Genomic DNA, 254342 nt, shown 5'->3' on the forward strand with positions numbered 1-254342 from the left:
TGTCTCTTGGTTTTGATTGAGAAATTTTATGTGAATTGATTGAATTCAAGTGTTGCCTAGAGATTAGAGGATTTATGAGTTACATTGGACGCAAATGAATGAGTAATCAAAATTTGTTAGGGGTGTATTTGTAAACTTTTAATGTATTTTTGTCATTTTTTAAACTAATAGGAGGGTAATTGATTTTTTTACAGGGTACCCGGGAAAGGAACCGGAACCTGCATTTTAGGTTCCGGTTCCTTGAATTTAAGAATCTGCATTATGCTGTTCCGATTTCGGTTCCCCCGAAAAATACAAGGTACCCGGAACCGCTCACTCCTAGCCGTGATGATGAGTGCATTCTCATGAGGGCGATGTAGTCGTACAGCGTCTTTTTTAAAGAAGGTAATCTTCTTTCTCAGCGCAACTTGTTATGTCACGGCGCCGTATTTAGGGCACTCACGGGCTCATGCTGAGCCTCTTGAGCGTACTTCTCTTGAGCACCTCAAGAGTTTCCTACGATATGTGGTCCCCTAAAGATAGTCCCTACCAGATGGAGACCTTTGCAATCACAACGCTTCTTTCCATCGCCACTTGATCCTCCTCTTAAGTGGAAGTTAGACCATCAACATACTCCTTGAAGTGCCTCTTTTGAATGAGGTCTTCAATAGCCTGCTTAAGAGCTCGACATTCATCGATATGGTGCCCATTATCACGATGATAACGGCAATACCTCTTGCTGTTTCTTTTAGAAGCTGGATTTTTCATGGGCTCGGCTTTTCGAGCAGATTAACTTATTCTAACTTGTCCAAAATAGCTGAAACTGATGCATTGAGTGAAGTAAATAAATTTTCGTCACGATCGCGATGAGGAACTTGGGCATAGGATTTCTTGGGCTCAAACCACTGTTTTTTTCCCTTCTCTGATCGTCATTAGCCCATTTACGATCAGATCTTCTACTACTCTCTCCCCAGTTTTCCTCTCTTCGACTATGAGTACTGGTCGAAGGTCCAGGGTCACAGAGATTTAAAGCTGCCATTGAATTCTCTATTCTGAGATATTTTTCTATGAGGTTGTAGAAGCGAGTAAGGGAAATATCGTCTTTAGAGAACAGTTTCTTCCACAAGTCGGTTTGCAGATGAACTCCAGCAATAATCAGAGTTCAGATTGAATCTTCAGGTGTGTTAGCCACCTTATTTAGCTCCTTGTGGAATCTTTCAATATAGGACTGGAGAGATTCATTACTCTCTTGCCATATGTTGCTGAGGCATCTAACGACATTGAGAACTTCCAATTGGCCTGGAAGTGTCTTAGAAATAACAAACTCATTTACTGCCACAAGTTGATAGACCTTGGTGGAAGTGATCTGAACCAACATTTAGCTTGAGCAATCAAAGTCACTGCTAAGTAGCGACATTTTGCCAAGTTGGAAACTTGGTAGAGTTCCATGAGATCGTTAAACTCATAGAGATGATCTTGCATATCAGAATTCTTATTGAATGCTCTCATGTTGGGCATTCTAAATCTTGATGGGAGAGGAGCAGTCAGAACTGCTGGAGAAAAGGGAGACGCCTCAGCAACCTAACCCTGCTCGTTCTATTAAGCTTTAAGCTGATCTAGAGCTCGTTGTAACTATTCTATTTGAGGAAGCGGAGCCCTTGGAAGATCATTTTCCGCAATATAGGTACCCTCCCTACGATTACAATCAAGGAAAGCCCGAAGATTGGACTCTTCCTTGCCTTGGTCGGAGCCTTCAGCATACCTTGACACATGCTGCCTGGAGCCATGTGAAGGCATTAAATGGCTTAAGGAGTTCTTCCTACCTTCGCAGTGGTTAGAACTGACCCGTGGATGGTGGGTATTTCCCTCACAATGATGGTCGGAACCATCATTCCAACGATAGTGGGAATCTCCTTACCGAACACTCTTATGGGGGTGCCCTTGCGATGTGGCGTGAGATAGCTCACGATGCGACATACCACCAAGTCACAAAGATACATGTATGATCCCTATTTCACGACCTGTATTCATTAGCCCTTTAGAGCCTTGTGGCCCCTTATCAACCATTTGCTTTCTTTTTTTTGCACACTATAGTGTGCGTGGTATGAGCTTTTGCCCGTTTCCACGCTTTAGTGTGACCTACAGGCCTTTTTGGAGGCGGCCCCGCCTTATCAAAATTGGGCGACATGACCTGATCTAAATGATCTAACCTTTGGTTAACCATTTAGAAGGTGTTGTTAAACCTTTCTAAGTAATCCATTATAGCCGGATCTGGCTGAGAGGCCGAGGGGACGCCCACCACAGTACTTTGAGGAACTGGAGTTACTTTGGGTGGAGTAATCTCCTGAACTCGGGGGATCTTTTCGTTATTAGTGCTACTATGCTCGATTTCAAGACCTCGAGCCATAAGTTTGTAGGTAGAAATGATTGATGTGAAATACCCGATGAGGAGCTAATGTGAAATCTTGCCCTCCTTCTAGCGCCAAACTATTGATTTATGATTTTGACACCAACAACCTCACACGTGTAAAGTGCTAAGAGAATCTTAGAAATTACACGTAAACTGATTTTTGAGTTAAACTGAATGCAAAGACCGAATAATAAATAAGATAAGATTTTTATAGTGGTTCGGATGCTTAAAGCGATTCCTTCATCCATTGTTTCTTTTATATAAATGTGTTACAAGAGGTCACATATAGCAAATAGCAAACAGAGGTACAATGACTGTATATTCAAAGAGAATAGTAAGTCAGTCTCTTTCTCATAAGTTGTCTTTGCTATTGAATATTATGAAAATCGGAGAATTATCGATCCCAAGTTTGTGAGGGGGAGTCCTCTATTTATAGTTGTTGAATTCAAGGTAATGATTATAAATCTACAAATGGGTAGGTGCCTTGCAAGTTCTTCCTTGCCTTCCATTGGTTGATAACTTAGGAAATATCCTCAAACTATCTAAGGCTTGGACAAGTGTGTGGTCCCTATTCACTTGTAGACAAAACTTGAATCTATTGGGTTGGTGATAACCATATCCTCTTTGTCTTAAGGCAACGTGACAACTCCTGAATGATGCAAAACCTTCCTAAACTTTGATTAGTGCTTGCTGATGTAAACTTACGTCAGCCCTGATTTTTAGGCATAACAATTTTAATCATTAGTTTGTAGAATAAAAGTTAATACCCAAGAATGCCTAAGAGAATCAGTCTCCAGTCATCAATTCCATTGTACAAAGCCAATTCTTCTACATTGAACAATCTCTAAAAGCAGAAGCAAAATCAATTCGAATTCGAATTCAAAATATATGCAAAACTGAATATTTTATCTATACATATAAACAAAGTTTTCTTGAGACCTTTGGGATGCTATTATTTAATTGTTATTCATATTTAGGTGAATGTGAAGAAATTAACATGAATCTATATATTTTTTTAATTAGACTTTTTGATGCCTAATATGTGCTATTAATACTAATAAATAATAATTTACATATAAACAAAGTTTTCTTGAGACTTTTTGAATGCCACTATTTAATTGTTATTAATATTTAGGTGAATATAAAGGGTTAACATGAATCTATATATCTTTTAATTAGACATTTGGATGTTTAATATGTGCTATTAATACTAATAAATAGCAATTTACATATAAACAAAGTTTTCTTGAGACCTTTGGAATGTTATTATTAAATTATTATTAATATTTAGATAAATGTAAAGGGATTAATATGAATCTATATATCTTTTAATTAGACATTTGGATACCTAATATATGCTATTAGTACTACTAAATAACAATTCTAGAGCTACAATTGAAATCCTACATGAAATCTTACATGACAATCATATATTAATAGAGCTCCTAAGATTCTATGTAGAATCTTATGTGGAGTCCAAATGGCGATCTCTAGAGAGGGTGAGCTTTAGGATTATATAAATATATAGATTAGAATATATTTAACATATAATTAATTGATTTAAAAAAAAAACGAGGTAATTTTTTCATCCGACGTCGTAGTGACTTTTGCAATAAAGGTGTTGAAGCCAAACTTAATTTTCTGCTAACAGAAAATTGGTGTCAGACACAGGGACTCAGTTTTGCCAGTTTGGAAGCTGAAACCGGCAGCGCAAAAAACGCTACACGTAAACCTGAAGCACAGAAAAAGTGTGTTTGGAAATTGGAAGTCGAAACACTATTTGTAACTCACCGTTGGTAAGTTCTTATGATTCCCTTTTCTCTGTTTATTTTTCTTTTACATTTTATTTAACCTTTTTGGTTCTTCTCCTCTAACGTTTCTGTGAAATTTTTAATTTTTTTTCCTGCATTGTAATTAGTGGTTCATACATTGTATTTGCCATCAGGGATTAGGGCTTGTGACTTAGAGCTTTTCTTCACGACACCACCATCATTAATGCTCGTTTGTTTCCCTGGAAAATGGTTCCCGGAAAAAGATCTTCCAGGATGAAGTTTATGTCTAATATAACTTGAACTAACGCTGGAAAAAGCCTGAATTTTGTGTGTTTTACGCCCTCTTTTCTCAGGTATTTATTATCAGTACGATCATTGATTTTACTGAAGTTTTCTTTTTTATGATGGTTGTTATTTCGTTTTCTTTTTAAACTACTATGACCTTTGTAGGCAAGGGGTAGGTTATTTTCTTCGATTTTGCTTCTCATATTAACTAAATCCCTAAACCAGGTGGAGTTTATTTCAGTGCCCTTCATAATTTTGACCTGAAATCAGTCTCTTTCTTCCTTTGTTACACAAAAATCTAAGGTATTGCTGTGGGAAGAGCAATCACCCAGTATTATAGATGGACCGTAAGGGTAAGGCTAAAGCTTGTTTAGAGTGTACTCAGAAATGCCTACTGGTTCACGGAAACAAGACAAGCTCATCACCTCTCGTTTCCTCTTTTTTCAAAGTCATGATCGGAGATCGTTATTCTGAAGCTTTGGTATGATTCATCATAATGTTTTTTCCTGTTTAAGTTGGTTTATATGTTTATTGTCGTTTTTTATTTCCCCTTGTTTATTGATGAGGTCTTTTAATTCAATGTTTAGTTACTATTTGACATGTAGCAGGCTTTCATCAACTTTATTCTTTGTTTAATACTTGGTGATAATATAATATTTTGAAGAATAATGTGCAGTTTGTTGTGTTAAGTGTCAATTTGACACGCCCCACTATTTGATAATATAATACTTTTGGTCAGTTTAATTAATATCCCTATATTTATTTGGTAACAGTATGTCTCATTCTTATGAGAGATCTTTTTGATTTCATCTTGTTTAAAAATGCACACATCTGTTGTAACTGTGCCTTTTCTTCACAGTTCTTGCCTCCTAAATTTGCTCCTAGAGTTTCTGAATTGATTGGTCAAAAAGTCCTTCTTGAGGATTCAATTGAGCAGAGATGGGAAGTAACACTATGCAATCTGAGTGGTTCTTTTGCTTTTCGACAAGGATGGAATGCATTTTCATTGCACCACGGGCTAGAAATTGGAGATTTTGTTACATTCCATTATATCATAGGATCACACTTTGTTGTAAAGATCTACACTAAAACTGGATGCGAGAAGCTGGATTTTCCTGACAGAAATCAGAGGAGAAGATCTAGGACTACAAGAAAGTATTTTTCCAAAGATGGTCAATGCCACACAACTGACAGAGGTTCAATGAACAAACAGGGTTCAAGCGCCTCTGTTATTTCTGGGTCTGATGTACAAATTAGTCAAGGCCAACCTGAGGTGAATGATCTGGAAAAGGCAATTTCCAAATTTACTTCCGATTGTGGGAACTGCAAAGAAAGGCCTCAAGCTCTACCGAAATCAGAATACCTTGAAGAACCATATTACATAATTGATAGAGATTTGAGAGACATACAAGGAGAAGACAGAGGCCCTCTATTTGATCTGTCCTGCTTTGAGATGTTGGGAAACAACTGTAGTGCTGATAAAAGCAACAAAATCACAAACGGAGATGAAAGACATCCTTATTGTGCTGATATATCATTGAAATCTCAAATTGAAGATGTCTTAGTTAAAAAAGATCCAGTAGATAAAATGGTAGTGGACAGGGTTGTGGCTTCTGATGCATCTGACTTTGGTCTGATGGAGAATAATAATGATTTTCAAAAGATGGATAAAAAAGAAACTGTTTCTAAAAAAATTTGTTGCAACAGCAAGATTCCTGGGCATCTCTCATCTGCAACTGCCGTTGAACCCAAAAAAAATGCAAGGAACAGGTCTAATAGGTTAAATGGACCGTTCACAAGATGTCACATTGCTGAGGAAGGGAGCAAAGCCCAATCCAGTTAGTTGCTTCTCCCTTTTCTTGTATTCTTTCAAGTTTCAAGTGTGTATTATATGAGAACATTGTACAGTTGGTTTTTATTTATGTCTTTGTCATAAATTTTCTGCAGGATCACATGCAGAAATCGGTCAGGTAATGGCATCCCATAAGTATGAAGGTGGCCAGTTGAAATTTGCTGGAAATTTCAAGGAGTCCAGGATTCCAGTTTCCACCAGAATTCAGAATTGCCAATTGGGTAAGTGTGTCTTCATGGCTGCTTTTATATTCCTGCATTCTCATTCAACCAAAATGAACTGTATTTTGCTGAACAGGGGGCAGACTGAATATTGTTAAAAAAGAGCCAATAGAGATGACTCCAGAATTCTGCACTGATGGAGAGAAAATTCAAGACATATACGGTTCTAACTTTGCTTCTTTAACTTCATCTTGTTCATAGAGATTTGTCTCCTCATCTTTATGTTCTGATTCTGTTGTGTTCTGTCCAAATGTGTAATTACATGCAACGGAATGTAGGGAAGTTGCCACAGGTCGTCAAGGTGGAGAATGGCCAGAGTTCTGATGTCATGGTAAAAGAAAATCCAATTCAACTGGTGAAAAGTGAAACCCTGGATTTAGTTCCTATTTCTTCATCACCTGCAACAAGTATCTCTTGTGAAATAATAGCATCTGCCAATCAACCTTATCTTGTATGTTATGTACTTAACCATTTAGAGTTTAAATGATTTGAATCATTCATTTGGATTGCTGTTACTTATTTTCAAATTAATCCAAATTGTTCTGCATTGAATCATAATAAGTATATATCTTTCTTTTTTCACCCTTTGTCGAGCGCACTTTATACAAGTTGGACATTCAATCTGTATCTTTAAACAATGTATTGTTTCATCATTCATGCAGGAGTTGCCGACACGCTTGCCAACATCTTTAACGCAAGGAATTAAAAAGGAAGGGAAGGTGGTGGTTCTCCAGGATCCAGCTGGGAGAATGTGGCCAGTTCTCTACCAAGAAATATGTGAGTTTAAAATTCTGTCAAGTGGCTGGGAAAATTTTAGCAAGGCAAATAATATTAAACCGGGAGATAAGTGTGTTTTTGAACTTGAAAGCAAGCATGAGAGCATATATGGAGTCAACATTGTTAGAAAGTAAAATGAGCTCTGCAATTTCAAGTGGATGTTTTAAATCACACATCTGTTTTTTGTGTATGTATAGATGTGAAAATTGTAAGATCAGTATCCTCAGGAGGTATTTTTTGTAGTAGTACTTGACCAAGCTATATAGCACTTTCCATGTAAATATATGTTTTCAGGTTTGACAGATACCATATTAAGACACAATGTCTTACTAGTAAGCTATTCTATATGTAATATGTTATTAATTGGCATCAAATGCTTTTAGTATTAATTAATGTAACATTTCAACTTTAAAGGTTATCGAATAAGCAAATAAAAACATTTTTTCTCAAAAAATAATAATAATGTTTTAATAATTACTTTCATTTTATATCGAATTTTGAGTGTATAGACATATATAACTAATTTGATAATCATATTTTCCGAAAATGTAGAAGATTTATTTAAAGTATAAATCTAACAGTAAAATTTGGTGACTTACCAATTATACTATTAATAAAACAACAAAAGATATTTCCTAATATATAATGTTAGACTATGCTAGACTCGGATGGTCTAGATCAAGTTTAGCATTTATCTGTATGGTTTAACACTCTAATTAAAGCAAGTTAGATCATATTAGATAATGCTAGACTTAACTATATATGTCTTTGTTATTTTTATTAAGAGCAATTAAGTTAAGTCATGTAATTTTACTATTAAATCTGTCATTTAAACAAAACCTTAATATTTTAAAATTAAAATTATTAAAGATGGTTATACATAAGAATATTTCTTGAATTTTATATCAATATTTTAAAATTGAATAATGTAATACTTCTATACGTATGATTGACAAACAAATAGACATAAAATATACTAAGTGATACATTATCGTCATGTACAATTACACATTGTTCGAAATAAAAGATAGTGTAACTACTAGATAGGATGAACGCATGGTTAATGATAGCCAGCTTGGAATGAGTTAGAAAAATGGTAATGGAGTGATAAGAAACGATTTTTAAAGTGATTTGATAAGTATGAATCAAGCCTACGTCCACTATTATATTATTGTTTTGTATTTGCTTTATATATAAGGTGATTACAAGGTGGAAACACGTAATAACGAGCTAAACCTCTCTCTAAGTGGTTTCATGTACTTGTATGAATTGTCCTTCAAAATGAAGGTAGATTTTCCCTTTTATACACACTATTTGACAGTGGTTAGGAGTGTTGTTACCGCCTATGGGATGGATTACACGCATAATCCTCGTAATCTGGATCTAAATCAACTTCACCCATGCTTAAGTTTGAACATTCATGTTTAATACTGATGAGTTTGTTGGAGAAGTCATTTATTGTGAAAGCGACACATGGGATCAATCTATTGGATCTCGATACGATGTATGGACAGATGTCACAAATCTGGCAGTTGAAAAAAATGCCAACACATACTATTGTAATTTATGGTAAGCGATTATTTCATTTAAATGAAATGACTTAATATTATATATATATATATATATTAAAAATGGTGGGTCTTGCTAAACAAGGCCCAGAAAAATGGGCCTAGCCAACATACAATTCCCGAGTCCTGCATGAAGCCCTAATCTTGGAGTACTAAAAGTTAGAGTAAACGGTTTTCCCACCCAAGGTTTGCCTTGATAACAATTTCCCACTCAAAAAGTTTCAAAATATCAGTTTTCCACCGAAAGTCTGTATTCCGTTAATACCTAAAATACACTTCACTTTCTTAGCCGACATTCGGCAAGTTACCTAGAGTCAAGGTAAGAGTGATTTTGTATAGTAGAGACTAGTGGGTAGAATGGTGGTGAGTGGTGACCGATCAGTTAAGAATAGAAAATTTTAACTTTACGGTGGCCGAAAATCGGCGAGAAATTAGATGTCAGAGTAAAAGGGATTTTGTAGAGAGAAGACCAGACGTTCGAATGGTGGTGATTGAGAGAATTTTTACCATCGAAATTAGCTTTGGGTAGTAATGGAATATTAACTTTGGATGGGAAAGTGGCATTTTAAAACTTTTTGGGTGGGTAAGTGATTGAGGCAAACCTTGGGTGGGAAAAAGTCATATACTCTAAGAATAATCCCCCAACCACAAAATCATATATTATTTTTAAGCGAGTGGACCACCTACTCGTAACTGCTCAAGTGCTCAACTGGAGCCATTGAANAACGATTTTTAAAGTGATTTGATAAGTATGAATCAAGCCTACGTCCACTATTATATTATTGTTTTGTATTTGCTTTATATATAAGGTGATTACAAGGTGGAAACACGTAATAACGAGCTAAACCTCTCTCTAAGTGGTTTCATGTACTTGTATGAATTGTCCTTCAAAATGAAGGTAGATTTTCCCTTTTATACACACTATTTGACAGTGGTTAGGAGTGTTGTTACCGCCTATGGGATGGATTACACGCATAATCCTCGTAATCTGGATCTAAATCAACTTCACCCATGCTTAAGTTTGAACATTCATGTTTAATACTGATGAGTTTGTTGGAGAAGTCATTTATTGTGAAAGCGACACATGGGATCAATCTATTGGATCTCGATACGATGTATGGACAGATGTCACAAATCTGGCAGTTGAAAAAAATGCCAACACATACTATTGTAATTTATGATAAGGGATTATTTCATTTAAATGAAATGACTTAATATTATATATATATATATATATTAAAAATGGTGGGTCTTGCTAAACAAGGCCCAGAAAAATGGGCCTAGTCAACATACAATTCCGGAGTCCTGCATGCAGCCCTAATCTTGGAGTACTAAAAGTTAGAGTAAACGGTTTTCCCACCCAAGGTTTGCCTTGATAACAATTTCCCACTCAAAAAGTTTCAAAATATCAGTTTTCCACCGAAAGTCTGTATTCCGTTAATACCTAAAATACACTTCACTTTCTTAGCCGACATTCGGCAAGTTACCTAGAGTCAAGGTAAGAGTGATTTTGTATAGTAGAGACTAGTGGGTAGAATGGTGGTGAGTGGTGACCGATCAGTTAAGAATAGAAAATTTTAACTTTACGGTGGCCGAAAATCGGCGAGAAATTAGATGTCAGAGTAAAAGGGATTTTGTAGAGAGAAGACCAGACGTTCGAATGGTGGTGATTGAGAGAATTTTTACCATCGAAATTAGCTTTGGGTAGTAATGGAATATTAACTTTGGATGGGAAAGTGGCATTTTAAAACTTTTTGGGTGGGTAAGTGATTGAGGCAAACCTTGGGTGGGAAAAAGTCATATACTCTAAGAATAATCCCCCAACCACAAAATCATATATTATTTTTAAGCGAGTGGACCACCTACTCGTAACTGCTCAAGTGCTCAACTGGAGCCATTGAAATAAGTCAAAAAGGGCACTTTATAAAATTCAAATTTATCTGTTGGGTGAATAATTAATTAGCAGAATAAAAGTAAACCCAAAAAATAAAAAAAAATATTTCAACGTTCAAAACAAACTCATTTGAAGACCTATTCATTCATTCAATCTCTCTCCTTTTTAAGTGTTTAAGAGAGGAGAGACTGTTACTTCAAACAATTCAAAACCATTTTCAAGTCTCTTGTTTTGTTTTGTTCAACAAACAAGAAACTTTCTCTTTTGCTTCATATAAAAGATTACCTCGTTTATTGGCTCTTGAGTTGCATTTCTTCTCTTTCTTTTCAAAAATATTAGCATCAACAAGTTATCGAATCCCAGTTTCAAGTTAAAGAAATGATGGATTATCATGATCTTGGTGCTAGGTCCTCCTATGACTATGAGGACTCCCTTAAGCTTCTTGAGGCTGATATTCAGCATGCCAATGCGTTGTGAGTCTCTTCTTGGCTTTCTGTACTTTTGTTGTTTATGTTCTGATGCTTAATTTTGATTGAAATTTTTTATGTTTATTTTTTTTTCGAAAATTTTTAATGTTGATCATGCATTTTGATGGTTTTTCTTTTGTTCTGCTTATACTCTGAGAACCGTTTAAGTATGTAATTGATTTGAAATAAATGCTTAAAGTAACTATTTTTCTGTTTTACTCACTTATGCTTAGGATGAATTAATCCTCTTTCTTTCTAAAAAAACTAACGAAGGATCAAGAACTCATGAATTTCAGAATGCTTTTGAAGAAAGTGATATGGGTATTGTAAATTTTCAAATTTGAAGGTTTGGGTTTAACATCATCAGTTCACAGACATTTTGTACTATCATTTTAGGAACCCAGCTGTTTTTGACCTGTTATCATTACTGTCATTCAACATTCTCTTCTGAGTTTCCATTACATATTCAATGTTTTTTTATTTTTTAGTTATCATCCTAACTGAACCATTTCTTGTAATATCTGCATTGTTTGCCTGTTGAACTCTTTGTTTTGTGTTTACAAAAGTTTGCACGGAAATTATTTTATGTTTTCAGGGCAGCTTCTATCCCAAGATGTAAGGGTGGTTCTTGTCTTCAGATGAAACTGGTGAATAATCACTTTGCACCTATTTTCTTGTTTCTGCTCCAATGGATAGATTGCTCATGTACATGTCTACTTTCAAGTTACTTCAACCTTTTCCACATTGTTGTATATAAGGTAGGATTCCTGCTTGCCCAGTCCCATTTTATTTTCACTTCTTCATTTCAATTTGAATGAATTCAAAAGTATTGAAAATTGGAATACTTTTTTGGTTAGGTATGCCCGGATGAGAGGCCAAGTATTTCCTCAATAGGAAGAAAAGCATCCATTAGAGAGTTTTACAGTATGTAACTATCTCCTATATATATCTATTTTTCTTCCAAGAAACGTCTAAATCAACTTTGGCTTACTGCATGGTGTTATGTATTCATTTAAAGCAATTTTAGAGCTATATATGAACCCAATCATGGATAGAACAATATTCTGCAATGTTATTTGGATATAGTTCCTGCACTTGAATACAGTATGTGTTTGTTATAACTGAGGAAAAATTTCAGGTGTTATATTACCATTTCTTCAGCGTCTGTATAGTGATTCATCAAAGCTGGATATAACTCAAGAAGAAGGTCATGGATTAGAGCTGATTTCCAGGAAGAGATTAGAGGATAAATGGAAACTTTCAGATATGGACTTGGAGAGAGAAGATGAATGTGGAATCTGCTTAGATCCCTGCACCAAAGTGGTCTTGCCAAGCTGCTGCCATGCTATGTGTATCAACTGCTATCGTGACTGGTATATAAGGCCTCATTCCTTCATATTGGACTTCCAGCTTGGTTTAATGTTAATACAAAATGGAGGAAGAAAACTTCATTCTTAAAATTTAGAATTGTTTATTTCCTCTCTATGTGTTGCAGGAACACAAGATCGGAATCTTGCCCATTTTGCAGGGGAAGTCTTAAGAGAGTGGATTCAGGGGATTTATGGGTTCTCACTTGCAACAATGATGTGATCGATACTCAAACTGTGTTGAAGGAGGACCTCCTGCGCTTCTATCTCTATATAAATAACCTTCCAAAGGATATTCCAGATGCTCTTTTTTTCATGTATTATGAGTACTTAATCTGATCTCAACGATGGCATGAATGATGCGTAGAGACCATTGGATTTACATAAAAGTCAGGTGACTCTTCACACTGGAAATTTCATTCCCACTTGAAATTGTATAAAAAGATGTATATTCTCCTAATTGTAAGAGAATCAATAAGAAATAATAAGTTGGTCACTTTTTCCAGCATGAAAATTTCTATTTATCGATTTTGCACAAGGAAAACACCGAAGCATAAGGTTGAGTCTGTGTGATGAAATTTCTTGAATCCTAGATAGAAGCTTACTAGCTTTGCGGGACAAATTCTGCTGGCTTTTTTAATTTGTTGAAGGGGTGATGGTCAAATAGTACTTGATCAAACAACTGAAGACATGCTTTCAATTAACCTACTAAATATTCCACTTCTTGCTCTTTGCATGCTTCAATTTACTGAAGTAGTAGTCCTTTTATGGAAAGCAATCGCGGCATTTTTGAGCGTGTAAGTTGAGTAAAATGCCATAATGATCTATATTCAGACTTAACAAAGCTCTTCAGACTGACAACAGATTTATTTTAACGGGGACATTGTTTCTTCTCTGGTTCTTCAATGATCACCTGATCCCGGCATTGGTGATCAATATTTAAGAATGAAATCATCTTTAAAAAATGCTTTTATGATAGCGTATAAATGCAAGTTCGATCTTCAAACATGTTCCGAAACATGGATTGGACATAGCCAAACTAGAAACAGAATACATGAATTAGATATCAAACAGAGTTCTAAGATTGAATACATCTTTTGAGTTCCATTTCTTCACAATTATTTTCAACTAAGAGTTCAACTGTGCATCTGATCACAAAGACAAGCAGCACAAATATTGCTTAAGCTTTTTTTATGGCAAGATAAAAGGTTCATCCCTGGCGCTGTTTGTTGCCCAGTAAATAGTTGAACGAAGGGTGACTGTATGTTCCATTGAGAAACATGTCACTCATCACCTTATACATAGCTTCAGTGAGGTGAACTCCATCCCAATTAACATACTGAGAAGGGTTCGGGCAAACAGTTGCAGAAGGTGTACCACAAGCAGCGGACACGTCAAAGTTGTAGGGAGGTTCACCTGATCCACAGCATGCCTTGAAAGGCTCCTTGAAGCCATACTTTTCTGGACTTTTCATGACGGTGTGGAAGGCATTCCAGTAATCAGCGTACACAATGACAGCTTGCGGAAACTTCTGGCGGAGTTGCTGCAACTTGGCTTGTAGAGCAGCATTATGTGTATAACTTTGGTTGTTTACACTCTTTACACATCCTATATCGTCCCTATCATCCTGAGGAGCCAAATACATGGCCAGTGGCAAGCACCCTGTCGTCGGCAGTGCTTGAACAACAACATATTTTGCACCCTTCTTCAGCAATGCCTGCATATTAGTTCACAATCAACTGAGCTTTAGGTCTCTGTATATAAACTAAAACAGTATTAACATTAATGAATAATTCATTCTAATTACCTGCAGAAACTCAGTGAAGCTATCCATAGCGAGTTTGCGAATGGTGTCACCTGATACAGAAGATCCAAGGGTATACGCATAATCATTGACACCAATTTCACCTACCCAGAACAAAGCATCAGCAAGAGCTGCCTTGCATTCGGGCCCTGACTGATTTGACTTTTTACACCCTTGACTCTCCAAGAATTTGTTGAACCAAAGGAGCTGAGTTTGGATAGACTCAGGAGTAATGTCAAGAGTGAGGTTGTTCTTCACAAAGAAAGAATGATTTATTGCAGTGGCGCCAGCAACGGCAAAGTTGACACCATGAGATGCATTGATTTTGTTGTGGATATAAGGTGGCAAGAATGGTAAAGACAGTGATTCAGCTACAAAGTCAATCACTAGCCGTCCATCGGAGTATCGGTTGGTGGGGCGGTGAAAGTAGGTGATGCCATATGGAGGATTGGAGACATGGGCAAAACCGGTAGGTCCAGTTGCACTTCGGGTGTTGCCTGTGTCGGTGAATGAGTCACCGAAGGCATAGATCTTTTTGAAGGGACGTGGATTCAGTGCGTTAGGAATAGCAGTAGACACAGAAAAGAATATAAAGATGGTGATGATGAAGGCAGAACAAGGTTTTAAGGAGTGAGCCATTGTTCCAGTGCTCCAAAGCTCCAAGCCTAGCGACTAATTGCTCTCTGAATGTCCCTTGTGTGGCTTTTATATTTCTAATTTGAAAGGAAGGGGAGGATATGGAACTATAAGACTAGCTCAATTGGCAGTTGGGGATACAGGTTGAATACAAATTTGCATTTATTGCAGTTTAAAAGTTCATGTGTGAGTTTAATTCACTAAAAGTGAGTGTCTATGGGTGACACTTTTTTTTAACCTGTAACCGAGGCGTAGTCAATTAATCCTCAAATCTATTTAACATTCTATAAAACTAAAAGGCCAGATAAATTACAATGTTATTATAATGGATAGTTTTAAAGTTGAATTCAAGATCTAAAAAAAGAGAACAAATATTCTTGATCGTCAGACTAACCTCTTGGAGTTGTGACACATTTATTTCCTCCGGAAAAAAAAAAAAGAAAAAAAAAAACTGAGCATTTGAGCCAATTGTGGCATATCTTTATATCAAAGCAGGCAATTTAACGTTAAGTACTAATACCACACAACAACCACAACAGAGCAGCCTCCTGGCAGCGCTGGATGAGCCAGACTTTAATGAGGATTTGGACCCACTACGAGATTAATATAAAAGAAGCTTCTACTGGTGAGAATGGGGGAGGTCAGTTATAAATTTAGTGGTCGAGATCAAGTAGTTGGAAGGAAAAGTTAGTTGAGCCTTTACTGAGCAAGTCCCCACACCAACTGCTTCCCGGTGATTTGTGGCAAAAAAATTATTACGTTTATATTAGAAATCAAACAAAACTCTGCTTCTTGAGTTAAATTCGGAGCAATTCATTCTAAACTTTTATTATGCGGTGCTGTGATGTGGATCCTTAAATGTTACAACAACCAGCATAATTACACTTTTTTTTTTTCTTAAATTTATAATGGGACTGTTCAGATCAATTTATATATATTTCAATTAATCTTTTAATGTCGTAAAGTAAACGACTGGATATATCCAGTGTAGCCATTAACTACCCTTATTAATAGATAAGAAAACTCGAACTTAAAAACTTATATTAGACCATTTTATTCTTTTACCTCCAAATCATCCTGTGATAGTTTATAATATCACAAATTTGCCGTCTTAACTACTATGCACGATTTGGATTTCGGATCCACATCCTACTGTATGCATGTTGCCTGAAGTAGGTGCAACTCCATTTAGTGTTATTGACATTTGTCTCTCTAGCATTCGACCACCCACCGCTAGCATTTATATTTACGTATTCAATTATTCAAGCCCTTATTGTATGTATCTTTTAGGGAGGAAATTTAACTGGCGAGATCTCCCAAGTTTGCATTTAAAAAAATAACCCTTAAAATATTTTACAATTTTTTTTAAGTTAGAAAACTGACGTGGCACACTTTGAATTCATTAAACATGAAAAATAGATTAAACTGAAAAGATTTAAACATATGTGAGTAATATTATAATTAACGAAAGTTTGTTTAAATTTTAAAAATTAAAAACGACCCCCACCCTTCAAAATCGCTTAATCAAGCCATATACCAAAAAAAGACCGACGAACACCTTTGATTTCTCTATGATTTTCGGCGATAAAAATGCCCTATTTCTGGCAAATATTCGATCCCAAAGCTTCCTTACACAAAATCATGGCTGATATTCACAAAGAGGAGGAAAATCCAACCCCACTCCAAATCCTAGACTTTGGTGGCGGCGGTGGCTGTTCAAAGGCTTCGAAGAAGACGATCCGATGGATCATCCGATGAATCAAGGTGGCCCAGAGGCAGAAGAGACAACAGTGACACAAGAACAGAGAGAAGAATCAGAAAATGGTTCTGAAGAGGAGGACGTCGGCGAAAATTCGGGTGAGTAGAAGGATGCCGGTGAAGAAAGGGTACGTTTTTTACTTGTGGTTTTGAATTTGATGAGAAATTTGATTGATTTGTGCAACTTTAGGGGATATGTAGTTGATTTTATTGTTATGGTGGTTGTGGTGTTTTGTCGAGTAATTGGCGGGCATCGAGGGAGTGGCTTTGTTTGGATTCCAGAGGATGGGGGAAGGCAAGGGAGGCCATAGGGAGGTTGTCGTTGGGAGGTTGGAGAGCTAGGGATGGCTTGCAGCCCTCTAGCCCCCCTATTCCGCCACCTCCTGCCATCCTCGGCCCTCCAACCTCATGAAACCTACCACAACAACCTCTACAGGGCTTGCATTGGCTTCCCCAGTCCTCTCGAGGCCAAAAACACTCACTCCCCAATGTTCTCGAAGCTCATATCCCCCAAATTGGTAGCTTATTGGTTGTTTTGGTTCCTTTTTTTTTTTTTTTTTTTTTTTTTTTTTTTTTTGGCTGATATTTTGTATCGATGTAGCCTTTGGCCAAACACTAGTAACTACATATGACACTTTAATGAAAAAGGTCAATAGTAGAGGTGCAACAAGGGGAAGCAAGTGGAAAAGATTGGCCACAAATAACTTCAACGGTGTCCTTGATGATTTTCAGTTTGATGACAAGATGATGCAGTATGTATGGGGGGAAAGGCCCAAACATGGCAACAGTTGGGCAAACGTTAAAAGAGTATACTGCATCATGAACATCAAGGATTTGCATTGGATAACCGTCGTCGCACTACTAGAGGAGGGCTTGCTGCAGATCCTTGACTGCAACCCAAGTATTTGTTGAGAGAGGCAGTTGGAGACGGAGTTGCAACCGCTATGTATATTGTTCCCGCAGCTGTTGCGCGACAACGGGATGTTTCAGCACTTAGGTGATGAACTACTGACAGGAAAGTGGCCACTCAAGCGCCTTCCCTTCCCGACAAATGACTCAAGGTAAATTTTGTATAAAACTTACATAATACAATTGTTCTATAAGCTGATTGTAATGCTAATGTCTTCCTCCTATTGTAGTGCTGATTGCGGGGCATATGCGCTAAAATTTATTGAGTTCGATATGACCAACACCCCGATGGACAACTTGAATGACAAAATAATGAGAAACTATCAGGAACGTTGTGTTGTTGAGTGCTTCCATGGGCATATGGATCCCTTTTGACTGACCAGAACCCAATCCAAGTCATTGTTGATGTTGTCTTATTCGGTTGTTTTGAATAATTGGATTGTCTTGAATTGGATCAGTCGGTGTTGTTAGGCATCAGGTTATTGATACTTGAGTTGTGGTGTTATGTATGCTTTGTGGCCAAGGCCAAGGCTGGATAATGTTAGAAGGGGTGCTGTAGAAGAAGACGAAGAGGCTATTGTTGCTGCTGCTACTAATGTTGATGCTGATGCTAAAGGTGTGCTGGATAATTTTGGAGGATGGGGAAGTGGCTGAAGAGAATGATGAAGAGGGGGGATAGAGGCTGCTAGCCCTGCTTTTGTTTTGGCTGTATATAGGACATTTATTTGTTGTATATAATGTTGTAATTTAATGTAATTAACACATTTCAGATTTGTACAAAAGTAATTCAGTATTTTTTTCCCTATTTTGAGTTTGAGTTTATTTAGTATTCTTGTTACATGGCATTGATGTGTTGATGCAATTAGGTTGTCAAATTCAAGAGAAAATATGGAATTAATATGTGTTGGTGATTTTAGTTTGTCAAAATTTAGGAGAAAAGCTAGAAAAAATATGTATTGCCCATGATCGCTTAAGCGATATATAAGCGACTGCATATATCGCTTAAGCGACCAAGGGTCTTTTATACAGGATCACTTAAGCGAGAAAATAAATCGCTTAAGTGATCGTGCATCTGGGAACATCTAGATTCTTCCATGGACATAATCGCTTAAGTGATTCATGATTGTTTAAGCGACCAAGGGTAAAAGTGAAGAATTGTTTAAGCGAGACAATAAATCGCTTAAGCGATCGTGCATTTGGGCAGATCTTGATTCTACATTGGACTTGATCGCTTAAGCGATCCCAAATTGCTTAAGCGACCAAGGGTAAAATTGAAGAACCGCTTAAGCGATCGTGCATCTGGGCAGATCTTGATTCTACCTTGGACTTGATCGCTTAAGCAATCCATGATCTCTTAAACGACCAAGGGTAAAAGTGAAGAATCACTTAAGTGAGACTATAAATCGTTTAAACGATCGTGCATCTGGGCAGATCTTGATTCTGCCTTGGACTTGATCGTTTAAGCGATCCCAAATCGCTTAAGTGACTAAGGGTAAAAGTGAATAATTGCTTAAGCGATCGTACATCTGGGCAGAACTTGATTCTGCCTTGGACTTGATCGCTTAAGTGATCCATGATCTCTTAAGCGACCAAGGGTAAAAGTGAAAAATCGCTTAAGCGAGACCACAAATCACTTAAGCGATCGTGCATCTGGGTAAATCTTGATTCTACCTTGGACTTGATCGCTTAAGTGACCATGGGTAAAAGCGAAGAATCATTTAAGCGAGACCGTAAATCGCTTAAGCGATCGTGCATCTAGAATGATCTTGATTTCGTCTTGCACGTGATCGCTTAAGCGACCAAGGATACAAGTGAAGTATCGCTTAAATGATCTTGATTCTGCCTTGAACATGATCGCTTAAGCGACCAAGAGTAAAAGTGAAACATCGCTTAAGTGATCTTGATATGGCTTGTACGTGATTGCTTAAGCAACTAAGGCTAAATATATAAGATCACTTAAGCGAGACATGAAATCTCTTAAGCTATCCAGTGTATTCGGATTATTTTTATTATGCCTTTCATAAGATCGTTTAAGCGATGAAAACTTATAAACACTGGATCGCTTAAGCGATTCCTTTTTTTTTTTTTTTTTTTTTTTTTTGGAGTAGGTTGTCAAACCCATACAAAGTGACGTTAATGTGAACTTTGGACGTTCACAACATCACATGATTATTAACGTTAATGTTAAGCGACATCGGTTATTAACACTTATTAAGGCCAATTAAGAAGGATTATTTGCAACCTAATTCCATCAACACATATTAAGGTTACAACTGTATGATATATGGATGAACGTCATAGCGCACTAGCGTGACACGTTAGTACAAACTTACCTCATTTCATAAATATGGATGATGTATTTGAGAATGATTAGATTGAAATAAGCTTCAATTTTGACTGTATGATTAGTTCAGTGGACCATGATCTGTCTTGTGTCAATTGATTTGATTATTTATATCACTTAATCAATTTTTTTTCAAAATTATATTTTAATTAAACTAATTTTTTTACATCTGTACATAAACATGGAAAATAAATACTAAAGTATAGAATGATTCTATGTAATACAAATTTTAATGTTTTTAAAGTACCAAAGTAAATTACCCTTAATCGCTTAAGCTGATAGGTGGATGCATGGAGAATCAAGCATATCATACTATAATAAGTATAGTCATAGTTTAAAAAAAAATTCAATCCAATTGAAATAAGTAAGGTAGAACATATTACCTTAAGCTCTTAGCAACCTTGGAGACTCTTAATTTCAAGAGAAATTTAGCAAAAGAATATCCACACCAAGGGAAGAAGAAATTTGGCCAAGAGAGATTTAGGGTGCTTAGAGATTTTTATCTCCACACAAAAATTGATATATCATTTTCTTTATACATGAATCCTTGTAAACAATTCAATAATTGTTTTGGACTTCCTTAAACAATTCCATAATTGTTATGAAGTTGTTAAACTTCTTTAAATTATAGCATTGGATTAACATTTAATCACAATTACTAATTTAACTCTTAAATTGTTTACATAACAATTTAACCCTTAATTGTTTACAATTACAACCTCTTATAAAATCCAATTTAATATAAAGAAAATGATTAATATAAATAACTTTATTACCCTTGGTAGGTGCTAGCCAACCTTGGATAATCAACTCTCTTTAGCTATTTCTCCATTTTTCTTAGTTTTTATGTGTGACCTCTTAAGTTCACTGTGGCCTAGCCGTGGGCCCAATATCGTAGTCTATTTCGATATGTTTTGTCACAACCTGTGAAATGTCCGGATGATACAAATCTTTAGAAGATCAAAATCATCAAAGTATTCCCTACATAGGTAATATTAATTAGTTAATAATATTATATATTAGGCATTTTGAATGCCTCCGTAGAATATCATGTGATGGTATTAGTGTGGGTGATTATAAAAGTTATATCACTAGGGCTTAAATCCATCAGAATCATGCTAGTCATAACAGCACACTATGACTATGAAATTTAGCAAATGGATGTCAAGACCGTGTTCCTCAATGGATTTATTGAGGAAAACATATATATGGAACAACTTAAAAGTTTTGTATCCAATGCTAAGAGACATAAAGTGTGCAAATTGCATAGATCCATTTATGGATTGAAGCAAGTTTCCAAAAGCTAGAATATCCGATTTGATGAAACAATCAAAACTTTTGGTTTCATAAAGAATCCGGATGAACCGTGTGTATACAAGTGGGTAAAAGATCTTATTTCACTTTCTTCTATTGATAAGATAAAATATATATACAAAACCTATACACTAACATATATATATATATAAAACATAATACCTTGGAACTGATGACACGATTAATTCCTAGGGCATACACTAACATAAGCGATATATGGTTTCGCTTAAGCGATCATGTCTACTTAGCCTTGGTCGCTTAAGCGATAATAAATCGCTTACGTGATCTTGTCAAAGGCAGAATAAAGGTCATCCAACTATACTTGATTGCTTAAGCGATTTTAGGTCTCTCTGAAGTGATCCAGTATATATAGCTTTAGTCGCTTAAGCGATCCCGTACAAGCCAGGATTAAAATCACTTAAGCGATACTTCACTTTTACCCTTGGTCGCTTAAACTATCATGTCCAAGGCAGAATCAAGTCATCCCAAGTGCACGATCGCTTAAGTGATTTAAGGTCTCGCTTAAGTAATTCTTCACTTTTATCATTGGTCCCTTAAACGATCATGTCCAAGGCAGAATCAAGATCACTTAAGCGATTCTTTACTTTTGGCCTTGATCGCTTAAGCAATTCATGATTGCTTCAGCGACTAAGGCCATTTTGCTTCTTATCTCGCCGATCTTTTGATATTGTGTATATTTGAATAAGAAATTATATTTCATATTGTGGGTGAGCTCTATATTCAATCATAACCATCCATATTTATAAAATGAGGTACATTTCTACTAACGTGCCACACTCATGACTAATTCAATAAATTGATTGATTGATTGACTTAATACGACAATTATATTGATAATATTTATTTTTTCTGTCTTACTTCTTTGGGCAGCAATCAGTGTCGTACTGAGGTAATATGTGAAATTTTACTTATTTAAACCCTTTTTAAAATGAATGAAAATGAAAAATAATTAATTTGATTTAATACGTTATAAATGATGATTTATTCAAGGTAACAATTAAATTTAAAACATAAAAATTTGAAAACAACAACTCTTCAACGGTTGGCCTTGGCAACTCTCTTGATTTCATCATTCTTCTTGATGACAGAGCTGGAAATACAGGGATATAAAATCAGTTTAATGCGCCACAAAAGAGAAACATAATAACTTCATCAGATCGCTTAAGCGATCTGCTTGTCAGATCTGCATATAAGAAAATATCGCTTAAGCGATCTGGTGACCTGAGCAGTAGATCGCTTAAGTGACCAAGGATTGCTTAAGTGATCTAGTGTTCACCAGATCTAATCTGAGCAGCAGATCGTTTAAGTGATCTGAGGTCACTTAAGTGATCTTTTGTTTAGAGCTACAGATAAGAGCAGATCGCTTAAGCAATCCTTAGTCGCTTAAGTTATCCGATCTTATCTGCAGATTACTTGCTTTCTTGCTTTTGATAGATTCGAACCTAATTTTCTGGATCTGCATGTGATCGATTCTGGCAACTACTTCTCTTGTGGCCAAGTTGCTTGCAAATTGAGCACTTATTCATCCTCCGGGGAACCTCACAAGCTGATGGAATACGCTTAACTCTTTTTCTCCCATTTTCTATCTTCTTGAATGGCAAATGGATGATAATGTCAACCAACTCTAGTGACACCACCCATTGCTCTTCTGGAGAAACTGGATATATCGTTTCTGAATAAGCCAACATGTAGGGATTTACCATATATAGAAGGGAGCAAAGTTCCATGTAAATTCTTGAACCAAAATTCGGCTTCTGTTGGTGTTTCAGTGCTGCTAGTGTATGAGGACAAGGTAAACGTTGTATGTCAAGCACTTTACAGCTGCAAGTTTTACTAAGAATGTTAACTAGGGCATCCGGACTATAGCCATGCACGGTGAACTCTTGAGCATTAAAATGATAGGCAAATAGTGCATTTGACTGTTCCATACGTTATCGCAATAATTTTTCAATTGACGGAACAAGGGTTGTGATAAAATTATCGGACTCTATACGACACTAATGGAACCACCATGACAATGTCCTTTGGATTGCATCAAAAAGGGCAACTATTAGGAACTCTCTTTCTATTAACAACTTCAAATTTATGGACTCGGCTATGTTCGTAGTCATAACATCGAACCTTCTTTCAGGAAAGTAAGCTCTACTCCATCACTCGAAACCAACATCATGCTCAAGATACTAAGCAATTCTATCATCCTTAATTCGGATTTGTCATAAGTGCTCCTCGAACTCATTAACTCGATAAGCATTTACTGTCATGCAGTATGTCTGAAGGAGACCAACACACTTAATTCTTGTTTTATGTTCTCAACAAGGTGCCATACAGAATCTGTGATGTGCTTGAAGGTAAATAGTGGCAATCCCCTTCTTTATAAAGTTGTGTCTATCAGATATTATGCACAACTCATCACTGTCAGACACTATCGTACGTAATTGCTGAAAAAATCAAGTCCACCACTTGTCATTCTCAAAGTCAACCACACACCATGCAACGGGATATGTGTGATTCTCGCTGTCCTGTGTAGTGGCCACCGACAATATACCTTCATACTTTCCCATAAAAAAGCAACCATCAACAGCCAACACTTTTCTCATGTTTACAAAACCCCTTATAGCAGCAACATAAATAACAAAAAAATATTTAGACCTCATATTCTTGTCCCACTTCAAAGTCGTCTTGCTACCTTAGTTTGTCAACTCAAGCATATAATGGTACGCTCCTAATACTGCGTACCCGTGCTTTGGCATGCCACTCACAAAATCTTGTTCATGTTGTCTCCCTTTCCAGCATTTCTAATAACTAACAGCGCATCCCAACTCTGTGCACACAAGTCTTTGAATGTCCTTAGAAGATAGATCTTTCCCTTCAACAAACTGACTTTTAACAAATTATCCAACAACATCAGCGAAGGCTTGTCGATGCTCACCTGAAATATTTCTTAACCCACATGTGTGCTCACGAGTGTATGTGCTAACAATAAATTTTTCGGACTCCGCCAACCTTCTACAATAAACCCCCACTTGCACTTTCGGCCACGACATACAACCGTCACTAACGATGAATTAGACTTTTTAGTGATGAACTCAAAATTACCTCTCACGGCAACAAGTTTTAGCTTCCTCACCACTTCCTCTTTGTTGTCAAATAAATACCCTACGAGCAAGTCCGATCCATTAGTAAAAACATGAGCTGATTCACTACTACCTATAGTTGTTGTCTCTGAACCTACATAAAAGACCATAGTATTCTCTTCCTCACAAACTACACCTTCTACATTATCTGTATTTAAAGAAATCTTTACATCTACAGGAACATGTACGGGGTCCTCCTTGTCAACATTTTCATTATGTCGCACATGACCAACCTCTTCTACAGTGTCCTCCTCACCACCCAAATCACCGCATACTCTTGATTTTTCAACTAAGAAATCAATGCCCTCGTAGTTCAAATTAAAACCAGCATTCTCTCCTCCAACTTCCTCTTTTTCTCTTTCTTTTGAACCAACTTCCAACGGTTTATCTACAAAAGAAACCCTTAAAATCGGCCTCGAACCATTATCGCCCACATCAATCATATATAACTTCACACCGTCATCCGACTTTAATATAGTAGGAGGTACCTTATAATGTTCATGAACTCTGCTTAAAACATACTTCACAACTATATCACTACGTGAGCAACTCAAATCACCTCTTCTAATTATTTCATGAATCAACTTATCAAAACTAACCTCTGTGCTCACAGCAATTGGTATAACTTTTTTGCTCTTCCCAATCCACTTCCAACAACTTTCTTCCTCCACCCACTCACCAAAATATTCAACACCCAAAACAACTTGTCCCATGTCTAATAATAGCCAAATACCTATAATGCAAGAAAAAAAAATTATTAACTGATGTATTAAGGATTGATAGACTTTAAAAAGCATCTGCAGAATCGCTTGAGCGATCTGGTGTATCACTTGAGCGATCTGATATATCGCTTACTGGACCGCTTAAGCGATCTAGTATAAATAAGTCTGAATCGCTTAAGCAATCTGTTGCCATATATTAGACTTATAGCAGATCGTTTAAGTGATCTTCTATCATACACCTGATTACTTAAGCGATCTACGATCTGCTGCATTATACCAGACATAGTAGATCGCTCAAGCGATACACTAGATCGTTCAAGCGATCCATCATATCCAAAACACATTTTCAGTCATCTCCACTTACAATCGGTGCTATCACCCCCAGCTACCCACAATGCAAGAAAATATTCAATAAATTTCACTCTTTTCAACTTGCATTACTTCAAACACAACCCAATAACCTAAACAACTAAATCAAAATCATAACCCAAACTCAATCCATCATTAAATCTTTGTAAAATCGAAATATAAAATGCAAAGAGGAGATACACATACCTGGACGAAATGTCAGGAGGAGGAGGAGGAGAAGGTGGATCTGTGGCGAAGAAGACATTAATGGCGGAGGAAGAAGAAGATGTACAGGAAGAAGAGGTAGACGAAGCTTAGAAGAAACAACAACTAAGGGAGGGATGTGTTAATGGCGGGAGGAAGAAGAAGAAGGTGTTTGGGTTTGTTTGTAAGAATTTCGGCTCTTTAGGGACATATTATAATTTTTAAAAGATTACACATTATTTTATTAATCCTAATTAACCACTAATCATGTTTAATTAACCTTAATCAATAATAAGACTATTTACTTAACACTTTCAAACTACATAACCTTTTAATTAAATTTGAACTTGATTTGGCCTTTTAATAAATGCCCCCTCAGAGTGAACAGCTCAAAGATGACTTCCAATTTTAGTATTTATTTTGAAAAAGATTACACCGCATTTGGAAGGCTACTGCATCTATTCTCCAACCATAATTCGTTTGTTCATTTTCAACTTTGGTTGTTTCAGTTGTTTAATGTCTAGGATTGTCCAACGGAAAATTGCCACCAACAAACTTTCCCCCATTTGCTTGGTTTAATTTCCAGAGCGTCTTTTTCAAGCATTTACTTGAGCAGCGAAAAAGGAACACGGAAATGTCTACTTCAATCAAACAAGATCTACATATCACCCACTAGTAAAAGTCTTACAAAACACAAAGTATTGATTTTCTATGAGAACACAAACCTGGATAAAAGACATCTCCAGATTATGGAAAATTAAGATGGCGCTTTAAACAATGACGGGCTTAACTCTTGCAAATGTTACCATTTGTCCCTCATGTTTACTCTGAGGGGACACTCTGATATTGCTACATTGGGAGCACACTCAACTTTCTTATACCAACAAAGTCTGCAAGTGACACGTTTGACGGCATTTTCACAAGCATGAGATACCGATTCAGGCAGTAAAATGACATCAACCGTGAAGTTTAAAATTCATATTTCATCACTATGTTGACCTTGGTATGTAAATCTAGGCATTTAGAATAACGTACATGATCTAGTGGTCAAACAATAGCTAATGAAATGGAAAAAAGCAACCATCAACAGCCAACACTTTTCTCATGTTTACAAAACCCCTTATAGCAGCAACATAAATAACAAAAAAATATTTAGACCTCATATTCTTGTCCCACTTCAAAGTCGTCTTGCTACCTTAGTTTGTCAACTCAAGCATATAATGGTACGCTCCTAATACTGCGTACCCGTGCTTTGGCATGCCACTCACAAAATCTTGTTCATGTTGTCTCCCTTTCCAGCATTTCTAATAACTAACAGCGCATCCCAACTCTGTGCACACAAGTCTTTGAATGTCCTTAGAAGATAGATCTTTCCCTTCAACAAACTGACTTTTAACAAATTATCCAACAACATCAGCGAAGGCTTGTCGATGCTCACCTGAAATATTTCTTAACCCACATGTGTGCTCACGAGTGTATGTGCTAACAATAAATTTTTCGGACTCCGCCAACCTTCTACAATAAACCCCCACTTGCACTTTCGGCCACGACATACAACCGTCACTAACGATGAATTAGACTTTTTAGTGATGAACTCAAAATTACCTCTCACGGCAACAAGTTTTAGCTTCCTCACCACTTCCTCTTTGTTGTCAAATAAATACCCTACGAGCAAGTCCGATCCATTAGTAAAAACATGAGCTGATTCACTACTACCTATAGTTGTTGTCTCTGAACCTACATAAAAGACCATAGTATTCTCTTCCTCACAAACTACACCTTCTACATTATCTGTATTTAAAGAAATCTTTACATCTACAGGAACATGTACGGGGTCCTCCTTGTCAACATTTTCATTATGTCGCACATGACCAACCTCTTCTACAGTGTCCTCCTCACCACCCAAATCACCGCATACTCTTGATTTTTCAACTAAGAAATCAATGCCCTCGTAGTTCAAATTAAAACCAGCATTCTCTCCTCCAACTTCCTCTTTTTCTCTTTCTTTTGAACCAACTTCCAACGGTTTATCTATAAAAGAAACCCTTAAAATCGGCCTCGAACCATTATCGCCCACATCAATCATATATAACTTCACACCGTCATCCGACTTTAATATAGTAGGAGGTACCTTATAATGTTCATGAACTCTGCTTAAAACATACTTCACAACTATATCACTACGTGAGCAACTCAAATCACCTCTTCTAATTATTTCATGAATCAACTTATCAAAACTAACCTCTGTGCTCACAGCAATTGGTATAACTTTTTTGCTCTTCCCAATCCACTTCCAACAACTTTCTTCCTCCACCCACTCACCAAAATATTCAACACCCAAAACAACTTGTCCCATGTCTAATAATAGCCAATTACCTATAATGCAAGAAAAAAAAATTATTAACTGATGTATTAAGGATTGATAGACTTTAAAAAGCATCTGCAGAATCGCTTGAGCGATCTGGTGTATCACTTGAGCGATCTGATATATCGCTTACTGGACCGCTTAAGCGATCTAGTATAAATAAGTCTGAATCGCTTAAGCAATCTGTTGCCATATATTAGACTTATAGCAGATCGTTTAAGTGATCTTCTATCATACACCTGATTACTTAAGCGATCTACGATCTGCTGCATTATACCAGACATAGTAGATCGCTCAAGCGATACACTAGATCGTTCAAGCGATCCATCATATCCAAAACACATTTTCAGTCATCTCCACTTACAATCGGTGCTATCACCCCCAGCTACCCACAATGCAAGAAAATATTCAATAAATTTCACTCTTTTCAACTTGCATTACTTCAAACACAACCCAATAACCTAAACAACTAAATCAAAATCATAACCCAAACTCAATCCATCATTAAATCTTTGTAAAATCGAAATATAAAATGCAAAGAGGAGATACACATACCTGGACGAAATGTCAGGAGGAGGAGGAGGAGAAGGTGGATCTGTGGCGAAGAAGACATTAATGGCGGAGGAAGAAGAAGATGTACAGGAAGAAGAGGTAGACGAAGCTTAGAAGAAACAACAACTAAGGGAGGGATGTGTTAATGGCGGGAGGAAGAAGAAGAAGGTGTTTGGGTTTGTTTGTAAGAATTTCGGCTCTTTAGGGACATATTATAATTTTTAAAAGATTACACATTATTTTATTAATCCTAATTAACCACTAATCATGTTTAATTAACCTTAATCAATAATAAGACTATTTACTTAACACTTTCAAACTACATAACCTTTTAATTAAATTTGAACTTGATTTGGCCTTTTAATAAATGCCCCCTCAGAGTGAACAGCTCAAAGATGACTTCCAATTTTAGTATTTATTTTGAAAAAGATTACACCGCATTTGGAAGGCTACTGCATCTATTCTCCAACCATAATTCGTTTGTTCATTTTCAACTTTGGTTGTTTCAGTTGTTTAATGTCTAGGATTGTCCAACGGAAAATTGCCACCAACAAACTTTCCCCCATTTGCTTGGTTTAATTTCCAGAGCGTCTTTTTCAAGCATTTACTTGAGCAGCGAAAAAGGAACACGGAAATGTCTACTTCAATCAAACAAGATCTACATATCACCCACTAGTAAAAGTCTTACAAAACACAAAGTATTGATTTTCTATGAGAACACAAACCTGGATAAAAGACATCTCCAGATTATGGAAAATTAAGATGGCGCTTTAAACAATGACGGGCTTAACTCTTGCAAATGTTACCATTTGTCCCTCATGTTTACTCTGAGGGGACACTCTGATATTGCTACATTGGGAGCACACTCAACTTTCTTATACCAACAAAGTCTGCAAGTGACACGTTTGACGGCATTTTCACAAGCATGAGATACCGATTCAGGCAGTAAAATGACATCAACCGTGAAGTTTAAAATTCATATTTCATCACTATGTTGACCTTGGTATGTAAATCTAGGCATTTAGAATAACGTACATGATCTAGTGGTCAAACAATAGCTAATGAAATAAATTCGGATGAACTTCAACAGGGTATTGTCTAAATGTACAAGCTGAATGCCTGGATCCACAAACATGAAATACAAAATGCACCTGGTAAAGAGATAACAAACCACAACAAATAATGCAATCCATGCATACAAAATTAACCAACTCTTCCATCACCCAATTGATTCCTTGACTCACAGAAAAGTCTCACAGTTTGATAGATCAAAGACGGTTCAGCCATTGCACCATTTCCGTAATCCCCACAAGCCAGCCTTTTTGTGACAGGTGGTATAAGAGAAATTCCTAGCTCATCAATTGACATAAGGTGCCGCTCAGTGAAAGGATTGGTCCACATGAAAGTGTTCATAGCAGGTGCAACAAACAGTGGTTTGTCATAGTCCCATGCTCGTACAACGCATGTTAGCAAATTGTCGCACAATCCTCCAGCTATCTGCAATACACACAAGATATAAAACAAAATTTACGATGTGAAGAGAACACAAAATACATAAGACCGTCAAAGGAAGTCACTCCCAGCAGGTATAAAGGACAGTGACCTTAAATCATATTAACTTACTCAAAAAAGCAAACATGCTTATACATGACAGTAGAGTGCTTCTAGATTTCACTTTATTTCTTAAACATAAGGAACCTGCACATGATTCATTGCTTGAAAATAGAGAACACAAGGTAAAAATTTTCAATTATAAGTTTTAGTTCACTATGCCAACTTAATGATTGGAAGCAAAATAAGATGCCATGATAACAATCTGGCAATCAGGATGCATTCTATAAGACATTGATAAGCTCTCTGAGTCTGAATAGAGCATAAAAGAACACAGAAATCAGTTCCTAGTATAAAGGCATGCAGTTTGACTAAAATTATTGACATTGGAAATTAACACATGATTATTCACAAGTCAGGTCTTTGTCCCATACATTCTTTATTTTTATCGTCTTTACTCATTGACAAAATTAGCAAATAATAAGAAGCTAATGGCATCCTGCACTGGTATCAGACGGCCAAAAAAAACAATCTAGGTGGGCCAAATAACAAACGAACAAACTAGTGAATTTGTTACTGATTTTTTTGTCAGAATCTATTTCAGAAAAATCTGTGTTCAATGATGTTTCCATCCAAAAAATTTTTTCCTCTTTCTGATTCTGTCGATTGCGATATGCTCTCCTAACACATCTTACTGCCAATTAAAACATACTACATATTTTTTTTTTAGAAACAAGAATTCCAAGGTGCCAAACGAATTACCTTGCCAAGTGTGTTCGCTGACAATGGGGCAATAACCATAATATCAGCCCATCGGCGGAGCTCAATGTGCAGTACACTATCACCTATTTTGTTCCAACTTGACCATTCATCCTCATCAGTGTAGAGAATCACATCCTTAGGAATTGATGCTCTATCAATGAAGTGAAGAGAGGGCTTTGTTGCCACTGCTCTTACTTCTGCCCACTCCGAAAAGCAATGGCAGAGATTCCCAAACTTTATGGCGGCTACACTTCCACTTGCAGCAAGTAAAATTCGGGGTCTCCTAGGAGCAGCATTCATTTGAATCGACTCACTCTCTACATTTGTAGCTTCTGAGTATGCCATAACCTTTACCAAAAAGAATCACCAATGATATTAAAAGTTTCATAAAACCTTGCATTATCATACTTGCAAATAAATTCGCCAACACAAACTAAAAAACCTTCAAATAAAATTGATAATCTCTATAAAATAAAATTTAAATCTGCATATCCATTCCTTGAAGAACCTATCTTAAAATTAATGTCACCGGGAACTAACATTTGAGACTCCAATTGAGATGCAGGACAAGAAAAAAATCACATATAATACCGACATGCGTATAAAAATACTACAAACACGAGTGATCTTAGCAACTCTATCTTAAATTTTCATAATGTTCTAATTTTCCACTACAAATTGTATCAAAAAAAAATCCTCAGTTTTTTCATCATCCAAAATGGTCATGAAGAAAAAAGTTTGACAAAACGTAATTCGCCAGAAAATCATAGACAGGAAATAAAAATTGATAGTTAAGAACTTGGGCAAAATCAATGGTTGTTGTGAACTTACTGTAGAAAATGGTGTGAATTGAGTTAGGGTTCTGATGCAAAACTCCCGGGAGAAAAACAGGAGGAGGTTAAAGCTCAAAACGCGAAGTTTTTAGCTTCCCAACCACGGGCGACCTTGGAGGTCTCTCCAAAGAAAGTGCAGCTCTGAATTGTCTTGAGTCTCTGAGATTCGCTTTCAATTTTCATTTTGTGAAAAAGACCACTCCATTTCGGGATTTAAGTAAAAATAACCATAACATACTTAAAACTACAATAATAACCAAACTAATAACTGAAAGACCAACTTAACCTCAGAGCACGCGTAACTCGTTTTAGAGGCAATTTAAAACAAGAGAAATGCTAAATTTCAGAACACCCTTCCCCCTCGTTTGTTCAAACCGGAGAAACCAAAGCTACATTTCAAATTTCCTTGGCCGTGAGATAACTTATTAGGATTGGATTTTACCAAATTAGACAGATTTGGTTATGTTACATTTGGTGTAACATGGATTCGAATAAGAATATATCAAAAAAATTAATTAAAAAACTTTTTAATGATTAAATATTAAAATACTTTATAACATTTTATTTACAAAATTATGTAAAAAAAAAATTATATTAGATAATTATTTATAATTATATAGCATACAAAAAGTTTATACAAAATCTTGTATATAAAATAATATAACAGAATATTTGATTAAATAGATCAATATATAAAATTAAGTTAATAAATGCATATTAAATGATGGTGAATAACATATGACAATATTAAATTTATGTCATATTAATTTGTATATAGTATTATTCGTAGATTAAATAAAAAATATAAAAAAAATACACATTTACTTAACATAACTATATGAATAAAGTCTAATATTTAAAAAAAAAAAAAATTAATATACAGATAGGGGTAGTATTGAAAATATCAACAGTTGTTTCAAAAACGAATCTTAAGAGGACAATCACACAATTTATAGAAAAACTAAAAGGGAACATTTAACAAACCAAACCCATTTCAAAGTTACTAATATAGTAGAGAACTTATTTGAAGTCTTTTGTGTGGTCTATCACTCTATCCTCTTAGATATGATACATATTTTTGGGTTTAGATGGAACAAGACATGGATTCACACGTTGCACATATATGTTTATTCGATGTTTTTGAAATAGATTGTAAACAAATTTATTATAACAAAATAAAATAATTAGATTAAGACATAATAATTGTTAAATTATACAAATTTTAAAGTAAATATAAATTTTTTATATATACAAAATTGTGTTAAGATTAAAATAATAATTATATCTGTATAATTATTAATATCAATTATAGGTAGATGTCATTAAATCATTCATCCAACTTGAGAAGATCACATGAATATTATATAGTCTAATTATATTTTCAGGATCATCACCTTGTACAATTGATATTATTTTTGTAGACATGTCTTTGATATTCGATGTCAGTATTTTGTAGTGAATCGTGTATGATATTTAAAATCACCTGAATCTTATAAAGATCAACTATTTAAACTTAAAATTTATATTGACCTTCCGCAATTTCTGTAACTTATATTCATTTTCAAACTGCGTTGCGCAGATATGTTTATTATTATTATTATTTACATTATTATTGGTTTTTATGTCTTTTAAATATATATTTTCTATATTGAAGTTCATTTTATATTGAATTGATAATTAAAAATCAATAAATAAAATATCCACAAATTGAACTCAAAATCTATATCATCATGGTTCTTCTCAAATATGTCACCATTTGAAATCTACAACCAAAGTTTAAAACTTTGTCAAAAAAGCAAACAAATTTGCAGGATAACCCATTGGGTATTATTGATAAGTCTATAAATCAATCATAGAAAGAGAAACTTTGTTGAAAAATGTGAACTTTTAAGCAAGAGACTTGCAGAGTCAAAAGAAAAAAAACTGATTTTAATTGTTGAGAAGAGAAAATAAATTATTTTTATTATTATTGTTATTTTAGAAATTAAAAAAAATTAAAAATGTTGAGAAGAGAACTCACATAGAAAGCAACAACAACTCCAACATTATAATTTGAAAGCAACTGAATTGAAGCATTGAAGAAGCCATGAAAATAAAGGTCCTGTGACATAAATCTATTTGCTACAATTAGAATTGACCACCACCTATAGCATAAAAAGCATTGGATGATAACATCCTAAAAAAAGACGGTAATTGTAAAACTCACAAAACCCACAAATCAAACAACAAAATCAATCCAAAAATCAACAAAAAGAGATATAACAAATACAATTAAAACTATATATCAATATTTGTTTTCCTTTGTCATCACTAAAATTAAATTTGTTTTATGTATATGATGATAAAATAAATGGTTCGGCAGTAGGTCTATAGTTATCCTAATTCATCGTATACTATATCAAATTAAAGCTCTATTTTTCTAGTTTCCAAAGATTCAAACTATTCATCAATTAGATTTTTATTGAGCAAATTATAACTAATTTACTATTGATTGTTAAGTGGAAATCGAGAAATGGGGGAAACTAAAATGTGTGTAATAATAAAAATGAATGGCTCAATAGAGGGGTTACAATTATCCAAATTAAGCATATAATTTATCAAATTAAAGCTCTATCTATCTAGTTTCTAAATATTCAAACCCCTCATCAATTGGATTTTTATTGAACAAGTTATGGTCAATTTACTACTGACTGTTTAGTGGAAATCAAAATGTGTGTGATGATCAAATGAATGGTTTGACAGTGGGGTTATAGTTATCAAAATTAAGCGTATATATATCTAATTAAATCCTTATCTGTCTAGTTTCTAAATATTCAAACCTGTCATCAATTGGATTTTTATCAACAAAGTTATGGTCAATTTACTACTGACTGTTAAGTGGAAACCGAAATGTGTGTGATGATAAAATGAATTGTTCAACAGTGGGGCTACAGTTATCCAAATTATGTGTATAATATATCAAATTAAAGCCCTATCTATCTATCTAGTTTTCAAAGTTTAAACCGCTCATTAATTAGATTTTTATTGAGCAAGTTATGACTAATTTACTATTGACTGTTCAGTAGAAATTGAGAAATAGGGGAAACCAAAATGTATATGATGATAAAAGAAATGGTTTGGAAGTGAGGCTACAGTTATCCAAATTAAACACATAATATATCAAATTAAATACCTATCTGTCTAGTTTTCAAAGATTTAAACCACTCATCAATTGGATTTTTATTGAGCAAGTTATTACTATTTTACTACTAACTATTTAGTGAAAATCGAGAAACAGAGGAAACCAAAATGTGTATGATGATAAAAGGAATAGTTTGGAAGTAGGGCTACAGTTATCCAAATTAAGAGTATAATATATAAATTTAAAACCCTGTATGTCTAGTTTATAAATATTCAAACCTCTCGTTAATTGGATTTTCATTAAGCAAGTTATGGTCAATTTACTATTGAATGTTCAGCAAAAGTCGAAATGTGTGTGATGATAAAAAAATGGTTCGATAGCGGGGCTACGGTTATCTAAATTAAGCGTATAATATATAAGTTAAAGCACCGTTTATCTAATTTCTAAAGATTCGATACTCGCATCAATTATATTTTTATTGAGCAAGTTATGGTCAATTTACTACTGATTGTTTAGTGGAAACCGAAATGCGTGTGTTAAATAAATGAAATTAGTTATATTCAGCAACAACCTCTTTTCATGATATATGCATATAACATAAAAAGATAGAACAATTACAATTAAAACTACATATCAGCACTTGTTTTCTTTTAAGAATAATAATAATGGTTCGACATATTATAAATGGTTTACTAAAGCTACATGGTTTGGCAACAAACGTTAGATGATATTTGTGATACAAATAAAATTTGTTACATATAAAAATAACCTATTTTCTATATATGTATGTAACATAAAAAAATATCAACAAAAAAAGATAGAACAATTACAATTAAAACTACATATCAATATTTGTTTTCTTTTGTCATCACTAAAATTGAATTGATTTTATGTGTGTGATGATAAAATGAATTGTTCGGCCGTAGGTCTATAATTATCCAAATTCATCGTATAACATATCAAATTAAAACTCTATCTTTCTAATTTCCAAAGATTCAAACCGCTCATCAATTGAATTTTTATTGAGTAAGTTATGATCAATTTACTACTGGTTGTTTAGTGAAAATAGAGAAACATGGGAAACTGAAATGTGTGTGATGATAGGAATAGTTCAGAAGTGGGGCTAGAGTTATCCAAATTAAGCGTATAATATATCAAATTAAAGTCCTATCTACATAGTTTTTAAAGATTCAAACATCTCATCAATTAGAGTTTTATTGAGTAAGTTATGGTTAATTTACTACTAACTATTTAGTGAAAACCGAAATGTGTGTGATGATAAAATGAATAATTCGGCAGTAGGGTTACAGTTATCCAAACTAAGCATATAATATATCAAATTAAAGCTCTATCTGTTTAGTTTTCAAAGATTTAAACTGCTCATCAATTGGATTTTTATTGAGCAAGTTATGGCTAATTTACTACTGACTATTCAATGGAAATCAAGAGACAGGGGAAACCGAAATGTGTGATGATAAAAAGAATGATTTGGTAGTGGGGATACAGTTATCCAAATTATAATATATCAATTTAAAACTCTGTCTGTCTAGTCTCTAAAGATATAAACGTCCCATCAATTGGATTTTTTATTGAGCAAGTTATGATCAATTTACTACTGACTGTTCAGTAGAAGCCGAAATGTGTGTGATGATGAAATGAATGGTTTGACGGTGGGGCTACAGTGATCCAAATTAAGCGTATAATATATCAAATTAAAGCACTGTCTATCTAGTTTCTAAAGATTCAATCTTCTCATCAATTGGATTTTATTGAGCAAGTTATGGTCAATTTACTACTGATTGTTCAGTAGAAACTGAAATGCGTATGATAATAAAATAAATGGTTTACTTGACCCAAATTTAAGGGATTATCATATTAAGACTAGTAAGAAATATTTCAAATAACACCTATTAATTAGAAAACGGAATCAGTCAAAATTAATTTATTTAACATATATTTCCAATTTTTTGGAACCGCTACTGTGCGGTTCCGGTTTCGGTTCTTACCCTCGGAGGAACCGGAACCGGAACCGGAACCTGTAAAAAGGGTACCCTGTTTGGAACCTGTAGGGGGTACCTTATTTGGAACCTGTTTTGGAACCTGTTTGGAACCTGTTTGGAACCTATTTTGGAACCTGTTTGGAACCTGTTTTGGAACCTATATTGGAACTTGTTTTGGAACCTATATTGGAACCTGTTTTTGAAACCTGTTTAAAACCTATTTTGGAACCTGGACTATAATGAAATATTTGTGAAATGTAAATAATGGGGGAGTTTCTATTATTTTACATATAAAAAAATTTAAAATAGAAAAAGTTAAATTTTTAGAATAACCTAATTAAATAAATATACGAATACAATTATACTTATTACATATAAATTACACCATATTAAAAGCTTTAATATATTATAATACATTAATATTAAAGTTTTGATCAATTAAGTGAATAATTGGAATTATGATCCAATTAAAAGTGTTTTACATTTTTAATGTTATAAAAGAATATTTTGAATAAATGTATATTTGATTGAGTAATAATATATTTAGTTATTTACTTCAATTATCAAGTTCTAAGTATATCTATAATATTAGTAATAATATTATATATGATAAATGGATAAACCTTATAAATTTATTACTAGTTAAATATCATACTTAATCAATTATAACATTACATTATAGTTAAATGATTATTAATTAATTATAATTTTATAACATATTAATGTTTATAGTATAATTAATTATAGTATTACATTAATTGATTACTACTTAATTAATTGACTTTATCATAACATTAGTACAAACTAATTAAATGATTAAAATTTAATTATTAATATTACATTAAAATTTATAGTATGATTATTTAATAGTTAATTCACTATACATAATTATAGTATGATTATATAATAATTATAACATTACATAATTAAATATTACTTAATTGATTATGAGTTATGATATTAGTTTTAAACATTAGTAATACTAATTTGCTACATAAACATTGCACAATACTTAAAAATGATAAGAAATTTAATTAATTATAACATACCTTATAAACATTTCATTATAAACTAATTAACATTACATATAGTAAATAATTACTCATTAAATTATAATATTATTATATTACATTATATTATGATCACTACTTAATTATAGCATTACATAGTAATGTATATATTACATAATTAGTTATGAATTTAAACATTACATATAACATTAGTAATTTACTAATTATATATTATTATATTACTTAATTAAATAATTAAAAATTTAATTAATTATAACATTACCTTATAATTATAATATAATTACTTATCATTATAACATTCTATAAACAACATTAGTATATAATCAAATGATTTGAAATTTAATTAATTATAATATTAAATTGTAGATTTATAGTATGATTATTTAATTCATATAACATTACATTATACTGTTATAGTATGATCAATAATTATAAACATACATAATTAAATAATTACTTAATTGAATGAGTTATGTATTATATTTTAAATATTAGTAATTACTAATTTACTATATAAATATTAGCACAATACTTATTGAATGATAAGAAATTTAATTAATTATAACATATCTTAAAACATCTATAACATATTAAGCATTACATTATAGTTATAATAATCATTAAATTATAATATTTAATTATTTACTTATATTATGATTACTTACTTAATTATAGCATTATATAGTTAAATGATTACATAATTACTAATTAGTATGAATTTATAACATTACATTAAAACATTAGTAATTTACTATACTATTACATTACTAATTAAACGATTAAAAATTTAATTAATTATAACATTACTTTATATATTGTAATATGATACTTTAATCAATTATAACATTTCATTATAAACATTATTATATAATTAAATGATTTGAAATTTAATTAATTATAATATTAAATGAGTTTGTAGTATGATATATTAATTCATTATACATTACATTATACTATTTATAGTATGATCATATAATTAATATAACATTACATAATTAATAATACTTAATTGATTATGAGGTATGATATATATTTAAACATTAGTAATACTAATTTATACATAAACATTAGCACAATACTTAATTAAATGATAAGAATTTATTAATTATAACATTACCTTATAAAATTAATTAAGCATACAATATAGTTAAATAATACTCAATTAAATTATAATATTATATTATATTATTTATGATCACTTACTTAATTATAGCATTATATAGTTAAATGATTCATAATTACTTAATTGTTATGAATTTATAACAACATATAAACATTAGTAATCTACTATACTATTACATTACTAATTAAACGATTAAAAATTTAATTAATTATAACATACTATATATTTGTAATATGATTATATCAATATAACATTCTATAAACATAGATATTAATTAAATGATTTGAAATTTAATTAATTATATATTAAATGTAGATTTGTAGTATGATTACTTACATTCTTAACATTACATTATACTATTATAGTATGCATATAATTAATATAACATTACATAATTAATAATTACTTAATTAATTATGAGTATGATATATATTTTAAAATAGTAATTACTAATTTACACATAACATTAGTACAATACTTAATTAAATGATAAGAATAATTTAATATATAACATTACCTTATAAACATTAATTAAGCATTACATTATAGTTAAATAATTACTAATTAAATATAATATTATTATATTACATTATGATAATCACTAACTTAATTATAACTTATATAGTTAATGATTGCATAATTACTTATTAGTTATGAATTTATAACATTACATTAAACATTAGTAATTTACTATACATTACATACTAATTAAACGATTAAAATTTAATTAATATAATTACTTATATATTTGTAATATGATTACTCAATTATATACATTTCATTATAAACATTAGATATTAATAAATGATTGAAATTTAATTAATTATATAATATAAATATAGATTTGTAGTATGATACTAATTATTATAACATACATTATACTGTTATAGTTGATCATATAATTAATAAACATTACATAATTAAATTTTATTTTTATTGATTATGACATTATATATAAACATTAATAATTTACTAATTTGCACAAATTTAATGATTATTATAATTTTATAATTATAATTCTATTATAATTTATGGTATGATATTTAATTACTTATAACATTTTTATAAAAATATTATATACTTAATTAAATGATTAGCAATTTAATTAATTATAATATTACATTATAATTAATAAAGATCATATAATTATAAACATTAATAATAATTATTACTTAATGATTTGCATTATATTATAAACATTAGTAATTTACTAATTTGCACAATATTTAATTGAATTATTATAATTTATATTATAAACATTATATTATAAATTTTGGTTGATTATTATTAATTATAACATTCTATTATAAACAATATTATAATACTTAATTAAATGATTAGCAATTTAATTAATTATAATATTACATTATAATTAAATAATATATTACTATTAATACATACATACATTGAGTAGATCACTTATAATATAACATTACAATTACATTGTAGTATGATCACTTATTTAATTATAATATACTTGTTAATATTAAATTTACTAAATTATTTGGTATATTATAAATACCCATTAACAAATAAACATTAAATTAATAAAATATTAATAATTTATTAACTTATCAAAGAACCCTTGGCAAATGGCAATGTTAGTAATTAGTATTAAGAATGTTGTTTGTTTTAAATGATTTTGGTGAAGTTATTTTATGTGAATTGTGATGAATAATTGTTTGTGTTTTGGTTTTGATTGACGAATTTTATGTGAATTGTGATGAATTGATTGAATTCAAGCGTTGCTTAGAGATTACAGGTTATGAGTTACATTGGACACAAATGAATGAATAACGAAAATTTGTTAGGGGTGTATTTGTAAACTTATAAGGTGTTTTTGTTATTTTTTAAACTAATAGGGGGGTAATTAATTTTTTATAGGGTACCCTGGAAAGGAACCGGAACCTGCATTTTAGGTTCCGGTTCCTTGAATTGAAGAACCTGTACTGTGCAGTTCCGGTTCCGGTTCCCCGAAAAAGTGCAGGGTACCCGGAACCGCTCACCCCTAGACATAAACAACTAATCATTCATATAACAAATTAAAATACACGAATGTTTTTACATAAAATATATTCAACACAGATGAACTATTTCTACCAATATAGATTTGACACATACTCAAAGGTCTATTGACAATAAGATCATCCTCGATTTGATCTTAATAAAGCACATGAACATTTCCTTGAAAACAAACATAACAAAATTTAATCGATTTTTATGTTAAGATTGTTGAGGAACAATTATTCATTCGTATAACAATTATTACCTGAAAACGAAATCAACAAAAGTTAATTAATCTTTATATTGAGATTATTAAGGAATACACTTACCATTTAGCAAGACTAACACAATTAATTGTTCAAATAGATTGACCGAACAAAAACAATCATTCAACCACATAATAACCGTTAAAATAGTTAGAAGATATACTTACAATTTCGTGTTAAAATAGTTAGAAAATATACTTACAGTTTAGAAGAACGAATCAAAATAACAACTTATTTGATAATGTCAATCAGACATCCTTCCTTTATTCTATGCTAATTTATGAATCTTTGACCTGTAAACAACAATAAAAACATAAATAAATAAAAAATAATCGACTAACAAAATCTTGAAGAACAGACGTATTATTGACATAAATTAACAAGACTTATAAATAATTAACAAAAGACCAGACATATTGTTGACATCAACTAACATATTGCAATAATACACAAATGAATATATGCCCTTTTTACAACCCCTTATTCAGACCTTTCGAATGCCAACACAATTAAATACGAATTGAATACGAAGAAAGGTTTGCAATGTCAATATAATGCACCTATATAATTACTAATAAACATGTCTGTTTTTACTACCAATGCAATGCACCTATGTAATCCAATCTTTACGTCTATTTATTTAGACTTTGGAATACCAATGTAGCAATTAATATTGTCTACATCATCACCAATAAAATTTAACCACATGGCAATCACAGATCCAATATGTCATTATAGTTAGACCTTTAGAATGTCAATGCAATGCACCTATATAATTAGTATTATTATTAATTATTAATATAACCATGCAATGTACTCATGTAATCCAATCTTTATGTTTATTTATTTAGACTTTGGAATACCAATGTAGTAATTAATATTGTCTACATTATCACTAATAAAATTCAACCACATAGTAATTACAAATCGAGGGTGTCATTCCTTTAAAATGCTAATGCAATACACTTGTATTATTATTATTATTAATTATTAATGCATATTCTTTTTTTAATTAATTAATAATTATAGATAGAGCAATAAATACCAATAAAATGTGTCAAGATAGAACAATTTGATTGGCTTGTTAATCCAACTTGTTAGAAAAATTTTCTTCACTTGAAAATTGTAGAAAATTTTCCTAACCATTTGAGAAGTCATCAATAAAGTTCAAATTCCTATTACTCTAATTCAAAAAATTTCATCTATCTTTAAATGAATTGCGATTGATAAAATGTAATAATTATTTGGCATGTATGTATTGTTTTGCGTAAAACCACTGTGGTTCATAAACTTTCTCACTCTTCTAAATAATTTATTCAAAAACTATCAAGAACGTTGTCTGTTGAGGTGTCATGGGCATATGGATCCCTTTTGACTGACCAGAACCCAATCCAAGTCATTGTTGTGTGTCTTATTTGGTTGTCTTGAATATTGGATTGTCTTGAATGGATCACGGTGTTGTTAGGCTCAGGTTATTATACTTGAGTTGTGGTGTTAGGTATGCTTTGTGGCCATCCAAGGCGGATAATGTTAGAAGGGGTGCTGTAGAAGAAGAGAAGAGCTATTGCTGCTGATGCTGTGCTAAGGTGTGCTGGATAATTTTGGAGGATGGGGAAGTGGCTGAAGAGAATGATGAAGAGGGGGGTAGGGCTGCTAGCCTGCTTTGTTTTGGGTGTATATGGACATTTATTTGTTGCATATAATGTTGTAATTTAATGTAATTACACATTTGTTGTTACAAAAGTAATTCAGTTTTTTTTTCCCTTTTTGAGTTTGAGTTTATTAGTATTCTTGTTAATGGCATTGATGTGTTGATGCATTAGGTTGTCAAATTAAGAGAAAATATGAGAATTAATATGTGTTGGTGATTTTGTTTGTCAAAATTCAGGAGAAAAGCTAGAAAAGATAGTATTGCCCATGATCCTTAAGCGATATAACGCTATATATCGCTTAAGGGACCAAGGGTTTCTATACAGGATCGCTTAAGCGAGAAAATAAATCGCTTAAGTGATCGTGCATCTGGAACATCTAGATTCTTCCGCATGGTGCTTAAGTGATTCATGATGCTTTAAGCACCAAGGGTAAAAGTGAAGAATTGTTTAAACGAGACATAAAATCGCTTAAGCAATCGTGCATTTGGGCAGATCTTGATTCTACATTGGACTTGAAGCGAACTTAAGCTCCCAAATTGCTTAAACGACCAAGGGTAAAAGTGAAGAACTTAAGCGATCGTGCATCTGGCAGATCTTGATTCTACCTTGGACTTGATCGCTTAAGGCATCCATGATCTCTTAACGACCAAGGGTAAAAGTGGAAAATCACTTAAGCGAGACCATAAATCGTTTAAACGATCGTGCATCTGGGCAGATCTTGATTCTACCTTGGACTTGATCGTTTAAGCGATCCCAAATGCTTAAGGGACAAGGGTAAAAGTGAAAATTGCTTAAGCGATTGCATCTGAGCAAACTTGATTCTGCCTTGGACTTGATCGCTTAAGGATCCATGATCTCTTAAGCGACAAGGGTAAAAGTGAAAAATCCTTAAGCGAGACCCACAAATCCTTAACTCGTGCATCTAGGCAAATCTTGATTCTACCTTGGACTTGATCGCTTAAGAACCATGGGTAAAAGCGAAAGATCATTAAGCGAGACCTAAATCGCTTAAGCGATCTGCATCTAAAGATTGATCTTGATTCGTCTTGCACGTGATCGCTTAAGCGACCAAGGATACAAGTGAAGTATGCTTAAGTGATCTTGTTGCCTTGACATGATGCTTAAGCACCAAGAGAAAGTGAAACATCGCTTAAGTGATCTTGTTTGGGCTTGTACGTGATTGCTTAAGCAACTAGGCTAAATATATAAGATCACTTAAGGAGACATGAAATCTCTTAAGTGATAGTGTATTCGGATTACTTTTATTATGCCTTCAAAGATCGTTTAAGCGATGATGAATTATGAACACTGGGTCGCTTAAGCGATTCCTTTTTTTTTTTTTTTTTTTTTTTTGGAGTAGGTTGTCAAACCATAAAGTGGATGTAATGTGAACTTTGGACGTTCACAACATCACATGATTATTAACGTTAATGGTAAGTTTAACACTTTAATATAGGCCATAAGAAGGATTATTCAACCTAATTCCATAACACATATTAAGGTTACAATGTATGATATATGGATGAAGTCATAGCGCACTAGCGTGACACGTTAGTAAAAACTTACCTCATTTCATAAATATGATGATGTATTTGAGAATGATTAGATTGAAATAAGCTTCAATTTTGACTGTAATTAGTTCAGTGGACCATGATCTGTTTTGTGTCAATTATTTGATATTTAATCACTTAATCAATTTTTTTTCAAAATTATATTTTAATTAAATAATTTTTTTACTCTTACATAAACATGGAAAATAAATATAAGTATAGAATGATTCTATGATAAAAATTTAATGTTTTTAAAGTACCAAAGTAAATTACCCTTAATCGCTTAAGCTGATGGTGGATGCATGGAGAATCAAATATCATACATATAAGTATAGTCATAGTTTAAAAAAAAATTCAATCCAATTGAAATAAGTAAGGTAGAACATTACCTTAACCTTAGAAACCTTGGAGACTCTTAATTTAAGAGAAATTTAGCAAAAAGTATCTCACACCAAGGAAGAAGAAATTGGCCAAGAGAGATTTAGGGTGCTTAGAGATTTTTATTCCACACAAAAATTGATATATCATTTTCTTTATAAATCCTTGTAAACAATTCAATAATTGTTTGACTTCCTTAACAATTCCATAATTGTTATGAAGTTGTTAAACTTCTTTAAATTATAGCATGGATAACATTTAACACAATTACTAATTTAACTCTTAAATTGTTTACAAAACAATTTAACCTTAATTGTTTACAATACAACCTTATAAAATCCAATTTAATATAAAGAAAATGATTAATTAAATAAATTTATTACCTTGGTAGGTGTAGCCAACCTTGGATAATCAACTCTCTTAGGCTATTTCTCCTTTTCAGTTTATGTGTGATCTCTTAAGTTCACTGTGACCTAGCCGTGGCCCAATATCAAGTCTATTTCATATGTTTTGTCACAACCTATGAAATGTCCGGATGATACAATCTTTAGAGATCAAAATCATCAAAGTATTCCCTACATAGTAATATTAATTGGCAATAATAATTACAATATAGGCATGGAATGCCTCCGTAGAATATCATGTGATGTTATAGTGTGCGGTGATTATAAAAGTTATATACTAGGGCTTAAATCCATCAGAATCATGCTAGCATAACAGCACACTATGATATGAAATTTAGCAAATGGATGTCAAGATCGATTCCTCAATGGATTTATTGAGGAAAACATATATATGGAACAACCTGAAGGTTTTGTATCCAATGGTAAGAGACATAAAGTGTGCAAATGCATAGGTCCATTTATGGATTAAGAAGCTTCCAAAAGCTGAATATCCTTTGATGAAACAATCAAAACTTTTGGTTTCATAAGAATCGGATGAACCGTTGTATACAAGGGGGTAAAAGATCTTATTTCACTTTCTTCTATTGATAAGATAAAATATTATACAAAACCTATACAAAACATATATATAAAAAACATAATACCTTGGAACTGAACACGATTAATTCCTAGGGCCTACTAACATAAGCGATATATGGTTTCGCTTAAGCGATCATGTCTACTTAGCCTTGGTCGCTTAAGCGATAATAAATCGCTTACGTGATCTTGTCAAAGGCAGAATAAAGGTCATCCAACTATACTTGATTGCTTAAGGATTTTAGGTCTCTTGAAGCGGATCCGTATATTAGCCTTAGCGCTTAAGCGATCCCTACAAGCCAGGATTAAAATCACTTAAGCGATACACTTTTATCCTTGGTCGCTTAAACATCATGTCCAAGGGAAATCAAGTCACCCTAAGTGCACGATCGCTTAAGTGTTTAAGGTCTCGCTTAAGTAATTCTTCACTTTTATCTGGTCCCTTAAACGATCATGTCACAAGGCAGATAAGATCATTAAGCGATTCTTTACTTTTGGCCTTGTCGCTTAAGCAATCATGATTGCTTCAGACAAGCCATTTTGTTCTTATCTCGCCGATCTTTTGATATTGTGTATTTTGAGAATAGAAATTTATTTCATATTTGGGTGAGCTCTAATTCAATCATAACCATCCATATTTTGAATGAGGTTTTTAACGTGCCACACTCATGACTAATCAATAAAATGATTGACTGATTGACTTATAGACAATTATATGATAATATTTATTTTTTCTGTCTTACTTCTTGGGCCAAATCAGTGCGTACATAGAATATGGAAATTTACTACTTAGACCCTTTTTAAAATAATGAAAAGAAAAATAATTAATTTGATTTAATACGTATAAATGATGATTTATTAGGTAACAATTAAATTTAAAACATAAAAATTGAAAACAACAACTCTCAACGGTTGCCTTGGCAACTCTTGATTTCATCATTCTTCTTATGACAGAGCGAAATACAGGGACGTATAATCAGTTTAATGCGCCACAAAAGAGAAAAAATAACTCATCAGATCGCTTAAGCGATCTGTGTGTAGATCTGCATATAAGAAAATATACTTAAGTGATCTGGTGACCTGAGCAATAGATCGCTTTAATGACCAAGGATTGCTTAAGGATCTAGTGTTCACCAGATCTATATGAGCAGAGATCGTATAAGTGATCTAGGTCCTTAAGTGATCTTTTGTTAGAGCTACAGATAAGAGCAGATCGCTTAAGCAATCCTTGTCACTTAAGTTGATTTATCTCAGATTGCTTGCTTTTTGCTTTTGATGATTCAAACCTAATTTTCTATCTGCATGTGATCGATTTGGCAACTACTTCTCTTGTGGCCAAGTTGTTGCAAATTGAGCACTTATTCATTCTCGAGGAACCTCACAAGCTGATGGAATACGCTTAACTCTTTTTCTCCCTTTTCTTCTTCTTGAATGGCGAAAGGATGATAATGTCAACCAACTCTAGTGACACCACCCATTGCTCTTCTGGAGAACTGGATATATCATTTCGAATAAGCAAGCATGTAGGATTGATTGCATATAGAAGGGAGCAAAGTTCCATGTAAATTCTTGAACCAAAATTCGGCTTCTGTTGGTGTTTCAGTGTGCTATGCATGGAGACAAGGTAAACGTGTGTCAAGCACTTTACAGCCAAGTTTTACTAGAATGTAACTAGGGCATCCAGACATAGCGCGCACGGTGAACTTGATTAAAAATATAGGCAAAAGTGCATTTGACTGTTCCATCGTTATCGCATAATTTTTCATGAAGGAACAAGGGTTGTGTAAAATTATAACTAACGACACAATGGAACCACCATGACAATGTCCTTTGGATTGCATCAAAAAAGGCAACTATTGGAACTTCTTTCTATTAACAACTTCAAATTTATGGACTCGGCTATGTTCGTAGTTATGACATCGAACCTTCTTTCGGAAAGTAAGCTTTACTCCATCCGCGAAACCAACATCATGCTCAAGATACTAACAATTTATCATCTTGATTCGGATTTGTCAGAAGTGCTCCTCGAACTCATTAACTCGATAAGCTTACTTCATGCAGTATGTCTGAAGGAGACCAACACACTTAATTCTTGTTTTATGTTTCAACAAGGTGTCCATGCAGAATCTGGATGTGCTTGAAGGTAAATAGTGGCAATCCCCTTCTTATAAAGTTGTGCTATCAGATATATGCACAACCATCACTGTCAGGCATATCGTACGTAATTGCTGAAAAAATCAAGTCCACCACTTGTCTTCTCAAAGTCAACCACACACATCAACGGATATGTGTGATTCTCGCTGTCTGTGAATGGGCACACAATATACCTCATACTTTCCTAAAAAGCAACCATTAACAGCCAACACTTTCTCATGTTACAAAACCCTATAGCAGGAACATAAATAACAAAAAAATATTTAGACCATATTCTTGTCCCACTTAAAGTCGTCTACCTTAGTTTTAACTCAAGCATATAATGGTACGTTTAATACTGGTACCGTGCTTTGGCATGCCACTCACAAAACTTGTTGTTGTCTCCCTTTCCAGCTTTCCACTAACTAACAGCGCCCCAATTCTGTGCACAAGTCTTTGAATGTCTTAGAGATGGATCTTTCCCTTCAACAAACTGACTTTTACAAATTATCAACAAAACATCAGCGAAGGCTTGTCGAGCTCACCTGAAATATTCTCAACCCACATGTGTGCTCACGAGTGTATGCTAACAATAAATTTTTCGGACTCCGCCAACCTTCTACAATAAAACCCCCACTCACTTTCGGCCACGACCTACAACCTCACTACGATGAATTAGACTTTTTGTGATGAACTCAAAATTACCTCTCACGGCAACAAGTTTTAGCTTCTCACCCTTCCTCTTTGTTTCAAATAAATACCAGAGCAAGTCCGATCCATTAGTAAAAAATGAGCTGATTCACTAACCTATAGTGTCGTCTCTGAACCTCATAAAAGACTCATAGTTCTCTTCCTCACAAACTACACCTTCACATTATCTGTATTTAAAGAAATCTTACATCTACAGGAACATGTACGGGGTCCTCCTTGTCAACATTTTCATTATGTCGCAGATGACCAACCTCTTCACAGTGTCCTCCTACCACCAAATCACCGCTACTCTTGATTTTTAACTAAGAAATCAATGCCCTCGTAGTTCAAAATAAAACCAGCATTCTCTCCACAACTTCCTCGTTATCTCCTTCCTTTGAACCAACTTCACGGTTTATCTACAAAAGAAACCCTTAAAATCGGCCTCGAACCATTATCGCACATCAATCATATATAACTTCACACCTTCATCCGACTTTAATATAGAGGAGGTACCTTTATAATTAGTAACTCTGCTAAAACATACTTCACAACTATTCACTACGTGAGCAACTCAAATCACTCTTCTAATTATTTCATAATCAACTATCAAAACTAACCTCTGTGCTCACAGCAATTGGTATAACTTCTTTGCTTCCCAATCCACTTCCAACAACTTTTTTCCCCCTCACCAATATTCAACACCCAAACAACTGTCCCATGTCTAATAATAGCCAAATATCTCATAATGCAAGAAAAAAAAATTATTAACTGATGTATTAAGGATTGAAGCTTTAAAAAGCATCTCGAGATCGCTTCGAGATCTGGTGTATCCTGAGCGATCTGATATATGCTTACTGGACCGCTTAAGCGATCTAGTATAAATAATCTGAATCGCTTAAGCGATCTGTTGCCAATATTAGACTTATAGCAGACTGTTTAAGTGATTTTTCATACACCTGATTACTTAAGCGATCTACGATCTGCTGCATTAACCAGACATATAGATCGCTCAAGCGATACACAGATCGTCAAGGATCCTCATATCCAAACACTTTTCAGTCATCTCATTACAATCGGTGCTATCACCCCCACTACCCACAATGCAAGAAAATATTCAATAAATTTCACTCTTTTCAACTTGCATTACTTCAACACAACCCAATAACCTAAACAAAAATCAAAATCATAACCAAACTCAATCCATCATTAAATCTTTGTAAATCGAAATATAAAATGCAAAGAGGAGATACACACTACCTACGAAATTCAGGGGAGGAGAGGAGAAGGTGGATCTGTGGCAAGAAGATTAATGGCGGAGAAGAAGAAGATGTACAAGAAGAAGAAGAGGTAGACGAAGTTAGAAGAAACAACAATAAGGGAGGGATGTGTTAATGGCGAGGAAGAGAAGAAGGTGTTGGTTTGTTTTAAGAATTTCGGCTCTTTAGGACATATTATAATTTTTAAAGAACACATTATTTTTTAATCCTAATTACCACTAATCATGTTTAATTAACCTTAATCAATAATAAGACATTTACTTAACTTTCAAACTACAACCTTTTAATTAAATTTGAAACTTGATTTGGCCTTAATAAATGCCCTTTCTTCGGAGGTGAACAGCTCAAGATGACTTCCAATTTTAGTATTTATTTTGAAAAAGATTACACCCATTTGGAAGGCTACTGCATCTATTCTCCAACATAATCGTTGTTCATTTTCAACTTTGGTTGTTTCAGTTGTTTAATGCTAGGATTGTCCAACGGAAAATTGCCACCAACAAACTTTCCCCATTTGCTTGGTTTAATTTCCAGAGCGTCTTTTTCAAGCATTTACTTGAGCAGCGAAAAAGGAACACGGAAATGTACTCTCAATCAAACAGATCTACACATCACCACTAGTAAAAGTCTTACAAAACACAAAGTATTGATTCTATGAGAAAAACACTGGATAAAAGACATCTCAGATTATGAAATATTAAGATGGCGCTTTAAACAATGACGGGCCTAACTCTTGCAAATGTACCATTTCCCTCATGTTTACTCTGAGGGACATGATATCTGCTACATTGGAGCACACTCAACTTTCTTATACCACAAAGTCGTGAAGTGAACGTTTGAGGCATTTTCACAAGATGAGTACCGATTCAGGAGTAAAATGACATCACGTGAGTTTAAAATTCATATTTCATCATATGTTGACCTTGGTATGTAAATCTAGGCATTTAGAATAACGTACATGATCTAGTGGTCAAACATAGCTAATGAAATAAATTCGGATGAACTTCAACCGGGTATTGTCTAAATGTACAAGCTGAATGCTGGATCCACAAACATGAAATACAAAATGCACCTGTAAAGAGATAACAACACACAAACAAAATATGCAATCCATGATACAAAATTACCAACTCTTCCATCACCCATTGATTCCTTGACTCACAGAAAAGTCTCACAGGTTGATAGATCAAAGACGGTTCAGCATTGCACCATTTCCGTAATCCCCACAAGCCAGCCTTTTGTGACAGGTGGGATAAGAGAAATTCCTAGCTCATCAATTGACATAAGGTGCCGCTCAGTGAAAGGATTGGTCCACATGAAAGTGTTCATGCAGGTGCAACAAACAGTGGTTTGTCATAGTCCCATGCTCGTACAACGCATGTTAGCAAATTGTCGCACAATCCTCCAGCTATCTGCAATACACACAAGATATAAAACAAAATTTACGATGTGAAGAGAACACAAAATACATAAGACGTCAAAGGAAGTCAATCCACAGGTATAAGGACAGTGACCCTAATCATATTAACTACTCAAAAAAGCAAACATGCTTATACATGACACTAGAGTGCTCTAGATTTCACTTATTTCTTAAACATAAGGAACCTGCACATGTTCATTGCTTGAAAATAGAGAAACAAGGTAAAAATTTCATTATAAGTTTTAGTTCACTATGCCAACTTAATGATTGGAAGCAAAATAAGATGCCATGATAACAATCTGGAATCAGGATGCATTCTATAAGACATTGATAAGCTCTCTGAGTCTGAATAGAGCATAAAGAACACAGAAACAGTTCCTAGTATAAAGGCATGCAGTTTGACTAAAATTTTGACATTGGAAATTAACACATGATTATTCACAAGTCAGGTCTTTGTCCCTACATTCTTTATTTTATGTCTTTACTCATTGACCAATTAGCAAATAATAAGAAGATATGGCATCCGCACTGGTATCAGACGGCCAAAAAAAAAATCTAGGTGGGCCAATAACAAACGAACAAACTAGTGATTGTTACTGATTTTTTTTGCAGAATCTATTTCAGAAAAACTGGTTCAATGATGTTCCATCCAAAAAAATTTTTCCTCTTTCTGATTCTGCGATTGCGATATGCTCTCCTAACACATCTTACTGCAATTAAAACATACACATATTTTTTTAGAAACAAGAATTCCAAGGTGCCAAAGAATTACCTGCCAAGTGTGTTCGCTGACAATGGGGCAATAACCATAATATCAGCCAACGGCGGGCTCAATGTGCAGTCACTATCACCTATTTGTTCCAACTGACCATTCATCCTCATCAGTGTAGAGAATCACATCCTAGAATTGATGCTCTATCAATGAAGTGAAGAGAGGCTTTGTTGCCAATGCTCTTACTTCTGCCCACTCGAAAGCATGGCGAGATTCCCAAATTTATGGCGCTCACTTCCACTTGCAGCAAGTAAAATTCGGGGTCTCCTAGGAGGCAGCATTCATTTGAATCGACTCACTCTCTCATTGTAGCTTCTGAGAGCCAAACCTTTACCAAAAAGAATCACCAAGATATTATAAAGTTTCATAAACCTTGCATTATCATACTTGCAAATAAATTCGCCAACACAAACTAAAAAACCTTCAAATAAAATGTAATCTCAAAAATAAATTTAAATCTGATATCCATTCCTTGAAGAAACTTCTTAAAATAATGTCACCGGGAACTAACATTTGAGACTCCTATGAGATGCAGACAAGAAAAAAATCCATATAATACCGACATGCGTATAAATAATACAAAACACGAGTGATCTAGCAACTCTACTTAAATTTTCATAATGTTCTAATTTTCCACTACAATTGTATCAAAAAAAATCCTCAGTTTTTTCATCATCCAAAATGGTCATGAAGAAAAAAAGTTGACAAAACGTAATTCGCCGAAAATCATAGGCAGGAAATAAAAATTGAAGTTAAGAATTGGCAAATCAATGGTTGTTGTGACTTACTGTAGAAAATGTGTGAATTGAGTTAGGGTCTGATGCAAAACTCCCGGAGAAAAAACAGGAGGAGGTTTAAAGCTCAAAAAGCGAGTTTTTAGCTTCCCAACCACGGCGGACTTGGAGTCTCTCCAAAGAAAGGCAGCTCTGAATTGTCTTGAGTCTACTGGAGATCGCTTCAATTTCTTTTGTGAAAATAACCACTCCATTTCGGGATTTAAGTAAATAACCATAACATACTTAAAACTACAATAATAACCAACTAATAATGAAAGACCAACTTAACTCAGAGCGCTAAACTCGTTAGAGGAATTTAAAACAAGAGAATGCTAAATTTCAGAACACCCTCCCTCGTTGTCAAAAGAGAAACCAAAGCACATTTCAATTTCCTTGCCGTGAGATACTATATTTATTAGATTGGATTTTACCAAATTAGACAGATTTGTTATGTTAACATTGGTGAACTGGATTCGAATAAAAGATATATCAAAAAATATTAAAAAACTTTAATATTAATATTAAAATACTTTATACATTTTATTACAAATTATGTAAAAAAAATATTTATAATTATTTATATTATATAACATACAAAAAGTTTATACAAAATACTGATATAAAATAATATAACAGAATATTTGATTTAAGATCAACATATAAAATTATAGTTAATAAATGCATATTAAACGATGGTGACTAAACATATGAAAAATAATTAATTATATCATATTAATTGTATATAGTATTAGTCGTAGATTAAATAAAAAATTAAAAAAAAATACACATTACTTAACATAATATATGATAAAGTCTAATATTTAAAAAAAAAAAAAATAATATCAGATAGGTGTATATTGAAAATATCAACAGTTGTTTCAAAAACGAATCTTAAGAGGACAATCACACAATTTATAGAAAAAATAAAAGGGAACATTTAACAAACCAAACCATCAAAGTTACTATAGTAAGCAAATTGAGCTATTTGGCGATCAAATACTTATATACATATTTTTGGATTTAGATGAAACTAGACATGGAGTCGCTGTTGCACATGATATGTTATTCAATATTTTTTAAATAGATTGTAAACAAATTTATTATAAAAAATAAAATAATTAGATTAAGACATAATAATTGTTAAAATTATACAAATTTTAAAGTAAATATAAATTTTTATATATACAAATGTGGTTAAGATTAAAATAATAATTATATATGTATAATATTAATATCAATTATAGGTAGATGTTATTAAATCATTTATCCAACTTGAGAAGATCACATAAATATTATATAGTCTAATTATATTTTCAGGATCATCACCTTGTAACAATTGATATTATTTTTGTAGACATATCTTTATATTCGATGTCAGTATTTTGTAGTGAATCGTGTTATGATATTTAAAATCACAATCTTCAAGATCAACTATTTAAACTTAAAATTTATATTGACCTTCCGCAATTTCTGTAACTTATAATTTTCAAATACGTTGCGCAGATATGTTATTATATATATATTATTACATTATTATTGGTTTTTTTGCTTTTAAATATTATTTCTATATTGAAGTGTCATTTATATGAATTGATAATTAAAAATCAATAAATAAAATATCCACAAATTGAACTCAAAAATCTATATCATCATGGTTCTTCTCAAACATGTCACCTTTGAAATCTACAACCAAAGTTTAAAACTTTGTCAAAAAAGCAAACAAATTTGCAGGATAACCCATTGGGTATTATGATAAGTCTATAAATCAATCATAGAAAGAGAAACTTGTTGAAAAATGTGAACTTTAAGCAAGAGAACTGCAGAGTCAAAAGAAAAAAAAACTGATTTTAATGTTGAGAAGAGAAAATAAATTATTTTTATATTATGTTATTTTAGAAAAATTAAAAAATGTGAAGAGAACTCAATAGAAAGCAACAACAACTCCAACATTTAATTGAAGGCAACTAAATTGAAGCATTGAAGAGCATGATGAAATAATAAAGGTCCTGGTGACATAAATATTGCTACAATAATTGACCACCTATAGCATAAAAGCATTGGATGATAACATCCTAAAAAAAGACGGTAATTAAAACTCACAAAACACAAAATCAAACAACAAAATCAATCCAAAAATCAACAAAAAGAGATAAACAAATACAATTAAAATATATATCAATATTTGTTTCCTTTGTCATCACTAAAATTGAATTTGTTTATGTATTTGATGATAAAATAAAGGTTCGGCAGTAAGTGAGCATAAGTTATCTAATTCATGTAAATATCAAATTAAAGCTCTATATTTTCTAGTTTCCAAAGATTCAAACTATCATCAATTAGATTTTTATGAGCAAGTTATGACTAATTACTACTATTTAGTGCGAAAACGAGAAAATGGGGGAAACAAAATGTGTGTAATAATAAAAGAGAATGGTCAATAGAGGGGTTACAGTTATCCAAATTAAGCATATAATTTATAATTAACGCATCATCTATCCAGTTTCAATATTCAAATCTCTCATAATTGGATTTTTATTGAGCAAGTTATGGTCAATTTACTATGACTGTTTAGTGGAAACCAAATGTGTGTGATGATAAAATGAATGGTTTGACAGTGGGGTTAAGTTATCAAAATTAAGCGGTATATATTTAATTAAATCCTTATCTTCTAGTTTCTAAATATTCAAACTATCATCAATTTGGATTTTATCAAACAAGTTTGGTCAATTTATACTGACTGTTAAGTGGAAAACGAAATGTGTGTGTGATGATAATGAATTGTTCAACAGTGGGGCTACAGTTATCCAAATTATGTGTATAATATCAAATTAAAGCATATCTATCTAGTTTTCAAAGATTTAAAAACGCTCATTAATGATTTTATTGAGCAAGTTATGACTAATTTACTATTGACTGTTAGTAGAAATTAGAAAAGGGAAACCAAATGTTTATGATGATAAGAAATGGTTTGGAAGTGAGGCTACAGTTATCCAAATTAAGCGCATAATATATCAAATTAAATACTATCTGTCTAGTTTTCAAAGATTTAAACCACTCATCAATTGGATTTTATTGAGCAAGTTATTACTATTTTAACTAACTGTTTTGAAAATCGAGAAACAGAGAAACCAAAATGTGTATATGATAAAAGGAATGGTTTGGAAGTGGAGCTACAGTTATCCAAATTAAGGTATAATATATAAATTTGAAAAGTCATGTCTAGTTTAAATATTCAAACCTCTCTAATTGGATTTTATTAAGCAAGTTATGGTCAATTTACTATGAATGTTAGCAGAAAAGTCGAAATGTGTGTGATGATAAAAAATGGTTCAACAGGGGCTACGGTTATCTAAATTAAGCGTATAATATATATATAAATAAAGCACCTTTATTAATTTCTAAAGATTCTACTGCATCAATTAGATTTTTATTGAGCAAGTTAGGTCAATTTACTACTGATGTAGTGGAAATCGAAATGCGTGTGTTAAATAAATAAATAGTTATATTCAGCAACAACTCTTTTCATATATATAATATAACATAAAAAGATAGAACAATTACAATTTAAAAAAACATATCACACTTGTTTTCTTTTAAGAATAATAATAATGTTCACATATTATAAATGGTTTATAAACTACATGGTTTGGCAACAAACGTTAGATGATATTTGTGATACAAATAAAATTTGTAATTATAAAAATAACCTTTTATATATGTATGTAACATAAAAAAATATCAACAAAAAAGATAAACAATAAATAAAATACATATAAATTTTTCTTTTCATCACTAAAATTGAATTATTTTATGTGTGTGATGATAAAATGAATGTTCGGCCGTAGGTTTAATTATCCAAATTCATCGTATAACATATCAAATTAAAACTATTTTTTAGTTTCCAAAGATTCAAACCGCTCATCAATTGAATTTTTATATAAGTTATGACAATTTACTACTGGTTGTTATGAAAATAGAGAAATGGGAAACTGAAATGTGTGTGATGATAGGAATGTTCAGAAGTGAGGCTAGAGTTACCAAATAAGCGTATAATATACAAAATTAAATCTCTCTATATAGTTTTAAAGATTCAAACATTCATCAATTAGAGTTTTATGAGAGTTATGGTTAATTTACTAATAACTATTTAGTGAAACCGAAATGTGTGTGATGATAAAAGAATGATTCGGCAATGGGGTAGGTTATCCAAATTAAGCATATAATATATCAAATTAAAGCCTCATTGTTTAGTTTTCAAAGATTTAAACTGCTCATCAATTGGATTTTTATGCAAGTTATGGCTAATTTACTATGACTATTCAATGTGAATCGAAAACAGGGGAAAACAATGTGTGATGATAAAAAGAATGTTGGTAGGGGGTATAGTTATCCAAATTATAATTATCAATTTAAAACTTTGCTGTCTAGTTCTTAAAGATACAAACCCATCAATTGATTTTTTTTATTGAGCAAGTTATGATCAATTTATATAGACTGTTAAGTAAAGCCGAAATGTGTGTTGATGATGAAAGGAATGGTTGGGTGGGGCTATAGTTATCCAAATTAAGCGTATAATATATCAAATTAAAGCACTGTCTATCTAGTTTTAAAGATTCAATCCATCAATGGATTTTATTAGTTGAGAAGTTATGGTCAATTACTACTGATTTTAGTAGAAACGAAATGCGTATGATAATAAATAAATGGTTTATTGACCCAAAATTTAAGGGATTATATTAAGACTAGTAAGATATATTTCAAATACACACTATTAATTGGAAAGGAATCAGTCAAAATTAATTTATTTAACATATATTTCCAATTTTTTGGAACGCTACTGTGCGGTTCGGTTTCGGTTTTTACCCTCGGAGGAACCGGAACCGGAACCGAACCTGTAAAAAGGGGACCCTGTTGGAAACTGTAGGGGGTACCTTATTTGGAACCTGTTTGGAACCTGTTTGGAAACTGTTTGGAAAACTATTTTGAACTGTTTGAACCTGTTTTGGAATATTTGGAACTGTTTGGAACCTATATTGGAACACATGTTTTTGAAACCTGTTTACAAACCTATTTTGGAACCTGGACTATAATGAAATATTGTGAAATGTAAATAATGGGGGAGTTCTATTATTTACATATAAAAAATTAAAATAGAAAAAGTTAAATTTTTGAAAACCTAAGGAAAATAAATATAGATCAATTATACTTATTACCTAAATTACAACATATTAAAAGCTTAATATATTATAAACATTAATATTAAAGTTTGATCAATTAGGACGTGTAAAATTGGAATATGATCCAATTAAAAGTGTTTTACATTTTTAAATGTTATAAAAGAATTATTTTTGAATAAAATAGTATATTGATTGAGTAATAATATATTTAGTTATTTACTTCAATTATCAAGTTTCGTATATCTATAATAACTAGTAATTAAGTAATATATATGATAAATGGATAAAACATTATAAATTTATATTTCTTAAATATCATACTTAATCAATTATAACATTACATTATAGTTAAATGATTACGTAATTAATTATAATTTATAACATTAATTAATGATTTATAGTATAATTAATTATAGTATTACATTAATTGATTACTATTAATTAATGACTTTATCCTAAAACATTAGTACAAACTTAATTAAATGCTTAAAAATTTAATTAATTATAAATATTACATTAAAAATTTAAGTATGATTATTTAATAGTTTAACACTATAACATTACATTATAGTATGATTATATAATTAATTATAACATTACATAATTAAATATACTTAATTGATTATGAGTTATGAGATTAGTTTTAAACTTAGTAATACTAATTGCTACATAAAATTAGCACAATACTTAAGTAAATGATAAGAAATATTATAATTATAACATACCTTATAAACATTTCATTATAAAACCATAATGTAAACATACATTATAGTAAATAAGTACTCATTAAATTATAATATTATTATATACATTATAGTTATGATCACTACTTAATTATAGCATTACATAGTGTAATGTTATATAATTAAATAATTAGTTATGAATTTATAACTTACATTATAACATTAGTAATTACTAATGTACTAATTATTTATAACTTAATTAAATAATATAAAAATTAATTAATTATAACATTACCTTATATATTTATAATATAATTACTTAATCAATTATAACATTCTATTATAAACATTAGTATATGAATCAAATGATTGAAATTTAATTAATTATAATATTAAATTGTAGATTTATAGTATGATTATTTAATCATTATAACATTACATTATACTGTTATAGTATGATCATATAATTAATATAACATTACATAATTAAATAATTACTTAATGAGATAGAGTTATGATATTATATTTTAAAATATTAGTAATTACAATTTACTATATAAATATTAGACAATACTTATTGAATGATAAGAAATTTAATTTAATTATAACATATCTTATAAAAATTCTTATAAAAACAGTAATTAAGCATACATATAGTAACTAATTACTCAATAAATTATAATTATTATGAATTTAATTATATTATGATTACTTACTTAATTATAGCATTATATGTAAATGATTACATAATTACTAATAGTTAGAATTTATAACATTACATTAAAACATTAGTAATTTACTAATACTATTACATTACTTAATAAACGATTAAAAAATTAAAATTATAACATTACTTTAATTTGTAATATGATACTTAATCAATTATAAATTCATTATAAAACATAGTATATTAATTAAATGATTTGAAAAATTTAATTATATATATTAATATAGATTTGTAGTATGAGTACTTAATTCATATAACATTACATTATACTATTTATAGTATGAACATATAATTAATATAACATTACATAATTAAATAATTACTTAATTGATTATGAGTTTGATATTATATTTAAACATTGTAATATAATTTATCATAAACAATTAGCAAAATACTAATAAATGATAAGAAATTTAATTAATTATAAACATACCTTATAAATATTAATTCGATTACATTATAGTTAAATAATACTCAATTAAATATTATTATCTTATTAAATATTAATTATGATCACTTACTTAATTATAGCATTATATAGTAAATGATTCCATAATTACTTAATTAGTTAGAATTTATACATTGACATTATAAACATTAGTAATTACTATACTATTACATACTAAATAAACGATTAAAAATTTAATTAATTATAACATTACTTTAGATATTTGTAATAGATTACTTAATCAATATAACATTCTATTTAAACATAGTATTTAATTAAATGATTTGAAATTTAATTAATTATAATTAAATTGTAGATTTGTAGTATGATTACTTATTCATCATAACATTACATTATACTATTATAGTATGCTCATATAATTAATATAACATTACATAATTAATATATATTACTTAATAATATGAGTATGATATATATTTTAAACATTAGTAACTAAATTTACTACATAAAACATTAGGACAATACTTAATTAAAGATAAGAAATTTAATAATTTAACATACCTTATAAACATTAATTAAGCATTACATTATAGTTAAATAATTACTCAATTAAAGTAAATATTATATTACAGTATTATAATCACTTACTTAATTATAACATTATATAGTCTAAATGATTGCCATAATACTTAATTAGTTATGAATTTATAACATTACATTATAAACATAGTAATTACTATACATTCATCTACTTATAACGTTAAAAAGTTAATTAATTCATTAACATTATTATATATTGTAATATGATTACTGAATCAATTATAACATTTAATTATAACATTAGTATATTAATTAATGATTTGAAATTAATAATTATAAATTAAATATAGATTTGTAGTATGAGTAACTTAATTATAAACATTACATTATACTGTTATAGTATGATCATATAATTAATTAAAAATACTATAATTAAATTATTTTAATGATTATGACATTATATTATAAACATTAATAATTACTAATTTGCACAATATTTAACGAATTATTATAATTTTATTAATTATAACATTATATTATAAATTTATGGTATGTTATTAATAATTATAACATTCCTATATAAAAAATATTATAATACTAATTAAATGATTAGCAATTTAATAATTATAATTTACATTTATAATTAAAAGATCATATTTAATATACATTACATAATTAAATTATTACTAATTGATTATGCATTATATTATAAACATTAGTAATTTACTAATTTGCAAATATTTATTGAAGGTATTATAAATTTTATAATTATAACATTATATTATAAATTTATGGTATGATTATTTAAAATTATAACATTCTATTATAAAACAATATTATAATACTAATAATGATTAGCAATTTATTAATTTAATATTACATTTATAATAAATAATATATTACTTAATTTATTAACATTACAATTTACATTGTAGGATCACGTAATAATTATAACATTACAATTACATTGTAGTATGATCACTTATTTAATTATAATATTACTTGTTTTCTAATATTAAATTACTAAAATTATTTGGTATATTATAAATAACCAATTAACCAATATAAACATTAAATAATAAATATTATAATTTATTAATTATCAATAGACCTGGCAAATGGCAATGTTAGTAATTAGTATTAAGAATTGTGTTTGTGTTTATCTTTATATCAAGGCAGTCAATTTAACGTTAAGTACTAATACCACACAACAACCACAACAGAGCAGCCTCCTGGCAGCGCTGGATGAGCCAGACTTTAATGAGGATTTGGACCCACTACGAGATTAATATAAAAGAAGCTTTTACTGGTGAGAATGGGGGAGATCAGTTATAAATTTAGTGGTAGAGATCAAGTAGTTGGGAGGAAAAATTAGTTGAGCCTTTACTGAGCAAGTCCCCACACCAACTGCTTCCCGGTGATTTGTGGCAAAAAAATTATTACGTTTATATTAGAAATCAAACAAAACTCTGCTCCTTAAATTCGGAGCAATTCATTCTAAACTTTTATTATGCGGTGCTGTGATGTGGATCCTTAAAGGTTACAACAACCAGCATAATTACACTTTTTTTTTTTCTTAAATTTATAATGGGACTGTTCAGATCAATTTATATATATTTCAATTAATCTTTTAATGTCGTAAAGTAAACGACTGGATATATCCAGTGTAGCCATTAACTACCCTTATTAATAGATAAGAAAACTCGAACTTAAAAACTTATATTAGACCATTTTATTCTTTTACCTCCAAATCATCCTGTGATAGTTTATAATATCACAAATTTGCCGTCTTAACTACTATGCACGATTTGGATTTCGGATCCACATCCTACTGTATGCATGTTGCCTGAAGTAGGTGCAACTCCATTTAGTATTATTGACATTTGTCTCTTTAGCATTCGACCACCCACCGCTAGCATTTACATTTACGTATTCAATTATTCAAGCCCTTACTGTATGTATCTTTTGGGGAGGAAATTTAACTGGCCAACCTCCCAAGTTTACATTTAAAAAAATAACCCTGAAAATATTTTACAATTTTTTTTAAGTTAGAAAACTGACATGGCACACTTTGGATTCATTAAACATGTAAAACGGATTAAACTGAAAAAATTTAAACATATGTGGGTAACATATAATTAACAAAAGTTTGTTTAAATTTTGAAAATTAAAAACGACCCCCACCCTTCAAAATCGCTTAATCGAGCCATATACCCAAAAAAGACCGACGAACACCTTTGATTTCTCTACGATTTTCAGGGATAAAAGTGTCAAATTTTCGGCAAATATTCGATCCTAAAGCTTCCTTACACAAAATCATGGCTGATATTTACAAAGAGGAGGAAAACCCAACCCCACTCTAAATCCTAGACTCCGGCGGCGGCGACGGCTATTCAAAAGCTTCGAAGAAGACGATCCGATGGATCATTTGATGAATCAAGGTGGCCCAGAGGCAGAAGAGACAACGGCGACACAAGAACAGAGAGAAGAATCAAAAAATGGTTCTGAAGAGGAGGACGCCAGCGAAAATTCGGATGAGGAGAAGGATGTCGGTGAAGAAAGGGTACGTTTTTTACTTGCAGTTTTGAATTTGATGAGAAATTTGATTGATTATGCGACTTTGGGGGATATGTAGTTGGTTTTATTGTTATGGTGGTTGTGGCGTTTTGTCGAGTAGTTGGCGGGCATCGAGGGAGTGGCTTTGTTTGGATTCCAGAGGATGGAGGAAGGCAAAGGAGGTCGTAGGGAGGTTGTCTTTGGGAGGTTGGGGAGCTAGGGATGGCTTGCAGCCCTCTAGCGCCCCTATTCCGCCACCTCCTGCCATCCTCGGCCCTCCAACCTCATGGAACCTGCCACAACAACCTCTGTAGGGCTTGCACTGGCTTCCCCAATCCTCTCGAGGCCAAAAACACTCACTCCCCAATGCTCTCGAAGCCCATATCCCCCAAATTGGTAGCTTATTGGTTGTTTTAGTTCTTTTTTTTTTTCTGATATTTTGTATCGATGTGGCCTTTGGCCAAACACTAGTAACTACATATGACACTTTAATGAAAAAGGTCAATGGTAGAGGTGCAACAAGGGGAGGCAAGTGAAAAAGATTGGCCACAAATAACTTCAACGGTGTCCCTGATGATTTTCAGTTTGATGATAGGATGATGTAGTATGTAAGGGGGGAAAGGCCCAAACATGGCAACAGTTGGGCAAACGTTAAAAAAGTATACTGCATCATGAACATCAAGGATTTGCATTGGATAACCGTCGTCACACTACTAGAGGAGGGCTTGCTACAAATCCTTGACTGCAACCCAAGTATTTGTCGAGAGAGGCAATTGGAGACGGAGTTGCAACCGTTATGTATATTGTTCCCGCAGCTGTTGCGCAACAACGGGATGTTTCAGCACGTAGGTGATGAACTACTGACGGGAAAGTGGCCACTCAAGCGCCTTCCCATCTCGACAAATGACTCAAGGTAAATTTTGTATAAAACTTACATAATACAATTGTTCTATAAGCTGATTGTAAAGCTAATATCTTCCTCCTATTGTAGTACTGATTGCGGGGCATATGTGCTAAAATTTATTGAGTTTGACATGACCAACACCTCGATGGACAACTTGAATGACAAAACAATGAGAAACTATCAAGAACGTTGTACTGTTGAGTGCTTCCATGGGCATATGGATCCCTTTTGACTGACCAGAACCTAATCCAAGTCATTGTTGATGTTGTCTTATTTGGTTGTCTTGAATAATTGGATTGTCTTGAATTGGATCAGCCGGTGTTGTTAGGCGTCAGGTTATTAATACTTGAGTTGTGGTGTTATGCATGCTTTGTGGCCAAGTCCAAGGCTGGATAATGTTAGAAGGGGTGCTGTAGAAGAAGATGAAGATGCTATTGCTGCTGATGCTGAAGGTGTGCTGGATAATTCTGGAGGATGGGGAAGTGGCTGAAGAGAATGATGAAGAGGGGGGATGGAGGCTGCTAGCCCTGCTTTTGTTTTGGGTGTATATGGGACATTTATTTGTTGCATATAATGTTGTAATTTAATGTAATTGACACATTTCAGATTTGTACAAAAGTAATTCAGTATTTTTTTTTCCCTCTTTTGAGTTTGAGTTTATTTAGTATTCTTGTTACATGGCATTGATGTGTTGATGCAATTAGGTTGTCAAATTTAAGAGAAAATATGAAATTAATATGTGTTGGTGATTTTAGTTTGTCAAAATTCAGGAGAAAAGCTAGAAAAGATATGTATTGCCCATGATCACTTAAGCGATATTTAAGCGACTACATATATCGCTTAAGTGACCAAGGGTTTTCTATACAGGATCGCTTAAGCGAGAAAATAAATCGCTTAAGTGATCGTGCATCTAGGAACATCTAGATTCTTCCATGGACATGGTTGCTTAAGTGATTCATGATTGCTTAAGCAACCAAGGGTAAAAGTGAAGAATCGTTTAAACGAGACAATAAATCGCTTAAGCAATCGTGCATTTGGGCAGATCTTGATTCTACCTTGGACTTGATCGCTTAAGCGATCCCAAATTGCTTAAGCGATCCCAAATTGCTTAAACGACCAAGGGTAAAAGTGAAGAACCACTTAAGCGATCGTGCATCTAGGCAGATCTTGATTCTACCTTGGACTTGATCGCTTAAGCGATCCATGATCTCTTAAGCGACCAAGGGTAAAAGTGAACAATCACTTAAGCGAGACCATAAATCGTTTAAACGATCGTGCATCTGGGCAGATCTTGATTCTACCTTGGACTTGATCGTTTAAGCGATCCCAAATTGCTTAAGTGACCAAGGATAAAAGTGAAGAATTGCTTAAGCGATCGTGCATCTGAGCAAAACTTGATTCTGCCTTGGACTTGATCGCTTAAGCGATCCATGATCTCTTAAGCGACCAAGGGTAAAAGTGAAAAATCACTTAAGCGAGACCACAAATCGCTTAAACAATCGTGCATCTAGGCAAATCTTGATTCTACATTGGACTTGATCGCTTAAGCAACCATGGGTAAAAGCGAATGATCATTTAAGCGAGACCATAAATCGCTTAAGCGATCATGCATCTAAAATGATCTTGATTTAATCTTGATTTCGTCTTGCACGTGATCGCTTAAGCGACCAAGGATACAAGTGAAGTATTGCTTAAGTGATCTTGATTCTGCCTTGGACATGATTGCTTAAGCAACCAAGAGTAAAAGTGAAACATCGCTTAAGTGATCTTGATTTTGGCTTGTACGTGATTGCTTAAGCAACTGTACTAGATTGCTTAAGCAACTAAGGCTAAATATATAAGATCACTTAAGTGAGACATGAAATCTCTTAAGTGATCTAGTGTATTCGGATTACTTTTATTATGCCTTTCATAAGATCGTTTAAGCGATGAAAGCTTATGAACACTGGGTCGCTTAAGCGATTCCTTTTTTTTTTTTTTTTTTTTTTTTTGGAGTAGGTTGTCAAACCCACATAAAGTGATGTTAATGTGAACTTTGGACGTTCACAACATCACATGATTATTAACGTTAATGTTAAGCGATATCAGTTATTAACACTTATTAAGGCCAATTAAGAAGGATTATTTCCAACCTAATTCCATCAACACATATTAAGGTTACAATTGTATGATATATGGATGAATGTCATAGCGCACTAGCGTGACACGTTAGTAGAAACTTACCTCATTTCATAAATATGGATGATGTATTTGAGAATGATTAGATTGAAATAAGCTTCAATTTTGACTGTACAATTAGTTCAGTGGACCATGATCTGTTTTGTGTCAATTAATTTGATTATTTATATCACTTAATCAATTTTTTTTCAAAATTATATTTTAATTAAACTAATTTTTTTACGTCTATACATAAACATGGAAAATAAATATTAAAGTATAGAATGATTCTATGTAATACAAATTTTAATGTTTTTAAAGTACCAAAGTAAATTACCCTTAATCGCTTAAGCTGATGGGTGGATGCATGGAGAATCAAACATATCATACTATAATAAGTATAGTCATAGTTTAAAAAAAAAATTCAATCCAATTGAAATAAGTAAGGTAGAACATGTTACCTTAAACCCTTAGAAACCTTGGAGACTCTTAATTTTAAGAGAAATTTAGCAAAAGAGTATCCACACCAAAGGAAGAAGAAATTTGGCCAAGAGAGATTTAGGGTGCTTAGAGATTTTTATCTCCACACAAAAATTGATATATCATTTTCTTTATATAGGAATCCTTGTAAACAATTCAATAATTGTTTTGGACTTCCTTAAACAATTCCATAATTGTTATGAAGTTGTTAAACTTCTTTAAATTATAGCATGGGATTAACATTTAATCACAATTACTAATTTAACTCTTAAATTGTTTACATAACAATTTAACCTTTAATTGTTTACAATTACAACCCCTTATAAAATCCAATTTAATATAAAGAAAATGATTAATATAAATAACTTTATTACCCTTGGTAGGTGTTAGCCAACCTTGGATAATCAACTCTCTTAGGCTATTTCTCCTTTTTCCTTAGTTTTTATGTGTGATCTCTTAAGTTCACTGTGACCTAGCCGTAGGCCCAATATCACAGTCTATTTCAATATGTTTTGTCACAACCTATGAAATGTCCGGATGATACAAATCTTTAGAAGATCAAAATCATCAAAGTATTCCCTACATATGTAATATTAATTGGGCAATAACATTACATATTAGGCATGCTGAATGCCTCCGTAGAATATCATGTGATGGTATTAGTGTGCGTGATTATAAAAGTTATATCACTAGGGCTTAAATCCATCAGAATCATGCTAGCCATAACAGCACACTATGATTATGAAATTTAGCAAATGGATGTCAAGATCGCATTCCTCAATGGATTTATTGAGGAAAACATATATATGGAACAACCTGAAGGTTTTGTATCCAATGGTAAGAGACATAAAGTGTTCAAATTGCATAGGTCCATTTATGGATTAAAGTAAGCTTCCAAAAGCTGGAATATCCTATTTGATGAAACAATCAAAACTTTTGGTTTCATAAAGAATCTGGATGAACCGTATGTATACAAGTGGGTAAAAGATCTTATTTCACTTTCTTCTATTGATAAGATAAAATATATATACAAAACATATACATTAACATATATATAAAAAACATAATACCTTGGAACTGACAACACGATTAATTCCTAGGGCATACGCTAACATAAGCGATATATGGTTTCGCTTAAGCGATCATGTCTACTTAGCCTTGGTCGCTTAAGCGATAATAAATCGCTTACGTGATCTTGTCAAAGGCAGAATAATGGTCATCCAACTATACTGGATTGCTTAAGTGATTTTAGGTCTCTCTGAAGCGATCCAGTATATTTAGCCTTAGTCGCTTAAGCGATCCCATACAAGCCAGGATTAAAATCACTTAAGCGATACTTCACTTTTATCCTTGGTCGCTTAAACAATCATGTCCAAGGTAGAATCAAGTCACCCTAAGTGCACGATCGCTTAAGTGTTTTAAGGTCTCGCTTAAGTAATTCTTCACTTTTATCCTTGGTCCCTTAAACGATCATGTCAAAGGCAGCATTAAGATCATTTAAGCGATTCTTTACTTTTGGCCTTGGTCGCTTAAGCAATTCATGATTGCTTCAGCTACCAAAGCCATTTTGCTTCTTATCTCGCCGATCTTTTGATATTGTGTATGTTTGAATAAGAAATTATATTTCATATTATGGGTGAGCTCTATATTCAATCATAACCATCCATATTTGTGAGATGAGGTACGTTTTTACTAACGTGCCACACTCATGACTAATTCAATAAATTGATTGACTGATTGACTTGATATGACAATTATATCGATAATATTTATTTTGTCTGTCTTACTTCTTTGGGCAACAATCAGTGCCGTACATAGGTAATATGCGAAATTTTACTTACTTAGACCCTTTTTAAAATTAATGAAAATGAAAAATAATTAATTTGATTTAATACGTTATAAATGATGATTTATTGAAGGTAACAATTAAATTTAAAACATAAAAAATTGAAAACAACAACTCTTCAACGGTTGGCCTTGGCAACTCTCTTGATTTCATCATTCTTCTTAATGACAGAGCTAGAAATACAGGGACGTACAATCAGTTTAATGCGCCACAAAAGAGAAATATAATAACTTCATCAGATCGCTTAAGCGATCTGCTTGTTAGATCTGCATATAAGAAAAGATCACTTAAGTGATCTGGTGACCTGAGCAGTAGATCGCTTAAATGACCAAGGATTGCTTAAGCGATCTAGTGTTCACCAGATCTGATTTGAGCAGTAGATCGTATAAGTGATCTTAGGTCGCTTAAGTGATCTTCTGTTTAGAGCTACAGATAAGAGCAGATCGCTTAAGCAATCCTTGGTCACTTAAGTTATCCGATCTTATCTACAGATTGCTTGCTTTCTTGCTTCTGATCGATTCAAACCTAATTTTCTAAATCTGCATGTGATCGATTCTGGCAACTACTTCTCTTGTGGCCAAGTTGGTTGCAAATTGAGCACTTATTCATCCTCCGAGGAACCTCACAAGCTGATGGAATACGCTTAACTCTTTTTCTCCCCTTTTCTGTCTTCTTGAATGGCGAATGGATGATAATGTCAACCAACTCTAGTGACACCACCCATTGCTCTTCTGGAGGAACTGGATATATCATTTCCGAATAAGCAAGCATGTAGTGATTTGCCAAATATAGAAGGGAGCAAAGTTCCATGTAAATTCTTGAACCAAAATTCGGCTTCTGTTGGTGTTTCAGTGCTGCTAATGCATGAGCACAAGGTAAACGTTGAATGTCAAGCACTTTACAGCTACAAGTTTTACTAAGAATGTTAACTAGGGCATCCAGACCATAGCCGCGCACGGTGAACTCTTGATAATTAAAATATAGGCAAACAGTGCATTTGACTGTTCCATACGTTATCGCAATAATTTTTCAGCTGACGGAACAAGGGTTGTAGTAAAATTATCAAACTCTATACGACACTAATGGAACCACCATGACAATGTCCTCTGGATTGCATCAAAAAGGACAACTATTGGGAACTCTCTTTCTATTAACAACTTCAAATTTATGGACTCGGCTATGTTCGTAGTTATGACATCGAACCTTCTTTCGGGAAAGTAAGCTCTACTCCATCGCTCGAAACCAACATCATGCTCAAGATACTAAACAATTCTATCATCCTTGATTCGGATTTGTCAGAAGTGCTCCTCGAACTCATTAACTCGATAAGCTTTTACTACCATGCAGTATGTCTGAAGGAGACCAACACACTTAATTCTTGTTTTATGTTCTCAACAAGGTGTCCATGCAGAATCCGTGATGTGCTTGAAGGTAAATAGTGGCAATCCCCTTCTTTATAAAGTTGTGCCTATCAGATATTATGCACAACTCATCACTGTCAGGCATTATCGTACGTAATTGCTGAAAAAATCAAGTCCACCACTTGTCGTTCTCAAAGTCAACCACACACCATACAACAGGATATGTGTGATTCTCGCTGTCCTGTGCAATGGCCACCAACAATATACCTCCATACTTTCCTGTCAAAAAGCAACCATTAACAGCCAACAACTTTCTCATGTTTACAAAACCCACTATAGCAGCAACATAAATAACAAAAAAATATTTAGACCTCATATTCTTGTCCCACTTTAAAGTCGTCTTACTACCTTAGTTTATTAACTCAAGCATATAATGGTACGCTTTTAATACTGTGTACCCGTGCTTCGGCATGCCACTCACAAAATCTTGTTCATGTTGTCTCCCTTTCCAGCATTTCCAGTAACTAACAGCGCATCCCAATTCTGTGCACATAAGTCTTTGAATGTCCTTAGGAGATGGATCTTTCCCTTCAACAAACTGACTTTTGACAAATTATCCAACAACATCAGCGAAGGCTTGTCGATGCTCACCTGAAATATTTCTCAACCCACATGTGTGCTCACGAGTGTATCTGCTAACAATAAATTTTTCGGACTCCGCCAACTTTCTACAATAAAACCCCTACTTACACTTTCGGCCACGACATACAACCATCACTACCGATGAATTAGACTTTTTGGTGATGAACTCAAAATTACCTCTCACGGCAACAAGTTTTAGCTTCCTCACCGCTTCCTCTTTGTTATCAAATAAATACACTATGAGCAAGTCCGATCCATTAGTAAAAATATGAGCTGATTCACTACTACCTATAGTTGTCGTCTCTGAACCTGCATAAAAGACTATAGTGTTCTCTTCCTCACAAACTACACCTTCTACATTATCTGTATTTAAAGAAATCTCTACATCTACAGGAACATGTACGGGGTCCTCCTTGTCAACATTTTCATTATGTCGCAGATGACCAACCTCTTCTACAGTGTCCTCCTCACCACCCAAATCACCGCCTACTCTTGATTTTTCAACTAAGAAATCAATGCCCTGCCCTCGTAGTTCAAATTAAAACCAGCATTCTCTCCACCAACTTCCTCGTTATCTCCTTCCTTTGAACCAACTTCCATTGGTTTATCTACAAAAGAAACCCTTAAAATCGGCCTCGAACCATTATCGCCCACATCAATCATATATAACTTCACACCTTCATCTGACTTTAATATAGCAGGAGGTACCTTATAATATTTAGTAACTCTGCTTAAAACATACTTCACAACTATATCACTACGTGAGCAACTCAAATCACATCTTCTAATTATTTCATCAATCAACTCATCAAAACTAACCTCTGTGCTCACAGCAATTGGTATAACTTCTTTGCTCTTCCCAATCCACTTCCAACAACTTTTTTCCTCCCTCACCACAATATTCAACACCCAAAACAACTTGTCCCATGTCTAATAATAGCCAAATATCTATAATGCAAGAAAAAAAAATTATTAACTGATGTATTAAGGATTGACAGACTTTAAAAAGCATCTACAGAGTCGCTTGAGCGATCTGGTGTATCGCCTGAGCGATCTGGTATATTGCTTACTGGACCGCTTAAGCGATCTAGTATAAATAATTCTGAATCGCTTAAGCGATCTGTTGCCATATATTAGACTTATAGCAGATCGTTTAAGTGATTTTTTGTCATACACCTGATTACTTAAGCGATCTACGATCTGCTGCATTATACCAGACATACTAGATCGCTCAAGCGATACACTAGATCGCTCAAGTGATCCATCATATCCAAAACACTTTTTCAGTCATCTCCACTTACAATCGGTGCTATCACCCCCAACTACCCACAATGCAAGAAAATATTCAATAAATTTCACTCTTTTCAACTTGCATTACTTCAAACACAACCCAATAACCTAAACAACTAAATCAAAATCATAACCTAAACTCAATCCATCATTAAATCTTTGTAAATCGAAATATAAAATGCAAAGAGGAGATACACATACCTAAACGAAATATCAGAAGGAGGAGGAGGAGAAGGTGGATCTGTGGCAAAGAAGATGTTAATGGCGGAGGAAGAAGATGTCGACGAAGAAGAAAAAGAAGATGTAGACGAAGTTTAGAAGAAACAACAATTAGGGGAGGGATGTGTTAATGGCAAGAGGAAGAAGAAGAAGGTGTTTAGGTTTGTTTCTAAGAATTTCGGCTCTTTGAGGACATATTATAATTTTTAAAAGATTACACATTATTTTGTTAATCCTAATTAACCACTAATCATGTTTAATTAACCTTAATCAATAATAAGACTATTTACTTAAGACTTTCAAACTACATGACCTTTTAATTAAATTTGAAACTTGATTTGGCATTTTAATAAAATGCCCTTTCTTTCGGGGAGTGAACAGCTCAAAGATGACTTCCAATTTTAGTATTTATTTTGAAAAAGATTACACCGCATTTGGAAGGCTACTGCATCTATTCTCCAACCATAATTCGTTTGTTCATTTTCAACTTTGGTTGTTTCAGTTGTTTAATGTCTAGGATTGTCCAACGGAAAATTGCCACCAACAAACTTTCCCCCATTTGCTTGGTTTAATTTCCAGAGCGTCTTTTTCAAGCATTTACTTGAGCAGCGAAAAAGGAACACGGAAATGTCTACTTCATCAATCAAACAAGATCTACACATCACCCACTAGTAAAAGTCTTACAAAACACAAAGTATTGATTTTCTATGAGAACACAAACCTGGATAAAAGACATCTCCAGATTATAGAATATTAAGATGGCGCTTTAAACAATGACGGGCTTAACTCTTGCAAATGTTACCATTTGTCCCTCATGTTTACTCTGAGGGGACAGTATGATATCGCTACATTGGGAGCACACTCAACTTTCTTATACCAACAAAGTCTGCAAGTGACACGTTTGATGGCATTTTCACAAGCATGAGATACCGATTCAGGCAGTAAAATGACATCAACCGTGAAGTTTAAAATTCATATTTCATCACTATGTTGACCTTGGTATGTAAATCTAGGCATTTAGAATAACGTACATGATCTAGTGGTCAAACAATAGCTAATGAAATAAATTCGGATGAACTTCAACAGGGTATTGTCTAAATGTACAAGCTGAATGCCTGGATCCACAAACATGAAATACAAAATGCACCTGGTAAAGAGATAACAAACCACAACAAATAATGCAATCCATGCATACAAAATTAACCAACTCTTCCATCACCCAATTGATTCCTTGACTCACAGAAAAGTCTCACAGTTTGATAGATCAAAGACGGTTCAGCCATTGCACCATTTCCGTAATCCCCACAAGCCAGCCTTTTTGTGACAGGTGGTATAAGAGAAATTCCTAGCTCATCAATTGACATAAGGTGCCGCTCAGTGAAAGGATTGGTCCACATGAAAGTGTTCATAGCAGGTGCAACAAACAGTGGTTTGTCATAGTCCCATGCTCGTACAACGCATGTTAGCAAATTGTCGCACAATCCTCCAGCTATCTGCAATACACACAAGATATAAAACAAAATTTACGATGTGAAGAGAACACAAAATACATAAGACCGTCAAAGGAAGTCACTCCCAGCAGGTATAAAGGACAGTGACCCTAAATCATATTAACTTACTCAAAAAAGCAAACATGCTTATACATGACACTAGAGTGCTTCTAGATTTCACTTTATTTCTTAAACATAAGGAACCTGCACATGGTTCATTGCTTGAAAATAGAGAACACAAGGTAAAAATTTTCAATTATAAGTTTTAGTTCACTATGCCAACTTAATGATTGGAAGCAAAATAAGATGCCATGATAACAATCTGGCAATCAGGATGCATTCTATAAGACATTGATAAGCTCTCTGAGTCTGAATAGAGCATAAAAGAACACAGAAATCAGTTCCTAGTATAAAGGCATGCAGTTTGACTAAAATTATTGACATTGGAAATTAACACATGATTATTCACAAGTCAGGTCTTTGTCCCATACATTCTTTATTTTTATTGTCTTTACTCATTGACAAAATTAGCAAATAATAAGAAGCTAATGGCATCCTGCACTGGTATCAGACGGCCAAAAAAAATAATCTAGGTGGGCCAAATAACAAACGAACAAACTAGTGAATTTGTTACTGATTATTTTGTCAGAATCTATTTCAGAAAAATCTGTGTTCAATGATGTTTCCATCCAAAAAAATTTTTCCTCTTTCTGATTCTGACGATTGCGATATGCTCTCCTAACACATCTTACTGCCAATTAAAACATACTACATATTTTTTTTTTAGAAACAAGAATTCCAAGGTGCCAAAAGAATTACCTTGCCAAGTGTGTTCGCTGACAATGGGGCAATAACCATAATATCAGCCCATCGGCGGAGCTCAATGTGCAGTACACTATCACCTATTTTGTTCCAACTTGACCATTCATCCTCATCAGTGTAGAGAATCACATCCTTAGGAATTGATGCTCTATCAATGAAGTGAAGAGAGGGCTTTGTTGCCACTGCTCTTACTTCTGCCCACTCCGAAAAGCAATGGCAGAGATTCCCAAACTTTATGGCAGCTACACTTCCACTTGCAGCAAGTAAAATTCGGGGTCTCCTAGGAGCAGCATTCATTTGAATCGACTCACTCTCTGCATTTGTAGCTTCTGAGTATGCCATAACCTTTACCAAAAAGAATCACCAATGATATTAAAAGTTTCATAAAACCTTGCATTATCATACTTGCAAATAAATTCGCCAACACAAACTAAAAAACCTTCAAATAAAATTGATAATCTCTATAAAATAAAATTTAAATCTGCATATCCATTCCTTGAAGAACCTATCTTAAAATTAATGTCACCGGGAACTAACATTTGAGACTCCAATTGAGATGCAGGACAAGAAAAAAATCACATATAATACCGACATGCGTATAAAAATACTACAAACACGAGTGATCTTAGCAACTCTATCTTAAATTTTCATAATGTTCTAATTTTCCACTACAAATTGTATCAAAAAAAAATCCTCAGTTTTTTCATCATCCAAAATGGTCATGAAGAAAAAAGTTTGACAAAACGTAATTCGCCAGAAAATCATAGACAGGAAATAAAAATTGATAGTTAAGAACTTGGGCAAAATCAATGGTTGTTGTGAACTTACTGTAGAAAATGGTGTGAATTGAGTTAGGGTTCTGATGCAAAACTCCCGGGAGAAAAACAGGAGGAGGTTAAAGCTCAAAACGCGAAGTTTTTAGCTTCCCAACCACGGGCGACCTTGGAGGTCTCTCCAAAGAAAGTGCAGCTCTGAATTGTCTTGAGTCTCTGAGATTCGCTTTCAATTTTCATTTTGTGAAAAAGACCACTCCATTTCGGGATTTAAGTAAAAATAACCATAACATACTTAAAACTACAATAATAACCAACCTAATAATTGAAAGACCAACTTAACCTCAGAGCACGCCTAACTCGTTTTAGAGGCAATTTAAAACAAGAGAAATGCTAAATTTCAGAACACCCGTCCCCCTCGTTCGTTCAAACCGGAGAAACCAAAGCTACATTTCAAATTTCCTTCGCCGTGAGATAACTCATTAGGATTTATTTCTTAGGATTGGATTTTACCAAATTAGACAGATTTGGTTATGTTACATTTGGTGTAACATGGATTCGAATAAAAGAATATATCAAAAAAAATTAATTAAAAAACTTTTTAATGATTAAATATTAAAATACTTTATAACATTTTATTTACCAAATTATGTAAAAAAAATTATATTAGATAATTATTTATAATTATATAACATACAAAAAGTTTATACAAAATCTTGTATATAAAATAATATAACAGAATATTTGATTAAATGGATCAACATATAAAATTAAGTTAATAAATGCATATTAAATGATGGTGAATAACATATGACAATATTAAATTTATATCATATTAATTTGTATATAGTATTATTCGTAGATTAAATAAAAAATATAAAAAAAATACACATTTACTTAACATAACTATATGAATAAAGTCTAATATTTAAAAAAAAAAAATTAATATACAGGTAGGGGTAGTATTGAAAATATCCCTAGTTAGTAAATACGGGTACGGCAAAAAAATGGTACGGGAATTTTACGGGTATAATACGGCAAATGGTGAAAAATACGTTTATAAAAATTCGGCCATAAAATTCGGGTACGGAAAAAATACGATACGGTTATATACGGGTTTAATACGGTGTATTGTCAATAATACGTTTTGAAAAATACGGCAATATTAATCTTAGTTTTAATACTTTTATGGATTAACTGGTTAAATAAGCTTATTCTTTATGTTAAATAACCTTAAATAAGGTTAAATAATAATTATTATAAAAAATAACTGATATTCAAATTATAGGTTTTAGACTCAAACACAATATTTAGCCAATGATTCTTTACTAATTTAAAACTTGATAAGTTTGATATTAAATGCAACCAATTTTAACTTCCCATTAATCCATTAAATTATATTAAATCAAGAACTAAAATTTTATATCACAAATCTATATAAAATATTAGTGTTACAATACCCATAATATATGACTTTAATTGTTTATCATTTATTTATTTATTTTGATTCAATAAAAGTTAAGACTACTGGATTACTAGGTTGAATATCAGTTATTCTTTATAATAATTATTATTTAACCTTGTTTAAGGTTATTTAACATAAAGAATAAGATTATTTTAATATCATTAATTCAATCTAAAACCCCTTTTCCAATCTCTTCCCTTACAAAAGAAGACAATATAATTGTATTTTTATAATAATTATTATTAGGAAACCCATATATTTTTTGTTGGGTTAATTAGTATTTTATTTCGATTTCATAATCCCATGTTACTATACGTCACATATTGCTTTGGGATTCTAAATTTGGACAAAATAATTATATCTTGTCCCATTCCACTCTTCTTCTAACGGCTATTTAATTTCCACTGATTTTTATTTCTTCTTCCCCATCAAAACGACGTCGTTTCAATCAGCTCCATTTTTTTTCAATCATTCGCAAATAATTCGCGTATAATTCGCGAATTATACGGATGTCCCAAAAATTCACGAATAATTCAGCACCCATTTAAAAAATACGTAAATACACGTTTTATACGCGTATTTACTAACTAGGAAAATATCAACAGTTGTTTCAAAAACGAATCTTAAGAGGACAATCACACAATTTATAGAAAAACTAAAAGGGAACATTTAACAAACCAAATCCATTTCAAAGTTACCTTCACAGCAATTGGCTATTTGGCACTAGATATAATACATATTTTTGGATTTAGATGAAACTAGACATGGAGTCGCGTGTTGCACATGTATGTTTATTCAATATTTTTTAAATAGATTGTAAACAAATTTATTATAAAAAAATAAAATAATTAGATTAAGACATAATAATTGTTAAATTATACAAATTTTAAAGTAAATATAATTTTTTATATATACAAAATTGTGTTAAGATTAAAATAATAATTGTATCTGTATAATTATTAATATCAATTATAGGTAGATGTCATTAAATCATTCATCCAACTTGAGAAGATCACATAAATATTATATAGTCTAATTATATTTTCAGGATCATCACCTTGTACAATTGATATTATTTTTGTAGACATATCTTTAATATTCGATGTCAGTATTTTGTAGTGAATCGTGTATGATATTTAAAATCATCTAAATCTTATCAAGATCAACTATTTAAACTTAAAATTTATATTGACCTTCCGCAATTTCTGTAACTTATATTTATTTTCAAACTACGTTGCGCAGATATGTTTATTATATATATATATATATTTTTTTACATTATTATTGGTTTTTTTTGCCTTTTAAATATATATTTTCTATATTGAAGTTCATTTTATATTGAATTGATAATTAAAAATCAATAAATAAAATATCCACAAATTGAACTCAAAATCTATATCATCATGGTTCTTCTCAAACATGTCACCATTTGAAATCTACAACCAAAGTTTAAAACTTTGTCAAAAAAGCAAACAAATTTGCAGGATAACCCATTGGGTATTATTGATAAGTCTATAAATCAATCATAGAAAGAGAAACCTTGTTGAAAAATGTGAACTTTTAAGCAAGAGACCTGCAGAGTCAAAGGAAAAAAAACTGATTTTGATTGTTGAGAAGAGAAAATAAATTATTTTTATTATTATTGTTATTTTAGAAATTAAAAAAATTGAGAAGAGAACTCACATAGAAAGCAACAACAACTCCAACATTATAATCTGAAGGCAACTAAATTGAAGCATTGAAGAAGTCATGAAGATAAAGGTCCTGACGTCCTGTGACATAAATCTATTTACTGCAATTATAATTGATCACCACCTATAGCATAAAAAGCATTGGATGATAACATCCTAAAAAAGACGGTAACTGTAAAACTCACAAAACCCATAAATCAAACAACAAAATCAATCCAAAAATCAACAAAAAGAGATAGAACAAATACAATTAAAATTATATATCAATATTTGTTTTCCTTTGTCATCACTAAAATTGAATTTGTTTTATATATGTGATGATAAAATGAATGGTTCGGCAGTAGATCTATAGTTATCATAATTCATCGTATAATATATCAAATTAAAGCTCTATTTTTCTAGTTTCCAAAGATTCAAACTACTCATCAATTAGATTTTTATTGAGCAAGTTATGGCTAATTTACTACTAACTATTCAGTGCAAATCGAGAAATGGGGGAAACCGAAATGTGTATAATAATAAAAGGAATGGTTCAATAGAGGGGTTACAGTTATCCAAATTAAGCATATAATTTATCTAATTAAAGCCATATCTATCCAGTTTCTAAATATTCAAATCTCTCATAATTGGATTTTTATTGAGCAAGTTATGGTCAATTTACTATTGACTGTTTAGTGGAAACCAAAATGTGTGTGATGATAAAATGAATGGTTTGACAGTGGGGTTACAGTTATCAAAATTAAGCGTATATATATTTAATTAAATCCTTATCTATCTAGTTTCTAAATATTCAAACCTATCATCAATTGGATTTTTATCAACAAAGTTATGGTCAATTTAATACTGACTGTTAAGTGGAAACCGAAATGTGTGTGATGATAAAATGAATTGTTCAACAGTGGGGCTACAGTTATCCAAATTATGTGTATAATATATCAAATTAAAGTCATATCTATCTAGTTTTCAAAGATTTAAACCGCTCATCAATTGGATTTTTATTGAGCAAGTTATGACTAATTTACTATTGACTGTTTAGTAGAAATTGAGGAAACCAAAATATATATAATGATAAAAGAAATGGTTTGGAAGTGAGGCTACAGTTATCCAAATTAAGCGCATAATATATCAAATTAAATACCTATCTGTCTAGTTTTCAAAGATTTAAACCACTCATCAATTGGATTTTTATTGAGCAAGTTATTACTATTTTATTACTAACTGTTTAATGAAAATCGAGAAACAGAAGAAACCAAAATGTGTGTAATGATAAAAGGAATGGTTTGGAAGTGGAGCTACAGTTATCCAAATTAAGAGTATAATATATAAATTTGAAGTCATGTCTGTCTAGTTTCTAAATATTCAAACCTCTCATTAATTGGATTTTTATTAAGCAAGTTATGGTCAATTTACTACTGACTGTTTAGCAGAAGTCGAAATGTGTGTGATGATAAAAAAATGGTTCAACAATGGGGCTACGGTTATCTAAATTAAGCGTATAATATATAAAATTAAAGCACCATTTATCTAATTTCTAAAGATTCAATACTTGCATCAATTAGATTTTTATTGAGCAAGTTATGGTCAATTTACTACTGATTATTCAGTGGAAATCGAAATGCGTGTGTTAAATAAATTAAATTAGTTATATTCAGCAACAACCTCTTTTCATAATATATATATATATATATATATATAACATAAAAAGATATTAACAAAAGAGATAGAACAATTACAATTAAAACTACATATCAACACTTGTTTTCTTTTAAGAATAATAATAATAGTTCTACATATTATAAATGATTTAGTAAAACTACATGGTTTGACAACAAACGTTAGATGATATTTGTGATACAAATAAAATTTGTTATATTCAGAAATAACCTATTTTCTATATATGTATGTAACATAAAAAAATATCAACAAAAAAAGATAAAACAACTATAATTAAAACTACATATAAATATTTGTTTTCCTTTATCATCACTAAAATTGAATTTATTTTATGTGTGTGATGATAAAATGAATAGTTCGGCCGCAAGTTTATAGTTATCCAAATTCATCGTATAACATATCAAATTAAAGGTCTATCTTTTTAGTTTCCAAAGATTCAAACCGCTCATCAATTGAATTTTTATTAAGTTATGACCAATTTACTACTGATTGTTCAATGAAAATAGAGAAACATGGGAAACTGAAATGTATGTGATGATAGGAATGGTTCAGAAGTGAGGCTAGAGTTATCCCAATTAAGCGTATAATGTACCAAAATAAAACCGTATCTATATAGTTTCTAAAGATTCAAACATCTCATCAATTAGAGTTTTATTGAGCAAGTTATGGTTAATTTACTACTAACTATTCAGTGGAAACCGAAATGTGTGTGATAATAAAAAGAATGATTCGGCAATGGGGTTATGGTTATCCAAATTAAGCATATAATATATCAAATTAAAGCCCTATTTGTTTAGTTTTCAAAGATTTAAACTGCTCATCAATTGAATTTTTATTGAGCAAGTTATGGCTAATTTACTATTGACTATTCAATGTAAGTCGAGAAACAGGGGAAACCAAAATGTGTGATGATAAAAGGAATGGTTTGGTAGTGGGGCTATAGTTATCCAAATTAAGCGTATAATATATCAATTTAAAGCTTTGCCTGTCTAGTTTCTAAAGATACAAACCTCCCATCAATTTGATTTTTTATTGAGCAAGTTATGATCAATTTACTACTGACTGTTAAGTAAAAGCCGAAATGTGTGATATGATGAAAGGAATGGTTCGGCGGTGGGGCTATAGTTATCCAAATTAAGCGTATAATATATCAAATTAAAGCACTGTCTATCTAGTTTTTAAAGATTCAATCCTCCCATCAATTGGATTTTTATTGAGCAAGTTATGGTCAATTTACTACTGATTATTTAGTAGAAACTGAAATACGTGTGATAATAAAATAAATGGTTTACTTGACCCAAATTTAAGGGATTATCATATTAAGACTAGTAAGATATATTTCAAATAACACCTATTAATTGGAAAATGGAATCAGTCAAAATTAATTTATTTAACATATATACTTGCATATCAACAGGACATAAACAACTAATCATTCATATAACAAATTAAAATACATGAATGTTTTTACATAAAATATATTTAACACAAATGAACTCTTTCTACTAATATAGATTTGATACATACTCAAAGTTCGATTGACAATAAGATCATCCTCGATTTGATCTTCTAAAGCACATGAACATTTACTTCAAAACAAACATAACAAAATTTAATCTATTTTTATGTTAAGATTGTTAAGGAACAATTATTCATTCGTATAACAATTATTACTTGAAAACGAAATCAATAAAAGTTAATTAATCTTTATATTGAAATTGTTAAGGAATACACTTACCGTTCAGCATGACTAACACAATTAATTGTTCAAATAGATTGACCAAACAAAAACAATTATTCAACCACATAATAACCGTTAAAATAGTTAGAAGATATACTTACAATTTCTTATTAAAATAGTTAGAAAATATACTCACAGTTTAGAAGAACGAATAAAAATAACAACTCATTTGATAATGTCAATCAGACATCCTTCCTTTATTCTATGCTAATTTATGAATCTTTGACCTATAAACAACAACAAAAACATTAATAAATAAAAAATAATCGACTAACAAAATCTTGAAGAACAGACGTATTATTGACACAAATTAACAAGACTTATAAATAATTGACAAAAGACCAGACATATTGTTGACATCAACTAACATATTGCGATAATACACAACTGAACATATGCCCTTTTTACAACCCCTTATTCAGACATTTCGAATGCCAACACAATTAAATACGAATTGAATACGAAGAAAGGTTTGCAATGTCAATATAATGCACCTATATAATTACTAATAAACATGTTTGTTTTTACTACCAATGCAATGCACCTATGTAATCAAATCTTTACGTCTATTTATTTAGACTTTGGAATACCAATGTAGTAATTAATATTGTCTACATCATTACCAATAAAATTTAACCACATGGTAATCACAAATCCAATGTGTCATTATAGTTGAACCTTTAGAATGTCAATGCAATGCACCTATGTAATTAGTATTATTATTAATTATTAATATAACCATGCAATGCACTTATGTAATCCAATATTTATGTCTATTTATTTAGACTTTGGAATATCAATATAGCAATTAATGGCTTCGTTTGGTTGGTTTTTGGGAATACTACTTTCAGTATTCCCAAAAAAGTTAAACAGTAAAATACCTAAAAACTCACAATATTATTCAACTTTTTTTAAACCCATTAAATTTGTTAATTTAATTAAATACCCCTAAATATTTTTTTAAAAATTGTAAAAACACCCTAACAATCCACATTTACCAGATTCTGGCCACTACTGCCGGAAAATGGCCAAAATCTGGTAGGATGGCGCACTACCGGCTGAATCTGGCTGGTAGTGTGCCGATCTAGCCTTTTTCGACCAGATCCACGGTGGATCTGGCTGGAAAAGGCCAGATCTAAGGCCAAAGATCTGGCCGTTGACGGCAGATCTTTGGCCGTAACTAATCGGTAACAACGGCTAACAAACAGTCGTCGTTGACCATCAACGACGATCGTTTGTTGGTTGTCATTGACGAGCAAATACGGCTAGATCTAGTCGTCAATGGCCAGATCTAGCCGTAGATCTGGCATTTGCTGGCTAGATCCACTGTGGATCTGGCTGAAAAAGGCCATAGCAGCGCACGATCGGCAAGATCCAGTCGGTCATACGCCGATACGGCGACTCTGACCACCCTCTGGCTGTGGTGGCCGACTGTCCGTATTTGAGGGTGGGTTGGGGGTGTTTTTGTTAACTTTTAATGTTTTATTATAGGGGGTGTTTTGTAAAAAACAAACATAGGGGGTATTTTTAATTTGTAAATCCTACATCGTAATACCAGCCCAATTCAATTTTTTTTTAACTTTTAAAAAAAAAACTTTTCTCAAAAACACAATTGTGAACCAAACGAAGCCAATATTGTCTACATCATTACCAATAAAATTCAATCACATAGTAATTACAAATCGAAATTGTTATTATAGTTAGACTTTTAGAATGCTAATACAATACACCTGTATTATTATTATTATTAATAATAATTATTAATACATATTCTTTTTTTAATTAATTAATAATTATAGATGAAGTAATAAATACTAGTCAAATGTGTCAAGATAGTACAATTTGATTAGTTTGTTAATCTAATGTGTTAGAAAAATTTTCTTCATTTGAAAATTGTAGAAAATTTTCCTAACCATTTGAGAAGTCATCAATAAAGTTCAAATTGCTATATACTCTAATTCAAATAATTTCATCTATCTTTAAATGAATTGTGATTGATAGTTATTAAATGTAATAATTATTTGGCATGTATGTATTGTTTTGCGTAAAACCACTGTGGTTCCTAAACTTTCTCACTCTTCTAAATGATTTATTCAAAAAACATTTTGAACCAATCATGAAATTTTTTATCTCAGAGATTATTTTATTGGAAAGTTACAACCATCGATGCTTTACAAAGAAGAGAAATCAATTTAGCTTTTGCTTGATTACTTAGTTATAGCCTGCCTTATGATATGTTTTCTCCTTTAGAAAACTAGAACCGTATAAAGTTTAAAGATTTTAAAGCCTCGTTCATTAAAAGTGTATTCTCATATAAATGTTGTATTAAAAAGAATTGACAATTCGTATTAGGCTACATTTTACCAAGTTATAAGGCATCTTCATAAAGCTTATGAAATCATTATTCTAGTTTGGCCTAGGGAGGAAGTCAGTCAACACAAATGGTCTTTCCAAAGATAAAATTGGTATTTTCCGTAATTCCTTTGGACATCAGGAGATCAAACTTCCTTTCATGTTATTGTTGATATTAAAATTGTTAAGATGTGGGAACGACATTACAAACTAAAGATTTATCTATATTTTAGTCAGATTTAAGTATATATATATATATATTCTAAGATAAAGAAATTACCATAAAATTAAAACATCAGAGCTGAATGCCACCCAAAAGAGTTGATTTATGATGCACAAAGCGAGACTTTTAAATAGTTTAATTTTGTTGAAAGTGGCATCTTATCATGAAAAAGAAGATTGAATAATTCTTGATAAAGCTTTGGAAAAGTAAAAGTTGTTGAGTCAATTTAATTTAACCCATGTAAAGCTGCCATGTGTTTTTTTTTTTTAAATATTCTATAGATTTTAAATAACAATTTGAACCATATTCAACAGGGCAAGGCCACTTGTTCAATACACATGCACACTCTCAGGAATATACATGTTCATACAGCACATAATTAATAATTTTACACCTATTTTAAATATAAACAAATATTGTTGGATAAATATTCAAAACTATATTCAGCTCCATATTCTTAGGGTGTAAGTAATTTAATTTAAACGTTACGCGCATATTCTTAATTTTACGCGTATCAAAAGCCAAAAATTTCTTGTCACTAGATTCTCTCTGGAGGTTCTCAAAATAATCAATCAAACGTAGAGGACAAATCCGTTATTTCACATATGCCTCCATCCCACTTTACTTTTCCGGCGTTTCTTCTTTCTGTTTTATTTTGTATCAACCTTTAAACCTCATTTCGAAACTCCTTCCCCCCTTCGTTTTCCGGATTCAAGATTTAAAGGATTTTTTTTTTTTTCTTTCAAATCGTCGTCGATCTCACTCCGCGACGACTGACTGAGGGTCTTTTTTTAACATAACTAGGGTTTAAAACCCTCAGATTCGATGGCTAGGGTTCGCATGAATTGGGAGAGACTGGTGCGAGCCACCTTGAGCAGAGAGCAGCTGAGAAATGCTGGTCAAGGACCTGAGCGAATTGGAAGTGGCATCGCTGGTGCGGTCCCGGCATCCCTTGGTCGCTCCTCCAACATCGACGCAATTCTACAGGCCGCAGACGAGATTCAAGATGAGGACCCAAACGTTGCCAGAATATGTACGTATTTTTAGGTTTAGGGTTTTTATTTCCAAGTGTTAATATAATTAGGGTGTTTTGTGAAATTTGTTTTTGTTTGGGAGTATATGGTGAGTAGATTAGTTGATAGGTTACATGGATGGATTGGTGTCGTCATTGCCTTATGGAGCTGTTTTTAGCTAGTTGAGTTATGAAATATAGAGTTATGAGTATTTAAATTAGTATTTAGGTGATGAAAATTCCATAATGACTCGGTATTTTGCGACAAAGTTAGGTCAGTGATGCTCTTGGATTGATGTTGACTGAATTTAAGCTTATATCCTGTTATGCTTCATGTTTAAGAATGACTCGTCGGAGGTAGCAAGAAATAGTTTGAGATGCAATGTGCACTGTTGTGTCTACCTGGATCAGAATTGGATATTAATATAGGGGTATGAGTGTCAGACATAATTTAGGAGAAATGCTTGCCCTGGTTGGTGCAGGAGAAATGCTTGCCCAGGTTGCTGTAGGATTTAAGTCGGTTTAAATTCAATGTAGCTACCACTGGTTTTAATTAATGATGCATATGTCATTTGAATTTGATGATAGATTGAAAACAGTCTGCTTTATTCAAGCTGAATGTAGGTGTAGACATCTTAGTTCAATCTGTTAAAGTTTTTGTTGTATGTTATGTTGCTTGATATACGTATCCATGGACATGTCAATACGAGTATGTATTCATTCCTTGAACCTTCTAATTTGATTCATAATGAGTTTGCTTGCACCTGTAATCATAATGGATCTTGGATGTATTATTACATGATTATTTTTCTTCTAATCTTTTATTTTAATAAGTGAGAAAATGTTTGTGCAATAGAAAATAACTTGCTTAACTTGGAATAGCAGACCATACATCTAGTTCTATGAAATTTAATTCCAAACTCAGCATTTGAATCACTAAAATCAGCATGAAGCATATGAAAGATAGCTCTGAGCAGAGATTTCACACATTTCCTTTTTGGAGTTCACACTTGTTATACTTTTAGTCTTAAAATGTGATGACTTATATATACAAGTCCTTTTGTTGCAATCTTAGTGTGTGAACAGGCATATTCTATGGCTCAAAACTTGGACCCAAACAGTGATGGTAGAGGTGTTCTTCAGTTCAAGACTGGTTTGATGTCTATAATTCAGGTATTACATAATTTTTGCTGTATCATACTGATTGAAATAGAACTTTATGGTTTTGTCATTTTGAATCTTATCGTGTGCAGTATATATTTTGATGCATTGCTTTTTGAATACCAAGTTTGCTTATTAGGATTTGTCTGTTTGCTGTAGCAAAAACTTGCCAAAAAGGATCTCCATCAACTAGATCGTAGTCATGATACTGAACGGCTTTGGGAGTTTTATCAAAAATATAAGAGACGACATAGAGTGGATGATATCAGAAGCCAAGAACAAAATTTGCGGGAGTCTGGAATTTTTTCTACAAGCATGGGAGAGTATGGCCAACTTATGCTGCTATGTTAATTTCCTTTTGGTTTACTTTTTCATTCCTGCCAGGCCGTAGATTTGGCATCATTCAATCCTGTAACTAGGAGTGGGTTTCTCACTTTCCCTTTTTCAATGAAACTTGGTTATGCATTTTGAAACTAAGACCACAAGTACTTTTATTCGACATATGGTGTTTTTGAGGTCATCCTGTACTAGCATTAGGTGCTTGTATCTTGATTAAATATCGGTATATCTCAGAGCTCAAGCTATGTAAGCAAATGATAAACTCAACCAAACGGGAGGGTTTTGATTCATATCCTTGTATCAAAATAAATGTATAAGTATTTGGAATGTTTAGTTAGGACCCAATCTACATAAGCTGTTACTTTTGTGCCCTTCATTTTGGAATGATATACATCTATATATTCACCATAATGCGGTCTTTTCCTTCAGTGGAACAGAAATGAGAAAGGTGATTGCTACATTGAGGGCCTTGGTTGAAGTTTTGGAGGCTCTTAGCAAAGATGCAGATCCTTATGGGGTTGGAAGACAGATTATGGAGGAGGTACTTATCTGCTAACTATCCTGAATGTGACATTCTGTAATATCTGATATTGATGACTTAATTGTATCTAATAGATATTATTTGCATTTGTTATCACTGATCTCTAATATGTTTGTTCATAATTTGCTACGCTCATATCATTGTATGCCAAATTGATGCATTACTCTTTTGGTTTACATTCACTAAGTATCAACTGAACAGTGGCACAAATCTAGAATTTTTTCTTTAAAGAAAATTGTTACTGACTATTTTGGGCATTCTTTTCTTGTCTGCTGCCTATCTTGAATGAGTTGTTTGGGAATATATTATATCAACAACTTAATTGTATCTCGTAGATATTATTTGCGTTTGTTATTACTGATCTTTAATATTTTGTTTTCATAAGTTACTATGTTCAGATTATGGTATTCTAAATAGAATGCTTTGCTCTTTCAGTTTACATTCCTTTAATATCAGCTGAACTGTGGTTCAAATCACCTAGAATGTTTTTTTTTTTTTTAAAGAAAATTGTTACCAGCTATTTTGGGCATTCTTTTTTTAGTTTATAAGTATTTTTTTGTTTTACAATAAAACTAGATCTAAGAACTAAGAAAATATATGTTTTCTCATTATCAGTAAAGGTGTGGATTGCAATAATTTTTGTTCTTGTGTTCTTCAGTTACAAAGAATCAAAAAGGATGAGGCAACCTTGTCTGGGGAGCTCACACCCTACAATATTGTTCCTTTAGAAGCACCATCATTTACCAATGCTATTGGAATTTTCCCCGAGGTAAGTCCAGTTCAGGTTGAGAGTATTGCCTTCTCTTTGTCATCATGCTCTTTAGCAGTGCTGTTGCATAATTTAGCCAACTTTTACCTCTTCTTTGTTTAATAATTGATTACGTGAAAAGTTTCTAGTTAGATATTTATTGCTGCATTAACTACGATACCAATATGTTTTACTCCAAAAGCTGTATTAAGTATGATACCAGTATGTTTTACACTGAATTGCACAGCTTCTTCAGGTAGCATATTTAGAAAACTTTATGACTCAATCTTTAAGTTGGGATATATGTGCAGGTTAGGGGTGTAATATCTGCAATAAGATATACAGAACAGTTTCCTAGACTTCCTGCCAATCTGGAAATTTCTGGACAGCGGGATGCAGATATGTTTGATCTTCTGGAGTATGTGTTTGGTTTTCAGGTTTGACCTTCACTCTTGTTTCTCTTTTGTCAGTTATGTATATTTAACAGTGGGTAAAGATACACTTATCACAGAATTTAGTTCTTTTTCCTCTTCATATTGTAGTAAATTTAGTTTTTTGAAAAAATTAAACTCTTAGTTGTTATGTTATGGATACAATTAGCGTATGGAATATATAAGAAAGGTGGAGATTTGTCTGCGATTGATCTGTGTCCGAGCAAAACTTGTTTGGAGGGAAATATGTCCTTTAGTGTAATGCTCCTGTTAAACTAGAGTGATTACATTAATTACAGGTGCAATTATGAGGAGGGCTGAGGAAGATAGGTGTACATATTACTTCTTTATTTGCATCTTGATGCTAGAGATATTTAAATGTTGGCAGAGAGGAGGGAGGGGAAACAAAAGGAGTGGATGAGGAGTTTTACAAAATATGCAGTTTTAGCACCATAATTTTCAAAGACAATGAATGTTGTGACTATCTTCCTTGTGAAAGGAAATTCGGTTGATTATTGACCCAGTTTAGAGCCTCAATTATTGGTGACTTTTGGTGACTGACCATTGACCTTAGACCTCAGTAGTCTAGTGGTACTACTCCTGTGCCCACAGGGAATCGGTTTGTCTTTTCCAAAATCATACTTGAAAGTTGAAATGTGATATTGTTTGTCTGCTGCTAATGTAGTCTTAGGTACTTCTAATTTTTTCTTGCTGGAAAATTTCCTGGTTATTCACTTTGATTTTCTTCTTATGCAGAAAGACAACACAAGGAACCAGCGTGAGAATCTTGTTCTCTCAGTAGCAAATGCACAGGCTCGACTTGGCATACCTGTTGATCCCGAGCCGGTGAGTGTTTGGATTATCTAACTCCTTAATGGTTGTATTTGTTTATAGTTATTGGCTTTGTTGTACCCTTTATTTAGATTACATATATTCAGCTTTGTTATTATACTAAATCTGAATTAGTTTATAATTGTTGTTAAGTTACTTTTTAAACATTAATAAGGTTTTAAAAAATTGATCAATTTATGATTTTGTTTTTATTTATTTTAATTTTTGGTGTGAGTAGATCAATTTTTGTTCTGTACTTCTTATGGACCAAAGTTAGAACTTCTGATTGGCTATATAAGCTTCCACAAATGTTATAGAAATTCATATAGTAATCTGTGAATATAGTGCTTATATTATCTGTAAATGTTTGCTTGTCTTCACCAATGGGATTAAAGCTTGAACCTCGCTGATTTGGTTTAAAAGTTGTAAAAATACTATTTTTCTCTTACAGAAAGTTCTAGAAACTCTTATTAGTTCTCTTCTGAGTCAGGTATCTAAAAGCATTGATAGAAAGGGGTATTTCAGGATGAGGTTGAATGCATATATATCGTTTGTTTGCATGTGATCCATTGTAGTGGTTTTGCGTTATTTAGAATACCTGATTCATTACGCTCAGTTTTTGTGTGTTTGTTTTTAAATTCACTTCTTTTGGGTGGTGGGTGACTTCTGGTGTTTTGGTTGCATTTAGTTTCTAATTGTGCATAACAGGTGGGTTTCTTAAGGATGTAGAGTTGACAAACAATTCTATAAAAAAGTTACAGATAATCTCTTTTTTTCTTGTTTTTATGACATGTACAGAAAATTGATGAGAAAGCAATCAATGAAGTTTTCTTAAAGGTGCTAGATAACTATATCAAGTGGTGCAAATATTTACGGATACGCCTTGCATGGAACAGGTCACTTACAACGTGCCCTTATTGAAACACTTGTTTACCTTGTACACGAGCACTTGAAACTTACATATTTTTTCTACAGTATGCAAGCAATCAATAGGGACAGGAAGCTTTTTCTGGTCTCTTTGTACTTTCTTGTATGGGGAGAAGCTGCAAATGTCCGTTTTCTTCCTGAGTGTCTTTGCTACATATTTCACCATGTAAGCATCCAGCCATCATAAATGTTTAAATTTAGTTGGCAGTTGTATCTTTCTGCTTGCTGTGTTCAGACATGATATTTTATATTTTTAAGAGGCCATGCTTTCTAGACAACTGCCTCCCCACTGCTTAACAGCATTTAAAATATTCCTTTCTGCTGAATCTTGCATGTGGAGGCTGTATTGATAGTATGCCATGATCCAGTTCTTTGTTGGTGTTTCTGTTTTGTGTCAAGTACAAGCAACAATTTGCTATAAAATAGTTTATTATTTGATGTGTAGTTTTTAGTCATGGATAATAATGATATCAATTATGGTCTTGCAGATGGCAAAAGAGTTGGATGCTGTATTGGACCATGGAGAAGCTAATACTGCTCCCAGTTGTATGACCGAAAATGGTTCTGTGTCCTTCCTTGAGAAAATTATTTGTCCTATTTATGAGACAATGGCAGCGGTCAGTTTTCTTTCTTTCTTTTTGTTTTATAATTTTAAATCTCACTCTCATTCCTATGTCTGCAAATAATCAGAATTCATTTCTATGTTTGAACTGTTAAAGTAATTTCTGGATTAAAGATGTAATTTTCTTTTGATGCTTGCTTATCATCTGGGATGCCTGTTCATAACTGCTGATCTGGGGCTCATTAAGTGAATTCTGGTTTGGATATTTTTAGTTTATGTATTCCTGTTAAAACAATTAGATATCATACAATATTACTCTTGCAGATTGGTGATATTTTCTTTTTGACAATTAAATGGCTGGCTATTGATTATTAATTTCAGCTAATCTTAGAGATGGGGTTATGTTTCTATCTATCACCCCTTGCAAATAGGCCTCAATCTTGTAATGTGGTAGTATTTTGAACTTGTGAAATGGGGTTCAATTCATCTTGGACTTTTATTTCCTTTCCTATTTCCGACATGCCTAGCTACCTCTTTTAATTCAACCCTTGGATCTCCCAGAACCAAGTCCCTCTCTCTCTAATAAGTAATGAGGTTCTTCATGAGATTTAATATCTCAAGGCCTTGTTTAAATTAAAAAATAAAAAAAATCCTGTTATCACAAAGTATTTACCTAATATGTCAAATTTGTCTTTCCATTAAAATGGTCTTCGGTCCATTCTATGTAGCGTATTTATACCAGTCCTTATTGATAGCAACATGATCTTGATTGCCATCAAGTGATTGCTATCTTCATCTGCAATCCAGTGAAAATTATTATGTTGTTCTTCTGTATCTTTGATATAAGCATGCCCATTAACCAGAAATTATTTTAGGGAATTTACTTGTCTAAAACAATTGACATTATAGAACGTGTTAAATTCCTTACCTGTTTATGAAAGTCATACACTGTTTTTAATCAGTTCTATCTGATATTCGTTCTGATCTATTCTTGTTTTTGACTATGTATTGGTGTTGTGGATGCAAACAGGAAGCTGCTAGAAACAACAATGGAAAAGCATCACATTCTGCATGGCGGAATTATGATGACTTTAATGAATATTTTTGGTATGCTTCTTACAAAGTTTTATAATTTTCATGTTTAATGTATAGTCTTCAATATGGTTGTTTCATTTGCAATATATGTAGGTCACCTGCTTGCTTTGAACTGAGATGGCCCATGAGGACAGACTCGCCATTTCTGCTGAAGCCTAGAAAGGGGAAAAGGGTTAGTTTTTCTGATGACTTCTGGCAAAATATTAGCTTTCTCTTAAGTTATTTTTAATTTTTAAATATTATGCAAGACACATGGAATCTTCTCTCTCTCTCTCTCTCTTTTAATTTTAAAATGAGGATAGTATGATGTTTAACCTGGCTGTTACACGCTTGACTGGCCAAACATTTAAAAACTTGAATCTTGATTTTTGTGGACGGCAAACTTAGGTGGTTATGACTTCCTGTTTTCATAGAGTAGGCATTTTTGTTGTCCCCACCCCGCTCCCCCCCCCCCCCCCCCCCCCCCCCAAAAAAAAAAAAAAAGTTATCACACAGTAGTTTTTTTATTTTACCATGTTTAATTTATGTGGGTTTTTTTATGAGAGTTATATCTCTGTTTTTCATATATAAGTGGACTGTTGTTGATGCATATATGCCAGTGGAATCATAATTGGGTAGAGCTTGAATTGAAGTTTCATTTATGAGTTGGGTTAATGATTATTTTCTCTCCAAGGATACCTTAAAGAACAATATGTCAATATCACTCTTGTGGTACTCAGTATAATCATTCCTTCCTTGCCATTAGTGGTCATTCGTTAAATTTAATTAAGAAATAGCTTTTTCATCCTTTAGGTTTAACAGAAATACATTACGGCTCAATAGTTTATGAAAGTGACACTTTTATCCTTAAATTTAAAAATTAGTAGTCAAGTCAATTTGTGACATTATAATCTCTTATGAAAAGGGTTTATTTTATTAACACCCTTGTGAGATCGCTTAGTATTAAATTCACCCGCTTCGTTAAGAAAATATAAAAAACATCCTTGTTGTTAATGATATGTTAAGGTTCTATCCAATTTTAAATTCAGAAGTCTTTTTTACCCCTCCCATTGCTTACCTACTTAAAAACTATTTTTTTATTCCTCATTATTTTTTAAAAATCATTAAAATGCTAGAATAGTTTTCACATAATTTATTATTCATTTATAAATTTTATTTTAGTTATTTTGGAGGAAAACACTTATTACCAAAATACCGTTAACTTGATTTTGTCTTATTAATAATTATTTTAAGGTTGATTATAATTTTTCAGCCTATGTTTATCTCATAATATAAATGTCAAAACATTTGACTTCAAAAAATTTGTTTTAAATAAACGTTTGTCTTTACTCGTTTTATTAAATTTTTATCTTAACAAAATTCATTTTTTAATTGAATTTTTTTTTTTATTAAATGTTTGTCTAGATTTGTTATGTAAATGTGTAACCTTGACAAGTAAAATTGTAAGTTCAATGTTGATATTGTAGATTTGGATATTTGAGTGAAGGATTTAAGAAATTGGTTTAAGTTGGTAAGTGATGGGAAGAGGCAAAACAGACTTTGAAATTTAAAATTGCATGGAACCCTAATATATCACTAACAACTGGGGTGTTTTTAGTACTTCCTGAATAAAGGGGATGAGTTTAATATTAAGCGATCTCACAAGGGTGTAAATTGAATAAACCCCTTATGAAAATATGCACTACCCTTGTATTGTCTTGTTGCATTAAGTATAATAATTACTTGGATGTTTAAGTGGGGTAATTACTATTTTTCCCTTAATGGTTCCTTAAATAACAACTTTCCCTTGTGATGTTTAATATAACAACTTTCCCAATGCAGTTAGTGTCCATCAGTTGGTTCCATCCAGATTCACAGGATAATACCATTTTGCTTTTATTGTTTCTAAAAGCAATATTTTATCTAGTTTCACGAGATTTCTTTTCTTTCTCCGTGTAAGTTTTTCTTTAAATTTAAATTAATTTTTTAAATTTATTTATTAATTAAAAGAATATATATATATACAAGTTTTCTTTAAATTATAAAATATTTAATATAACAAGTGATATGAAAGAATAAAGCAATTATTTATTAATTAAGTTATTTTATTTTATAATATGTGAGTCCTGTAATTTTCTTTTAAAAAGAGTATTTTTCTTTTTCTTCAAAAAAAAGTTATTTTTTTTTATAAGTTTTATTTAAATTTAAATATCAAATAAAAACTAACAATTTTATCTTACTTTAAAAATAATTATTTATAATTACTTTTTGTTTTATTTTAAATATCAAATAAATTATTTTGCTTATTATAATGTGACAATATAAGCGTGTACAGTAATTTTGGAAGAGATTATGATTTCAATAAGCAGACTTGATGAACAGTTGTTAAATCTAGGATAAAAGTGTCGCTTTTAAAAACTATTGGGCTTAGATGTATTTACGTCAAATCTGAACGATGAAAAAGTTATTCCTCTGTCAAAGTTAACAGATGGACACTAATGGTGAGGGGGAAATTGTTATATTGAATATTTCATGGGGGAAATTGTTATTTAAGGAAGCCTCAGGAGGGAAATGGTCATTAACTCTTATGAGTTTCTAGTATTGATGTGAAGTGTTTTTTTTGGGTTAATTTTTTAAATTTTGGTTCAATCATTTATATGGAGACAGTTGTTTTTGACAATGTGTTTATCTTCTTATGGGCATTGGCAGACCGGGAAAAGTACTTTTGTTGAGCATCGCACATTTCTTCACTTGTATCGAAGTTTTCATCGTCTGTGGATCTTTCTGCTTCTGATGTTTCAGGTTAATTTTTGTCCTCCCACATATTACTGCTGTATTGTTTTGAGGTAACTTATTTACTTTATACGGAATGTGTCTTCCACTTTGCGTTTTTGGTTTGGCCTACAGGCTTTGTCAATAATAGCCTTCAAAGATGGGCATATCAATTTAGATACCTTTAAGACTGTACTTAGCATTGGACCAACATTTACCATCATGAACTTCATAGAGAGTAAGTTTTCTATTTCTTGAGGATAGCTTTTTAGTTATTACTTTAGCATAAAATTGCAGAGCTTAGTTTTGATTATATTTTCATTGTCCACTCAATAATGTAATAATTTTCCCCTTATGTAGGTTGTCTAGATGTGTTGCTTATGTTTGGGGCTTACACCACGGCAAGAGGCATGGCTATCTCAAGGGTAGTCATTAGGTTCTTCTGGTGTGGCTTGGCTGCTGCGTTCATAACTTATGTTTACTTGTGAGTCTTATTGTGTTTTCCTATATCTTGTATTTGTTTTTTAACTCTATCTATGTCTTTACATTCAAATTACATATGTTTATGAATTTCACAAAATATTGCAGGAAGGTTCTGGAGGAACAAAACCAGCGGAACTCAAATTCGTATTATTTTCGAATATATGTACTTGTATTGGGTGTTTATGCTGCCGTGCGTGTGGTCTTTGCATTGTTGCTTAAATGTCCAGCTTGTCACACACTGTCTGCAATGTCTGATCAATCGTTTTTTCAATTTTTCAAGTGGATTTATCAGGTATTGTTTTGTTTAATTTTTCTTAAAAATAAATATTGGTCGAATAATTTGTAGATGGTGATAAACAATTCATTTTTTCAATATATCTTGCATATTTCAGGAGCGATACTATGTTGGTAGAGGTCTTTATGAGAGGATTAGTGACTACTGCAGGTTTGTTATATTGTGGAATTAAAAAAAAAAAAAAATAATAATAAAAGAACTTTTTTTGTATGTTAGTTTGTGATCGTAAAGTGTTCTTAACCATTGTTACTAGTGTGCCTTATCTGTGGATGTGGTTAGAGATGCAAGTGTTTTGTATGTTTTCTCTGCATTGTCTGCAGCTAGAGAATTTCATGGCTGCATCTCAGAATAACTTGTGACGTGTTGTTTTGGGTCTTCATATATATGAATTATTTGTTCACGATTATCCATATTAGTGTTTATTTTGATGAAAATAGTATGTGCTTGGAGACATACGATTGGTTGCCAGTGGTTTTGTTTTTAATCGGAAATAGTAGAATTTTATTTAACAAATTGAGGTGTACAAAAAGTGCATTCGTAATCTGTTCAAATTCATTTGGAATTTGCAACATGAACCCTGAATTTACTTTTAAATTTTCTCTTATAGTATTTCATTTCTAGATCTGATAATATGGAGTATAATATGTTGTATACTTGTTAGGATATTAAATATGTAACCATATAATCTGACCTTACTACAGTTGAATTTTGAAAAGGCTTCTATTTATTGATTTTTCGTTCTGTTTCAAATACTGCAGGTATGTGCTGTTTTGGTTGGTGATCTTTGTTTGCAAGTTCTTATTTGCATACTTTCTTGAGGCAAGGATTACTCTGTGATGTTCATTTACATTTTTAACTGTTAGAATAGGTTACTTGCCGATTTGTCGTTTGAAAATATGCCGATAGTTTTTACATATCTGAATATTATTAACATTTGCTATTATCCTGTTGCAGATCAGACCTCTTGTTAAACCCACGAGGATTATCGTTGACCTGCCATCTCTTCAGTATTCATGGCATGATTTGATCTCAAAGAGTAAGCCTTGCTATCCATCTATCGATTTTATGTTGTTGTTTATCTTTTGATAGGTTGTTTGGTTGTTCAATACCATTTGATTAATCAATTTCGAACTATATTTAGAATTTTTTGTACTGTACATAAGAAACCTTGACTTGTACATATGATATATGAAGAGTGCCCAATTTTCCTGGAATCTTGAGATATGCAGCCGCAATAAAGTCACCTCTTCTTAGGTCTCATTTTCAAAAGTGATAGCTTTTGGGAGTTTTTGACATTGATTATTTGAAACTCAAAAATAAAATAAAATAAAATAAAATCCCAGGATTATGAAACCAGCAAAATGTTATGGTACTAGGGTTAATTTGAAGAAATGACGTGAAAGCAATCAGATTGAAGAAAAACAGCTCAAAGTCAGCTCTTGAAATCTAAGTACAATAGACTAATGAAGAGGATAATGATAGGGGTGTCAGTAAAGCCGAGCCGTTCGCGAGTCGGCTCGGCTCGAGTAAGACTCGAATTAGGTACCGAGTTGAGTTCGAGTCTACCCCGGCTTGGCTCGATTCGGCTTGTGAGTCAATAGTGGCTCATTTAGGGTTTTTCTAAAAAAAATATGAGTTTTAGGTCTGTCTTGTAATTTGACATGCAAAAGGTTTAAAAAATTGTAAATTAACCCTTAACCCCAATTAACCCAAATCGCATAAACGATTTCCCCAAAATCATAAACTCTATTTTCACATTACTAATTATCAAGAAACCCCGATTTCCCCAAAATCACACCCAGCCACCCACAAACACAAGAACTATCCAATCGTCGACAACTGCAAACACAAAAACCCTTTTTTTTTTTTTTTTTTTTTTGTCTCGGATTGTATAATTTGTTGTGTAATACATTGTTTATATTGATTTGGATGCAAATTTACCAAAAATTGGATATGATTTGTGTAAAACAAGATCTGCAGGTTATATAAAAAAAAGGTCAAACGAGCCGTAATCAAGGCATAATCGAGCCAATTCGAGCTTGAGTTAATCGAGTCATAATCGAACTTTTCGAGTTGAGTTAAACGAGCTCGAGTTGAGTCACGAGCCGACTCGATTATAAACGAGTCGAGTCATGAGTCGAATTTTCTTGACTCTGCTAACTCGTGACTCGACTCGAACTTGTCTAATGCTTAACCGAGTCAAGCTCGTTTAGAGTGATACTCGGCTAGGGTCGTTTACACCCCTAAATAATGATACCTTAAACATTTAAGTGTAAAAGACAAACCTTGTTGTTAACATTTTTTGCAGGTTGAGAGCTTGATATATCAATGTAATGTGTGAGTTAAGAGTCTTTATTTATTTGTTTTTATTTTAGGAAATAATAAACTTTGTACTAAAGCTTAATTTTTTAAAGTATGCAAAGAAACGTCTATGGACTAGGTGTTTATGAAGAATAAACAAACAAGGGGAAACATCTCTATATATAATAAAACCTCCCTTGTACAAAAGCCAAAAAACTATTAAAATCTACCCAAAACTCCTTCCCTAGTAAGATGAATAAGGAAAAAAGGTGACATTTAATCTTCTTGGCAATTGAAGCTCAGAGAAATAGTAAACTCTAGCCCACAAGTCTCCACTGTTTTCTTCACTTTCTCACCAAAAAACCAATGATTTATTTCAAGCAAATCACCTAAAAAGTAGCTGAAACAACACACACAAGGAGTTATATGTTGTTGTATCAGGTGACTTAAGGTTATTTCGGATGTTCTGTACCTCCTCCTGCGTCACATCTCAATATTTCAAAATTTTGTTTGGAGTTGGTGGAAGTTATAGTTAGTGTCACACTTCAACGTTCCTTTATTACATATTTGAGCTTTTCTTTGAATTTTATGTCTCTTTCAAATTATTGTTATTATCATTATTATTATTGTACTGTCATAATCATTTCTTCTTCTTCTACTACTACTACTACTACTACTACTACTACTACTACTACTACTACTACTTCTTCTTCTTGTTCTTGGTTCCTTTTTCTTGAAGAAAAGTTGGTATTTATTATTGATTGTGTGTGATTTTGCAGATAATAACAATGTTTTGACTGTAGCTAGTCTATGGGCTCCTGTTATTGCGGTGAGTACATTCAATTTTGTTCTGATTATGCCTATAGGAATGACTTTAGATTAGCTTTTCAGCTGATATTTATCATGTAATATCCATTTGAAGTTCTAAAACAAGTGCATGGAATGGAGGGTATTGATGTACTGATTGGATACATGGTTGCTTAGTTCAGATGTCTAACACGGAACCTATCTTTATTTTTGGCTTTGTTACCTTGATTGGAACAAAAGACAATATGTCTATGCAAATATTAAACGTCAGTCAGTATTCTTACATTACTTTGCAACTTCGAAGTTTCCTTACATTTTGTATTATTCTATAGATCTATCTCATGGATATTCACATATGGTACACTGTCTTGTCTGCAATTATTGGTGGTGTAATGGGTGCACGGGCTCGATTAGGCGAGGTATTGATATCCTTCATACTGTTCATGAGTATCTTATATGAGTTTTGTACAATCCATTTTATTTTGTTTTCTTTACTAATTATTCTTTCTCCTGATATCTGAGTGAAAATCTCCCTTCATCAGTATCCTTGTCATGCCAATTGCTTAATGTTGATTTATGACAGATACGTTCAATTGAAATGGTGCACAAACGTTTTGAGAGCTTTCCAGAAGCCTTTGTCAAGAACCTTGTTTCTCCACAGGCAAAAAGGTATTTGGATTGTGATGCTTACAGGTCTTAATTTTATCTAATATTCCTGTAGAAGTATTAATCCATTTTAAAGTTTTATCCAAATGCCTACCCTACTTATTTCCTAAGTCAAATTGTAATCTCATTTAAAATGTTAGCACCCATAACTTTTCAATTGGTGGAGGCTTTGATGAAATAAATAGTGGCTTAGCAAGCATATGCCAGAATGGGATTAATTTAGTTGGACTTGGAAAGTGGGGACATGGCTTTGTTTAATTGAGTGTCCTAAGTATACTTATCCGAGATCCTATTTCTTTCCAATGAAAATGTTTATGGACTGTTTTCTTATTTCAATCCGCTTGATAGCTGTTGATAATTGGGTGGGGCCTGTGAAGTTAACTGAGTAATTTGTGATGTTGAAATTTATGGTATTGTATGTATGCTTTTTCTTGTACATCTCATTTGTATTGCTTTTTCTTGTACATCTCATTTGTATTGCTTTTTCTATTATATCTTGCAAGTAACTTCTCTACCATTGTACTCTTCCAGGATGACATTTGACGAACAAGCACCTCAGGTGTGTGATTTATTTTAAGTTGCTCCCTCTAACTTAATCTTCAATGATGTCTATATTTGTTGCAGTGTTGAAACCAACACATAAACTCTGTTATACACTAACTTCCTAGTTCCCGGTAACAGGAAATGGTAATGTTATACGTGATGTTTCACTTTAGTTGAATTTATCTAAATTTATGTACTCGTTAATTTATACCTGGGAGGTTTCACGTTGACTTGTGTTTTCATTACGGCTTCCAACTGCATTTAGGAACAGCCAAGGATTATATGAGCCTTGTACAAATTCTTAAAGACAAAATAGCTAAGTTACTTCAGTAAACACATAATGTTTTTGAATAATTTAAGTCTGGTTTCTTATGTCAGGACATAGGAGATTTATCATTTTAAGGTTTTATTTATATGTGTGTACTCATATGCGTGCTTGTGGGTGCAAGTATGGGTTTGTGTTTTATCTTCTTCTTTTTTGGGTGCCTGGCTGCGTTTCACTGTGTTTGTGCGTTTGTGTGTAGGTTGCTGCCTTTTTTTAATTCACTATTTGTGTAACAAATGTTACACAAATCTGCCTGTTTTTTTTTTGGGACAGGAGATATTTCAACTTGATAAATACGTAATACTATGAACAATATTTGATTTGGATGATTAACTTGTGGTCGGTCCTTTGTGTGGTTCGTGCAGGTTGCTCAAGAATTGAACAGGGAATATGCATCTATTTTTTCTCCATTTTGGAATGAGATTATCAAAAGTTTGCGTGAGGAAGATTTTATTAGTAATAGGTAATGTTGGAGCCTGCTTTATTGTGTTTCTTTCATGGTTTTAAAAGCTGTGGGTGGTATTCGCAGACTGTCATATGTTTTTTCTGCCATTTCAGGGAGATGGACTTGCTTTCCATCCCTAGCAATGCAGGAAGTCTACGATTAGTTCAATGGCCTTTGTTTCTTCTCAGCAGTAAGGTTAAACCTCTCAAACATTAACTGGAACTTGTTCGAGCCTACAATATTACGCAGTGCACAGCACTAAAAATTTCACATTTTTGTTGGACAATATGATTTTCCAGATATTTTTAGCAATCGATTTGGCTTTGGACTGCAAAGATACGCCGGCTGATCTTTGGAATAGAATATGTAGGGATGAATACATGGCATATGCTGTTCAGGAGTGCTACTACAGTGTTGAAAAGATTTTACATTCGTTGGTTGATGGTGAAGGGAGACTTTGGTATGAATTGTTCAGGCAGCTGTTATTGTTTTGGTTTTGACCGTAAAAGATTTAGCGTAGTTTCTTAATATGTCATGAATTTCTAATCATTGGTTTTTTTCTTATCCACAAAAAAATCTCTTTGATGAGGGCTGACACATGACTTTTTTTCGTTGTAACAGGGTTGAAAGGATTTTCCGAGAAATTAATAACAGTATATCGGATGGTTCACTTTTTACAACCTTGACTCTGAAGAAGATTCCACTTGTGTTGACAAGATTTTCTGCTTTGTTTGGGCTTCTGGTATATGTTTTATGAAATTCAGTCGTCATTTATTTTATTGGAAAATAAATTTGAAATTAATACTGTATAATATCTGAGCTTTCTTTCATTTTCTGCTGCATATTTTCAATTGAAAGAATTGAAGCTTATAAATTTGTGGGTAATCCTTTTACCCATCTTTTCTAATTTCCTGCTAAGTGTTTCCTTAGTTAGGGTGAACTCATCTTCCTTTATTTTCCTTTTTGCAAAATGATGTGTATTAAGAATTCAGAAACAAGCTAAACACATTGGCAGCAGTTTTCCAATTAAGTGCTCAGAAAATAGAAAATTTATAAAGGAATTGGAAAGAGTTGCTTTCATTTTTTTTCTTTGGTGAAGTTCCTTTCTTAGAAACAAAATATACTTTTGAGTTATTTGATATTCTTATTAATTCTTTGTAAGGGCTTTTAACTTATTTTTATAAATTTTTCTGAGAATTTTTATAATGCATTACAATAATTAATATTAATTACATTTTTTTTTTTTATTATCAATGTTTTCATAACATGATACCAAACCGATTATCAACTCTTGAGATTCAAAATTCAATTTTGTATTTCCAAATTTGGAAGCTAATTTTTCAAAAGAAGACCAAAATATGTCCTTAGTTTATCATGCATATATTTATGTGAATAACGTTTTGGAATATTTCTTGTGAATATAAGCTAATTGGTTGAGTAGTTATCTCTGTTATTATTTTACCATTAGGAAAGTCATAAAACTAGTTTTTGTCACTGTTTTGTATGCATTTGTTTTCCCCTTCTTTGATATTGTTGTGGATATACAATCCATTGATTTACCTGTCTCATTATTATTTTCTAATGTAGTTTAACAGTTTTTGATAAAAATTAGAATATTGATTTCTCTGTTATTGGATTTTTTTTAAAAACTTCTATTCAATGTTTCTGTCTCCATTATATGGTAAATGTATGGATAACTTACTTGCATGTTGCTTTTCCCTTATGCTAAATGATGTATGGATAATTTAGTTGGTCTATATATCATAGTTATCATACTGTTATTGACAAATTGTGTGATACACCCTTGATCATTATTTACAATTGAGTTTTTTTTATTTACCCCCCTGGGAATGGTTAAGTCTCAAACGCTCCCATGGTTTTGGAAATATTAGAAGAGACCCCTGGCTGTGAATATGTGATAGTGTCGCTGTGCCACTGCACCTTGCAGAGTGATGTTGCGGCACCACCACCTCTAATTATTTTTTTTTTATTTTTTACTTTTTTTGGTGACAAGTTTCTCCATGGGTTCAAGCAATCTGGGTTGGTTTATGGGTTTTTTTAGCTATCAATTTGATTTGTGTTTGGGTTTTAGATTTGGGGTTGATTTATGCTGATTGAGCTTTGATTTGGTTTGTGTAAGGATTTTGATTTGTTCTTTTAGGTTAAAATATTTTATGTCAGGATATTGTGTGTTTTATATATATGCTGTTGTTGTAGCTTCATATTCATAATAAAAACTGAACTGTGTCAGAGGAATGAAAATCCGGATCTTGCAAACGGTGCTGCAAAAGCTTTATTTGACATATACGAGGTTGTTACACATGACCTGCTGTCATCTGATTTAAGGTTTGTGGCTGGCTATGTGTGTTTGTCGAACATTTTTTTGAGTACTAGTTCAGTTTAATGTTTATCTTTTTACTTCTTCTCTTCAGGGAGCAGCTTGACACATGGAACATTTTGGCTAGAGCAAGAAATGAACGTCGCTTGTTTTCTAGTATAGAATGGCCTAGAGACCCGGAAATTGTAAGCATATTCAAATTTGCCCCCAATAAACTGCTTTCTAGAAAAATATTTTGGCTTGGTTTTTTGTGTTTGCATTTACATTATCCACTTTATTCTGTTTATTATCACAGAAGGAGCAGGTGAAGCGATTGTATCTTCTTCTTACTGTAAAGGATTCTGCTGCTAATATTCCAAAGAATCTTGAAGCAAGAAGAAGATTAGAATTTTTCGCCAATTCTTTATTTATGGACATGCCACCAGCAACGCCAGTTTCTGAAATGATACCATTCTGGTATATACAAATTTTTATATCATATACATGAATTAATAATTTTAGTGAGAAATGCATCTTATTCGTCTGTATTTATGTTTTACTTGTTTGTTTGTTTGTTTTGTTCGAGAATAGTGTCTTCACCCCATACTACAGTGAGACTGTACTTTACAGTATCTCTGATCTACAGAAAGAAAATGAGGATGGAATATCAATTCTTTTCTATCTTCAGAAAATATTTCCAGGTATTTTTTTGACTTCCTCCTCTTCAAGGTTCCTTTTTCTTTTTCTTTTACTAGCATGTTTTGTAGTGCTAGATTCTAGTTTTCAATATTCAATATCCTATAAAAAAATTTCAATATTCAGCAGTAGTACAAGTTTGTATAACTGTTTGTTTTTTATTCTTAAAATCAATAATAGTTTTGTTTTCCTTGTCATGAATGTTTATAAATTGCGTTGTTTGAAGGATTATGTTCTCAACATTATATGTGGATTACCTACATCTTGTGTCTGTTAGAATGCCAACATGCTGCTACTCAAACTGTGCCTAATTCTTCATCTTTGGATAGCGTCCAGGAATTGCATTATTCTAGATTAGTTAAAATATAGCAAGTTTTTCCACCATTCACTTGACAGATTATGTGCTATCGAGTCTGTAATTTGTATCTTGAAGCATCTGTGATGAGTCTATATGCTTTTGAGGTGACTATTACAGATGTTTGCCTTTGTCTGTAAAGGTTTGGGTTTCTTTTCTTCAGTTTTTATTTTATTTTATTTATTTATTTTTTTGTTAGGAAAGAAAAAAAATCCCCTTGTCTTCCACTTTCTTGATAAATTTTCCTTCAAGGCGTATATTATTTATTGGTTAAGATGTGATCATTGGTCTTTTAATCTCATTTAGGTGGTGCTATTTTATATTTTATGCGGTTATTTCTTTTAAAAACTTGGTTGTGGATTTTTTTTTTCTATTTTAGATGAATGGGAGAATTTCTTGGAACGCATTGGTCAAAGCGAGTCTGGTGGAGAGGTAGATCTTCAAGAAAATTCAAGTGATTCTTTGGAACTTCGATTTTGGGTATCTTATCGAGGGCAAACTTTGGCCAGGACTGGTTAGAATTCTCTTGTTACTAGTCTCATATTTTACTTCTTTGTAAAGTTTTTGACAAAATCTAGTTCTCTCTTGTGTGAAAAGTGATGGTTTTTTTCTTCCTATTATTGTTCTGGGGTTGTTTTCCCATTATTTGATGTAACTGTGTAGACATTATTTGAATTTCAAAATTTTGATAGTTGATTCATTGTTGTATTGTCTGGTTGTCTTAATGAAATGTGCATTTTTGTCAAAAATATTTTTTGTTTCGGAGATTATATGGTTCTCATATTATGTTGGTAAGCACAAAATGAAACTATATATATTATGTGCAGTTGGTTGGTTTCTATTATGAAAGTAATTGGTTATTATGGAAATGCAGTGCGTGGTATGATGTATTACAGAAGAGCTTTAATGCTACAGAGTTATTTGGAAAGGAGATCACTGGGAGGTATTTGCTGCAACATATGTAACACTGGCCTATTCTTGTCTAAGTGAGAGGCATGGATACACTTACACAGTTTCTTTTTTTGTTAATAGTGGATTATACTCAAAATAGCTTGCCTCTGACCCAAGGTTTTGAGTTATCACGTGAGTCACGGGCTCAAGCAGATTTGAAGTTTACTTATGTTGTCTCATGCCAAATTTATGGGCAACAAAAGCAGCGAAAGGCACCAGAAGCTGCTGATATTTCTCTTCTCTTGCAGAGGTGTGAATTTCATTTTGAGTATTTATCTTCTCAGTCAACATTTCTTGTTCCTTTTGTAGCCTGACTCTTTTGTTATGTTGAGGTAGAATATATAAACATATATGTAAACTGATAAAACCCCAGGATTAACAAGCAACAAGCAACCAATAATTCAGACAATGCACCAGTTCTCAAGTGTTTTCACAAGACAAGTTGGGATGGATTTAATCAGATTGATATTAAGAACTGAAAATGGTAAATAACAGAGTAGTATTCCAGGAATGAAACGAAAGAAATTACAGCAGATAAATCCCAGCAGTTCGAGGAGCTGGGGACCTCCCTGATTCACACTTTTACAAAATCCTCCTTTTCAACCAAAGGCTCTCCCTTTTATACATGAATCAGCTAACAACTTTTATTCCCTCTAACTAATTGCTTCACATGTCACCTGCCTCCTGCTTCTCTCCACTCAAGCAGTTTTCTTCAATTTTGTTAGTCTCTCTCCATTGATACATGCTTCTCCAATTCCAACCAAATCTGTTGGTGGCTTTTTACCCTTGTGCCCTCTGTGCTGGTAAACCTTCTTGATGGGTGGTCTATCAATACACCCCCCACCCCCCCTCTTTTTCCCTTGAAGAGCCACCTTGTCTTCAAGGTGAAAGTGAGGAAATTGAAGAGTGATAGTGTCGGCTAATTCCCAGGTTGCTTCAAATGGGGCTAAATCCTTCCACTTGATAAGGACTTCTTGAGAGCCATTCACTAGAGTGCGGACAACCAGGACAGATTTCGGCTGAACTTGTAGCTCCATGTCCTCTGTGAGGCCGGGTGGTAGAGGTTGGATAGGAACTGAGCTGTGCAAACTACGCTTGAGCTGAGAGACGTGAAAAAGGGGATGAATTTTGACTGTTGAAGGCAGCTCCAGCTTATATGCAACCTGTCCAATTTTTTCCAAAATGGAAAATGGTCCATAAGAACGAGGACTCAACTTTTCATTGAGTTTGAAGTCAAGGACCTGAAGCGGTAAGGCTGAAGCTTCAAAAACACCTGGTCTCCTGGCTAAAAGTTAACATCCCGACGATGGGCATGTGCCTGTGATTTCATATGGTTTTGGGCATTACTCAGGTTATTTTTCAGTGTGTCCAACATGGCATTACGATCAGCCATTTGTTGATTGACTTCTTCAACCAATGAAGGGTAGTCGGTGAAGCGGAGAAGAGTGGGCGGGTCGCGGCCGTATAGTGCTCTGAAAGTGGTCATCTTGGCGGCACTATGACAAGTAGAATTATACCAAAATTCGGCCCAGGCTACCGACCGTGGCCATTGCTTAGGCTGGTTGTTGCAAAAACAACAGAGATAGGCTTCTAAACAACGGTTAACTACCTCCGTTTGGCNGAAATGCAGTGCGTGGTATGATGTATTACAGAAGAGCTTTAATGCTACAGAGTTATTTGGAAAGGAGATCACTGGGAGGTATTTGCTGCAACATATGTAACACTGGCCTATTCTTGTCTAAGTGAGAGGCATGGATACACTTACACAGTTTCTTTTTTTGTTAATAGTGGATTATACTCAAAATAGCTTGCCTCTGACCCAAGGTTTTGAGTTATCACGTGAGTCACGGGCTCAAGCAGATTTGAAGTTTACTTATGTTGTCTCATGCCAAATTTATGGGCAACAAAAGCAGCGAAAGGCACCAGAAGCTGCTGATATTTCTCTTCTCTTGCAGAGGTGTGAATTTCATTTTGAGTATTTATCTTCTCAGTCAACATTTCTTGTTCCTTTTGTAGCCTGACTCTTTTGTTATGTTGAGGTAGAATATATAAACATATATGTAAACTGATAAAACCCCAGGATTAACAAGCAACAAGCAACCAATAATTCAGACAATGCACCAGTTCTCAAGTGTTTTCACAAGACAAATTGGGATGGATTTAATCAGATTGATATTAAGAACTGAAAATGGTAAATAACAGAGTAGTATTCCAGGAATGAAACGAAAGAAATTACAGCAGATATCCCAGCAGTTCGAGGAGCTGGGGACCTCCCTGATTCACACTTTTACAAAATCCTCCTTTTCAACCAAAGGCTTTCCCTTTTATACATGAATCAGCTAACAACTTTTATTCCCTCTAACTAATTGCTTCACATGTCACCTGCCTCCTGCTTCTCTCCACTCAAGCAGTTTTCTTCAATTTTGTTAGTCTCTCTCCATTGATACATGCTTCTCCAATTCCAACCAAATCTGTTGGTGGCTTTTTACCCTTGTGCCCTCTGTGCTGGTAAACCTTCTTGATGGGTGGTCTATCAATACACCCCCCACCCCCCCTCTTTTTCCCTTGAAGAGCCACCTTGTCTTCAAGGTGAAAGTGAGGAAATTGAAGAGTGATAGTGTCGGCTAATTCCCAGGTTGCTTCAAATGGGGCTAAATCCTTCCACTTGATAAGGACTTCTTGAGAGCCATTCACTAGAGTGCGGACAACCAGGACAGATTTCGGCTGAACTTGTAGCTCCATGTCCTCTGTGAGGCCGGGTGGTAGAGGTTGGATAGGAACTGAGCTGTGCAAACTACGCTTGAGCTGAGAGACGTGAAAAAGGGGATGAATTTTGACTGTTGAAGGCAGCTCCAGCTTATATGCAACCTGTCCAATTTTTTCCAAAATGGAAAATGGTCCATAAGAACGAGGACTCAACTTTTCATTGAGTTTGAAGTCAAGGACCTGAAGCGGTAAGGCTGAAGCTTCAAAAACACCTGGTCTCCTGGCTAAAAGTTAACATCCCGACGATGGGCATGTGCCTGTGATTTCATATGGTTTTGGGCATTACTCAGGTTATTTTTCAGTGTGTCCAACATGGCATTACGATCAGCCATTTGTTGATTGACTTCTTCAACCAATGAAGGGTAGTCGGTGAAGCGGAGAAGAGTGGGCGGGTCGCGGCCGTATAGTGCTCTGAAAGTGGTCATCTTGGCGGCACTATGACAAGTAGAATTATACCAAAATTCGGCCCAGGCTACCGACCGTGGCCATTGCTTAGGCTGGTTGTTGCAAAAACAACAGAGATAGGCTTCTAAACAACGGTTAACTACCTCCGTTTGGCCATCGGTTTGAGGATGGTACGCGAAACTGAATTTCAGCTTGGTACCTGCGGCCTTAAACAATTCTTGCCAAAATTGACTGACAAACACTCAGTCTCTGTCGGATACAATTGAGTTTGGAAACCCATGCAGGCGGACAACCTCCAAAACAAACAGATCAGCCACTTCCTTGGCCGTGTATGGGTGACATGAGGGGAGGAAGTGACCCTACTTAGTTAATCGATCCACCATTACCAATATCGTGTCGTATCCTTTGGCTTTGGGCAGCCCCTCGATAAAATCCATACTAATGTCTTCGAATACCTGGGTGGGAATGGGTAAAGGTTGGAGAAGACCCGCAGGCTTAAGAGCTGAATGTTTATTCAGTTGACAAGTGGCACGCCGTTGAACAAAAGTCTGAACATCTCTTTTAATTCCCTCCCAAAAAACCAGATTCGTCACCCGTTTGTAGGTTCTAAAAAATCTAGAATGGCCACCGGTAGGACTGTTGTGGAATTCTTCCAACAACCGCGGAATAAATTTAGAAGATTTGGGAACCACCAACCTGTTTTTGTAGAGCAGACAACTGCGGTGTAGATTGTAATTTGGGTGACTCTGGGGATCGAAAAGCAAACTTGGATGATAGTTCGAAGCTTCGCATCTTGCTGTGCTTCAGCCGCCAGATCATCGAATTCTGAGAAGTTAACTATCGAGACAGCAGTGAATTCCATGTCTTCTCTGCGGGAGAGGGCATCAGCCACATGGTTTGAACTACCTGGTTGATACACGATCTCAAACGAGTACCCGAGAAGCTTAGAAAGCCATTTTTGCTGTTCAGGTGTTTTCACCCTCTGATCGATCAAGAACTGCAAACTACGCTGGTCCGTTTTGGTAGTAAACTTTTGTTCGCTGAGGTAGTGACTCCATTTTTGAACTGCGAATACTATGGCCATTAACTCTCTTTCATATACTGATTTTTGCCTTGACTGATGGGAAAATGCTTTGCTGATGAATGCTATGGGATGCTGGTTTTGAAGTAAGACAGCTCCCAATCCTTGGCCCGATGCGTCGGTGTGGACTTCAAAAGGGAGACTGAAATTAGGTACAGCCAAGAGAGGAACATATGACATGGCTTTTTTCAGGTTATCAAAGGCTTGTTGGGCCTGTTCATTCCACCCGAAGGCGTCTTTCTGAAGTAGTTTAGTCAACGGTTGAGCTATCGACCCATAATCTTTCACGAATCGACGGTAATACCCTGTTAATCCCACGAATCCCCACAACCCTTTGATAGTTTGTGGAACAGACCAAGATAGCATTGATTCAACTTTGGTTGGGTCTGCTTCCACCCTATTCGCAGAAATCAAATGTCCCAAATATTCTAACTTCAATTGACCAAATATATATTTCTTTTGGTTGACAACCAACTCATTGTCGGTCAAGATTTGGAAGGTGTATCGCAAGTGAGTGAGGTGGGCTTCTAGGTTAGGGTTGTAGACTAGGATGTCGTCAAAAAATATCAGTACAAACTTCCTTAAAACTGGTCTGAAAATGGTGTTCATCAAAGCCTGGAAAGTGGAGAGGGCGTTAGTCAACCCAACTGGCATGACCAGGAATTCGTAATGCCCCTCGTGAGTTTGGAAAGCTGTTTTTGGCACATCCTCGGGCCTAACTCTGATCTGGTGATGTCCGGATTTCAAATCCAGCTTAGAAAAAACTGTTGCTCCAGCCAACTTATCTAACAACTCATCAATTGAAGATATGGGAAATTTGTCAGGTATGGTTATGTTGTTAAGGGCGTGGTAGTCAACACAAAATCGCTAGCTTCCATCTTTCTTTTTAACTAACAACACCGGGCTTGCAAATGGACTAGTACTCGGTTGAATTATTCCGAACATCAGCATTTCACCCACCAGCCTTTCCATCTCAATTCTTTTGAGTGTAGGAATATTTGTAGGGGTGTAGATTAGGGGGTTTGGAGGATTGTTGGATGGTTATGGCATGGTCAGTTGGTCTCCTTGGTGGGAGACAAGGGTGTTGGTCAAACAGTTGGTGGAATTCTTTAAGTAATGCAACAACTTCTGGCTCCATGGGTTCACTCTGCTCTTTGACTTTCCTCTCAATGGAACAAAACTCTACTACATACCCTGCACCCTCACTCTGTAGTGTCTTGAGCATGGCTTTTAGAGAGACTACAGTCTTAACTAACGAAGGATCACCTTGCAACACAATCCTCCTCCTGTTACTATCGAACGCCATGGTTAAATTTTTCCAGTTAGAGTACACATCTCCTAACGTGCTCAACCAAGATATCCCTAACACCACATTAGCTCCACCTAAATTAAAGGGGAAAAAATCCTGTGTCAACTCCACCTCCTGGATCCTCATACTCACATTTCTACAAATCCCTTCTCCCCTGACGGTAAAACCATTTCCTACCATTATTCCAAATTGTTTCCCCTTCTCCAAGTTCAAGCCTAGCTTCCGTACCAGCTCCTTTGAGATGAAATTGTGGGATGCCCCACTATCAACCAATACAATCACTGTCTCATCTCCAATCATTACCAGGATCTTCAAAGTTTTATCCATCGTCATACCTACAATCAAGTTTATAGACAAAGCCAATGGATTACCTGTTGGGTTGGCATCATCATCGTTGTCAGAGCTGGGTTCTTCCTTTTCCGACGAGTCTTCATCAGTTACTAAAAGGATCTGTAGTGATCTTGCCCTACAATGGTGCGTGGGACTGTATTTTTCGTCACATTTGAAGCACAGTCCTCACTCCCTCTTGCTCTGAATCTCGGCGTTAGTCAATCGTTAGAAGCTGTCGCCGCGAAATCCCTACATGGGTGTGTCCGCTGGCCTTTGTCGTTCATTTCCTTTGCTTGAAATCAGATCTGGAATGCGTGAAAAAGAGTTGGGTGACCATGCATTTGTGCGCCAGTTTTCTGGGTTGGGTGTGACCCGCTGGTATGGCTCCATTTTAGGTGGTTGGGTCTTAAAGGGTTTGGGCTTATGTTTTTCTAAAGCCCAGTTTTTTTCCTCAATTATGTGGGCCTGCTCAATAAGTGAAAAAAGTGTATTTTGTTGGGCCAAACGCAGTTCAGCCCGAATTTCTTCTTTGAGTCCCTTTAAAAAAATTCCCATTAGCAAATCTTCTCCTACCTCATGCAAGGGAGCTGAATGTTCTTCAAAATTTTCTCTGAATTCTGTTACTGTTCCCGTTTGTTTTAAGGCTACTAGTGCCTCATATGTTGATCCTTTGAAAGATGGACAAAATCTCGCAACCACGGTAGTTTTAAAAGCTTCCCATGAACTGATTGGTGCCCTTGATTCGACCCACTGATACCAATTCATTGCCCGTCCCTCCATGCAAACCGCAATTGCCTCTACTTTTTTCCCTTCTGTGTAACGATTGACTGAAAAATAGCAATTCGCTCTAAAAGTCCATCCGTGGGGATCTTCTCCATTAAATATTGGTAATTCTAATTTTTTTCCCTTTTTTTCCTCCTTAAGGCTCTCGGTTTCCTTATTCTAACCCATTCCACCATTGTCGTTACTGTTGGAGTTTTCCCCCAGCTTTGACTTGCCCCTATCTCTACTATTTTGTGCTTCCTTCTCCTCTTTCAATCTCATCCATTCCCTCATTTCTAGGAGATACCTTTTGATGCTACATAACTCCTCCTTCATCCCTCCTGACTCCTTCTCCATGTTACCCATTTCTTTTTCTAATCCCTCAACCTTCTGCTCCATTCTCGATTTAGGCATTACCCACGCCAAGCTTTGATACCAGTTGATAAAACCCCAGGATTAGCAAGCAACCAATAATTCAAACAATGCACCAATTCTCAAGTGTTTTCACAAGACAAATTGGGATGGATTTAATCAGATCAATATTAAGAACTGAAAATTGTAAATAACCGAGTAGTATTCCTGGAATGAAACGAAAGAAATTACAACAGATAAATTCCAGCAGTTCGAGGAGCTGGGGACCTCCCTTATTTACACTTTTACAAAATCCTCCTTTTCAACCAAAGGCTCTCCCTTTTATACATGAGTCAGCTAACAACTTTTATTCCCTCTAACTAATTGCTTCACACGTCACCTGCCTCCAGCTTCTTTCCACTTAAGCAGTTTTCTTCAATTCTGTTAGTCTCTCTCCACTGACGCATGCTTCTCCAATTCCAACCAAATCTGTTAGTGGCTTTTTACCCTTATGCCCTCTGTGCTAGTAAACCTTCTTGATGGGTGGTCTATCATAAACACGTATAATGAAGTGTCACTTGTCTGTCGTAATTTGCTATGGATGATTTGGCCTTATTTTAGCATTTCTGATGTTTGCTTTTCTGACATTATTTTGCTCATTGGGACTGGTTAAGAAAGTATAGTTGGGAATATATATAAGAGACACCGAAAATAATTAAGCTGTAAACATTATGAAGTGCTTATGTAGCCCTGAAGAAGTGGGGAAGGGAAACAACTTTGTTCTACAAGAATGGGACTGTGGAATTCCTCCGTTCTGTGTTACATATAATGTTCTAAATTGCATCAAATAAGTGTGATGTTTGTATCATTATATTAAGTTGAAACAAAATTGTGGTCAACTGTGTTTTCTTGGCATTTTCTATTTTGTTGGTAAGTCCTTGATGAAGTTTCCATGTCTGTAAGTCCTACCATTAAGTTCTATGCTATAATCATAATACTTAGTTATACATGTCATAAGCTCAGTGCAAACTTACTTCTTGTAGTTTTTGTTATTAGGAATGAGGCACTTCGAGTTGCCTTCATACACGTGGAGGAGACTGGTACAACTGATAAAGTTTCAAGGGAATTTTATTCAAAGCTTGTTAAAGCTGATATACATGGAAAAGATCAGGTATATTGTTTTTTTGACCTATTGTTTGTCCATTGATTTTGAACTTTCTGGTGGACAAGTTTCTGATCATGAATCAAAGCAGCTGATGAGTCTGGTTGATTGTTACTCTTTGTTGATGTGTTTGGTTGAATTTTGTTTAGCTTGACTAAAAGTAGATAACAGGTCTCTGCTTTAGGGACATTTCTCTTTCCTCGTTTGGGAAGGATGACCTAGTTTACTGCTTAATTTCAGATCACCCATTTGCCATATTTGAAAGACATGAATGTCTATTTAGTTGTAAGCTATTGCCTTCCTACTGGTTTGTTATTAAAAACTTTTGTGTCTCACGCACTCAAGAATTTTTCAAGATGCTCAAGAAGAGGCTTGATATGCTTTGGGAGAGTCTGTGGGATGACATCTTTGTGGTTTTTGTCATTAAGCAATTCCAAGGGACATCTTTTTCCTTCATTTGTAAAGATTAGAGTGCTGTTCTTAAGTTTTATTTCGGTCTCTCTGGTGGATTTCTGGCTCACCTGATTTTCTGATATACCAATGCTTTTCCCTTTTAGTAATATTGTTGATTCCTATTAAAAAAAAAAAAAAAAAAAAAAGGAGTTTGATGTCCTTGAAAAAAAAAAAAAAAAAAAGGAGTTTGATGTCCTTGTGGTTTTGCACGTATTAACCTTATTGCACCTGTAAATTTAGAAGGGATTCTATTTTAACATTTAATGTGATAAGATGAACATATATATATATATTTTTTTTTTTTTTAAAAAAGAAAAAGATGCGATTTTATTTTTGGTCGGTGGTTAAAGCATGAAAAGTTTTTACTCAGAACTTGGTGTTTTAGATTGTTGGTAGAAGCTTCAAAGAATGACTTGGATGGATATCAACTTTGGGACAGTTGTACACTATTGCTACATTACTTATATGATGCTGACATTTGTTTTTTTATATCTAAAATGTCAAGTTATTAATCTTGACCTTTTAAGTGTACTAATATTTCTGTCGTTTATTGTAATAGTGTGAAATATGAAATAGTTTAACTCTACTCTTTCTTCAAATGCTTTTCTTCTTGTTTATTTTTCTAAGAAATTCCTACCCCTCTGCTGTAGAGATTTTCTTTATTTTAGTGGGGGACTGGTTATAAGATTTTTATGACTGCAATCTGCTATATTTTTCTTATTCCAATTAATGGGTTTTTGTGTTCATTATGGTTCCTGTTCAGCAGATGTACCTTAAGCATAGCAATTTGTGTGCGTTTGTTTAATTATGTTCACCTTTTTAATATGCTAAATTTAGCTGTTCTAGCACTCGAATTCCATATCATACCGAGTAAGTTTTCTTCTTTTGTAATAATTTCTTGCTTTGCAATTTATTTCATAGAGCATCAAAAGTTTGTTTTTCACCACATGTTGTTCCTCGTGCGGGGAGAAACTACGATTTTTTTACAAGTTATCTGTTGTTTTCATAGAATAAATAAGTTGTGTAAATATGCTTATGTTTCAATTTTCTGAGTTAACTATTGTTTGGATGATAGATGTTTCTTATGTTATGTTCATGTTTTCGTAGGAAATATATTCAATCAAACTTCCTGGGGATCCAAAGCTTGGTGAAGGGAAGCCTGAAAATCAAAACCATGCCATAATATTTACACGTGGAGAAGCTATTCAAACTATAGACATGAATCAGGTTTTTTTCAGTCTCTCCTAAGTTTTCAACTATTGTTTGGTAGACTGGAGGTTATTTTGATTTTTTTGTTCTTGTAAAAAGACAAGCAATGAAAATTTACGAGACCTAAACAATATTTGGAGCTAGTGGAAAATTTATGTTTCTTTCTATATGACTTAATCTGGTTTATGGGGACCATTGGCTCTAGTTTTGTTCATTATATTTTAACACTGTTAATTGAAATGTGGGTAACTCTTTCCTAATTTCTTCTTAAGTACTGATCTAAATAGCTTCAGATTCATGGTTAGGATAGTTAACTTTTGCTTTTGGAGTGTTGAGTCGTCAATTATAGATAGTTTGGTGGTTTTTTAATGTGTCTCTTCATCAAGGTTTGGGGCATATTTTGGAAACGGACACTAAAGGAAATATTTCTAGTGTGTTTTGTCCTTATTTTATTGACCAACTATTTGTTTCTGGACATTATGTAATCTAAATGCTGACACCATAACTTAAAGGATAAGTTTTTAACATATTCTTGTGTTTATCAGCATAAGTTGTGTGCTATGGATGTTATGTTTTGTTGGCGCTACTCTGAAGAGTAGCTAGCCATGTACTTTTTGATAAAGATATGAAATAATGCATCTTTTAAAGCTGAGGTAAAATTATCGTTTTAGATGCTGATGTAATGTTCTGGAATCCCATGGCTTGTATTTTTACAAGTATGCTTATCTTGTTTGCAGTTTAGTTTTTTATGCTTTTGATATAGAAACGCCGAATTGTATAGCTATGATGTGTGCACTTCTTTGTCTAATTTTTTTAAAACCAATTGTAGGATGGTGGACATAGAGTCATCGATTATAGGTTTCAGTAGCTTTGTCTTTGCTGTCATAGTGATTGTTTGTGTCCAATCATTTGGATATAGTTTTCAGTAAATTTGTCCTTTCTATGGACTGCTGCTTGAAAATACAGGCTTAATAACTTCAGGTCTATTATTCTGTGGTCTGATTGATTAAATTGCTGTACAGATTTTAATAGTTACATATTTGATGGTTTATGTCTATTTGCAGTTATGTTTCACACAGAATTCATTTGCCAACTGCTTAGATGTTTCAATTCTATGTTCTTTTAGTTGCTGGATGTACCTTTTCTTTGCTGCATCTTTCCCCGTAGACTTCTAGATTTGTTTGACATTATTGGTCTGAGACCTGGAAATTCGGAATCATTAATAACATCTTATTATAATATGCTTAGTGAAGAATGATATGGTAATAATCTTCATTTGGATTGACTTTGTTCTGTTGAATTCATTTGCCAACTGCTTAGATGTTTCAATTCTATTTTCTTTTAGCTACTGGATAAACTTTTTTGGCATCTTTCTATCTAGACTTCTAGACTTCTTTAACATTATTGTTCTGAAATCTTGAAATTTGGAATTGTGAATAACATCATATAATAATATGCTTAGTGAAGAATGATGGTGATAATCTGCATTTGGATTGAATTTTTTTTTTTTTTTTTTTTTTTTTTTTGTTCTTTAGGACAATTACCTTGAGGAGGCAATGAAAATGAGAAATCTTCTTGAGGAATTCCGAAGAGATCATGGCATTAGACATCCAACTATTCTTGGTGTGAGGGAGCATGTTTTTACCGGAAGGTCTGGAACGCCTTTTCTTTGAACAATGGCTGCTGTGGTTTGGTTGTTCTGCTAATTTTCTTACTTATTATGTTTTGGTCCTATCCATGCAGTGTCTCATCTTTGGCCTGGTTCATGTCCAATCAAGAGACGAGCTTTGTGACCTTGGGCCAACGTGTGCTAGCATACCCTCTCAAGTGAGTAGTTATCTACTTATACCTTTGAAATGACTAAGGTATACACTGATAAAGTTCTTACATAAAAAGATCAAGATCTGTCCCCTCCCTCTTTTTCTTTGACAAGAAATAAAATGACTATTGTTTTTTAAAAAACGAAGTCTCCCTCCCCCTATTTGGGTGGATATTTTATGAGATTTAAAATAAGTTCAGTGGTGGTGACATTCACCAAATTCAATGTTGGGGCAGGGACAGGTTTAAGGTAGCTTCTCTGCCATGTAACTGTTATACCCTATTAAAAATTTGTTTTCAACACATTCTCACATGAGGGGGAGAGGACGAGATTGATATTTTTATGAGCTTCTCCTTCTTGTGATTTGTGGGACATGATGCCACGGGAACTTGATGATTAGAGATTTTTATTGGGATGGGAAGCATCCACGCTGAGATCTTAATAAAGTGGGATGGGAAGGGGGCTTTGGTTCTGATTATGACTGCTGGCTGTTATTTGTTTTGAGTATAAGAGTCTATTTAGCTTCACCAATGCATTTAAATTATCTCTTTTAATTCTTGTGTTATTTTAATCATTCAACATTGAGATAAAGGAATGCTTCTTGTATAACAGTATGGTGAGCTTTGAACTATGAGTGCAGTATCGGAAACTAATATCTCAATCATAGTTCAGACGATAGTCTGACTCATTATGAGGTTGTCGTAACTTCCCCCTTTAGGACTGTCACAATTAGTACTATGAGCTCTGGTTAAAACCCTTGTGCCTTCAGCATTCTGCTGTAGTTCTGTCGGTGACCTGGCAGATTTTAGGGCTTTTTCTTTTTGGTTTTAGATTGAAGAAAAGTTCTTAATATCATAAGTGGAAAATATTGTGAGAATTCCTTGTTACTCTATCCTTCTCCTATTCAAAGTTTCCCATAAGTTAGATCCATCTTCTCCATGTTCCTCTCAGTTTATATTTCCTAAACAAAGTGGCTGATACCTCTTTTAAATGGGCTACCTTAACTTTGATCTTTTGGTTGAGCAATTTATGTATGTTGTTGACTTATATTCAGGGTTCAAATTCTCTTCTTAACAAAAGGAAAAAAAAATTGATGGCTTAATTTCATTTTCATGTAAAATATCTTGCAGAGTCCGCATGCACTATGGACATCCAGATGTGTTCGACCGAGTTTTTCATATAACTCGAGGTGGCATTAGTAAGGCATCACGTGTCATTAATATTAGTGAAGATATATATGCAGGCTAGTGAAAATCTCTCTCTCTTTCTCCCCACATCTTTCTTTTAGTTAATTTTGCATTGATTTAATTTTTTGGTTTTTGGAAACTTTCATCTTCATTCCTTATGATTGGTTATGATAAAGACTGAATATTTTTAATTCATTGGGTATCTTCCTTTTAATTCTTAAATTAGGAATGATTAGTCTTAAAGTTATCAAAGACCTTCCCTGAGTTTCCTTAAAATTTATTAAAAATCTCCCTTCCAACAAATGTTTTGATATATTTTTCAAACCAGGCCAGTGTGCCTTTGTGACCTGATATTATGAAAAAAGTCAGCCTATATCATTCTATTATTGTACAACTATCTCATATTATGAAACAGGCACAAGTCACTCCTTGGAATGGTGAAGGTTTTGTTTTCCATTAGTTTCATTGTGTCGATTTTTGCTTTAAAATGCAATCTTACTGGAATAATGTCTCTTTTATCTGTTAAGAATTTCATGTTTGTTATGTATGTGTCGACTGTTAAATATTGAGGCACATTCTTCAAGTTAGATTCCTGAGGGCTGAGCCATTGCTTTCTTCTGGCTTAACTTTATGATTTTGATCTTATGCTTATTCCTTACTGGCTATGTGGTAATACATTTTGTTGACTTAACTGTTGGCAACTTATATAATGATATAAAAATGAATTTGCTGCAGGATTTAACTCCACATTGAGACAGGGTAACATTACTCACCACGAATATATTCAGGTTTGATATGCTCATTTGTATATTTCTTTCTGTTTAGGTCACAGAGATATCTATTAAGATAGTATATTTCCTCCAATTTCTTGAGATTGCTTCTCTATGTAGGTTGGAAAGGGAAGAGATGTGGGGTTAAATCAGATTGCCCTATTTGAAGGGAAAGTTGCAGGAGGGAATGGAGAGCAAGTCCTAAGCAGGGACGTGTACAGGCTTGGTCAACTTTTTGATTTCTTTAGAATGCTCTCTTTCTACTTCACAACTGTCGGTTACTATGTTTGCACGATGGTGTGGTTACTTCCATGACTTGTTCTAAGTGCATTTTTTATCTATCTTTTTCTAGTGATTTATGCAGTTAGCTGGTTTTCCCATTGCACTAAAGAGTGTTTCTTTTTCTTTCTACCCCCCAATTGCAGATGACTGTCCTTACAGTGTATATATTCTTATACGGAAGAGCTTACCTGGTAATTTAGCATACCAAGCACTGTGTCTTATTTCTCCCTTCTATTCATGTAGATAAAGTTATATCAAATTTCTTGTACAAAAGTGTAGAGTTATGTTTTATTTATCACACCTGAAAGTTAGATTGAAGAGGATATGAACTTGGTATTGTCTCTTACCCAAATTAAGTGTTTTTGCTTATTTACATCACTTGCAGTTTTAGATTCTGCAAAAGGTGAGAATATTGTCAAAATAAAGAGTTGAAAACCTATATTTTTGGTTATTTGATTACTCGCATACTGGACTTAGTTCATACATGTGTACTTTATAGGTTGGGCACTCAAGGCCCTTGGTTATGTTTCATGCAGCGGTTGTTATACATTAATATGTTAAAACTGGACTGCCTGAATATCATAGTATTATTACATCATGTCTTTTTGCTAAATAAATCATCCAATGACTGCATTTATTATTTCATGTTTTGTGTTTCATTTTATTACAATGGAAAGTGTCAAGTCTAGGAATTCTTAGGCACCATGTTTTATTACTTTATTATGAAGCCAATTAATTTGGTGGAAATATGAAATTATGTGTAAAAATGCTGAGCTCAGCCTCAGTTAATGCATCTTGTCAATAAGCTGTATGCTGTTTCAGGCTTTCTCTGGACTTGATCGAGGAATTTCAAGGTATGCAAAGTTGACAGGAAATACATCGTTGAATGCGGTTTTGAATGCACAGTTCCTAGTACAGATTGGAGTTTTTACTGCAGTCCCAATGATAATGGGTTTTATACTTGAAATGGGATTGTTGAAGGTCAGTCCATCTAACACTCTGCAGTGTCATGTTCAAATTACTTTTCCTTGGAGAGATGTTTTAGAACTCATTTGGCTTGTGATGTGAAAATAATTTTCAAAATATATAATAAAAAATAATAATTTAGTTGTATCTCAATATACTTAATATCTGAAAAATGTATATAAAATGTTTTCAGAGTAATTGAAAATAAAATAATATAATATAAAAAACCCAAACCTATTTTATCTAAGAAAACAAATTTTTTTTTTTGAATTTCCTAATTTTACACTAGTTTTTAGGCTTATATGCAAATTCTTAAAAGAATTGTATTAAATTCTAAACAAACGGCTGTTTTAGCCCATAATGCTAAAAAATTGCAGACTTTTCTTGGTTCCCATTGTATAAGACTTTGTCCTCATTGTATTATGATCCTGGGATAACATTATATTTTAGGATCCGTTTGGTATGGTTTCTTCAAGTAGAGCTTATTAGAGTAGAGTTTTGATGAAAAAATTGCTGGTTATTTGGTTAAAATAATGTAAATGAAAGGATTTAAGATACATTGAAAAGATAAAGTCAAATTTCTAAGATGCAGAAGTTTTAATATTTCTAATTAGCTCGAAAAGAGCTTATGGAAGAATCTCAAATTTTGAGCTTCTTCTAGTAGACATAAAATAGTGTATCTAAGATACTATAAGCACTTTTCAGGTATAATCAAACAACCTTAGAAAATTTTAAAATAATGCTTTAAATTTATATAAGCTCTTTCCACTTGTAGATTAGTCCAACCAAACAGGCTTATAGTCAGCTGTGCCTATTAGAGCATATTTTTGAAATTTATGTTATTAATGTTATTGTTTTGAAAAATTTATTGCTTTTTAACTACAATTTTAATTGTTTTTGCAGGCTGTATTTAGCTTCATTACTATGCAACTTCAGTTATGTTCTGTGTTCTTCACATTCTCATTAGGAACCCGAACTCATTACTTTGGACGTACTATTCTCCATGGGGGTGCAAAAGTATGTATGCTATTTTCTGGTCTTCCTTGTTTTGAAGGCCTTTTTTTTTCTCCTTTTCTTTTCTTTTGATCGGGGATAAGTTTTTGTAACAAGTGTACAAATAGTCGAGGAAATCTTTATATCACTCTAGTGTAGTTTTTCTGACAACATATCAAGTTCTTTTGTATTGATTGAGGCCATCTGGTCCACCTGTTCTTTTATTATCTTAATAGTTTCTCTATTTTTTTATTTTTTTTATTTTTATTTTTTTAAAAGGAGTTAACAGCATTCGTTTTGAATTTTATTAACAGTACAGAGCAACTGGCAGAGGCTTTGTTGTCCAACACATAAAATTTGCGGAGAATTACCGTCTTTACTCAAGAAGTCATTTTGTAAAAGCGTGAGTAAATTTTTTTAATTAATTCTGTTCTTTTAACTGGGAGAAAGGAGGTCAGTTATTTTGATGTTTTCTATATATGCAAGTTGAATGGCTTTTGTTTTAAAACCTTCAAACTTGATTTTTACAGGCTTGAAGTGGCACTTCTTCTAATAGTTTACTTGGCATACGGATACATAGAAGGCGGTGGTTTTTCTGCTGTTTTGCTAACTCTTAGCAGTTGGTTCCTTGTCATCTCGTGGCTCTTTGCTCCTTATATCTTCAATCCATCAGGTTTTGAATGGCAAAAGTAAGTTTAGTGGAACTTATCTGCTTCCTCCCAATTTCAAATTAGAATTTGTGCTAGTTGAGCTTTGTATATTTCATATATCACTGCGTTGGTCTGCTCTTTAACGATTAAGCTATCTGCTAAGTCTTATTTACTGCATTGTTCAATGAACAGGACTGTAGAAGATTTTGATGATTGGACCAGTTGGCTCTTATACAAAGGTGGAGTAGGAGTGAAGGGAGACAATAGCTGGGAAGCTTGGTGGGAGGAAGAACAGGTTAATTACTATTATCATTTTCTTTTATAAAAAAACTTTTAAACTAACTAAACGTGACATAATGAGATAGGTGCATAGCTGGACTACATTTTCCAGAAACAGATCAAAAAATCAGAGAAAGTGACAAATTCTCTGTCATTGATAGTCTTCCTCTTAACCAAAGAAAAGCAAACTATACAAAAAATTAGCCCCGAAAAAAGTTCTCGCCAGTTGAGATGTAATAAAGAAGTTTGCTACTCCTTCGAAGTTAAAGCCCAAAGAGAAGCAATTGAAATAAGATTTTATTATGACATAATTTTGTTTTATTCATTTATTACAATAAACATGGTTTTTCATCTATTTTACCATATGAATACGAGTATACTTGCGAATTTATCCATCTTATGTCTTGTAAAATATCAGTTTGTATGAAAAAAGTTGGTATATGTGGTCTACTGCATACTACTATTTTTTTTAATATGAGGAGAGGATGGATATTTTAATATTTTCTCATTGCTAACATTTCCTTGTTTCATTAACATCCTTTGATAAAAATGAATAGCATTCCATATTTTGATATGGAGAAAAGTTTGGTTTTATGTCACTACCAAATTTGAAATTAGTGAAGGTAAACCGCAAATAACATGGTGCTTCTTCTAGTCTTTTAGTAGAAGACTACAAGACTTAAATATTGTACTAGAGGAAACTTTTTCTTTTGAAAGACTTAAATATTGTTTGGGCATGTTTTTCTATTCTCAGCTGCTTTTTATTTATTTATTTTTTGTTGATTTATGCTTTTATTTTTTAGGCGCATATCCAAACTTTGAGAGGTCGTATACTGGAAACAATACTAAGTTTGAGGTTCTTAATATTTCAATATGGCATTGTGTACAAACTCCATCTCACTGGAAAGGATACATCAGTTGCGGTAAGCTTCTTTTCTGTATATTTTTTATTTTTGGCTCACACATATTTTAAGCAAAAAAGGAATCACTGCTTTTTGGAAGGCACTCCTAGCCTAAGCTGGGACATCACTACTGCTGAAAGTTAATTTAATTTTTTTTTTTTTTTTGAATTTTACTGATGTAAATATTATTTTTCCTTAATTGCTCCTTTATGATTAATAATATGTTTGGATAGTAGAGGTTTGCCCTGATGATATTGAACTACGGAGATATGAATTCAAGTAATTTAGGGTTTCAGAACATATGTACTTTGGCTAGTCGATCTTTTTTTCTTCTTGATCCTGACAATCGTTTTTTTGGTCTAGATTTATGGCTTCTCCTGGGTTATATTGGTGTTCATTGTCATGATATTTAAGGTTTGTACCAGTTCTTGTTTAAGTTCCTCCTTCATTACCTGGGTTTGGTGCTTGGGTTTGCATTAACACCTTGTGTCTTTTCTTATTTATTTTCATTGGATTGCAGATATTTACCCTTAGTCCGAAAAGGTCAGGCAACTTCCAGCTAATGTTGCGGTTCGTGCAGGGAGTGACATCCATAGGACTTGTACTAGCAGTTGCTCTTGTTGTGTTCTTCACTGATTTATCAATTGCAGACCTTTTCGCAAGCATTCTTGCATTTATACCTACTGGTTGGCTTATTATATGTGTAAGTTACAAATACTTTACGTGGCATTTTTTTTTATTGGGCATAAAGTTGATTCGTAATCCATAATAATTTTTTGAGAAAAGCCTTGGTACCACATGGTTCTATGCAGTATTCTTTGCCCGACTAAATTTTTATAATCTGTGAGGATTTATTATGGGGAAATTGGCATAAATAACCCCCCACTAGAGAGATTTAATGAAAAGTAGTTGGGCATAAAATCTGACAAAAAGGCCCTCTTGATGTTGTTCTTCTTCTTCAACTAAATTATGGAGGACTTTCTTCCTGGTTATGAAATCCAAGGTCTGCTCATGGAGGTTGCATCTTTGTACCTCTGTTATATTTCTCCTTTAGCTAGTTGTCCCTTAAAAAATTTTGATTGTGATGGGTTGTTGGAGTAACATTTCAATATCTCCTCGATGGAAGCCTAATCTCAGTGTTTTATCAAAGCTGTATCTTGTTCTTGTGATTGGAATATTTTCTAACACTCTCCAAACCTGTTTTGTTTTTATGAATACAGCTATCTATCACATGGAAGAAGATAGTCAGGAGACTGGGCTTGTGGGATTCAGTGCGTGAATTCTCCAGAATGTATGATGCTGGGATGGGTATGATACTCTTTGCTCCAGTGGCATTGATGTCTTGGTTTCCATTTATTTCTACCTTCCAGTCTCGTCTTCTTTTCAATCAAGCATTTAGCCGCGGACTGGAGATCTCCCTCATTCTTGCTGGAAACAAAGCTAATGTTGACACTTGATTGTTTTCTTGCATTTTGAAACATGCACGGCTTCTGTAACTTAGTGAGTATAGATTTTAGTTAGAAATTCTGATGTATGATATTGCATTATGCTAGGATCCAACATGCAGTGATATGTAAAAAAATTTAGCGGTGTAAGTTGAAACTTGCTTCACTTGGTGTGGTTGAGTTGTAAATTAGGATGAGTAGGAGATTTGAAACTATTATTTCAATTTACGTCCCTACGTTTTTTGCCTAATTGAAATGTAATGGTTGTTGTGCCAACTTTTTGGTTCAGTAAATTAATTATTTAATTTTCTATTTGTTCTTGTGACTATTTTCTCAAGGTTACGCTTGTTAGAAGAACTTGATAAAATAATTTTATTGGTTAGTCTTCAAATTAATATCTATCTTGTCTTGTGTGCAAGTGCTGGAGAATGAGCAATGTTGTACGTTTTAATTACTTTTAGAGAGAAATGTAGTGGGAATATAATATATCATGTCCAGAAATTATGTTGTTAATACTTAATAAAGGAAAATCATTTAAGAAATCAAGCAAATCAAGTTTTAATCTTAAATCTAATATAAATTTCGGTAGGGGTGAGCACGGGTAGCGGGTAGAATCGAAACCTATGGGTAGAATCGGAACTAGAATTGGAACTGGAATCGGCATTGTGTGGGTGGGTAGGTTCCGGTTCTATTTTATTGGAAGTGCGGGTTTGGTTCTGGTTCTTATGTGTGGAGGAACCGAAACCAGAATCGAAACTTAGAAAAAGAACCTGAAACAAGTACCCTGTTTGGAAGCTATAGCGGGTATCCGGTTTAGAACCTGTTTGGAATCGATTTTTGGAACCTGTTTTGAAACTGATTTTGAAATCTGTTTTGGAACTTGCGTTGTAATGGAATATTTGTGAATAATGGGGGGTTTCATTATTCTACATATAAAAAAATTTAAGATAGAAAAAAGTTAAATTTTTAGAATAATCTAATTAAATAAATATACAATCATACTTATTAGTTATTACATATAAACTACATTATATTAAAAACTTTAATATATTATAATATATTAATATTAAAGTTTTGATTAATTAAGTGTATAATTGGAATTAAGATTCAATAAAAAGTGTTTTAATGTTATTAAAAGAATTATTTTTGAATAAAATAATATATTTGATTGAATAATAATATATTTAGTTATTTACTTTAATTATCAAGTTCTAAGTATATCTATAGTAAATTAGCAGTTAATTAATTGTATATGATAAATTGATAAATATTAATAAATTTAATTACTAGTTAAATATCATACTTAATCAATTATAACATTATATTATAATTAAATGATTACTTAATTAATTATATTTTTATAACATTACTTAATTGATTTATAGTATAATTAATATAGCATTACATTAATTGATTACTACTTAATTAATTAACTTATAACATTCAGTATACTACTTAATTAAATAATTAGAAATTTAATTAATTATAGTATTACATTATAAATTTATAGTATAATTACTTAATCAATTATAACATTTCATCATAAACATTAGTATAAAACTTAATTAAATGATTAAAAAATTAATTAATTATAATATTATATTAAAGATTTATAATATGATTATTTAATTTACTATAACATTACATTATATCACATAATTAATTATAACATTACATAATTAAATGATTACTTAATTGATTATGACATTATATTATAAATATTAGTGATAACTAATTTACTACATAAACATTGGCACAATACTTAATTAAATGATTAGAAATTTAATTAATTATAACATTATATTATAAATTTATAGTACGATTACTTAATTAATTATAACATTTTATTATAAACAAATTAATTATAATATTATATTAAAGATTTATAGTATGATTACTTAATTCATTATAACATTTCATTATAGTATGATTACATAATTAATTATAATATTACATAATTAGATGATTATTTAATTGAATGTGACATTATATTATAAATATTAATTATAACATTACATTATAAACAAATGATTACTTAATTAAATGATTAAAAATTTAATTAATTAAACATTACATTATAGTTAAATAATTACTTAATTAAATTATGACAATAGTACATTATATTATATTATAATCACTTAATTAATTATAGCATTACATAGTTAAATAATTATTTAATTAGTTATAAATTTATAATATTACATTATAAACATTAGTAATTTATTACATTATTACATTACTTACTTAAATGATTAAAAATTTAATTAATTATAACATTACATTATAGATTTATAATATAATTACTTAATCAATTACAACATTCTATTATAAATATTAGTATATTAATTAAATGATCATAAATTTAATTAATTATAATATTAAATTATAGATTTATAGTATGATTACTTAATTCATTATAACATTACATTATAATATGATCATATAATTAATTATAACATTACATAATAAAATAATTATTTAATTGATTATGACATTATATTATAAACATTAGTAATTTACACAATACTTAATTAAATGATTAGAATTTTAATTAATTATAACATTACATTATAAATTTATAGTATGATTACTTAATTAATTATAACATTCTATTATAAACATTAATACAATACTTAATTAAATAATTAGAAATTTAATTAATTATAATATTACATTATAGTTATATAGTATATTACTTAATTAATTATAACATTACAATTTACATTGTAGTATGATCACTTAATTAATTATAACATTACATAATTAAATGATTACTTAATTAATTATGACATTATATTATAAACATTAAACATTAGTAATTAATTAAATGATTAAAAATTTAATTGATTATAACATTACATTATTTTTAAATAATTACTTAATTAATTATAACATTCCATTATAGTATGATCACTTAATTATGTATAACATTACACAGTTAAATGATTACTTAATTAATTATAACATTACATTATAAACATTAGCACAATATTTAATTAAATAATTAGAAATTTAATTAATTATAACATTATATTATAAAATGTATAGTATGATTACTTAATTAATTATAACATTATATTATAATTATATAATTACTTAATTAATTACAACATTACTATATTACATTATAAACATTAATAATTTATAACAATAAATTTACTACATTAGTATTTAGTAGTGGGAGAATCAAAGATGTTGGTGACAGTTTCTAACTTTCTATATTGTTGTTTATTTGAATGATTTTGGTAAAGTTATTTGATGTGAATTGTGATAAATAATTGTTTGTGTTTTGGTTTTGATTGAGGAATTTTATGTGAATTACGATGAATTGATTGAATTCAAATGTTGCATAGAGATTAGAGGATTTATGAGTTATATTGAACACAAATGAATGAGTAATCAAAATTTTTGTTAGGGGTGTATTTATAAACTTTTAAGGTATTTTTGTCATTTTTTAAACTAATAGGGGGATAATTGATTTTTTATAGGATACCCGGGAAAGGAATCGGAACCTGCATTTTAGGTTCCGGTTTCTTTTTTTGGAAACCTGTACTATGCGATTTCGATTCTCCTGAAAAATACAGGGTACCTGGAACCGCTCACCTTTAAATTTCGGTGTAACATTGATGTGGTAATGCCATTCTGATTGAATATTATCTCAACTACAAAATTGTAATTGAGTTGAAATAAATAAATTAGCTACTTTAGGAACTCTTCTGTTAATCTGTTTAACAAACAAAATATCAAAATAAATAAATTTAAAAAAAAAAAATTAGGGCTACAACACTAGCTGTCAGGGCTCTGTAAATCCTAGAGCGTGTTCATTTTTCACTGGTTCGGTGCCAACAGAAAGATGAAAATGAGAGAGAGAGAGAGAGAGAGGATTTTAAATTGTAATTCTAGTTTGAAATAGCGTAGATTACGGACGTGCCTAGGTTCTATGAAAACAGCGGTAAGAGTGAGTGCCGCGTAAAAGGACGTGTTTACTTGTATTATAAATAAAACCTTCTCTATTTGCCTATCAAACTCTTCATTACCAGACCTCCTCTCATTTCTCAAGCTTCTGTCTCTCACTCATGGCATCTGTATTGTTCATATCTTTTTCTTTTATTTATTTTTTATGTCCAACAAATTGTATAACTATTATGCTCTCTTATATCGCTCTAATTTAATACAAAATTTCGATGATAGTTATTTATTTTTATTAGAAGTTGAACAGCTGCAAGTCTTTTATTTCCTTAATTGTTGGAAAGCATATAGTTTCGTCGTGTAAATTGGGATATTTTTACAGGATCTTCATCTAAATTATTGATTCTGTTATTTCAGCAAGATAGAGGGCGTGCATTGCCCAAGTTTGGAGAGTGGGATGTAAATAACCCAGCAACAGCCGAAGGATTTAGTGTAATATTCAACAGGGCTCGAGATGAGAAGAAGGCCAGCAGTGATGGTGGGAAAACTTCGACCCCCCCAAGAAATGACAGTGTGTACAAAACAAGTGATTACTCTCAGTATTCTCCAAAGGTATGTGTTAGAGATTGATTTAAATTTGATTTACTTGGAGTTTAATTTTCTGATTTTAGAGTTCTTTTTCACTATGGTTTTATGCAGAGAAAGTGGCTATGCTGTGGTTGAAGCCACTTTCATCTTTCAGAGACTTGATATTAGGTGGACCATTGCAATTTCTTGCTTTGTATTTTCTTTTCAAAAATTTCTTTGATTAGTATCAGTAAATGGAAATTTGACATAAATTTTTCGTGGGAGTTATTAACAAACTCAGGCGGTCATTGGTTTTATGAGTTCTTTTGTTGGGTCGTATAAGCTCAAACATCATTTCTCTTAATATACTATGCTGTTATCTTCATTTCATGTATGGCAATAAAATGAGGAAGCCTCAAATTCAGCTAAATGCTATATTTCAACTATAAAATTTCCGCCAACAGACTGTCGTTGACTATTGGTCTAAGAATCTGTTGTAGCAGAAAGCGGGAACTCTCAAAACTCTACAAGAATTAAAACATACAAAGTAAAAAACCCTTTTACGACGCGCTGAGGGAATTCTTAAATCAACATTTATGTGAGTTGATTGAGACATATTCAACAGAAAACAAGAGAAATAGAGACAATTTCTGTATCCTGACTCGCTTTGGCTTTGTAGTAACACAACATGATATAAATATACCTAGAGCCACCCTCTGAAAAGCATGTGGCAACTTAACTAAAAATGGTTAATCAGAATTTTCCATGTCAAAGAGAACTAAAATCCTCAAAGGTGTGAATCCTAAACACTAGAGAGCCCTTGAAGCAAAATTTTTTACACTGGCTGATAATTTAATTATCACTTCCATTTCCAGCCACTCCTGTCTCTTCCACCATTGCAGAATTGCCAAAGTGAGGAAGGGAATCGAGTCCAGATTCAGTCGGAGAAGCAGCCGGCTGTACTGGATGGTCAAATTTACAAGCAGGCCCAAACTTGCAAATGCCATAGCGGCTGTAATGCGAACAGATATTTTGATCCTGGTTTTCAGACAACAAATTATGAGTCAGAGTCATAAAAGAAAGCAGTTGCTGGAATGTGATCAAACTGATGATTAGATTCTCATAGCTGAAAGATTAGAAAAAAATAGCAGGAGTCTCAAAATGTTATAGGAAGCAAGCATATTGCAACACCTGTACGGCCAGTGTCATTTAGGGAGGTACTTTGCAGAGTTTTTTGCAAGATTAATTTTATATAGTCATCCTGTTTCTATTATCAGCTGTATGAATAAATTTCTAAATCTATTTGGTAGCTTCATCATCAACTGCTTTCTGGGATCATGTTACATTCAGAATATTTTCTTACAATGAGGTAGTTCCAAGCAATTTGCACTCTTTAGTTCCTAATGTAAAGTATGAGAGCACCTAGGTGGTCCTAAAGAAATTAAAAAAACAAATAGACAAATAGAGAAATAAAATTTCCATATCTTGAACGCATAGAGAATTGTTTTTTTAGCAGCCTGCCATTTCACATCACTCCATACATGAGAATAGTGTGACCTTTTGAATTTTTTTTACATATATATATCATCATAAGAAGCAAAGCTCAAAAGAAAGGGAAAAAAAAACTTACAGGTCTTAGTGGTAAACCCTTATCGCTGAGAGCACATGGCTGCGACTTTGAGATACGATTCTTTGGATGATGATATTTGCAGTTAGATTTAAACTTACAGTCCCCAGTTTTTAGGAAGAAACTGCAATCAGGTTGGCCAGGTCGTTCCGGGAATTCATCAACTAGCATATGTTGCTGTTGCTGTTGATGTGTATACACATTTGTTTCAATCACTGGGGGTTTCATGGCATATGGTGGGGTTGGATTTATACTCCTTTCTGGTGGATATAGAGGACCCTTGACAAGCCATAAACAGATAAAATCAATGGGAAAAAGTACTGAAAGGTACTTGACTGAACTTTAGAGACAACAGTAAGCAGAATTACTTCTAGTAATATAAACAATAGGATCAACATCAGGGTTATTATAAATAGGATTCAAAAATAAGCAGAAAGGAAATCTGCAAGGACTATGTATGATATCAGATGGTTTAGAAAATGGAAATGAAAATATTAAAAAAAGGATAAACACAGAATAAATGTTACAGCTAGATTTAAGTAATATAAACTGACAAGGAAAAGAGCAATGTTAGTACCTGATACCCATTCCATTCAGCCTTTTGTGATGCAGCCACTTGGCTTGGTGGATACATCAATTGCAGAAAGGGTGCAGTCTCATTTAAAGCCCTTGGAGATGACCAGGATCCTACACTTGTTTGTGATGCAGCTTGAGAAGAGACGGATCCACCATTACCATATCCTGAAGGAGAGTCAGAACCACCTACAGCTGTGGGATCAGGATGGTTAAATCTGCAATTAGATCCATACTTGCAGGAGCCATTACGCATGTAATAGGGGCACTCCTTCTCGCCCTGCAATGATTAAAATTTTAAAATTAGGATGACTTGATCTCAAGCAAGTTTGTGATTTTCACATATGATTAAAGGTAACTCATAAATAGCCAGGATGAGCAAAGATTTGTAAAATTCTTTACACAAACTAGCGACGTCATACCGGCCGAATAGGCAGACCCAGAAAATTGAGCTCTAAAATTGGGATGACCGGTGATTTTGCTCTTGTGTGACTGTATCTGCATGCCTTCCCAAACTTACAACCTCCTGTCTTCAGGTAATACTGCAGATACCTCAACAGAAAAATTATAACACCAAAAAATTGCTACCACACAGCAATTCCATAAAATCATCACCTTCCTACCTCCTCCAAAAGCACAAAAGTGTTCTATAGCAAATAATCACATGATCCTAGAATCACTCAAGAGACAATAAAAAGGGCAAATGATTTACATCAACACATAATTTCGATAGAACAACAATAAAACAATTTGGAAGGTGAAACAATGTGGGAGCTTTTATTTAGTATACAATTCAATTATTATTTCCTCAGCAAGAGAAATAAAAATATTTACATTTTTACCAAGTTTTGAAAAAGAAAAAATACAAGATATTGAACACCAAATATTTAAGATCGGCCACAGCAGCACTCTATGCATTCTATATTGACAGGCCCTTCCAGAGCCATGGCTCTCAAAGAGACGGGAGATAAATAGGATGTCCATGGACCACCTCTATTGGGCCATAACAATAATTCAATAATTTACGACAACCAATAGAAATGAAATGTATTTTCATGTAATACTGTTATTATATTTAACTGAAACTGAAACTGAAACTATAGTTTCATTTTCAGATGATTTCTTCCCGGATGAAACCCAAAGCTACCAGAAATTCTAGAACTGTATTACATGATAAAGACAGTCACCTAAAATCTGCTATAGCAATCAGAAAAGATTCATACAACACATTCGGATGCTTGAACTTGATCGTGTAAAACTAATTAAACCAAAGTAACCAACCCAACCCAAATCATTAATTAATTGAAATTTTCTTTCTTGAAAAAGCTAATGGTCTTATAAGAAGTTAAACCTTAGTTTCACAATTCAGTTTCTTAAAAGAAAAAAGTATATTAACCTTGCATTCTATCTGGCTCTGTCCTGGCTTCTCCATTAACTCTTCCCTTTCCTTCACCTTCTCTTTAGCACCCTTTAGAACAACAGAAATCACAGAGTGAGAATAACTACACATTCCTAATCAGACACTACCATAAATATAACAATTATCTTTTAACTACTCACTATATCACAATCATATTTCAGTTAATCAGCAAAACTGGTTAGCATAAAACGAATTAATTAAGTTCACTAAATTCTCCCACAAACATAGGTTGATGAAAGAACCATAAAGTAATCACCTGGTTTTTTGTACGAGCAGGATGATTAAACTTGCAATTAGATCCAAATTTGCAACTTCCATTCTTCATATAATACGGGCAATCTTCTGCATCTGGTCTAACTGGGTATGGGTACTTTTTTATCATTTGATTTCCATTCTCATTCTCGTTGTCGTTCTCATTCCCATTCTCAACTTCACTTATATTCTTATTATTATCATCACTGTCGCTCCCTTCTTCCTCCTCTTCTTCTTTATTTGAACTCTTCTCTTCGGCCTCTCCCAAATCCAGATTCTCCAGCTTCTGACACTCTTCCACGAGCTCTGGCGTGTGATCAAGATCAGAGGGTGAAGGATCGAGATCAGATTTAGTAGGAGAAGATGGTAACCCTAATTGAGGGTTTGTGTTATCATTACAAAGATTTGGTACAGGAATTGGTTCAGAGACCTCCATTATTTTTACAACATTTCAAACCCTAATTAGGGTAGAGTAGAAAGGGTGTGAAATCGAAGAAATGAACTGAAAAGTAAGTGGAGGGTTTCAGGATATGTATTTATTTGTACACACGTTCTAATAGTTAAATAAAAACAAATGTAGCCATAATTTTTATTTTATTTTATTTTATTTAGCCGGTACAGTTTTTGGTAAATTTATTACAAGTTGGGCAGTTGGAAGCACTTTTGGTCGCTGACAACTTACCTGTTCAACTCCTTACCAGTAACAACACGTGACTTATGACTTTAGTCTTAGACTAAAGAATTCTTTCTCGCCCAAATAATAGTTAAATGGCACTTTCTTACCCATTGTTTTTAAAATACTATATTATTGCCCAAATTTATGTTCCCTTTTTAATTCTCACATCATTGCAACTCCACATTACCATTATTCTCTTTTTCGATCATCCCTCACCAAAACCCCTCAAACCCTACTCCAGTCAATCACCAGCAATCAAACGATTAGAGTTTACATAACCGTCTCTCTCAAGTCAAATTCAGATCAATCCCAACAACTAAAATGCAAGCTTTCACCACCAAAAGACTCAACGATCCAACCTCTTCAAAAACCCTAATAGTTGGATTGAATTTGCTCTCTATTGTCGTAAAATATAAATTTAAATGATAAAATGGCATTTAAAAAATATGTAGATAAAAAAATTGTCATTAAGTGTGGGAAAAAATCGTTAACTCTTAGTCTTAGGTGTAACTTATTTCACAATCAACTCTTTTTCCTGTAAATTTATAATTCTAAAATAAAAAAAAAATAAATAAAGATTAATGGACAATATAAAATAATGTAATCTAATGGATGGAATACAGTAGCTGAATTTTTACGCTCCGATTTTATTCCTGCTTCAAAAAGATGTCTCAATCAAGGAAATTGGTCTACCTCACGGTCAGTAGCGACATGAAGACTTTGATAGAAGGCAGACAGGCAGTCAAAACGACAGAAACACCCATCATCTAAGACTAAAACATCACCTTGACACAAATGGTTAAGAAGGTAACAATGATTGCATGAGAATCTGTTTCAAGATCAAAGCAATTGATAATTAAATTGGCCCAATGAAGCACCAGGGCAACACAAATTTAATCGTTGCTCTGAATGACAATTCACAATTACAACGAAATCCTAACCCACTAACTTACGTTCATTAGCAATGGTTAACACCTTTTTTACACTATCCTCTGGTTTTCTTTGTGGAATGACCAGTCTTCCGCTTGTGACGACTGAAATCTGACACAAACCGGAATGTCTGCCCACAGCCAGCCTCACCGCACACATAAGGACGAGCACCTGTGTGAACCCTTATGTGTTCAGTACGTGCCCATGCCCACTTGAATGCCATCTTGCAACCCTTCCAAGGGCATTTAAGTGGCCGATCATCCAAATGAACTCGCCGGTGCTGTACTAAGTACTTGTGTGAGAAAAACTTCTTACCTCATCCCTTCACTGGACATATGTTTCTTTTGTGCAGGACCAGCTCTGGTTTTGACCCAAAAGTCATGTTGCAACCCTCCAAGTCACACTGGTATTCTGCTTCCTCCTCCTTAATTTTTGCATTGCTGAAACCACCGGAAGCCTTCCCAGCTGAAGCATTCTTCCCTTTCTTTTTGCTAGTTTGCTTTTTATCCTTTGATTTGGATTCTGACTGTTTCATAGGTTTTGGTATTCTTTTTCGAAGACGAGTGCTAGGTCCGCCTTCAGTCTCCTCTTCAACATATGAATCAAATTGTTTGGCATTCTGCACACTTTTATTATTGCGCTGCCTAGTAGTCCCTTGTTTCATTTGCCGAGGGGTCTCTAGCTTCGTCAAATTTCGTTTTCCAGGCTTCATAGTCCAAGGGGTCTCTTGTTTCATTTTCCGAAGCATTTCTGTTTTCACTTGCTTACTTCTAAGAATCCTCCCAGGTTGCCGATGAGAATTATCCACTACAGAATCATATAACATAGCATCTTCCCTCTCAATAAGCTTGGTCTTTTTGCCTCTAGGATTCCTCCTAAGCTGTTGACTATCATCCTCAGCTGAATCATACGAAGCAGTATCTTCCACCTCCATGCATTTGGCTTGCTTGTCTCTAGGAGTCCTCCTGTTCTGCTTATGAAATTTATGCTCCAGAGAATCTTCTGAAACTGCATCTTCTCTCTCAATCCACTTGGCTTGCTTACTTTTTGGAATTCTCCCATACAGACGATGAGAATTATCCTCCATTGAATCATCTGAAACTGCATCTTCTCTCTCAATCCATTTGGCTAACTTGCTATTCAGAATCCTCCTATGCAACTGACGAGAATTATCCTCCAGTGAATCATCTGAAACTGCATCTTCTCTCTCCATACATTCGGTTTGCTTGCTTTTTGGGATCCTTTTACGCTGCAACTGAGATTTATCCTCCAGTGAATCATCTGAAACTGCATCTTCTCTCCCAATATATTTTGCCTGCTTGCTCTTCGAAATCCTTCTATGCTGCAACTTATGAGAACCATCCTCCACTGAACCATCTGAAACTGCTTCTTCTCTCCCAATACGTTTGGCTTGCTTGGTTCTAGGATTTCTTTTATGTTGCTTACGAGCAATATCTTCAAGGTAGTCATCTGAAACCACATCCTCTCTCTCAATATATTTGGCTTGCTTGCTCCTTGGAATCCTCCTATACTGCTTAAGAGAAGTCTCCTCAGGTAAATCATCTCTAGCAATAAATTTGGCTTGCTTGCTCTTAGGAAGCCTCCTATACTGCTTAAGAGAGTTCTTCAGTAAATCATTCAAGACTTCAACTTCTCTGTCAATACGTTTGGCTTGCTTTCTTCTAGGAAAAGTCTGTTTCTGTTGATGAGTATTATCCTCCGGTGAATCATATGAGCTTCCATCTTCTCCTTCCATAATACTGGTTTGCTTTCTTCTGAGAACCCTTCTCTGCTGTAAATGAGAGTCATCATCCTGTGAATCATCTGAACCTGCATCTTCCGTATCAATACATTTTACCTTCTTCATTGACCTGCTCTGTGCTAGAATTTTCCTCTTCTTACTTAGCTTTCTTGTCACCGATGTAAATTCAGTTGGGCAAGTACTTTCAGATTTTCTCTCAAAATTCTCATCCACCGTTGCCCAACCGCGGAAGCTTCTTTCCTTCTCTTGTTCTTGATCCTCAGACTCCTGTTGTGTTAGAAAGGGGTGAACCTGATTTGACATCCAAACTTTTCCACACCATTTCCCTGCCACAAACTTTCTCTGCCTGCCAGATCGTCTCCCATAACTGCATGTTGTGGGCGAGCTAGCTGGAGAATTACGGCCAAATGCATTATATATAACAGAATTGTATGGCATCTGTTTAGTGTAAAGAGGAGAGCGACTGAGGTTGGCACTATAAAAGAGATTAATTCCCAGCTTTACAGCCCAGTCCCCATTCCCAGGCAATGCATCCTCACTATCCAGAGCCAAATGGATCCTCTCCTCATCCTCTTTGGTGGCATTCCTGAATGAGATATCATTCCAGAGAAAATTAATTCCCAATTCTTCAGCCACTAACTTTGCTTTAGCCACTATCTTGGGATACTCTGCAAGTGTTTTTACAGATAAATCATGAATTATTAAAGGAAATAGAATCCAAAACTGCTCTTTTAAGAACTACTGACTACTTAAGTGGAACATAAAACATGCACAGGGGGTTATCTTGGTAGGAAAAAATAAATACCCTCTTCAGTAATAAAGAGAAGTAATATATTCATTGTAATCAAATATTAATCATGGCCTATCCTGCATATGGTAGAAAATTCAAGGAACACACATTTCAAGTGGGAGTGGCTGCTACATGAGACCAGTAATTCCATACCACAGAGTGATACTACAAAATAAAATGTAACGAATCCTGTTAATTCACAGCATATTGCAACTTTCTTCCTAAGCATCATCTCTACTTCTGTGTGATGGATCATTCTTGCTTCCATGTGCTCACAAATTCCAGATCACACAGGGTTAACTACGAAACTAAACTGTCAACTAATCAATAAGAGTGTTAGAATCTTAATCTTAAAGTGGTCCTATCATTCCACAAACTAGTGCAGACCCAGCCCTTTAATAAGACAACATTAGTGAAACGAACACAAAATTTGCCTTATCACTATGGAATCACTAATATAATTTGAAACTTTACATACTAAATATTCATAAATAACTGCTCTTCATTCTATCACCATTAAATGATTTTTTAAAATAAGAGTGGGAAGGGGGGCAAGGTTCATAATAAGCTACACCACAACACACCTGGATGACAAAGAAGCATTATATGCACCCCTCCAATTGAACGAAGTTGCTGCTCTACTTCCACAGCATGCTCAAGACAGAAGACATGCATTCGAGAAGAATCTTCATCAGATCTTGGCGTAAAAGGCATATCTGTGTTCTTCACTGGTACAATGGCCTTGCTAAATTCCATATTATCAGCACCATGGAAATCTGGAGAGAAATTTGAAGCATGTGACACTGTCATTGTACCTCCAAATAGGCCATTCAAATCATTTGATTTGGAGAAATCGGGATTATCAGTTTCAAATTCTACAGAGCAGACAGAACCTTGAGGACTTCTATCTTTGAAATTGTCTCTTCTAAATCCAGGTACCCCGAAGCAGTCAATAGCCTGGAGAGGAGCTTCATCCTGACCATCAACTCTTGTTAACGAGAGACTGTGACACCCAGTTGCATCACCATGAAAATCTTGCTCATATTTTTGTTCCGGTGATCACTTTGTCATGCTAGTTTCATCAATATCAACAGAAACATCTGGTTTGACCTGATCTTCCTCAGAATCAGATGAATTTCCATAAGTCATAGCTAACAGGCCAAGGGCAGAAGTTTCTCTCTTTATTTCTGTATCAGAAACCATTCCATTACTTTGATCTACCATTTGAATTTGGTGAAAAGATCGAACAGGAACATCATATAAGCTATGTGCAGTACTCTTTCCCGTCCATCCTGAATATTTCAACAAAGAAAACAAAATGTCCAAAACTAAGACTTGCAGCAAGGGAAAGTGGAATCATTTATAGAAAAAGAGCCTTCACAAGAGAAAAGAACAGAATGATATCTAGGTCAACTGTAGAATTAAGCGGCTTCCATGACTGAGTCACACCCATGTATATATCTATATAACTTATTGCAATGCAGTAAGCAATCTGTTTCAAAAGAAGACAAAACCCTTGATCATACCCATGTATAAAAAGTTAAATGGTTCTATTTTTATTTTTCTTATAGGAAAACAAGCAATATGTTCAAAGAAATTTCTAAAGCCCAGACCAAAAATCACTGATACAACTAATAATTATAATTATGTGTATGTGTATTGATCAACATGATAAGTCTTTTATGTGAGGATAAGTGTGTGCCTGCAGGTGTGCATGTTGGAAAGAGGCATTCCAGGACAATCTTCGATGTAAATAACAATTTAAGCCACCAACTAATGTAGAGGACCGGTAACCACTCCCAGGTTTTCTCATACCAAAAACCTTTCATGTATAACAGGAAAGAAATTTTACATAGGACAAGTCTTCTTTTCCTTAATGCTTTCTTAAGTTACATATCTATCATATGTCAACCACTATGTAAGATCGTAAGAGAGGAAACAAAAAAAGAAGAATTGCAACAGATAACCTACTTGGACGAGAATTCAGCTCAGAAGTAATTGCATCCACACCAGCTACATTGCACCCATCACTAGTTACTCCAGAACCAACAATCCAATCATTAAAGAAGCTACAATCAGATGACATGAGATATCTAGCAGTCGGTTCTCGAGGTTGAATGACAGCAACACAAGAAAAGCTCAAAATTCCACATGTGGCACAAGAAAACAGTCTCTGATCTGACAACCGATCACCTTGAATAGTTTCTTCTCCTTCATTCTTTGTGGACAGCATGTGAGAAGTCCAAGTGCATATATTATCAGCTCCATTTAATAAGGAGTTTCTTTCGCACAAAGCAGTGAATTTTCCTTTCACGGAATAGAAACCTTTCCCAGGCTTGATTCCATTATTTTTGCCTAGCATGAAATCACTAGAAACTAAATCTCTAGAGGTTTTAACTGCTTCTTTGTAACTGCATAGACCAAGAGCCATCCTGGGATTTACTCCTAAAATATCTGAAGAACTTTCAGGTAGAAGAACTATAGAAGATCCTTTCCCGAGAATATGAAGAAGTTCACTATTGTGTGCTACATCCTGCACAAATAGTTCTTTAACCAATGTTTCTCCTTCATCCTTTTTCTTATCTTTTAGTCGAGAACTCCGCGGTTTAGCACTAATGGCTATAGGAACTCTGCATTTAAGAAAATAAGACAATTGAGAAGGACTGTGATTAGTTGCAAACTCTATATTCATATGTGCAGTACTTCCAACATTTGAACAAACAATTTTAGCAGAATTTTTAACTCGTTAAAGAACTACTGCTCTGCAAATTTCTATCCTTTATAGGGCGTAAAGAATACCTTTTTGTCATTGATACAAAGAAAAGCATATACCAAAGGCAGGCTAATAACAAGAAGGAAACAAAGGAATCAAATTTCATAAGCAAGTTCAATAAATTGTAACAATCTCCTCCAGCAAGTATAGCAAAGCATATCAAATCCACCAACTCTAGGTCTGAATTAGACCAGTCTGAGACCGGCAAAATGCACACTAAAAGGCAATGGCAAAGGTGGTAGAAAAATACAGCCAGCAAAGTAGTCAGGAGAAAAGTTAGAAATTAATACAGAACATACCTTGAATGCAATGCTATAGCAAGATCATAGAGTAACTGAAAATGAGAAACCATAGGTGGATAATTGATTGAAGCTCTTCGAATAGCAGCAGCTTTAGCAATGTTTAACCATTCAGGAGTTGCAATATTGGCTGCCTCCCCACAATTAAATCCTTAAGCCAGAAATTCAAAGAAATGAAATAAGATTCTTCATTTAATAAAAAAAAAAATTACTTTAACCTAAAAGTAACTTCTGGAAATTTTCAAATGCGCCTTACCATGACTAAACCCCATATGATAGGCCCTTGGAAAAGTGACAACAAACTCTCCAGCATTTTGCACTAACCTGATTTGAAGAAACTGATGCAGTAAGAACTAAATAGATGCATTCATGCCTCAAATCAAGACATTAAGGGCTTGCTATAAGAAACTTTGTGTAATATAATTGTAATGGGTTGAAAGATCATTCCCAAGTTGTAATTTGAGATCTTCTACTATTCAACAGAAGAAAAGAGATCACAGATGAATTCAAGGGAAATCAGAAAGAAATTTTTCTCTTTAGACTGAAACTTTTGCTTGATTATTTCTCTTACAAACTATCATTTCAACTTATACCAATAATTTGATTGAAATTATTCTTAAATAAATATGATCGAACTGACTTTTAAGCTAATAAGCATCAAAGACTCTGCAGGTAACTATTTATGCTACAAATGCAACTCAAGGAAAACAGCTAAATGCCAAAAGATAGCAATGAGAAGCAAAAAGCAGGGAGAAAGAAGTACCTGCAGCATGGAACCCCTGCACTAACAAATACTTCAGGAGACATCATCGTTGTTTTTTCACCAAGAGTAGCAAAAGTAACTGATCAAACAAAATAAAAAATATAAGTAAGTTGATCAGCACATCTAAAAAAAAAACATAAAGTTTTAGTATCATGCCCTAATTGTTAGTAAGTTGCTTCTCTGTTGAACTAAAGTAACACATTTATAGTTATAAACATGAACAGAGCCCTCCAAGCCTTTAAAATCTACCCCCATCAGCAATGCAAGGTATTCTCAAGAAACAGAGCACACTCTGACAATATTTAACAATGCTCTAAACCTAGAATATGAAATTTAAGCATTTAGAAAATAAAAATTTAACTGAAAGCAGTAACAAACTCACCAAGAGGATTGATTTCTCCTCCATAACCCTGAACTCTAACCACCTCCTCAAACGCATTGGCAGCGTCCATGGGCACACCATACCAAGTCTTACTAGCACCCATATGCAAGTAATTCAAGCTATGCAAGTCATGATCCTCCGCGTGCCAAGCGAACCAACTAAACATCATGGCGATATAAACCATAGGTGAAGTAACTCCCGGAATTTCCTCCTTCATAAACCTCAACAATGACCCTTTTGCCCTAGAAACTCCCCTCATATTCCACGCCGTCTCACCAACCGTCACACCTTCCCCAACCGCCTCCCGGTTCTTCCGAACCGGCATGAAAGCCGAACCCGGCATGTCGTTAGCATATTCCACAGAAAACGGTTTGTCCACTGTGGCTTTCCAGTACAAGCTTTCGATTTCCAGAGCAGAAAGTGGAGTCTTCTTGCTGCTGCATTTCTTCAAGTAAGTTTTTTCAAAATTCTTAGCTTTGGTTTCAAATTGTTGGAAAGTATAATACTCGCCACTCTGCCAAACCGGTTTCTGAACCGGGCGTGGTTTTCGCGGGCAAAACCCGATCTGTTGCTGGCGGGTAGTAAATGTGGGACCGGAGGTCGAACTAGAAGTTGAACTAGAACCAGTAGCTGCAGCACGCTCGGCTAAGGACCGATTAAGGTTAGAAATAGCGGTTTTTTTGGGAGCAGGCGGCACCGGTGGTACGATTTTGCAGATGCCATATTGAGAAGCTTCTCTCTCGATCTTGAAAATGTATGCAATTGGATCTTGAAACTCGGCCAAAGTAGGGTGAAATTCAGGGGCTAAAGGTAGGGTTTTGAGCCACGGAAGTACATCGTGTTGCTGAGTTGGCTCAACCATTTTTTGGGGGATTAGTTGTTGGTTTGGGGATGAATAATCATGGGAAAGTCTCCTCCATTGTGGAGACTAAAAGAGAGATTCTTAGCTACTGCTTCATCTTAAGAAATGAATAAAAAGATGAGTTTTTTTATTTATATCTATATATATGATGGAATATTATATAAGGTCTCTCCTCTGTTTTGTTTTTTGGGTTGTTATTACAGAGGAGATGAAATGGTGAAAATGAATGGGCGAGTGTGAGTGTAGTAGAGTAGACATGTGAGTGGGGTTTTAATCTGGGTTTGGACACGCTTATATAAATGACAGTTTTTTTTTACTTATTTACGGTTCTGCCATTTTCTTTTTATTTTATTTTATTTTATTAAACAGCTGGAAATTTTATTTTATTTTTTTTCGCGCTTTCTATTTCTGGATAATGAGCATTTAATTTTGGGTGTGTTTTACGGAGATGAATTATTATTTTTGCAGTTCTACCCTTGAAATCTGGTTAAATTACAAAGTAATTTTTTACTATGTTAAAAAGTGGTGGTCAAATGAAGTCAATGGAGAAACCGGCGGATTGATTTTGATCTGACCCAACGACAGATAGAGATGTCTGTGTCTGTATAGTGTATACTTTATAGAACACGTGTCAAATGCGTAATTGGATGACTTCTCATAAAAGTGGGCCAGAGTTTAAATCCAAATTATAATTATTAATAGAAAAAAGAAGTAGTGTGCACATAGTACCACCATTAATTCCTGTTCCTTCCTATAGAATCAATATCATCACAATCTGCAGTTGCTCAGGCAGAAAGAAGTTACAAGACATGTTTTATATTAATTTTTTTAAGATCAATTAAAAAAATGATAAAAAGAAAGCATAACTTAGAGCATGTAAATCAGTGCGGGGATTAAGGGTAAGGCCCCATGAAAAAAGTATAGAGTAAAGAGATCAATTGGATTTTATTTCTTCTTTTGGGTGGTAATCAATTAATGTAATTTTGAGGGTGGGTTGATGGGCTTGATCTTGAAATTCAAGTGTAGGCAACAAACAACAATTTGAAGTCAAAATGGCGGAGGTTGACATGACCATTCATACAGATACAGATCCAGAGACAGAGACAGTCTCACAGCTGAGTTTGTTTATGTTTTTCCAATTTTATTACAAGCTTAATATTTGCTGCAATTGCCGGCCTGCCCTGCCCATGCTAAGCCTCGTGGAACCAACCTACTCTAGTGGTACGTACCCATTCTTAACCCTATTACTTATCTCTAGGTCGCCTACATAACTCGGGAGAACGATTTTTACCCATCCGGCGAAACTATACTTGTTCGCCTATCAAGCTTTAAAATATTATTTAATCATCATTCTATTAATATTTAATTAAAAAGATAAAAATATCTTTAAATAGTTTATTATAAATTAAAATTTAATTAAATTAAAATCTTTATTTAATTATTTATTATTTCAAACATAAATATATCTTTTTCTTTATTTATTTAATTAATTAAGAATATTAATTTTTCATGTTAATTAGTAAAATAAAAAACATTATATTATGAAAAAACATTATAAATTTAATAAATTATTGAATAATAAAGATGTGATATTGATGACATTATAAATAAATTATTATTAAAGTTATTTAACTTTAAATAATTTCATAACATTACTCCTAACTTTTTAGGTGGGATTAATTATTTTTTTTTGACTTTTTAGCTAATAAAAAAAATTATAAAGTCAAATATTTAAAGATATTTTTGTCTTTTTAGTAAAATATTAACGAAAAATATAACAGAATTTAACAAATGGTAGGAAAATGTCAATTTAAAACTTGAAGGATGAGAAAATGTCATTTCTCCAAACTTTGGGTGGGAAAATTCGTTCTCCCTTCCTTAAAATATAATTTTTGGGTTTTAAAAATAAGAAATAAAAAAAAACTCAAAAAATAATATTTAAATCGTGTTTTAGTTATTGGAAACCATTTTCATCCAATTTGTCTTAGCATAACATAATACGTTGGTAATTTGGAAAATGGTTAAATTTGATGTAATACTGAATTATTAGATATTTCTTTATTTGTTTTATGAGTAATAAAACAATAATTTTATAAAAGGAATAAAGATATGAACAAAATAGAGCATAGATTCATTAGGCTCCACTGCAGCTGCAGTTGGTAAATCATTAATATGTATTATTAACAATATGCCGTTTCTTTAAACAAGGTCAAGTGGCAGTTCAAAAGTACAAACAACAACAATCCAAGATTTCTTTTTTAATTCCAAGAACAAAAAAATAAATAAAGTTCCAATCATTAATCATCCACATGCACTACATGCAACATTTGACAGCCAACCAAATACATAATTAATAATAATAATAATAATAATAAGGATAATATATATTATGTACAACTCACATTTGCATAATACAGTATACATAAACAGCCACGTAGTTTTTTTTTAATATATGGCCTCTCCTAAACCCTAAACCGTTGCATTTACATGAACGAATCAAGAAGCCTTTTTTAACCCATCAATGGAATTGTATGCGTTATGTCTGGGAACATAGGGTTGACGTGGCACTCAGTTAAGTGCGTAAGGTCAGACTTCAGAAAGAGTCTACTGCCATTCTGACACAGCTACTTCATGTGATCATGGTGGCACCCACAGCTTGCTTCTGTCAGAGTAATGGGTACACGTCAGGCCAGTAAGGAGTTGTGATGATCCCGCGTACCCAACCCCTGCAGCAAATCACGTGAATTACTCTAAACGAAGGATTTGCACGGATCATCCCACCAACTTACAGATTCAGTGATCATTACCTCAAGGCATCTCACTATAAAATGGGAGCTCCTCCCTCATTAAGGGGATTTGCACATTTTACTCTTGACAAAGCTCTCTCTCTCTCTAGAATAGACAGTCTTTGATACCTTATATCATCAGTGTAAAGTTAGTCGTCTAAAGCGACCTGACCTTTATCATTAATAAAAACATCAGTGGATGTAGGATTTGCTTCCTTAGCATCCGAACCACTTTAAAACTCCTTCCTCACTGCATTTACTTTCATTTTTCCAAACCATTCACGTGTGTCTTTTGGGGTCAACTCAACATTTTAAACGTGCGTTTTGTTGGTGTCAAAATCACGCATCAACAGTATGTATTGGTATATAGTTTTCAGGGTTCATCGATTTATTTTGCTTTGAATTTTGTTGATTGGAGTCGATGTTCTTGCGTTCTGAAATTTATGCATGCCAAATGGGCGGTTCGTGCACAATTTCAACAACTAATGTGCATCATTTTCAATTAATTAATGATATTTAGTGGTTTCTTTTGGACGGTTAAGTGCAATATTAATGTTGAGTTTTAGCTTATATGTAATGGGGCAATATTGTCTGTGTCAAGAAGAATGTTTAGGAGAGGTAGCTTGGCCATCAAGAAAGTTTATCTTCTTTATTGACTTCTTATATTCAAACTACCTTGGGACCACATATTACAATTATGGCTAATCTTGAAACTTTTTAGGTTCAAATTACCTTGGGACCACGTATTACAATTATGGTTAATCTTGAAACATTAAACTTGTAGAGTATTCAATAGACCCTAAAGATTAATTGAAGTGTTCGTAAACTGGCTCAAACATCCCGGTTATTTGAAAAAAAAAAAAAAACACTATTTTTATAATATAATTCGAGAGGAAATCATTAACTACCCCTAAAATTTTAAAAATTGTGAGGCGGATGATAAGTTTAATGTTTTTAATTAATCTTCCCCTAAAGTTTAAGAAATCACCTTACTTATATATTTCGTTAACTAAATGATTTGAAATTTTTATCCTCTTTTTTGCCATTTAATAAAGAAAAAAATTGTACCTTAACTAATAATATTCCAAAAACTCATTTTATATATATTAGTCTAATAAAACAAACCAAAAACTTTTTTCTTTCTTTTTTTTGATAATCAAAGTATCCGGGTCAGCTTGTGCGTATCTCAATTAATCTCCAGAGTCTATTGAACACCCTACAAATTCAATGTTTCAGGTAAGCTACAAATGGGATAGGTGACCCCAAGGTAATTGGCATGGCCCATCCTCAAATTTAAAAAAAATAAATATTAATATGTACAATTTCTGGATTTTAGCCCACCTTAACAAAAATATTAATAGAAAAAAATATTAATGTACAATTAGTTTTTATTTTGGTGCACCCTAACAGAAATTTCTGGATCCGCCCCTGGAAATTGGATATTATTTAGGGTGTGTTTGGTTGGGGGTAATGGGGGATTATTGAGGTAATGTCATATTATATTACTTAATTATCACGTTTGGTTGTCAAGTAATATAAGATTTCGATAATCTTTCAAACTAATAGTGATTACTGTTGGTAATATAGGAGGTAATTACCTCTATTTTCTTAAGTATTTTAAGATTACTTGGTAAATAATCTTAATTTTGTTATAATTTTACCCCTTAGGGTGCATTTGGATCAGGGCATATAAAATAACAAGAGTAATCTTCGTTTATTTTGTAAGATTCTGATGTTTGGTGTGCAAGTAGTGTTTACTGTTGGCAATGTAGTAGGTAATCCGATACCCTCTCCCACCCCAACTGGGATTAAAAGATTACCTAGTAATTTGATTTTTATGCTTATTTTGCCCTTAATTAAATACCATTTTGGACTCAATTGCCCTCAAATGTCTACCAAATAACAATCATCCAGCCCCCCTACATTTAGCTAAAACACTCTAACCATAAAAAAGTTAATAAAATACCCACAGCCACCCAAGACCACTGTCGACCATTACTCACTATAGCTGCCTGTTGGTGTCAATCGCTGTAATGGTAAATGACTGGTGGGATTTGGCTAGTTGTGCACTAGTAAGGCCTTTTCCAGCTAGATTTGGCAGTGAAATGGTCATAGATCTTGCTGTAAAACAAATCCATAGCCATAAATGGCTTTGTTAGCGCACAGTTGGCCATATATGGCCAGTCGTGCGCCATTCCATCGACTGTCAGTGGCGGCCGACAATGGTGGCAGGCTACCAGCAATGGCTTGGGGTGGGTGAGGGTGATTTTGCTACAAATTAAAGTTTTATATGGTTGGGGTGTTTTAGCGAAATTTCAAATGTAGAGAGTTAAAAGGAATGATTAAAAAAATAATAATAAATTAATATTTAAAAATGAGGACAATTTAGTAATCTATCTAACTTACGCTCCCATTTATCTTCCTAACCAAACATATTATTCACTAATTTATTCGAATCAACCAAACACATTTTCTAAACATTTCCAGTAATCTTCAAGGTGATCTATCTTTTGGTTAATATAACATCCTCCTTTAATAAAACATTATATGATTCAAACGCCCCCTTAGTAATAAAATTTTTGGACAAAAATACCCTTATTTTGAAATTAATTCACAAATATATTCATGGACTATTTTATTCTTATATAAATTTTTTAGGACATAAATACCCCTGTACTTTAAAAAAATTACCCAAGGATGGTGGCAAGATCTAGCCACCACCACCAACAACTAGCGGTGGCGGTGGGTGGGGGTGACTTTGTTACAAATTAAAATTTTATATAAGCTGGGATGTTTTAACAAAATTTCAAATGTAGGAGGTTAAATAAAATCATTCAAAAAATAATATTAAATTAGTATACTAATAGGAGGGCAATTTAACAATCTTTATAATATATCTACCAACTTATCTTCCAACCACACAGATTAATAAAACATGCCTACTAATTTATTCAAACCCAACCAAAAACATTTTCCTAAACAATAGCAAGAGAAAGAGATGAGACTATGCCAATGCATGCATGTAGCATTTTGCCAGAATGCATGCATGTAGCATGTTGCTAGAGACGAATTCTTCTCTTATCTTCAACTAACTATATCTATACAATTTCATGAATATATAAAGATGATGAACGATGAGATGACCATGTAAGAAGAAAGAGAGTAAAATAGTTAAATAATTGGTGGAGCAGTAAATAGAAAATGCAGATGCAGATGCTTGAGACGCATGCAGTTGGGAGCTAAAGGTACTAACGTGTTTAATATTTGTGATTTACAAAGAGCTTCAAAGTTAAACAGGATGTATTTCGTAGATATTACTCCCAACGTGCATAGATCACCCCATTGGAATCTCACAGGTGCCAGATTATTTGGATCGCGATTCCAGAAGGTCAACCGTTTCTATGTTTTTAACAAATCCAGAAGATCCCCTTATTTTTTCAATAATTTAATGAAATACTTGGTAGGTTCTTTGTTTAACACGTTCACAAACACAAACACAAACACAAAAACGAAATACTAATTTTTCACCCACGACATTGGCTCCAATATATTTTTATCTTGAAATTATTTCCACCATTTTCGCCGCTTTATGCAGGTGTACAAGAGTGCTTCCAAAGAATCCAGCGACGCATTAACTAGTGGTAGGTTTTTTAATGATCATGTGTTGTGATTGCTGATAATTAATTTGAGTTTTACTAAGACGGTTTAGATTTTTCAGAATTTCTTCATCCTATATATTGACTGCACATTCATGGCTTGTATAATATCAACCAAAATCTGTTTACCCATTGTTGTTCTTATCTGCTAATAGCTTTGCAATTTGAGACAACAATATGGAAATCCAAATCATTTCTACACAAACAATCAAACCATCTTCTCCAACCCCTGACCATTTAAGAAACTATAAGCTTTCTGTTCTAGATCAGTTATGTCCTGAAGTTCACTTCCCCATCATTCTCTTTTACTCTTCACCAGGCAAAGATGCCACCAAAACTTCTCACCACCTCAAGATCTCCCTCGCGGAAATACTCACCCTCTACTACCCTTTAGCAGGACGCGTGAAAGATGATTATACTGTTAACTGTAACGATAAAGGCGCCCTCTTCATTGAAGCCAAAGTCAGCAGCCAGATGTCTGACATCCTTAAACAACCGGAAAAGGATGTGATCACGCAGCTGCTACCATACAAAGCTCATCAAAAGATAGTTGGTGATCCCGTCAATCTGAGTGTGCAGGTCAATTACTTTGCCTGCGGCGGCGTTGCAATTGCAGTTGGGTTTAACCATAGGATTGCTGATGCAACAGCCGCGGCAAACTTCGTTAAAAACTGGGCTAAGCTTGCTAATCCCAATATCAATGAGGAAATCAAGAATGTGATATTTGATAGCACTTCTTTCTTCCCTCCGCAAGATTTAGTAGAATTAAGGAAGAGTAGTCTTTTCCAAGGTCAATATGCATCGACGGACGCAAACGTTATATCAAAGAGGTTTACATTTGAAGCTACTAAGATAGCCGCTCTAAAAGAAGAGATTGGTAAAATCGCAGACTCAGTGGATCGTCCAACACGTTTTGAGGCAGTGTCCGCAGTTATGTTGAATGCTATAACCGCAATGGCTAAAGATCCAACACATTTTGTGGGATTGATTCCAGTGAATCTGAGAAACAGAATGAAGCCAGAAATTCCGGGGGATTGTATAGGGTGCGTGAGTCAAATGACAATGACAAGTTGGTCGAACATGGAGACCGGAGTTGGTAGTAATAGTATAGCGGGAGATCTTCACGAAGCTATAAATATGATGGATGATAATTTTGTTAGAGAGTTTCATGCATCTGGAGGGTACTTGAATTTCGTGAGAAGTTTACCAGTAGTTGAAATGGTAAACAATAATATTAAAATGAAGTCGTTTGTGATAACTTCATGGTGCAGACTTCCATGGTATGAAACAGATTTTGGTTTGGGAAAGCCATTGTGGATGTGGGTAACCTCTGCGGCGAGGAATGAAAATATTGCCATTCTCATTGACAACATCGATGGTAATGGAATAGATGCATGGGTTGGTCTGTCAAAGGAAGAAATGATCAAATTTGAACAAGATCCTGGCATCAAGACTTACGCTTCTTTCGATACAACCATATGACTTGGTCTTTCACTGTCACATTTCAATTTTCAACTAAATAAGTGAGTTATTGTCTTTGAAAATATTTATGTTTGTACTTTATGTCTGTGAGAATTTGGGTATGAATTTAATGGACAACAATAAGGGCTGATAGATCCCAACTATTATCCCAATCTTATTGTACCTTGCCTATGCTAGTATGATTTTGTCATATAAATGAAATTTCAACTGGTAATAAAATCTATAAGCACAACTCTTCTCTTGTTTGAGTAGAAACCTCCATGTTAAATCCAGGGGTCTATCCATCTTCAATTAATGATATGATATAGCTAAATCTTTGACTTAATGAGCACTTTACCTTGATCGATTAAACTCGCATTTTGCATAAGGTTTTCTTTATAAAAGATATATTCTGCAGAATAGCACAAAACAATGAGGTTGAGTAGAGACTAGAGAGTATTTCTAGTTTTGTTTCTCCGGCTAGTTAGATTGTAATATCCTACCCAATACGGACTTCCAATAAATACAACCAGAAAATAGAGTTGTTGAAAGATGATAATGAGCTCATTTCAGATTATAAAAATATACATTAACTTTCAGGCTGGATTGGCTTGTGAAAGCTCAAGGGAAACTGGGCAATGGTCACTCCCATAAAAACCTGCAAACAATTTGTAATCTTAGTATTTAGAAAGGCATCAAGAATCAAAAAAGAGAGTCACAAGATGGACATTGGCACAATATGAATTAGAAGTTTTCTGTTAAAGAATAAATCCGTCATTATAATTGCATTCTTGGCAAAACATGAATGCATTTGACAAACAGGATTCAATTAAAATTTGCAAAGTAAATGAAGTGAAAGATCAAGGAAATAGGAGCAAATGCAGTCTCATCCCAGTGACAAACTCGCATTATATTGAGCAGTCATAAAATCTATGCACAATAAATGAATCCATCACAAACTAATCAAAATATCATCTTGCACCTATGAAGCCTACCCATAACCCAATAACAGGGTCGAAACAACCATGGTTCAAATAAGTAACAAAAATTGACAGAAAATTTTCATCTTTTGTGTGCCATAACCATAAGGAAGCAATTCATGCAATCCTGCAGAGCAATGGTGTCCAAGATCAGGCTCTTCAGATTTATATTCCTGTTTTCAACTAATTAAGTGGGTAATGAGATGATTATTCTTTCTTTTTTGGATAAGAATTGGAGAGATGATGTTTCTAACTTATTTCATATTTTTAAAACTAAATTCAAGGATTTGTATGCATAAACAATTATTAGAAAGGAGATTATTTGCACCTTCTAACTCAATTCCTTGCCCGTGCATTTCACATGCAACAATTCGATTTTTGAGTTCTTCTGAAACTATGAAATAGTCTATTCTCATTCTTTTACCTCGATACCTGAAAGAAAACCATCTATCAGTATAACTCCAGCCTTAGATTGGTAAATTGTCACTCCCTACTAGAAATAAGAGATTATCCTACAACAGGTCACTAATCCAAATCCAAGAGTGTCATTTGGGCACCAAATTACTTACTTTCCAATTGGATGTCCAGACCATGAGAAGCCACAATCCATATCCTTTTCCTTGTGTAGGAATCTGTACGCATCTATTAGCCTACCCCTAAAGCATGATCCACCAAACTCTTCAATTTAAGAATGTTTTTCAAAGGTGGAAATATGAAAATTGAAGGATTTATAACTCTAAGAAATTACATGGAGCCATGACCATGGTACACATTTTTTCATGAGATAAATTCACATACTCTTTCAGTACAGCACCAAAACGCTTCCTCTCGGAAAGAGTAAATCCAGGCTGCCCACGATCCTGTATTATGAAGAAATCAAGTAAAACAAACTGTTACAATATATGGGCAAGAACAACAAACTATGATTAGAAGTCTCTGGAAATCCAGTGCCCAGTTGTTATCATTAAATATACAATGTGTCAATTCTTTATCTTGATTGGGAATTACGCAAGACCATGAAAAAGGTGATAACAAAAATAGCAAAAAATGGCCTCCATCAACAAAAATGATGGTCATCTTTTGTTCTCTTGATTACTTATCTAATTATTTTCGTCCAGGGATGATAAACCACTTTTTCAAAGTAATAACTAATAATGAAAAAAAATTAAGATGGTAAATTTTTAATGTGGAGTGTTAAGTTGTTACATGGGAGCAAATCCTTTCCTGAGAACAACCAAAACCTGCATTCATAGGTGAAAAGCACAAGCTTTGAAAAGGAAAGGTTCCTACTAATTTCAGCAGCTACTCTTTTGCAATTTTATAATTCTAGTATTTTGTTGTATTTTCAAGTTTATGATGATGAAATATGTCACTATTTATCAAAAATGTGTGGAGGATAAAACAGAAAAAATGCAAGTTTAGTTTGGAAAGCTTCTATGAGAAGAGCAACACCTCTTTATTTGGAGGAATGTAACCATTGAGCTTTGCAGCACTGAAAAATTCAGGATGACTCACATCAATTTCTTCATGGCTGCAAAAGAGAAATGAAAAAAGAAGCATAAGTTCCCGAATGACAATGCTGAAGAATTCAAAGAACAAGCTTCACAAAGTAAATTTTAGATTATGAATATATTTTAAAAAAGTTAACAGTAAAGTTCCATAATTAAGTGTGGAAAGTTGAAAAAAGTTCTAAAAAGAATAAGGTGGTCAAAAAATGGAATTGTTTTGCTTCTAAGTCAATAGGCTGCTGCATGTTAGGCAAGAATTTCTTCACTAACTAATGGAGCCAAATTGTCATGCTTTCTTTTATATACCATGAATTAAAGAAGTTGCATACAAACGTGGTTTGATTTTCCAACATTTGCAGAATTAGATATCAATCCTGAAGCTTGTGATGGCATGATCTGTTATGATAGTCACAGCCAGAAAAATAAAAACGAAAAGGCACAAAGTGCAAACAATCACCGGACCCATCACGGGTGGATCCAGAGTCTTGGATTTGGGGGATCAGAGATGATAAATGCAATTTTAGGGGTAACCTTTGAAATAAATTAGTACAAAATTTTGAAAAAATTTCTAAATTTGGGGAGCCTATGGCCCCCAACAATAAGGAAGATCAGCCCCTGCATCCCATGAAGGGGAAGAAAACTAGAGACTCACCTTACATTAAGATCACCACACCATATAAGAGGCTTCTCAGAATGTTGTGTAACAAACTCTAGCATCCTCTTATCCCATTTTCTTCTCCTTTGAAATGAATTTTCCTCCTCTTTCCAACCATTGTTTGGTGCATACGTATTCAATAGACGGAAATTTTCAAATTCAGCTAATATGACCCTGCCATCTGGTTCATGCTTTGAAGCTAAAAACAACAAGAAGAACAGTATAAACTAAACATTCCATGCTGGAGTTTAAAAAGAAAAAATTAGTGACACGAAAGGGAATTCACACCCAAATTATATAAAAAAGATTTCTCCTTGCTTGGAAATTAGAAGTAGGGTTAGCATCAGTAGTTTTTTTAATACATAATTAGGAAAAAACATGTCATTACTTAACAGTTAACACTACATAAGATGAACATACAAAATGATAGATTTTAACCAAAATACCTGCTTTATCGAGCGAGAAAGAGACAATTTTTGGCTGAAAACACTTCTTCACCAACAATGCTGTCCCTGCATACTTTGAATCTGCAAGAGACCACCAAATCTGATAATTTCCAAATGGTGGACTTGAAAGAGCACGAATCAATATCTGCATAAAACAGAGAAGGTATTATCCACAACATAAATATTAGAAATTAGGGTCATACACACACACCCCGTATGGCATTATATTAGGGAGGGTACTAAAAACCAGATATTCAGTAAATAGAACCCTTGTGTACAACAGGAATAATATTAGCTGCTAGTTCAACACTCTTAACCCTTAGCACAAAAAACAGGAAACTCATTTATATAAAAATGCTAACATTTCAAGCAAATTCAAGTCCACATAAAGTACTATAGGTTGTGAATATAAAAAACAACAAATCAGATATGAAAACAAGCAAAGAGAAAAAGAGGATTACCTGTTTTTCCTCACGGGAAGGTTTTGTATCATCTTTCAGTTCTCCAGGGTTTTTCGGTGAATCCTTTGAACCAGCAGCAGGCATTCTCACTTCCTACAATTAGCATGCATTTTGAGCACGCACTTACCACATTTATTGCTTTACAATTATCACATGACCAAATTATAATGCATATAATCAGACATACCAAAAGAAAATTACAGGTATTTATGAAAAGTTACAAAGCAAAACAAATGAATAAGCCATGAAAAGACCAAACAAATAATTCACCATTTAAGATGCCAGGTACCCATTTATGCAATTCGATGAAACACATTCGTAAACCCAATCAATTTGCTTTAAGTGCAGAAGAGAAACAAATAGAGCAACACAAACAAATCGTTTACAGTTCCAGTCTCAGCTTCAAATACAGCAACAAAATCACAAGCTACAGCTCCAGAAGTAAACAACTATGAGAGTCCCGTCGCACCAAATGACCCAAAAATCAAACACGCATGTCTCATTACACAATCACACTTCAAACACATAACGCATTAATCAAATAAAAGTACATCAACAGAGGAAATGATAAAAAAAGACAGACCTGTATAGCAATAACGTCAGGATCAAAATTAGTAACAAACTTAGAGAACTCGGGCCAGTTGTTCTTGGCTCGAAGAAGCAAACTATTGGCGTTCCAAGTTACGAACTTCAGTGGCTCTTCTTTTTTATTCTCTTCTTGTGATGTTTCACAGTTGTTTTCACCATCTTTCTTTGAAGGCGAAAGAGTAGGTTTCTTGGCTGATCCTTCCTTTTCTATTGGTTTAAAAAATCGCTTCATGCTTTTGCTCGTCCAGCAGCGTGATTCAGCTGTCTATTGTTGTTTCTGCTCTTCTTCTACAATTAAACCATCACTCATTCGCTCCACTTCTCCGTATCGAATTTTGCGATATATAATATAATTATTAAATTGAATGGGCTGTAAAAAAGTAGCCCAACCCAATTTTACTTGGGCTGAAATTAGAACTTAAATCTCTAACCGGTCCAGAATATTTTTTGTGGCGCTAAACGGTGGATAAGTTGGTGACACAAGACCGTTAAAAACACAAGAAGAGAGTCTTGAGAGATCAGTCTCTAATGGCATCTTCAACAGCAACTTTCTCTCTTTCCTTACCCGCGTTTTCTTCTTCAACATCTATTAACTCTCAAAGGAGGATTTCCATTTTTAGCGGCAAAGCAGATGGAAAGACTTCCTTATCATCTTCTTTATTTGGTAGCAAAATATGTGTTAACGAAGCAACAAGAACCAAACCAATGAGCCTGAGAAGTAGTAGAGTCACTTGCTCGGTTTCTTCTACTGTTCTTCCATCCGCTCTTCTCTTTGACTGCGATGGAGTGCTCGTTGATACCGAGAAGGACGGACACAGGATTTCGTTCAATGATACTTTCAATGAAGTATACACTCTCTTGCTTCTATTGTTATGTTTTTGTGTCTTATATTTTTTACTAGATTATGTATTGGGTATTTGGGGAAGTTTTCAAACATTTTCAAGTGGGGTTCTGTTGATCGTTTGTTTGGTTGCTGAGAAAAATACTGAAAAGATAACACTAGATGTTTTTATTATTATTTAAAAATAGTAATAATGCAATTGAGTCAAATATTTGTAGTCGGATTATCAAAAATGAAAAATAGTTTTTGAAGTTAGTACTGAATTTCACTATTTTTGGAACCTAAGTTTTATTATTTTTGTATACATTAAATTAGTTTTATGTTCCTCCATTTCCCTTCCGTTTTGGAGGAGCAGGGACTTTGTTTACTTTGGGTTGAGTGTTGGTGTGAGTAGTATGAGGATAAGTTAGAATTTGTTTGATTTGATTTTTCTTTGAAGGATATTTTTTGTAGGTGCTTAATGCTTATTGCATAATTTGCTCAAATGGATTACAACATGGTATCAATTCTGCAGAAAGAATTAGGTGTTACCTGGGATGTGGATTTGTATGGCGAGTTGCTTAAAATTGGAGGTGGAAAAGAAAGGTATCTCGTCTCCTGAAAGTTTGACAGTTTTTTCTATTTATGTTTGCTTCATGAAATCGTATAGGACACTAAAGATAGATTGATATCTTAGAATCCTTCTGATTCTGATCATTGTAGGATGACAGCATACTTTAACAAGACAGGTTGGCCAGAGAATGCACCAAAGAGTGAAGAAGAAAGAAAGGAATTCATAGCTTCTCTTCACAAGAGGAAAACAGAATTGTTCATGGCCCTTATTGAGAAAAAGTTGTTACCACTTCGGCCTGGTGTTGCAAAGTTAGTTTTTATCTGATCTCCTGCTTATCTATGCAGCATTAAGTACATGATATTTGTATTCAATTATAATTTATTTATTATTTATTTTTTGTTGGAAGTCTAAATGTGTGAGGAAGGAAATCCTTAAAGCATGATTTTAGGCCCCAGCAACCCATATTGGCTGGTGTCACTGATATGCATTTTGATTTGGTCCACATCTACACTCCTGAAAGACATGATTTACTGTCTTTGATTTCTTACCTTGTCAATAAATATAGGGAAAGTCAGTGAGTTATTGCTTCTAGATTTTGTGTTCTACCACATCCAAGGTATGCAATAGATCTATCAATGTGCATTTGTTGTTTATAATATGTTCAACTTTGGGAATGGACAATATTAGAATTTCTTATTAGTTATGCTACTTAGAGTGTTCAAAGTCAATCATCATACATTTGGGTGAGACATGTCTTTATGCTCAAGTTTCCTGGAGCTGAATCCAATTGGATACTTTTCGGAGCATTACTAAAATTTTAAATATGAGAAACTTTTTGCAGTTGACATTTTGATGTTCTATTTTAAATACCAGTAAGGTTATTCCTGGGTAGAACATGGATCTGAGGCTCTCATAGTAAACACATGTAATTAATAGTGTGGCATCAACTTAACTCCAAGAACTTTTATGAATGGGTTTGGAACCTATGAGAGTTCAAAAGTCATTATGATCGAAACTGAACCATCACTATTTTGAGACCATTTCTTGGGAGAACACAAATTTTGGAGTCATTTCACGAGTCCAGGCAATGAGATGACTTGTCACGCATGTTTACACCACCTTGAACCCCAAAAACCGAGCCAGTGAGCTCTGGACCTTCTATTATGATCTGATGTGAGATTCAGATCTCACACATTAGCTTGCCAGCTATGATTGGAAAAGGAAATGGTTCATTTAAAGTAGGTGAGTGATGAAACCTCAATAGTGCTGGCATATGGTAGGAGAACAAGGCAGTAATGTAGTGGATTGAAAAGAAGCCGGCAGGAAGTTTCCTTGGGTTTAGGCAGGGACAGATGGCAATAGAGGAATGGGTAAGTGAGGGATTCTGTTATGGAGAGAGAGAGAGAGAGCTGGAGAATAAAAAGGGAGAAGAGAGCAGATGGTAAGAGAGAAGAAAATAGAAGGGAAAATTGGGAGGAGGTAGCCCTTGAAGTCTAGCATTTAGGGAGGAGCTGGCCCTCGAAGTCCAGCAGGCTGTGTTCATTTTGTTTTGTTTGGTTTTATCCTTCTTTTGTTAATCTTACTTGTTAATGTTTGCTGAGCTGAAGTTGTTCTTGGCTTAGTTTAGACCTGCTTAATATCAATATATATATTCTGGTTGTTTTCTGGGTTTGTGCAGTGTTCTTGTGTGTGTTTCTGGGTTTGTTTATTGGTGACTGTTACTGTTTTGGTTGTGTGTATTTGAGATACTGGAGTGGGTATCTATCAGTGAGTAAGTTGTATGATTTGTAATAAATATGGATTTCAAGATGTATGCTGTGCTCAGTTATCTTATATATTCTACAGGCTGATTGATCAGGCTCTGGAAAAAGGAGTCAAAGTTGCTGTATGCAGCACCTCTAATGAGAAGGCGGTATGCATAATCAGGTTCTACAACTGTAATTTCTTGTGTGATTAAGTAACTGTGTGTGGAGATGATTTACTGGCAGCTGTGGGAATTGTTTGTACTCTATACTAAATTTTTTAATGACGGTTTGATAGATTGGAATTTCACTGTTTTTGTAAAGCCAACTATTACATGGCATGGTTTTGATGGACATTTTTGGATAACTTTCAAAGAGTCCAACAAGTAATCGAGGATATTATAATCCAAAACACATTATTCTCGGTAACATTTTTTATGTTGAAATTTAAGGCTAGGATAAGAGTTTGTAATATGTGGTTATGTTAGGTTATTGGTGAATTTGGATCCACTTCTTTTGTATGACTGAATTATATGCACTAATTTCAGGTCTCTGCAATAGTTTCATTCCTTTTGGGACCAGAGCGAGCTGATAAAATCAAGATATTTGCCGGAGATGTGGTTCCTCGGAAAAAGCCTGATCCAGTAAACATTTTTTTTACTCTCTTGGTATTTGATGTAGCTAGGCAATGTCTGGAAAACATGAACATAATAATGTTTGATTTTGTTGTTCACACCGTTGATGGTGCAAATTCAACCTTGATATAGTGACCATAAAGCCTGAATAAGAAAGTGGCATGCTCTTAGACTTAAAAATTAAATTCCTTCCTGTCTCGTCATCTAAGTGTTCATGAAACATAATAGATCCTTTCCAAATAACTTCATATATAAGAAGTATGCTTTGTTTCCATGTGATTTTAGAGCACCCCTCACTTTGTCTTGGTTTAAGTTTAATCTGCTTTGCTTAAATATAAGGATTTGTTCTAGGCTACTGAATTGTCTATTTTTACTGACAGGCCATCTATATATTAGCATCCAACACTCTGGGTGTTGATCCTTCAAGGTATGATAGCTCGGCATTACCGATATTTATGTTACTGTAAACAATCGTTTAGGACTTTTCTTGAATAAATAGTTCCTGGATCAAGTTCAGAGATCTCCATATGCATTCCCATTGCTTTTTATATCTTAACTCCTCGGTGAGCTATTAATCAGTTCTATACATGTGCTCTATATGCTTACATTGTCTGCTATTGACAGTATATTTTCATGTAAAATGTTTGCTATTCCTCAGTAATAATAATGCTCTTTTTTTCCCCACAGCTGTGTTGTGGTTGAGGATAGTGCTATAGGACTAGCAGCCGCTAAAGCCGCTGGAATGAAGTGTATAGTAACAAAGAGCGGGTAACTTATTTCTTTATTAATACAAATTTTTGCTATAATGTCAAGTCTCCTGCTGCGGTGTTTTTTTAGTGTATATGCATATCATGAAAATGATCAGAAACCTTGGAGGAATCCAGAATTATATGTCAAACTTTATAAGAATGTAACATGGTTCCCCAATGCTCCTGCTGATGTGGAGAATCTGTGATTGCAGTTACACAGCGGATGAGGATTTCTTGAATGCAGATGCAGTCTTTGACTGCATTGGAGATCCTCCAGAAGAGAGGTTTGACTTGACTTTTTGTGGAAGCCTTCTTCAGAAGCAGTTCGTTAGTTAGCCATATAATTCTCTGTAATTGTATCGATTCTATGGAATGTGTGTTTTTCTCCTTTTCTAGTTTATGCCAAAGTCAGTCTATTGCTTGCGGCCTGATTGAGGTCTAAACTCACGCGAGTGTAGATATAATTGTAATGCTGCAAATGGCATCTCTAAGTACTGCCTGTGGTTCTAAATGATGATAATTAAGTTACTTGTGTATGCTAGATTAGTTGGTGTATTACTTTTCCGAAAACAAACATAATACTATGGTTTATCAGAAACATCAGCAACATTATCCCATATGAAAATTGAGCTAGAGCTTTGTGGTCCAAAGTCTTCCTCCATTGATTACGGGTGAGGTTGAGTTAAGTTGTTGGATGTTTCTTTCTCCAGAAAGCATGCTGAATACACTTGAATCTCAAGCAAAGTGAGCTCAATAGCTTGGCAGGTTCAGCTCGTTCTTATTTTTAATTGCTTAGGCCAACTAAACTAGTTAATGTAGTGGTTTAATTTGTCGAGGAGAAATTTGGATAATAGTAAATCATGTCAATGACAATATATAAGGTTTACTATGTGAAGTGATGGAGAAAGTAGGTAATTCAGTGAGCTTAATGCTTTTGTTTTAACTTTTAACCGGATATTATAGTTTCCGATAATTGAAAATAAGTAACAATGATAGGCATTGAAGAAAGCAGAAGCATATGGAATGGAGATAAGATAGAAAAGGAATAAAGGGACAACAGAGACAGTTGGGGTGATGAGCATTGAGGGAGGGAATGGTCTCCTTGCGGGGCTGTCCAACCCAACCAGTTAACATGTGTGGTCCTTAAATTTCGGTAGAGAATATAGACATAATTATGCCTTTAAAAGTTAAAACTCAACAAACAACTCCCATTCACACCAAATTTGTCAAAAATAATTAAACGCAAAACACTTTTCTCCAAAATTAATGGAGGGTGGGTTGAAAAATGAATCACCATAAAATAAAGATTGCAATGTGATGTTTGTGAGTTATTGCCAGACTGGAAGACATTAAAGTAAAGTAGTTGAAATAATGGACAAATCGTGTTTATTTTCTAAGGGAAAACAACCTAAAATAGGCTGTCAGCCAGCTTAATGAATGAGAAAGAAACCAGTCTTCTTCTTCCTGGCTTCATCTATACGATTGCAAACAACAACAGGTAAGAAGGGTTGTCGGCCAAATGCCAAATTGTCATTGACCCACTTCCATTATTCAATTATTTCTTACACGATTATCTTGGACACACCTAACGGCTAATTACTAAAGTGAAAGGGACTTGGCTAAGACAATTCCAATTCTGTTTTGTTCTCTTTTATCAAATCACCCGTGACTAACTACCGTCCGATAGTTTAGCGGTTTGTTTGAGACTTTTGAGTGTATTGCTCAAGAGATCTTGAGTTCAAATCCTCATGATTACTAATAAGAGGTAATCACTGGAGGCTTACTCAGTCGTTAACTTTAGGACTTTAGAGACTAGTTGAAGTTTGCGTAAACTGAGCTGAACACTCGAATACCCAAAAAAAAAAAACAAAAAAAAATTTGACCCGTGACTCTCCTGTCTCAAAGAAATCTCATATATTATAAAGTAAAGCATGTAACTTAATTAACTCAAACATGCAGTAAATAATTGGAAATTGAAAGATGATCTCATGTTTTGATTAAATAAAGAATAATAATTGTAACAAAATATGGTTAATTGTTGTGTTTTTTTCTAAAAACTACCTCAGTGTCAAGGCCAAAGCCATCAACATCCTTCCTAACATCAACCAACTCAGACATCTTAAACAATTCAACCAATGGCTTTAAACTGTACAAATCATTCGCTGAATACTTATCGGCTCGCCGTGATATCGCCACGTGCAGAACACAAATCCCGCCGGCCTTCAAGGTCCGTTCGATCTCCCCAACAAACTTCCACGGATACAGGGCGTGGTCAAACACATTCGAGAACTCAAAGTCAAACGTCCCGTTCTCAAACGGCTGCGCATGAAAGTCTCCTTTAACAACAAGCGGCGGATACGGCACCAAGTCTATCCCCACCGCGTCGGATACGCCCACCGCCTTAAGCGCCGCCACTTCTTGGCCGACGCGTGCGCCGATGGACAATGCTTTAGAATCATTGGAAAGGAGGTTTCTTTGCTTTAGGCTTTGGAAGAAATTGGCGAAGACACGGACTTTGCGGTCCCAGTCACGGGTGGTCCAAATCTTTCGGAGTTTGGGGTTGAGGGTTTTGTTTAACTGACGTTGGATGTACGTATCGTAGGATGAGTAACCGGGTCGGATACGGAGGTCGTGGGAGGAGCTTTTGGAGGGTGGTGTTGGAGTTAATGGAAGGGTGGTTTTCCGGTGATGGGGAGTCTGGGAAAAGGCTAAGAAGAGGAGAAAAAAGAGGGAGAAGAAGAGAGAAAGGAAGAAGGGTTTGAGGAGGAGGGGTAGTTTGGGAATGGTGATTGTCGTCATTTCTGCATGAAAATTGTGTATGTGTTTTGGGTTTGAAGTAAAGTGAGAGATAGGGAGGACGAGGAAAACGTTAATAAAGAAGAAGGAATTGAAGAAAGGAGAATAAATTAAAAAGATTTTGAGCCAGCATGGTCATATACTCCTATGTGGAAGTATGAAACCTTTGTTGTCATGTTAATAAAAAAAATCCCCATTTGCAGTGACATTTGGTCAAATTATGTAGGTTTGCTTGAGTAAATTAAAGATCATAAAGCAAAAAACAGGGTCACAAGTTGGGCAATGGCTTAAATTAATTCCAATTTGCGTTATATCTTAAAAACATAATTAATGAATCTCTATCTAGAGTAGATCAATATTTTTTTTTTTTTTTTTTTTTGGGCAATCGGGAGTGTCTAGACTAGTTTACACGTACTTCAACTAATTTTCTGGAGTCTTGAAGTTGACGGCCGAGTAAATTCCCCCAGTAGTCATCCCTATTAGCAATCTAAGTGGATCGAACTCAAGACCTCTTAAGTAATACACCTAAGAATTCTAATTGACCGGGATCACCCAACGGTGATTTTATATAGATCAATCAGGTCTTACAATCACTGTATAAATACATAAACAGTAGATAATTTTTAAGAATCACAACTTGTACCGAACATGTTATAATTGAATTAATTTGGAACAGGCATCAGACAAATTTGAGCATGTCACACAACGGATTTATTATCTGCACATGGCACATGCTAATCATTGCAATCATACTTGTCCAATTCCTTTCCTTCCATTTTAAGACGTTTGACTTTCCTTTTCACCGTCATGTTTGCTTGATTTTTAAGCTTTTTTAATTACATATCAAACATCCTCCCACATGCAATTGCATTGGAGAATTTATAAAATGACTAGTTAATAAATATTTATTTTTATCGTTTATTTTAACATTAAAAACTTTAGGGTAGAAAAGTTCTTGTTATTATTATAACTATAAGAGAATTTCTATTAATTGATTATAACTGAAAGAGGAATATTGATATAAATGTGATGTTTTTATAGATTAATTATCAAAACATTCAAAGTGAATTAGATAAAATGTATTACTTTACAATAAACATCGTTGAGAAGTATAGAATATCAGGGAACTTGTTTTCCATGTTTTGTTTATAAATAAACAAATGGGAAAGAGAAGAAGAACCAAGAAGAATGAATTGAAGCATGCAGTTTAAAAGACAATATTAATTAATTAATTACTATAAAACCTACGCACTGCATGGGGCAGTGAATCTAATTATTTAATTTATGTACTCCATCGATAGAATTACCAGACTTGAAATCCTAACCTATTAATATACAACACCTGCGCAATTTCTTCTTCTTTATGAAAATTTGATTATCTTCTATCACAAATTTTCTTAAATAAGTATGTGCATAAAAATTAAATTAATTCCACCAGCAAATTGTTTCCTAAATACTTCTGCTATGCAACACTTTCTCACATTATCCACCAACAATTTGAATGGATCCTTTAATTTCCAGGACAGAGTATAGCCTTGAATTTACAAGTCAATAATATTATGTTTGCTCTGCTTTTTTCAAGAGTGCTAAGATACTGGTGAATTTGGGGAATCCTGTTATGAAAATACTTTCTATGGATTCATTTCTCGAAACAAGTTGAACCGTGATAGACAATTCCCAACTCATTGTCTTTGCCATTACAGCAACTTGGTTTTTCAATTTAAATTCCTATTAAGATCTTCAATCTAAATTGTGTTTCCCTAATTATATATATACATATAAACAATCACCTTCACCAGATCATCTAAAGGCTAAAGGCTCATAGAAAACGTACCCTGGGAAGAAATTCTTAGTTGTATATGGACCTGAATTTTTTTTCTTTCTTGTTGAAAAATGAAAAACACTTCTTGTTCCAAAATAAAGCATCAAGATACAAGTGAAAGCATGTGCTTCTTAAAATAATAGCTTTACAAACCTAAATTTAGGATGGAGAAAAGCGACTTACCCTCACTTGCCTATAGATTATTCTTCAAGTAAACAGGAGGATAGTGCTCCGCCCAATCTAGCCATGGCCACGGCCTTTATCTTATTGGACTTAGCTGCATCCAGCAATGGGTCTGCCTCCAGGGCTTTGTTGAAACAGAACTGGGCTTCCCCCCATCGACCCTCAGCAACGAATACCAGACCTAGATTGTTAAATGCAGGAGCGTAACCAGGCTGAAGTTCAAGTGCTTTAGTAAACATTGCCTTGGCAGACTCATATTGTCTTTGCTGTCGGTAGAGATTTCCAAAGTTGGAAAAAATTGCGTGTGCCTGATCAGGTGTTGCCAATGCCAAAGCCCGCTTGTATACATCTTCAGCTTGTGATGTTTCATCTGATAACTGCAGTGAGATGCCTAGTGATGCAAATTTACAAGTATCAATACTTCAAAATGCCACCTACATAAAACATAAAATATAGGTATTATGCAATTATCATGAGTTCGAGCGGTACCGAGATTTGACCATGCATAGCTGCATTCTTTAAAACGGGCAACTGCAGCCTTGATGTACTTTTGGGCAGTTTTAAATTGCCGGGAGCAGAGACTATGAAGGCCAAGCTGGTGCCACCGTACAGCATCATCTGGATCCTCTGCAACTGCCTGATTAATATTGAGAAAAACAATGAAGTAAAAGATGCTAATTACACAAGAAACAAAAATTTAGCAGTATTTTTTCTTACCTTAAAAGCAAGTATTTTGTTTCATTTAATAACATTTAAAAAGTAAAGACCAAATACTACACATGATAGTCAAGAAGAAAGATAAAATATAATTGGAACTGTAACTGTAACTGTAACTGTAACCATAATAGAATATATACAACATTTATTTATTGAAAAAAAAGTTAATCACACACAAAGTTGCATCAGTAAATCATAAACCCAAATTCATATAAAATTTTATACAAATATAATGAGCACTTAAAGGATTTTTCTTTCCTCATAGCAAACTACCATATTTTCATGAATAAACATGCAATATATATACTAAAAAAGAATCATGTGAAATAATGTGTTACGTATCCAATCAGCCAAGGGTCCTACAACAGTTTCAAATTTCTTGCACCAGCAGACCCAAAGATGTTCATTCAGGTCCTATTCACATAATTTTCAGAATGATTCTGGTAAAAAAAAAAACAAGTACCTGCTTTAAACTGTATATAGCACGCCCTTCCATCTCCATCAAGTCATTTTGCTCTGTTTCAAAAGCAGCCGCAATCTCATGATGAGCTTTATGAACTGTTGCAAGTCCAGCCCATGCAATGGGAGGGTCTATCTGAACAGTATCTCCCTCTCTTAATATGGAAGCCATTTCATTCCCTGCCCAGGAAAGCTGGTCACTAGGTTCTTGAGATCTTTCAGCATCCTTGATACGGTGGACTGCAACTGCATAACGAGTAGACATACAATTGGGCTCTAGTTTTGCTGCCTACAGAGCAATATCATAGTAAGTGAAAATTGCTTAAGCTTAGTAAACACAAAGTTAAGTGAGTTGCAAAACCTATTCACATACAGTGTATGCATCAAATACTAAAACAATAATAAGTTTCACAATTAAAAATGCTTAACATTCAACTTGGAGCATTGAATACTTTTTGTCTAGAAAAAACAAAGATGAAAACTATTCCATCAAATGTTAAAGGAAACAAACAAACAACCTCAAAAAAGAGGCTATAAATGATTGTAGCAATAAGCCGTGAGCACCTTCTCCAAGCAATTGCCAGAACTTCTGTGGTCACCAGTCATATAATATGCATTAGCTAGATTTGCCCATATATGTGCTGCTTTGGGATCCACTTTTAATGCTGCTAGCAAACACTCCTTTGCAACATTGACAGCTGCAACCTGATCCGAACAAGCACTTTCACCAGCATTTGCACCAGCTCCTGACAATTAATAAAAATGCATAGCAATATAGGTTAGTTTAACAAACTAATAACAACAACTAAGACGAAGCAAATTCTAGAAGAAACTGAATTACATCAACCACAATCTTCAAAATGTTTCCACTGAGCTTTATGACAATGAGGTCAACAGAATTCATGAAACATGGAATTAAAACTATATAAAACATACCTGCAACAACTGAACCATATTTACACAAAAGAAGGGCGGCATAGTTGATTAAGGCAGCAGGATGATTTTGATCTTTTAGTATCAGATCTTGAAAACATTTTTCTGTTAGCTCCAAATTTCCACTGGAAGATAGAAACAAGAAAACATCAAGGAAGAAACCCAACAGAAACTTTATTCTATTGTCTCCCAAACTACAGATAATCTGAAAAGGTTGCATTACTGGAAAAGCTAAGTAAAAGGCATATTATATTGATAAACTCATGTGTACCATAACCACAAAGCAAATTGCATAACCATGACTGAGGACTCATGCTTCTTCACATAAAGTCAGTCCATAGTACAAGTATTACCATTTTATCAAGTGAAAAATATTTAGAAACTTTCCAGTTATTTAATGACAAATTGAAGCTTCTATAAGGGAGATAAACATGCTTCATAAATGTGAAGTTAATGGAGATCGAGGTGCTGACCAAGTTGATATTCCCAAATATTCTCAAGATCCTTTGCAAGGAATTGGCGGTCCAATGACTAGGGAAAAGACAAAGAGGATTGATCATGGAAGTGCAATACAAAGAGGCTGTACTAGAAGACTCTAAGACTAAATTCGAAGATTTCAAAGCTTCACCAAGGATGGTCTATTATCTTTTCATGCAAGGGGTAGATCAAGTTGGATGCAAGGATTAATTTAGGAATTAATTTTCGTTTATTTAATCTTGGGCTTTTTATGTTTTAATTATCATTAGATTCTTTAGTCTTTTATTTATTTAGGCCCAGTTTGCTTGTACTTAGGCCCAACCCATTTTTCAATTAGCTAGGGTTTTCTTTTAGGGTTTGTTGCTTATAAAAAAGGGGCGGCCATGTTATTTTTTTGAGACAGATTATTATCAATTGAAGTTTATTTCAGAAAGCTATTTGTTTTGCCTTCATGATTGAATGCTTGAATCTCGACTTATCAAAGGGAGTGATCAACCTTTGTGGCGTCTCAAGATTAGGGTTTTAAGGACTTAGTTTCTTTAGGGTTCTAATTCGATCATCCTCAACACGTTCCTAGCAAACCAACTTGTTCCTATTCGATTGAGTTCGAAGGTTCCTAGCCAACCCTCGAACTCAATGGAATAGGAACAAGTTGGTTTGCTAGGAACGTGTTGAGGATGATCGAATTAGAACCCTAAAGAAACTAAGTCCTTAAAACCCTAATCTTAAGACGCCACAAAGGTTGATCACTCCCTTTGATAAGTCGAGATTCAAGCATTTAATCAAGAAGGCAAAACAAATAGCTTTCTGAAATAAACTTCAATTGATAATAATCTGTCTCAAAAAAATAACATGGCCGCCCCCTTTTTATAAGCAACAAACCCTAAAAGAAAACCCTAGCTAATTGAAAAATGGGTTGGGCTTAAGTACAAGCGAATTGGGCCTAAATAAACTTTAAATAAATAAAAGACTAAAGAATCTAATGATAATTAAAACATAAAAAGCCCAAGATTAAATAAACGAAAATTAATTCCTAAATTAATCCTTGCATCCAACTTGATCTTCCGAATCTACCCCTTGCATAAAAAGATAATAGACTATCCTTGGTGAAGCTTTGAAATCTTCGAATTTAGTCTTAGAGTCTTCTAGTACAGCCTCTTTGTATTGCACTTCCATGATCAAGCCTCTTTCATCCTCTTTGTCTTTGCCCTAGTCATTAGACCGTCAATTCCTTGTAAAGGATCTTGAGAATATTTGGGAACATCAACTTGGTCAGCACCTCGATCTCCATTAGAAGTTCACAACGATGAAAAAGTTTTGACCACAGTACACACATTTGAAGTAGATAAGCTAACAGTGCAATTTTATACCTTTGAAGGTAAGCAATCCCAAGGTTTCCAAGGCAGTCATGGTTATTGGGGTCCAGAGCCAATAAAGATGATAAAACTGATATAGAACTCTGAACAACATAATAAAGTCAATATCAGAACATGAAATGTGAAAAACACGAATGTGAACAATAACAACAATTACATAATATACCTGCAGACGGCCAGTTTTTAGTAGTAACAACCCTAAGGTATTCCATAAAAGTGCCTGCCTTATATCTGATTGCATTGAATCCTTCAGTTTGGAAAGAATTTCCTCAAGCTCTTCAGGTTCAAGTTCTTTATCCAAACTACTTTCCCCCGAACTACTTTCAAGTAGAATGCACTACACAGTGGATATAACAAGTTATACAAATCAGCAACACCAGATACAATCATGTTACTTCTAATTTCAAAATTCAAAATATCAAAATAAGGAAGGGAACAAATTAACAGATAACAAACTTTACAGATGGAAATATACAGTAGATTAAAATAGATTACTGCACCTGTGCATGATGAATTTGGACCAATGAAAGCAAATCTGGCCTAGCAATTTCTGCCTCACAGCGGAGAAGAATCTCTTCTGCCTTCTCATATGCCAAAATAGCCTAAAAATATTCCAGTATTAAGTCAATGTAAAATTGATTTGACCAAAACAAAGAGAACGGTGATATTCAAAAGCTACCTTTTGAGGCTGACCTAACCTTTGATACATCAGGCCAAGCAGAAAATGAGCATGGGCATTTTTCGGCATTTTCCTCGCTACATGTACTAAGCCCTACTAGCATGTAAAGAATTTGAGAACATCAAATGGCATCATCAGTATTCTAAAGAATGTATGACAAACTATAAGGATGAAGAAAATATAGCCTATCCAACACAATTACCTTACTCAAAGATAAGTGGAATAGATTATCCAATAACTATACAAATATTGAGTTATGTAGTCAAACAGAAAATAAGATCAAAAGAAGAAAGGTTTGGTGTAAACGGTGTTTCAAGAAAGCGGACACAGTGACTTCAAATCTATTTAAAATTCATGGGTCGATAAACCTTCTACTAACAAACCGGTAAACGACTAGATGCACCATCATATATTTTTCATCTCCATAAAATATCCAAATTACATCTCTAAGACATAAAAAGCAGAATCAAAAGAAGCACACACAAACTATCAGAGACAAAGTCATGAACAAGCAATTTCTTTTGTCACTATTGCTGAAGACTAAACACAGGCAAAGAGTGAATGCAACAAATTAAAAACGAAACTCACCGTTTTAAGACTGCTTACTTTTTCTTCACGAGAAGAGGTAGTCCCTTGACCAGGCTGATCCCCATCCCCATCACCTCCATAATCAAGAGAGGAATCTAACCTACTAATTCTTGAGCGACATTTACCCAATTTGTTCAGTTTTTTACCTTCTCCTTCTGCTAAATCCGTCTCTTTTTGACTAGGATTACTATCCTCATTCATCAACCTACGTTTAATGAAAACAAGCATATAAACACAAAAGTGCAATTTAGCCCCCTAATTTTTCTATTTTAAAATTTATACCTTCCGAGACTTGAATTAGATATCAAACATTAGAAATATTGAGAGGAACTGTAAAAGAGTGAAATTACTTAGAGAGGTCGGGAGCTGAGGGTTCGCCGTCGGTTTCCGGTGGATTAACGTTGAGGTCAGCTAAAACGAACACCTTAGGGGGCTGAAGAGTGGTGGAGATATCATCTGTGGAGGTGTCTACGGTTCCCACTTCTGCTTTTACGGGGAGTTTGGGTTCCATTTGTCCAGAATCCAGTGACACAGGATTGAGAAACAAGGTTTTGCTGTAAGTGTGCTAGCATTGGCCTATTGGGCTTAGACCTAAATTGAATTATGTTAGGGCAAATAAAATTTAGTATAGAACTATAGATATTTTGATTTGACCATTTCAACCTTTAGTAAAGTATTTTATTCTTCCTAAATGAAACCAAATTGTAGTACTAACACTCACTAAGTCACTATTCTACTGTATCTCTTGGCTTCACAAATAGGAATTGATTATAACAGGAGTAAACAACTTTGTCCCACCCAAGGTTTGCCTTAATAGCACTTTCGCACCCAAAAAGTTTCAAAATACCACTTTACTACCCAAACATTATTTTCTGTTAAATACAATGATATTCATTGTAAAGACGGAAATACCCTTCTCTCTTCGTCATCTCTTTTTAGCCTCCATCATAACTAGAATCACCCCCACCTCCTCCTCCTTCTACTCCACCACCACCACCACCATCTAGTCTATTTTTTTTTTAATCAATCAACCCACCATTCAATCAATTACAATCAATAGTCAAAACAAAAACAACTCTCCAAAATCCGACAATGGAGGTTCATCAGCTTGTGCACAGGGGCAATTGCACAAGCGTGGTGCACATAGGTGTGGGCTGTTGGAAATTGGCTTGAGACTTTCGTTAAGCAATTGGTGGGCGTGGCTTAGAGCTTTAGAAATCCGTCGATAAGGGGTCACCGGCAGCCAGAAAAATCAAATCCACACACACAGAACACTTCTACAACTTCCAATTTCAAGAATGAACCTCCAAAATACCATAATTTCATCAAACGAGCAAAAACCCCAATTTTGCAAAGAAACAAACCCTAGAAAGGAGGGCAACAATCGGTGAGTGAACGGTGTTGGGGGGGGGTTTTGGAGAAGGGGTGCCGGTCAGAAGAATGGTGGTGAGGGGGGTGGTTTCTAGTGAAGGAATTGATTGAAATTGGCAAAAATCACGCGGCCACAACAGTGGACTATAGCTAGCGATTAGTGGGACGAATAGGGAGGGGGAAAGATGAGTTTCATTCAGGAGGTTGAGGGAAGTGTTTTGGTGGCATTGAGGGCAGTTGTCGACGTCAGAAAGGGCCAATAAGACTTGGGTTGGTTGCAGGGGGATGGAGGATTTTGCAGACAAAAGTTCGATTTCGGTTAGATCTTGGACATATTTGCTGGGGAATGACTCAATGGATGAAAAGGGTGAAGAAATCGATGGAAAACAGCACCCAAACGACTAGCGGCGGTGCCGACTAAGGTGAGGTTTTGCAGAAGATAAAGAGATTGAGTTGATTTGGGTGGTAGGGGGGTTTTGTAGAGTAGGTTAATTGACCATCCCACCCTTACTTAAAAAGGACTTTTGACTATCATACTCTTCTTTACAACGAAATTTACTAACATAACTATACTTTGAGTAATAAAGTGGTATTTTAAAACTTTTTGGATAGAAAAGTGTTATGAAGGCAAACTGATGGGAACCTGGATGCTTAACACTCAACACAACCCAAACAGAATATAATATACCCAAACAGAGCAATATTCCAACACAGTTCAATAACAATTGAAAAGGCTGTTAATAGGAATATACCTCTATATTGATTGATAAAAGAAATGAATAACAATGGAAAGAAATGAATAACAATGGAAATAAAGAACAAGAAAGGAAACAGGGATGAATGTAAAGATAACCTAGCAATTCGAGAAGCTAGAGGCTTCCCTTCTAATATCTCACTAAAATATTCTCTATCCTTTACAATTTTTATCCCTCAATTTATACTTACAAACGTCACACCAATTTCATTGTTATTGTCACGGATAACCAACTCTCACTTGTACACCACGTTATTTTGTCCTTATTTTTCCTTCTGTAAATTTGAGTTGGATGAGTTTGGGTGAAGGGGTCTTATCACAAACCTTGGGTGGGAAAAAGTCGTTTACTCTATAATAGAATTTAATATTGATCTTTTTATTTATGAATGTTAAATTTTGAGGAGTTGTAAATTTATCCTATCTAACTAAGATCACATTAATTTCCACAATCATAAATTTACCATGATTATCAATTTCACCAGAGGAAATGATTCATACCAAGATCGTCTAACCAAAGGACAAAAAATAACAGTGGAAAAAGAGCCGAGATATTTGAAAGTAGAAATAATATCATCTTAACATCATATAGCGGATGTCTCAGGAATATCATATCATACCGCCCATTTTCTAAAAATCTAAATCAACATAATACTTCTTGATACTGACATGATCCTAAAGCACCAACTTTATACACTGGATGGGATCATAAGAATCTCCATCGGATGATCACCAAAAAAAGAAAACATCTGAAGGAACCCAACTATCCCAGATCATCTACCTATCCACCTTTCAACTTCCATTTAACAGTACAAGAGGTAATCGTAATGGGCAACAACATACAAGAGAGATACAAATGGAAGATATAATCTTCTCTTCTCAAGTTGCTGCCACTGTGATGGGCGAAGCATCTGCGGCCAATGAACCAAATGATGACAGCAGCCACCCTTTCTTCTGGGCATACTCAACATAGAAACTGAATTTCTCCTTTGCATTTGGAATGTCAAGGGCCAGATCATCGAGACCATCCTTGATCCTGGTAAACCCTTTCGTCATCTGATTGATAGTGATTAACCCTTCACTGAAGCATTCCTGCAACAGGTCAAGCATCCTATCATTCTTCTTCTCCATAGCCATAACTAGCGCCTTCTTCACCACCTCATGGTTGAAAAAAGGCATTCCAAGATCACGGATACACTGGCAAGCTTCACCTACAACGCCCCCACTTTCATACTCTTCTAGGAGCTTCATTATCTTGTCCTTTGCATCCTCCACGGCCCAGCCAGTCCCACCTCCCCAGCACCGAAGGATCCTCTCACCAGCATGACGGGCAGCAATGAGTGATCGAGCCATATGCACAGTCTCACTCCCACTACAATTTGGTGGCAACTTGCTGCCAATCTCTTCTAAATTCAGAGGAGCCAGGACATCATCAATCACAGCCCTCGCCAGAAAAAGAGCAAGCTCATTTGAAGCATCCAGAATGTCTAATGCTGTATCTTCTGCAGATTCGAGTAGCAAGACAAAGCCATTTACAATATCTTCAGTTGAAAAGATCTCAATGTGAAGAGCAGAAAGCAAAACTGATGCCATTTCTTTCTCTCTATTCTTTCTGTCCATAGCAAGGGTGATCAGCTTCTTCAGGAATATTGGGTTCAATTCAGGAGCCCCCAGATCTTCAAGACTTCGGATGAGTTCAGGAATGTCATCTGAAAGAAAATACTCATGAATTATGGTCACGACTTCTTCCTTGTACCGCCTTACCTTTTCACTTTCTTTTTGTACATTTCCATCTTCACCCGACGATCTTGTGAAAGAAGCATCAAGCCATCCTTCAGAGATGGCTATGGGAATAAGCGATTGGAACAAGGTTTTTGCAGACGGAATGTCAAGAGCAAGGTCATTGAGACTCTCTTCTAACCTAGCAAACCCTTTTCCCATTTGACTGGAACTAATCAGGCCTTCCTCAGCAGCTTCCTTCAACAACTTTAATATAAGTGGCTCAGCTGTTCGAATCTCCATGGCAAGAACCAAAGCCCTTTTCACCACTTCATGATGGAAGAATGAAACGCCCAACTCCCTTATGCACCTACATGCTTCAACAGTATCACCACTCTCTACATATTCCCTCAACAGATCAGCAATCTTTTTCTTCACTTCTTCAACAGTGATGTGAGTGCTACCTCCCCACCTCCTCTCCACAAGTTCAGCGTGATGTGGAGCCGAGAGGTAGCTCTTTTCTGCAGTTTGGATAACCTGAAATCCCTTGGAGGATTCAGGAAGTGTCTTCTTTGCTCTTGTGAGGAAAGCCGGAGGAAGGATATCATCAACCACAGCACGAGCTACAAATAAAGCAAGGATAGCAACTGCATCTAGTATGTCGACAGCAAGGTCATCAGCAGATTCAAGAAGAATGACAAAGCCATCCCTAATCTGAGCTGGGCTAATAACATCAGCATATAGTGCTGAAAGCAGAACTGAAGCCATTTCTTTCTCCTTATCATGCCTATCCATGGCCATGGAAACAAGCCGCTTTATGAAATAAGGATGATATTCATTGGAGCCAAGTTCTCTAAGGTCAGATGCAGCCCCCTCCACATCACCAGCACTGAAGTATTCCTCTATGATGGTAACAACAGCTTTTTTGTAATCATCCATGGGGTCTGAGATGGTTGCTCCCACAAGTTGATATGGTTCCTATTAAAATGAAGGATAAAAGAAGAGAAATATATGATTAACAACAAATCATCAATGAAAATCTTTTATGAGTAAAACAGGTAAAATCCATTCCACTAACTAGTTACCAGCACACAAACATGCTAAAAAAAATACTAAAAGACTAAATTCCTAGTACTAATTGAAAAAACATTAATAAAGAAATGATAAATCAGTAAGAAAAAACAATTACCTCTCCACTGTCATAGTTAGGGTCATTCCTGTCTATATGAGAATCCACATTAGTGTCAAGAAGTTTGCCCCACGTTCCCTTGCCACCAGCACCATCTGTATCCATAAGCCAAAAAGTTCAGGAGCCAATCAACATCAAATGAATAGGAAATGCTCCATTTGAGCTAGAACATTCATGGATGCTACCAATACAAGTAAGAATAAGGAGGCATAAAAAAAATAATAATAATAAAAAGCAAACCAGCACCATTCACCATCATCCAGTAAAGTTTGGGTTAGCCATAGGAAAAGAAGTCCAACCATACATATATTGACATACGTAAAGTTGATTTCTCAACTACTCTCTTGCTTGACAATGAAAGATTATATAAACCACATAGTCAATTACTGTAAACAGCACACGGTTTGTTTTCTGCAGCTTCACAGCACTTAAAAGTATTTTTTCTTGTTAATGCACTACAAGACAAACTAACATCAGGCATTAGATAAAAACATTTAATCCAAAGAGAAACTGCCATGGAAAAAAAGGCGAGCAATAGAATTTATTTAAAAAAAAAAAAAAAAAAGACAAGGAAAATTATAAACCTAGAAGTCTAGAAAGTAATTATACAGCAAAAAATAATTGAACCATATAAATTCTATTTGTTCCAACTAACAGTCAGCATGTAAAGTGTTATTACTTGAGAGAGGTACCCAGAAATTCATCAAGTTCCATAAATCAAAGATAATTGAGAAACCATGCAAGTTGTCCCAAATAAATATGGGGAAAAAAATGATGTTTATAGTTGAAATCAGAATCACCAATCTAAGCCAGAAGATTATCTAAAGCCCTTCTCTCCGGCACTACGATAGAGGAGAGAGAATAATGAACCATATGCAGAACCACTTACGAACACAGTTAAACAATTCAATTGACAGTTATCAATTCTTTTTCTTTTTCTTTTATTCCAACCTTTATAAATGATCAACAGCCAAGTGCATGGAGCATCCTGAAACCCCTCTAACACTAACACAGAAGAAAATAAAAAAATTGTTTTCATTAAGTGAAGATGATTGATTCAACACTTGAATCGCAGGCCAAAAGATTATAGGTGATCAAGACCAAGGTCCACTTAACTCTCCATATTATTGCTAAAAATTCATGAAAACATTCCCAAGTATCTGCTTCTACTAGATGTAGAGAATTAACTCTTTTTATTTTGTAGAGCAGCTGTACAGTCACATAAACTCTAATTAAGGTACAAATGACAGGGCCAATTCAGCGCATTTGAGTCAAGCAACCAGCTTAAGCTTTCTCTCCATGGAACTCGAAAAAGAGAAAGAGAAAGAGAAAGAGAAAGCAGGTCCATTAGTAGGTCAAAAGACCACCAAACATTTCAGCCATAGAGTTCATGGCTTTTACAATTGATGTAACATAAATCTTAAATTTAATTCCAAAATAACATGACCCATATATCTTATTATTGTTGATAGTAAGATAAATCATTTCTATAGTTTGTATTTAGCTATATAATAAAAATATAAACAAGCATAAAGAAAGACACCACACCAGCATCCCTGCACCACTTCAGAGGATAACAAGCCCCCAAAATAAAAAATAAATACATACTCATAATCAATCATAAAGTAAGGACGTTGCTTGTTGGCTCCTACTATGAGAAAATCTCTATAATATATTTCTAAATGTTATAACTAAACCTGACACATTTCAGTAAAGAAGATCCGACAGATACCGTTCCCATTCATGCATTCATCAAAATGACTAAACAATTAGAGTAAAAAGATAAATGGTTAAACTGGTTTAAATGCACTCACCCTTCTTCACGCGAACACACTTTCCAGAGTGTGACCTACGCATATGCCTTACCGCAATTCCAGCAGTGGGTGCTTTACCAGCAACAGGAACTTTCAACTGATGGTCAGACAGCAATGATGATGGAGACTTCGGAGACGATGATAAAATCTCCAAATTTTGGCTAGCAATTTTCAACATTTCCCTCTGCTCGTCAGTTAGAAATCCCTCATTTGACGCCATTTTCCATAGCCTATCCAAACACATATACTTACTCAAAGATAAGTGGAATAGATATCAAACTAACAATATTGAGTTATGTAGTCAAACAGAAAATAAGATCAAAAGAAGAAAGGTTTGGTGAAACGGTGTTTCAAGAAAGCGGACACAGTGACTTCAAATCTATTTAATTCATGGGTCGATAAACCTTCTACTAACAAACGTAAACGACTAGATGCACCATCATATTTTTCATCTCCATAAAATATCCAAATTACATCTCTAAGACATAAAATGCAGAATCAAAAGAAGCACACACAAACTATCAGAGACAAGTCATGAACAAGCAATTCTTTTTCACTATTGCTGAAGACTAAACACAGGCAAAGAGTGAATGCAACAAATTAAAAACGAAACTCACCGTTTTAAGACTGCTTACTTTTCTTCACGAGAAGAGTAGTCCCTTGACCAGGCTGATCCCATCCCCATCACCTCCATAATCAAGAGAGGAATCTAACCTACTAATTCTTGAGCGACATTTACCCAATTTGTTCAGTTTTTTACCTTCTCCTTCTGCTAAATCCGTCTCTTTTTGACTAGGATTACTATCCTCATTCATCAACCACGTTTAATGAAACAAGCGTATAAACACAAAAGTGCAATTTAGCCCCCTAATTTTTCTATTTTAAAATTTATACCTTCCGAGACTTGAATTAGATATCAAACATTAGAAATATTGAGAGGAACTGTAAAGAGGTGAAAATACTTAGAGAGGTCGGGAGCTGAGGGTTCGCCGTCGGTTTCCGTGGATAACGTTGAGGTCAGCTAAAACGAACACCTTAGGGGCTGAAGAGTGGTGGAGATATCATCTGTGGAGGTGCTACGGTTCCCACTTCTGCTTTTACGGGGAGTTTGGGTTCCATTTGTCCAGAATCCAGTGAACAGGATTGAGGAAACAGGTTTTGCTGTAAGTGTCCTAGCATTGGCCTATTGGGCTTAGACCTAAATTGAATTATATTAGGGCAAATAAAAATTAGTATAGAACTATAGATATTTTGATTTGACCATTTCAACCTTTAGTAAAGTATTATTCTTACTAAATGAAACAAATTGTAGTACTAACACTCACTAAGTCACTATTCTACTGTATCTCTTGGCTTCACAATAGAATTGATTATAACAGGAGTAAACAACTTTTCCCACCCAAGGTTTGCCTTAATGACACTTTCCACCCAAAAAGTTTCAAAATACCACTTCTATCCAAACGTTATTTCCTGTAAATACAATGATATTCATTGTAAAGACAAAATACCTCTCTCTTCGTTTCTCTTTTTAGCCTCCATGATACTAGAATCACCTCCACCTCCTCTCTTTCTGCTCCACCACCACACACCATCTAGTCTATTTTTTTTTAATCAATCAACCCACCATTCAATCAATTCCAATAATAGTAAAAAAAAAACAACTCCAAAATCCGACAAGGAGGTTCATCGCGTGTGCACAGGGGCAATGCGCACAGGTGTGGTTGTTGGAAATTGGCTGGACTTTCGATGCAATTGGTGGGCGTGGCTTAGAGCTTTAGAAATCGTGATAGGGGTCCCACAGCACGCGGAAAAATCAAATCCACCACACAAACACTTCTACAACTTCCAATTTCAAGAATCAACCTCCAAAATACCTAATTTCATCAAACGAGTAAAAACCCCAATTTTGCAAAGAAACAAACCCTAGAAAGGAAGGCAACAATCGGTGAGTGAGCGGTGTTGGTGTGGGGGGGTTTTGGAGAAGGGGTGCCGGTTAGAAGAATGTGGTGAGGGGGTGGTTTCAATGAAGGAATCGATTGAAATTGGCAAAACATGCGACCACAAAGTGGACTATAGCTAGCGATTAGGGAGAATAGGGGGGGAAAGATGGTTTCGTTCAGAAGGTTGAGGGAGTGTTTGGTGCACGAGGGCAGTTGTCGACGTCGAAAAGGGCCAATAAGCTAGGTTGGTTGCGAGGGATGGAGGATTTTGCGACAAAAGTTTGATTTTGGTAGATCTTGGCAATTTGTTGGGGAATGCTCAATGGATGAAAGGGATGAAGAAATCGATGGAAAACAGCACCAAAACGACTGGCGGCGATGCCGACTAAGGTGAGGTTATGCAAAAGATAAAGAGATTGAGTTGATTTGGGTGGTAGGGGGTGTTTTGTAAAGTAGGTAATTGACCACCACCCTTACTAAAACTCTTTGACCATCTATCCTTCTTCACAACGAAATTTACTAACATAACATACTTTGGGTAAAAAGTGATATTTTGAAATTTTTGGATAGAAAAGTGTTATGAAGGCAAACTGATGGGAACCTGGATGCTTAACACCAACACAACCCAAGCCAAGTAAATATACCCAAACAGAGCAATATTCCAACACAATTCGTAACAATGAAAAGGTTGTTAATAGGAATATACAGTAAAACCCTTTATAGTGATACTTATATAGGAATAAACTTACATAGTCATAAAAAATTTTTATCCCAATTTGACATAGTTTAAATAAGAAAAAATCCACATTGTAATAAGTTATAACTTTCTAATTCCGTTTTAAGGAAAATTGTCTCCACATAGTATAATTATCTGTATATTGCAAAAAAAAAATATTGTATGTTACATTAAAAAATTAAGAAAATAAAATATTATCTAAAGTTGTTTGAGATAATAATTTATACTTAGAGTTGTTATCACATCTTTTAACTTGCGGTACATTAACGCTAGCATGGGTATTTTCTTGTTAAAGTTAAAAAATTTCTGTTTTTCAAGCATGTTTAGAGCTTCTTGACATGAAACTTTTGTATTTATGTACTATCATCCTCAAATTATTTCTTTCTCTTCTTGTTTAATTGTAGAGATGATTTCTTCTTTTGTTAAGTAACATAACTTGTTACTTATTTGGATGATTAAGGAAGACATTAATAATTATTCGATTAGTGTAGTAAAGTTGTCGAATTGATCATTCAATCTACAATGACTCTTTGATTTCCTCATCTACTTCATTTGTAACTTGCAATTCATCAACATTGAGGGTTCTATTTTGTAATTGTTTAAACAATTGGCAATTGTGTGGCTTCACATCAATTGTCATGCAGTAACTGTCTTTACAATTCCAACAAGGACAGTTATCTTATTGGTTTCAAAACACGATCTTCTATCGTTTCAAAAGTAGGCAATTGAAACGCTTAATTAAACTCTAATATTATTAAAACATGAATTGAAATCCTAATATTGTATTACTAAAACATGAATTATGAAATAAGAAATTTTTTTAACTACACCTCTATTAAATTATAACCTCCTAATAGTAATAAAATTAGTATCCACCATTATGACTATGAAAATGTTTTACTGTACCTCTATATTGATTGATAAAGAAATGAATAACAATGGTAATAAAGAACAAGAAAGGAAACAATGGATGTAAAGATAACCTAGCAATTCGAGAAGCTAGAGGCCTCTCTTCTAATATCTAATTAAAAATTCTCTACCCTTTACAATTGTATCCCTCAATTTATACTTACAAACGTCACACCAATTCCATGTATTGTCACTGGATAACCAACTCTGACTTACACACACCATGCTATTTGCTCCTTTTTCCTTTTGTAAATTTGAGTTGGATGAGTTGGGTGAAGAGGTCTTATCACAAACCTTGGGTGTGAAAAAGTCGTTTATCTCTATATAGATTTAACATTGATCTTTTATTTATGAATGTTAAGTGAGGAGTTGTAATTTATCCTATCTAAATAAGATCACATTAATTTCCAAATCGAATCTAATTAAATATTTACCATGATTATCAATTTCACCAGAAGAAATGATTCATACCAAAATCGTCTAACCAAAGGACAAAAATAACAGTGGAAAAAGAGCCGAGATATTTGAAAATAGAAATAATAATGTGTCTTAACATCATATAGCGGATGTCTCAGGAATCAATCAATAACGCCCATTTTCTAAAAATCTAAATCAACATAATACTTCTTGAACTGACATGATCCTAAAGCACCAACTTTATACACTGGATGGGATCACAAGAATCTCCATCGGATGATCACCAAAAAAAGAAAAACATCTGAAGGAATCCAACTATCCCATATCACTTACCTATCCACCTTTCAACTTCATTAACGGTACAAGAGTAATCGTAATGGGAAACACATCCAAGAGAGATACAAATGGGAGATTAATCTTCTCTTCTCAAGTTGCTGCCACTGTGATGGGCGAAGCAATCTGCGGCCAATGAACCAAATGAAAACAGCAGCCACCCTTTCTTCTGGGCATACTCAACATAGAAACTGAATTTCTCCTTTGCATTGGAATGTCAAGGGCCAGATCATCGAGACCATCCTTGATCCTGGTAAACCCTTTCGTCATCTGATTGATAGTGATTAACCCTTCACTGAAGCATTCCTGCAACAGGTCAAGCATCCTATCATTCTTCTTCTCCATAGCCATAAACTAGCGCTTCTTCACCACCTCATGGTTGAAAAAAGGCATCCAAGATCACGGATACACTGGCAAGCTTACTACAACGCCCCCACTTTCATACTTTCTAGGAGCTTCATTATCTGCCTTTGCATCCCACAGCCCAGCCAGTCCCACCTCCCCAGCACCGAAGGATCCTCTCACCAGCATGACGGGCAGCAATGAGTGATCGAGCCATATGCACAGTCTCACTCCACTACAATTTGGTGGCAACTGCTGCCATCTCTTCTAAATTAGAGGAGCCAGGACACTCATCAATCACGGCCCTCGCCAGAAAAAGAGCAAGCTCATTTGAAGCATCCAGAATGTCTAATGCTGTATCTTCTGCAGATTCGAGGAGCAAGACAAAGCCATTTACAATATCTTCAGTTGAAAAGATCTCAATGTGAAGAGCAAAGCAAAACTGATGCCATTTTTCTCTCTATTCTTTCTGTCCATAGCAAGGGTGATCAGCTTCTTCAGGAATATTGGGTTCAATTCAGGAGCCCCCAGATCTTCAAGACTCGGATGAGTTCAGGAATGTCATCTGAAAGAAATACTCATGAATTATGGTCACGACTTCTTCCTTGTACCGCCTTACCTTTTCACTTTCTTTTTGTACATTTCCATCTTCACCTGACGATTTCGGAAAGAAGCATCAAGCCATCCTTCAGAGATGGCTATGGGAATAAGCGATTGGAACAGGTTTTGCAGACGGAATGTCAAGAGCAAGGTCATTGAGACTCTCTTCTAACCTAGCAAACCCTTTTCCCATTTGAACTGAAATAATCAGGCCTTCCTCAGCAGCTTCCTTCAACACATTAATATAAGCGGCTCAGCTGTTTCGAATCTCATGGCAAGAACCAAAGCCCTTTTCACCACTTCATGATGGAAGAATGAAACGCCAATCCCTTATGCACCTACATGCTTCAACAGTATCACCACTCTCTACATATTCCCTCAACAGATCAGCAATCTTTTTCTCACTTCTTAACAGTGATGTGAGTGCTACCTCCCCACCTCCTCTCCACAAGTTCAGCTGATGTGGAGCCGAGAGGTAGCTCTTTTCTGCAGTTTGGATAACCTGAAATCCCTTGGAGGATTCAGGAAGTGTCTTCTTTGCTCTTGGGAGGAAAGCCGGAGGAAGAATATCATCAACCACAGCACGAGCTACAATAAAGCAAGGATAGCAACTGCATCTAGTTGTGACAGCAAGGTCATCAGCAGATCAAGAAGAATGACAAAGCATCCTATCTGAGCTGGGTATAAAACATGCAATATATATACTAAAAAAGAATCATGTGAAATAATGTGTTACGTATCCAATCAGCCAAGGGTCCTACAACAGTTTCAAATTTCTTGCACCAGCAGACCCAAAGATGTTCATTCAGGTCCTATTCACATAATTTTCAGAATGATTCTGGTAAAAAAAAAAAAAAGTACCTGCTTTAAACTGTATATAGCACGCCCTTCCATCTCCATCAAGTCATTTTGCTCTGTTTCAAAAGCAGCCGCAATCTCATGATGAGCTTTATGAACTGTTGCAAGTCCAGCCCATGCAATGGGAGGGTCTATCTGAACAGTATCTCCCTCTCTTAATATGGAAGCCATTTCGTTCCCTGCCCAGGAAAGCTGGTCACTAGGTTCTTGAGATCTTTCAGCATCCTTGATACGGTGGACTGCAACTGCATAACGAGTAGACATACAATTGGGCTCTAGTTTTGCTGCCTACAGAGCAATATCATAGTAAGTGAAAATTGCTTAAGCTTAGTAAACACAAAGTTAAGTGAGTTGCAAAACCTATTCACATACAGTGTATGCATCAAATACTAAAACAATAATAAGTTTCACAATTAAAAATGCTTAACATTCAACTTGGAGCATTGAATACTTTTTGTCTAGAAAAAACAAAGATGAAAACTATTCCATCAAATGTTGAAGGAAACAAACAAACAACCTCAAAAAAGAGGCTATAAATGATTGTAGCAAAGAGCCGTGAGCACCTTCTCCAAGCACTTGCCAGAACTTCTGTGGTCACCAGTCATATAATATGCATTAGCTAGATTTGCCCATATATGTGCTGCTTTGGGATCCACTTTTAATGCTGCTAGCAAACACTCCTTTGCAACATTAACAGCTGCAACCTGATCCGAACAAGCACTTTCACCAGCATTTGCACCAGCTCCTGACAATTAACAAGAATGCATAGCAAAATAGGTTAGTTTAACAAACTAATAACAACAACAAAGACGAAGCAAATTCTAGAAGAAACTTAATTACATCATCAACCACAATCTTCAAAATGTTTCCACTGAGCTTTATGACAATGAGGTCAACAGAATTCATGAAACATGGAATTAAAACTATATAAAACATACCTGCAACAACTGAACCATATTTACACAAAAGAAGGGCGGCATAGTTGATTAAGGCAGCAGGATGATTTTGATCTTTTAGTATCAGATCTTGAAAACATTTTTCTGTTAGCTCCAAATTTCCACTGGAAGATAGAAACAAGAAAACATCAAGGAAGAAACCCAACAGAAACTTTATTCTATTGTCTCCCAAACTACAGATAATCTGAAAAGGTTGCATTACTGGAGAAGCTAAGTAAAAGGCATAATATATTGATAAACTCATGTGTACCATAACCACAAAGCAAATTGGATAACCATGACTGAGGAATCATGCTTCTTCACATAAAGTCAGTCCATAGTACAAGTATTACCATTTTATCAAGTGAAAAATATTTAGAAACTTTCCAGTGATTTAATGACAAATTGAAGCTTCTATAAGGGAGATAAACATGCTTCATAAATGTGAAGTTCACACGATGAAAATTTTTTTACCACAGTACACACGTTTGAAGTAGATAAGCTAACAGTGCAATTTTATACCTTTGAAGGTAAGCAATCCCAAGGTTTCCAAGGCAGTCATGGTTATTGGGGTCCAGAGCCAATAAAGATGATAAAACTGATATAGAACTCTGAACAACATAATAAAGTCAATATCAGAACATGAAATGTGAAAAACACGAATGTGAACAATAACAACAATTACATAATATACCTGCAGACGGCCAGTTTTTAGTAGTAACAACCCTAAGGTATTCCATAAAACTGCCTGCCTTATATCTGATTGCATTGAATCCTTCAGTTTGGAAAGAATTTCCTCAAGCTCTTCAGGTTCAAGTTCTTTATCCAAACTATTTTCCCCCGAACTACTTTCAAGTAGAATGCACTACACAGTGGATATAACATGTTATACAAATCAGCAACACCAGATACAATCATGTTACTTCTAATTTCAAAATTCAAAATAACAAAATAAGGAAGGGAACAAATTAACAGATAACAAACTTTACAGATGGAAATATACAGTAGATTAAAATAGATTACTGCACCTGTGCATGATGAATTTGGACCAATGAAAGCAAATCTGGCCTAGCAATTTCTGCCTCACAGCGGAGAAGAATCTCTTCTGCCTTCTCATATGCCAATATAGCCTAAAAATATTCCAGTATTAAGTCAATGTAAAATTGATTTGACCAAAACAAAGAGAACGGTGATATTCAAAAGCTACCTTTTGAGGCTGACCTAACCTTTGATACATCAGGCCAAGCAGAAAATGAGCATGGGCATTTTTCGGCATTTTCCTCGCTACATGTACTAAGCCCTACTAGCATGTAAAGAATTTGAGAACATCAAATGGCATCATCAGTATTCTAAAGAATGTATGACAAACTATAAGGATGAAGAAAATATAGCCTATCCAACACAATTACCTTACTCAAAGATAAGTGGAATAGATTATCCAATAACTATACAAATATTGAGTTATGTAGTCAAACAGAAAATAAGATCAAAAGAAGAAAGGTTTGGTGTAAACGGTGTTTCAAGAAAGCGGACACAGTGACTTCAAATCTATTTAAAATTCATGGGTCGATAAACCTTCTACTAACAAACCGGTAAACGACTAGATGCACCATCATATATTTTTCATCTCCATAAAATATCCAAATTACATCTCTAAGACATAAAAAGCAGAATCAAAAGAAGCACACACAAACTATCAGAGACAAAGTCATGAACAAGCAATTTCTTTTGTCACTATTGCTGAAGACTAAACACAGGCAAAGAGTGAATGCAACAAATTAAAAACGAAACTCACCGTTTTAAGACTGCTTACTTTTTCTTCACGAGAAGAGGTAGTCCCTTGACCAGGCTGATCCCCATCCCCATCACCTCCATAATCAAGAGAGGAATCTAACCTACTAATTCTTGAGCGACATTTACCCAATTTGTTCAGTTTTTTACCTTCTCCTTCTGCTAAATCCGTCTCTTTTTGACTAGGATTACTATCCTCATTCATCAACCTACGTTTAATGAAAACAAGCGTATAAACACAAAAGTGCAAGTTAGCCCCCTAATTTTTCTATTTTAAAATTTATACCTTCCGAGACTTGAATTAGATATCAAACATTAGAAATATTGAGAGGAACTGTAAAAGAGTGAAATTACTTAGAGAGGTCGGGAGCTGAGGGTTCGCCGTCGGTTTCCGGTGGATTAACGTTGAGGTCAGCTAAAACGAACACCTTAGGGGGCTGAAGAGTGGTGGAGATATCATCTGTGGAGGTGTCTACGGTTCCCACTTCTGCTTTTACGGGGAGTTTGGGTTCCATTTGTCCAGAATCCAGTGATACAGGATTGAGGAACAAGGTTTTGCTGTAAGTGTCCTAGCATTGGCCTATTGGGCTTAGACCTAAATTGAATTATATTAGGGCAAATAAAAATTAGTATAGAACTATAGATATTTTGATTTGACCATTTCAACCTTTAGTAAAGTATTTGATTCTTACTAAATGAAACCAAATTGTAGTACTAACACTCACTAAGTCACTATTCTACTGTATCTCTTGGCTTCACAATTAGGAATTGATTATAACAGGAGTAAACAACTTTTTCCCACCCAAGGTTTGCCTTAATGACACTTTCCCACCCAAAAAGTTTCAAAATACCACTTTACTATCCAAACGTTATTTTCCGTTAAATACAATGATATTCATTGTAAAGACAAAAATACCCTTCTCTCTTCGTCTTCTCTTTTTAGCCTCCATGATAGCTAGAATCACCTCTACCTCCTCCTCTTTCTGCTCCACCACCACCACCATCTAGTCTATTTTTTTTAATCAATCAACCCACCATTCAATCAATTCCAATCAATAGTAAAAAAAAAAAACAACTCTCCAAAATCCGACAATGGAGGTTCATCGGCGTGTGCACAGGGGCAATCGCACAGGTGTGGGTTGTTGGAAATTGGCTTGGGACTTTCGTCGAGCAATTGGTGGGCGTGGCTTAGAGCTTTAGAAATTCGTTGATAGGGGGTCGCCAGCAGCCGGAAAAATCAAATCCACACACACAAAACACTTCTACAACTTCCAATTTCAAGAATCAACCTCCAAAATACCCTAATTTCATCAAACGAGTAAAAACCCCAATTTTGCAAAGAAACAAACCCTAGAAAGGAAGGCAACAATCGGTGAGTGAGCGGTGTTGGGGTTGTTGGGGGGGTTTTGGAGAAGGGGTGCCGGTTAGAAGAATGATGGTGAGGGGGGTGGTTTCCAATGAAGGAATCGATTGAAACTGGCAAAAATCATGCGACCACAATAGTGGACTATAGCTAGCGATTAGCGGGATGAATAGGGAGGGGAAAAGATGGGTTTCGTTCAGAAGGTTGAGGGGAGTGTTTTGGTGGCATCGAGGGCAGTTGTCGACGTCGAAAAAGGGCCAATAAGGCCTAGGTTGGTTGCAGAGGGATGGAGGATTTTGCGGACAAAAGTTTGATTTTGGTCAGATCTTGGGCAGATTTGTTGGGGAATGGCTCAATGGATGAAAGGGATGAAGAAATCGATGGAAAACAGCACCAAAACGACTGGCGGCGATGCCGACTAAGGTGAGGTTATGCAAAAGATAAAGAGATTGAGTTGATTTGGGTGGTAGGGGGGTTTTGTAAAGTAGGTTAATTGACCATCCTACCCTTACTTAAAACATACTTTTGACCATCATATCCTTCTTCACAACGAAATTTACTAACATAACTATACTTTGGGTAATAAAGTGATATTTTGAAATTTTTTGGATAGAAAAGTGTTATGAAGGCAAACTGATGGGAACCTGGATGCTTAACACTCAACACAACCCAAGCCAAGTATAATATACCCAAACAGAGCAATATTCCAACACAATTCAGTAACAATTGAAAAGGTTGTTAATAGGAATATACAGTAAAACCTCTTTATAGTGATACTCTATATAGGAATAAACTTTACATAGTCATAAAAAATTTTATTCCCAATTTGACATAGTTATAAATAAGAATAAACTCCACATTGTAATAAGTTATAATCTTTCTAATTCCCGTTTTAAGGAAAATTGTCTCCACATAGTAATAATTATCTGTATATTGCAAAAAAAAAAATATTGTATGTTACATTAAAAATTTAAGATAAAATAAAATATTTATCTAAAGTTGTTTGAGATAATAATTTATACTTTAGAGTTGTTATCACATCTTTTAACTTGCAGGTACATTACTCGCTAGCATGGGTATTTTCTTGTTAAAGTTAAAACATTTCTAGTTTTTCAAGCATGTTTAGAGCTTCTTGACATGAAACTTTTTGTATTTATGTACTATCATCCTCATAATTATTTCTTTTCTCTTCTTGTTTAATTGTAGAGATGATTTCTTCTTTTGTTAAAGTATACATAACTTGTTACTTATTTGGATGATTAAGGAAGACATTAATAATTATTCGATTAGTGTAGTAAAGTTGTCGAATTTGATCATTCAATTCTACAATGACTCTTTGATTCTCCTCATCTACTTCATTTGTAACTTGCAATTCATCAACATTGAGGGTTCTAATTTTGTAATGTTTTAAACAATTGGCAATTGTTTGTGGCTTCACATCAATTGTCATGCAGTAACTGTCTTTACAATTCCATCAAGGACAGTTATCTTTATTGGTTTCAAAACACGATCTTCTATCCGTTTCAAAAGTAGGCAATTGAAACGCTTAATTGAAACTCTAATATTATTAAAACATGAATTGAAATCCTAATATTGTATTACTAAAACATGAATTATGAAATAAGAAATTTTTTTAACTACACCTCTATTAAATTATAACCTCCTAATAGTAATAAAATTAGTTAATCCCACCATTATGACTATGAAAATGTTTTACTGTACCTCTATATTGATTGATAAAAGAAATGAATAACAATGGTAATAAAGAACAAGAAAGGAAACAATGAATGTAAAGATAACCTAGCAATTCGAGAAGCTAGAGGCCTCTCTTCTAATATCTAATTAAAATATTCTCTACCCTTTACAATTGTTATCCCTCAATTTATACTTACAAACGTCACACCAATTCCATTGTTATTGTCACGTGGATAACCAACTCTGACTTACACACCATGCTATTTGTCCTTTTTTTTCCTTTTGTAAATTTGAGTTGGATGAGTTGGGGTGAAGAGGTCTTATCACAAACCTTGGGTGTGAAAAAGTCGTTTACTCTATAATAGAATTTAACATTGATCTTTTTATTTATGAATGTTAAATTTTGAGGAGTTGTAAATTTATCCTATCTAACTAAGATCACATTAATTTCCACAATCATAAATTTACCATGATTATCAATTTCACCAGAAGAAATGATTCATACCAAAATCGTCTAACCAAAGGACAAAAAATAACAGTGGAAAAAGAGCCGAGATATTTGAAAATAGAAATAATAATGTCGTCTTAACATCATATAGCGGATGTCTCAGGAATATCATATCATACCGCCCATTTTCTAAAAATCTAAATCAACATAATACTTCTTGATACTGACATGATCCTAAAGCACCAACTTTATACACTGGATGGGATCACAAGAATCTCCATCGGATGATCACCAAAAAAAGAAAACATCTGAAGGAATCCAACTATCCCATATCATCTACACTATCCACCTTTCAACTTCCATTTAACGGTACAAGAGGTAATCGTAATGGGCAACAAACATCCAAGAGAGATACAAATGGGAGATATAATCTTCTCTTCTCAAGTTGCTGCCACTGTGATGGGCGAAGCATCTGCGGCCAATGAACCAAATGAACACAGCAGCCACCCTTTCTTCTGGGCATACTCAACATAGAAACTGAATTTCTCCTTTGCATTGGAATGTCAAGGGCCAGATCATCGAGACCATCCTTGATCCTGGTAAACCCTTTCGTCATCTGATTGATAGTGATTAACCCTTCACTGAAGCATTCCTGCAACAGGTCAAGCATCCTATCATTTCTTCTCCATAGCCATAACTAGCGCCTTCTCACCACCTCATGGTTGAAAAAAGGCATTCCAAGATCACGGATACACTGGCAAGCTTCACCTACAACGCCCCCACTTCTACTCTTCTAGGAGCTTCATTACTTGTCCTTTGCATCCTCCACAGCCCAGCCAGTCCCACCTCCCCAGCACCGAAGGATCCTCTCACCAGCATGACGGGCAGCAATGAGTGATCGAGCCATATGCACAGTCTCACTCCCACTACAATTTGGTGGCAACTTGCTGCCAATCTCTTCTAAATTCAGAGGAGCCAGGACTCATCAATCACGCCCTCGCCAGAAAAAGAGCAAGCTCATTTGAAGCATCCAGAATGTCTAAGCTGTATCTTCTGCAGATTCGAGGAGCAAGACAAAGCCATTTACAATATCTTCAGTTGAAAAGATCTCAATGTGAAGAGCAGAAAGCAAAACTGATGCCATTTCTTCTCTCTATTCTTTCTGTCCATAGCAAGGGTGATCAGCTTCTTCAGGAATATTGGGTTCAATTCAGGAGCCCCAGATCTTCAAGACTCCGGATGAGTTCAGGAATGTCATCTGAAAGAAAATACTCATGAATTATGGTCACGACTTCTTCCTTGTACCGCCTTACCTTTCACTTTCTTTTGTACATTTCCATCTTCACCTGACGATTTGTGAAAGAAGCATCAAGCCATCCTTCAGAGATGGCTATGGGAATAAGCGATTGGAACAAGGTTTTTGCAGACGGAATGTCAAGAGCAAGGTCATTGAGACTCTCTTTAACCTAGCAAACCCTTTTCCCATTTGACTGGAACTAATCAGGCCTTCTCAGCAGCTTCCTTCAACAACTTAATATAAGCGGCTCAGCTGTTCGAATCTCCATGGCAAGAACCAAAGCCCTTTTCACCACTTCATGATGGAAGAATGAAACGCCCAACTCCTTATGCACCTACATGCTTCAACAGTATCACCACTCTCTACATATTCCCTCAACAGATCAGCAATCTTTTTCTTCACTTCTTAACAGTGATGTGAGTGCTACCTCCACCTCCTCCACAAGTTCAGCTGATGTGGAGCCGAGAGGTAGCTCTTTTCTGCAGTTTGGATAACCTGAAATCCCTTGGAGGATTCAGGAAGTGTCTTCTTTGCTCTTGTGAGGAAAGCCGGAGGAAGAATATCATCAAACACAGCACGAGCTACAAATAAAGCAAGGATAGCAACTGCATCTAGTATGTCGACAGCAAGGTCATCAGCAGATCAAGAAGAATGACAAAGCCATCCCTAATCTGAGCTGGGCTAATAAAAATCAGCATATAAGCTGAAAGCAGAACTGAAGCCATTTCTTTCTCCTTACATGCCTATCCATGGCCATGGAAACGAGCCGCTTTATGAAATAAGGATGATATTCATTGGAGCCAAGTTCTCTAAGGTCAGATGCAGCCCCCTCCACATCACCAGCACTGAAGTATTCCTCTATGATGGTAACAACAGCTTTTTTGTAATCATCCAAGGGGTCTGAGATGGTTGCTCCACAAGTTGATATGGTTCCATTAAAATGAAGGATAAAAGAAGAGAAATATATGATTAACAACAAATCATCAATGAAAATCTTTTATGGTGAGTAAAACAGGTAAAATCCATTCCACTAACTAGTTACCAGCACACAAACATGCTAAAAAATACTAAAAGACTAAATTCCTAGTACTAATTGAAAAAACATTAATAAAGAAATGATAAATCAGTAAGAAAAAAACAATTACCTCTCCACTGTCATAGTTAGGGTCATTCCTGTCTATATGAGAATCCACATTAGTGTCAAGAAGTTTGCCCCACGTTCCCTTGCCACAGCACCATCTGTATCCATAAGCCAAAAAGTTCAGGAGCCAATCAACATCAAATGAATAGGAAATGCTCCATTTGAGCTAGAACATTCATGGATGCTACCAATACAAGTAAATAAGGAGGCATAAAAAAAATAATAATAAAAAAGCAAACCAGCACCATTCACCATCATCCAGTAAAGTTTGGGTTAGCATAGGAAAAGAAGTCCAACCATACATATATTGACATACGTAAAGTGTGATTTCTAACTACTCTCTTGCTTGACAATGAAAGATTATATAAACCACATAGTCAATTACTGTAAACAGCACACGGTTTGTTTTCTGCAGCTTCACAGCACTTAAAAGTATTTTTCTTGTTAATGCACTACAAGACAAACTAACATCAGGCATTAGATAAAAACATTTAATCCAAAGAGAAACTGCCATGGAAAAAAGGGAAGCAAGAGAATTTATTTAAAAAAAAAAAAAAAGACAAGGAAAATTATAAACCTAGAAGTCTAGAAAGTATTATAGAGCAAAAAATAATTGAACCATATAAATTCTATTTGTTCCAACTAACAGTCAGCATGTAAAGTGTTATTACTTGAGAGAGGTACCTAGAAATTCATCAAGTTCGATAAACTAAAGATAATTGAGAAACATGCAAGATGTCCCAAGTAAATATGGGGAAAAAAATGATGTTTATAGTTGAAATCAGAATCACCAATCTAAGCCAGAAGATTATCTAAAGCCCTTCTCTCCGCACTACGACAGAGGAGACAGAATAATGAAACCACATGCAGAACCACTTACGAACACAGTTAAAACATTAAAATGACAGTTATCAATTTTTTTTCTTTTTTTTTTTTCTTTTATTCCAACCTTTATAAATGATCAACAGCCAAGTGCATGGAGCATCCTGAAACCCCACTAACACTAACACAGAAGAAAATAAAAAAATTGTTTTCATTAAGTGGAAGATGATGATTAACACTTGAATCGCATGCCAAAATCAAGACCAAGTCCATTAACTCTCCATATTATTGCTAAAAATTCATGAAAACATTCCCAAGTATCTGCTTCTACTAGATGTAGAGAATTAACTCTTTTTATTTTGTAGAGCAGCTGTACAGTCACATAAACTCTAATTAAGGTAGAAAGTACAGGGTCAAGTAAGCTTAAGCTTTCTCTCCATGGAACCCAAAAAAGAGAAAGAGAAAGAGAAAGCAGGTCCATTAGTAGGTCAAAAGACCACCAAACATTTCAGCCATAGAGTTCATGGCTTTTACAATTGATGCAACATAAATCTAAATTTAATTCCAAAATAACATGACCATATATCTTATTATTGTTGATAGTAAGATAAATCATTTCTATAGTTTGTATTTAGCTATATAATAAAATATAAACAAGCATAAAGAAAGACACCACACCAGCATCCCTGCACCACTTCAGAGGATAAAAAAGCCCCCAAATAAAATAAATAAATACCATAATCAATCATAAAGTGAGGGCGTTGCTTGTAGGCTTCTACTATGAGAAAATCTCTATAATATATTTCTAAATGTTATAACTAAACCTAACACATTTCAGTAAAGAAGATCCGACAGATACCGTTCCCATTCATGCATTCATCAAAATGACTAAATAATTAGAGTAAAAAGATAAATGGTTAAACTGGTTTAAATGCACTCACCCTTCTTCACGCGAACAAACTTTCCAGAGTGTGACCTACGCATATGCCTTACCGCAATTCCAGCAGTGGGTGCTTTACCAGCAAAAGGAACTTTCAACTGATGGTCAGACAGCAATGATGATGGAGACTTCGGAGACGATGATAAAATCTCGAAATTTTGGCTAGCAATTTTCAACATTTCCCTCTGCTCGTCAGTTAGAAATCCCTCATTTGACGCCATTTTCACTCACCAAACCTATATGAGTTAAATCTCTAAAGAATAACACAACATTAGATTGCCTCATTACAATATACATACAAGCCCTACAAATGCTACTTTAAAAAAATATATATATTAACTAATTAATAAATATTCAAAACTTAAACGGAAATAGCAGAAACGAAAAAACAATGCAGCGAATCACTGCAGTAAAAGCAGAAAGAAAACGGTGATATGATAAAATTAAAGAGAAGAGAAAGAAAACTATAACATATTTCTAGTTTAGTTTATTATAACAGTGCAGCGCCAACTGTTATTTTCTTGAAGCCAAAACAAAACAAAAACCTAGACTAAAAAACGAAAAGCAAGATAATAGATAAAAGAGAGAGTTTTGTGTACCAGTGTGTATACTCGAAGAAGACTGAATCCAGAACCCGAATACGACTCTTCTGTGCTTGGCCCGGATCTCGAGCCAAGACAGGAGGAGCAAATCGGATCTCCAAGTCGGACACTCCGACTCAAGCGTCAAATAAAAAAAGAGAGAACCAAATGAATACGAATCTTCCAATCACAAACCCTAGATCAATAAAAACAACGGTCCGATTCGGTGTAATTGCGGATCCAAATCCTAGTGTCTTAGTCTCAATCCGTATAACAAGAGTAAGAAAAAGAAGAGAAATGGATGCGGATGAAAGTGAGAGAGAGAATTAAGGGGTTTTTATATGGAGGCTACGGTTACGAGTACAGGTCATCATGGGGGTTTTAGGAATATTATCGGTTTAGGTGCCACGTGTCATCACAGCAACAGCCACTTTAATTGGTGTTACCGATCTTCTGCTTCCACCCGGCTGAACCTGTACTGTAGGGTGTAATGCATCTGATTTAGGGTTTTTCGTGAAGTGGAATTACGGAATTACCCTTGGAGAGAATGATGATTTAAATGTTTAAATATGAGTGGTAGAGTCCTTTAAGCAAAGGCTTTGGATTGGTGAATTTAGAGAATAGTTGTTTTCATATAATTATGCGAGTAACAATTTTACTTGCAACAACAAATCCTGTAATCATTCTTGTAAATAATTAAAAGAAATAAATATATATATAATTTAAACTAAGCTTTTTCACCACCTGTTATTGATAAGTTTTGATGACAATTAATAAGGTATTCTGAATAAGAATCAAAGAAAGTGGATGTGAAACGAATGCATGCATGAATATTGATGGTTGTAGCTGCAAGGGGTTGACCGACGGTTAAAGAGATTTGTTCCCTCCCCTTCTTTAAAAGTCTTGAGTTCAAACCTTAAGGTCATCTATCATAATAACAATGTGGTTTATCTGATTCTTTGCGTTTGTAAGGTGTTCAATAAACCCTAAAGATTAATTGAAGTATGTATAAACTGGCCAGACACCTCGGTTACCAAAAACAAAAAATTATTGATGGTGGTAGAGATGACAATTGTGAAACATTTAAAGAGATTTGAGGTTGTGGGGCAATTGCATTTTTTGTGGAGGTCAGATTACTAGAGAGAGAGTGTTTTCTTTCACATGTATTCAACAGTAGATCGTCATCAATTTTCATTCAGTTACAAAGAAAAGAATCAAAGAAGTTGGGGTTTAGTTAATGCATGTGAGTCCAAATTTGGTAGGGAAGGGTTGGGTATCATAAAACATAATTAAATCTTGTAATGAACAATTTGATGGTGTCACCAACATGGAGATGATAAGAAGAATTACTCAAGGGTCAAGCTCCACACTCCACCCGTCAAAAGAACAAATTATTAAACGTAAAAAACAAAAAAAGAGAGGTTGTGAAGATAGTAGATTAGGTCACACATGAGACAAGATGGAAAAATTTATCATAAAAACAGACATGTATAAACTGATACCACTGCATTAAAAAGTTTAAAGGATCTTTCGCAAAGAGGAGAAGCATGTGTGTCTGACTGTGACTTGGTGGGTTTGTGTTCCCCATGGCCGAATGTATATGAGAACGTTTTAGTGTAATTATTATAATAAACTTTGATCTAAATTGATGCTACCGCAATGCCTTTGGCCTCTGCAAGATGCATGCATCTCTTGATAATTCCTTGCAAAGGTTATTATACCGCCCTCCCCTTATTGCCCACTCTCTGAATATGGGGGGATTCAGGACTTCCATTTTTTTTTCCGTATTATACTAAAATCTGCCCTTAAAATCAAACATCAGAATTTGGTGCTTGTTTGTGGAAAGGCCAGATATCCCATGAAAGGTTCATGAATTACCCTAATCAATCAATTTACTACAACTTAAAGTCAACTAAAACTTTCTTAAAAGGTAAGCCAAGTCATATATTTCATATATGGGGATTAAGTGAACCAAAAGAATTTCTATATACATCAAAGCATAAATAGAACAATTACCTAAAGATTGCCAGGTTAGTGGTACAAATTCACAGCAGTCTATCTTCTGGTTCGGTAATGGATAGCAAAATTTTTCTGAAGCCTTTTGATGTTGATATGTTTCCTTCAATGGTTGAGAACTTTGAGATTATATCTTGGTAGAGAAGAATCATTCCAAAGGAAAAATTCAAACCATCCTAAGGACAAGCGTTACATAGCAAAATGATTTCTTTTAGAGAGAGCCAACTAGATCCACTGAGGTTTCTTATAATGATCTTCTCAAAGAATAGCATATAATTACTGTCCATCACGGGGTAGATCTTGAGTTCTTGGCTGCCTTTTCTTGTACTTCCAGAATTCGTCTTTCTTTCCCTTCCTCTTAGCTTTTACCATGCCCATTTTGCTATTAATTATACCAAGTATAGCACTCTTGTCCTTTCTGTTCTTTGTTGCAGCTTTCACATCCAAAATTGACCTTAGCTTTTCATACGACTTCACATCTGGGACCTGTCCGCTTTTTACCATCTTCTTGTGATAAAAAAAAGCCCTCTTAAAATCACGAACACGGACAAAGGCATAGATCATGGTGGAATAAGTAATTGAATCAGCTTTCAGATTGAGAGCTGCCATTTCTTTCAATAGCTGTGGCAACTTTGAGGTTTGCCCTCCTCGTCCATATGCATTAATCAGCATATTATATGTCATTAACGTGGGCGGCAAGCCATTCCTCCCAAATTCATAGACCACATCCCTTGCTTCAATGTACTGACCCTGTTTAGCAAATCCATCAAGCAGAATGTTAAATGTCACTCGAGTGCCTTCAATTCTTTCACTGATCATCAATTTCCATATTTTCATCAATGTTTCAGTGTCACCAGCACGCCTAAATGCATCCAGCAGTGCAGTGTAGGTTTCTATGGAAGGTTTAATACCTTCCTTTTTCATGTTTTCAAATGTGATATAAGCTTTCTCATGCCAGCCATTGACAGAATAAGCATGGATCAGTGCTGTATAAGAATGCGAAGTTGGCTTTATGCCAACTTTTTTCATCCTCAAGAAAGCATCAGCAGCCATATCACTCATCTTCCTCTGCCTACCATACGCACTGATAAGACATGTATATGATTTGGCATTTGGCTCCAATCCACTGTCCTGCATTTCTAACAGTAGCTTCTCAACAATCTCAGGCTGCATTCTTCTACTGTATGCATCCATAAGGATGTTAAAGGTGACAGAGGTAGGCATAACGCCTTTTGTTTTCATCTCATGGAAAAGACCTTCAGCTTCTTCAATTTGGTTGGATTTACAATAAGCATCCATAATAGTGTTATATACAATGGCATTTGAATAGATTCCTTTCTTCTCCATTTCCATATGGATAATAAGGGCTTCATTCTTGAGCCCCTCATCACAGAATGATTTTATCAGAGCACCCAGAACTTCTTCACTCCATTTGACTCCTTTTCTGTTCATCTTCTCAAAGAATTCCCATGCTTCTTTTGCGCTACGACCATTTTTTCTCATCACTGTTATCATTATGGAACACGTTACATGATCTGGACAGATATTATTTGTTTCCATTGTTTGGTACACCTCGCAAGCATCATCATACCTGATATAAGTTGACAGAAATCAGCAATGAGTTCTACCAAGCGTTTGAAAACAATTGTTAATATCATTACAAAACTTGGATTTTTTTTCTCTTCTATTTTTTTTTTTCAAACCATCCAAAAATCACTCCATTTACATTGATGAAAAGCATAATAATCAGGAGAAGTTGCAAGATACACTACTTAAGAATCAAGCTTCAGAAAAGCAAAGCAGTACACTTATCCCTATCTCCTGTGCTGAATAGAATATATGGACAGCTCTAAGCTCCTTCAAAGTAGTAGAGAACCACTATCAACAAAAAATCCCGACACTAGTTTTTCATGACATAAAAGAATGTAGGTGCTCCGAACTAATTTTGTGTATATTTGTCCATTAAATACAATTGAGCCAAAGGCCAGAAATTAAAGCAACAACATGCACAGTCTGAAAATCGCATAATTCAGTCTTGGGTGTAAATGAACTCATGCATAAGAAACTTATGATTATACTTCGATTAACTGATTGAAATTGTTTGGATATGTGTTCCACTACTCAAAGTTTGGATTTAGTTCTTCTCAAGTTTCATCAAATTCTTAATTCATATACACATGTTCAAAATCAACAAACCAGTATAACAAAAAAATAATAATAAACACACCACGAAGGTACCAAGAATCTCATACCTTCCACAAGAACAAAGTCCTGATATAGCAGCATTATAAACATGAACGTCTCTAAATTCCTTGCTTTGAGGCAAATTCTTAAACAAAATCATCAAGTGGTCTCCCCTTCTAGCCCTCCCCAATATTGGAAACAAAACAGAACAAGCGCGTGGCGACTCAAGCGAAGGTTCCTGCAATCTCATCCACTCATAAAAATACAAGCAACTCATCAAAAGACCTTCCTCTGCCATCAACCCCAACATTTGAACACACTCTCTTTTACTAACTCTTCCCTCATAACCCCCTAAGACTTCACCTAACGTGGAATTCTCCGGTAAATTCCTTGCAATTTGTAAAATTTCACCGACAGGACCATCGGGTGAAGACTCTGTATGTTGTTTTTCTTCTTTTGGAACGGAAAGGTCCTCGAAATCAGAATCAATAGGAGTTTCGGGTTGATTAATGGAATTGATATGGGGAGAGAGATGCCAAGAAGAGCGGCGGTTCTTTTGGAGAGACAGTTTGCCAAGGCGAGGTGGGTCTTGATTTGGGGTTTGAGTTTTGAAGAAATTGAGAATTGGATCGATGATGTCTTCTTCTTCTTCTTCTTCTTCATGTTCATGTTCATCTTCGAGTGGGTTTGACTTGGGGTTTGGTTGTTGTTCCTGTTCTTGGAGAAAAGGCAGGAAAATTTGAGGTGAAGAATGAGGAGTGGAAATGGGTGGGGTTGCACAGAGAGGTAAACAAGTTTTAAAGGGTTTGGAGTTTGAGAGGAGGAGGAAGAAGTGAGGTTTTGACAAGTGATGAGTGCAGTAATGGCGGTCAATTAAAGGTAATAAAGATGCCAAGCTTTGGTTTGACAAAGCAGACATGATTTTTTTTGGATAGAGGAAAGCAGAGTCCGAGACTCCGAGTGAAGACCACAACTCAAATATCAAATCAATTTTACGTCTCTCATATTTCTCCAACGGAAGTAATACTTATGCATTTATTCTTTCAGAAGTTTTCATTGTCTATTTTATTGCAATATCTACATTCTTAAAAAATGATATATTTTTTTTAAATACCATTTTTTAAAATGATATGGACTATAATTTAATTTTTTTTTAAATGATATAATAATAATACATAGCAAGGAGTTAAAGTCAACAAAATAAAAGAAATCAACGCTAAGCGGTCTTATAGCAAAAGAACAAATGAGTCTAATATGCCACTACTAAGCGGTCTGATAGCAAACGAACAAAGGAGTCCAATATAAGCTTTTGGCCGCTGACTTTAGAGTCTCAAAGGATTAATTGAGGTACGTATGAACTGGTTTACTTATATGTAATATTAGTTTTCATATAAGCTTTCATATACCCTATAAGTAATGCTAGAAGTACAAAGACTTTTACAAAGAGTATTTGTATAAAGTGATGTGGCAGCTGCCATACCACTAGTTTCACATCAATCTTCTCTTTCTTTTAACAAACTAGTGGTGTGGTAGCTGCCACATCATTTTGTACAAGAGTCTTTGTATATCTAGCATTTTTTTATACCCTATAGGACTAGTTGAGATACTGTTTAATTTGATTGTTTGCTAAGCCCCCATGCCAATGCTATACACCATTTTCTCAAAAGTTGATGTCGGTAACATATGCATTCCCCACTTACTTCAAGAAGTGCTCAAAATTTTTGAATGATGTTGCACCAAGGTTTGCTTTGCAAGAGCTCCATGATGGTGCTGCCCCATTTAAGTAAAATTATTTCTTGTTCGCAAACATGCTTTGTGAGGATAAAAAAGGTACCTAGTATTAGTACGTTGACTGCAAATGCTATGTTTAGTCTCGTACACTGTGCTAAGCATAATGATACAATAATTTTGTTAAGATATGATACTCCAAGACCAAATATATTTACCCCATTGTCTTTAGGACGAAATGGATCCTACTTAGGATCAGGAGACTGACCCATCATTAGGGTACTCAAGGGATGAGCTTTATTCATATTAAAATATTTTAGGATCTTTTTCAATATAAGCTTAGTGATAGATCAATACTTATTTGCACTATGCTCGATTTGTAGGCTGAGATAGTAGTTTGCTTTCCCTAAATCCTTTATTTCAAATTTTCCTTTTAAATACTCAACAGCTTTTATGAACTCTTCAAAAGTCCTAATTAATTAAGTGCATATCATCGACATATATTACCACAGTTGGCAAAACTAAATAATAATTTCTTTATAAGTATGTGGGATAGTTAACGTATCTTTCTTTCATCAAATATTCTCTTAATCATATTCGTTTAGATTATTTCTACCCACCTAGCAATATTTGATATACATATTTCTTCGATTTGCTTCAAACATTTTGAATCCTTCAACAATTTTTATATAAAAATCAATATTTATGTGTCGTATAAGTATATAGTGATAATATTCATGAAACGCATATTAAGTGCTTGTGAGATTTGATAAGGTAACTATAAATCTAAATGCAATTTCATATATCACCGGTGAATACGTTTCATAAAACTCGATTCTAGGCCGCTATAGGAAACCTTGAGTGTGACTCTAGCCTTATTTCTAGCCATTTTAAATTTCTTATTTTATTTTCTTGTGAAAATCCTTTGGTGTTTCACAGATTTGATGTCTTCAAGTCTTTGGATTGCAGATCCAAATACTTTATAATTAGCTAGAGAAGTCAATTCATGTCGAATTGATTTTTTTCTACCAATCATGTCACTGTCTATACTGATTGACAGTGTGTGACTCAAAACCATCACTTATAATTTCGATAGCTACAACAAATAAGAATTTGTCATATGATCATACTTTTACAGTTCCACTTATTTCCACATTTCTCTCTTGTATGCAAAATTTATAGAAGTTTCAATATTTCATTATTTTGTATGTCAATTCTAGCACATGTGCCACTTTTGGGGCAACAATTCTATGCGTCATTTCTTAGGCATTTGCCACTTCAAATGTCACGGGCTTGGAGTTTCACACCCAAAAAGCTAACCTATTAGGTGGAGGAACTCCTTCAATTTATAAGCCAAAGACCTCTCTAATATGTTTTCGATGTGGGATTGGTTATACTCTCCTCCACCCAATCCTATGACGCCCTCGTTACAGGTGGGGCTCCCTTACCTACCCGTCCACCTCACTCTCGTGTGAAGCCATAATCACATGTGAACGCTTCTGCGTGGGTGCTTGGCAGGACATCGAAAGACGGACCAGGTCTACTTTGATACCACTTGTCATGGGCTATGAGTTTTATACCCAAAAGACTAACCTATTAGGTGGAGGCACTCCCCCCATTTACAAGTATAAGACCTCCCTAATATGTTTTTGATGTGGAATTGGTTACACAAGGTATCATAATCGTATGCTACTTCTAGAGCATGTGCCACTTCCGATGGCTTTTGTCTCTTTTGGGAGGTATGGCTTTTCTAAGGCATGACTCTTATGGGGTTTTATCTCTTCAGGGATCATTATTTCTTTTGTAGTTAAGTTAGATAATGTGATTATATTTATAGTTTGAGCACTATTGTTAATAACAACAGTGTTAAATTTATTCTTTATTTTTCTCTTACAAGAAATAGCATCTTTGGATCTAGTGTGCCTTCCACACTTCTGGCATGCAACAGATAATTTATTTGTGGCCACTTTAACACAATATTTAGTTGGAATAATAATCCACGCTGATGTATTTACCTCTGATTTTGTTATGCATTTATAAATACATTTCACATTATATTAACAATATTTTGAAGTTGTATTATCATTCACACTTATTTCACATAAAGTTGTGTGAGTATCGAGTGAGACATATTATGTCACTTTCCATAAAAGTTCATGTCTTATTTAAGGAGGTTTTACCTTTTTTCCTAAACGTGAGAATATTGTCTCGTCAAAATCTATAAAATATGCTGTGAGAATATTGTCTCGTCAAAATCTATAAAATATGCTGTAAAAATATCGATCACTCGTTAGGGGCTCGATAAATCTAATTGTGGATGGTGTGTTAAAACAAATACAAATTCTTGTTTTCTCAATTGATAATAAGAACAATAGAATATTCATCTACCTCTTTGAAGGTAATATATCCAATATAACTATCACTAATTATAAATATGACCTCTTCAGAAGCCTTGATTTTCGTTTGCAATATCTCTTTATCTTTTCCTCTTCTAGGAATTTTATGTTTCACCAATCCATATAACATGCTCCCAACATTAATCAATTCCATGTGTCCATCATATTGTTCTTCAAGGACTTTAAAATCATGTAAACACTCCACTTATGATGGATGCTAAAATTATATGACCATTAATTTGTCAACATTCACTTTTGGGAACGGTGACATAATCAATTGCCAATGATTTATAATTTTTGCAAATTCAATAGAATAAAGATAAGTTGACAAACATATCTCACAAACTTTCTTGACAAACCCCATGTGGCACCTGAGTTGGTGGCTCTCATAAGAACTATCGCAGAATGATTTCGAGTAGAACTAAGAAATGGTTGTTCCTTAGAGGGAACGGCTATTATGAATGGAGGAATAGTCATTCCTTAGATAAGGAATGCTCGTTCCTTGGTTGGAATGACCTTGCCTTGGATGAGGAACAACCATTCCAACTCCAATGAACGGCCATTGCCATTCCATAGGGTCATTCCACCTGGAGGAACCGCCATAATATGATGGAATGGCCATTCTTCCTACAGAACAACCATTCCTTCCTCATGGAATTGTTGTTTCTTATACGATGAATGGTTGTTCATCCCTTAGGGAATGGTCGTTCCTTACATGATGAACGGTTGTTCATCCCTAAGGAACAACCGCTCATGTCTAGTCAAAATCGTGAGTTAACGTGGTAATGGCAACTCAGTGCCAAGTTAGGTTTATGAAAGAAAGTTTGTGAGATTCATTTGTCAATGTAGTATTACCTAATTAATTAATTATTCAATAATCAAGAGACAATGCAGCATCTCCAAATATTTGTAAATTGGTGCAGTCTATATTGCTACTTCAAGAGCAAGTTCAAAACGTACCCATTTAATTATCATTATAAACCATGCAATTTCAGCTGAGAAGTAATAGTAGTTATTTCAGTCTTCTATAGATTGACAAGCTCTATATTATTGAAAACAATAATGTTAGACGCAAGGTCATCTCAAAAACATTTGTGACCTTAGGCAAGAGTTACTTTGGGGGCCTTCTAATAATATAAGCATGTATTAAAAAAATTATTTAAAATTTATTTTTCTTGCCTTTTGAGATGCAAAATCACTAATTAAATTTTTGTATTCAAGTTTGAAAACTAAATCTTTTTTAATTGATAATATATCCAAATTACCTAATATTTCTTGTGACATTTTTGAACGCAAATAAGATTTTATTAACTTTAATTTTGAAAAACTTCTTTCTGCTAAAGCTACAGCAACAAGAATATTTATAATATTCTATAAGTTATCCATGTATTTGGAAAGAAATTCACATTTTTTTATAAAATCTAGTATCTCAAGTGGTGTTTTAATTTCCCTGTTTATAATTTCTTTTAAAACTTTTAATTCTAAATATAAATCTAAGCCATCAATATCAGAGCACATGTCATGTTTTAAAATGTTTTCAAGATTTAAACAATTTTTCTTCAAATTATCATCATCAAGTCATTTTAACTTTTCTATATTATAAAGGAAACCAAAATTATTACTATACATTTCAAATTTTTCAAACCAACTTTGAAGTAAGGAAATGACATAATCAACTAAATTTATGAAATAATTTATTCTAAAAGATTTTTCAGAAGACAATTCATCTCTTCGTTTTCATTCTCATCAAATTGTTTTTATCTCTTTATTGTATGTTTTTCTCGAAATTTTGATTCTATATTCATTTGTTCTGCAATCTCTTTAACAGAAATCATAGAAAATGTAAACCCATTTTCTCTAAATTTTTCAAAAAATGAAACAAGACCTTTCAATTGATCTATTGTAACAACAATGTCCATATTTTTAGATTGTAAATATTTATTAACCATATTAACTGTAAATAACATTTCATACCAAATAATCATACCTAATAGAGATTCAAAATTTTCAATCTCATATGTTATTAAAGAAATAGCTTCACTTTTTGTTTTAAGATCTTCACTAGTTTCTGCTAATTAATATAAAATATCTCTTATTTGTGGAGCTTGAAAATTTATTGCTTTAATACTTTAGTCTTTCATTGTTAAAAGAAATTTAATGTGTGAGATTGAATTAGAGGTAAGTAATTTGAGACATATAAATGATCATTTTAATCTTTTATTGTTAAAAGAAATTCAATATGCTGATTTAGGGGTGTAAATTGGAATACATAAAACTAGAGGTACAAACTTACCATTTCGTCAAACTTTGGGTGGGAATAATGTAAAAATTATAATAAATTTGGGCATTTTTACCCTTTTTTTTTTTTTGGGACCCTTAGGCCGACTGGGATAAAAAATTCTACATTATTTTTATTTTTGTAATATATTCAACAAAAAAAATTTGGGCCCTTTTTGGCCCTATTTTTTGGGGCCTTAGGCAAGTGCCTCACCAGCCTACCCCGTGGGCCAGCTCTGGCTAGACGTACAAAGAAATTTACAAAAATTTCTTTAGAGCTGGTCAAGGACCGATCCCAAGCGAGCCCAAGCCTGGGCCTGTTTGGGACCTGTCGCTCATGGGCCTGAGACAGCAATTTCAGGACACTAGGGATCGGTCCTATGGGCTTGGAAATTTTCATTTTTCCCTCCATCTTTTTTTATATTTTAGGGGCGAAATGAAATTCTGTAGGGAGGTTCATGTAATTTTTAGGGGTAGATTAGCAAGTTTTTAAAAGTTTAATTAATTTTAAAAAATAATAAATAAATTAATGGTTAATTTTAACATAAATGTAATATTCATATAATCACACATTCACGCTTCACAAATAAACAATTAAATAATTTTTTTTATTAAATTATTCATCTTCATCGTCAACAATATTTAAATCATTAAAATATGTGTTCCTAAAGAGTTCGAGTAGTTCGGGATCTTCAGGGTGCTGTTGTAGTCTTCTCTCTGCATGAGTCCAATCCCGTAAACATGTTATCACTTCAATCATCTCATCGGTTAAAGAGCATCTTCTGTCTTCAACAATCCGGCCACTCGTTGAAAATGCTGATTAGGATGCAATTGTAGAAACTGGCACAAAGAAAATGTCACGTGTCATTTAGGCTACAATGAGGAATAGACTTTGATGTTGGTTCCATCATTGAAGCACATCCATCTCACGTTTCTCCTTCTTTGTCATGTAGGACATGTCTATTTGTAGCTAGCAATTCAGCTCATTTGGTCCATGTATGTACGAGCTGGAGGTGCTACTTTCGCCATGTTCCATATACGTCCACATGCTCGATCCTTGATGGAGGTCTTCATCAGGGTCCTGATCATCTCTCATGGACCTTCCACTTCCACTTCCATTGTACCTGTTCTGATATAAAGAAAAAAGGCTTTCCAATTTTTGCTTAAAGTCAATCAAATAAGACGTATAATGATTTCCTAAATGCTGGCCTATCTCAGTAATTATACATTTAACTACGTGTAATTTAAACATAGGATCAATAACAAGGCCTAATCCATATAAGAATGGAATAACTAACCAATATTTATCATATTTTTCTTCCATCTTTAAAACAATTTCCATTAAAACGGCATTATATCTATATTTAGCAAAAGTTTTAGAAATTTGAAGTAAAATATCTAACGTTAAATTAGTAGTCGGATAATAAATACCATTTAATGTATTAGTGGAATCATAAAAAATTTTAAGAAATGAATAAAAAAGTTCACAAACCGCCCAATCATCATAGCTGATAACTTCCTCTGGATGGTTCTTCCGATTGACGAAATCTGTAATTTGTCTTGCAATTGGCAAAACTTTTTCCAACATCAAGTAGATGGAGTTCCAACGGATAGGCATGTCCGTACATAACTTCAAAGGTCGAACCGGTGGGTCCTCTTGCCTATAATATTTGACATACTTCTACCATCTTTTGTTGCTACCGCCAACGATAAATCTAATAGCTGCGCACACCCTCTCCATCTTCGAATGTGTAGCATCTAAACCTACTTTAACAATCAAATTGATGATGTGACAAACACATCTCTGGTGAAAAAAAATTGCCTTTACCACGCGGATCCAATCTCTTTTCAAATAAAGAGATTGACGTGGTGTTAGCAGCTGCATTATCAAGCGTTAGCACTACAACTCTATCAGTTAATACAAATTCTTGCAAAACTTCAAGAATTGTAAAATAAATAGTATCAGCACTATATTTTTCATATAATGGTTTAAAACCTATCAATTTTTGTTGTAAACGCCAACTATGATCTAAGAAATATATTGTGACAGTTAAAAAATCTATTTTTGATCTACAAGCCCATATGTCTAATGTAAGTACAATAGACATATTCCTAAAATTTTGAAATTCGTTTTTAAGTTTATTATTTATTTTGTTATAAAGTTTTAGTATATCTCTTCTACTTGTACTTCTACTAATCGGGGTATATGCTGGACAAAATGCAGTCTTAATCATGTGAATAAAATAAGGATTTTCAGATAAACAAATGTGAGAGTTTGTAGCAACTATGAATCTTGTTATTTCCTCTCGTGCAACATATGCATTGTAGTGCCATATTGAGAGAGATGAAGATTATGGATTAAAATTAAGTTGAGTTTGAATTTGCCTACCTGATCCGGTTGAAGATGTACTGGACAGCTGCATTATTTGGGGATGCTTCTTCTCCAAGTGTCGTCGCATCGTCAAAGTCCCTTTCTCAGTGCCAATAATGGTTCCACAGAAATTACATAATGTTAGTGTATGCCCTAAGAACCAATCGTGTTATTGGTTTAAGGACATTATATCTTGTAAATGTATTATGAATAAAAGAAAGTGTTCTTATTTCACATGTTGATTTACTGCTTCATTTATATTATAATTAATATTGCATGTGAAATGTCTGGATGACAGGGATCTTCAAAAGATCAGATCATCGAAGAATTCGCTATGCAAATAATGTTAATTGGGCAATAACATTGCATAGTAGGCATGCTGAATGTCTCCATTGAATATCATGTGATGGTATTAGTGTGGGTGATTATAAGAGTTATGTCACTAAGACATCAGCATGGATAAACGGTAAGTGAACTATTTATCGAAAATGACCGATTACGATGAATCACATGAACGTGGTCAATGATGCATCATAGGATCCTCCTAGTGTACCACTGATCCTTAGACTTGAGACATCACGATTGAATTCAACATAGGATGCATATGGTTCATATGGTGTATAAGCACGAGACTAGTCATGTCTTGTGTAATAAGCAGGTTTGGTCATATGTTATTCATGTGCGAGGACAAGTGATGGTCAAGATGGGATTCGTTAACTCAAAATAGTTCAATCTTGAGTTCCCAGATGAATGTCAATAAACATTGGAAAAAGGAAATCTCTGGCCAGAGTATAATGAATATCAGATGAAAAGTAGTTTCATGTTAACGCGTTCCATTGTATCGATTAACAATTTGATTCAAGATTAAGTTAAGGGTTTTGACATACCATGAACCATTCTTAATCGGGATTAGATAACGAAGGGATTTTACTACATGGTACGTACGATCAGAATAGGTTCATTGGAGTATACACTTCATTGTGGTTGAGGGGTTATGAAACATTGTTAAACGTCTAACATAATCAGTGGGAGTTTCGATTATAAAGAGTTATAATGAAACATATCAAAATCTGATGCCCACGGCTAGATCACAGTGAACCAAAATGGTCACACATAAAACTAAGCTCAAGAAGAGAGAGTAATAAATATCATTGATCGGATTAATGATGTTCGGACGTAAACAGTTGCATCCGAAATAGTGTATCGATGAGAAATGATTATCTATGGATAGCTAGCACTAACCAAGGGTAATAATGATTTATTAAATATTATTATTAAATTAGATTCAATGATGGAGACAAAAGTGCATTGGTTTTATTCTAAAGAGTTAGAATAATTAATAGGATTAAAATTGGGCTAATTATGAATTAACCATAAAACCAAGGACTTGACATAAATGCTCTTTCCCAAGATTAATTTTAAATTGTCCATGCTATATATACCAAGTGTTATATCATTTTCATTTAATTTGCAACAATTGAAAACAAAAGGCACTCTCTTACTCTCTCAGCTTTCTCTCATCTTTGGCTTAGGTGGATTATATTTTGAGTTTCTTCATTCTCTTTTAAAGAATCTAGACTCCAAGTTTCAACATCAAGTATTTAATAGCAAAGGAATAGGTAATATACTATTCTTTGTTTGAAAAAAAAAAATTTCCATTGATGTTGTGTTTGTTTTCTACCTTGCATCCATCATCTTGTTCATCAATTTTACACCATTTCTATGTCCAAAATGCATGAATCCTAACACGTACCCCACACGGTTCTTCCCCCTCCCCATTTGTCTTTGACCGTTTTGATTTGGTGAAGTGTCGCTATACATCAGACACGACCCTCTTTGACGATCGGGGGGGTTGGGCCACGCTCGTGCCTGTTGAGTTGCAGCTTGCTTGTGTTTGACTGCACCTTGTCCCGGCCGAATATGGTTGTTGAATTGCAGTTGCTGCCTTTGGAGGAAAAGATGAAAATGGATCGAACCCTTCCATTTCTTCGGTGGATGGAACGTAAAACTCATTTGGGGATAATCCTTCGAATGCATCATTTCGGGAATCCATTATGAATTTATGATAAAATAATAAATAATTAAAATGAAAAAAAAATTAAATAATAATATGAATAAGAGATGATATTGAAAAATAGAAAAAATTAAATAATAGAAATAAATAAATAAGAATAAGAATAAATTATAAATATAAATATAAACTGAATGAGAATTTGATTGGAGATTTGGAGTAGAGAGTAGAGAGATTGAGTGGTGTAGAAAAAATGAGAAATTTAGGGGATTTTTATAGTGTAGCATTGGGAGAAAGGAGGGGGAGGGGGAGGGGGGGGATGCAATTTTTTTTTTTTTTTTTTTCATTTTGTAAAAAAATTTAAACCCCTAACCAAAATTATAGGGGGTTTTAATAATTGTTCAGAGGGCTAAAAAAATAAACCAAAAGGGTTTGGGCCTGGGACGGGCCTTGGAGGAGGGCCTAATGGAGGGACCGAGCCCTCCTCCTTAAGCTTGGTTCGATTTTGGGACCACGCCTGCTAGGACCAGTCCTCTCGTAGGACCGAATTTTTTAGCCAGGTTTTTGGACACGGTCCTAAATGCCCAGCTCTAGATTTCTTGTACAAAATGAAGTGGCAAAAGATGAATGGAAAAATGATTACAAAATGTCAAACTCATCATATTCATTCTTCCATTCATCTTCTACCACATCACTTTGTACAAAAAATCTTTGTAAAGTTCTTTGTACATGTAATATTCCCTATTGAAAAAATCAATTCCCATAATTTAATTTAAGTGGTAGAAAGAAAGTTAGGATTTTTTTTTTTTTTTTTTCTATAGGAATAAGTGATTTTCTTTCCTGGATTCACATCTTCTAGATGCATGGCATAATGACGCTGTTAATATCTGAAATGCAAAACCTTTGTAATGTTTCTGCAAAATTTCACTTATCAAAACGCAGCCGTTTCACTGCAAATGAGAACAGATCATAGCCACTGAAATGAAGAAGATCCAACGGCCAGGATTAGCTCTTGAGGTCAACATATATAAAGGGAGTCTTTTGCGCAGAAACTTATCTCTTCTGCTCCTCTCTCTTTTCACGACAGATTAATTTTTGCTCTTATCATTGTTAGTTTGTAGTCAAGCTTTTGGGTTGAGAATCTGTATAATCTTAGGGTGAAGATAGTGTTTTCTTCAGGTTTAGAGAAACTAGATCAAGTATTCTCTAGAGATTTCAGATTTGAGTGATTGGGTTAAAGATTGATAGTTGGGTGAATCTTTGAGAGTGTTTTGTAATCTGTAATAACAGTTGATTCCTAGTGCAGCGAGCCTCCAAAAATTCTTGGAGCTCAACGTGGATGTAATCTTTTCATTATGAAAGGTGAACCACAGTAAATTTGGTGTTCTTGTGATTGGTTTGATCTTGTTTTTTTTGTGTGTGTTTTTGTGGGTTTGTGCGTGTGATTAGCAGTACATTGATTGGGAATTTACATTACAGGCATTATAGTATCTCAAATATTCATAAATTAAAATATTCATTAAAATATAAAGTGCAATAAAATAATGATAAATTGCAATGAAATAGAAAAGACGATAAGTTACATATGTAAAGTCAGAACTCCGAATTTTGATATAAAGATTTGAAATATAGATCTTCAAGTTCTAATTTTAGAGTTCTCATGGCTTCATGCCTTTATTCCAATTATGTTGTAGACTCAAAACTTTAGGTTTTGGTTTCAGTACTTCATAAACTTCAAATTTATATTCTGAATCAGAACTTCAGGTTCTGCTTCTTTGATCTTTGAGGTTTATTTATAACTTCTAGTTCATAAGTTACTTCATCTTTGTAACTTCAGGTTGCAAATATTTAGTAGAAATTACAACTTTAAAAATAAATAAATCAACAAAAAATAACATTGTTTTCCGACATGGAAGATCAAATTTAACAATGGAAATCACATAGCATACTTATAAGGATAGTTATAATATGTCAAAAATTAAACAAATAATGAAAGTTACAGAAGCTTCACATGCTTATAAGGTGATATATAATAACAATGCACAACAAGGAGTTTGAGTTGGCAAAATAAAAGAAAGATGGATTCAAGTAAGAGAAATGAGACATATAGGGCTTAATTGTTTATATGTGATATTATCTTTGCCCTAACTGGAAACGTAATGAATGAATTTTACAAGGCCTTTTATAGGCTACAAACCACCTCACATGAGACAACTAAAACCAATAGATAATTTAGAGCAAGTTAGCACTAATCTAAGAGACACATGTAAACTGCATTTAGCAGCCCTAATAATGCAAGTTGATAAACTTTGATGGTGGAATACCACCAAAGTCATAATTTTTTTTTTTTTTTTTTTTTCAATGATTGGAGTGTTCAGGTCAACTTACACGCACCTCAACTAATCTCCTCAGATCCTGAAACCATCGACTGGGTAAAAACTCCAATGATTATCCTTATTAACAACCGAAGAGAGACTCAAACTCAAGACCTCTTAAGTAATACATCCAAAAGTCCCTATTAAACCTCTTAACTCTAATTTTCATTTCTAAAAGCAAAAACACTACAATAATATGCACCTAGGCCCTAGCAAGTAAAAAGTTGGATTGAAGCTTGAAACTTAATGTAAGTTGATTGAAAACTTATGGTAATAATATTTAGCAAGTTCAACAAATCCCTTCAAATGGGTTCTTTATCAGAGAGCCGTAGCAAATGTCAAGAAACTGAACAAGCAATATGGACGTAAGCTGAAATTTGATTCCCCCGATATTTGAAAGAAGATAAATGTCTACACTCTACAATACATGAAACCAACTCAAAAAAATAACCTTTCAACTTGAAGCAATTCTAACCTAAGAATCTAACTATACCATATTGGGCCTCTGTGGAAGCAGAAGATTATAGAATTTATCATGTAAGAAGAAATTCTTTCCCTTGCTATCAACTGCTTTCTTCCACCCACACCATCCTCCATTTACAATTTTCTTGTGCTCGTCGTTCCCTGTATAGTGTGGATCAAGTATGAGAAATGCACAACCTCCACTTGCTTCATTGAAATCAATTCCCAATAGAGTATATGCAAGAACACCACCACCTGTATACATCAGAAGCACAATACATTTCCCATTCAGCAAATAATATGGCATAGCATACCCACTACAACATATAATTTTAGATCTCAAGTTCATTATCTTTATTTGAGAAAGCAACAAATACAAGGTAAATAATAGTTAAAAACAAAAAAAATTATTTGTCCAACTCACCAATCATAATCGGTGTTCCTTGAGTCTCAAAGTGCAAGGCCAGCTCTCGACATTTTTCAGGAAGCTCAGCTCCAGACCTCACGTTTATGATTTTACAACTAACCTGCTCAATGAAGCGAGTCGGATTGCCAGATAAGCATATGCGAAAATTAAATATCTGCACTTTATAGCAGGACTATGCACATGACTGAGACAATAGCATATTTAATTTTAATCAGTAATTGAATGCCATACTTACACCCAGAAGTTTGTCTAAAACAAAGCTCAATTCAATGGCACCAATCCATTCACGTGAACCTATAAAAGAAGGATCCTTATCGCCAATCTCTACAAGTGACTGCTGTATTTCCCTGAAAAATGCATTTGTCTGATCAAATCACATGACATTGAAACAAGGAGGTATTTTTTCCTTAATAATTTGCAACTAGAATAAAATCATAACAAGGCATAGGGAAATGGAAGAGAAGATTCAAATATAATTTATCTGTATCATATGGAATCATATTGAATCATATTTTTGTAACAGTCGGATTTGAAGACTTGAAAATCATATGTTGAAAAGACATCAGCACTCTGTAGGCAGTGACCTTTTCATACCTATGTGAAGGAACATCTATGGATGTGTAATGTTGGAGCTTGAACCACGAAATGATAGTCTGTAGAGATCGGTAAGCACAACCCCAGCCCTAGCAAATGATATATAAATGAATCAGTAATAGAGCTGCAAATACAAATAACGATTACAGGAAGGAAAACTTCACAAGCAATTACAAAGCTCAATTTCTAAGTAAAACATATATCAGTTAAAAATTACAAAAAAGTAGTCAACTTCTACAAGAAGAAGTCCTTCAAACCCCATATAAAGGAGTACAAAAGTAAAAGGATTTAGATGCCAAAGCTAATACAAGATTAGACAGATAGAAGTAACCCTCAATGTTTTGCAAAATAGGAGAAACCTAATAATTCATTAAATACAGAAGCTGCGACAAATAAGAAAAGATGTTAGAAGTTAATTTAAATGGAGAGACAAAGAAAAACCAATACCGAGTCATCAAAGCCATCTTGAAGATAATGGTAGTACTCATAAGAACCTTGAACCAGAGAGACAAGGCCCCCTGAGACTGAAAAAAAAAAATTCACAATTTCAATGAACAATAGTTAAGAGGAACAAAAAGACAAAAAATATTAGTAACCACTACCTCCACTACTCGGGATTCCAATATGTACATCTTTAAGCAAGGAAGAACCTGATATTGCCATAGGAATTTAAAACAAAGTTAGATAAGCACAAGGCCAAAAGAAACACAGACAGAGAAAAAGCTTAATGTCTACACAGAGCACTGCATATATAAAGATGGAAGAATTACCCTTTCTTAATGAATTGCTCCTTGAACCATCCTTAGTATTAGACAAATCCAGGGCATTAGCAATTCTCATGAGAGGACGATCAAAAGGCAATCCCAGCCTTAAGTGTAGGGATTTTCTTACATCAACTGCAGAAACACAGAGGTTTAGAATTCAAGTTATTATATTGATCAATTACTAAGAGTAAATCAAATCACAACACTTAAGTAGTTGGTTCCTATCTAAAATTATTAGTGTCAGAAATGTCCTGAGAGGAGGTAATCCATTTGCTCTATATATGAAAGTTTGGGAATACTTTATTTATCCAACCACAAAATTTTCTTATTACTGGAAAGGGAGGAGAAAAATTTTATTAACCACTCAGCAATAAAAACAAAATGATGAAAACTCTGGCTCATGGTTATGCTACTTGAAGAGAAAAGGCAGAGAAATTTCAACCAAAATGATTACCTTGCTTCATTTCTGTCTCTCCATAATTAAGTTCATAGACAACAGTGATCGGATGCAATAATCCAGGAAGACTAAAGTGGAATGGACGAAGCTGTAAATAAAATAAATTTTCTAATTACTTGAAGAACATACATTAGATATAATATCCAGGGGAACAATTATGTTCTTATTAGAACATAAAACATCAAGGTATGCATGTAAATCAAAATTAAATGCCTGAAATATAAGAATGATGCCTTGTGAGAATTATCACAGGAAAGAAAACAAATGAGTAATGCATAACTTATTTTTACCTAAGGATTTGGTTTTGGTTCAGACTCTGGTGGCATTTTTTACATTCTTTTCAGTTCCCTTCCTGAGATGAGTAGTATGTGGCAACCAACACAATTATAGCTTTCTTTTAACAGCCCAAACTATATGTAAAATGTTTACAACAAGTCTCTCTCTGTGTGCATGGTTTTCAGTAAGTTATACTATTCTAAGCATTTTTCTGAGTCCCATTAAAGCAGAAGGCATTGTCAACAAGCTACTTATATTTTCTGATTATTAAAGGATAACCAGAATTGTTAGGATAACAGCACATATATTTAACTCTGTCAATTCCATAGCCAAGAACATTGAAGTTATAGCAGAAAAGAACCATATGTGTTCAGCATAGGTGTCTACTTATAGACAGCAAATTGGCAATATGAACACAGTTGTAAACTTTCATATACCTGAGGATGTTGAGTTAAGAGGCAGGGCATGACTGCCTTCGTCATTGAATTTAGTTGATCGACTAAACCAGGGAAAACTAACATAGAAATGGCATCCATCAGCGGAAGACTCTTGGCTGCATAACAAAGCACTTCTAGCTTAAAATCCACAACCAAAAGTCTGGCATCTTCTGAAGCTGACATCACAAAGATTGATTCCCATTTAATTGAGTTTTAAAGTTCCTCTGAAGTTTATATAAACAATAACTCAATTTTCCAGAAACAGAAACATTAATATCTTAACATTAATTAACTACCAGGATAAAATTCAGCAATGGGTGCAGTGGATATTGGAGACTTTTCTGATCTATTATGCAGAACACTTACTTGAATAATATCTGCACTCTAAGCCAAAAAACTTTTCAGAAATGATGAAAGCTTATATCCAGTATCATAGATGAATGTTTATTTAAAATAAAAAAAAGTGTTCTAAATCCCACTTATGGCCCATAGGCAAAATTATCATAACACAAAATATCATATGCTATTTCTTACCTCCGCAGAAAAGATTGTGGGGGCTGATTTACTTTTTAAACAAAAGTGTGCACATGATAAGTCTTTTCTGTCCAAATCTTCAGCAGCTTCACCCACAAGCTTCATTTTGGAAAGATTTGTGCCAAAATCCAAATCTTTACCACGAAGAATGACAGGTTGAGGTAATTCTGAAGAGGCTTGGCCTAATGCCTCTACCAAATAAACAATCTGTGGATCTTTGAACTTATCAATGACTGCTTCAATTGCATGCAAATAAATTTTCTGCGCATCTGAGAGACAAAAATGTACCAAGTCATTAAATATTTAAAAATTAGACAACATATTACAGAATTTTTTTAAGGGCAGAAATTACCAACACACACTAATGAATCTATACATCCCCAACTCTGAACTGAACAGTTAAAAGTCCACTCAACTCAACAAAGCCTTTTAATCTAATAATTGCCACAGCATCCAGATGATTTATACCCATGCAATCTTCCTAGCAACTAGATGTCCACGATACACTTTATTCCGCTGTTATTTTAACTAGTTAATTTTTTTTTTGCTTCCTTTTCCTGAAGTCCCCTTACAGTGAAAACCTCCAATTACATGAAAATCCTTGTATTGCTTTGCTTTATTTATTCACAAATGCAAACTTAGAATATCTCCTACAAACAAATTACAAAGAAAGCTATAATATATTTAAAAACTCACCAGACGGATTGTTAACTGGATAATAAAATGGCAACTTAAGCGGAAGCTCGCACAGAATTAAACAACCTCTCTCCCAAACATACTCATGGGGATTGTCATCATATATAACATACTCAACCGTTTCAATGTTAGTAGAATTTTCTGATCTTGAAACAAAAAATTTATTATCACCAGTCTCCAAATCCGCAACTACCGCAATCATTACGGGAACATCTAATCCTGCTTCTGCTTCACCAGATAAATTTCTTTGCAATTTGCGAGCTGCATCAACAGCCTCGCTTGCGTTCTTCTCAACGTCAGAGTTTTTTATGATTAATGCTCCGATTATGTGAAAACCTTTCGGGAGCAACGTACGGAGATCATCTGCTCAAATTAAGTAAAATAACATGAGAATTTACAAAAAAAAAAAAATTCTAAAAGTTTCGAAATTTTCTGGGGAAGCAAACAGAGAGTTTACCGGACTCTTTGTCGTAATCAGGAGAAGAAGAGTTGTGGTGGATGCAAGTGACGGTGGAGACGATAGTGAGTGACGGGCAAAAAGGGGATCCGATAAGCCATTGGAGGCCCGAATTGGTGAGCAGAAGCTTAGGGCACAGAACTCGTATGGATTTGGTGTCGTCGATCATTATCGATCCGTGATAGCCTCCACTGACTGCTTTCAATTTAACTCCTGTCCTGCTGTGTGTACTGATTCACAGTTTCAAATTGATTTAGTCGATCGTCCACTTCGACGGTCCGATGTTGTATTTTGGATCCTTTAAGCCATCCAGGTGTGGGTTTAGGCCCACGATACAGGTTTAGCAGAATGGGCCTGAAAACAGAGTACTGTGATAAATGGATGAGAACCACCAAAAACCCTTGGCAAATTATACATGTATTTATATAATCATATTCCAAAATTGTCCTTGTCTACCTCTTCTCTCCATAAAATTTATAGAATTTCAAATGACAATATAGTAAGTGCACTTCCTTTTAGACAACAGAGATTTTGGTTTCTTCACAGTTCACTCTATAATAAGATTAATACCATAAAAAGATTATATATTATATACTATTGGTTCAAAATTATAATCAAACTTGATGTGAGAATCGTTCCCATAATAGAAAGTCGTTTAATTTCCAATAGTTTTGTAACAATAAAAATAAAAATAGACTCGATAGGAATAGGATTAGTATTACTTTTTCTTCTTTTTTTTACTGAAAGTGTTCAGGTTAATTTACGTACACTTTAACTAATTTTTTAAGATTTAAATTTATGACATGATAAATACCATTATGACATGATAAATACCCTAATGACCATCCTTATTAAGGATGGAGGAGGGACTCAAGATTACCATTATTGACAAAAAGGTTTCAACGTTAAAGCCTATTAAGGACAAGAGAAAAAGAGATTAGAACGCCAAAATCCAAATCCTCTATTTAGTGAATGTGAATGGATACCATCGGCAAGTTTTAAGTTAACAAACACAAGAAATAACGCCCTCTGCAAACTAATAGCGATAGTGAGGAGGCTTGTAAGGACCTTCAACAGAAACACTAATATAAGTAGCTTGTTCAGAAGTAAGCTTCGTAAGTTTAGCACCAAGCTTTCCCACATGAAGTGCAGCAACTTTCTCAGCAAGATGTTTAGGCAGAACATACACCTTCTTCTCATATTTCCCCGTTCCCCTCTCCTTCCACAGCTCAATCTGCGCAATCACCTGGTTTGTGAACTGACACGACATTACAAAACTGGGGTGTCCAGTTGCACATCCCAAATTCATATGATGTCCCTCCGCAAGAACAATGATACCATTGTTGGTCTCCGGGAAGATCCACCGGTCAGTCTGTGGCTTAATCGTGATTCGCTTAATACCCGGGTAAGTTTCCAATCCGCGGATATCTATCTCGTTATCGAAATGGCCCATGTTACCCACCATTGCATTGTTCTTCATTTGTTTCATGTGATGAATCATGATGATGTCCTTGTTCCCTGTGGCGGTAACAAAAATGTCAGCTTCTGAAACGACGTCTTCCAGGGTTAAGACTTGAATGCCTTCCATGAGAGCTTGAAGAGCACAAATTGGATCGATTTCTGTCACGATTACGCGGGCACCAGCTGCCTTGAGAGCAGTGGCGCAGCCCTTTCCAACATCTCCATATCCACACACAACTGCAATCTTACCGGCTATCATCACATCGGTGGCTCTCATCACTACGTCAGGGAGTGAATGCCGGCACCCATGTAAGTTATCAAACTGTATCAACGTCACAAATGGCTTAGAAACAAAAACCAAAAACAAGAATTCTATCCGAATGAGCTTAAACAACAAGATGAGCTACAGTTTTACCTTGCTCTTGGTGACGGAATCGTTAACATTAATGGCGGGAAACAACAGGGTTCCATTTGCTTGCATCTGATACAATCTCTTGACGCCTGTAGTGGTCTCCTCAGAAACACCGACTAATCTCTTCTTCATTTTCCGATATCTCCATGGGTCGATCAACAAACCTTCTCTTATTATCTCCAAAACGATTCTAAACTCTGCGTTGTGACTGACCGTCGGGTCCACCAGCTTCCCCGTCTTCTGATATTCCTCTTCTACCTTGACACCTTCATGAATAAGCAACGTGGCGTCCCCTCCGTCGTCCACGATTAAGTCAGGCCCACCACCGGGCCCCCAGTCCAAGGCCCTTTCCGTGCACCACCAGTACTCTTCTAGAGTCTCGCCTTTCCACGCGAAGACAGACGCGGAGTCACGTGTTATGGCCGCCGCGGCGTGGTCCTGCGTGGAGAATATGTTGCAGGAGCACCAACGGACCTCGGCGCCGAGCGCCGTGAGCGTTTCGATTAAAACGGCGGTTTGGATGGTCATGTGGAGGGAGCCGGTGATGCGGGCTCCTTGAAAGGGCTGAGCTGGACCGAACTCGGCTCGACAGGACATGAGACCGGACATCTCCACTTCCGCCAGCTGGATTTCGAGTCTGCCGAAGTCGGCTTGGGAGATGTCCTTAACTTTGTATTCGCGACCGCATGAAGTTTTGGAAATAGTGAGAGACATTTTCCGTTGGTCGGTTAACGGAGACAAAGGAAAAGATTGGAGTGAGAGTCGAGACAACGTTTTGTTTGTCCAACATGGTCCGAAACTTATCAATGTGGAGTAATAAACCAAGTTCCAAAGTTTCATTTATCGGTGCAGTTTAATTTAGTTTGTTTATTTAAATCAGGTGTTAAAATGTTCATCTGTATTCACACTCAAAAGTTGCTTACTCTTTCGTAACATACTCAAAAGTGGATTAGTTTGTTTACCAGAATATCTATTACAAGTAACTCTGGCAGCTCAAAACATGTTAAAAATAAAGAGGCTAACAGAAACTGGCTCTTCATCGGAAGCTTATTCTATAAAATCAAATGAAGTGCTATACATATTATTACAATAACATTATGCCCTGTGATGATCTCCATGTTCTGCAATAAATATTTACAAAAAAATTTGCAAAAATTCAGTATATTTTAAGCTCTTCTGCAGCCACCAAAAACGTTTGCCATCTGCCCCTCATCATAAAACTACTGCTTACTTAGCGGTGGTACAGGGTAGAATGCGCCCCACTAAGTTTGATCTTTTTTGTTGGTGTGCCAGTTGCCAAGCCTGCAATCGTCAACACACTCACACCATCACTATCTAACATCCTAGTTTATTTCAACTAGGTGTTCGNACATGTTAAAAATAAAGAGGCTAACAGAAACTGGCTCTTCATCGGAAGCTTATTCTATAAAATCAAATGAAGTGCTATACATATTATTACAATAACATTATGCCCTGTGATGATCTCCATGTTCTGCAATAAATACTTACAAAAAATTTGCAAAAATTCAGTATATTTTAAGCTCTTCTGCAGCCACCATAAACGTTTGCCATCTGCCCCTCATCATAAAACTACTGCTTGCTTAGCGGTGGTACAGGGTAGAATGCGCCCCACTAAGTTTGATCTTTTTTGTTGGTGTGCCAGTTGCCAAGCCTGCAATCGTCAACACACTCACACCATCACTATCTAACATCCTAGTTTATTTCAACTAGGTGTTCGCAAGCACTTTCACCAGTTTCTTATTAACTGGATATGCTTAAAAAAATAGCTTATACAAAGTTTTAGCACAATATAAGAACAATGTATACACGCATCTAAAACACCTCGACTTAATAATCTAAGGCAGATAAATAGATAAACCTGAAATTAAGATAAAATTATCTAAGTCTTAACCAGCTAAGGTTTAAATGAGAGAGACACGGCAGAAGTGAGGTAACATAGTCAGGGCAGCCTCCAGTACTAAAAAAGGGAGATCAAACATCAGCTATGATATACTAATTAATTGCATCCAATCATGTTATTCCTTCTTTTTAAACTAGTATCAGGCCATTGAGCTTTACACTATAATATTAGTGTTACCTTCCTTAGGGGAAATGTGGGGGTTCTCCAACAAAGCACATTGGAGTAATCTTTCAATCTGCCAAAAGACACAACATATTAAATTAGTAGTGAAGTACTTAAAGAAGGCACAAAACAAGAAATTTACTGGTTTGTAGTTAACTGTCAATTTTCAAACATACATCGACACATCAACAGCTCACATGCATGCAATCTAGATAGCAATTAACATGGAATGATGTTAGGTAGATTGCCGGCCAATGCTGGGGGCACCCACAAGGGTAAACTCTGTAGCAACTGCACCTTCACCTTAAGTTTAAACCTTTGCATATGGTTTGCATTGTTTGCATTACTGGGAATAAATTAATCTTTTTGTAGACGAGAACGAAAGAAAATTGCTATGAAACCTCTTACCCATCCTCCTCTCTGAAGCTGTTGGAGCAGTTAGTTGAGTTGCCATAGAAAACACAGGGATCATTGACACAAATATATGTATCAAAAGAATTCTTCTTTGGGACAGACAACGCAAGCTTGTTTTCTTGTGGGTTACTTGTATGAACCATTTGAGTAGCGTCTGAAGCACATAACTTCTTTTTAAGCCTTAAAGTTGTAGGAAAGCAGCTTGGCTGAATTTCTGGCTCTTGAATTGATAAATTCTCGCAGTTGTTTCTGTCTTCCTCTAAAGAGTTGATATTATAACCAGGAGCCTTTAATGCATCATGTTGATTTATTCTGCGGGAAGAGGCTGTACCAGTGCTTAGTACATTTCCTTCGCTATTTCTTAAAGCCCCTATCACTTCTGTTCTGTGATAAGGGTTATTTGACATCTGTGATCCACAATCTGAGTAAAAATTCAAAACATGTCTGTCCTTCGTAATAAGTTTTTCAGAGATGTAATCAGAATATTCAGAATCACTCCCACACTCTGTAGTTGATTGAGACTTCTGCTGAATTCTGCGTGAACAACTAAACAAACTGAAAGAGGACTTCCTTGTCTTGCTACGGTTTGACATGGGAGCACAAAGTAGCCGTATTTCAACGTTACAACCCAATATCGTCTGAAGTGAGCTTGCAATCAATTTCCAGGACTTCTCGGCCCTAGATACATAGTCAGGATGATGGAATTGCAATTCAATAATTGCCACACCTGAGATAGTATTATTCAGTCATCACTAGCAGTACAGACAAAAATCCACACTATACCTTCTAAAGGTATAATTAATAAAGCATCAGAAGCGAGTACCTTGGTTAACATGAAGAGACAACATCTTCCCCTGTTTCCTTAGAAAACTCTTGAGCGATTTGGATTGGCATAATTCTGTAGCTCTCTTCCATATCGATTCCAATTTTCCTTTAAAATCCTCCCGTGTTCCAAATTTGTTTGATTTATTGTCATCACAAGAACAATGGACAACCAGATGCTTCAAGCTCTCGCCAGGGGATAATGTGCTATGAGAATCACCATCTACATCCAAACAAGAACAGATTTCAGCATGAAAATTTTACCTCATTAGAATATTTGAACCTTATCAACACAATAAAAGGGGATAGAGAGCAATAGAAAGACTTCTTATAGGAACTAAAGAGAGATATCCAATTATTAGCAGTGATTGTGAGTTTATGACCTTTTTCATGTGCATTTCTCTGACTTGGCTTGGAATCACTTAGATCTAAGGATGAAGACTCCACACAGCTTAACTGCAATAGAGCTACAGTGAGCCATGTGGTTTGATGTTTTGACATCCTCAACTGTTTCTCTGTTTCAGAAAGAATTTTCAGGGCATGACTCAATTTCTGCTTATCCGCTTCAGCTATGGGACATAAAATTGCAATAAACGGTCAGATAATGGTGAAAACAACAGTGAAATATGTGGTGGAGTAAACGCAGTACAGTCACCATAGGCACTGAATTGAAGATAGTCATATATATGCATATTAAACTATCAAAATTCATATCACACTAGTTAAATAGATCAATCTTAATGCAACCAAGAAAACAACATTAAATTACATAAATATAGTACATCATATATGATCAAACAATGAGAAGCTCAAGAATCCTTCTAGGGAAAGAAATTTAGTTGAACTTCCATGTTGGTAAGAAACAGCAAACCTCTACCAATAAAAAAGTCAGCAGCACGTATAAATGCCATGACTTGAAACACAAAAAATATTCATCCGAGTATTGACAATCAGTTGGTAACTAGTTTGGTCAAGTCACATGCAGCAATTTAGAGTTCATCTAAATGTTGACTTTTTAAGTCAGCAAGCTATTAGCTGAAGGTCAACATTCTCAAAAACTCTTAACATTAATCATATTTTGTGGAATTTTTTTTACATTGACACGGATACAGCAACTGACTAGTTAAATACAAGTGACTAATAGTTTGAAGAAATAATGACCAAATTAATTAAGTACTTATTAATTTATATGCACAGAAGTACTTACAATTGTGCCTTCTGAAAAACATTTTCCTAGCTTCAGAACTACATTCCTGACATTTACCAGCAAGAACATCCATGATGAGATTTGCAAGTTGTGAAATAAGTTGCATTGGATCAATTTTTGATCTCATCAGTTCCCTGGCCCTTATTACTGTATTCGAAGTGTCAGAAGATAAAGCCAAATCTAGCAAATCAAGCAATTCATCATCAGAAACGATTCCAATCTGCACACAAAAACATTTTTTCAATATCTTGAACGGGAAAAAAATGGGCTAAAGTATATGCAACAAACAATTATCCAATACTCACAAGCTCGTAGGCCAAGGACATTGTAATTTTTTTACCAAGCAAACTGAGCTGATCAAGCATCATCTCTGCATCCCTTAGTGAACCATTTGATTTAGTAGCAATGAAGTCTAAAGCAACCTGATCAAAGTTGAGAGCCTCTTCACCACAGATTTTCCTCAATCTGCTAGCAATATCAGGATCTTTTATCTTAGAAAAATGATATTTTTGGGACCGAGATACTGCACTTCGAGGCAGCTTATCCAGGTCGGAAGTGATCATTACAAAGACAACATGTTGTGAAATGTTATCCAAGCTATTTAAAACAGTTACCCACGTCTCCCCATGCAGCAACTGGCACTCGTCAACAATGAATATCTTAAACCGTGATGAAAGGGGTGGGATGAATGCATTCTTCATAAGGGATCTGACCTTGTCCGTTCGATTGATTCTCACAGAATCCACTTCCTTGACATCCCTGCTCCTACCAGAAAAGAACAAAATACACTCTCGGCACATACCACATGGCTTGTGCTCCTCAAGTGACAGGCAATTTAAAGCAGCAGCAAAGATCCTTGAGGCAGAGGTCTTGCCTGTACCACGAGGACCATGGAAGAGATAAAAGGATGTTACCATTCCTCTAGAGATGGCACCCAATAAAGACCTCACAACCACGTTTTGTCCAACCAATTCGTCAAAAGATTTTGGCCTGAATTTCTGACTCAAACTCCTAGGAGTTTCTGAGCATGTAGCAATTTCATTATTGATGTTGTGATGCCCACGTCCATAAAGAGTTGTGTCACTTACCTCCCCAGATAACAAGGGATGGTCTTCTACATCAGAAGGATTTGATTCTCTGGACCGTGGAGTTCTGGACCAGCAGTAGCTTAGTCCACATCCACGATAACTGCTGTCAACAACATCAACCTCTTCATCTGTAAATAATGACATGCTACGATTTGACAGGGCATCACTTCCTGAAGGGCATGGAGTACTTACAAGACTACCAAGATTACCGTCTGGTTCACATAATTTAGTTTGATTTTTGATTCGGGATTTCCGTTTAGACACAGATTGGTCTACTTTTTCCTTTGATAATGATCCTAGAATTGGTCCCTTATATGAACCTACATCCTCCATAGAATTACTAGGAGGCACAATGCAAGCCAAGTTCAATTCTTCATCCCTATGATCACTACAATATCTTTCATCAAGAAATCCATCTCCATAAACCTCTTTTTGATTTGATGAATAATTATCTAATCCTTCAACCTGTTTCATTCTACCAGGATTACCAGTGTTTCCTTCCCGACCCAAATTCTGACATGCCAAAGAATTAGGCAAGCCTCGATGCATTTCCAAATCATCATCTTGATCCTTTCTCAGTGCATTAAAACCTAAAGATTTTGATCCCAAGAGACCATTATGTTGAGAAACACCTTCTTTACAACCATTTTCAAACCGCAGAGAAATCCCATTGCTTGAATTTGTTTCCCAATTCACATTGTCAAGCATTGCAGAAAATTTGCTCAACGAATTAGTTGATGGATCCCTCAGGGACCTCACTCTCCTGAGTGCTATAAGTGTTCTAGAGATAGGGATATCGACTGAATGTCGCCGCCCTTCCGTCATTTTCAAAAAATCAAACAGATAATCCAAAATACAGCTCTTTCTCTCCTACAAACTCAATCTTCAGGACCCACTAGAACGGCCATCATTTTTCACCTGAAAAGAAATCCAATGAATCATCGGCCCAACAAACCAATAAAATTAAAAATTGAATAAACATCAATGGAAAACATTGAACGACAACTCCTATCCAAATAAAAAGCAAAACTAAAACCAGAACACTGTTTCAGTCAAAAGAATCCGAAAGAATTCTCTCAGTCAATCTAAGACAAAGGCCGCCACTTACATTTCACAAAACGAAAAAAAAGGAAAAAAAAGCATATAATCTCCTCACTATCACCGGATGCAATCTTCATAACTAGATACAGTAAAAGAACATCTAAATTAAAATGTAGCACCTATCACGACAGAATAAGAAAGAGCACCTAGAAAAGCGCAATTAAAAAACCGAAAAGAAAAAAAAAAAAAAAAAGAATCTGCAAAAGAAAGCATGTGTTCCTACCTTTCGAAGGAAAAGCAAAAGAGAGTCGTGTACACGACCAACACCAAGAACCTTAAGCTATTTTAATAATATCTCCATACACAGGGCTCAAAAGAAAAAACGTAGCAAGAAAACAACTGTTACATTCTAAAGAGAATCCAAGAATTCAAAATTTAAGATAAACAAAACAAAACAATGTAAAAACGACAAAAGTTGAAAATTCAAACCTACAAATAAAAATATAAAACTTCGAAGTTAACGAAGGTTGAATAAGAAGCGTAAAGGGCTGGTTGCAACAGAACCCTAGCACTAAAATCTCGGTGTTCTTGGTGGATGAGCTTTGGTTAGTTCTAAAGATACATATACATAAACATTGATGATGGGAGAGGAGATTAAAGATAGAGAAGAGGTAGTTGTCAGTGGCAAAGAAGTAAATGTGATTAATGAATGAGGGTGATAATGAAGGGTGTGACATTGTTTTCATTTGCTTTGTTGAGAAAGAGAGAGGAGAAAAAAAAATTATTTTGCAGAAAAATTCTTGTTTCTTTCTTCTGTGTGCAGAGTGTTGCAGTGAAGCATTGGTCTCGGCCAGTGAGCCTCTCACAGGGGTGTTTCTGTCATTCCGGCTTCGGCAGTTTCAGTTAGTTTTTATGCCTTGTGGCATAAAGCTGTAACTACGGTCGGTTCTATCAGCATTGCCACTTTCACTGGAGGCGCGTATATTACGTTCCTTAATTAGAGATTTTTTTTTTTTTTTTTAAAATAACAGTTAATGACATTATTTCCTTTGAATATTCAAAATTTATATTATTAAAGTTAATAAATATTGTCAAATTGTTATCTTACTATTTATTTTAACATATAAAATAAGTAAAAATTATAATTTATTCGCAATTCCTACCCAAGTACCTAGACCTCGGTTTCAGTTCTGATTCCTGACTTCAACAATGTAGGAACCATAACCGAACTCTAGAATTCTCAATTCCAATTTTTCAAAACCAAAATCATCCCGTAATGGGATCGATTCCAATTCCTATCTAGAACCAATGAGTGGGTGCCCGCCAGTTCAAGTTCTACCCTTTACTCATATTCACCCCTATTCATAACAATTAATCTATAAACGAGAGAAGAAAAAAATTCATAAATAACACAAATTTTACTAGATAGTTATATGTAGGGGTGGGCAAAAAAATAGGGTAGAATTAGGACCAGCGGATACTCAGGGTTTCGGTTCTCATTCCGATTATAAAAAATCGGAACCGATACTCTGCAGTTCTAGTTTCGGTTCCTGCAGTTAACCGAAATTGATACCCGAGTAGAAGCTGAGACTAAAATGTACTTTTTGTAAACTTTTGGGGTGTATCTTAATTTTCTTAGGTACTTGAAACCGGAATCGAAACTTGTGTTTTGGTTCTAGGCTTTTAGGAATTGGAACTGGCTGGTTCCGATTCTGGTTCCAAATCCCAGGAACCAGTCGGTTTTGGTTCCAATTCCATGGGATTTGGGTAGGTAACCGGACCCGCCTACCCCTAGTTATATGAATGATATGGTATTTGTTGATGCTTGATTTTGACACCAACAACTCGTACGTGCAAAGTGCTAATAGAGTCTTAGAAATTACACGCGATGGATCCATGAGATTTGAATATGGTGCTAAGATTATATATGTTACAAAAAACATAAATAATAGACTGACAAGAGAGGTTTTTATAGTAGTTCGGATGCTTAAAGTAAATCCTACATCCACTATTATTGTATTATTCTCTAGCTATTTCTATGATATTACCGGTAAGACATACAAAGATGGAACAAAGCTTTGTTTATAGAGAGAAATAATGAAACTCAAATCTATGTCTAACTCTCATATGCCCAGCCCCCATTTTCGGAAAGAGAAGTGTCAATTTATATACCTTTGAGATCAATGTAATAAGTGTTTTGCAAGTTGCCTTGACACATGGAAGGCTCTCGTCCGTTCATCTCTTGAAATGAGATAGGGTTAGTATGAATATCTTTGAGGAGGTATGGGCTTGGTAGTTAGTACAAAAGAGGCATTTATTGAGCTAACATCATAGTGACTTTTTAAGCATAGAAGTATTTAAAAAAAAAAATCATTATTTTGAATGGTTGTTTTCTAGATTTATTATTATGGTTGTGATATAAAATATGTAGTGAGAAAATTTTATTTAGGTAAGAGAATTAATTAGGAAGATGGAAATTTGAAGTGCGAAGCAGGAGAAAGGGCGTGAGGAATATGGGAGTGTAAGTATTATAGACACGAGTAATGCTAGATTTACAAAGACACATATAAAAATAATTTTCACCCTTAATTTTTATGATTTTTCTCTCTCTTTTCGTTTTTTATTTATTTATTTATTTTTATTTTTTTTTAATGATGTCACTTTGTAACCTTTTTTATATGTTTCTTTATATAGAACTTTGTAAACCTTTTTTATATGCTTTTTTTATATAAATCTTTATAACGCTAGCATTTTTTTATAGCGATATAATCCATAAATTAGCTGAGCTACTAAAAGGGTATCTGGTACAGTGGTACCTGATAGTATTAATGGGTGCACTATTAGTATTTACTATTTAGTAATACACCTTGCGATACACTGTTATAGTTAATCTTTACTACGTACGCGTCCCTACTCCCTTCTCCTCACAGTCACAGTACACCTAAATTCTTAGCCAGCGTTGGTGCAGACTTCACCTAATCATTCTATGCCGCGTACCTATTGCAGCCCCTCATAATAACATGGATGTTGACTCGATTCAAGAGCCAAAACTAATAGTAACGACACTCAACTACCTTACATTTCACCTTCAATAGTGATTTTTTTTTTTTTCCAATTATAATAAATATAATTTAAGAGGCAGAGTAGGTTAATTATTGAAATCTGTAGGAAGTCTGTGACACGCCGCTGCCTAAGAAAGCCCTACTAAATTCAACTGCGTGAACCGGGATTCATGCATTTCCTCTGCGCCTTCACGTGATTGATCCAACGGACGTTCAATTGTTCTTTTAAATGTACATTAAAGAGAGTGAAATCAGTAGCTCCTAGTCTCTTACGAGTCAACAAGAAGCTACTTTGGCCTTTGCATCTTTCACCTAGACATCCAAGTACGTAAAAAGCCGCGGACCGCGGTCAAACTAATAAATATTTCTGTTTTGAACCTGGACCGTCGGATCAATCTTTTCGATGATACATTCCTATGATGGATCAGACCATAAGACATGCCTGTGATAACAATATAATAATGGAAAGTTATTTAATAGAGTAAACAAATTAAAGTTCTTCAACTACTTTTCTACAGAGCATTTAAAACTATACGCAACATATAATGAAAGAACGTCCATTCTTATATTGGAACAGATATTTCACCGCTTTTTGTGGACTTAGAAGAAGAATGTGATATGGCATTAATATGATGAATGGAGGAGAACTAGTTGGGACGGGTGGGTAATGTTAATCGTTTTCTTCATTAACTAGGAATACAGTTCACATGATGTAACTACATTTTTCATTTATGGTGGACCTTCACCATCACCATCAACCATAAAATATTGAACCGAAAGGAAGGAATCATCTTAACTCAACCGTGGCAAGATTGAGTGCAGCAGAGTACTAGATACCAATCGAGTATACGAAATTTATAATTGTTTGTTACGTACTATTCTGTCGTCTACTGCTTGGTACGTAGCAATTGTTATAAGGATAAGGTCATAAGGATAAGGATATTAATTTACAGGTGCTTCTTTTTTTTCAAACTTCAAAGTTGACCTTGATTTTCCCTCCAAAAACCATACAGATACAGTAAGAAATCTACAGTCAACTGACCTGACAAATTCTCGTAAAGCAACCAGCTTTTATTAAAGAAATATCCAACACAGATATTCTTAAATAATGTGTTTAATAAGGGCCTAAATGACAGAGAACTTGGGCCTTGGCCTAATCCATAATGGGTACTTCAATGGGCCCAACTAGTAAACTATCTTGACCCAATTAAAAAAGGAGCCGAACCCGTCTATCCCTAGTTATATGAATGATATGGTAATTAACCAAAAAAAAAAAAAATCATTATTTTGAACGGTTGTTTTGTAGATTTTTTATTATTATTATTGGTATGGTTGTGACATAAAATAGGTAGCGAGAAAATTTTATTTAGGTAAGAGAATTAATTAGGAAGATCGAAATTTGAAGTGTGAAGCAGGAGAAAGGGCGTGAGGAATATGGGAGTGTAAGTATTACATTTAGTCCATAAATTAGCTGAGCTACTAGAAGGGTATCTGGTAGAGTGGTACCTGATAGTATTAATGGGTGCACTATTAGTATTTAGTAGTACACTTTTCTATACACTAAATGTGTAATGCTTGTATATACTATGCAAGCATTAACGTAACATTAATGTGATATTAAATTATATTGATTTTAATACTATATGACATGTTTGTGATATGTCATCTCTCTTTGTATAAATTTACATGAGACACCATATAAGTATCAAATGACAAAAACTTAAATAATATTAATTTGATATTAAATTATGTCAACCTCAATAGTCAATACTATATAACATATTTATGGTGTGTGATAAAAGTTTATACAAATTGGTTTGTACAAATATCGTTATAAATCTTCACTACGTATCCGCGTCCCTTCTTATCACAGTCACTGTACACCTACATTCTTAGCCAGCGTTGATGCAGACTTCACCTAATCATTCTATGCCGCGTACCTATTGCAGCCCCTCATAATAGCATGGATGTTGACTCCGTTCAAGAACCAAAACTAACGGTAACGAAACTCAACTACCTCACATTTCACCTTCACCTTCAATAGTGAATTTTTTTTTTTTTTGAAAATTATAATAAATATAATTTAAGAGGCAGAGTAGGTTAATTATTGAAATCTCTAGGAAGTCTGTGACACGCCGCTGCCTAAGAAAGCCCTACTAAATTCAACTGCGGGATTCATGCATTTCCTCTGCGCATTCACGTGATTGATCCAATGGACGTTCAATTGTTCTCTTAAAGGGACATTAAAGAGAGTGAAATCAGTAGCTCCTAGTCTCTTACGAGTCAACCAGAAGCTACTTTGGCCTTTGCATCTTTCACCTAGACATCCAAGTACGTAAAAAGCCGCGGACCGCGGTCAAACTAATAAATATTTCTGTTTTGAACCTGGACCGTCGGATCAATCTTTTCGATGATACATTCCTATGATGGATCAGACCATAAGACATGCCTGTGATAACAATATAATAATGGAAAGTTATTTAATAGAGTAAACAAATTAAAGTTCTTCAACTACTTTTCTACAGAGCATTTAAAACTATACGCAACATATAATGAAAGAACGTCCATTCTTATATTGGAACAGATATTTCACCGCTTTTTGTGGACTTAGAAGAAGAATGTGATATGGCATTAATATGATGAATGGAGGAGAACTAGTTGGGACGGGTGGGTAATGTTAATCGTTTTCTTCATTAACTAGGAATACAGTTCACATGATGTAACTACATTTTTCATTTATGGTGGACCTTCACCATCACCATCAACCATAAAATATTGAACCGAAAGGAAGGAATCATCTTAACTCAACCGTGGCAAGATTGAGTGCAGCAGAGTACTAGATACCAATCGAGTATACGAAATTTATAATTGTTTGTTACGTACTATTCTGTCGTCTACTGCTTGGTACGTAGCAATTGTTATAAGGATAAGGTCATAAGGATAAGGATATTAATTTACAGGTGCTTCTTTTTTTTCAAACTTCAAAGTTGACCTTGATTTTCCCTCCAAAAACCATACAGATACAGTAAGAAATCTACAGTCAACTGACCTGACAAATTCTCGTAAAGCAACCAGCTTTTATTAAAGAAATATCCAACACAGATATTCTTAAATAATGTGTTTAATAAGGGCCTAAATGACAGAGAACTTGGGCCTTGGCCTAATCCATAATGGGTACTTCAATGGGCCCAACTAGTAAACTATCTTGACCCAATTAAAAAAAAAAAAAAATGAAATGTTAATATATATCTTCAGTCTGAAGGCAAAGTTTACATTAGATGATCATTGTTGGAAGCGAAGAGAATCGTAATGGTTAATCAAAAGGATTGCATGTAATAATTGTTGATGTGTGAATTATGTTAAAGCATGCTTCAGCATAATTGTTAAGTTTATATAAAAAAATCATTATGATATCTGCTAGCTCATACTCTATGCAGTTAAATTTAGAAGAGAAAAGAAAAGGTAAGTTTGTAACATGATTAGATGTTTTAACTTCTTTCATACCACTACACCACATGCACCCCATTTTCTTCTCCATCTCATCTTTTTGTCTCATCCATCCACCAATATACAATTTTTTTTTTTTTTAAAATCAGATGGATTAATTAACTTAAGTACGCATGCTGTACAAATCCATTATATCATCCCCCCGTTACTTTCCATTTTTGAATCCATTTTCACTTTGGTCCACCACATGCCGCTTTGCCTTTTCAAAACATAACAATGTCCTATGCCTCCAATCTTCTTCTTCTTCTTCGGCCGCCACCACGCCTAGAAATTACCAAAACCTATTACATTTTGTGAATATATATACAGGGTTAGAATGGATGCTAAGCCTTGTATTCTTGCTTGGACAAGTTGTATTGTGATAAAATTTATGATTCGCCTCAAATGCCAAATCCGATTATCAAATATGATAAATAACTATTGCTCACATCCAATATGCTGGGATAACTCCCATCCAATCTGACAAAACTTGTTTAATTTTAAATAATTCTTCACATTCTATATTCAATCTAACTTGTCACGGACCTTTTTGTTTTTTTTTATATTCGGATTGATTCTGTCAATTTACACATACTTTAACTAATTTTTTGAAACCTATAATTATCAATTGGTTGAACTTCAATAATTACTCTGATTAACACCCTGATAAATATTCGAATTCAAAACCTTTTAAATAATATACCTAAAAGACTTTATTGAATGTTATAATTCCAATCTAATAATTTCCTTGTTTATGTCTTTTAATTATAAAATTAATGTATTGTAGTTTCCCTTATTGCAAATTAAATGCCGGTTTCATTCATCTGCCCAGAAATTGCACCGAAATTTGAATATCAGATTACAAACTGAACATTTGACTATCAATTACAACTGAAAATTTGACTAAACCAGTGGAAAATATTATGAAAAAATAAATCAAAATTTGACTTATAGCCCACTAATTATGCATCAAATTATGAAATCAAATCAAAACTTAACAGCCCATTAAATATTATATACGAAAAAAAATTGATGTGATGTCAACGAGATAATGCATGTGCAAAGGAGAAAAAGTATGGCCTAGAAGGAGAGTGCCACATGGCAGGACCAATGGGGTACCACTGTTAGTGGATGAGGGAGGTTCCCGAGTAGTTTTCAGAAGCCGGCCACCATCGAAATAAACCGCTTCACCCACGTGTATCTGTTTCTTTATTTAATCCCTAGTCCCTACGATGAACTAACTGCCTTAACAAAGACCTGCACGTGGCGCTTTTCTCTTTCACTCCAACCATTTCCATTCCAATACAACGCTCCGCTTTCCTCCTTAAATCCATAATTACGGCCTGCTACTCTCATACCAACGACAACAGAATCTATCGTGCGAATCAAAATCCCCATGTGACTAAGTACCTTTCAAGTTTCAACTAAGAAGATGCTCAGCTCAGGTAATCAACGGATCCTACGCCCTCTATCTTGTGCTATGTTCCATGACTAACACACAGTTCCGTATCGGGTCGGATCCACTCCGATTGAGATCGCATTATATCGTGTTATAAGTTTGACAACATATTATATAACAAACATTATTATGATATTATATTTGGGTTTCTATTGAATATGTCTTTGTGAAAGCTCATCAATAATTTTTCACATATTTCAAGACAAATTGTCCCTTTATATTATCAAAAATAATTTTGAAGAAAAACCAATATCAACATAACCCTTATCTAAGTTTTATAAATTAATAAACTATATCTAATATGAACTAATATACCTCAAATGTTTTTATTATAATGTTCTTTATATTAATTAGGTAAATTTAAAAACAAAATAAAATTATTAAAGATACGTGGCAAATGATTGGACCATTTAAGCGGGTGCCGGGTATCTCTCCGATCCATTAGGCATAGAATCCAGCTGGAGTATTATGTATTGCCATAAACAAGTAGAACTAGAAGTGTAACAGGTAGGGATTAGGCCATGTCAGCAATTTAAGAGGAAGTTTTTGATAATGTGAAATTTCGGCGAAGTTTGCGGCTAAGAAATTTTTGATAAGAAGAGCACATACAATAACAAAACAAAGCTAAGAAAATATTTGGGCCTACATTGTTTGATTTAGTGGGCAAAGCATGTGCGTCTGTCACACAAAATTTCTTCTCTATTTTTTCTTTTTTAATCACGAATCTTTCGCGGTTTGAATTGTCGGTCTAAATTATTTGGTTCAGTTTGCATATTAAACTAATCTTTCGAGACTTTAAAACTATCGTCAGGTAAGTCTCAATGACTATTCCTACTAATGTTTGAAGAGATTCAAACTTAAAACCTCATAAAATCTTCTTTGCTCTTTTATCAAGACTAATGGATTACTCATCTTTATTTTAATTTCCATTAATAATACTAAAAAAAAAAAAAAAAAAAGAGAAAATTCATCCTTGATAGTAACAGTGAATCTGTGCGTGGCGTGTAGCAAATGCTGCATGATCATTTGCTACAAATGTTCCATGTTATCATTCCATTTTGGTGTATATTATAATAGCTTACGAATTAAAAAATGGGTTTTATCAATTTGCAAACATTTTTTTTTTAAAAACTAATCAGAAATACAACACAAAAAATGATAAATTTATTAAAGAATGTTCATTTTTTGTGTTTATAAAACTTGTGTCCTTTCTGATTAGATTAAATTGAAAAACCCCATATAGAAAAAAACAAATTAAGTGTTTTAATCGTGGCTTAATTAGAATGGAGGCAACCATTAAAGCTGCTGCATCATCACGATGGTTTCACAGAAGGCATATTGTTCGTGTTTATCATTATAATAGCTTAACAGCTCCATTTAAATTTTACAAAGAAGCAAAATCAATATAGGCGTTTTCGATTTGGTATGCATGGCATGACATGATCTAAAGAATTCCTGGCGTGGATCAGAAGATTAACATAATTAATTACAAACACTAATCATTAATTTATTAGAACTTAATTACTGTAATTTGATGTTTAATTCGTTTTTCGGTTCTTTTGAGGTAAAAAGGTACGTATGTTGGAGGTTCTAACTAATTCCATCAGACAGCTAAGTCTGCCTTAGAAAAAGAGCAAGGAGGAGGATGATGGCGGTATTTTTTCATGTAGTAAAATTTTGACTTCAAATGCTTGGGCTTAACGACCAAAACTACCTAACTGGTGGAATCCGTTAAACCTGAAATCACGAAGCACAGAGGACCCACATGTTTAGTTTAATCACGCCCTTTACTCCGGCTTTACATCTTTATATATACCCCTCCTAATTTCTTCCTCCCACACTCACCACTCTCATCGTCTTTCCTCATTACTCTTTACTCTTTACTCTCACTAAGTACTGTCTATGAAGAAGAGGGAAATTGAAAATGTCTATCCCTTCTGTTTCTCTCTGTTCTCTTCCTCTTCTGTCTCCTTCTTCCTGTCCCCAGTCTCCTCATTTCCTCCTCCCCTGTTCAGACCCGGATCCGTTGTACAAGAAGTACACAGGTATATTTATATTGTAACACCATGGCTCCACCACTACTAATTCTTAACAACCCCATTTCCATTTATGGTATTTATATTATATAAATTTTCTAATAATGTGTTTCATTTTTTGGGGTATACAGAAACTCAACGCGTCCAGGAGGAACTTGGGTTTTTGTCTTGTGGAACTGGAAATCCTATGACGATTGCTGGAGGGGCGACCCCAACTGGAGAAGAACCGGCAAGACTAGCTGATTGCGCATTGGTTTCGCAAGAATGCGTTGGTGGAAGAGGCGGTAAAATTTATGTAGTCACTGATCCTAGCGACAGACCCAGTCAACCCGAGCCAGGGACCCTGAGGCATGCTGTTATTCAAGATGACCGTTGTGGATCATTTTTGCTCGCGATATGACCATTCAATTGAAGGAAGAACTGATTATGACTCTTTCAAGACAATTGACGGTCGAGGTGCCAGTGTTCATATAGCCGGTGGTCCATGCATTACTATACAGTTCGTTACTAATATTATAATTCTGGTTTACATATTCATGACTGTAAACAAGGAGGAAATGCCATGGTGAGGGACTCCCCCAAAGCACTACGGATGGAGAACAGTGTCAGACGGTGATGGAGTGTCCATATTCGGTGGAACCCACATCTGGGTGATCATTGTTCTCTATCAATTGTCAGATGGACTCGTTGATGCCATTCACGGGTCAGTGCCATCACCATTTCGAACAATTACAGACCCACCATGATAAGGTCATGTTGCTGGCCACAGTGATTTCCTACACTCAGACAAGAACATGCAGTCACTATAGCCTTTTACCACTTTGGAGAAGGCCTTGTCCAAAGAATGCCAAGTAATTATCATCATCATCATTTAACAGAAAGAGAAAAAAGTGTATAATTATAGTCTCTAGATATTGTGATCTCTCCCCACTAATATATTGTCTGTTTTCGAATTTTCAGATGTAGACATGATTTTCCATGTGGTAACATAACTATACTCATTGGGAATGTATGCCATTGGGGAAGTGCTGGACCAACCATTAATATGTCAGGAAACAGATTTGTTGCACCTGATGACAGATTCAGTAAGAAGTATGGACCTAAATTCCATCACTCAACCCCCTGTTCTAACCATTCTCAATTGTTCAATTTAACACATTTTGCTTATAATTTCATGCAGGTTACAAAGTATGAAGATGCACCACAAAGTGAATGGAAGAATGGAACTGGAGATCCGAGGTGTGACCTGATGGTAAATGGTGCTTTTTTACGCCATCAGGTGCAGGCGCTGCGCCTGTCCAGCTACGCTAAGCTTCGAGCTTAGGCGCAAAGCATCTTCGCTTGTCGGTTCCATACTGGCTGGTCTGTGGCGCTTAATGCGGAGGGGATCACGTTGCTAGATTTCTGGCCGCGCGCCACATTTGAACAACATTAATTTCTTGGAGTGCATTTGATGTGTTGTTGGACTACTATATTAGTGTAGGCTTAGAAAAGGGTAGAAGACAAACGAGGAAATTGAAGAAAAAGCATATCCAATAGTATTTACTTGGCTTTTTCTTCCCTCCATTTTTTTTTGAGATTGTTCTGTTTACTTTTGTTTTCTACCCTTTGTCTTTTTTTGATTTTTTCTCTTTTTTTTTTTCAACTCTGATGATTACAACCTCGACCTGTAACTCTTAGAAACCATCTGATGATTCTTTAAGAATCTTGATGGGCTGAGAGAAAACAAGTGCAGAAGTGTTGATTATACTAAATTATCTTATTTATATCGAAGCTCTCTGTTTGTGTCTTTTCTTCTGTCAAAAATACACGCATGAATGACATAACACAGTCTTGGCATAAGCCATAAATGCAGTAAAATATTAGAAACCAAAAGACAACAAAAGCAAATGGGAAATTGCAAGTGAAGACATAAGAAAAGGATCAACTAAATTTGAATTAATTTAATTGATTAGAAACTTGAATTTTACAGATGGGGTTCTCCTGTTGGCTACCGAGAAATTAGCTTCGATGAATCATCATCGATTGGCTCAATGTTGAATACTTTTAAAATATGGATTCCCATACAGCAATGTCCATCCACCCACATACTCCACGCAATACTCTTTTCCTAGAGAACATAAATGCCTTCACATTCTGCAGACTACGTTTGACCAAAAATTACAGAAACCGTTGCTCTTTCACCAATGCATAAAAATTGAAGCGATTTTATTAGGTCAGGGTATTGCGGGATGGGTCCACAAGAGATTTTGCAGATATTAGAAAAAGAGTAGTTAGTGTGGAAGAAAAGGAGAACGCACATGGAACTGCTTTTGATAAGAGTGGTTTTCTATGGACCAAAACTGAAATTGGTTTACAACTACATCTTTGACAAAAGTTCTAACAATTTTCAACATTATTTATCATATTGCAGGCGGTCGCACATGCAGGTTCCGAAGTGGGCTATAATGGAGCTGTTGCCTCTTGTGGGTTGGGTTTACGTGGCAGGTTGTTGTTGATCGGATCGTTGTTTGACACGACGTCTTCTCCAACTAGTTGGCCAGATGTTGACATGGTTTAGGGTTGTCTCTTGAACCAGCTATCTCCCTTTAATGGTTGGTCAGCTATGCCTATCATTTTTTTCCGAAATTATGGTACTGGGATATCCCACATGACTAGTTAACAAAGTGACAAGTGTGAAGAGTTTTGAGACGGATCAAATTTGCTTCACGGGGGACGAATCTCTGGAGAAGATAATATACTAGTTATGGTATTAGGATAAACATTTACAAATCCCATCCATTCATATGATTATGTTGATCACTCTTGGAAACTACGGATGTGGCAGACAATGGAAAGTGACCTAAATATAGGAATGCCACAGCGGACATATCTATATTACTGAAGCCTGACCACATAACTAAGTCCAAATTCATCATTTATGGTTCAAATCAACAATTCTAAGTCTGCTTGCCTTGAGTAGAGGCAAGGGGACTCTTGACTCTTGACTGGGAATTCTTATAGCACCTGAAGCTGCTGCATCATCACGATGATTTCACAGAAGGCAATATTGTTCGTGTTTATCATTATAATAGTCTAAAGCTCCATTTAAATTTAAAGAAGCAAAATCAATATAGGCGTTTTCGATTTGGTATGCAGGAGCATGACATGAATCAAAGAATTCCTGGCGTGGATCAGAAGATTAACATAATTAATTACAACACTAATCATTAATTATTTAGAAACTAATTACTGTAATTTTGATGTTATATTTCGTTTTTCGTTTCTTTTGAGGTAAAAAGGTCGTATGTTGGAGTTTCTAACTAATATCCATCAGACAGCTAAGTTTGCCTTAAAAAAAAAGAGCAGAGGAGGATGATGATGATGCGGTATTTTTTCATTGTAAAAATTTGACTTCAACTTCTTGCTTAACGACCAAAACTACCTAACTGGTGGAATCCCTAAAACCTGAAATCACGAAGCACAGAGACCACATGTTTAGTTTTACACGCCCTTTACCCCGCCTTTAACATCTTATATATACCCCTCTAATTTCTTCCCACACTCACACCACTCTCTCGTCTTCCTCATTACTCTTTACTCTTTACTCTCACTAAGTACTGTCTAGTGAAGAAGAGGGAAATTGAAAATGTCATCCCTTCTGTTTCTCTCTGTTTCTTCCTCTTCTGTCTCCTCTTCCTGTCCCCAGCTCCATTTCTCCTCCCCTGTTCAAGACCCGGAATCCGTGTACAAGAAGTACACAGGTTATATTATATTGTACACCATGGCTCCACCACTACTAATTCTTTAACAACCCCATTTCCATTATGGTAGTTTATATTAATTTTCTAATAATGTGTTTCTTTTTTGGGGGTATACAGGAACCTCAAGCGTCCAGGAGGAACTTGGGTTATTTGTCTTGTGGAACTGGAAATCCTATTGACGATTGCTGGAGGTGCGACCCCCTGGGAGAAGAACCGCGAGACTAGCTGTTGCGCAATTGTGTTTCGGCAAAATGCCGTTGTGGAGAGACGGTAAAATTTATGTAGTCACTGATCCTAGCGACCAGACCCAGTCAACCCGAAGCCAGGGACCCTGAGGCATGCTGTTATTCAAGATGAACCGTTGTGGATCATTTTTGCTCGCGATATGACCATTCAATTGAGAAAGAACTGATATGAACTCTTTCAAGACAATTGACGGTCGAGGTGCCAGTGTTCATATAGCCGGTGGTCCATGCATTACTATAACGTTCGTTACTAATATATAATTCATGGTTTACATATCATGACTGTAAACAAGGAGGAAATGCCATGGTGAGGGACTCCCCCAAAGCACTACGATGGAGAACAGTGTCGAACGGTGATGGAGTTTCCATATTCGGTGGAACCCACATCTGGGTTGATCATGTTCTCTCAAATGGTCAAGATGGACTCGTTGATGCCATTCACGGGTCAAGTGCCATCACCATTTCGAACATTACATACCCACCATGTAAGGTATGTTGCTGGGCCACAGTGATTTCCTACACTCAAGACAAGAACTAGCAAGTCACTATAGCCTTAACCACTTTGGAGAAGTGTTGTCCAAAGAATGCCAAGGTAATTTTCATCTCATCACAATTTAACAAAAGAAGAAAAAAGTGTATAATTATAGTCTCTAGATATATGATCTCTCCCCCCTATATATTTGTCTGTTTTCGAATTTTCAAGATGTAGACATGATATTTCCATGTGGTAACAACATGACTATACTCATTGGGAAATGTATGCCATTGGAGGAGTGCAGGACTGAACCAACCATTAAAGTCAAGGAAACAGATTTGTTGCACCTGATGACGATTCAGTAAAGAGTATGGCCTATTTCCATCACTCAACCCCTGTTCTAACCATTCTCTAATGTTGTTCAAGATTTAACACATTTTGCTTATAATTTCATGCAGTTTACAAAGTATGAAGATGCACCACAAAGTGAATGGAAGAATTGAACGGAGATCCGAGGGTGACCTGATGGTAAATGGTGCTTTTTTACGCCATCAGGTGCAGGCGCCTCGTCCAGCTACGCTAAAGCTTCAGCTTAGGCGCAAAGCCTCTTCGCTTGTCGGTTCCATAACTGGCGCTTCTGTGTCGCTTAATTGCAGAGGGGATCGCGTTGCTATGATTCTGGCCGCCCGCCACATTTGAACAACATTAATTTCTTGGAGTCATTTGATGTGTTTTGGACTACTATATTAGGTACTTAGAAAAGGAGTAGAAGACAAACGAGGAAATTGAGAAAAAGCATATCCAATAGTATTTACTTGGCTTTTTCTTCCTCTATTATGCTAAGCCTTGTATTCTTGCTTGTACAAGTTGTATTGTGATAAAATTTATGATTCGACTCAAATGGCCAAATCCGATTATCAAATATGATAAATAACTAGTTGATCTCATCCAATATGCTGGGATAAGTCCCATCACATCTGACAAAACTTGTTTAATTTTAAATAATTCTTCACATTCTATATTCATATCTAACTTGTCACGGACCTTTTTGTTTTTTTATAATTCGGATTGATTCTGTCAATTTACACATACTTTAACTAATTTTTTGAAACCTTATAATTATCAATTGGTTAAGAACTTCAATAATTACTCTGATTAACACCTGATAAAATATTCGAATTCAAAACCTTTTAAATAATATACCTAAAAGACTTTATTGAATGTTATAATTCCAATCTAATAATTTCCTTTGTTTATGTCTTTTAATTATAAAATTAATGTAATTGTAGTTTCCCTTATTGCAAATTAAATGCCGGTTTCATTCATCTGCTACCAGAAAATTGCACCAAAAATTTGACTATCAGATTACAACTGAACATTTGACTATCAGATTACAACTGAAAATTTGACTAAACCATGTGGTAAAATATTATGAAAAAATAAAATCAAAATTTGACTTATAACCCACGAATCATGCATCAAATTATGAAAATCAAATCAAAACTTAACAGCCCAATTAAATATTAATATACGAAAAAAAATTGATGTGATGTAACGAGATAATGCATGTGCAAAGGAGAAAAAGTATTGGCCTAGAAGGAGAGTGCCACATGGCAGGACCAGTGGGGTACCACGTGTTAAGTGGATGAGGGAGGTTCCCAAGTAGTTTTCAGGAAGCCGGCCACCATCGAAATAAAACCCATTCATCCATCGTGTATATGTTTCTTTATTGAATCCCTATTCCCTACTGACACACTAACTGCCTTAACAAAGACCTGCACGTGGCGCTTTTCTTCTTCACCCCACCATTCCAATTCCAATATCAACGCTCCGCTTTCTCCTTTAAATCCATAATTAACGGCTCTGATACTCTCATACCAACGACAACAGAATCTAGTCGTGCGAATCAAAATCCCCATGTGACTAAGTACCTTTCAAGTTTCAACTAAGAAAGATGCTCAGCTCAGGTAATCAACGGATCCTACGCCCTCTATCTTGTGCTATGTTCTATGACTAACAACAGTTCCGTATCGGGTCGGATCCACTCCGATTGAGATCGCATATATCGTGTTATAATGTTTGACATAACATAATTATATAACAAACATTATTATAGGAATATTATATTTGGGTTTCTATTGAAAATATGTCTTTTGTGAAAGCTCATCAAATAATTTTTCACATATTTCAAGACAAAATTGTCCCTTTATATTATCAAAAAATAATTTTGAAGAAAAACCAATATCAACATAAACCCTTATCTATAGTTTTATTATAATTAATAAACTATATCTAATATGAACTAATATACCTCAAATGTTTTTATTATAATATTCTTTATATTAATTAGGTAAATTTAAAACAAAATAAAAATTATTAGAAGATAACGTGGCAAATGATTGGACCATTTAAGCGGGTGCCGGGTATTCATCTCCGATCCATTAGGCATAGAATCCAGCTGGAGTATAATGTATTGCCATAAAACAAGTAGAACTAGAAGTGTAACAGGTAGGGATTAGGCCATGTCAGCAAATTTAAGAGGAAGTTGTTTGATAATGTGAAATTTCGGCGAAGTTTGCGGCTAAGAAATTTTTGATAAGAAGAGCACATACAATAAACAAAACAAAGCTAATAAAATATTTGGGCCTACATTGTTTGATTTAGTGGGCAAAAGCATGTGCGTCTGTCACACAAATTTCTTCTCTATTTTTTTCTTTTTTAATCACCGGAATCTTTCGCGGTTTAGAATTGTCGGTCTAAATTATTTGGTTCAGTTTGCATATTATAACTAATCTTTCGAGACTTTAAAACTATCGATCAGGTAAGTCTCAATGACTATTCCTACTAATGTTTGAAGAGATTCAAACTTAAAAACTCATAAAATCTTCTTTTGCTCTTTTATCAAGACTAATAGAGATTACTCATCTTTATTTTAATTTCCATTAATAATACTAAAAAAAAAAAAAAAAAAAGAGAAAATTCATCCTTGAATAGACAGTGAATCTTGTGCGTGGCGTGTAGCAAATGCTGCATGATCAATTTGCTACAAATGTTCCATGTTTATCATTCCATTTTGGTGTATATTATAATAGCTTACGAATTAAAAAATGGGTTTTATCAATTTGCAAACATTTTTTTTTTAAAAACTAATCAGAAAAATACACACAAAAAATGATAAATTTATTAAAAGAATGTTCTATTTTTTGTGTGTTATAAAACTTGTGTCCTTTCTGATTAGATTAAATTGAAAAAACCCCAATTAAGAAAACAAAAACAAATTAAGTGTTTTAATCGTGGCTTAATTAGAATGGAGCAACCAATTAAAGCTGCTGCATCATCACGATGGTTTCACAGAAGGCAATATTGTTCGTGTTTATCATTATAATAGCTTAACAAGCTCCATTTAAAATTTACAAAGAAGCAAAATCAATATAGGCGTTTTCGATTTGGTATGCATGAGCATGACATGAATCAAAGAATTCCTGGCGTGGATCAGAAGATTAACATAATTAATTACAAACACTAATCATTAATTATCTTAGAAACTTAATTACTGTAATTTTGATGTTATATTCGTTTTTCGTTTCTTTTGAGGTAAAAAGGTCGGTATGTTGGAGGTTCTAACTAATATCCATCAGACAGCTAAGTCTGCCTTAGAAAAAAGAGCAGAGGAGGAGGATGATGGCGGTATTTTTTCATGTAGTAAAAATTTGACTTCAAATGCTTTGCTTAACGACCAAAACTACCTAACTGGTGGAATCCCGTAAAACCTGAAATCACGAAGCACAGAGGACCCACATGTTTAGTTTAATCACGCCCTTTACCCCGGCTTTAACATCTTTATATATACCCCTCTAATTTCTTCCCACACTCACCACTCTCTCTTCTTCCTCATTACTCTTTACTCTTTACTCTCACTAAGTACTGTCTAGTGAAGAAGAGGGAAAATTGAAATGTCTAACCCTTCTGTTTCTCTCTGTTCTTCCCTTCTGTCCTCTTCCTGTCCCAGCTCTCATTTCCTCCTCCCCTGTTCAAGACCCGGAATCCGTTGTACAAGAAGTACACAGGTATATTTATTGTAACACCATGGCTCCACACTACTAATTCTTTAACAACCCCATTTCCATTTATGGTAGTTATTTATATAAATTTTCTAATAATGTGTTTCATTTTTTGGGGTATACAGGAAACTCACGCGGTCCAGGAGGAACTTGGGTTATTTGTCTTGTGGAACTGGAAATCCTATTGACGATTGCTGGAGGGTGCGACCCCAACTGGGAGAAGAACCGGCGAGAGACTAGCGATTGCGCAATTGGTTTCGGCAAGAATGCCGTTGGTGGAAGAGACGGTAAAATTTATGTAGTCACTGATCCTAGCGACCAGACCCGTCAACCCGAAGCCAGGGACCCTGGGATGCTGTTATTCAAGATGACCGTTTGTGGATCATTTTGCTCGCGATATGACCATTCAATTGAAGGAAGAACTGATTATGAACTCTTTCAAGACAATTGACGGTCGAGGTGCCAGTGTTCATATAGCCGGTGGTCCATGCATTACTATACAGTTCGTTACTAATATATAATTCATGGTTTACATATTCATGACTGTAAACAAGGAGGAAATGCCATGGTGAGGGACTCCCCAAAGCCTACGGATGGAGAACAGTGTCAGACGGTGATGGAGTGTCCATATTCGTGTGAACCCACATCGGGTTGATCATTGTTCTCTATCAATTGTCAAAGATGGACTCGTTGATGCCATTCACGGTCAAGTGCCATCACCCATTTCGAACAATTACATGACCCACCATGATAAGGTTCATGTTGCTGGCCACAGTGATTCCTACACTCAAGACAAGAACATGCAAGTCACTATAGCCTTTAAACCACTTTGGAGAAGCCTGTCCAAAGAATGCCAAGGTAATTATCATCATCATAAATTTAACGAAAAGAAGAAAAAAGTGTATATAATTATAGTCTCTAGATATGTGATCTCTCCCCACTATATATTGTCTGTTTTCGAATTTTCAGATGTAGACATGGATATTTCCATGTGGTAACAATGACTCTACTCATTGGAAATGTATTGCCATTGAGGAAGTGCTGGACCAACCATTAATAGTCAAGGAAACAGATTTGTTGCACCTGATGACAGTTCAGTAAAGAAGTATGGACCTAAATTCCATCACTCAACCCCCCTGTTCTAACCATTCTCTAATGTGTTCAAGATAACACATTTTGCTTATAATTTCATGCAGGTTACAAAGTATGAAGATGCACCACAAAGTGAATGGAAGAATTGGAACTGGAGATCCGAGGGTGACCTGATGGTAAATGGTGCCTTTTTTTACGCCATCAGGTTGCAGGCGCCTCGTCCAGCTACGCTAGAGCTTCGAGCTTAGGCGCCAAAGCCATCTTCGCTTGTCGGTTCCATAACTGGCGCTTCTGGTGCGCTAATTGCAGGGGGGATCAGTTGCTAGATGATTCTGGCCGCGCGCACATTTGAACAACATAATTTCTTGGAGTGTATTTGATGTGTTGTTGGACTACTATTAATTAGGTGCTTAGAAAAGTGAGTAGAAGACAAACGAGGAAATTGAAGAAAAAGCATATCCAATAGATTTACTTGGCTTTTTCTTCCTCCATTTTTTTTTTTTTTTCTGTTTACTTTGTGTTCTACCCTTGTCTTTTTTTGATTTTTCTCTTTTTTTTCAACTCTGATGATTACAACCTCGACCTGTAACTCTTAGAAAACGATCTGTGATTTTTAAGAATCTTGATGGGCGAGAGAAAACAAGTTGGACGTGTTGATTATACTAATTATCTTATTTATCGAAGCTCTCTGTTTGTGTCTTTTCTTCTGTCAAAAATACACGCAGAATGACCATAACACAGTCTTGGCATAAGCCATAAATGCAGTAAAATATTAGAAACCAAAAGGCAACAAAAGCAAATGGGAAATGCAAGTGATGAAGACATAGAAAAGGATCAACTAAATTTGAATTAATTAATTGATTAGAAACTTGAATTTTGCAGATGGGGTTCTCCTGTTGGCTACCGAGAAATTAGCTTCGATGAATCATCATCGATTGGCTCAATGTTGAATACTTTTAAAATAGGATTCCCATACAGCAAGTCCATCCACCCACATACTCCACGCAATACTCTTTCCTAGAGAACATAAATGCCTTCACATTCTGCAGACTACGTTTGACCAAAATTACAGAAACCGTTGCTCTTTCACCAATGCATAAAAATTGAAGCGATTTTATTAGTGTCAGGGTATTGCGGGATGGGTACAAGAGATTTTGCAGATATTAGAAAAAGAGTAGTTGTGTGAAGAAAAGAGAGAACGCACATGCAAGCCATGGAAACTGCTTTTGATAAGAGATGGTGTTACACTACATCTTTGACAAAGTTCTAACAATTTTCAACATTATTAACATACTGGAGGAGGTGCACATGCAGGTTCCGAAGTGGGCTATAATGGAGCAGTTGCTCTTGTGGGTTGGGTTTACGTGGCGGTTGTGTTGATCGGACGTTGTTTGAACGACGTCTTCTCCAACTAGTTGGCCAGATGTTGACATGGATAGGCTTTGTCTCTGAACTAGCTATTCCCTTTAAACAACTTAATGGTTGTCAGCTATGCCTATCATTTTTTTCCGAAATTATGGTACTGGGATATCCCACAGACTGTTAACAAAGTGACAAGTGTGAAGAGTTTGAGACGGATCAAATTTGCTTCACGGGGGACGAATCTGGAGGAAGATATATACTAGTTATGGTATAGGATTAAAAATTTACAAATCCCATCCATTCATATGATGATGTTGATCATTCTGGAAACTACGGATGTGGCAGACAATGGAAAGTGACAAATATAGGAATGACCACAGCGGCATATATATACTGAGCTGACCACATAACTAAGTCCAAATTCATCATTATGGTCAAATCAAAATTCTAAGTCTGCTTGCCTTGAGTAGAGGCAAGGGGCTGTTGACTCTTGACTGGAATCTTATAAATTCAATTGGATTGAACCAATCACCAATATAATTAGTGGGAAGTTCAACGATATATGAAGCTTTTTAAAAGGGGAACGACTTTTTCACCCCAAGGTTAGGCAAAACAACACTTTCCCACCCATTAAGTTTCAAAACGACATTTTCCCACCCTCCGTCAGGTTCTGTTGTGTTTTCCGTTTTGAAGAAGGTGTATATGGTAAATTTATATCAAGCCACAAAAATGAAAAATAAAAAATTTAATATAAGTTAGTTGTGAATGGTGTGCCACATGGCAGGAGGTTGAACTTTAAAAAACAAACACCCAACACCAAAAGTTGATGGTATCTAATTGTAAATGTCTCTCTCTCTATCTTCTCTGCTCTTAAAACTAAAACGCCAGATCCTAGGTAATCTCTCTCTCTTGCTCTCCTGGAACTGAAATGACTGAACCAAATTCTATTGTAAACTCTCGTTGCTCTGTAAAAATGAAGGTCTTCTCTCTCTCTTCTATTGTATCCCTTTTCTACTCATGGTACGTATTGGTTCTTTTCCAAAACTCAGTTGCCTTCTATTTGTTGTGTCTTCTTGGACTGATGAGATAGAGTGATCATGGTTGTGGTTTGAATGCACACACAATTCTGTGGACTAACAAAAAGCTAATTTTGTGTTCTTCCTGTTGTAAACTGAAGCAATTGGGGACTTAAGGTTGGCAACTAAGGACGATGACGGACAAAAAAAAGTTTGAAAGGGGCGGAGCGACGATTGGCTACGAACGAGTGAGAGAAAAATAGACGACGACGACTAAGCCGAAAGTGTGGGTAATCTTCTTCTTTTTTTGTTTTTGTCTTAGTTTAAAACAAAATTGTTGTGTGTTTTTCGTTTGGTTCTTAGTGGTTAAATTATAGAGCTTTTAGAAGGAACAAAAAAAAGGTTACTTTCTAGAGTGAAGTCTTTTTTGGTGCAAAATATAGATTCTTATAACGCCTATTAGTTTGTGAGGCAATTGTTCAACTTCTGTCCCAGTTCTTCTTAAGGAATTTCAGATTTTGCATTGCCATTGGTGCCTTTTGTCTTGATGAGAATCTTCACTTGAAGGTCCTGTGAAATTTTTGTTGCAACATTTTAAAGCCAATGAAGTCCAGAGCTCGTCTCTAAAAGTATAATGTACTAGAATAGATCTTTTACCCTGTTTAATCTTGAAGTTGAGGAATTTGCTACATGATGAAAAGATAGACGTCTGACTTGAGTACATAAAATGTATCAAAGTAGAATTCTGTTTAATTACTTCATTAGAACTTTCAACCCAAGTACGTATGAATAATTGATGTTTTCTGCCTTGTTTTGTGGTTATTTTGATGTTTTCTGTTGAATAATTGATGGTTACTTTTATGAGATCAGTCACAAATTTGGTCTTGAGTTGACAGAATATTAAAGAATGATATATTTTTTTGTGTAGAGTATCATTCTAGCGATGATTTCAAGTGTATAGCTAATGTTAGAAAGATGGAGATATCATGATGGCAAGGAGATTGAAGTATTTTAGGAATTTACGGTTTTGACAACATAAATTATTTTCGGGACAACTTTTGGAAGCAACAAGATAGAAGGCGAAATATATGAAATTTTTGTAATATGTGGCTACTTGGTTTTACACTTTGCTTCTCCTTTAATTCTACAGTACTAATTTTTTGTCTTTGCACAAAGTTTGTGGAAATCTACTTTCTTGGTACTGAATTCCCTATTCTTAATGGGTTTCAATTGACAAATTTTTTTTTATATAAATTCGTTAGTAATACTAGTACTTTGTTTTATTTAGGTTTAAATTGGCAAAATTGAAATATAAATGTCAATGTAGGGTTGAAGCAACTATAAGGATAAAATGGTAATTTTACAGGTTTTAATATTTTAAAAATCCAACAGTAACTTCATACATTTGAAACATTATTTTTAATTAAAAAAGGATGAATTGGTAACTTAATTTTCATAAAAGTTGAGGGCATACTAGTGATTTCATTTTTAAAGATTGGGTATTTTAGTAATTGATTTGTTGATATTAAAAAAATAATAAAGTCAAATATATAAGGGTATTTTTGTCTTTTCAGTCAAATATTAACAGAAAACACTAACAGAACCTAACGGAGGGTGGGAAAATGTCGTTCTGAAACTTAATGGGTGGAAAAGTGTTGTTTTGCCTAACCTTGAGGGTGAAAATGTGATTCTTCCCTTTTTAAAACTGGCAAGGCCTAGCAGGCAGTCGCAGGGAACTGCTGACATGGTCTAGGCGGGATTGCCGGGAGGATAGGGTCTGCCCAAATTAGTCTGGTCCAAGTTTCTGATAATCAAAAACCAGCAACCCCTTTCCCCACTCCTGCTATTGTAAGTGTGCTAAATCATTAAGTTATAGAAGGACAAAAATGCCCTTACATCATTTAATAGAATAGAATGTAACACAGTAGCAGGGATTGAAGTGACTTTTCCTGATATACTGTACCTAATGAAATTTTGTCAAACTTCAAGGATGAAAATGTCATTAACTCTTGTTATCGATCTCCAGTGATATACATCATGCACTTGCTTAAAAGTTGGGATTAATTCTGACCCACGAGTTAGAATTAAATATTAATATCAACTATAAAATCATGTGTTTTATGTCTACCTTGTTAAATTAAATTGACTGCATCTGATTTTGTATAAGAATAAACCCTTCATACAAATTGAATATCGACCTAAATACACATAAATATATGAAAAATTTAATAATTATAAATGAAAAACAAGTTAATAAAAAAGTAGTATAGACCCAAGCCCAACTTCAATACCGATTATGGGGCAACTTCACCTTGTTGAGCCTCCCATGCATCGCTCTTTGCACAAGCTCTCACAAAAACATGGCCTTATCTGTTAGAAAATGTGGGCTAACATTAATTGTGATTTGATTTGATAAAATTGGTAAATGCATATTCCAATGATATATCCTGATGTGATGGATTTATGTAAAGATTCTAGAATTTGCCCAACACATTTCGTTTTAAATAATTTGGTTTCACAATAAGTATAGGATTAGGCTTGTAATGGGTTTGAAGGTTTATTGGACATTTAATTGGAGGGCCTAGTAAATTGATATAAATTGGTTAGGTTCATTTACTAAAATGTGATTGTTCGCAAAATCTCATTTGGAAGTCGTTATTCTGGAACATTTTTGAAAAGAAAGACCGGCCACTACTTGCAGGGAATTCAAGGAATTCGGAAGCCACGATAGAATCAAGTTTTTTTTCATTCTTTATTGCAACGTTTGATTGATGAATGAAGATGGTTTAGAAAATAATAGTTACAATCATAGATGTAAAATATATTAATTTTTTTTTTATTAGAATTATAAACATAACTTGATGAAAAACAGTATTTGGGCTCCAGTACACAGGACAATGCTGTTGAGTTTTGAAAATGTTGGGCCTGTTTGGGCTTAATTCTTATTTGACGTAATTAACTTTGAACACATTGCTTAATTACTTTATGATCTATTTAACAAATTTATTTTAACACTAAAATAACTAATAACAATGACATAGCTGACTAAATATAAACAATAAAATCATGTGATTCATGTGCAGCTTATTAAATTAAATTATTTTTAATAAGAAATATGCTATTTCCATGAATGAAAACACCATTCACACGATCAATATGTTGTCAGTGTTCCAATTGGATTAATCTGATTATTAATTAGTTATTTATTTATTTCTATAAAGAAATCTCCCCGAATCAACTCTCTAATTAACAACATTAAACCCTACTTATTAAACAATAATATTCCCTTTTAAGAATTTTAATCTGGTAGCGCGGCGCGCCACCATAGACCATGGTGACGTTCCTCCAATTGTCGGCCAAACACGAATTCTATTGGCACTCAATCTTCTTCTTAATTATTGGTTTATTTTGACAAGTAGGTGATTGCCACATACAAACTGACGTGTCAAGTAGGTACGCTTTTTAACATCCAAGTGGATGGGATTGTCCAGGTGGATGGATTAGAATGAGTTACACATCAGACTGAGTTTGGGCTCTTCGAATCACCAAAGGCCGTTTATTATAACTCGGCCTTAAAGGCCTTAACCCTGGCTCAGAAACAAACTTGCTTTATCCTTTCCACATCGGCTTCGAAAATATCATCCACCGATTTTTATATAACTTCAACTCAAATTTCACCTCACTACTAAAATATAGAAAATTATTTGCTAATTACTGATTCACGCATATTCTCCTCACGCGCCTATCAGATTCTTGTTGTTCACAGCCTTCTGTAACATGTCACCGAAAGCTTGGGAAGTTTTTGGGTAAAGATTAGATGCTACGCAAGAAACAATTAAATAAATCTTAATTTTTTCTTCCTTTTAATAATAATTAATATATGAATAAAAATTGATCAAATCATCAAAATTTCTTTGACTACATATTAAGAATACAAACAATAGATACACATTATCCCAACCAAAAAAAAAAAAAAAAAACAAAAAATTCACATTTATTTTCATTTTTGGTAATCTTATTACAGTATATATATAAAACATATGATAAAATATTGACATATTGTTATTAAAAATGATCACAAATTCTACATTACTTTAATGATACTATATGTTTTTCTTGAGGTAACACATGCCAAATCACAAGTTTAATCTTTTGATCTCTACCCGGCTTTGGCATTCTGATTATAGGCCTTTATTGGAGGTGATTTTGTCCCGGATGAGGTTATGGACTTGGGCATCTTTGACCTATGCAAGCTGGCTTCAGTTAATCAAGTTGGTGCTCTTCTCTGTACAGGTTTACTGGTCTTCATGTTTCTTCTTCTGACAGCTACTGTTAGATGGATTGAAAGTATTTTGACATTTTTTCTTTGGAAGGGTATTTGTATGTTCCCTTTGGGTGCTAAGGTTGCATGGCCTTTTGTTTGCTATTCATTGAGAGAGGGTGGTCTGGCGATTAAAAGGATTCGATATTGGAATAGGGCAGCTATGCTTAAGCATGTCTGGAGACTGCTTAGTGATCTCTCTTCTATTTGGTCCTTTTAGGTTCGTTTGGTTTTGCTTCGTGGTCTGTCTTTTTGGCAGATTCGAGTTACCTCTCGAGCTACATGGTCTTGGAGGAAGATCCTACTCAACAAGAATTGATGCTATGGTCTTATTGTGACTTCTATTAGTGATGGCAAAGACACCTTTTTATGGCAGGATTATTGGCTACCGTAGGGGCTTTTATGTGATTTGTTTCCTTTCAGGACTTTGACTTCTACTAGTTTTCCATGGGACGCTTAGGTTTCAGATATTATTCAAGGTGGTTCATGGGATTTTCCTTTGGGTAGTGTAGATCTTTAACATATCTAGAACTCTGTTACAATGCAACCTTCAGTGGACCTTCTTGATAATTTTGTGTGGAAGGGTCACTCTTCTGGTAGATTCTCTATTGATTCAGCTTGGAATGTTTTACGGGATAGACAAGATGTGAACTCGATTCATCATCTCTTGTAGTTTCCAGGGCATGTTCCACGCCACTCCTTCATTTTATGGTTTGCTTCTTTTGGTCAGCTTCGCACTATGGATCGTTTCAGCTCTCACGGTGTCATTACATCTTCCATTGTCTTCTATGTAGGTCTACTATAGAAACTCATGATCATCTATTTTTGGGTAGCTGTGACTACTTAGTTATGTATGGTGGGAGGTTATTGGCAGGACGCTTTTTGCATGACCTTTTTTTTTTTTTTTTTTTTTTTTTTTGGGGTTCCTTTGGCTCCAATGGGTTAGCTTGCATCTTAGGCGCAAAAGGGACTTTAGCCACCTTCTTTCACTGTTAGCCGTTTCAGTTACAATTATTTTCTGTGGTATGAACGAAATAATCGTGTGTTCTATCATCATTGCAACTCCCGTAGGGATATTGTATCGGCTATTTGTGATTTAATTTAGGTCAAGATTTTGGGTTTAGCACCCAGGTATAAGATCTTGACCCAGCTCCATGTGATATGACATTTACTTGATTAGATTTGTGGGGAGCCTGCGTGCTCTTTTTATGTCGTTTGTTGCTTTGTGTTTTTTCTATGTGTTTATTGACTAAGAGTTTTAGTCTTCGCTTGGGGAATGCCCTTCATATTTTTGTACAAAATTTTGCCTCTTTTATTTAATTATTACCTTACCAAAAAAATAAAAATAAATCACAAGTTTAATCACTGTCATATTTTTTTTTTCTTATTAATGATCTGTAAGTTATATATAAGTTGAAAACAGGTTTTCATTCACAATTTCATAACATAACTGTTGATATGTGATTTTGACACTAACGACTACGCACGTGCAAAGTGCTAAGAAGTTATATGTGAGATGATTGTGAGATGTGTTTATGGTGCAGTGATGACGCTTGTTAATTAGTGCGTAAATAACAAGTTAACAAGAGAAATTTTCAGAGTGGTTAGAATGTTATAAGCAAGTCCTACGTCTATTATGATTGTATTATAGTTTCCCTTGTGATCGCTAGTGAAGATTACAAAGAGAGCGATCTCTTGTGATTACAAGTGATTGAAGTTTTCTAAGAGAATGATAAGACAATCTCTTTCTAGTAGTTTATATTTGCTATTTTTGTTGTAGAATAAGTGTGTAAAATCGATCCTGTTTTGAGGAGTGGAGTTACCTATTTATATTTTTTTCAGCTCAAGATAATGAGTGCAATTTACAAGTTGCCTTGATTTGGTAAAAAACTTCTTTTATTTTGATTCCATGAGAGCTTTAACCTATATCCTTAAATTGAATGAAATTTTGGCAAATGGTTGCACAAAATATCTCTTTGAGTAGGTTTAAAGAGGAGATAGCTATTATACTTTGTCTTCTTGCGCTTGGTGAACCCTGGTTGGTGGAGATGAATGCTGAGAGCTGATTAGTTGAGAGGTATGTTGAGTCTTGATTAATGGAGATGATGTCAACATATAAGTTACACATAGCAATAACTATAAACTTTGATAACTTCTAAAATAAAATAATAATTACTTAAACATTTTGCATCGAACAAGTAAATAAATTAAAAATTAAAATCAAGAGTTTGACCACCAATTATGTACGTAGATAAGTGTTTGTCGTGAAAGAATCTTTCTTAAACAAAATTGGAGGAACTTAAACCTACATAATCACGAAATTTAAAATTCTATTAATTCAATTATGTATTTCAATAAAAATAGCATCTCAAACCATATTTTTGACAAAATTGCTTAATTATATAAAACTATAAACTAAATAAAATTATTTGGCAACTCATTCCATAAATGTTTGTTATGAAAAAGATAAAAGAATTAAATAAAATTTAGGAAATTCAGAAGAATTATAGGTCAGCGCGTACGAACCTGTGGAAACTGTGTGGTAGATTTAGAGAAAGTTAGTAACATTTTAACTATTCCATTCCGTCGTTATACCCTTAAAGAACCGCTTTTTCTCCATTAAGCTGTCTATAAAACTGAGGCCACCAAACTCATTCGCCTCGCACAAACACAACACTCAACGAATAACTCATTTCATTCTATTATTCTTTCTTTCCCTCCCTTCCTCTCTTTCAATGGAAGAACCTCTACGCGCAACAACCATCTCCTGCGATCTTCATCTCACTACACTCACCAAACAAACCGTCTTTTACGAACCCGATTTCGAAATTCTCACTTCCGATGGCCTTCGCATCCCAGTTCACGCCGCCATCCTGGTATGGTTATTTATCTTTTCTAACACTTTCTGTTTATTCTACTCAACATTGCTGCTTATTGCATTTTTGCTTTTAAAGATATGATTTTTTCTTCTCTTGCATGGTGAAATTCAGGGATCAGCGTCACCGGTGTTGGAGAACATCATTGAAGGGCCACCTAAGCAACGGAGATCCGAGAAAGTCATTCCGATTCTCGGCGTTCCTTCTGGTGCCGTTTCCTCTTTTGTTGGATTTCTGTACACGTCCAGGTGATTACCTTTTAATCTCTGCCGTTCATTTTGTTTCATATTTTGCACGTGGTTTTAATCCAACGGCTTTAAGCTCTTTGGTCGAACTCGACGGCGTTAAGAATCATTATTTAGAAAATTTGACAAACCTTTGAATTACACGTGGCATGTTCTAACCATGTAAGCTGGTCGGCTGAGTAACCAGTAAAAATCTAGGACCAGACGACCAATATTGATTACTTGTAGATTTTTTTATATGACTTAAATTTCCCTGGCGTGTGGCGCAGGTGCACCGAGGAGCAGATAGGGAAATACAGCATCCACCTCCTGGCTTTATCACACGTCTACTTGGTGCCGCGGCTGAAGCAGCGATGCACAAAGGGTTTAAGTGGACGGCTGACGATAGAGAATGTGGTGGACGTGCTTCAACTCGCCAGGCTTTGCGATGCACCAGATCTTTCCCTCAAATGTATGAAGTTTATTGCCAGCCGGTTCAAGGCTGTTGAGAAGACTGAAGGTTGGAAATTTATGCAAGATCACGATCCATGGCTGGAGCTTCAGATTCTTCAATTCATGGATGAAGCTGAATTGGTAAATTACTCTTGTTACCCTTCTTCTAATTTTTACCGTTAGTGAAAAAAACCATTATACGTGTTTATTTAATTTAATTTTACAAAATGTGATTTCAGAGAAGGAAGAGGTCAAGAAGGCACAGAGAGGAACAGAGTTTGTATTTACAGCTAAGCGAGGCAATGGAATGCTTGGAGCACATATGCACAGAAGGATGCACCAGTGTGGGGCCATATGACATGGAGCCCACCAAATGCAGGGGCCCTTGCAGTAAATTCGGCACGTGTCAAGGTCTGCAGCTGTTGATCCGGCACTTTGGGACATGTAAGAGGAGGGTAAGCGGAGGGTGCTTGCGGTGCAAGCGGATGTGGCAGCTCCTTAGACTTCATTCATTAATGTGTGACCAATCTGATTCTTGTAGGGTTCCCCTTTGCAGGTGATTAATCCCTTTCACCCAACTTTACTTATCTTCCAATGGTTAATTATCATGATGTTAACAGAAACTGTAATTTTTTCATATGCTGATAACTGGATTTCTCTTTATGTTCAATGGTTCAATTTTATCAAGTCGACGCTTTTGAAACAATCGGGTCTTGGGATTTGAAGTCTGATATTAAGTAATAGAGTAACAGTTTACATAGATAAACTGATAATTAGGAGAGATTTAAAAACTGCTGGACCCAATTTGTCGTTCTTATCCTTA

General features: G+C 34.3%; 20 protein-coding genes and 6 pseudogenes across 24 annotated transcripts; 10 read left to right on the plus strand and 16 right to left on the minus strand.

The window, feature by feature from the left end:
- The first annotated feature begins 4721 nt into the window (after positions 1-4721).
- On the plus strand, positions 4722-7430 carry LOC116142282. The gene is made up of 6 exons (XM_031427719.1): positions 4722-4927; positions 5306-6284; positions 6394-6519; positions 6596-6682; positions 6798-6970; positions 7182-7430. The coding sequence occupies exons 1-6, from the start codon at positions 4787-4789 to the stop codon at positions 7428-7430; spliced, it is 1755 nt and encodes a 584-aa protein (XP_031283579.1). The 5' UTR covers positions 4722-4786.
- Positions 7431-11076: 3646 nt separating this feature from the next.
- On the plus strand, positions 11077-13082 carry LOC116142257 (E3 ubiquitin-protein ligase AIRP2-like). The gene is made up of 5 exons (XM_031427699.1): positions 11077-11231; positions 11821-11983; positions 12083-12149; positions 12364-12598; positions 12721-13082. The coding sequence occupies exons 1-5, from the start codon at positions 11137-11139 to the stop codon at positions 12929-12931; spliced, it is 771 nt and encodes a 256-aa protein (XP_031283559.1). The 5' UTR covers positions 11077-11136; the 3' UTR covers positions 12932-13082.
- Positions 13083-13592: 510 nt separating this feature from the next.
- On the minus strand, positions 13593-15127 carry LOC116142243 (GDSL esterase/lipase At3g48460). The gene is made up of 2 exons (XM_031427684.1): positions 14400-15127; positions 13593-14309 (listed from the first exon to the last, which is right to left on the minus strand). The coding sequence occupies exons 1-2, from the start codon at positions 15033-15035 to the stop codon at positions 13803-13805; spliced, it is 1143 nt and encodes a 380-aa protein (XP_031283544.1). The 5' UTR covers positions 15036-15127; the 3' UTR covers positions 13593-13802.
- Positions 15128-29640: 14513 nt separating this feature from the next.
- LOC116142247 (phosphopantothenoylcysteine decarboxylase-like) lies at positions 29641-32072 on the minus strand. Its single transcript, XM_031427689.1, has 3 exons — positions 31848-32072; positions 31017-31364; positions 29641-30200 (listed from the first exon to the last, which is right to left on the minus strand). The coding sequence occupies exons 2-3, from the start codon at positions 31359-31361 to the stop codon at positions 29907-29909; spliced, it is 639 nt and encodes a 212-aa protein (XP_031283549.1). The 5' UTR covers positions 31362-31364; positions 31848-32072; the 3' UTR covers positions 29641-29906.
- A 19182-nt stretch (positions 32073-51254) lies between these two features.
- On the minus strand, positions 51255-53237 carry LOC116142284 (annotated as a pseudogene).
- A 19712-nt stretch (positions 53238-72949) lies between these two features.
- Positions 72950-75362, minus strand: LOC116142245 (phosphopantothenoylcysteine decarboxylase-like). The gene is made up of 3 exons (XM_031427686.1): positions 75157-75362; positions 74326-74673; positions 72950-73509 (listed from the first exon to the last, which is right to left on the minus strand). Exons 2-3 carry the CDS (start codon positions 74668-74670, stop codon positions 73216-73218), a joined length of 639 nt encoding a protein of 212 aa, XP_031283546.1. The 5' UTR covers positions 74671-74673; positions 75157-75362; the 3' UTR covers positions 72950-73215.
- Positions 75363-84721: 9359 nt separating this feature from the next.
- LOC116142235 (callose synthase 10) lies at positions 84722-124221 on the plus strand. 2 transcript variants are annotated; one of them, XM_031427671.1, is made up of 51 exons: positions 84722-85280; positions 86335-86432; positions 86580-86743; positions 87189-87300; positions 87959-88069; positions 88360-88485; positions 89236-89325; positions 90109-90206; positions 90286-90403; positions 90726-90854; positions 91830-91906; positions 91988-92066; positions 94583-94675; positions 94781-94883; positions 95006-95129; positions 95234-95420; positions 95521-95573; positions 96182-96242; positions 96378-96459; positions 98504-98553; positions 98864-98950; positions 99115-99200; positions 99729-99756; positions 100431-100528; positions 100624-100705; positions 100810-100970; positions 101132-101252; positions 102762-102856; positions 102943-103033; positions 103144-103304; positions 103419-103528; positions 104258-104392; positions 104753-104821; positions 104911-105079; positions 112890-113004; positions 114556-114675; positions 116193-116308; positions 116401-116484; positions 117607-117719; positions 118399-118451; positions 118554-118730; positions 118859-118906; positions 119538-119696; positions 120585-120698; positions 120989-121077; positions 121205-121363; positions 121517-121619; positions 122407-122526; positions 122869-122919; positions 123026-123208; positions 123726-124221. In XM_031427671.1, exons 1-51 carry the CDS (start codon positions 85073-85075, stop codon positions 123960-123962), a joined length of 5697 nt encoding a protein of 1898 aa, XP_031283531.1. In that variant the 5' UTR covers positions 84722-85072; the 3' UTR covers positions 123963-124221. The 2 variants fall into 2 exon arrangements, with proteins under 2 accessions (XP_031283531.1, XP_031283532.1); XM_031427672.1 differs by having other exon boundaries at positions 95521-95565; positions 96174-96242.
- A 3740-nt stretch (positions 124222-127961) lies between these two features.
- LOC116142254 (protein NOI4-like) lies at positions 127962-128847 on the plus strand. The gene is made up of 3 exons (XM_031427695.1): positions 127962-128035; positions 128277-128471; positions 128559-128847. Exons 1-3 carry the CDS (start codon positions 128027-128029, stop codon positions 128580-128582), a joined length of 228 nt encoding a protein of 75 aa, XP_031283555.1. The 5' UTR covers positions 127962-128026; the 3' UTR covers positions 128583-128847.
- Positions 128848-129035: 188 nt separating this feature from the next.
- Positions 129036-132860, minus strand: LOC116142252 (zinc finger CCCH domain-containing protein 67). The gene is made up of 6 exons (XM_031427694.1): positions 132303-132860; positions 132023-132094; positions 131049-131168; positions 130631-130906; positions 130057-130332; positions 129036-129464 (listed from the first exon to the last, which is right to left on the minus strand). Exons 1-6 carry the CDS (start codon positions 132732-132734, stop codon positions 129279-129281), a joined length of 1362 nt encoding a protein of 453 aa, XP_031283554.1. The 5' UTR covers positions 132735-132860; the 3' UTR covers positions 129036-129278.
- A 746-nt stretch (positions 132861-133606) lies between these two features.
- On the minus strand, positions 133607-141645 carry LOC116142251 (lysine-specific demethylase REF6). Its single transcript, XM_031427693.1, is given in 7 exon segments — positions 133607-136334; positions 137041-137748; positions 138428-139086; positions 139529-139679; positions 139785-139852; positions 140292-140370; positions 140674-141645. Coding segments are annotated over 7 exon segments (4902 nt in total). The 5' UTR covers positions 141536-141645; the 3' UTR covers positions 133607-133959.
- Positions 141646-148154: 6509 nt separating this feature from the next.
- On the plus strand, positions 148155-149459 carry LOC116142285 (stemmadenine O-acetyltransferase-like). The gene has a single exon (XM_031427720.1). It carries the CDS (start codon positions 148155-148157, stop codon positions 149457-149459), a length of 1305 nt encoding a protein of 434 aa, XP_031283580.1.
- A 344-nt stretch (positions 149460-149803) lies between these two features.
- Positions 149804-154385, minus strand: LOC116142246 (DNA-(apurinic or apyrimidinic site) lyase). Its single transcript, XM_031427688.1, has 9 exons — positions 154072-154385; positions 153489-153581; positions 153028-153172; positions 152579-152780; positions 151871-151949; positions 151217-151278; positions 150988-151074; positions 150747-150850; positions 149804-150096 (listed from the first exon to the last, which is right to left on the minus strand). The coding sequence occupies exons 1-9, from the start codon at positions 154306-154308 to the stop codon at positions 150035-150037; spliced, it is 1071 nt and encodes a 356-aa protein (XP_031283548.1). The 5' UTR covers positions 154309-154385; the 3' UTR covers positions 149804-150034.
- A 160-nt stretch (positions 154386-154545) lies between these two features.
- Positions 154546-159170, plus strand: LOC116142239 (CBBY-like protein). The gene is made up of 8 exons (XM_031427681.1): positions 154546-154922; positions 155432-155502; positions 155620-155778; positions 157316-157382; positions 157761-157856; positions 158228-158274; positions 158535-158615; positions 158809-159170. The coding sequence occupies exons 1-8, from the start codon at positions 154605-154607 to the stop codon at positions 158930-158932; spliced, it is 963 nt and encodes a 320-aa protein (XP_031283541.1). The 5' UTR covers positions 154546-154604; the 3' UTR covers positions 158933-159170.
- A 1415-nt stretch (positions 159171-160585) lies between these two features.
- LOC116142250 lies at positions 160586-161542 on the minus strand. Its single transcript, XM_031427692.1, has one exon. The coding sequence runs from the start codon at positions 161393-161395 to the stop codon at positions 160628-160630; it is 768 nt and encodes a 255-aa protein (XP_031283552.1). The 5' UTR covers positions 161396-161542; the 3' UTR covers positions 160586-160627.
- A 1477-nt stretch (positions 161543-163019) lies between these two features.
- On the minus strand, positions 163020-184859 carry LOC116142234 (probable UDP-N-acetylglucosamine--peptide N-acetylglucosaminyltransferase SPINDLY). 3 transcript variants are annotated; one of them, XM_031427668.1, is made up of 12 exons: positions 169348-170440; positions 168977-169217; positions 168627-168831; positions 168039-168131; positions 167860-167961; positions 167526-167696; positions 167354-167442; positions 165510-165631; positions 165138-165319; positions 164578-164862; positions 163887-164034; positions 163025-163788 (listed from the first exon to the last, which is right to left on the minus strand). In XM_031427668.1, the coding sequence occupies exons 2-12, from the start codon at positions 169135-169137 to the stop codon at positions 163415-163417; spliced, it is 1932 nt and encodes a 643-aa protein (XP_031283528.1). In that variant the 5' UTR covers positions 169138-169217; positions 169348-170440; the 3' UTR covers positions 163025-163414. The 3 variants fall into 3 exon arrangements, with proteins under 3 accessions (XP_031283529.1, XP_031283530.1, XP_031283528.1); XM_031427669.1 differs by lacking the exons at positions 164578-164862; positions 165138-165319; positions 165510-165631; ... (5 more) ...; positions 168977-169217; positions 169348-170440 and adding exons at positions 181609-181893; positions 182169-182350; positions 182544-182665; ... (4 more) ...; positions 184336-184540; positions 184686-184859 and having other exon boundaries at positions 163020-163788; XM_031427670.1 differs by having other exon boundaries at positions 163024-163788; positions 168645-168831; positions 168977-170441.
- On the minus strand, positions 171301-192296 carry LOC116142233 (MA3 DOMAIN-CONTAINING TRANSLATION REGULATORY FACTOR 1-like). Its single transcript, XM_031427667.1, has 4 exons — positions 192259-192296; positions 175471-175690; positions 173657-173751; positions 171301-173445 (listed from the first exon to the last, which is right to left on the minus strand). The coding sequence occupies exons 2-4, from the start codon at positions 175688-175690 to the stop codon at positions 171628-171630; spliced, it is 2133 nt and encodes a 710-aa protein (XP_031283527.1). The 5' UTR covers positions 192259-192296; the 3' UTR covers positions 171301-171627.
- On the minus strand, positions 179885-181552 carry LOC116142228 (annotated as a pseudogene).
- Positions 188278-192279, minus strand: LOC116142286 (annotated as a pseudogene).
- A 1805-nt stretch (positions 192297-194101) lies between the features above and the next one.
- LOC116142249 (pentatricopeptide repeat-containing protein At5g50280, chloroplastic) lies at positions 194102-197831 on the minus strand. Its single transcript, XM_031427691.1, has 2 exons — positions 196887-197831; positions 194102-196225 (listed from the first exon to the last, which is right to left on the minus strand). The coding sequence occupies exons 1-2, from the start codon at positions 197735-197737 to the stop codon at positions 194911-194913; spliced, it is 2166 nt and encodes a 721-aa protein (XP_031283551.1). The 5' UTR covers positions 197738-197831; the 3' UTR covers positions 194102-194910.
- A 12381-nt stretch (positions 197832-210212) lies between these two features.
- On the minus strand, positions 210213-215345 carry LOC116142231 (probable Ufm1-specific protease). Its single transcript, XM_031427665.1, has 13 exons — positions 215081-215345; positions 214624-214986; positions 213928-214196; positions 213690-213777; positions 213394-213569; positions 212678-212768; positions 212230-212355; positions 212062-212109; positions 211907-211983; positions 211460-211548; positions 211101-211212; positions 210863-210965; positions 210213-210693 (listed from the first exon to the last, which is right to left on the minus strand). Exons 1-13 carry the CDS (start codon positions 215247-215249, stop codon positions 210464-210466), a joined length of 1941 nt encoding a protein of 646 aa, XP_031283525.1. The 5' UTR covers positions 215250-215345; the 3' UTR covers positions 210213-210463.
- Positions 215346-216082: 737 nt separating this feature from the next.
- On the minus strand, positions 216083-217853 carry LOC116142241 (adenosylhomocysteinase-like). The gene is made up of 2 exons (XM_031427683.1): positions 216957-217853; positions 216083-216863 (listed from the first exon to the last, which is right to left on the minus strand). The coding sequence occupies exons 1-2, from the start codon at positions 217791-217793 to the stop codon at positions 216117-216119; spliced, it is 1584 nt and encodes a 527-aa protein (XP_031283543.1). The 5' UTR covers positions 217794-217853; the 3' UTR covers positions 216083-216116.
- A 505-nt stretch (positions 217854-218358) lies between these two features.
- Positions 218359-224231, minus strand: LOC116142221 (protein STICHEL-like 2). Of its 2 annotated transcripts, none has more exons than XM_031427657.1 (8): positions 224102-224231; positions 221785-223485; positions 221480-221699; positions 220656-220841; positions 220274-220495; positions 219445-220177; positions 219052-219109; positions 218359-218625 (listed from the first exon to the last, which is right to left on the minus strand). In XM_031427657.1, the coding sequence occupies exons 2-8, from the start codon at positions 223390-223392 to the stop codon at positions 218536-218538; spliced, it is 3117 nt and encodes a 1038-aa protein (XP_031283517.1). In that variant the 5' UTR covers positions 223393-223485; positions 224102-224231; the 3' UTR covers positions 218359-218535. The 2 variants fall into 2 exon arrangements, with proteins under 2 accessions (XP_031283517.1, XP_031283516.1); XM_031427656.1 differs by having other exon boundaries at positions 224098-224231.
- A 9318-nt stretch (positions 224232-233549) lies between these two features.
- LOC116142287 lies at positions 233550-234975 on the plus strand (annotated as a pseudogene).
- A 2509-nt stretch (positions 234976-237484) lies between these two features.
- LOC116142288 lies at positions 237485-238813 on the plus strand (annotated as a pseudogene).
- Positions 238814-241795: 2982 nt separating this feature from the next.
- LOC116142289 lies at positions 241796-243593 on the plus strand (annotated as a pseudogene).
- Positions 243594-252617: 9024 nt separating this feature from the next.
- On the plus strand, positions 252618-254094 carry LOC116142244 (BTB/POZ and TAZ domain-containing protein 1-like). The gene is made up of 4 exons (XM_031427685.1): positions 252618-252842; positions 252957-253090; positions 253357-253660; positions 253759-254094. The coding sequence occupies exons 1-4, from the start codon at positions 252702-252704 to the stop codon at positions 254077-254079; spliced, it is 900 nt and encodes a 299-aa protein (XP_031283545.1). The 5' UTR covers positions 252618-252701; the 3' UTR covers positions 254080-254094.
- The last annotated feature ends 248 nt before the right edge of the window (positions 254095-254342 follow it).

Source organism: Pistacia vera, unplaced genomic scaffold (assembly GCF_008641045.1).
Source record: "Pistacia vera cultivar Batoury unplaced genomic scaffold, PisVer_v2 Contig406, whole genome shotgun sequence".
Lineage (NCBI taxonomy): Eukaryota > Viridiplantae > Streptophyta > Magnoliopsida > Sapindales > Anacardiaceae > Pistacia > Pistacia vera.

Excerpts from the sequence above, each read along its gene's own strand:
- LOC116142243 (XM_031427684.1), bottom strand. The coding sequence starts at position 15,035 with ATGGCTCACTCCTTAAAACCTTGTTCTGCCTTCATCATCACCATCTTT. Across the intron at positions 14,310-14,399 it reads GCTTCACTGAGTTTCTGCAG|GCATTGCTGAAGAAGGGTGC; the intron begins GTAATTAGAATG and ends ACTAATATGCAG.
- LOC116142246 (XM_031427688.1), bottom strand. The coding sequence starts at position 154,308 with ATGAAGCGATTTTTTAAACCAATAGAAAAGGAAGGATCAGCCAAGAAA. Across the intron at positions 151,950-152,578 it reads TGTGGTGATCTTAATGTAAG|CCATGAAGAAATTGATGTGA; the intron begins GTGAGTCTCTAG and ends TCTCTTTTGCAG. Across the intron at positions 150,097-150,746 it reads GCAAGGAATTGAGTTAGAAG|GTTTTTATGGGAGTGACCAT; the intron begins GTGCAAATAATC and ends AATTGTTTGCAG.
- LOC116142247 (XM_031427689.1), bottom strand. The coding sequence starts at position 31,361 with ATGGCATACTCAGAAGCTACAAATGTAGAGAGTGAGTCGATTCAAATG. Across the intron at positions 30,201-31,016 it reads CAGCGAACACACTTGGCAAG|ATAGCTGGAGGATTGTGCGA; the intron begins GTAATTCGTTTG and ends TGTGTATTGCAG.
- LOC116142254 (XM_031427695.1), top strand. Across the intron at positions 128,472-128,558 it reads ACTCTCAGTATTCTCCAAAG|AGAAAGTGGCTATGCTGTGG; the intron begins GTATGTGTTAGA and ends GGTTTTATGCAG.
- LOC116142239 (XM_031427681.1), top strand. The coding sequence starts at position 154,605 with ATGGCATCTTCAACAGCAACTTTCTCTCTTTCCTTACCCGCGTTTTCT. Across the intron at positions 155,503-155,619 it reads ATTGGAGGTGGAAAAGAAAG|GATGACAGCATACTTTAACA; the intron begins GTATCTCGTCTC and ends TGATCATTGTAG. Across the intron at positions 157,383-157,760 it reads GCACCTCTAATGAGAAGGCG|GTCTCTGCAATAGTTTCATT; the intron begins GTATGCATAATC and ends CACTAATTTCAG.
- LOC116142234 (XM_031427669.1), bottom strand. The coding sequence starts at position 184,846 with ATGGAACCCAAACTCCCCGTAAAAGCAGAAGTGGGAACCGTAGACACC. Across the intron at positions 183,152-183,234 it reads TAAAAACTGGCCGTCTGCAG|AGTTCTATATCAGTTTTATC; the intron begins GTATATTATGTA and ends TATGTTGTTCAG. Across the intron at positions 164,035-181,608 it reads CTATATACAGTTTAAAGCAG|GCAGTTGCAGAGGATCCAGA; the intron begins GTACTTTTTTTT and ends AATATTAATCAG.
- LOC116142235 (XM_031427671.1), top strand. The coding sequence starts at position 85,073 with ATGGCTAGGGTTCGCATGAATTGGGAGAGACTGGTGCGAGCCACCTTG. Across the intron at positions 88,486-89,235 it reads AGTATGTGTTTGGTTTTCAG|AAAGACAACACAAGGAACCA; the intron begins GTTTGACCTTCA and ends CTTCTTATGCAG. Across the intron at positions 113,005-114,555 it reads ATATACATGGAAAAGATCAG|GAAATATATTCAATCAAACT; the intron begins GTATATTGTTTT and ends ATGTTTTCGTAG.
- LOC116142252 (XM_031427694.1), bottom strand. The coding sequence starts at position 132,734 with ATGGAGGTCTCTGAACCAATTCCTGTACCAAATCTTTGTAATGATAAC. Across the intron at positions 131,169-132,022 it reads AGAGCCAGATAGAATGCAAG|TATTACCTGAAGACAGGAGG; the intron begins GTTAATATACTT and ends AGGTATCTGCAG. Across the intron at positions 130,907-131,048 it reads TGGGTCTGCCTATTCGGCCG|GGCGAGAAGGAGTGCCCCTA; the intron begins GTATGACGTCGC and ends TAATCATTGCAG.
- LOC116142250 (XM_031427692.1), bottom strand. The coding sequence starts at position 161,395 with ATGACGACAATCACCATTCCCAAACTACCCCTCCTCCTCAAACCCTTC.
- LOC116142249 (XM_031427691.1), bottom strand. The coding sequence starts at position 197,737 with ATGTCTGCTTTGTCAAACCAAAGCTTGGCATCTTTATTACCTTTAATT. Across the intron at positions 196,226-196,886 it reads GGACTTTGTTCTTGTGGAAG|GTATGATGATGCTTGCGAGG; the intron begins GTATGAGATTCT and ends AACTTATATCAG.
- LOC116142221 (XM_031427657.1), bottom strand. The coding sequence starts at position 223,392 with ATGACGGAAGGGCGGCGACATTCAGTCGATATCCCTATCTCTAGAACA. Across the intron at positions 221,700-221,784 it reads TGTCCTTGGCCTACGAGCTT|ATTGGAATCGTTTCTGATGA; the intron begins GTGAGTATTGGA and ends TTTTGTGTGCAG. Across the intron at positions 218,626-219,051 it reads CCACATTTCCCCTAAGGAAG|GCTTGGCAACTGGCACACCA; the intron begins GTAACACTAATA and ends TGACGATTGCAG.
- LOC116142231 (XM_031427665.1), bottom strand. The coding sequence starts at position 215,249 with ATGATCGACGACACCAAATCCATACGAGTTCTGTGCCCTAAGCTTCTG. Across the intron at positions 214,987-215,080 it reads TGATTACGACAAAGAGTCCG|ATGATCTCCGTACGTTGCTC; the intron begins GTAAACTCTCTG and ends TAATTTGAGCAG. Across the intron at positions 213,778-213,927 it reads CCACAATCTTTTCTGCGGAG|AGTGCAGATATTATTCAAGT; the intron begins GTAAGAAATAGC and ends TTTTTGGCTTAG.
- LOC116142285 (XM_031427720.1), top strand. The coding sequence starts at position 148,155 with ATGGAAATCCAAATCATTTCTACACAAACAATCAAACCATCTTCTCCA.
- LOC116142241 (XM_031427683.1), bottom strand. The coding sequence starts at position 217,793 with ATGAAACTTTGGAACTTGGTTTATTACTCCACATTGATAAGTTTCGGA. Across the intron at positions 216,864-216,956 it reads ATTCCGTCACCAAGAGCAAG|TTTGATAACTTACATGGGTG; the intron begins GTAAAACTGTAG and ends ACGTTGATACAG.
- LOC116142233 (XM_031427667.1), bottom strand. The coding sequence starts at position 175,690 with ATGGCGTCAAATGAGGGATTTCTAACTGACGAGCAGAGGGAAATGTTG. Across the intron at positions 173,752-175,470 it reads GTGTGTTCGCGTGAAGAAGG|ATGGTGCTGGTGGCAAGGGA; the intron begins GTGAGTGCATTT and ends TTATGGATACAG. Across the intron at positions 173,446-173,656 it reads CTAACTATGACAGTGGAGAG|GAACCATATCAACTTGTGGG; the intron begins GTAATTGTTTTT and ends TCATTTTAATAG.
- LOC116142257 (XM_031427699.1), top strand. The coding sequence starts at position 11,137 with ATGATGGATTATCATGATCTTGGTGCTAGGTCCTCCTATGACTATGAG. Across the intron at positions 11,984-12,082 it reads TCCACATTGTTGTATATAAG|GTATGCCCGGATGAGAGGCC; the intron begins GTAGGATTCCTG and ends TTTTTTGGTTAG. Across the intron at positions 12,599-12,720 it reads ATCAACTGCTATCGTGACTG|GAACACAAGATCGGAATCTT; the intron begins GTATATAAGGCC and ends TATGTGTTGCAG.
- LOC116142282 (XM_031427719.1), top strand. The coding sequence starts at position 4,787 with ATGGACCGTAAGGGTAAGGCTAAAGCTTGTTTAGAGTGTACTCAGAAA. Across the intron at positions 4,928-5,305 it reads ATCGTTATTCTGAAGCTTTG|TTCTTGCCTCCTAAATTTGC; the intron begins GTATGATTCATC and ends TTTTCTTCACAG. Across the intron at positions 6,520-6,595 it reads AATTCAGAATTGCCAATTGG|GGGGCAGACTGAATATTGTT; the intron begins GTAAGTGTGTCT and ends TTTGCTGAACAG.
- LOC116142245 (XM_031427686.1), bottom strand. The coding sequence starts at position 74,670 with ATGGCATACTCAGAAGCTACAAATGCAGAGAGTGAGTCGATTCAAATG. Across the intron at positions 73,510-74,325 it reads CAGCGAACACACTTGGCAAG|ATAGCTGGAGGATTGTGCGA; the intron begins GTAATTCTTTTG and ends TGTGTATTGCAG.
- LOC116142244 (XM_031427685.1), top strand. The coding sequence starts at position 252,702 with ATGGAAGAACCTCTACGCGCAACAACCATCTCCTGCGATCTTCATCTC. Across the intron at positions 252,843-252,956 it reads CAGTTCACGCCGCCATCCTG|GGATCAGCGTCACCGGTGTT; the intron begins GTATGGTTATTT and ends GGTGAAATTCAG. Across the intron at positions 253,091-253,356 it reads GGATTTCTGTACACGTCCAG|GTGCACCGAGGAGCAGATAG; the intron begins GTGATTACCTTT and ends CGTGTGGCGCAG.